The following is a 231,319-nucleotide window of genomic DNA, read 5'->3' as shown; positions in this document are numbered from 1 at the left end:
ATTGATCACAGAGATCATAAACAAATAGCTGGTGAATAGGGACATCTGAGTCTGACCAAGTTATCTTCAGGTACGTTATAAAGATAATCTATGCCTCCACTAAGCCAGCATTGGAGACAAAAAGGCAGAGGGACCATGATAAAAAAAGATCTTCTGAAGATTTGTTCCAATGTTCCCTTCATGTCTTCCAGCTGTTGAAGACATCAGAGCAACACGCTAACAGTCGCAGAGGCTTTTCACTCCACCAGGAGTCCATTGAGAGTCCTGCGAGAGGTGTACAGCTTCACCTGCAGGCCACCCCTGTGTCTGGCTCCCTGCAGCTCAACCTGCAGACCATTAGCCTAACCTCTAACCTCGGGAGTACGATTTTCACTTAATGATATTAGACATCCAATAATGATATTCTTTACCACAACCTTCCGTAAGACCCTCATAACTTTTTAATTTACTACATTGTTAGCTGACAAGCATTTACAAGTCATTGGACCCTTGCAACTCTTTCTGTGCTCACTCTTACCAGGTGGCAGCGCTATACGCAGAGTTTTACTCAGTGTACAACAGTGTGACCGTCTTCCGTTCAAGATCATGATCTTGACCCAGGACATCTATGGGCACTGGTACTGGATCAGAGCGACATCCATGAGAAGTTTCAGTCTGGCTTCCGTAAACATCACTCTACGGAGACAGCTTTATTGAAAGTGTCCAGTGACATCATGATGTCGGCTGACTCTGGTAAATTCACTGTTCTGGTTCTTTTGGATCTGTCCTCAGCCTTTGACACAGTTGATCACCAGATCCTGCTGAGAAGACTGAGGGTTGAAGTGGGACTGTCTGGGTCTGTGTTAGAATGGTTCTCATCTTACCTTTCTGGGCGCAGTTTTAGTGTATCTGCCAATCAAATGAGGTCTGAATCGGCAGATCTGTTGTATGGAGGTTCTGTTCTGGGCCCTTTATTGTTTTTGCTGTACTTGATTCCCCTCGGTAAAATCATTCAGAGATTTCCAGATGTTTCTTATCACATTTTTGCTGATGACATCCAGCTCTACTGCTCTTTTGATCCAACTGAGCCCCAGAGGCTGAACAGCTTAGTCAATTGTTTGCTAGAAATCAAACAATGGCTGAGTGAAAACACTCTACAGCTAAATGTGGACAAAACTGAAACACTGGTGATTGCTCCTGATGATAAGGTTCCAGGGTTGAGTCAGTACTTGGGTGACTTAGGTCAGTCTGTCAAACTGAGCCTGAGCAACCTGGGTGTTGAATTTGATAAAGACATGTCTCTTGTTCGACACTGCAGTAAACTGACCAGAAACTGTTTCCTTCAACTGAGAAAAATCTCTAAACTTAGGAAAATGTTGTCAGAACATGATCTGGAGCTTGTAATCCATGTGTTTGTTTCTTCTCGTCTGGACTATTGTAACAGTTTGTTTTCATGTCTTAACAAGAAGGAGTTCGCCTGCAGTTGATTCAGAACTCTGCAGCGAGAATTCTGACCCGCTCAAGTAGAAGAACTCACATTTCTCCAATCCTTAAAACTCTTCACTGGCTTCCAGTTTCTTTCAGGATCAACTTTAAAATTCTGGTTCTTACTTTCAGAGCTATTCATGGTCAGGCTCCTCCTTACATCACTGATCTGATCCAGCCTTACACCCGAGCTCAGGCTCTGAGGTCTGTGGATCAGAATCTACTTATGGTTCCACGCACACGGAGAGAAATCTTTTCAGGCTGTTGCTCCTAAGCTTTGGAACAATCTTCCTCTCTCTTTGCGCTTGATGGAGTCTACTGACTCCTTTAAGAAACATCTTAAGACGTTTCTATTTGTTCAGGCTTTTCCTTGATTTTCTGGAACTCCTGTGTTGTTCTCAGTATTATCTTGATCTTTAAAGTATATACTTTTTTGAGTATTGTTTTGATTGTTAAAGCGCTTTGTGACCCTGGTCTGGAAAAGCACTATATAAATAAATATTACTTACTTACTTACTTACTAGGATGCCCTCAAACTACACATTTATGCCAGTGAAAGTTGATGGTCTTTTTAAGGAAGGGAAGTTCATTGTCAGCCTAGATCTCAAAAATATCCATTTATTTATTTGTAAGTTCTACCTTCCATTCCATTCAAAGAAAATGATTTGTGACCCTGTTAAAACTACTAGCCGTCTTTTCCATGGACTTGACCAGCAGATCTAGAAACTTAAACGGCCATGGCTCATTGTTTTGTGGGTGGATTGCACTGGAAATACCAGAAAACACAGCAGGTGCCTGTAATCGCCCTTCTTGGGTGATTCAGCACTCTCATCATACCCCCTAAATGACAGCACGTAACGGCCAAGCCAGGAAATCAAATCAATATAATGGATTATAAAAGTCCTGTATTGTTTTTAACTATATTATGAATGCAATTTCCCTTTTATTTATTGCATGTTCAATCCTGACTCTTCCCAGGCAACTTAACCTTACACATGCACTCATGTGTTTGTCATGCATTTTTCTTACCTATAGCACCAAATCATTCTGAGGAGTTAATCCTATTGAACTTAAATTCTGTAGTTGTAACAAAGACTATCAAATGGTTTTGCCAAAATACAGTCAACAACATTCATATTAGATGGAGCTGCTCGCGAGGATAGTGTGAAGTGTGTCTGTGTGTGTGTGTTTTTGTGACTGGGGAGAGGCTCAGTAGCTCCTGCTGGGAAAAATGTCAAGAGTCTCTAGACACAAGCATCTCCAGTCTCTAAAAATAGATGCAGATTTGCCGTCAGCCATTTTTAAAATAAAGACTAGTAAGCTCTGCGGATCAACTCAAAAAACAGAATAAAAAATGTAAAATGTTTAGTAATTTATGTTTATATTGGAAGATTGCTGATTTGCTATTTTTTTCTGTCAATCAAACATATCCAATCATCATCCAGAAGCCGAGCTCCCGGCCAGCCAAGGCTTGCACACTGCTCGGCCAATTGTCTGGTTGGTGTGTCCCAGCCTTATAGACCCCCAGAGGTGCAGGGCATCCGATGGGTGGGACATGATTCCCAACAAAAGATGAGAAAGATCTACCACATATTCATTCAAGGAAATGAAACACAACACGTTTTTTGACATTTTAGGGAAAGCTAACCACCATATTGTGTCTGTGTCAAAGTCAGTTTTGTGTTTCTGAGATATCACGTCTCAGATTTTTGTGTGCAAACAAAGGGTGTGATATTTTGTCAAGGCAGCTCTGTACCCAGGGATTTTATTACAAATCATTTTTTGAAGTTTGTCATAGTGCTCTTTTCGTCTGGCCTGGTTAGTCTCCAGCTCCTGCTGCTGCCCAATCAGCAGTCTCAAAATATATCTCCAATCCAGCTTAATAGCATTTAGCTTTTCACCATCAAAAAGAACATTTTCCTTTGGCATTTGAAAGTGACTGATGCCTTCATTTTACCAACCACTCAAACGTCATTGCCTGCGTAAGTATACATTTTACTTTTTCTTTGATGGAGTGATTCATCCTATTCCTATTCCTGTATGTCTCATCATTCATTACTGTAATACCAGCCCCAGTGTCTCAATGTATTTTCCATTAACTATTTATATTTTTCTAATATGGCTAAACTCTTTCTCCATTATCCAGATTGAACATTTGTAATGTTCAGTGCGTCCAACTCCTCATCCACCAGCCTGTGTTGCGCCTCATCTGTTTGAGTTCACGGTAGAGGCCAAGTGCCCCCTCTTGTGACGGTTATGGCACACTACCGCTTTAAAGCGACACTTGTCTTGTTTTCATTTGTGGGTTCTTAATAAAAACACTCTTTCTGGAAGGAAGTTACTTTACCATCGAAATATCGTCAGCAGCATGTAAACACCAACAGTCAAACATGTCTAACTTCTTAACTTACTCTGGTCAGGGACTAACAACGCCCTCTAGTGTCCGGAGTTACAAACAACACAAACTTCAATTGTTGATACGAGGCAAACATAGATTTGCCGTTATCATTAAAGCACTTTTCAGCTGTGCTGCAGTCTGATCATAGCCTTAGATTTCACAACATCAAACCTTCCATCTTTCAGTCTTCCTTTCAGCCTGATGCTTGAGGTCTTCATTAATGTTTTAAGGGTGCAGTTACAGTCTCAGAGAGTTTCATCATCAGTTGTAAACTTGTAAACTTGACTGCAGCAAGAGGTTCTGTGGCTCCAAAGTATCATGCAGTTATGAGCCACAGTATCATGCAGTTAAGAGATCTTTTTTTTTTTAAAACCAGTCTCATTGTTGTGTAGTGTCTGTGCTTCCTGTTCAACCTGCGCACCCACCAGTTGTGCTTCCTGTTCTTCAACGTGCTGCTGTTCCATGCTCTGCTGTTCGGGGCTGACTTTTTAGAGTAATACCTGCTGCAGCCGGTGCCAAGCGTGTACACCAATGACATGGTGGTGGAGGTGCCAGAGAAAGCCAGGAAACTAGATCTGAGCACCTCCAGGGAGAATGTGTCTCAACTGTATGCCATCAAAAATCCCAATGCTTGCAAACACTCCAATCTCTTCCTGCTCGCACTGGTCTTCAGTTCCGATTTTTCCCACAGAGATGCTGTGCGGAGGACGTGGGCAAATCGAACGGACATCAAAGGATTTCCAGTTCAGATTCTTTTCTTTCTAAGATCAGTTCAAACTTTCACAGACCAAGACCCTCTGAAGAAAGAATCAGAACAACATGGAGACATGATTCAGGGACATGCCAGCACAGACTCCTCATCACATGGACAAACTGAAAGGACAGCTCTGGCTCTCCAGTGGATTATTGCCTTCGGTCCTTTGGCAAGATTTTTCCTTTTCACTCAAGAATCAGTGTTCATCAACCTGCCTGCCATCGGGGGTTCTTGCTAGCTCTTTATAGAAATGAGGACCTGTACCTTGGCAGAGTCATCCAGCGAGAGTACCCTGATAGGAACCCTTCTAGCCCTGGTTACATACCAACTGGCCTCTACCCTGACAAGTACCTCCTGAGTACTGCGATGGGACCGGCAACATTGTTTCCCAAGAAACAGCAGCACGGAGATTGTAGCATCTTTAGCAGCCTGGGCTCCAGTTCCAGCAGACTTTTTCATAGGCTTCTGTGCCCAGAAAGCAGGAGTAGTACCAACTCACAGCTCTAGGTTTTCAGGAGCGAAAGACTTTCGTGACAACATCTGCTGCATCTCCTGTTCATCTCAGCAGGAATGAGGAGCCAGGAGCTGGAGCAGATGACTCCTAGTAAATTGTTTTTGGACTGTCTTGTTTATATTTAAATATTCAAGTAGTAGATGTGTCTCTGGTGTGCACTTCTCAACATGACAAGTGAGTTTCGCCAAGGATCAGAGCATTGGTTATGTTAGCACGACACCGTCAAACTAGGCAAAAGTCTCATGCTCTTTTTATTTTTGATACAAATGAGCGTTGCCGTGGAAGAGTAGTATTTTCTCCACTAAGAGTGCATGTGATCCTGGCCCAAGACTGATTGCTGTTTTCACAGAAAACAACAAAAACATAAATTAACAAGTTGCAAACTTGAGCTCCTGCTTTACAATTAACGATCATCACCTTCAGCCACATGCTGTAAACTTGGAAACATGGAGGGCATGGACTCACACAGCAGGAGGATAATAGTGGACTCATGTGAATGGCGCAGAATCTTCATGAAAGATCCTCTTTAGAGTACCACGCTGGCACACAAGTACCCATCACAACCAGAGTGACACCGTTTAATTTAGAGCAATGGGAGAGTTCTGGGTTTCCACAGCCTCTGATTTGAAGGAAACTCCAGCGGGACTGGAGGCCTCGAAGGATGAAAGAAATATTTGTGTCTTTTAATTGCTGCATATGTGTCACTCATGAGAGCCTGCAGTGTTTTCATACACAAATCCTCCGTCCTGGTCCAAACCGGGGTTTTTATGTACATGCCCCAACCAACTTCATTTACGTAGAAGCAAAAACCTCAAGCATAAACCGGCTCTCTTGACGACATCTGTGGCTTTCCCGTCTCTCCCTAATCTTCACCGGGCAGGATCTTATAAATCTGCAACAGTCCGGTTATTTCACAGTACCTTGACGATGTACTGTGACACTGTGAAGGAATATGTTCTTGATGAACATGTTAATTTTTGTTCATTAAGTTATTTCTTAATTCATTTTAAATCTTGTACTGTATTTGTTTAATTAAAAGAAAATGAAAAAAAAGAATATATAATAATATATATATATTATATAATATATATATAAAATAAAAAAACATATTAAGAGGAAATATATCTTATGTCATTGTGTGTTATTTATTAAATCAATTATCACAATGTTTCATAACTCAATTTACAATTTGATCCTAGTTCACATGCAGTAACATGACAGGTTCCTGAAAACACTTGTATGTTCTACATGTCATTGATGTCCCCGTAATGACCACACATTAACATGAGCTATCTGAAGCTTATCATTTCTGATTTGTTAAAAAAAAAATCCCCTGAACATCTACATAAAACTTTCTTAAACGATACACAGATGTTATGGATGAAAGCAGCTGCTCGTGCACTTTTATTACAGCCTTCAAGGATTTCTAGAAATAACTCCGACTTGCTGAACCTAAAGTTAAAACTGTCCCAACCACCATGAACATGTGGTCAACAGAAGCCATGCTCCTCTTGACATTTGTGGCTAGAGTTAAATATGATTTCATCTGTTAGCCATCATCTCTGAGTGTTATTAAAGGGATCCACTTCTTCCACAGACTTAATTTTTAATGAAGGTCAGATAATTTGTCATTAGAGGCCGCAATGAATCCGCTCTTGTGGGGTTTCTGTTCTTCACAGAGCAACATCTGCTTTACCCATTTTCTGAATAGATTATTTCATCTAACAAAAAAAAGAAAAAAACCTGAAAAAATTACTGTATATGTTGTTGCTTTCTAACATAAACGTTAGAAGAGGCTAACCATTACCTTATTTCTTAACGGATAAGCCAGCTAAGGGTTATCTATGATAAATTAATGTTTTTTTGATTGTTTACTTAATGATGTCACTGATTTAATATGGATGATAAAAAGTCTGAAACATGTGAAAAAGATGTGTGAAAAGATCCTGTTACGTCCGTTTGAAACCAAACCTTGGATACTCAACACTCTGGCTGAGGTAGAGATTCTCATTATCAATGAGAAGAACCTGCCACTCGACCACCTCCAGAAAAACCGGAAACTTACAAACAAAATAATACATTAACATGGTAAACATGAACGTACCCCCCATCCCCTAGATAGTGCCACCTGAAGTTCTACCTTTTCTGCTTATCTAGGTGCTCCTGTTAACAGTCTAAGAAGTCGAGAAACCTCTGGGTTCTGGACCTTAACCCTCCTAGTCAACAAGATACTGACCCCGGCATGTGGAAGGTATGATAGACTTGGAGTAAAGGAGGAAACCTACATACTTTTAAGCCAGCTCGTGTGACTCTACCTGAAGAGGAAAGTCCGAGGTTGAGAGCCAGACCTTCTGGCCAGGAGAGTAGGCGGGAGTTGCTGTCCAATGCTTGTTAGTCAGGAGCCTGCAAAACGGTGGGAAGTGAGTTTTTAATCCTAGTCCTGACTTGGCCCAAATCATCGATGGAGTCCCCTCATTTGCAGCCAGCTCAGCCACTGATGTGGTGATACAACTGTGCTTTCTGATGTCACCTGTTCATACATCTTTTCTCAATGTTGGACCACTAACTATTGAACTGGTGTCAAAGTGCTCTTGGATAGGTTCCCAATGAACCCCAGAGAGGCAAGCAAGTTTAACAATTGATATTTAACACTATGATATTTTCCTGCTTCTGACAGGTAATCGACCAGATAGGCCCAGATCTTCAGCCCCTAAACCCTCAGTGGCTCCATGGCTATCTCTGTGTGAAGGGCCTGGGTGCCAGGGTATAGTCCAACAGAAGACATGTGTACTTTCATGGCAAAAAATGTCCTGCCACGCAACGCTGGCTGTCTCGAAGTAAGCCGTTGATGAAGGGCGCCACCTGCGGAGCACCTCCATCTCCTAAACCACACAAACATGATCGGACCTGACGGCACAGAGTTAATGTGTGATATCAGAATGCTCGGGTAACGTTCTCTCCCACTCACCAAAAATGAAGTACATTCTCTAGCTCTACTAGAGGTTTCTATCACCCGTTCTGTTATCGTGAGATTTGACCTTTACACAGGTCTGCGTAAAGAGCACAGTGCCGACTTATGGTGTGAGCAATGCCAGCATGTTAGCTTTGGAGAAACTGGGTGCGCATCAAGTGTCATATTAACATGTTTTCCTGCTCCACTGGAGAGATCTTGAAATCAGACCTTCAACACATCCCCATATGTCCCATCAGCAGGGGTGGTAGTTCTGCGACCCCGTTGGGTCCCAGAGATGCATTCTCTATTTCTGTACCAAGTCATTCAGTAGGATGGTTCTGGGAAGTTAAGTGTCCTGCTTTACTGTTGTGCTTTTTGTTTTCGAGCAACCATCCTTTTAACTACTCTTTCTGACGCTGTAAATGTGCCAAGCCAGACAAACAGTGACAAAGACAAACAGGCAAGTGGACCAGTAAACAACATGCATCTCCCAGTTTGTTTCCTTTGTACTTTTATGTTGCCGCCTGCTTGTCTTCCCTCTAGTCAGCTGCTGAGGGAGGTTGTGTGATTACTTGTTAAACATGCTCCTTGTTACAATTATGGTAATTGTTCCACATTTTTTGATGCCGAAAAAGATAACCCTGTTATTCAGACATGGCAATAATCCCATATTCAAAAACTCATTCAAATGTGGTTTGAGTGTTGTTGTCTTCTGCAGCTGTATTTGATATATATGTTCCCTTCCAAATACATCACCAGTGAAACGCCCATGGTCAATTTTATTTTGACAAATCGTTTCACACAGAGACGCAGCATCATCATTTATCTTTCTTCAACAGAACAACTTTCTTTAGGACCTTGTTTCCCCTTCAGCAGTTAGTACAACATTCACATTCCTGCTAACAATTAAACTGCACTGCATCATGTATGCTGGATTCCTTGTACATACAAGCACCAGATGCACCCACAACATTCTTGTGAACCAAATATAGTGAAATGAATATAGTGTTTTTATGACCGGAAAAGCTCCACCTTCTTTGAGTCTGCAGTTCTACATCTTTATGAATATGGCTTAAGCGTTTTTTTGTGTTCAGATGAGGCTTGGTTTTTGTGTTCGCTCCTTTGTTGTTGGGTTTTTAGCAACATCCTTTCCATGATGGAATTTTAATTTTCCTTTCATTTATTAACATTTAACCATTTGGACAGTGTAATCAATAATGACAGTTTAACTGTGAGAGAAAGAAAGACAATCCAGGGTCACAAATATACAATCAGTCTATATATACAATGTATATATATTTGAAATTGGATTATATATTGGTCTTAGAACACTTTCATTAACGTAATTACTTACCTTGAAGTCCACCTGCAAATGTTAATAGTGAGTCCAGTATGCAGAGGAGGACATGACGATGCTGTTTGCTGTGTGTTCGTTCAAACACACAAGACCATGTGTAAGAGAAGTTGAGCCGGAGCAGCGGCCATATTTGTTTCCATCATGCAGAAAACAGGGGACCGTTGCTATCACGTGGACGCAGGGTTGTACAGAGACGTTGTACAGAGACGCTGCTTTCCAAGTTTACCTCGGTATGTCAATAAATGAGTGCGTCAACAGGCCAGGTTCAGGTCGAGGAAGGAGTTAAAAAGCTCACCTTTCATCTGTAGGTAAATGAGGCCTTTTGAGTGATGTTTCCTTGAAATGGGCCTTAGTGAGATCCCTTCATAAGTTCGAGGCCTGGCTCCACACAGGCCCGCTGTTCTCGCAGGACGCAAACACGGACTAGCCTCAAAAGTCCAACTGTCTCTTCCTGACTTGTTTGGATTTGAGCAGGAAGTTCAGCCAGCAAATTTAGGTCTGACTGTACTATGATAGTCATGATTTTTGTAAAAAGGCTTCATTCAAAATTGTGAGAAAGAGACTCACTAGTTTTTTCCTTCACATATGAAATGCATGATCTTTGTTCTTTCAGCCGTGGGATCCAGAAATAAGTAAGTAGTGCAGCTTAGTTGTTGGCAAAGCTCTATGCTGGGCTGGTCCTTGTTCATTATACAAATGTTGGGTTCACAAATCAAGTTCATTTTACATTGCTGTTGAAACAGGAAATCAACTTCACTTGAATACTTGCTTGACTTTGCAATGTTAGAAAACAAGAGGATTTTTGTCGTGCAGTGGGTGCAGCCAGCCACGACTCAGCCTCTTCATTGAAGTGTGGGTAGTGAAACAACAACTATGTCTTGATCATGACATAGTTATTTTGTTGTTGTTGTTTGTTTGTTGCTCTCTATTACTGTGTAAGGGCTTTCTGATACTATTTTCTGAAATGTTGTTGGCCTTGTATTATTACTTAGACTCTTTAAGATATTTCACTAATTTCAATAAATGAGCAACACATTTCATTTTCAACTGGAATCATGATTTAAGTCTCTTTTTTTTTACCACTTATGTGGCTACAGTAGGATGTGTACTTTTCTTCTGTTGGATCGCAATAAGAATATTTAAATATTTGTACAAAAAAAAATTAAAATAAAAATAATAATCTAAAAATCGAAGGCTTCTTAGACTTCTCAATACTTCTTGACTCATCATTTAGTAAATCAGATAATAATAAATGCAGGGAACTGATGGTGGTCTTTTTGGGAATGTATATGTCAATTGAACTATTATATATATACACTCAAAGAAAATACAACAAATCTCTGAATGAAAGTCGAAAAACCAAAACGTCCACCAAAACAGGGAATAAAAGAGGAAACGACAGGGAACCTGGAAACAGAAAATAAAACAAGCAGGTGAAAACACTTGCTTAACAAAAATAAATTAAAGCACTCAGGCAAAGGGGCAAAAAATGAAAGGGGTCCGACAAGAATAATCCACAGGAGGGAATGATAAAGCCAACTACAAACCAGTGCAGGAAAATCTTTGATCTGGCACACCGGTCTGGACTCAGGCGGTTGAAGTAGGGTTCTTGCCATTACTTGACTGGGGAAGAAAACAGGAAGTGAGAGGTTAGGAGAATGATATATTGTGAATATAAAAGGAAATAATAGGTTATTGAAATATCTTGTGTCTATTAAATATAGTTTAAACAAAAGTGGGTGTAAATCCATTAATCTTAATTTGAAATAACATAATGTGAAGATTCGTTGCAGGATACAATCATGTCAATGCAATCCATTAAGCATTTTATACAACAGCAGTTTACAAAGTGTGATGCGTGTCCCCCGCTAGAGGATTCCAAAGGAGCTGCAGTGTTGAGAAAAAAAACAGCCTACACGAAAACCCTCAAATAATGTTTACAGTAAACTTTAGCACTAATATAGTGTATGTCACGTTTACGTATATACGCTTAAGATTAATGCCATTGAAACGTTAATTCCGACGCCTGTGTTTGTGGGTGGCAGTGGCCACTTCACATCTAAGTGAATGAATCAAATATTTTGAAAAGACATACTACAAACATAATTTGAATGAAATGAAGATAATCAAGCAAAAAATGAGCATGATGCTGTTTCAAGATAAATAAGAAAAATGTAAAAATGTGTTTACAACACTGGCAACACAAGTTTGTGATTTAATGTCATGAAGTGGTTTTTGCTCTTGTTGCCACTAGGGGGAGCATTGTTCCACTCCACCACATGTGACAGTTGCTGCTCAGTGAGTTATTTTTAAATGTAATTTAACTGTATGTAGTTAAGTTATCAACTGTGTTGTACTGATCATTTCTGTTATAGTAGTATTTTTTTTAATAGAGGGAACTTCCCTTGGTAATTACAGTGGTTTCAAACACATTTTGTAAAAACACCAATTAATATTGTCAGAAGTGCATTAGGTGAGCTGTAAACATAGGCTCATGCTGTTTTAGATATAGGTAAGCCAGAGAAAGATATATAGGACAAAGAGGCAGCTCTGTGTCCTTCTTTGCCCAAGACCTGAAAGTAACTGAGCATGAGTCTATCATTTGTGATGTAACACTGTATTGACCCTTGGAGGGGGCCCAGACCCAAAGAGGGTGTTGACTTGAACATGCAAGAAGCTCCAAGCGTTTCACAGCCCACTGTGCTCCGAGAGGGTCAGCATCCGTCGGCTGCCAGTGGACCCGGCAAAGGAAAGGCCTCTCATTGGCTCAGGCAGAAATAACAGAAGCACATAGAGAAGGTATTGAGTGCTGGTGCAAGTCTCTCCTGCTCGAGGGGAAGGGTCGTATCATGTGCTGGAGCAGATTAATGTGGCTCCATGTGCAGTTGGAGAGTACAGCAGCACAATGGAAGCTGTGAGGAGGCAGTCAGGACAGTGTCGCTCGTGAGAAATGGATCCTAATTCTAGCATTTTAATATTTAGAGAGTGATCCATCACTGACATCATGTGTTTACACATCAGAAATTGAAAAAAAGCTCACCTTAACAGACCAAATTTAGCAGTCAGTGTTTCCTTTAAATACTTTCTCAACACACATATGCCATAACATTATGACTATCTGACTTATATTTTGTAGAAGCATCTCTGTTGTTGTTACAAGTTATCTTAACTTGGGAAAGGGTATATATTAATAAGGAAAATAAAACTATTTTGTTCCAAATACTACATAGCCAACAGACAAACTTATATGATTAAATTATGATGAATAAAATACCAATTGTAAAAATCATAATTGATACTCCAATTTGACTAAAACTAAAAGAAATGACTAAAACCTCTGTTCTGAAAAAAGATTATGTTCCTGGGTCCCCTGTATGACACTATAAATCAAAAGAAGCTGCAAAAAGAAATGAAAAGGTGCCCAAGACAAACTTCACACTAAAGGGAACTGTGAATTGCAGAGTTGGGGTGATTTCCCATCTTAAAATGGGATCCAATCCCAGAAATTTCACAAAGAACAACAGTTACACAGTAAAAGTTGCTAATAAGACGTAAAGCTCTACACCTCATTTCTCATGATGCGAGTAAAGCTTCAAACATCACTCAGCCTCACAGGAGGTGCAGGATAAATCTCCTTGTGTCAATCTCTGGATGAGAGAGTGGAAACCTGCGGAAAGACACAAAGGAGACAATGTGAGTCCTGCTTGTGCTGCAATAAAGGCTGCTGCAATGATGTGATGGAACAAACCCATTTTCTTGTTTCTAAGAAGGCTGGTTACATATAACATGCTGTAATTATTTCCTAAATCTTTCATGTACAACTCTAAGCATGCATCTGTTTTAATATAACGTTTTAGAAAATGATCATTCCCAGATATGGAGTTCCTTATGAGTCATTAAAGGTCCAAATGTATGTTACTAGAGGAAAAGTAAGTTGTATATTCATTTGCAGGTAAAAAAGGAAGCAAAATACATGTAAATGCACTTCCTGGACAACTGCCCCTTGGAATTAATTGCTGTTTAATAGTGTATTCGACTATGACTTAGTTATTCAATGTTTTTGGCACTAAATGAATGATTCACTGTAGTTGTGCTTGCAAGCATTGTTTAAAAAATGATAATCAATATGTTATATATTGTAGTGCAGTGAGTATTCAACTCGGTCCTCTGTGCCAATGCTCTTTTCTGCTTTGTTGTTGTGTATGTTGATTAAAATCCAAATAATGAGATACTTTAACACAAAAATTAAACATGTTAGTCACCTGTGTACAGACCTGTAACACTCAACTGCCGTTTGTCCCACTTCTCTTTGTGCTCTGTAAAAAATCCATGCCTTGAAACTTTACGGGTTTGATAAATTTACATTCTAAACACAATTGGTGTTGGAAATTGGAACTGAAGGCCAAAATATGTCCAAACATCAGGTTTAAAAGCCACTGGAGTGAGCTGTATACTATCCTCTCGTCCTCAGTCATTGACTGGATCTCGCAGGATGTAATTGTTCCTATAGGTGTGGCAGACTTAATGATTATGTGATACAATATGATTTGAGCGTTGTTGAATATTGATTTGGTATTGTGAAAAAAATATTTATATATATTAGTGTATCGATTTCTTCTCACACTATAATGTCCAAGTCTCTACCCTGCGGATATAATTACAGAATACAAACTTTACTTTACTACCATCTTTTGTTGTTGAGCTAAAGTTAGATTCAACACAGTTTTGATATTTGTTACCTAGCAGCATGAGTCAAAATTAGTTAACAAAAATGTATTCTTTATTGTTGACCAAGCCTTGCTTTCATACCTAAACAATCCCATGATTTATATCTGCTTTATGTATGGCTGGCGTTTTTTTATGATTACTTGGTATGAGGTTATTGTTTTTCTTCGAACTTAAAATAATTTGTTTTAATCTTTCTTATAGGCTCAGGAGCTGTCAAAATGTCTCCAACTCTGTTGTTTGTCGTTGTTGTTGTTGTTGTTGTTGTTTTTGTTGTTGGGAAGTTACAACCTCCGGGTTAAAAGTGAGGTTAGTGAGCTTAGAAAGACAGGGTGGTGATATCAACATCAAACTCACAAAGCAGCCAAACCAGCGTTTATTCTGGGACCCTGCTTCAAAAAGTTTCTGTATTCATCACAGCCTTTAGACTTTTATTTTGAAAAAAGCAAAATAAATGGAAATTTTATATTACAAATGAAGAACTTTTGAACAAGAAAAAGAGGTCTGGTGTAATGAAATGAATAAAATGCATATTGATGGCTAGGAAATGTCCATTAAAATAATTTGTCGTTTAACTTTAGGGTTAAAACTTGACCACTGAATGATCCATGCAATGTGTATGCTGCATTGTACAATCATTTAGCAATACTCAAACTTCTGGTTAAAATCTACACTTAACCATCTATTCCACACATTTTCCACATGGCAATATAACTCCAACGACCAACTTTTTGTTCTGTCATCTGTGTTCTAGGCCTAAACTAATCTAAAAAGCAAGTTGATTTTGATTGCTCTATTTAATAGTTGTAAATGGGTCAATTTTCAATTTCTTGATTTTTTTTGAAAATATTATTTAAAAGTCCATAGTGTACAGGTACTCTTATGTGACTAAACATTTTCTAAAAGTTTCCTGTGGACAAAAGGATAATTTTATGCGAAACTTGTGGACATTCAATTGATACTGTCTGATTTATAAACCCTATATTAGCTAAAAACAACTGGATTTTTTTTATCAAAACAGTTACAGGGAACTGTGGAGTCCTAGACAAGAAAGAACAACAGCTATTTTGTGAATCCTGATGTAGCAGACACTGAGAATCTTCAACAAGCCACAAACATCACAATACAATTAAAGTCCTGCAATGATTCCACACAGAAACAACAGGAGCACTTATGTTTTAAGCAATCCAATACAACCAGGCCTTTGACAAATAAAACCACCACTTTGCAAGCTCAAAAAGTAGATTCCTGCGGTCCTACTATGGAACATGAGAGCTTGTTCTGGGGTGGCATGGCAGCCTTCGTAGGCAACATGTTTAAAAGAGGAATAAAGGAAACCATTTTTGTTGCAGTAGAGAATGAAAAGAGTGGCTATAGTCGAACGATCAACTATCTTGTCTCTAGGCTGATTCAAAGATGCCAAAGATGTTCTTGATTTTTCTACCCTATCCAATCCCTGCTTAAAAGTTAGAAAATCCATGGTTTGCAGCTTTGGAATTTTGGTGTCGATAAAGATTTTGAACCGAGGGTTTGGGAAATTTTGGCTTGCTTACAACGTAGTGAATAACATTAACTTCACTTTTAAGCGTAGTTTACCTGTACGTTTTATAAATGCAAATCAGGTTTTATATTTTACTTTGGTTGAAAAGTCTTTCACATTTACACTCTATTAAAAAAAGACCTTATACAACCCTGGTATTGCCTTACACCTGTGCACAAGCTGGAGATAAGAATAATTATAATGTAATACGCCCTGTGGATATAATTACAGAATACAAACATCATTGTCATGAACATGATAATTATATCATTAAAAAATGTTTCATAATTGAATTGCTATCTTGGCTCAGATTTGTACTTTAACTCAGGATCCGTTTTCTTAGGAAGCTGTTTTTGGCAACTTAAATGTTACAGTCAACAATAAAAACTTACATATGCGATACTTTTATTATTCACACCTTATTTTAAGTAAAGTCTTTTTTTTTTTTAAACCGATTTGGGTTGAAACAAAGTCACTCTTTGACTTTGGGTTATATGATGGCATTGAAAGAGAAGTTTAAGTCCTAATGTTCTGGACAGTACTCAAGGTCATATGTTAAGGGTAAAATTCTTCAATTTCCTGCAGCCACAGTGAGTCTCCTTCTGGAGAGCTAACCGACAGAGTATGTTTTATTGCTTACCAATCGTACGGACACATGTCTGTCAGGTGAATTAACTTTCTGTTCCTTATTAACTTTTAACAAGTTCAATCAATGTCTTAAAATGCATAGATGATATAATTTTAAACAAATTGAATTTAGATTGAGTTTTCCCCCCGATTTCTATCCTCTTCTAGAAAACCTTTTTCCTAAGTGGGGAATTTTCTCTGAAAAGTCTTCCTGACACTTAAGGTTTGACGCTGCAATTGTTTACAAGAGCCTTAAATATACAGTATAGACTTATAGATGTGGATGGATTCTTTTTATAAACTCCTTGAAAGAAATTGGGTGTAAAAAGGCTGATTATAGGGGTTGGGGTGAGCCTTCGAGGAGATGTAGAACACTGAGCGTGTGTAGAACCCAGGTCTTTGGGGGGAGCGGATACAATATCATAATGACCAAGCAAAATATTTGTCTAGTCCATATTCTGTGAGCATAATGAAGTCCTTTTACAGAAGGCATCGTTGGAATCTGGAGCAGGATTTTATGCCAGAGAGAGCAGGTTTCACTCAGCCCTGCTGTTTCCACTTAGGCTACCCTGGTCTCCAGTAGCCCTAGCTACCTTTAACACAGAGCCTTGTGTCCAGGCTGTCGTTGGATCATGGTTTAGCACACCACAATTTGTGAACCGGAACTGTGTTTGGTCAGTTGATGATGCACACATTGACGTGGAATTCTATCATACTTGGAAATTTCAAAATTATAGTTTCTCCAGCTGCCTGCAGGGATCTCTTGTTTATAGAGGGAGGAGCTTGCAAAGTGGAATTTCACAGCATCCGAGTCCGCCAATTTCTGTCAAACACACATCAGATCTGGCATAGTTGGTGCAGTCCGTGTATTAACTACATCTTCTGTGCTGACATTCATGCAGGCGTGGACAAACCTCTGGCTTTTTAGACGTAGCCAAGTTGGGCCTTTGTTAAATAAATCTTTTTCAATAGCGAAAAGTGTGGCAGAAAAGTAGCAGCAAATCTCCCAACTGCCTGAGTATCTCTTTCAATATCATATTTATTTAAAGTGACAAATACACAAGCTGTGCAATGTATTTCAGAAATTTAAACGCTCTATCAGGTATCATCAGCTAACCTTTCACTGACACTGACCAAAAAGTGCTCCTGAGTACGTCAGTACACAGATGCAACATCCAGAGAGAAACAATTATACTGTTGCTTCAGCATGATTTTGCTTGTGAAAAATGGGAGCCTTCTGGATTTATCATCAATGATGAACTGGCTGCCTTGCACTGCATCTAATCACGTGTATAAGATGAAGATCAAATATTAAGCCGTTAATCTGAGCAGTAAACCAAATCAGTCCTTTTCAAAATTATTTTATATTAAAAAAATATTATTAACCATCCTGCTAAAAATCTGCAACATAAAAAAATGTAATACAGTATTTTCTCTCACTCTGTCTTCCTAGTGAATCTTGAAAAAACATTTTTTTCATCTACATGCATCCTTTTAATTTCTGTCTTCCTCTGTACTCATTCATCTTTTACTCTCTCTGTCATTCCTTCACAGCAAACATTTTTAAATGGCCACCCCTTAAACAGCACTGTGACCAAAATTAGCATGTTCCCGTCTCATAATAACACCAGAATAACCTGTTTGCAAGGAAAGACGGGAAGTTCGTGGGACTGGCTCTCTAACCTTGATTGAAAGTGTGAGTGCCGCAAAGACTTGCACTAGTTAAGATGGGGAACTGTGCAGCTTTCCCTCTATCTATTTTCCATTATCAATTAAACATCCTGCAGGTTATGTCTATAAATAATAGACAATAGTGGAAGAAGTCAATGATTTGGTCATCAAATCATTCCAATAAGTCATGGAGAACTTGGAGAAGTCATTTATATGTAACTTATGATGCTGATTTCACAACTTCATCATTTGTTTGTGCCAAAGATCAGAGACACTATTTTTACCAACCCTGTGTACTGCGTGAAATTCGATGAGGGCTTTGCCAAAGAGGAGTGGTTGACAAATACAGGTCCTAAGGGGTCACATTATATGCTGCAACTGTTCAATCAAGCCAAACAGAAGAAGTGCAGTGGAAGTTCTTGGGGATCATTTCTTTTTATCATTGAGTGCTAGTACACACACATTTTTTTCAATTGAAAACTTCATTAATTTGGTTTTTAATTGTCCAAGCATTACAGTGTAAGGCTGTGAAACATATTAAGAGATACTGTATGTACTCAAATGTACTCAAAGGGCAACATATGTGAAAACCCAACTCTCCTGACTTACTTACATGTTTCAAATGTTGAAGTCTTCCTCTCCAAGATGCAGTAAGTCCCTCATCATCATGATTTTCCGTTTGTAAAGTTATGACTTTATAAAGTTCTCCACCGTCTCAATTATCGCGGAACGAAGGGCTACGAGAACAACAAGAGCCCTTTATGACGAGTTGATGGCTCCAATCCTCCTACAGCAGTAAAGAACACACTGCTTCACTTGGAAGTGGACAAACCTTGATGCATGACAAATCACAACAGAGTGGGCATGGTTATGGTAAACAAGATTTTAGCTTGAGGAAAACAAAACCATTTTCAGTGGGCAGGGTTTAAGCACATTTTGTAATTAAAATATTTCAGTTCAAGTTCAATGTGCAAACCAACACATTCTGATGAGTACAATAGAGGTCCAAGATCAATTTAAGAGACACTTAAATTAACACATTAGTTGCCCTTTAAAGCCAGCATCTTCACCATTTTTGGAATGAAACAATTGACTGAAAAGGGCACTTCCTCAATCAAAAAAATCATGGTACCTATTTCCAATGGTTGCTGACTTTCCACCTCCCAGCTCATCGCTGCACCTACACAGGAAGGAGACCTGACCAACAAAACAAACAACTGTACAGAATAACCTGGGAAGGGGAAAAACAGAAACCACACACACACTCACATTCCTTATATGAACAGCCTTATTGTGTGCAGCAGAGACAGCACTGTCTGGTTGACAGAGCCACCACCTCTCTAACCTCTGCCACTGCCCAGCATGAAAACACACCTACACAGCAGCTTTTGTCTTACCACATGTGTTGACCAATGATTTATTCTGTCAACAGTCTATCTAGTGAGAATCACACCCAGTAAGTTACTGAAATGAGCGTTAAAATTGAGTTTAATGAAAGAATATTTTCTTTTAGATTGGCTATATTATAGGGCTTAGCCAGTGACATGGAGTTAAATATAAAGTATGACAATGACATGGACACCTGGCCCTGCCCAGTGCTCAATTTACTTAAGTTCAAGCGTGTAAATGACATATTGTAAGAGTAAGTTGGTACAGTACACAACAGACTGTAAACACTGATATCCACACAGCCGTGTTGCTGTGACTCCTCACATGGCATCAAAGAAAAGTCTTGTGTCCTCAATAGGCCAGCCTGCAATTTGGCTTTAAGGCGTGGCTCGGCACCGTTGGGCTGTGTCCGCCCAGCGTAGCAGTAATGACCCCTTCCCTATGGGGAGTGTTTGATCTGGGCTGCCTTGTGCTTCAGCTGGGCCTATTTCTGGAGCGTGGGGGGATAAAGGCCGCTTTCAGACCTGATGCCAATGACCATAATTAAGCAGCTTTTAGGGGTGGCAGCGAGTGCGCTTGCGAGCGTGCAGTTTGTAATTTGGATGAAGGGGGCAGAGTCCCTGTGGCTCATTGGAAGGAATTGGGAGGATAGGGTGGTACCCAGGCTGGAACACAAGGTCCAGAGTGTGTGATGAGGACTGTAAAGAGGATGTTAATGACTTGTGTCCATTAGCACCCACCCTCGGGTTGGCTGACTAGCGGCCTGAGGCTTGAGTTTCGAAGGGATCCCTGTAGCTGACTCAGACTAACAGAGTGTCATTCAGGTTGACCTCTCAGTGCTCGAGACTCTAATGGACCCAAGTTAAGTTAGTGTATGGAGCTCTGAGCCTCATTTATCTCATGATGCTTGTCGACGGAAAGAGCTGTAATTCATGAAGAATTTTTTTAAATTTTGGGTGTGATTATGGTCTTCCTAATAATGTTGTCAAGTATCTCAACAATCAACAGATGAAATATATTATTTGAAACCTGTATTTATTACAACTCTTTTTTCTCATTGAATATTAGGAATGCAATTGTTGGAAATGATAATCCTGAAAAATACCCAATGTGTGAATAAATAAGGAGGATACATTTGATAGGAATTAAGGGAGCATAAAGGAACTACTGTGCCCTAATGGACACTTTGAAATGTGGAGGTGCATAGATGTTTGAAAAAGTTTTTAATTAGTATCAGTATTTTATTTGGGAAATGGTGGTATTATTCGTACCATGATCGGTTTGGAGCACATGTGTCAAACCGGTCCAGTAAAGGGCCAGGGTGGTGTAGGTTTTTGTTCCAACCAGTCAAGCACACATGAGTTGAACCAATCAGGCGTCTGAAGACAGTAATCAATTAATTGTCAGTCAGGTGTTGCTTGTTAAGCCGACACCTGATTGGTTAACTCATGTGTGCTTGACTGGTTGGAACAAAAACCTACACCACCCTGGCCCTTAACTGGACCGGTTTGACACCCCTGGTTTAGAGCATTCAGTGAATATAAATTTAGTTTGGCTTTAATTTGGACTTTGTCAACCATTTCAACTATAGTGATTCTTTCAATCAGTTCATTCATTTTGGGGGACGAGTGTAGCAGAGTGTGAGCTGCGTTAACTGCGTCTAACTGTTGCTGCTCCGAGCCTCAAAAACTTGTCATACTTTAGCTAGGTGTTAATTCTTAAAATGTCAAATTAAATGTGTTGTTACAAAGACAATACAAAACGTGCAAGCAGCAGACATGTCGCCTGACTGAGTATAGCCTCTGCCTACTAATGGCTGCAAAGTATGAGTGTCCATTGATCGATTTTTGTGATGGGTGATGAAGTTTAGTTTTAAATTAAGTTTAGTTCTTCACGTACATAAGCAATTATGTTGGTTTGCCGATCAATCCGGGCACCTCTAATTAAAATATATTTTTAAATCTGGTTCTAATCAGCTGAGAGCCCATGGGCCAAATCCTCTAAAACGTATGTCTTGCCAGTCTGCTGTATTTTGTGACAATGTGTGAATGTCTTTAATTTGGGCTCTAGGAGCTCGCTCACCCAAACTCTGCTGTCAACCAGAAAAAGCTGATGGACAGACCTATGGCGCCCACCTCAACTGGAACGACACCTGCTGCGCCGCATCCTGCCCGGCTTCAGTCTCCAGGAGATCCGTCGATCATTCAAGTCACTTTGTATCAAGTTCCATTTGCAACAGTAATGGCAGAAGTGAAAAAGATGTTTAAGTATTTTTTTGTGAATGCAACAGTTTTACTCAAACAGCATTATCTGTAGGACTGTAAAGACATATGCCAATGATCTTACTATATGTATAGAAACACTGAAATGACATGAGACAATTTCCACTGTTGCACTTACAGAAAAAAAGCCAGTTATTGTTTTGTTCTAAAACATAATGAACTCTGTTTCCAAAAGAACCAAACCAGAAACCCTTCACACACTTGAATGCACTCTTCAAACACACAACTTGATTTCACTTTATTTTACCAGGATGCAGTAGCAGAATGCAACATTTTTCTCTATAACAAAAAAGCCAAATGGTGATGGCTTTTATTTAATCACATTGTAAAGGATTAGGGTGGTATTTACTGCCTCTAGTGGCTGCAAGGAGGTATTCCGTAGGCCTGTCCAAGCCAGGCCATGACCCCTCTTTAAGGTAATAAGAGCTGATCCAGGTGCTGCTTCCTCTAAAATGGCTTGGGTTAACACTTCAACAGCCTGATGGGCAAAACTGCTGTTGGCAGTGAGGTCAGACCTTTGGAAAGTTAAGTTTGTTAAGCAAGGAAAAACTATGCTTTGAAATTAAATATTTTGATTTGGTTAAAGAAAAGTTTATCACAACTGCCAAATGAAACACAAGACACCCAAAATACATTTTCAGCAGAAATAATGTTGCATTCTCATGCCTATAATGATAATTTAAGAACATTTGAAATAGACTTTTAATGTGTTTTTCATTTCACACATTCACAGACTTCCATCTTCAAACAAGACTTTAACAATGTTAAATAAACAATAGCAACTGTGTTGATTGTATGCTTTGTTTTATAACATCTCATTTACATTTTTATTCTAGTTGGTATGAAAAGGAGTGCAGTTAAACAATGGAAATGTCAAAACTTTGATCCAGAAGATGCTGCAAAACGACTCCATAATCTAATCTAATGCAAAAATGACATTTTGTGTCCTGATATGTTTATTGAGTTAATATTGTATAACACAAAAAGTGGATCCTGAAAATCCCAACCAGAACCAACATTTTATTGTTGCCTTTTGCTACTTAAGACAAGTTTGACATATAAGGCCGAAACAAGGTCTGCCCGGGTCCCGTGGTGACCGACGTGGTTGTCTGCTGGGGTAAACCCAAGTATAGTTAAGGCTGCATAAAATGCATAAGTGCATAAGGACATAACAGGCAAGGGGTCGCGAATACATTGTAATATACATACAGTATTTGACGATCAACTTCTTTAGTAACCATAAAAGTTGCGCTTAAACAATCAAAACAATATTCAATAAAGTATATACTTCAAAGGTCAAGATAAAACTGATAACATGAGTTCTTTCAGGAGTTCCAGAAAATCAAGGAAAAGCCTGAACAAATAGAAACGTCTTAAGATGTTTCTTAAAGGAGTCAGTAGACTAAGACTGTCATAATATTTATATTTCTGCTATAGTAGGATTGCAATTTTAATACAATTGTAACTCCAATCCGACTCCTCTATTTTGGATTTCTTAAACCAAACTTAAAGATGAATAACCAAGTCGCTTTGATGGAACCGTGTCTCCTCCAAATGGAAGACGTTGAAAACTCGTTTTTTCACCATGCTTGAAGGTTCTGGTCGAGAGCCTGCTGTTGGTGGCCGCCCCCCCGGAGAAGGCGTGTAGTTGCTGGGCTTGTAATTTGACACCTGGCCGTGCGGTGAGTTGCCGTAGCTTTACTCACAGAAAGCCCATTTAAAAAGGAAAGGGATGAGTGGAACGTTCCTGACTCCAAAACAGAAGCTGCGCGTCCTTCAATCCGGATCAGCATTAATGAATGAAACACCGGGGAATATCCACGCACGAGCTCAGCGGGACACTCTCTGTCACAGCATCCCGTCACGAGGAATTTATGTGGCGCTTGACAGGAAATTCAACATGAGTTTTTTCCTCTGGAACTTCATCTGAAGATTGTCAGATGAGTGATCGGCCACCGCTGTCTTCTGCCTCGCCACGGAGTCACGCTGTGATTAACGGATCAGGTTTTTGACTGCCGGGACAAATGAATACAAATGAATTTAGGCACCCAAAGGAGAGATTGCAAAACCTCTCATCTAGACACAAAGTAAGTTCCAACTACCGTGCTTCTTTTACTGCTTGTTTAATAAAGAACTTAAGCGGGTCCATGGGATGCCGACTGGTTCCGGTCCAGACCCCTGTACAACGATGGGGTCCACTGGGACCCATTAACGTCCGTTAATTGATTTCAATCCAAAGGGCATTTGAAGCCTCAAAATATATGCGGATTTCATTTAAGACAATTGAAAAAAACTTTTGCCGATGATGAGGGTTATTTTTCAAATTTACTTTTTTATATTGTAGTTAATTGGAGAAACTTTACATGGAATTGAATTTTAAATATATTAATTATAAATCTAAGTTAAGGCCACTATACAGGATGACATTTAATAACTCACCTGAATCTGTCAATGCCTCTTTAGCCACATATTCATTCTGATGTTGGTTCTCTGTGGATTAACTGTATATCTCCTATATTTTCATCCTAAATTGTAAAAGCATGAATGCATGAATGGAAGGCAGCTACTGCTCAAGCCACTGGGGGTCACATGCTTGCCCTGCTAATTAATCATGTAAAAAAAACACTTTTTTGAAAGATAGAAAATGCTTTTTGTCAGTTTAAGAACGTTAATATAATGGAAGCAGTTGAAATGTTGCGTAACAGATGCATTGTGGTTCCTGTTCCTCTCCTTGTTGGCTGTCAGTCTTATGTTGCTGACTAATGTGACTGTTCTCAGATGGCAAAATAACCTTAAGGTTAAACCTTTAAGGCATCTGAAGAGTCGTGATTGATACAAATTTGACTCTCAGCTGCCTTTTTTTAACCTTTGACTTTCGGTTGACCTGGAGATAGGTCAGTCTTTGTGTGTTTAAACAAAACAGCTCAGGTTTAGGCGAAGAAAAGAATCCTTATTTAGAGTGGGGAATGCAAACCTTCTCACACTTGCACCTGAGACTCAGGGACCCCGGCTGTGCCCAGTAAGTAAACTCTCAGCAAGCTGGATGCAGTCAACCTGGTTTAAGTTAGTACCATAGAATTACCTCTGATGTTTCCCTGTGAATATATTTTCAAGGATACTAACATGTGTTTATGGGCATCTTTACAATTCCGAGATGTTGCCAATAGTGGTTCTCCGATGAGTGAGTAACGTCATCTCGCTGTTTTTTCTGGCAGTTTTAAATTAAAGCCTTTGGATTCTAACACAACATACAGGTTTCAGAGGACAGCATTGATCACCTGGCCAGTGTTTTGCCCACTCATCTGATCCAAGAAGTTTTCCAGGGACTTTTGTCATAACTCACTTTCGCAGATTGAAAACCACAGCAGACAGGGTCAGCATTAAGATGTCAACCAACCTAATTTCAGTTCTCAGGTGCTTGAACCAGACTGCCTAACTAATTACTGGAAAAAAGAACAGTCTGAAAAGGCTACATAATTAAATGTATACACCTAAACAGCTTTCTGATATTATTTTAAACTTGGTCTAGACAGTGAAAAATACATTTGTGCAATAACACCTTTTTCCATCTGGAGTCAAAGCAGCATCTCTTTTTGTAGACATTAGGGACTTTGTGTGGTAAAGTGGTAAAAAAAAATTCAGATTGAGTCCAGAAGGGCATCTGGCATCCACCGTTCAAAACTTTAAAATTGAATACACTACCATAGAAGCCACATATATGGTTGAGTACTCATAAAAAGGGCTTATGAGTGACTCAAATACCCGATTACAAAATGTACGGAGTATCTCGATCTTGTGCTGGCTAATGTAACCACTGTGTATATGTAATCATAATTCCCATCCCTGCTTGTGTATTCGGTGCTTTTGGCCCACATCTGTCTGCCCACTTGGACGTGGCCCTCCAGCCACAGCTGCTATACAAATTTCCTTTCCCAATGTGTGTGTGTGTGTCTCTGGATGACCTCCAGTGGTAAACAGTGGCTTCCCTGCCTGTCACCAGATCTCAGTCCCCCACTGCTCTTCAATTTTCCATTCTGCTGTGTTGTACACAGCCTAGCAGGTACTGGTTATCCTCTACTTTGTGTTGAACGTTTATTAAAAACAAGTGAATCAAGTTTAATTTCCTCTGTCTTAACAATGAAAACCGGCATTTATCAAATCATCAACTCACTTTCTAAACAAGGCTTCTGTCATCTTGGAGTACTATCTGGCTTCACATTGGATTTACTTCTCCAATAACATCAGTTCAGGTTGTTGAAATGTTATTGACTGTAATAAGTATGTGACTCCTCTCTCCCTTTCATCCCTCAGGAGAGCCCTCCTGCTCTGTACCGTTTTATATTGTACTTGTTACCTGGGACTTACACAAGTACACTCTGAAGGTAAGACTTCAGTCCTCACTCTCTCAAACATCACATCTCAGCACAAACATCCTTTCACAAGCACACAACCAACTTGATTCAGCTGAGTCAGCAAAAGAAAAGATGACTTTTGATGAGAATTCCTTTTTTTATATCAATTTTTCTCTCGTGCTGATAAGAATTGTACCCATCTCTCTTCTGCTTCAGTGGAAAGTAAGTCTTTAGTAGTTACTTTTTGAACTACTCATCAAACTTAATAAGAATAAGAAAAAATAAATAAAACTACCTAATTTCCTTCTTCGGTTCATCACCTTTTTCCTTTTTTATTTTTATTTTTTTACAGTTTGAAGACCTGAAAAACGTTTTGAGAAACGTTTGTCCGATTGTATAGCCTGAAATTAAAGAGAAAATGTCAACACAAGAGCTGGTCCCCTCTTGATTTTGTTTTATCTTTTAACACATTTCCTTTCTTGATTAGCCAGGCGGAAATTACAGACTTTTTTCCTGAAACTAATGGCAGGAGTAATTAATGCTGGAACAATTATACAGACGGGAGGAAGACTGGGAGTTCCAGATCACTAAATGATTGGTAGACCAGAAGAACAATCAGAGAGCAGAACACAGACTACTGCCTAGCTGCTCACTTAAACCAATATTGTGATTTTTTTATTTTATACCTATTGTTATTGTCATCTTATTTTAGCAAAATAGTTTGATACCTTTTTCAGTATTGGAAATGGCGTTTTGTAATACGTTTTGTGCAGAACTCACATATACACAAAGTGTATGTATTAAAAAAATTATGAACGAACCAGATGAAAATTAAGAAAACCATCATTTAAGCATCATTAACAACTTCATTGAAAGCTTTTTCAGTTTTCATTTTCAGAGATGGACCTTGGCAGAGGTCATAAAATATATATTGAAAATGGATGAATAAAATAAATAAATAGTTGTTGAAGCATATATAACTCTTATATGATACATCCATCCAAAGTTTTGCACAATTGTGTATCAGGGTAAATGATGTCATCTATGGTTCTGAATCATTTTTTACCTCTGTAACAATCCACTCAGCAGTGTTATCATCCTTTTACTCGCCACTGCACAGCCTCAGTGTGAAGACATGACAAAACATTTTCAGGCAGCAGGTCTTCAGGCCATCAGACTACAGTCAGGCTCAGAACCATCAACAGAAAGCTGTAGAAGTGATCTTGTAATTTAATCTAGACATGAAGAAGACACTTGACACATAAGCAAGACAGTCCTTCCCCCTGAGGACAGTTCCTGGACTGAAGACTTGAAAGTTCAAACATGAATACTTCTAAATGGATAAACTATCAAAAGAACAGTTCATTATTACTTCCCAAAACAGTTGTTTGTCACACAATGTTTGCACTCAGGTAGTCATTCTGCTTTTTAACATAATAAAAACAAAGAACAAAGCCAAGCATTTTTGACACTCAAAATAGTAAAACCACATGTATGTTCCATGTTTACCTATACGTTAAGAAATTCGAAGTAACAATATATCCATTTATATGAAAAAGAGCTTTACTCCCTGCATGTCTGCCAAGCCAAGCTGTTGTTATTACTTCAGAGAAGACCACACAGACAGGAGGTATATAATGTATAGTGTCTCTGCTCCAAACGAGGTCTTCTCTTTTGCTATCTGCTTAATGGAAGTATTGTGGTTAAGCAGCTTCAGCCTCTTGATTAATAGAAACACCCAAGAGAGATCTGAAGTAATTATTCTGAAGAAAATAATAGTACCCTGATTTCAAACGAGTGATGTATCAGTAGCACTCAGGATTTCTACAGCAAACAGTTTAGCATACTTAATTGAGTTTTGTTTGACAGGCTGTGTTAGGGAACTGATTTGAGCCATCTCTGCCATCTTCTCTTGGGTCTACTTGCTTGATACTAGATCCAGTTCCCACCTAACAAATTAAAAGCCATTCCATTCAGTCATATGTCCCTCTCGGAGTCCCCTTGTCCGCCTACAAAGGTTTCTACGAGCCTGCTACTGTGCAGAGATGATGCTGTTATCTTTGCCACTTGCTCTCACGTCATCAACATTCTTCAGTTTTTTTCTCAATTTTCTCATCCTTTTCACAAGCACAGATTCTGTACACATATCCCTATTAGACCTGACCCAGTGAGCCCCAAATCAAAAACGATGCTGAGAGGCCTAGGTTTGAGATCATAGGTCGGAATGAGCGACTTTCTCTAACGAAATGCTCAACACAGACTAGAATGCTGGAGGCTCTGTTCTCTCTGCAGGGAGATGCAGCTTTCACCGTAGTCAGTGTCACTCTATTGATGGGAAGGTCACAGAAATTACACTCTCTGTCTATGGTTCATTAATTTTCCAAAACCCTTGACAAAAAGACCACATGCTTAGAGAGGGTAACGAGAGGGACGTGAACTTTAAGAAATGCTAAGGTCCGCTAATTGGTGTAATAAAAATTATGTGCTTCCTGAAATGTTTTGTGAGGCATTTGTAGGCTACATGCCATATATAAAATATTTTTCCTATATCAGCTTTAATGATTAACATAGATTAAAAAATTAGAACCCCTTACATTATCGGGACAATGTAAGTACTCTTGAGGGAATTCGAAAGAAAAGAAGTGGAATAAAAGTTGAATACAACTTTTTAAATATATTCCCATATAACCAAGGTTGTTGGGTTCAGGGTGCAAATGTTGATTATACAACTCTGTAGAGTGGACTTTGTGCCACTGGAATGAATGACTGAAGCAATGACATTACAAAATATATAATAACATTGGTGCTTACAACAATCCATTTAAATCTTAAGTTTTACACTTGCATTGCCAAGACCTTATTCAGCATTTAGAGGGAAACTATTGTCAAATCCGAACTTTACTGACTTACTCACTTAATTAAAATGCTCAAGTCTTGCCTCTACCAGATGCAGTTAATGCCTCATCATGATGATGCTCTGTTTTTAAGTTTTCATTTCAAACATTTTTCGGGTGTCGAACAAGAGGTTTTGAGAGTGAAGCCGATTATGATGCTCCTCCCCCAGCCAGATTTGTTTATACAACAAGTTCCTTGGAGATGGATTCTGAGATTGTTGATGCACATTTTCTAATGTAAATATTTCAATTTAAAGAGAGTTTCGTACAAACAGACACATACCGATGTGTACAATAGAGGTTCAAGATCAAATTACGAGACACTTAAATCAACGCAATTAGTTTCCCCTTTAATGGTTCAAGATTTTGGAATAGACTTGATGGATGGATGGATTTAGGACTTTGAAGACTCAGTGAAGTCACAAAGTTCTAGATGATCCTGACCGCCAGAGCAGCTTCTGCTGTAGTGTTGCAGACACATGACTGATATATTTTTTTCTTCACCATGCTCAGCAGTATTCTATTTCAAGTCCTGTGGTCAAAGCAACAACATCTGTTTATGTAAACTTTACATTGGTGAACCACTGATATGTAAAACAAAAAACACTATTTGCAGTCTTACTGCAGGCATTAAGATTCCCTTACAAAGATTTACTATGGGTCAGGAAAATAACTTTTTCTTTTTCCCTTTGCTGTAAGCTGTTTTGGTGTTTTGGTTGTAATAAGTAACATAGCTTATGGTGTTTCCATGAATGGAAGTTCTTGTTTTTTAAATCACACACATTTTCATGAATTCCATGCACAAAGCAAAACTTCATTTTAAATTAGATTACTTTGCCATTTTTCAAAGAGTTGATGCTTAGCTGCCAAATTTTAAACTCCTTATTTTCTTCACAGATGTGGACATTCTGCAACAGTTGGGGCTTAAGGGAGAGAAGCCATCACGTTTGGTGCCTTCGGGAGTTATTCCATTCCGATCTGGAATAATCCTGAACAAGAAGGCTAACATTGAACGTCCATTTCACTCTGTCTTCCCGAAATCCTTCTGGCCAAATGTGGCACTGGTCCTGAGTTTGCGCTCACACCGTGTCAACAATGCTTTTCTTTTCACCCTGCTCTCAGGCCGCAAGAAGCTCCTACTTGGTCTTCAGCTTGTGCCAGGAAAACTTGTTCTTCATACAGGACCTAATAGCTCGGTAGCACTGCCCTACGAGCCCCATGATGGCCAGTGGCACCAGCTAGCAATTGAAATAAAAGGACAGAGAGTGACTCTATATGCCTCCTGCGGAGAGCAGAGTGTTCATTCAGACTTTGGGTGGGATACTGACGAGGGGCCAACTCCAGAGCTTCAGGGCTCCTTTCTTCTAGGGCAGTCATATCAACGACTAACTTCAGCACACTTTGAAGGAGCCATCTGCCAGTTTGACCTGGTCCCTTCTGCACAGGCAGCTCACAACTACTGCAGATACATCAAGAAACATTGCAGGGAAGCTGATACTTTTAGGCCGAATCTCCCTCCCCTATTGCCCATCTTACCACAACAAACAAACATAACAGCCACTGTGGTTACTCCAAAAAGCGGTGGCCCAGAAACAGCCAGAAAGCCCACCAAACTCAGCCTGGCTAAAAGTGTTGCTGCTGCTGCTTCAGCTATCAGAATTGTGGATCTTATTCAAACAGTAAAGCAAATCTCTGGGACCATTTCAACACCTGCTAGGGGAACTATAATACCAGTCACAAAACAGCTTCGACTTCCTTCTCCAACCCCAAAGGTAACAACAATAACTATAACTGCACCACTCAGGACAAAAACAACTCGATTAACAACATCGCCAAGACCTTCCTCTTCTAAAAATACAAAACAGACACCCTCCAAGCTCACTCCTACAAAGCCGTCCTTCAAATCCAGCACAAAAAAGTCGAGTGCGTTTAAAGATGAAATAAAACCCAAAACTCCAAGCACTAAAGTCACCAAACCCAACAAAAAGTCGCCTGAAGCCTTCTTATCAGACCAAGGTCCAGTTCCAAAGAAACCACAACCCACTAAAGCCACAAAAACACTACCAAAACCAAAAGTAATTTCACCAAAATCCAAACCACCCAAACCTAAACCAAATACTGATAAAATAGCTCATTCCAAACCCACAATATCCAAGACCAAACCATCAATGTCCCCCAAAACTACAACAGTTAAACCCTTCAAGACAGACTCTAAACAGCTCCCCACGCCGACAAAGCAACCAAAAACCACCAAGGCTCCAGTCAAGTTAGAGCCAACAAGACCTGCTTTTGTTACAGTAACTGTAACACCGGCTGCCACTGATGGTTTCCAAAGCTGGGATCTTCCACCAACCCAGTTTTCTTTGTTGGCTGGACCTGTTGGCCAGAAAGGAGATGCAGGACCGAGGGTAAGGCTTTTTTTTTAAGCTTGCGGTGTGACCTATACATAATTCGGAATTCTTTTAAGATGTTTTTTCATTGTATACATCATAATTTCTTCCGCCTGACGGGGTTGGCAAACACATATAAACTAGGCTATGTATTACTGAACTAACTTTGATTTATCTGAAATTTTAGATATTGTCAGTGGATCTTCTAAAATCACACATGGGCTCGAAATCCAATTTTTAATTCCTACTTTTTTCCTGCTTAGTGCACAGAAACCCAAAGCCTGGGTGTGTCAGGTCTGACGCCTTGCCGTCTCTGCACCAGATTCCTCCATCTTAGAGGGCTGGTGCAGGTCACATGACACTCCTTCAAAGCCAGGTCAAGGGCCAAAGTAGTCAGCACACACCACCATTCAGCTTCTCAATAGATACAGAAAGGCAGACAGAGACCTAATCCCTACAGGCGGAACTACTCAGTCAGATCCTTTGCCACCTTTTTCCACAGACACGTAAATTCAGAGAGTGCTGAATGAACAGTTAGCTACCCAGCTGTTTAGATTGGGATGTCATTGGTGTGTTTCGTTTCAATGAATCAACCATAAAGGATTTCCATGTTTACCGTAAGGCCATAATAGTCTGTAATTCTCAGCACCAAATAGCTTATTGCAGTGTCTCACGCTGACTAATTTACCTCCGTAGTTATGTCTCACTGTAGTCAACTATCATTAAAGGCAGGCAGAATGTCTGCTGTTTTAAAAGCTCTACCCACAATGTAAATTGAAAGAATGTTTAATCGGCCATAGAAAGTCCAAGGATGATAAAGGTGCCCTACTATGTCGTAACCTCCTTGCATTAATTCAGATATACTGTACCTTTATGATGCCAAAGTTTACTTCTTACTGTCTGAAGGTTAGAAATCTGTAAGTGAGCTCTCTTGTAATTACACATTCAGGGATGCAAGCTTGCGATTTTTAAGCACAGGAAATATTGGCACTGATTGTAAATTTCTGAGTAGAATTTCTGAAGAAGGATATGTCTGAAAATATTGAGGTTGTTCGCAACCCCACAGAAGAGTACAGAAAATCAACCGCAGCATGTCAAAGAAAGACAGGTGCAAAGAGGATAGGACAGTAGGAAGTCAATAAACAAAGTAAGGAAGTGTTAAAACAGACCGAGTGTTTATGTTGACAGGTCCAAAAGGCCACCATAGGGCGCACCACCTGTAACAATAGGGGTGGTCTCAGCCTTGGAGGTCATGCAGAAGGAGATAGCGGGGTGCCAATTATAATCCTGACAGCGAATATAAACCACAAAACAGTATGCGATGTCAGACACTGGCAGTGAGGAGTGTCGTGCTTGTGAAGCTCTCATACTATTTGAAAGGGTAATTTTTTTTTCTTTACTTTTAAAGTTCATATTACCAAAAACGCAAACTTTTTACAACAATAAATCATATCATTTGCCAGCTTGGTTGCAAGTTAAATGGACACTTACCTAAGTGTCACTCGGGTTCTTGGACAACAATACATGGCTTTCTTGTGTTCTATTTAAAAAACAGAAGAACACCTCAAAAAGATTTGCACATGGCACATTTATACTGAAACTTGGCCATGGTCATCATATTACTTAAAAAAAAGAAAATACACTTGCACGATATGACATGGTAACTAAGCATATTTTTTTAGGAGTGGTCTAATCAACATTTTTAGTCTACAAATGTTGCTTGTCTATGAAATATTCTTATAAATTCACATTTGACACTTCTGTGTTTTTTAATTTATGGCTACACTCTTGTTTGGGTGTACTTCAGTTTAACAACAACATATTTTCTGTTGCAAGTAAAATTAGCATGTATATTCCTAATGGCAGACTGTATATGTGTAATTTCAAATACACAAGACTTGATTATATCTTGGTTATTTAAAAAATGAATATCAACAATGTAAAATAGGAGAGTGTAGCTGAGCAATTGACTTCATTAAAATCCTACTTTGTAGCTGTTAAAGTTTACTTGCATAACGTTCCTTCACACCAGAGTGAAGTCTTGATTAGTCGTGCTGCCACAGGAACTATTTTCCTTGCTTCTCTTTTTCCTATATTTTGATTAAAAGAAAACCATTGAGCATGATTAAACCACACAAGAGGCATAATGTGGAGCAGGAAATGACCCGTTATTACCCTAGTTTCCTGACATGCAGGCTCGGAAATTCCTTGGGAATACAACCAAACTCTATTCAGTAAATTGGAGTTACCATGGATAGAAAAGGTGTTTTTGTGACACTGCATGTGCAATATGTGTTTACATTTGAAACAGAGAAACCTCAATGAACTGTTGAATGTGGTATCACTTTATACTTACTGATAACTGTCTATCTGCAGGGACTTCAGGGACCTCCCGGAAAGCCAGGCTTAACCGGGAAAAGGGGCCCTCGGGTGAGTTTGTCTAGCATCCAAACCGGCTATTGTACTTTGTATCACATGACTGTAGATGTTGACTATCAAACTTATTAGAGAGGCAAACAAAGACAGACAAGTGTAATCTAATTGATTCATTCTAGAAGGAATCTCAGGATGCTTTTCTGAGGTTGCATTACTTGGTTTGATTTAAATCCTTTCTATCACCAGGCTTACACACACACTCATTCACAGTACAAATTTTTTCCTATGTCGGTAAGATTGACCATATTCAGCACGGGCCTGTGAGGGGTGACCTCCCACCCCTATGCATAAACAGGAAAGCTCCTATAAAGACAGCCTTTCAAAAGGCTGCCTGTGCCACAGGATGCCTAATAAAAGCACTGTAAACAGACAGAGAACACATGGCTGCGCTGGACTTTCTTCCCTGTGTTGCAGCAGGCTGCACCTTCATGGGAATCTGGACATTTGAAAGGTCTCTTTCTCTGCACCAGTAAAAACCAAAGTTCCTGAAGCTTTGAGTATTTTAGTCCTCTGTTCTCCTCTCTGTCACCACTAGAAGACAACAAACAACCAAGTGCTAATTTACATGAACTAAAACGCCTGCAATTAAATCATCATTAATATTAAAGATTAAAGGGACCTAGTCAGGTTAATCGGTTTAAAAAAAATGGGGTTCACATCTGTCAGAATTTAACTGCCACTCACAGTATCTTGAAGTCAACACATGGAGGTTTTCCAGAACTTTTAGTGGAAGGCTATCAGTATTATTTACATGCTTGTTTTTTTTCTGTCACATAGTGTCTGTCTGAGAAAGTTCTGGTCTCTTTGGTACCCCTCCTCTATATAAGGAGGTCTTTGTCTGGCTCTGATTAAAGCTATTTAAACTCCAGCACCTCCAATCCCCACCATCCAAACATTCTTGCACCCTTTTCAGCTTTAGAAATATTTATAGCACAAATCATCTGGTCCAAATGAGCAGTAGTTTTCTGTAATCTTGTATTTTAAAAGTAGCAAAGTTGCACAGAATTGTGTAGTTTCTACAGATTACTTAACCCAACAACGCAATCAATAGAACTTCACTTCTGCTTCACAAGAATTCAGGCTTTTGTTCTTTACAATGTTTCAACCAATCATTGTGCGTTTTGACCCACAATCTCCTGTATTATCAGCAGATCAACACATACCGATTAAGATCTTTGCCAATTAGACAAGGCCTTTTCTTCGCCACAGTCATCCTGCAGCTTAGCGCCTTAGCGTGGTATTTTGTGTAGCAGGAGTGGTCTGAGAAGTGCGCACAATGAAAACGAGCTGCTCAAGTTAAACACTTTGAAAGGCCATAGGCTTCGATGCCACTTTAACAAGGGTCTCATGCAAACATGCTACTGCTCTTTCACTCTGAATGGTCTGTGTCTTGTATGTGAACAACAACAAAAATCCCACGCTGAGTAGGGCAGACATACAAGGCTATGTTTATGACTTTCCTACATAAAGAGTGAGACAGATTATGGAGCCCTTCCCGTAAACGAAAGCATTTATCAAGTTTAATCACTGGTGCCATATGTGGCTGTGTGTAAAAGGAAAAACACAGGGACAAACTTTTGCAATCAATCACTGATGAACACAAAACTAGTTTTAATATAGGCAGGATTTTATGGGTGAAATTGCTGCACTGAACTGAGGAAAGATTGTGGAAAAGCGTGCTGTCAGGAGGACTTATGTGTCATTCTCTTTACATGACCCCTGGTAGCTCCAGATTGCTGGAAGTCTGGATGATGACATACAGAGCACCATTGAGCTAGCTGAGAACCACCCATGAACCTTGATCTCTGATCCCTGCATGTTGGTGTGAGATGCTGTCTCTATGGCAAGTGCTGTCTGTGCACCGTGTTGACTTGAATGGAGCTGGTGAACTACATTTGTAGGGGTTTGTGAAGACGACTATGGTGCTAGAAGGTTGCTGTCCCTACATCCGGCCCTCATTTCAAGAGTTGCAAATATCTACAATTTCTCATACCTAATATCTAGTATCCACACATCCCCATGTCATCGGACATTTTTGAAAATATAATATGAGACTTCAAAATTCTGAACAGTTTGCTTGGTTACTGAAGTCAGAGGTTAATTGAGGTTTTAATCCAGGAGTGGCTATTTACAATATATTTTGTAAGCAGCAAAATTACCATGACTTGTATGAGAAAATGTCTGGCCCTAATATTGTGGGAAACTGAAAACTGTTAAGTAAAATGGACAAAGATTTTGTAGGAAAAGGAATGTGGAAGAGGACCACTGAGGTTAATGAATGGATATGAAGTAGGTAGGATGATCAGTGAAGGTGGTGGACTTGCTTTCCCCTGATCGGAAATAATGACAGTAAAATAAGTTCGATTTTAAGATATTATTTTAGTCCAACACAACATTTCTCTCTTTATGTGGAGCGGAAGTGAGGCTTCTTAAGTATTGCAGCAAGGTCATTTTCTTGCTATAATGTTTGTTTTTACTGTCTAAAACAAACAAATCATGCTATTATCTTCCTCAAATCAACTCAATTTTGTTGTTTTTTAGAGTGGCTTAATTCCTACAAATTAGTTTTTAACATCCCATCCCATCTCCCCTTAGCTCATAGGTCTAGCTGGCTTCTGTTTTTCTCAAGTTTTTCTGCATGAATGTGTATGAGCAAATTGCTACATATTCTTTTGCCTTCAAAAAATCTAGCCTTGCCACTGGTAATGTGATTTTAACAAACAGTGACATGTTTCCCCAATTCCTCCATGGTTTGGCGGTGCTAATGGGATCTTGAATCTTGTTATTATTTCAGACTCGTGTTTAGTACAACACTGACTTTTAACCCTATCCAATGGTTGAATTTAGGACATTTCAATTATCTTTACAAGTTAGACACTGTTATACAGAAGATCAAATTAAATAAGCTACAATATTTAAAGAGGGATTCTAGTCAGTTCTCTGCATTGACGCTCTGCTGATATAAAGATGGTTTCTGGACTCATTTTGCACATGTGGAGTTGGTAAAAAGAGTCACACATGCAAGAATCCATTTTTCTCCTGCATGTAAAATTGGTAGCCATGATTTCAGAACACGTTAAACGTAAAAATAACCAGCATTGGTCGTAGCCGGCTGCGTTATGACCACAGAACCGCCCTGAATGTCTTTTTGAGAAGTTAATGGCTTGTCGTTAGATGGACGTCTCTCCCACGCCTTCTCAAATTAGACACCTGCCGGGGAAAAAAGGACCACAATATTTAGATTTGACTACTTTACAGATTGCTGATGCCAGCCCGTGCTTACAAGTGAACTGCCCAACCTGCGGTCAACCGCACGGTTTAGTTTAGAAGCATGTAATGTCTAGTTTGTTTAAGTATATTTCGGGAATGACAGCCTCCCTGAACACAGTTTGAGTTTTGAGAGCAGCTGCATGTGCATTAAAATATCAGAGCAACAGTCAATGTCATTAAATCTCTGCAATGAAATTATATTGTGTGTGACATATAAATGTAATCCAAATTAAGCATATTTAATGCTTTCCAACCAAGGCATTTATGTCCAGGTAACTAATTCCAGATTTTGTTAGAGGAAAATGTTTAATTGCCAAGTCCGGTACAGTTACTACCATACACATAAATAAGAACCTCCCTTTCCTCCACTGTCTCCCAAATTGACCCAAATATAATCATGATATTTCTCTATGAATAATAAATGATGATTTATTGATTGTTTTCTTTTCTACCGTAATACATCATTTAATACTTAATCCTGCACAGACAATAAATATTTATGTCAATAATCTAAGCATTTAAGATGGTGGATACAGTGAGAGAAAAGAGGAGAGTATAGAATAGGGCAGCACACTTTTACGACATTTGATACACGATCATTACCATTTGCATGTTTGAGGATTGAGAGAGAAAACCTGAGTACCTAGAGGAAATCCAAGCAGGTGCAAGGACATTTAACAAACGGCAAAAATCACGAACCCATGTTTTGTTTCGGAGTTTGAGTTGTTTAAAGCTGATTTTAAACTCAAGTAATTTTAGCTGTGAAGCTGCAGCAAGAACACTCTTAATTAAACATTTTTCTTAAATAAAACATTAGTAGCATCTGATAGTTATTCAGTTGTTTGTTTTAAACAGAAGAACTGAATTTCATAAGTTGTATCCAGACAAATTTCCAGTTAACAAAGTCAAATTATTGTTCGTAGGATTTATATTTTTCAAAGTTGTTGAGAGTCTCTGTTGACCTTGTGTGCCATGTTTATTTGGTAGGTGGATGAGGAAACCTTCAAGACATCTATATCCAGATGCTAATTCAGATCAATACCGAACCTGAATAATTTTCAAATTAACCCATTTCGAACCAAAGCTCAATGATTACACAGACTAAACTTAAATGTATGTATGAATCTATTTCTCATCAGGGAACATCTGTGAACATGCTGAGTAATATCCTGCTCACTCACGATCTCTGCCTCAGAAAGAGTGAATCACTTGTCATCAGAGACTGGAAGCAGCAAAAGCATTCATGTTGTCATCACGTCTGCGCTCGACCCACATGTCTGCTTCTCTACACTGCTGAAAGGCCTTTATTGTTGAGATTAGTATAGCAGCTGAATCCTCATATTACCGTCTTCTTCTCAGGAGGTGCTCTTACGTCTCTTTGATGTTCTAGCTCAGGGTTCACCAATGTGTTGCCCACGGGCACTAAAGTAGTAGCCTGATTGACCAAACTGATCATAGCCCTTCAAGGCACACGGTTCATTGGAGTAGTTCGCAGTTGCGACCCCTGGTTTAGATGATGCTGCAGAATGTTTTTTTTTGACTAACCTCTGTAAAACCTGCTGACCCTGAATCTCGGGGCTCTTTTCTTGCTCAACCCATGACTTGGTGTCCATGAGGGAGCTGAGGGGCCCCAAAGGGGCCGCAGCTTGTGCTCAGCAAGAGTGAGGTCACTGATATGCTAAAAAAAATAGGAAAAAGCAAATGTAATTGAATTTTATGATTTTGAATTGTCTTTAGGATTAGTCAGGACCTTGGTACAAACAAACTGATCTGGATATTTGAATATGAGTCACAGACCTGTCCCGACAATGTTGGTGGTACTGATCTCTGTGTTATACACTTTATTGGCTCACAAATTCATATTGTGGACGATAAAGCCCTGAAAATGTATCCTTCTAGACTCCTTGAACTAAAAGTTATTTAGCTTACCTGTAAATAAGCTAAAGTTCATTATGTTTTACTGTCCTGTCCGATCCTTCTCAGGTATTGCAGAATGCGCTCTCTTATTCTGAGACAGATGCAAATGTCTTGGACTGGCGTGAAAAAACAGCATCCAATTTCCCATTTCAAGCCAAAACGATCCACCAAGACCTCCAGCGTGTATTGTGAATGGTCTCATATATCCAGCGTGCTCCCATTGAAGGCCTTTATTTTGCTCTCGGGTTTCATTTTCTTCAGCAACAGCTGATGTGGACAGAAGCTTTCGTCGGCAGAATTTCCAATGTTATGCTACGAGATAATCTGCGTAACTCATTAAAAAGCTTGACAAATGTGTGTTTGTGTGCGCACGTTGAATGTGCCAGCGGCCTCTGTGGGGGGTGTGGGGGCAACAGGAAAACCACATCCATATGGGGCAGCAGCTCCTCAGAGTTCTATTTTCCATAAGGCTAACCCCCAGGCCTCAAACACCAAAACCAAATACCTTACCACCCAACTCACAAGCTCTGGGTTTAGGAAAAATAGGTTAAAAGAGCCTGAAAGCTGAGATTCTCCAGATTGTCTGGACCCTCAACCCCCCCTTCAAGTTTCACTACCAGAGGTAGATTCTATGCTCCAACTCAGGGAAGGTTAATTCCTTTTCCCACAGAGTCACATGACAATCGTAGACGTTTCATATTAAGATAAAAACAGACCAAAACAAATTTAAAATATGATTATGATTGAAATATAAAGATGAGCTATACAACACATTTAAAAAATATAACAGTGGCAACACAATGAAAGAGTCCTACACAAAATAAATACTAAAATACTATTAAATGTTTATAAACTAAACTATTTGGAAAAATATGCTCTAAACACCCCAGAGAGTTCTGATGAAGTCAAACCTAACTTAACATACTGTTTTTGTTTCAGGGTCCTCCTGGTCCTCACGGAAAACCGGGACCACCAGGTCCAACTGGGCTCAAGGTAAGAGACACTAATCTCAACATATTATGTGTGTATATTTTTTCTCAAAGATTTTACTCATGCACAATTATACTTTAATTACTTACTTATTTTAGACTTGTATAGATTAGTACATGAGCGGAGACTGTGAAGTTTAAAACTTTCTTTAGAAGGCTGAAGTAGGTCTCTCTCTTTGGGGGCCGGACATGGGCAACAATCTGGGTCGGTTACCAGCCAATCACAGGGAACATGTTGAGTGAAAGGACTCACACACAGGCAATAATCAATACTTAATCAAATGTATCTGTTAACACAAATCTAGTACATAACTACGGTTACTACCAGTCATCCACGTCATTATCTTTTATCAGGTTAAGAAAGAAAGAAATGTTGTTTGACTCAAAAAAGGCTTGAAAAATAAGGTAGAAAATTCCAGCGACACTAGTGTCCACCATTGAAATGAAATTACAAGAAGGAAAGTGAGAATGCCACTGTGAGAATTTGTGCGACAGATTGTCTTGGGTGATTTTCTCCACCAACAGCCTTGACATACGACACTGCGTCACGAGTACATACAGCTATACTTGTATTTAAAGCTAATTATGACAGGACAGAGTCTATGCTCGTCTTCTCTGTTGTATTGAAGTTGTTTTATTTATCAATGCTGCATATTTCTTTAATTGACAAAGTTATCTAGAATTGTAAATTTGTTACCATGGCATTGTTATCAAAGAAATGTATATTAAAACTTTTTTTTCCATTTACAAAATATAAAGTGAAGTAAAATATGGAAGATATATATGTTAAAATGTATACCACAAAGTAATCACAAAAGACAGTTAATATGTGTAGTATAAGTATGTTCCAAATACTTTGTTTTGTTTGTTTTATAACTTATAACATGAGGAAGATTTAATTTTCCAGCATATTTCATTCCAACTCCATGTTGTCACTACGTGACCAATTTTTCAGAGCCAATTGTTTTCATCTTAAGTTCTACAAGATAAATATTTGAAACCAGGCCATGTTGAATTCCAGGCAGATGGGTAAAGCTCAGATTCCTTCTACCTGTCAGGTGTGTTGAGAGAAGGATTTGGCCATCGGTGTTTGATCTCCAGCAGTGCAGCCTAATTTCTACGTTTGTTCTTTCATCATTAGGGAATGAACTGAAGTTGTAAATAGCAGGGGTCCCCCCGAGGGCCAGGGTTGACGCCGTGTTTAATTTCCGACGCCTAGCTGTGATGTGCTCCAGTGCCATTATTGTTACCTGCTGACAATGAGGCCGGCGGTGGCACGGTGCCTGCCAAATATGGCTGAGAGAGAAACTTCCTGATTTTACCCTGGGAATTAGTCAGCCACAAATAGAAGTTAGTCATAAACATGAGCGGTACACACCTCGACTGATGAAAGGATAAAATCAAAGACCTTGCTGGTGACTCCAGATCGTGCTCACTCTTTACTTTGGGTTTTTCTGTCAGGGAAGGAAAGGTGATCCTGGACTCTCACCTGGTCCTGCACCAAAAGGAGAGAAGGTATGTTTCAATGTAAACAACACTAGATTGACATTAAGGCACATACATGCCTTGTTTTATCCTCTATATTGCTAGATTTTCACTCCCCCTGTAATTAAAATATATAAAAGTCTCTGAATTTCACAATGTTGTCTAGGTAATCTGTGGTTAGAGTTTCAATGTGCACCATCAGTATTAGCATTTGTGGCATATTATGACCGAGCCAGAAACTGTTTTTAACAGATCTCAGACTTATTAGAAGTGTATTAAAGTTCAATGCAAATAGTACGATTTTAATTTTGATCTTCTTCTGATTCCGTTTCTCTTGTGTTCCAGGGTGACTCAGGGATAATTGGTCCGGTTGGACTGGTTGGTCAAGCAGGTCGAAAGGTAAGACCGCAGATTACTCTAATTCTGTGATCATCAAAGGATGTTACAGGAAATACACACAAAGTAATGCATTTCAAAACTTCCCTGACAATTGTTTTAGTGTTACATTTTTTTTTTTATGCATGATCGTCGTTTTCTCCATCCTTAGTCGAAGGGATCTAGTGCACAGGCATTCTAATGATGGCAGAGCAGATGTCATGGGGCGGGAGAGGGGGGAGTTTTCCCTCATCAAGGAAAAGAAGATGGGGCCCATTCACTCCGACACAAATATACCATTGTCTTTACCCTTGCTCAAAATCTCTACATGATTCATGCTGAAGAGAGAAAAGTGGGGAGGAGCTTTTAGATGTTGCCGATTAACTCATTTCTGTTTTGTCCATTACTGTTCAGTTACTACAGTTGATAACCTCAGCATTTTTCACTTTCTACCTTTGCTTATCATCTTTGGGTCACAGCAAAGAAGGAGAAGAAGCTACTTTACACTATCTCTACACCCCGACCCCAATACAGGGACTTCTATAGATGTGAAGTTAAAGCCGACAGGATGTTGTTTACATGGAAACCCTAATGACCACTCTTGTGCACAGATCTTGCACAAAGATGGACACTTACAACCTTGTTGTTTCCTGCCTAATACTGCAATATTTTGTCTTTTGATTGATTTTCACAACATGAAAAAAATCATAATGACATAAATGAATAAAATAATAATGACACCACTTTGAGAGTAGGTCCTCAACTGAGGGGTTAATTGCCTCACTCGCCCCTAGCAAAAGTGCATATATATGTCTGGAAGTCGCTGGCCTCAGTAACAATGTCAGACGACAGCCTTAAGTCTGACATGTGGCTTTTGTTAGGAGTCTGCTGCTCTGTATATCTCTCCCCAACTTGTTCTCACACACATTCACTCACACACTCCTTCGCAATGGAAACTGTAAAGCTGGTGGAAAACATTTACAAATTTCCTAACTAACTGAGTCCAGGTGAGAGTGTCCCCGCTCCAAGGCTACTTCTTATAGGTCTCAGACAGAAAAGCCATTGATAGTTTAAGTATTTGGAAAAAAGATATTTTTAACCAATTCTTAATTTCAGTAACGTGAGATAAAATTCGTAAAATTTACAAGGAAAGAACGTGTGACTAAATAGATTTTAGGGTCAATCGTGTACAGACAAGACATATGACCAAACCCTTAGCACTAATGATGGTATTGAACATATGCAATTTTAGCCAATTCATCTTTAGACACAGTTGTAAGAACTCTTAAATAATTTGAAAAATATCTAGCACATCATTATTAACACAAAGACTTATCAATATAAATTGTATAATTGTAATAATCTGCATTGTGTCCAGACCATCAACAGTTTAACCTGGTATAGCAACCTTGTCAAAACAAACCCCTATGTCATTAAGTGCTTCGGGCATAGCTCAGTAAATCGCAGACTTGATGACTGCACAGGAAACTCGTTCAACTAATTATCAGGAGTGGACTTCCTCTTCAAGGACAACAAAGAGACAGACCTCTGTTAATATTATCTTAATGATCGTCGCTTCCCTCAAACATGAACTTTGAGTCATGAATAAGAATGCTGATATATTTGTTTTTTTGGAAAGCCTTAGTCATGCTTGGAATCTTGATAAGGCTTTCAAAGCTTGTAAGCAAGCACTTGTTTAAAACCAAAAAATCTCCCACTGACCTCATAGCACATACAAATCTTAAGCTTTGAGGTTTCAAAGCTGACAAATTCAAGTAAAAATTGTGCAAGCCTGATAACACAGTGGACAATCAAACCTGGGAGGGACAACATAATGTGGCTGTTGGGAGGAGCAATGAAGCCAAAAGAAAGAAGGAGTATATTATGATTGGGTGAAAAAGTACTTAAAAACAAAAAAGATTAAAAGTTAATTTTCTTATTTTTGTTTCCTGTTTTTCGAATAAAAGGGGAATACTTTGCTGTGCACATGGTCCAATTTTAATGTAGAATTTGACACCTGAGGTAATGGTAGTATGGGTTCTTTTACATCTGTAAATCGTTTCATCAAAGTAATATTTAAAAAACGTATTTATATTTTCAAACTTCTATTTTCAACTCTAAGCCCTCATCAGTGCTATAAAGTCGTTTCTGTAGGATTCTAAACCTAACCTCCTCAAAAAAAGTTGAATTTTATGGTTTCCATGTTTGGCTTAAATCGAGGTTTTATTTGGCATTGTGGTTTAGGAAAAACTATTACATTGTTTGTGTTCTCTTTGTTACTTTTACTCTAACATCCATACAAGCTCTATAATACCAGAAGCTAAAACGGATTGACTGTGGATTCTTGAATCTATCTGACAGTTTCAATGGAAACCTGAATGGAGAAAACAGCGGCACGTTGAGCTACTCATAGGAGGGTGTGATTATACAGCATCGGACAAGCCTGGCATGTTCCGCTCTGTTACAACATTTGTTCTACTATGCAGAGACTGAATGGGTTTTCAGTCTGTGAGTCATGGTCAGGGAGAGGGGATACACTCGCGGGCCAAACCTCAACTACAAGGCCACATTACCAGCCTCATGTCTCGGATCTCAGCCCTCATCGTTGTTCCTTCTGAGCTTATGACGACCTCTGGTTGATCTGGATTTTCTTACATCTGTCTTTTACACTATGTTTTTAGACCTTATTAATACACATCCTCTAGTAACATGTATTAATGAGCTTATCCAATAAATCTTTGAATGGATTAAGTCTGGCATGTACGTTTGAAGAAAGGTAAAATGTCGCAACATCGTCAGAAAGGCTAAATTATTTGTTGTTATTGTTCTTGTATGTTCAGCAGATGAATACTAAAATCCAGTTACACTGCATGAGTACCTAACAAGATAGTCCCACTAAGTTTAAAATCTAAGACTCTTCATAAAATAGATATGAAATAAACTAAATATCTGACAAGGATGTATTCATTCAAAATATTAAACGTGAGATTAAGCGTTTTTATGGCATAGTTTTTTGTTAAAAAGAAGTTTGGCTATTGACTTTCAGACACATTCTACATTAGTTAAGGACAAATATTGTATTCATTTTAACAAATCTGAATTCTGAAGTCTGAATACATATGATACAAAATAACACCTAAATAAGCTTTTTTAACAACCCCTTAAAAACAAGTTTTTAAATTGTTTCATTTGCCCATGTTTTGTTGCAAACTTCAATAACACTACCAAGAAAGTATAGAAAATATTTTTGATTACTTCAAAGTGAATGTTCTTGTTAACAACACTATTGTTTTATTATGTATTACCAACAGTTGTTGCTCTACTTGGTCAATTAATCTTTTATTACATTTGAATGACATGTTAAAACATGAATGTGTTATGAGGAATATATATATCCATCCATCCATCCATCCATCCATCCATCCATCCATCCATCCATCCATCCATCCATCCATCCATCCATCCATCCATCCATCCATCCATCCATCCATCCATCCATCCATCCATCCATCCATCCATCCATCCATCCATCCATCCATCCATCCATCCATCCATCCATCCATCCATCCATCCATCCATCCATCCATCCATCCATCCATCCATCCATCCATCCATCCATCCCTCTCTCTCTCTCTCTCTCTCTCTCTCTCTCTCTCTCTCTCTCTCTCTCTCTCTCTCTCTCTCTGTCTCTATCTATCTCCTATCTATACCTATATAAATCCTATCTATCTACATCCTTTTTATACTGGACAGCAGTTAATGTCGATGATGTCCTTATTACTCACTCACTCACTCACTCACTCACTCACTCACTCACTTACTTACTTATATCACATCACTCACTGCTATCATATCATTTTGTTGCTATTGCACTGATCAATTTTCATTTAAAGGAAACCCAGTACCAACAAACCGTATGCGCTGGACTGTGGTATTTGTTTATGCAAAATGATGTCTGCTACATTAATCAGTCAGAAGCAGCAATGGAACATTTTCCCTATTAAGCTTTTTTATACAAAAACCAAGATGCTCATCACACTTCAGCTCAAACCGTCAATACTGTCTAGTAGTGAAACACAATGGCAAACATCTTCCTTGTTTGAAACAGTGTATCATAGCAAATTTTTCGATTTCGAAAATTTTCGATTGACTCGTTGGGCTTCTGTATGGACTGTCAACATGACACTGTACGTGTGGACAATCCTCCGGGCAGGCATCTGGCTCTGTTCTGAAGAGAGTGAGTGAGAGTGGAGGAAAAGATGAAAGCAGAGATTAATGAGGTGAGAGATACAGCTATAAAGCTACCTGGGTTTTTTCCGACTGGAGGCACTGGATGATACGTTTATCATTAGAGCCTGTAAGAATAATAGTCTTCTCTTTGTTGGGATTGGTGTACAGAGTGAGAGCCAAGCTTAGTGATCGGTCGGCGCATGTATTGAATTCCCGTCAACGGTCATTTTAGGGCAGAGAGAAATGGTTGCACTATAAATGGTTATTTTGTTTCCCTGATAAGTTCACCTACAGAGCACACCATGACAATATCCATAGCTCTCTGCCGACAGCTGTGTGATGGTCTTGCACACTTTAGTGCTTTATAGTTTTACATTTTTCGTCTTTAAGAAAAACATTGTTTAATGCATAATTGGTTTAACATTGGTGTCTTAATGTTGTGTGTTGACTTTAAGTAAACCGTGAACCCGTCGAAATGAACATATAACAGTTGTGTTGTACATGTGGGTTTCAATAGTGAGTTTGTGATTCTTGTTTGGAACATTCATCTATGATCATATAATATAAAAAGCAGAGGGGTGCAGTGTCTTGTTCTCTGGCTACAGTCAGATGATCCGTCTGGGAAGATGGTTTACAGGAACTCTGAGAGTCTTGGCCCACTACTCTGGTGCTGTGGTTTAGGAAAACCGAACAACAAGAGATCTTTCTGTCTATGGCCTTCTGTTTTTATTTTGTTTTTATCTATTTTTCTCAACTTTCCTTTCGCTGTCTCAGTCAAACTGCCATCTGGATGGGCCCATCTAACCATCTTTAATTTGGATTTAATCCTCACGCTGTTTCGAGGGGGTGGTTAGTAATGTTGAGGTCAGCAGAACTGTAGTGAGGCAGTGAGTCACACTTGTGTTTGAGGCGCTCGGCCTAGCCGACAGTGGGAGAAACTTGCTATCTGACACATAAAGGAAGGCATCTATATCCTGGACATGCCATGATCCTGGCATGATCTCCTCCACAGCCAGTGGAAAGTCTGAGCACCTGACAATCAGGAGATTGATTCCTCATAGACAGCAAATAACCTGACAGATAATTGTTTCTGTGTTAACCTTAGATAAACTTCTCTCCTCACTCACACGTTCAGTAATACATACTCAAAACTGCATGGTTTGGCTTTGTATTTGTCCAGTCTTTGCACTTCAATGCTCACACATTTTATGTTTGCTTGTCTTTAGGGACAGAGAGGTCATCTTGGTCCACCTGGAGTACCCGGAGAACCAGTAAGTTGCTCTGTTCATAAACCTTTTAGCATGTATCTTAAGACAAAGTTTTTTCACTTTATCTGAAATGAAATTGCTAAACAAAAATATTTTGCATGATAAATATTTTCCTTCAGCACAAAAAACAACTGTATCTATATTCTCCTTGTGAAATTAAAGTTATTCCCTTGATTGTATTTATCACCAATACTCATTCACCCTTTCTCTATTTGTAAAGTTACATACCTGCTCTTATTTCAGCACTTATGTTAGGCGTCACTTCATTATGTAGATCAAAAATCTTCTTTACCTTGCTTTGAATGATTCAAGATGTTCAAATTGCTGTCCTTCTGTTAGATGAAAAAAAAGATTGGAAACATCGATCACCTTAATTCAAATGAATGAATCAGTGAATACTTTTGTAGATCCAAAAGTGCAAAGCAAAATTTATCTTTATGTATGACATATACATATTCATATTTCCTGAGCTTTTATTTATATTACTCCATTAAATCACTCCAGAATAAATCACCTTGTTATGGTATCAGTTTTATCTTGATCTTTAAAAAAATACTTTATTGAATATTGTTTTGATTGTTTAAGTGCTTTGTGACCCTGGTCTGGAAAAGCGCTATACAAATAAAAATGACTTACTTACTTACTTACTTACCTTGACTGCTTAAGTTTTATGAAACAAAATCCTTCTCTGTATATGGTTTTGTATTCATGTTGTCATTTATCTTACATTATTTCCCATGTTATTCTGTATTTGGGGGTAATTTTTCGATTTATTTGATCTAAGAGTGTTAAAAAAAAGGTTATTGTCTTGTTTCTTTATGTAAATGTAGTATATTGAATCATACTTATCATGTGTATTAAAATAGTATTGGTATATATACAATGTGTGTATATAATATATATATATGTAAACTTACCTTCCATCTCTCAATATGGAGTAATACTATATTTTTTTCCCCCAACAATATAAGTTCTGCCATCGAAAACTTTACAATTCGATTCCATTCATTTTTATTTAGTGCCCTTTTATAACAGACTTATTTTAAGACACTACAGTATCAATAACACATCACAGAATGAAAAAGTGGTGAGGAAACCTTGATCAGAACCAGACTCAATGGTCTTTTGTTGTAACCGGCTTTTGCAACCTTATAATTTTCTGTTTTTTTAGAAATTATATTTTATAACATATTTCCCACCATTAATTCGATTTCCCTTTCATTTCTTCTCAATGTCACAATTGAAAAACATTTTCCGGTTTGGCCCCTAATAAGACTCCGATCTTATATTCTGAGAGCTCGTTCTCTTCTAGTTCACAGACCTCTCTGTCCAGTCGTGTCTGTGTTTATGTCCGCTCAGCAAGCCTCTGAAACAGCTAGATTTGATTAGCCTGCTATGAAACACTGGTGAGGAAAGACATCTGGCCCAGCATGCCGTTTTGCAGTGATGCTCTCCAGGAAGTTGGACGAGGATGCCAGAGAGAGGGAAAATAATACGAACAGGCCAACTAGGCCAACAGTGTCACACTTTTCAAGCATTACGCAGCTGCTTTGTTGAACCTTTGTGTTCTCTGGACACTCCAAACCATGTGTCATGATTTTACTGCAAGCATGCAAGGTTTGTTTGTTGTCATGCCTTAATATCTGTCATATCTGGTGAATGTTTAGAGAAGCTTGATGTGTTAGAGTTACAGAAAAGGGACGGCTTTGGAGCTTTGAATATTCCTCTCACTGTCACACTTCGTCACATGATTTCAGCAGCCAACCGAGTTCCCATATTCATCATAGAGAGTATTTAAACAACTGTTGTGTCCCCTTTCCACTGAAACCTTGACTGTCAATCCTGAACCACTGCAACTCCAACAAGTGTACGAGAATATGGGCAAAAATCCAGCTGGTATTCTGCCAATAAATCTTTGACTTTTTATAACTGATGCAGCACCACAGCTCCGAGGTCACATTTAAAATATATATTGTCATTCTCAGCTATCCTTAGAACATACACAATGAGAGAATCAGACATGCTGACAAAAACATAAACTTTTGTTTACCTTTTATTTATTTAAACCAAAAACTTTCAAAAGTCATATTGGTTCTCTTCTTTTACACTCTTAATTATTAAAACTCTATTTGGGGGTAAACTCAACCAATAATGGGCCAAAGTTTTATATAAAGCAGAAGTTACACATTCAAAAGAAGAAATAACATAATTCATTTATTCATTTTCCATATCGCTTAATTCCTAATGGCAGTTGCGGGGGGCTGGAGCCTATCCCAGTATCTTCGGGCGAGAGACGGTTGACACCCTTGATTGGACAGTTGTGACACCGGATCAGAATCTGCTGATGGTTCATCGCACACCGTTCAGGACCAGAGGAGAGAAATCCTTCCAGGCTTTTGCTCCTAAGCTTAGGAACGATCTTCCTCCCTCTCTGTGTTTGATGGATCGACTGACTCCTTCAAGAAACAGCCATGACATTTTTATTAGTGCAGGCTTTTTCTTGATTCTCTGAGACTCCTGTGTTCGTCTCGTTGTTGTCTTGACCTTTTAAGTATATATTTTATTGGATATTGTTTTTCTATGTTTAAGCGCTTACTGTGGTTACACAGATTTAAATGCTTTATTTCGGATTCATTTTATTAGATACAAGTCTTTATTTGATATTTCGCATTCTTCAAGCAACATTTTACATTTTACTATTAAACAACCAGCTTTGTTTTAAAACTACTGGTTTGGCTCTTTTACAATTTGAGAATTTTTTTAAACAACTACAATTATTGAAATCGGTTTTAGTTGGTGCCACAAATGCACTATAACAAGAACACAGGTGTGTTATAGTATATCATAGTTAACCTTTTATTTGACAAAACCCAATTTAAAAACACACACATGTATGTACAAACGTCATAAGTTGTAATGTATGTGAAACCTAAGACAGAAGACCATTTTCTTTTCTCTTAAGCATATTTCAGCTTGAAGCAAACATGGCAATGCACAAGTATGTATGTCATGAATACATACAATATGACCCTTGAAAGTGCTAGGGGGGAATCTTTTGATCAGGTTTAACTTGTTGGCACTAAACAATAGTGGCTGCATGGGAACATGTTACTGTTGAAGAGATGTGTCTTTACTTACTGTGTCAATCCTCTGATCGATTGGCATTAACTCTTTCTTCCTGCACGGCACCACAATCACTTTTGTAGTGAGCTGAGGTCATGTTGCTATTAACCCCCTGAATTCAATTCCAGAGAGAAACTGAGATTCTAGTGATTGTATATGCCCTCTGTTCTGCCTCAATGAAAACACTGTGTGTTAGTGTTACTGTAATTGTAGTAATCCGTCTGATCTCCTTTTCTCTACCTCCCTCCTCCCTTCCTCCTGCAGGGGGAGCAAGGTCCAGTCGGAAGCCCCGGTGCCAAAGGTTATCCTGGCAGGCAGGTGCAGTAAATCCTCTGCTGTGACTGGTACAGTTGAAGTCGGGGCCGTAGTAATGATGGCATAGGGCCCAGTTTTAGAAATAGGTTATCTGGAGCAGCTGACTTTGTGTGGGAGGAATACTTGGCAAAATACAGCATTGTAGAGCCGGGAATAGCTTTAAAGTGTGACGATAATAAATACATGAAAAGAAAATTCAAGAATCTAAGAAAACTGCATTTATTTGATGTTCAGATACTGTAAAATTGTGATAACACATCAGTTTCATACGAAAATAAATATAAATGAACAAAAATCTGTCTTTAAATACCTGACTACAAAGTCAACTTTTATTTTAGGGTTTACCAGGACCAGTAGGACCGATGGGGCCTAAAGGCGTACGGGTGAGTTAACATGTTCTATTCTTGACATTTTTTGGTTCAACCTGCATGTTTGAATTATACATGCTTATTGAGAAGGTACTTTAGCCATTCAACATTAGAGTCAACAGAAAAAAGAGAATAACATAACCAAAATTATTATTATATCTCAACAACAAATGTTGTACCACATGTTTAAAAAATCCCAGACTGAAACAAGGAGCTATAATATTACTAGTACAAGTCATTGAAGAACCTTTAAATAAATTAAATATAAATTAAATTTGTTTCAGTCATTTATTTGTATTTTTCAAATGTAAAATGTAAGTTAAAAGTGCTTAAACAATATAAGTTAAAACGATAGTTAAGGTTGGGGCAATTATTTTGCCAAAAATACCAGATAAATAAATCATTTGAAGCTTAAACAGATTGATGAAATACTTATATTTTAATTTGCTACCACATGCTTAATTCAGAGTGAATCACTCATTTTATGATTGCCTGACTAAAAACAAAACACACATCTGTTCCTAATTTAACAAGACGGCGTAATAAAACAAAGAAAACTGGCAAATGAACATGAGAACTTCCAAATGATGTTTTTTTTGCATTCAATATTTCAATATTTCCCTCTTAACTGTTAAGTAAGTTTGAGACAACTATGCCTTTGACCGTCCAAGCACACGCACTTGTGTAAGACCATTCACTTGCTAGCATCAACATCCATAGCTGCACACAAATATGCCTTCATGCAGCCTCACTCAGACACTTTGAGTGTATCTATTAATAACCTGGTAATGTCAACCTTGTGTGGCTTTACACAGATCAGTTCAAGCCTCCAAAAACACACCCTTAAGGTACACAAACAAACACTCATTGACACCCACACACAGTGATTTGAATGTTCCATCAAAGGTTCTTTATCAGTTCTTCGGCCGCTCTGAAGCCTCCCCTGCCCCCGCTGTCTGGAATTTCCTGTTTAAGCTCCGTATGAGGCCCTGCTGTCTTAAGGAGGCACTTGAGTCCTTTCTCGCTTTCTCAGTCACCTTTTTCAGATTTAACACAGATCCAGAAACCTTTCCCAAACAGTTGTGCTGTTGTTGTGTTTGTTTTTCCTGTGTGTTTCGACAGATCTGTGTGAGATGACCCTGCGTTCTTCAGAGATCCCTGGCGTGAGGGTATGTGCCCTTGGACTACATCGTGGAAGCCAGCACCATGCAGTCCATGGGCATATACACTTGCCTCATGGCTTGGTTCTTCATGGAAGCTCAACTTGCGCCCGTCATGGACACTTGTTACAGAACGCCAAGGGTTAATACTTCAGCAAACATTGGATTTAGGAATGTTTAAAATGATTTAAGTTTTACCTCTTTTAGAGCTAGCAATATACAGAAAACAAACCAACACACAGTAAATCAATAAAATGAATCAAGACAAACAGGGAAGGAGGCTTAGCTTTGGTCATGAGAATACAACATTTGTTTAATTGATTTGTGTGCTGGCTTTGTATAAAGTTAGATGAATTAATCTGCCTAGAGGAGGTATTAGTTGTCTTTTTACAGTTTAGTAACCAGAGCCATTTAACCACTTTAAAACATCCATGAAACTCGCCCTTATTTCCCTCAGAACATCCATTTCTAGCACTTTGTATTAGAACTCACTGACCCTCATCTTTCCCCTCCTCTCTTCACTTGTAGGGTTTCATCGGGATCCCTGGGCTTTTTGGTCTCCCTGGGCCTGATGGCGAGAGAGTGAGTCATTTTCATTCAGTCTCTCATTTGTAAAACAATGTCTGTGTAGCTGTGGCTGCATCATTTCCTCACCTCCGTCTGTTGTGGTTAAAGCAAGACGCAGTCCACAGCTGCTGGAGATGATGTCCTAGATCACAGTGTGGATGACTCATGTGATACATACATCCTCAATAAATCTTTTGAATACTGGTGAAGGTCCAGCTGTCTGGTCAAAGTGCCAAAACACAGACCGAATACTGCTGACATGCTGTTAAAAAACAGACTGAATACCTTTGACATGCTGCTGAATAGGACAGTGACGCTGGTAATCAAACCAATCCAACGCTCACCAGCTTCGAAGCAGGTGGAGTCTACTTCTCTTTCCAGGTGAACTCCATATATATGGACAGGAAGGAGGTCAAGTCCTCCATAATTGAAAGGAATCAATCCAATATACCAGCTGTTATTCTAATCTGTGAAATAATATGTCTGTTATTTAACATAATGTCTTTTTTTTCTACCCGCCTCTTTCCTCTCTCACATCCTGCAATATATTAACTCCATCTTTTCTTTTTCATAATTTTCAGGGAGTTTCCGGCGAGCCAGGGAAGAGGGGCAAGATGGGTAGGCCGGTAAAGTTTTGTCTAAACATACTTTACAGATAATCTTGGTGTGATACCCTGTTGCTCCATATTGTTGTCCTGGTAGATGGTGTCACATGGCAAACAAATGTATACTTTGAATCAGTTTAAAGGCTGCTGATTCTCTCGAACACACAAGCCTTTTATAATAATAATAATCATTATTATTGTTTTATGTTTATAGCACCTTTTAAACATCCACTGTCACATGGTGCTTTGTATAAAATAAAATCAAAAACATAATTTAAAAAACAAAAATAGCATAAATCTTTTTGTCTTTGATATTGCTACATAGTGCATCTCTCTTTGCAATTGTTCAAAGAGTGTTTGTCAGTCAGAAAACAAGCTTAAAGTAGTTGATTTTCGGGTATCCTCCACCTCTTTCCCAAAGTAGGTTCCAGCCCCTTACACCGCCATCAATACAGTTGAACAACAATCGGGAGCATTAGTATGTACTTGATTCTTAATGTCTTCTCATTGGTTGTGTTTCATGTTTTTTAAATCATCCAGTTGCTGACAGTTACTGAAACTTTGAATTCTTTGACAGTTCTTTGTATTTATTATTGACGTTAAATAATTCCTAAAAAGATTAAAATATAATAGTCTTTATTGTCATGAAGTTAAAGTTGGGTAGGTGAGCTTCAAAACGGCTGTGCAGCATCAATGCACTTGGATCACTTTTTTGGTTCACTACTGTAATATGCACAGGTGACTTAAATGTTTCATTTTGTTTTAGAAAATATTATATATTAACAAAAATCATTGTGCGAAAGAGATATTAACTAATATTGTTAAATCAATCATTATTAACTTTACACAAGTCATGCAAACAAAACCCAAACTCTTTCACCTGACTGGGCATCTAATGAGCATACATTTGTTAAAATCTAGCATTCTTGGTGATTCCTGCAGTAGAGGCTCAATGGATAAATTATTAATACTGACATACAAACTATTATCCTGTACCTTTAAATAAGTGTGTGTGTTTCACAGAAATGGCAGTGAAGATTAGTTGGTCATAGCACAAGTTATGGTCCCGCTATACGTTTTTTCCCAGCTGTCCTTCAGGTTAGGCAGTGTTCCATAAAACCTAAAATCAAAACAAAAAAAGCTTTCAAGTCAAAGATCTATTCAGCATTAGGACTATAATGTTTATATTTTGAGGTTTGGCCGAAACATGAAACTCCATAGGATTTAGGTGTTACATCATTAATTCATTCAGCTCAGTGTTTCCATGACTCTTGACAGAGTCTTCCTGCCACCGCTGCAACATTCCCACCTGCCACACATCACAGTATTGAACTGCACTAGAAAAGACTTTTGTCTTCGATCATGGATCCAAGCCATTTTGAAGAAAACTGCTGGTTCTGTTGCTAGCGCCTGACTGGGTTCAGAGTCTGACAGAATAATTTGAAGAGAGACCCAGAAACACAGACTGAGATCATTCTGCAGCTGGCGCTTGTTGGCGACTTTGTAAATAAGGAATTTATAGAGGAAAACATCTAAACACGAACAGACTAGTGTTTTAGGATGTAGGTTGTCCTGGTCTGGAAAATGTTTATCATTTATATGTTGATGTAGACTCACTGTTTTGCTCAGTCTTGGTTATTGTCTTCAATAAAAAATACAATTTCATACTTAATTTCTAAATTAATTATAATGTAGTCCATTTTCTATTTGATGATCATGATCATGATCATGTTGTCGTGAGGTGAAGCTCTTGGTAAAAATAAAGATTGCACTTGTGTTTGAGCAATATTTTACACAAACTCCCGTTTGCTTTATTAAAGATAAATTCATTGTTTGAATCACTTTCACTAATACAACATATTAAATATTATATTTACTTTATTTTTACTGAACCAAACTTAACCCAAACTATATAGTCAGCAATATGACCACTAACTAGCACTATATCTTTCAAAACAAAATCAATAAGATATTTAATTCCCCAAATTGCTAAAACTAATAAAAGTTAGTGTAAGAAAGTTGCATAATACTAGGGACCATACAAGTATGTCATGTTGATGTGGAATCAGAATAAACATCATCACATCACAAACATTTCTTGAATATTCTGTTGTAATTCATATTTGTTTCAAAACACAAACACAAATATATTGATTGATGGATCCTGCCCAATATAAGAACCATTCTAACATGTATGACTTAATGTGAAGACACAATGTGAATTTGATAAATCACACTTGGCATTGTGGTACTGGTCATGCTAAATCATTGTCAATCCATTTGTGTTGAAGTCAGGACACGCATTTTATCATTTAAAAGAGAAAGCCAAGAAAAGAACAGTTCAAGCTGTTTGATGCTTGTACACAATTTCCTGTTTGTGAATCTGCTTTGCACATAGTATTCAGGGAGCAATGTGTCTTGAGGTTTATGCTAATGAAATGTGAGGAAGCGTTCCTTAAAAACTGGCACAGCTGGGAATCTGCTTCCCACATTAGTCGTCAAAGGCAGATTTCTAGCATCAACAGTGACAGCTGTGTGAGTCATCATGAGGGTCATTGTCATGCCTCATAGATTATTGTTGCACTGGTGCTTTTCCCAGCCAGCTAAGTTTCCCAGCATGCATCGACTTTTTACGAACTTAAGTACAATTACAGCAAAAGTTGACAAGTAAGCCAACGGGTGCTTTTTATATCATGCCAAACATGTTTTTGATACATTTGCTACATCAGCAATATCTTTGATGAGGCCCTGACTTTAGCTAACCTTTACTACTCATGACACTAAAACATTGTGATTGGTTTAAGTCGTGAAATGTACTGTAATCTCTTTTTCAATACAGCAATAGCAATATATAGTAAGTAAGTAAGTAATTTTTATTTGTATAGCGCTTTTCCAGACCAGGGTCACAAAGCGCTTAAACAATCAAAACAATATTCAATAAAGTATATACTTTAAAGGTCAAGATAACACTGATAACAGTTCCAGAAAATCAAGGAAAAGCCTGAACAAATAGAAACGTCTTAAGATGTTTCTTAAAGGAGTCAGTAGACTCCATCAAGCGCAAAGAAAGAGGAAGATCGTTCCAAAGCTTAGGAGCAACAGCCTGAAAAAAATTCTCTCCTCTGGTCCTGAACCATGTGCAAGGAACCATAAGTAGATTCTGATCCACAGACCTCAGAGTACAACACAAACAGTGATGTAAGGAGGAGCGTGACCATGAATAGCTCTGAAAGTAAGAACCAGAATTTTAAAGTTGATCCTGAAAGAAACTGGAAGCCAGTGAAGAGTTTTAAGGATCGGAGAAATGTGAGTTCTTCTATATAGTTCTATATAGCAATATCCATGGTTAATGTGATTCTTGGATCACTAAAACCCTCAAAACAAACCTTTTAATCCATGTGGCTGCTTGGCACAGGTGTTGGTTTAATTGACTGTTTGTTTTCCTGCTTGACCATGAAGCTGCCAGAATCAATGTCAAGATTCAAGAATATCAAAAGATTTATGGTGCTGGCCAGCGGAAGGTGGTTACTGTGTGTTGCCTTTTTTACTCGTTTCAGCTGTTGGTCATTATGTTGTAGTTTATCTACAAGGCGCCAGTTATTTACTGTTCTTTTATTGTTGTTACTGTTAACACACATCTAACTTTAGTCTCAGTATAAAACATATTGACTCACTTAATGGTGTGCTCCACTCCCATCAGCAGAAAACTTAAATAAACTGATCTCATCTTAATTTGAATTTATATTTACTATTTACTAATAGCTGCTATTTCATGGAAGAATTGACTAAATAGTGTATTTAAAACATTAGGCTGTGACCAGTATTCTCGTTTCTGCAGGATCAGTGAGTTTTTTCTCTCTATTAACACTAACTTGGCCTTCTAACCGCCGGACAAATTAGGACCTGGCAGCTGGAGTTGCTTGTTGCTTTAATTCTCTTGAAGTGTAGTAGCTCGTTGATGGATTTAATGCTTATAATGGTGCTATTATGCTTTAAGTCTGCAGATATTTAGCTTAACTCACATTTAAATGTCTGTGTTTAGAACAATGCTGCAATGGAATGGTTATAAATGCTGTGAAACTCTGTAGCTGCACAGCTGGTTGCACTACTCTGACACCAGTGGGGGCTTGCCCATAGAGGTTACTGGGGCTCCAACCCTACTGCCGACCTTATGGTAAAAAATGTTATTTTATTTTGAAAATAATAATAAACAGTATTGGATTCGGATGTTAGATGTCGACTCAATAGTCGTCACATCCTGACTACATGGGGGCTCTTGTTTGCAGAGCCCATCAAAGCATCATGTTTATAGATAGAAAGCCAATCGTACACCAAATGAAATGTAACCGATGACATGATTTGAGCCAATCAGCTTTATCTCTGATGATGATGTCTGGTCGCTGGAGATCCTGGAAGTTGCAAGTCAGAAAGGTGCACGATCTATTTGCAGTGTCTTTGTGATGAGTCGGTAGAAAGTGTCTCTGATGTCCTGGTGCAGAAGATAGGTTGTTTGAAATCTTGACTTTTTATATATCTATATTTTTTCTTATGTGATTTATATCATAGTGTAATTAAAATGTGTTTGCACTTTCTAGCTGAACAATGAGCATAATAACCATCATTATTATAATTATTAGCTGTGTTGATTTCTACATTAAATGATTATTGTTTAATAGTTTCAGTCCACAACCTTTTTATTTAATTAACTAACTGACAGATTCTTCATGTGTATGCTTACATTCTTTTTATACAGGAAATAATGTTTTTTAACATATATAAATCTAAATATTAGAACGAAAAGAAAAAAAGGATTTTTTAAAATCTTGCAAACCATTTGATCATTTGAAAACAAAACACTGAAGGAAAGATTATGTGAATGTTTACTATCTTCTTGAAAAACAAGGATTTATTTGTAAAACACAGCATAAACAGCACAACAACAAATTCATTTTAAAAGTCATTGTTGCCATGTGTCCATTCAACCAACACCTGTTTTCTGACACCTTTCTTCTCTAACAATTCTTTCAATCTCTAACAATTCAATTCTTCATTCTGTCACTAACATATGATAATGCTGACAAATTGTCAGTAGCTGAAGTTAAAGTCTACTGTCTGTCCTATCCACAGGGCTTCCCTGGAGACTTTGGGGAACGAGGACCACCTGGACCAGATGGAGAGCCAGTATGTTAGAGCCTTGTTTACTCGTTCACATAAACCCAGTCAACATTAAAACAAAACCATCCGCTAACACGCAAATATGTTCTCACCATCCGTCCTTGTAAACAATAGACTGATATTCGACTCTGTTAGGCTGTCCTGGTTTAATTTAGACACTTGGTCTGCTTCTGTCTTGTTTCCAAGCAGGACTCATAACTCTGCTGTTTCAGTTAGTTTCCCTCCACACACATTTACAAAAGCCATGTCCCAACATGACCATGTTGAAGGACCTGCAAGTATCTATGAATGTTCCTCTGAAGGATATTTAGGATCAAGTAACGTTTTATCTTAACTCCAGTGATGACGGAATAAATTGCCGTAAATCTATTTCAACCCTGTCCTCTCCACCTGTCCAAATATCTGCCCCCCTTCATTGCGTCCATAAACTACTCGTGGCTCTGATCTAGTCATGGCTTATTACTCACCTCACCTGCAACTACTACGGTGCATCGTGGCGTAGCAGTTAACCCTGGCACCTCAAGGAGGCTGTTCGCTTCCAGCCTGAGGCATCCTTTCTGTTTGGAGTTTAAATGTTCTCCTTGTGCTAGTGTGGGTTTACTCTGGGCACTCCAGCTTCCCCCCACAGTCCAAATACACAGTTGAGAAGCAGAGTGGAACAAAACAAAATATCAGATTTTTCTGGCTGAGCTCTTTTTCTATCTATTCTAGACGGGTTATTATAGTCACCGTGTCAACACTGTGATTATGAGATTTGTAATAAGTCAAGTGTGACTTTACCAATATATTCACAAGTAAAAATATTTACGATACATTAAATAATTCCATTGTGTGCTTGAGTTCCGCAAGAAGTTGTCCTTGATCCGTCAAATTATGCACATTAAAAATGTTGCCCAATTGAAACACCCACACACAGACAGAAAAACATACAAAAAGAGACACTTACACATACACACTCGAAGAGAGAGACACACAGCTCCCTCTCATAGAGATGAACAGTGATTCACTTTCCTCCGAGCATGTTTGCTTTAAAAAGAGCTAGCAACTTTCTCTCATCTTACTTATATTCTTCTCTCTGAGCAGGGTGAGATGGGAGCCCCGGGTCCTAGCGGAGTTCTCGGACTTATTGTAAGTAGCCGTGAGTGTTTGTGGTTGCTGGTCCGTGTTTCAAGCTTTTTTTATTTTACGTAACGTAGGGAGGTGACATTCTTAGAATCCGGATTTAAAGCTCACATTTTACAGTAAATCTCTTAATGAGGCCAAAAACATATTTTGGCATCATTAAAATTAAATAAAAATATTTGACCAATTGCCAACACACACCTGTAGCACACAAACACATGCATGAACACACACTTACACACACGATCATATGCACCACACACACCCACCCACCTCGACACACACACACACACACAAACACACACACACACACACACACACACACACACACACACACACACACACACACACACACACACACACACACACACACACACACACACACACACACACACACACACACACACACTGTACATGTCTAGCTATCCTGTTAAACATCTCAGAGAAAGCAACCCACCCATCACTTTGCCACACGCGTCTGTCTGACACATAATTGTATCTGATTATAAAGTCTCTGGTTTCTCTTGTCCTGATCTATTCTCAGTGGCGGTGGAAGGTCTGTAATTGCATCACACTGATTACAGTTCTCCATGCTGTTGTGTGTCCTGCACATCTGACCAGAAGGGACGCAGCAACAACCAGAGCTGCATTTTAAGATTGAAAATAGACAAACATGCTTCGGTGACGACTCAAAAGCACCAATTTGCCTTCACTTATACTGCATTGTAGAAGCAGGACGAGCCTTTATTTCATCCACTGTTTTGGATTTCGGATTCAGATTTGCATTTTTGCCATACATGGTGTAATTGGCTTTTCTAAATAAATTAATTGACACTCAATTGAAAATTTTCTTCAAGGTTTCTGGTCACCTGTTTATATCCAGCTATTATTTTTTAACCATGCGCTTCACTTTACTTCTGCCTGAACAAACCCACTGGAGAATCTGAGTGATCATGTGACCACCAAACTGGTTTACACTAGTAGTTCAGCGTTAGTGTTTTCAAGTTTATCTTCTGGTTTCAGAAACTTACACAACAAAATCCTTTAGCTTGTTTTGTTATATACATGCAGAAAAATGGAAACACTAAGACAGAATTCACAAGACTGCTGTTACCGTATATAAACACAAGAGGGAGCCAGAAAGACAATTTAAAATCCTCTGGATTGGGCCTTTAAAGCAAATATTCTTTAAAAGCCTAGTGGTGATATTTTGAATCAATCTCATGTACTATTCTGGACTCATGTGATATATATTTTCTGTTTTTCCATGCCAGGGAGACATGGGAGCTTCTGGAGAGATGGGCCTTCCAGGACCAAGTGGTCTCAAGGTGAAGAAAATTATTAATCAACAGTCATCATCATGTCATTAGAAAAGAGAAAGATAAAAAGGTGTTTTTTGTAGCGTGAATGAAGTTTTAATGAAGTATCACTTGTGTCCTAGGGGGTGCCAGGAAATCCAGGCGAACCAGGACTGAAAGGTGATAAGGTGATCTGAATATTCCTGTTATTGGTCTGTGTTTTAGCAGCATGTGGTAGCTTACAGCTTGCATCCCAGACACGTTTGTCCAATCTTAAGTGCATGCGTCTCCCGCTAACAACACATTTCCCATTATTAAACCTCCTGTTTCATCAAGAAGCACATCTTTCTCTGCAACATTCACTTATGATGAAGAGACTAGTAGCTTTTAAAATAAACTCTTTAAAAGGATGATAAACAGAGCACACAAATGTCTTACCACTGCTCTTAATCTCATGATTTAGCATTTTGCAGTCATTTAACCAGACATATAAAACAAATGTTTGTTTGTGGGTTTTATTCTGGTATTTATTTGTGGGCGTTTTGCATTCTACTACTTCCTCAAGTACTGCCAAATGTTTACAACACCAGGAAATATCTGGCAAGACTTGGTGTTGTGTGCGTCACAACTACTGTATATTAAATTATATACATATATATATATATATAGTCAATTACAGTTCCAGTTGGTTGCTTTGACCTTCTGGTACAGCCAAGTTGGCTATTATTAGAAATGTCTAACTACTGCTGTGCGACACGAGATATAGGATTATTTCATAAAACTTTTAATGCTACCCTTTGAAGCATTTAATATTCCTATCATTGTTACTCACACCATCAAACGTTTATGTTTCAGTGCGTCTGCCCTGATGGTTCAGACAAGTCACTAAAATTTGATCTATATCTAAACTAGTATCGGATGCTTTATATTCTTTATTGATCACTGTGAGGACATACATACATGAAGCAAAGAAAATCTGTGTATAATGCAGATTCAGTCAGTTTGAACTTGTAGAACATTAAAGTACATGTGCAGTATGTAGTCTCTCAACATTTGTTTACAGCGTAAAATCAGTGAACTGTGTGTAAGGACGTTGCCACATGTGTGAAGTAGGACTTGATTGAATAATAATTTGTTATGATGTCATAGAACCAATGAAAGTTTCTGCTTATTTGCGTACACTCGTGATAGTAATGATTATTCTGTTGTCTGCGTTATATCCACTTCTTACATTTGTCTCGCCCTCTTCATTTTGCTCTTCTTCCGTCCATCAGGGTGATGTTGGAATTCCCGGACCACAGGGAGAGATCGGTTACAAAGGGGACAGGGTATGTTAGCATGGCAATTTTCTTATGATTTTGAAATATGTTAACTATTCGACACATGCTAAGAAAAGTGGAAGTACATACTCTTTTGTCAATTATATATATATATCTTTTATTGTTCTGCTTTTCTTCTGCTCACTTTATATTAGGGCATTCAGGGAGCTCCAGGTTTACCAGGCATCCTCGGAAAACCAGGTCCAGCGGTAAGCTTGCGTTTGTGTTTCCAGTCAAGTGACAGGAAATATTTCCTTAAGCAGGAATTAGTCATATTAAGACACTTGTTAACATTTGTTAACATTGTTTTATCATAAACTTTCACAGATTTCACATCCTAATTTAGTTATAAAATATATTTAACCCAAAGAGAAGTGTTTTTAAAAAACACTTAACATCTTTTACACCCTCAAGATTAATCAGAAATGTTCAGCAAATCACTATACAGGTCAACTATAACGGGCGTATCTCATCTTTTATCTACAACTTAGGGTCATCCAGGTGATCGAGGACCAGACGGCACTCAAGGACCACCAGGTCTAGAGGTTGGTAACTTTTCCAAAGTAGTGTTTAATCCTATACAATTGTGATTCATTTTTAACAATCTCTGCACGCTAGGGTTTCCCCGGTGACATGGGACCGCCTGGAGAGAATGGACTTGAAGGACCAAAGGTGTGAGGCATTGCCGATCAGCATCAAATGATTTCTTTGATTTATCTGTCTGTGTCCACCAGGGAAAGCTGGGTGCAAGAGGTTTACCAGGACCACACGGAGCAGCAGGTTTGGAGGTATATTTTATACTTTACTTTTAACTTTCGTCAGGAAGTATAATAACTTAAATAAGGCATCAAAAATGTTGTCATCAGGTAAAAAAAAAAAAAAAGTAAAAGTGAAGTATTGTTTACGCAAGATATTGAAACAATAATTAAAAAAACAATAAAGAATAAAGACTTAAATACTATATTATTTTTGAATATTTTATTATTATAAACACAAACATTTGTTGTGATGTTTATGGTCGATTAAATAATTTACCATTGTTTAAACAGGGGGATGAAGGACCACTTGGACCACCTGGACCCACAGGACTAGAGGTGAGAATTTATATCGTAAATTTTAATAAAAATTCAAAATAATATGCAACAACATTGACGTGTCAATAGTTGCATATTATTTGGGTTATAAGGTTGATAAGTATAAACTGTTTAAAAAGGAGAAATTGTGTTCCATAGAGCAGCAAGGAATGTGAGTTGATATTTCCATATTTAACGCACTGCTTTCATAAAAATCTACGCATATGAGGGAGGTTGAGACTAGAGGAAATACGTTATAACTTTTGCTGCAATCATTGTCATCAAGAAAGATGCGTTAAAGAGTGTATGTTATAACCATCGAGAAACATACTATAACCTAACAGTTTTTTTCAATTAACCAAAAACACACATAAAACACCATGGCTTTCTAATTCTAATGAATTTTTCAGAATATTTTCGCAACTGTGCAAAAATATGAGCGAATTTGAAAGGCATCTAATGTCAAACTCCAGCTTTCTCTCCCGTCTAAAATCCCCGCAAACAAGAGGTTATGAGAGGGGACCACATTATTACATGATATTGGTCTTCACTCCTCCTTCATCCAGCTGCAACCAGACCCTGGTACATTGGAGGTGGAAACTTTGACAATGACACCTGATGACTAACCTTGATGTTTGACCAATCACAGCAGAATGAGTGTTATTATGGCAAACAATAGCTTCAGAAAAAACGACCCATTTTAAGCGGGCGGGGATTAAGCACATTTTTCTAACTTAATATTTTTCACTTATGTAAATATTACACTGATGAGTACAATAGAGGTTTAGGATACATTTAAGAGACACTTAAATCAAATTAGTTTCCCTGTAACAACAAATTAGGACTGAGATAGCAGACACATTTCTGAAGTTTAGAGAATCCGAAAAAGTCCTTCTCCCCATAGAAAAGCCTGAAATAGTAGCAGTGTGGTGGTGCTGTATTTAGCCTCTTCCTACCTTCAATTACGCTCACCAGAGTTTATTATTCCACAATGATGGGAAATGATCTTAAAGTAGTTGTTTTTTTCTTGGACAATCTGGTTTAGATTTTTCCCCCCTCTTTATTTCTGTTGGATCACGGTTTCCTTAGTCATCTATAGGACTGATTTAAATGAATAGATCATAATATATATGATTATGATCAATTTTGTTAAATTGTTGTTAAAAGTATGTAGCATGGGGTAAAAGTATTGAAACTTTGTTTAACAAAAAAAAACATCCGGCTAGTGTTCATTCATCATCTGCTATGTTGCTTCATCCCACCCATCATGTTACTTAGGACAGGGGCTCTTAGCCTGCATTAAACATAATTTGATTCTTTATTTAATGATATAAAGTATAATGTTCATTTTAATACATTCTTGTGTTATGTAATCTAATGTTTATTACATATTTTAACTTCTTAAATAATTTCCTCCCACCACTTTCCAGCCACTCATCATCTCTATTTTTGCCTGCTCTCTGTAATCCTGCACTATATTTCACTGTAACCCCCACAAAACCTCTGGAGTATCTTATCCACTCGCTCTGAGCCCAGTCCTCTAACCCAATGGAAGTGGTGTCGGTCTCCTACAAGTGCTGTGAGTGACATCTGGCCTCCTGCCATGAGTCCTACACCTCTTACTCCACTCGATCCTGCAGCTTCACTGCTCGTCTCCTTACCTGCCTCTCACATTCAATCACTGCCCTCACACTCTCTGAGCCGGCTGGAATTCACTCTTCTGTATTTCTTCCACCAAACACGAGCAAGAATCTGAATCAGTGAAAAGTTGACAGAACTCATATTATCTCTCATGTCACCCAACAACTGCTTTTACTGTGTGATTCTGACGCCAATATTTGAAAATCCACTCTAGCCAAAACTTAAGAAGATAGGTATTTTGAGTCATTGAAAGAGAGGACCCCCATTAGTGTCGTTCAAAACTCAGATCCTCCGCATTGCCAGTGCAAGAGGAACTAGACAACTTTCAAAGTGCTGTTTAAGCATAATTTACGACATAATTTAAAAGATTATTAAAAATATCTTGTTCTGTGACAGGGTCGAATTGGCAGAAAGGGCTTTCCAGGAAAGGTTGGACCTGAGGGAGTAAAGGTAAGTACATGTCCTTTTAAATTCTCATTTATATTATTTCTTTCATCTTTTTGAACATATAAGGACAAATAACTAATCTAACCAACAATCAGAATCTTCCCAAAGTAATTGTTTCATTTATGATTCCGACTTGACATACATTTTTGACCAACCTTTAACATTTCTATAAAATTTGTGTTGAAATTGAAAACATTGGAGAGAAACTTTTATGTACTTTGTTGAATGAGAAAACACAGATTATTGAAGGATTATTGAATAGCATATTGACTGTTTGAATTAATTTTTCTCATCCAGGCAAGTTATAAAACTAATGTTTGAATGATAATATGTTTAACATAATTTTATGTAATCAAATTCTTTTAAATATCTTTCTTTTGTTATTATTTTGGATCACACTTCCATGTCAGAACATGATGAACAGCTTTCATTAAAAAAAAAAAAATTGAATCATGTGATTTGAGGAATATTTGTGTTTGCAGGGAGAGCTTGGCATCACTGGAAAAGTTGGTCCGGTGGGAGAAAGAGTAAGATTCCTTCACATTGGCCTGTCTTGTATGATGCAGGGGGGTGATGGTGCGGGCGAATAGCCATCCTTTCTATAGAACACAGATTCTTTGTGCTGCAGGGTTTAGTGGGCTTCATTGGACCTGTCGGAGAAGCAGGACTGGCAGGAGAGAAGGTAAATATCTCTCTGTGGGAAGATTCATCTGCACAGAGAGAGTTATTATATGTGTGTTTCAAGGGGGATCGTGGTGAGATCGGCGTTCCTGGACCTCCTGGAGAAAAGGGGTCATCGGTAAGCATCACTCAAAAGTTCTGGGACTAGTCCTGGGACAGCTTTTCTGACGACAAATAGTTCCGAAGGTTGCCCTTAAGTTTTTCTTTTTTCACGGATTTACGATAATGACCATAACAAGACAAAACTCGATCGTGAAAAAAACAATGATGTCTGGTCTGGTCTGCAATACAGTATGTTTTCTTCTCTGTGGTTTCTTTTACTAAATATTACGAATGTGAATCTGGGCTGAAGCGAATTCTAAGTTATTCCCATGGGAATATTTCCATGTCTTAAAGAAGTCAGAGAAGGAGGGATATTAGAGGTTAGCATAAGTGCTTTGTTGCATCAATCACAGGTATTGACAATAATAGTATATATATATAAATATATATATATATATATATATATATATATATATATAATAACAATAATTATTCTTGAACTTTTTCTGTGACCCATATTGTTCTACAGTACTGAGGACGATCTGCTGCACATGGCGGCCGTGGATCATGTTTGATTTACGGATATTTCCTGCTGATTCAGAGAGAACTGTGCAGCTGGCTGAAGGCCAGGTGGAATCCTCTGAGGACAGCACACACAGACACATTTATAGATTTTAGGAAGTTCTCTCTCTCTGGTTGTTCTGTCAGCGACAAAGTCGAAACAGACGTCTGGAAAAGACAGCACATTTAACATAAATGAACCTACAGCTGCTGTGAGCTGCGTTTATGATTTATTCCTGCGGACACTTGAGAGCTGCCCCTGTGTTAGGAGCCATGCAGGATTTTATTGCACTCAGCTGATCTGTGTTCATTCTGAAATACTTTCATTATACAGTTACACTTTTACAAATGTTCCAGAATTTGGGGAATGGCCAGATCCAATAAAGAAAAGAGCGCAGCATGTTTTCTTATAAAATCATCCCCTCCGCTTGACTGTTTATTTTTGTTTTGATTTTTCTGCAGATGTACTGCTTCACTCCTGCTGCTCTTCTGTGAGGTTATGTTAATGCATGTGGCAGACTAAAGTCAAGGTTGTTTTATTAGTATCTTAAGACACCCTTGAGATGCAAATCTCTCATTTTTGCTGCGTTTTATTTACACTTTATCCCGTTGACATTAACCTTGTCAATGTCTTGGTAATAAAGTGAAATTCTCCTGAAGTGAAATGAAAACACAGTTTTAAAGGTTAAAAGTGAAAAAACATGAAATGTTTAAAGCAAAACTTTAGACGGTCTTGAGCAGAAACTATCCTTTATCTTCTAATTAATGAGTTGTATAAGATGTTTAAAAATGTTTAAGTTTTTGTACCATGAACCGTTTACATCAGTTGACTTCTACAGGTATTTCATTCTCTTAAGCCTGGTGTGTGTATCCATCTTAACATCATGTTATTTTGCTTATTTTGGTTATTGCTACATATTGCAGGGTCATCCTGGAACACCGGGTGAAACAGGACCTACTGGGCCCCCAGGAACACCAGTGAGTAAACTCACCAATATAATATTATGTGTTACTTTTGCATGTCTCGAGCCACATTTAGAAAAAAAGAAGACATTCTACAGAAATCACTGGAGCATGCACTATTTTTAATGATTGATTATGACTTCATAGTGATCATTGAAACTCTAGAGTTTTAGCTGCCTGCCTACATTTTAAAACCTGCTACTGGGTCATGAGAGTTCGTCGCTCAGTGATGTGTTGTGTTCTTCAACATTTTTTACCAAAGAGGGTGTGAATAGGGTGAACACCTGTTCAAGGTGTTCCTCACCTCAAACCCTGGCTAGCTGGGATGGTCTCATTAAAAGTGTATTGCCATAACAGTACAATGTAACATAACCCTGTTGTTAATGATGCATTCCCTCAACCTTCACTCGCTTTACAGGGACCCGGTTAATATACAGTTATTTTGTTAATAATTGATGAGAAATTATATAACTAAATGTTATCTTAATTAAATTGTCTTTCATATTGAAGTGTTTATATAAAATTTCTGTATAATATATAACATTTTCATCATATATTTAAAACATCATGGGATAATTATACTTGTAGATGTAAGTATTTTTTTCTATCAAATCAAGAGGATTTCTTCCTCAACTCTCTTCTGACTGACTGCCCCTCAACAGTCACATCACCTCGTGCCTGAATTTAAGTTATATTAAGCTCAATTTAGTGTAATTTATATTATATTCTCTAAAATATGAGTTTGTGACAATTCTGCAACACAGGATCCCTTCAAGAGTTGGCACCCCCTGCTGATATTACATAGCCCTACCTGTCAGTCAAAACCCAGACACCAACAATTAATTAGAAGCTTTCCAAAATCTACCCTCTTTGTCATGGCAAGGATCCACAAACTTTGGGTCAAGGATCACCGGAAGGTGGGGGCTGCCACCAAAAACAAATATAAATACTGGGCTCTGGTTTGCAGCAGGACAGGATTCCAGAGAGGGGCTTTAATTGGTGTGAGTGACACATCTAACAACAAACCCCATAGTTTGTTCCAGAGGTCAGGGTCAACACGCATGAGCTCTGGGCTTTGTCAGCATAAACTTTTGTCTTAGTACTCTGCCCTTTTCCTTTTACACTCCTCTGATTCATCCTTTCTTTCTTGCAGGGACTCTCGGGATCTTCTGGGCCAGCAGGTACCAGAGGACCTAAGGGCTTACAGGTGGGTCTGAGAGTTTCCCACCTGTCACGTTCAAACATCTCACTGTTATTTCTTGGAATTATAGTCTAGGGTCGTTTGAGGGGTGTTCCATTTGTTTTATGAAGTCGTCGGAAAAACTTGGGCAGTTGAACATAATAAAATGACATGAACTGACTCTGAACCAGCGTCCATTTAATGGACATGAAAACTTGCTTAGATCAGCAGCTGAGGCTGTTTCATCTTATTCGGGAGCCATTATCACTCCCTGGAGAGCTTCAGCTAACTCATGAATCAAGCCATGTTTCAGTGGCATGCATATAAAAGAACAATGGCTTGTTTTAAAAGGACACAGTCCTGTTTGGCAAGAATTGTGTCATGGAATATTTAACTGGAAACAGAAATTCATTGTTTGGACATTTAAAAAAAAGTGTTTTCATTTATTCAACAACTATAATACATGTATTAGGTTAGGTTAGGTAGAACTTTATTGAAATTGTTTAAATTAAGTAGTATATTAAGTATTAATAACTAAATAGTTAAACAATTTCATTTATAATAGATGAGTTGGTTACCTTTTCTGTGTGAGAATGAAGTCTTAATGTTAATGTCGACCCGATGTACTGTATGCATAGATGCAGTGGCTCCACTGCATGTCTATGTCTTTTGAATCATTTCAGAAGCGGTGATGAAAGAACAATCAATGATTAAAATCAAGACATTAGATAACTAATGTCATTGTGAGGTCAAAGTTGTAGTAAAATGTTGCTAAATGCTGTATTTTTTTCCAGGAAAACTGACAAATATAAAGTATGTAAGCTGGAAGTTAAGCTACTTCATTGTTAAATAAAAACACAATTCATAGGATTTTCAAGTTGAATTGCTATTGAAAATGTAAAAATATATAAGTTTATGTCTGTGAAATATCAAGCCTCATGTTTTTAATGTGATCTGCTGGCAACTCAATTCTCTATCGTTCTAACTTATGGGTCTGAACAGGTGTCTGACCTTCTCCAGGTGTTAAAGGTCATATTATACAGCTCTGTTACATGAAGTCAGAGGCGCTTGAAGAAGTTTAAAGGTTTAAAGGCTCACACTTTTCAGAGACCTTCATGTCTTGCTGTGGTCTACCGGGACATGTTTCAATTAGTACTGCTGTCAGCTATGTCCCGCCAAAAAAATACCTGCATGATTTTGTGACATCTTCCAGACAGAGAACTTGTTTATCCTGTCAATACACCAATCAAGCCTTTTCATATGCAGGTGGAATTGAGTTGTTTGACTACCAGGCTGGTAATATCAGGGTTCACTAAGTCAAATAATACAATGAGATGGACCACAGTGAGTTCCTGACTTACCTACACATTACCATGTGATGTCAGACTGAAAGTTCAGATGCTGCTGCTGCCCAAGAACAGATGTGTTTTCCGTTCACTATCCAACCAAACTTTTGATTGATGTTTGGCACTCATGTGATTTTAACAGTGTGCCTTGTGTGTCAGCGTAAACTCATGTTTACACTGACACACACTCACTGAGCAGCTACCACACAGGAGCCCTGAAATTTTCTCTGGTATCACACTGGTTTCTCACACGTTTCCCGGCTGTTAGAAAGTGTTACACTGACCTCTGTTGGTGAAGGGACACTTGTCTTGTGTTTCAGGGAGTGACTGGGCCTGACGGACCAACAGGAGAGTTAGGCGTAGAAGGAAAGAAGGTAAGAAATCTACTGGGTGATTTTATGATTTCATCTGTGCAAATGATGTATTATTGTGAAACAGCACCAATAGTGTTCCGTCCTCTTTAACTCTGCTCTCCCTCATCCCTCACTCTCACCACAGGGCCCCGATGGTCCTCCAGGAAAAATAGGCTTCCCAGGTTTGCAGGTGAGTCGTTCTGGCTCTTTCGCACAGCCCTGCTCATCTGATCTTCTTTCTTTCATGTTTGTATATGGTGTTTATGTTTCCTTGACAGGAAAAAGCAGCTGCATGTTTATAGGACCTTCATAGTACCAACAGTACAAAGAGCCACAATGAATATAAATTTAAAAACACATCAAATGATTTCTGAAAAGTTAAAGCCCCGGACCACACATAATATTTTTTTTAATTTTATAAATCATTTTCATTTTCTGGATTTGAGTGATTTTGCCCCTTTTTTTTTGAGGAAATCTTTTTGAATGCCTTTTTGACAGGGGCAAAAGGCAGTGTCCAAATTGAAAGTAATATTGAAAATAAAAAAATATTGATCTTGGCTGGTTTCAAGTGAGACTCAAAATATTATGTGTGAAACAACCAACTAAATAATTTAAATGTATTTAGTTTATTTATTTAAACAAGACTATTTGACTCTCTATCCAACTCATTAAATACAAGTCACAATACTAGAAGTCATGGTCCAACTTAGTTTTCAATATCCAAGCCACTATGTCATTCTTCACTTCTTATGTCATCTCATCATAACATGAATCACTTTCTCTTTTTAAGGTTAAAACATTGTAACAATTACTCACAAAGTCTTCTTTTGTCTCTCTAGGGGAAGATGGGTGAGATGGGAGAAACTGGACCAAAAGGTTTTCTAGTAAGTTGTTGATTTAATATGGTTTATATAAAACTTAATATAGTGATCAATTCCCAAAATTAATCAAAGACATGTTAAGCTATTGAGCAGCTTTTTTCTGTGAAAACCATAAGTTTGAAGAGTTGCACAAAAACTCAATGTTTTTTGCAGGGAATCCAGGCACCCTCGGGACCTCCCGGGGACAAGGGAATACCTGGCGATCAGGTATGACACAACATATCATGCTCAAAAACGTATTCTCCCATGATACATCATATCTTTATTTAGGCAACGGAGAGCAAAAGGGGTTGTTTATAAACCATATCTTGGCCTCTAATAAAATACACATTCGCCTTCATGCGATGTTTCCTGTAGCGCTGCCAGACTGCTGTCTGGTTCAACATGTGTTGTTGCAGCAGGGGAACTAGCTGTTGATGCAGGTAGCACACTGGCCTGAGTTCATGTCAAACTATTTGTTTTATTATTTTTATCAATGTGTCATTGGATAGTCAAACTGGATTTATCTGATGAACTATTGCAGCATAATGATTTTGCATTGACTGAGGTGAATGATACCCCGACTGTGATATAGATATTCTATATCACCTGCTAACGCCTATTTAGCTAAGGTATTCATGCTAACAAGTGTCACATATTCTGTATAATCCATTCACATATTGTCCCAGGCTGCTGTCCAGGACCTTCCTTGGTACAGACAGATCATCAAGCTCTCATGAAAACTAAGAAGGTTGTAGAACGGTCTAGACCAGGTCTAGACTCTCTCATAGAGATTAGCGGAGGAGGTGAGGAACTACATTTTTCCTCCACAAGGAGAGAAGTAAATTGAGGTGGCTCAGATGCCTTTTCGGACACCTCCCTCACTAGATATTCCAGGTATGTCCAACTGGAAGAAGATCTTGGGGGTAAAGCATGATATGTTGGACAGACCATCTCCCTGATGAACAGGAAGATTTTTTGGGGGGGAAAAACTTGCAATGTTAGATTATCAATTCTTCGTTTGTGTTTACATCCACAGGGTCCATCCGGAGGAGCAGGAACCATAGGACTGTTGGGTGAAATGGGACAACAGGTAACAACATCTAACACACAAACAAAAGTCTAAACAGAATGTTTATTAGCCATGTTTAGTGGATCTGAAAACATAGGAACGTAATCCTGACTTTGGCACCATCACCACTCCAGCAAATATTTTATATTTTATTCCGGTACTATGTACCGTCTACTCCCTAAATCCTCATCCGACTCACATTCCTTTTCAAAATTCAGCTAGACCCCAGCAGCTTGATGTGGCGGTTAATAGCTCAGCAACTATATGGGGATCACATTCCTCAGCCTCCCTGGCAAGGTATATTTAGGGGTCAATCGAATAGCCAAACCTCGGATTCAGGAGGAGTTATGTGGGTTTTATTCCGGGTCCTGCAACTGTGGATCAGCTCTAAACCCTCAGCAGGATTTTTGAGGGTGCATGGAAATTTGCCCATCCTGTCCTCGTGTTTTATGAATCTGGGGAAGGCATTCAACTGTGTCCCAGGCAGTGACGTACGGTGAGGTTCATGGTTGGTGAGACACTGACTCCTTTAGAGTCGGTTTTACAAGTATACAAAACCAAATGGGAGCTTATTCAATCGGCTACTGCTTATTTCATCTCATCAGCATTCTTCACACACACATGCACATCTCTCACTCTGGTGACATTTTTAAAAGACGATTTAAATGATTTTATTAGACTGATGTCCTCACATTCATGCAAGCTATAGCATAAATCTGTCATCTTTGACAATATCACATGACTAAGGGTTTAAATAGTTTAAAACAAATATTTAATTAATAATTTCTATTCTAATAAGCCAATATTGAATTGTTGTGATATTTTGTTGAATGTTAGTCTACATCCTCCAGATTTTTGGCAGTATTTGATTGTGGATAAATATTTTATCCATCCATATCATCTTTGACATTGACATAAGAGTCAAAGCAGAACTATTATGTTTTAATTATCAATTTATTTAAAATTCTATATTCAAAATATGTAACCTCCCATATTTAATTATCTGAGACCTTTCAATTGGCTGAAAATCTAACTCTAAATTCATTTTAAACAATCAATAAATATAGAAAAAATGAGTGAACTGATAAATAATTTAAAAAAGAATTAGCATACGTGGATTTTAAACAGTATACAGTACAACCGTGATAATAAAAGATTAGAAGGAAGACGCAGCTGATTATTTGCTCTTAATTTTAAAGACATGTATTTATTTCCTCCAACTGAGGAGAGTTTACCGTAAAGTTTAGCAGGCCAGATTTTAATTTGGCTAAAGAGTGAAGAATCCCGAGCAATAGTTAGCTTGACAGCATTATGTCAGCGCTGTATTTGTATTAAAATGTTAAGTTACGAAAAATCTTTCTGCCTCAATGGAGATGTGAAGTAGTTTGATGAGGCTCATTAGTGTGTGCCTCTAACTTTGCCTTTTCCCTGCAGTTGTATTTTCGTTCAGCGAAACTAAATAAGACCCTTACAAATATTTAACTTTAATGGTTAAAGGCATTAGCCAGATTGTGGAAAATCAAGGAAAATAAACGTATATGCAAACATTGTATTGGCAACATTCAGAGATACAGCAACTATCATGGACAGAATTTATAGACCTAGCCAGGGCTTTAAGGGGTCCTGTCTGTTGGGCTTTGGATTATGTCTCTCCGTTTGCGGATGGCTAGAACCTGCTGGCTTCATCAGACCGTGACCTCAGTGGAGGTGTTCAGTGAAGTGGCAGGGATGAAAATCTTCAAATCCTAGCACCTCCAAATCCATGTCCATGGTTCTCAGTTGGAACGAGGTGTGGAGCCTTTTTCCTGTTGGGGATGAGATCTTGCCCAAGGGGAAATAGTAGAAAAAGTATCTTGTGTCTTGTTCACGACTAGAGAAAGATGGAGCGTAAGATTGACAGGCGGATTGAGGAAAGTGACAAATGTCTGGGCCTGCCTGCTGAACATGTTTCCTTCACGACCCTAACCTGGATAAGCCGAAGAAAAGAAGACAAAACAAGATAAAGAGTTTGAGTTGAGGCACAAATAAAAGTTAAAAGCCTTACATTGACAACAGTCATTTAAACTGATATTGGTAAAATAAACAGTTAATCATTAACGGTTGAATCGTTTAATATTGCAGAAACAGGTAGAATGCAGAACATCTCGATCACTTGGACTTTACGAATAACATTTTATAACTTTTGTACTCTGTGGTATTCATAAGGGTCCCATGGGTAAAGTTGGAGACCCCGGACTTTCAGGAGAGCCAGGAGCAAAGGTCAGATGACACAAGTGGAATGAGTTCTAGTTATTTTCCCACTCTAATTCTAACAAACTTCAGGGAGATATTGGACCGGCCGGTAACATTGGAGAGCAAGGACTCATCGGAGAGCGAGTAGGTTGATCATTAACTACAAACATTTGAAAGAACCCAAAAATATTTCTAGAGGATTAAGTGGCTTTCACATCTTTTTTAAACAGGGGGCACCCGGCTTAGAGGGTGAATCTGGTTTGTCTGGTTCTGACGGCCCTAAGGTGAGGTTACTGCAAATCTATTCTGATAATGGTTTGGAGGTGGACTGTAAATCTTTTTTGTGTGCAGGGTGAAAAGGGTGAGATGGGTCAGGAGGGCGACAACGGTGAAAAGGGTGAAATAGGTCTAAAGGGAAAAGAAGGTCCAACTGGAAATCCTGGACTCGGTGGCGTCAGAGTAAGTTCCTTTTAACTGGGGAAATATCTTATAGTTCTGATAAAACTGCTCAGCCGTCGCCTTAACTTCATTTCTCCAGGGTCCAGAAGGGAAACCCGGGAAAATTGGAGAAAGAGGCAAGCCCGGGATGAAGGTATGATCAGAGGTGATTAAAAAAACAAAATAGTTATTAAGAATTATTTGTTGCTTTTAGGGGGCAAAAGGTCACATTGGATACCTTGGAGAAACTGGGTCGATGGGGAAAACTGGGCCTCCAGGATTCGTCGGACAAAAGGGCTCTAGAGGAACTATTGGACACGTGGTCAGTGAACTTTGTAATGTTGGGGACACATTTGTGTATTTATAAAGAGCTACTATTTTTGTTGCCTAATTTAAGACACCAGTTATTAGAATAATACCAAACGCATTAAAACCAATATATATTCGATATGTTAGTGCTGCTGTTAAGTTGTTATTTAATTATTATTTTATCAATCAGGGCGCTCCTGGACGGATGGGTCAACAGGGAGAAACTGGAATACCAGGTTATGAGGTAAACTTATCTCTAAAAGTTGATTAGATTGTAGACTTTGAGCAAGCTGCAAAATGAGAAATAACAGTTTCGTTATTAACATGTCATTCAATAGTTTTTATTTTAGTTTGCAGGGAAAAAAATCCTATTGTGGTTAAATATGTTTTACTAGTAATGTTTGTGATCCCAGGGACATCAGGGATCTCTAGGGCCGATGGGGCGCCCAGGACCAAAAGGTGAAAAGGTATGGCTCACACGTGACACCATACGACTAACAAGAGGGAATCGATCCATACATTCAATCCTAGCGGCTTAGCATCATTTGGCAATTTTTAAATATATATTTCCTTCATTTTCATACAGGGTGAGCAGGGGGATGACGGGAAGGTAGAGGGTCCCCCTGGTCCTCCAGGTGACATAGTAAGTCACACCTGACTTATTTTCTTTCCTTTTCGAGAACAGCATTCCGTTTCAACAGCAGATGTCACATGGCCTTGTTTTTACATTTCTCTTCTCCTTCTTTAGGGGCCACTGGGTGACAGAGGAGAGAGAGGAGAGCCAGGAGACCCTGGATATAAAGTCAGTTTTCTCATTTCTCTCAGATATTATCATCATTGTTTGAGGTTAGTATGCTAACCTTTGACATACTCTTAGGGTCAAGTTGGGGTTGATGGACCAAGAGGCCGAGCCGGTGCTACTGGACTCCTGGTAAGTCCAACAAAATAATCTATTTCTGTTCTTGTTTCGGCTTTTGTTATCTAATAGTCATCTACCAGTGGTATGAAGGTTTCATAAAACAGCTTATGAGGCTTCACGATACAGAGCTTCTATCAGTTTAAAAATGATGTTAGGTAACACGTAAGTGTTCCAGAATAGAGAGTGTCATCTAATAGCCTTTGAGAATGAGGACACTGTATCATACTGTGAATGAAACCTCAGCAATAAATCAGTATTATTATAACTACAAATATTACATGTACATTGAATAGGTTCTGTGAAATCATGTGCTATTTATTTAATCAAACTCAATTTATAAACTCAAACATAGGCTTGTAGGCTTTTAGCGTGAAGTATATGTATGTTAAAGTGCAATTGAATTTAACTGAATTTTGTCTTCACAATAGATATGTGAGTTATGTGATTATTGATTATTCAGGATTCAGGATAGTTTGTGATTCATTGATAAACTGATTGTTCCAACATTCTACTTTCAGGGTCATCCTGGAACAAGAGGGCGACAAGGTCCCAAGGGCGCCAAAGGAGATCAAGTAAGAAGTATAGCGATGATCCTGATATTATTGTTCTTAAGGTTATTTATTATTTTGGTACTTGTCTGACTGAGTTTATTTTCTAGAGTGTGTTTAAGGTCTATGGGGGTTGATGTAATAGATGTAACTCAGTTGAACATTTTTGAAAAATAATTGTTGACTTATATCACTAAAACATGTTAATGCACTTAAGTATGGTTCTGCAAGAGAACCTGCATGTTGGTCTAGAAATCTAGATGTAAATGTGCATATTTTCTTATGCATAAAATTCTTCCATTGATTCTTGGAAAAAGGTACAAAAAAGACGTTAATGACAGCTCATTAATCAGTCTACTTATTTGCTCTATGTTATTTTTGGCTAATAATTTGACTGCTGTCATGCATCGCTCATAACTTCCATTTATCATCAATGTCCGAAAGTTAAACCTTCACTTACCAAACACATTTTCTTTCCACTAAGGGTCAAACAGGAAAAAAGGGTCAACCTGGACAAAAGGGAGCGAGAGGACAAGAGGTGCACTTCATCTCTTCCTCGTCAAATGCACCTGTTTTAGCTTAAACGTGTCAAACGGATTTGTTTTCTCAGGGTGCTGGTGGTGTTGCTGGTGCTCGCGGTGTAGTTGGACGAGGGGGACAGGAGGGAGTGCCTGGAATGGATGGAACACCAGGAAAAGATGGAAACATAGGAATGCCGGTGAGAGACACTTTAATGATCATTATTCTACTAACCATTTTGTGCTACAGCTATTAGAGTATTCATTTATCTATACATATATGGAGTCTTTATTGATTAAATAACCTCTTTAAAACTAAATTTTTATCTTACAGGGACAACATGGTGATGATGGAGAGATGGGTCTTCCTGGAAAAGCAGGCTCACGTGGTAAAACTGGTGTCCCGGGACTCCCCGGAGATCAGGGCATTATCGGACCGAAGGTATAGCGAGATTGATAAAAACAAAATCAATTTTACTTCAGAAATGACTTAACAAACATATTTTAATTAAAAAATGTTAATGACATCGGTCTCAAGTTGAATTGTATACACATCAGACTGCCAGAATGTAAATTTAATTAATACTTTTTTTTTATCACAGAACCCTTTACAGTTGAAAAAAAAAAACTATATTACAAATTTATTTTCAAATTATTATTAAACTATATACAAGAAGAAAAAACATCAAACAGTACTGTCTCTCATTGTTTTTTACATCAGGGTTTAAGCAAACAATGTATACCACCTTTGATGGAGTTTTTTTTTTATGATATGACAAACGTGTTAGTAGGTGTTTGTCTTTAATCTAAAAACAACCTTTACCTTGAGCAAAAATAATTAACCAAAAGCTTGTATGAAGAAAAATTCTATAAACCACCATAACTCGAAGTCTGGTTCTTAACCTCTTCAGGGACATCAAGGACTAAGGGGTCAGAGTGGACCACCTGGAAAAAAAGGCTTCAGAGGTGGGATAGCACTTCCAGGACCACAGGGTGACAAAGGAGCCAAAGGCCAGCCAGTGTGTACCATCCCCAAAATCTGAGAGACATAAGAGTTTGACTGTTCTCTGCTTATAACCAACATTATTTCACCGCAGGGTGACCCCGGCAAACCAGGTTTTCCAGGAATTCTGGGAATATTTGGACCTCAGGTACGTTCACTGTGAAAACATTACCACTGAGAATAGTAAACTGACTGAGCTAAAGCCGTTTTTACATAAACATTATGTCTTTGGAAGACTTGTTGCGTTCAAAGCATATATATTAAAATGGAACCACAAGTGAGCCTATTTATATTATATTTGTCATTTGTCAAGACAAACGAAACAAAATGGCTTCATAAAATGTCAAGCCTTCTCAAAATTCCTCTCCTTGTGTCTCAGGGAGTGCCTGGTGACCACGGTCCAAAAGGCATTCAGGGACCAAAGGGCCCACAGGGAGCAATGGTTAATAAACAATCTTGATTCTGAAATGTTTCATTAGCTTTAACAAACCTTTTTCTCGCCCAGGGCAAAGAAGGAGTAGTTGGTCCTGTTGGTTTTATTGGTCCAAACGGAAGAGCAGTATGTATGAAATAGTTGGTCTGAGCTGAAAATACAAGCACTTTTTTATACTCATGTGTTTGTTTGCAGGGTCCCAGAGGGCAGAAAGGCAGCCGTGGAGAACTTGTAAGCTATTTTTTATTAATGTGACACTTATCTTATTGTTGAATTTTAAGATTAAGAAAGTGTTCTCTCTTTTCTTTAACAGGGAGTTCAGGGTCCGAGGGTATGTGTGTCACTTTGAAACATCCCTGTTAAGCAATATTTTGTTACCTAAATGTGTTTTTGGTCTTTTACAGGGTGCACCAGGACCACGTGGACCTCCCGGACATCCTGTAAGTTTGGTTTGTTCTTTAATGCAACCAAAAATGTCTTCGTTTTAAAATCTCTCTTTAAATGTTTGTTTCCTCTCGTTTCCAGGGTCCACTGGCCATCCCGCAGTCGTTTGTAAGACTTATTGTAGTTTGATTTTTTTGATGATTTCATCAGAGTTCTAAGCACTACATTATTAAGTCCAACAGGAATTTCTTAAGGGACAAACTTAAATATCAAATAAAAAATGAAAACGAATTTTTAAAAAAAGTGGACAACTGTGAGAGGAACATCATACTAAGAGTTACTTTCAAAACTTTAAATTAAAAACTATATTTTCAACTATTTGAGATTGAAATTAAATCGTCTTGAACGACAGAAGAAAAACATTTTCAGTGTTAGGAGTTAGCATCAAAACTTGGCAGATTTGCTTTGTGTTTTTTTTATTTGACTTCACTTACATAAAAAACGCTTTTGATATTTAAATCGTTTTTGAGAATTAAAAAAAAGATTTATCAACAATTTTGACAAACAAACCGAATGTGATTATTTTATTTTTTTTCACGTTACAATCTGATTTTTTAAACGTGAAATTCATTTTGCATGTTTCAAATATAAGTCAAACATTTGGTATGCATAGTTGTGCACACAAGTTGTCAGTGATTGTGGTGAGCTTGTTAATTATGCATTTTATTGTAGCCATCGGGCTGCACTAAATATTTCAAAGTATGTTTAGTGTTTATTCAAAAAATCTATTAAAAAAAATCATTTTTTGTTCCTCTGATGCAGAGAGATGATGGCGTCTTTTTTGTGGACTCTCACCTCCACCTCAGAGCTGAGGTCAGTACTTAACCACCTGTTTCTTCTCAACTAAGTTTGTTTAATGTTTGTCTTATATTATCTTCCCGAACAGGAAAAACAAGCAATGGATCTCCCTATGCTGGACCAGGGCACTGAGATCTTAAAGACCCTCCACTACCTCAGTAACCTGATCCAGAGCCTGAAGAACCCACTGGGCAACCAGGACAACCCAGCCCGCATTTGCAGGGACCTGCACAGCTGTGAACATAAGTTAAATGATGGTAAGTGTAAAACTCAATAGATTGTTTTGGAAAAGCCAAAATAATGAACAGTTTTCCTCTCTTCCAGGCACCTATTGGATTGACCCGAATCTTGGCTGTTCCTCGGATAAAATTGAAGTGTCCTGCAACTTTACTGGTGGTGGTCAGACGTGTCTAAAACCCCTCACAGTTTCAAAGGTGAGCTAAAGCATGCTGATGATATTTTGAGCGTCTAGTAAAAAGGATTTTTTATGTATTGGTCAGACTGCAGTGATCGAATTTATTGATCACTGCACACTAAAGTTTGAAACCGCTTGTAGTGAATGTATCTTCATTGTTGATGCCAAGAATGAATAAAATATTACATCAAATCTACTCTAATTTTGTGTGTTTCGGGAGCAGACTGTGTACAGCGTTGGACGTGTCCAGATGAACTTCCTAAATCTCCTGAGCTCTGAGGCGGTCCAGCACGTCATCATCCACTGTCTGAACATGACCGTCTGGGGTTCTGGTGAGGATCAGCTGGTCGACAGCCCGGTGAGGTTCAAGGCCTGGTCCGGGGGGATTTTTGAGGCAGGAGGAGAGCTGGAGCCAGAGGTCCTGGAGGACTCTTGCTGGGTATGAGTTGTACCATATTCTTTATCATTTCAAACTTTCTTGACTATTGTGTCGATTTGTAGATCAATGATGGCCGCTGGCACCAAACCCACTTTTTCTTCCACTCTTTGGATGCGTCTTTGCTGCCTGTGACCGACATCTACAATCTTCCAAAGACGTCTCCCGGCTCACATTACAACCTAGAAGTAGGTCCGGTGTGTTTCTTGTGATAATCTACCTAGCAAAGATGGCGGAATCATGGTCCTCCGTCAGCGGGTCAACGCGAGGAAAGGTCCAGATCAAGCTCCACTGCCAAACTCCCATTGGACTGCGGCAACAGAGGGATGCAGGTGAGGGAGCAGCAGAGGAAGTTCTTGTGAGTCTCCACAGCATCAGTTTCTTTGAAGAGGATCCCATCGTGTCATGGAGAACTCGAATTTCTCTCTTGAACATTACTACATGAAGGTAGACCGACCAGTGGACGTAATAGTAAATTATTTTTGTATACAAATCTGTGTGATTAAAAAAGAAAAAAAATAGTCAGGAAATGAGTCTGTCAAGAATTCATGAATTTGGATCATTTAAATGTACATATATGTAGACTTAATATTTAACTGTTATACATGTATATCTAATGTAAAGTTATAATCTTTAAGTGCAATAGAAAATGAGAAGATAACTGTTAAACTACGTTGAAGGATTTGTTTTCCGGGGCATGCTTATTTTTCTGGCACTTTGTGCTGCTCAGAGGCTTGTATGCTTGAGAGAATTTTTTATTTCCTGGGGCTCTGTATCGGAGTTTAAAAGACAACAATCACGCCACATGTTGTTTTCATCTACCAGTAGCCACTGATGTTCAAGATATATCAGTGAACATGGCTGTTAAAGCAGCAATACGTAATGTTGAACCAGGTGTTTCTTGTTCCCCCAATGTTCGACCAGTGTAACTACAATGTCGTGAAAACAATTTTATAACATGCTGTACTTGCTTACAAAAGAAAGAAAATACTCCTTCTACAGTTTCTGGTTTTATCCTCTAGTAAGTTATAAAAGCCCCTCAGTACATATGTGAACACCCTGTCTCTGAACAAACATAAAGACAGTGGTCACAGAAAATAAAAATATTAATAATGCATAATGTATGAATTGCTGTTCTAAAGGGTTGACATATGGTAAAGTTGTGTTTGTAATCCACGCGGTTACGGTAGTTAGATATAGTGCTATGAAAAGTCAGAATCCTGTTGCTACACCACTCTGTCACAACTATTTCATTCCAAAAAGGCAGCTTTCATTGGCTGCTCTTAGGCTTTTTAACCCCAAATTGTTATTAAAAATACACAAACTGTGTTTTATATTATATAACGTAAAGAATCCATTTAGTGTTGATGAATGAGCATATATTTGTTGTAACTGGACACTAGTGTGTATAATTGTTCTGTATACAGTGGATCCCCTCTTACTAATTTATGTTATTTAATGCTAACATGGTTACAGACTCTTTATATATATATATAAATATCAGCTAGGCCAACTGGTCTTGGAGTTCATAGATTTTTTTTTTCAATGTACATTTTGGCTCCAGAGAACAATTTTTTATGATGTTAATTATTGTTTTTATTTCTGGTGTTTCTCTCTGTCTTCTACGCTAATCAAACATGTACTGTACCAGCCTTTTAAAGATGTGCAAATATGTGAAAATATTTTTGTAAATCTGTTGTAGACATTAAAAGGAGCTAAGAATACCTCACCTTTTACACACAACTCAGATCAAGAGATGCATTATTTTTATTTGTTTGAATATTTAAGCCTGTTCAGAAATATCAGCCAAAACAAACCTAATTCTGAACATGATGATATCTGGTTTTATATATTTTCTTGACTTTTTAATATTTTTCAGTGTCCATTTTTTCAATAAAAACTTTCAACCCGTATAAAGTTTGAATCATTTTTTGATACACTTCAGATCATCTGCGCCATAATGACCTGTTAGGTAAGACCTGGGCAATGAGGCCCGGGGGCCACATGCTGCCTTTTTTAATCTGGCCCTGATGAGTTTTAAAAAATAGCATTTTTTATGGATAATTATAAATGTATTCACATGTTTTACTTAGAGTTATCATCCAGATCTTCACATTCATTTTAACAATATCCATAAAAAAATCTGAACACAATCTAAAAAATAGATAATTGAGCAACATTTTTAGTCTAGCACATTACACTTGGCTATGTGTAGATTATTGCTAAATTTGCAAACTTTATTGTAATCCGCAGTTGTCAGTAACTGATCAGAGCTGGGTTTTGAGCTGATTTCAATAGGCAAAGATTAGGAGAAACAGGATCTGTTGGAAAAATACACCATTGCAAAAGTGGTCATTATGTAATGGCAAATTTGGTCATTTGTACAACAAGGATAACTGATAAGAATAATTCTCTGATGTAAATCTGCTTAGAAGTCTGGGAGAGTTTGTGAGTCTGCAACAGAACGATCAGTTCTAAATTTTATTTTACAGTGAAATGAGAACTGAGTTCTTTGTTTATTTTCTGCTGATATGTGTCGGGTTTTTGTTCTTTTACAGTAAAACAAGAGTAAGTAAGTAATTATTATTTGTCTCAGACCAGGGTCACAAATGGCTTAGACAATCAAAATCAATAACACATTTTAAATACATGCAGATTTTAAAACTTGAAAGGCCAAGAAAACCTAGAGAAAAACACAGCAACCCCAAAATAAAATAAGAAAAAGCCTGCACAAACAAAAATGGCTTAAGATGTTTCTTGAAGGAGTCAGTAGACTCCATCAAACGCTGAGGAAGCCTAAGATTGTTCCAAAGCTTAGGAGCAACAGCCTGGAAGGATTCCTCTCATCTAAGTGCTGAGCTAAGGCGCCAGAGATAAAGTGATGAGGAATATGGGAGACCAGGTAGGTGTAGAAACAGTTGCAGTCTTTTAGCAGAATAGTTTTACAGGTGGAACACATGTTTGTATGCTTGCTTGTTACTTGAATCATGGGATCTAGCGCTACTCCAGCAACGTGTGGCTGGTCTACAATATTTTGGGATGTGACTGAACGAGGGCGGGTGTGCTTTATGTTTTATTCAGCTATTAAATCCCTCAAAAGTCAAGTTCTAGACTAGAGTATTGAAAAACAGCCTTGGTCTTCTGACCACCAGAGGGCGATGTGCCGTTTGCTTCATGTCTTTGGTCTATTGATCCAGCAAAGGGCGGTGATAAACAACAGACACACGACTCATACACAGCTCTGCTCGATAGCTCACTCGAGTTTGTAGATTTATTCTTTCATTGTTTGAGGAGAAAGGCTAGCTGTAGCTAAACCCGGAATGCTATGTCTTTTATAGACTGTCATTGATAGGTCATTTTATTTGACCAGCCGTTTTAACTTGAAATGATATATAGTATTTTAATTTTCCCAGGGCTGTGTACAGACCCGGCTGCAGAAAAACATTTAAGGGGGGGGATTACATTTTTTCAGGGGGGCAAACTGTTCAACCTAAAAACGTATTGGCTTCAGGCGGAACAATGTCTCTGGGTTGACTCACACAGTACAGAGAAGTAATTCTCCCATTACTAAAAAGTGAGTGCTGTGTCCATTTATTAAACTAAAGCACCATACAGCTTCACTTTTACTAAAAACACAAGCACTGACAACAACCTGAACACTGGATTGAACATCAAATAAGTTGTCATCTTATTGATCAAAATCATGTGAGGTGTGACGTGTGATCTGTTTGAGCCCAGATGCTGAAAAATAGTTTTTTTTTTAAAGTCACCAAATGACCATTATGACAATACAGGCTCATTACAGAGGAGCCTTATTTTTAAAAGGTACAATAAAAACACTGAACTGAGCCCAAGTCCAAGGCAGGTGTCTAGGTGAGTTCAAGTCAAGGCTTTAGCTGCAGCGACTCTCTCAGTTTGAATGTTCACTCCAGGCTTCAGGTTGACTTCAGTGTGTGTTCAGTAGACATGGATGAAGCTGCTTCCTGCTCTCCTTGTTACTTTTTCTTGTCAGCGTATTACTGATGTTCAAACTGAAAACCAAAACCAATGACTGACTCTATAAGCAACTGTAACCATTAATGTCAAATGATAATAAATATATATATATATATATATACATATATATATATATATATATATATATATATATATATATATATATATATATATATATATATATACATATATATATATATATATATATATATATATATATATATATATATATATATATATATAACAATTACTGTAGTGGAACCTAATGACCACTTGGGTGCGCTGTTCTCTTGACATTGATGGATGTGTGTTGACAGATCGAAGAAGATCATAAACGAACATATTTTGAATCCCGGATTGTTGTTGTGTGTTCTCACATGGAAATAACTAAAGAGTTGAGCTACAACATTCTACATTTACACCTGTAATAGGCAAGCGCTTTCCCAAAATAGGAAACGAGGTCCTAGATTTATCGGATCTATAATGTGACCACCAAACCAAATAAATAATAATAAAAAAGCATTTTAATGGCTATGCCGCAGAGTCATAAACTCAAATCTTAAAATAGTTTGTTTGTTTTTTAACCGCCAGGGCGTTTGTTTTGGCCTATGGTGCGTTCAAGGGATCATAAAATCCTGTACATTATAAATGTAAGGACATTAGAATTTTGATTTTCGCTTACTAACTAACAACAGAAACAATTGTTACACGTCTCCTTAAACTAATGTTCCAAAATGTTAACTTTTAATAGTAAATGTGTGAGATGAGGTTGATGGTTCGCGTGATCGCGTGAGTAGAAGATAGATTTCCCACATGCTTTTAAGGCAGCATTGGTTTCCAACGTGCACATTGGTGACGTCTACAGATCGTAATGGCGGTACCTCGGACTATTTTGAATTCCGCCCCGCTTTTTAAGGTTAACGAACCATCGTTTTTTACGTGAAATGTTGTTGTTTTTGTACTTTGGGTGAATCCTTTTTTAGAACGCTGTTATCATGGATTCAATCTTCGGTGACGACGTGACGCTCCCGGTCGACATGAATGGAAGGTAACTACAAGGAAGAATGGCTAGTAGGCTAAAGCTAATGCTTAAGGAGTCTCTACCACACGGACCAGGCTATTGCCTGGACGCAGAACTTCACGCGTAAACGGCGCCCATGTTCTTTATTATATTTCTGTGTTCGCGGCCCAAAATATAAATGTTAATTGTTGTCTACTTTGACCCAACACACTAAACTTTAATAAAACAATGTAATCATCGACGTCGCAAAATGTTAACATCATATAGTAATATGATATTGATGTTAACATTTCTGTTCATCAATCCATGATGTGATAATTCAAACTTAATAAATAATACAATTGTATGTACAAACATTACAATGCAACACAAACATATGAAATTAATCATATTTATTTTATTTCAATTAACTTGAAATAATCTATTTTTATTGGAATAACTCTTCATGTCTAGTTAAGGTGAGGTAAGGTAAAACTTTATTGATTACTGTCAAATCACTTAAACCTTCTTAAATGATGAACACATAAAACCTTAAAAGAGATGAATGAATTTTGTTATGCATTTACTGTGTGTGTTTTCTTCTGTTCTAAATGATATGAAAAAAACAAAAACTAACTAACTTTGTAACTGATTGGCTTGGCTGGCTTGTCATTGGTAGAGTGAAAGAAAGCGGAAATTATCAGTCACTTTTTCTAGACGGCAGCATCAGCGTGTTGGAGAGGATGTGGCTTTTACGCTTTATATGTTTATTCTTTTGCCACCTCTGGACACGAGAGAACAGAGTGACGGTGGTAGGTGATTCATACATTATTCCTTGTGCAGTACGGCCCTGTGTCCCTGTAGCATTGCTGCATGTGTGCTGCTCCAGTACCTTAATGTTAGTGTCTTAGACCCAGCAGTGAAGTGTTTTGAGAGGCGGCTCATCCAGGTGGTGAGTGTTGTGCAGTAATCCAACACGATATCTGATCTCTTCTCGTGGGAAGCGATTAGTATTCTGAAATCTGATCTGTTCACCAAAAATATATTTCCACATCCTGTATTTGATCCACATGTTGTCATTTGAAGTCATGGTTGTTAGGAGCAGCTGCTCGGAAGAGGAAGTCAGTGTTTACAGACACTTTGCATTTTTTTTTTTCCATTTTCGCTGAAAGGTCAAAACTACAACTGTCATGTGTTGGATTTGTATCTGTGTTAGGACACATTTCAGGTGTAGCCAAAGGAGAAATAATACAGCTGTTTATCATGCTTGAAAGCTTGTCCTCCGCCATTTGCACAGGAAGTTGTGCCCTTGATGTGTAACCTCAGTGATGCAATAATGTACCGAATGTTTGCTCGCTCCAATGGTTCCTGTTCTACATGACAGCATTGACTTCTATTTCTTAGCTTGTGATCCATATAAATGTGACTATGAAAAAATGTAATCTTATGTTGTGTTATTTAAAAATCCACTTTCATGATGTCTATGTGCAGACCAAAATCTTCTCGTACTGTGCAAACTAGTTTTATAAATGAGTCAAATGCTATTTTTTTTTAAATTCACATAGTGTGGTGAAAAAAATCATTTGTCCCCTTACAGATTACCTCTTTTCTGGCACATTTTCCACACATAAATGTCAGAGATCATTAAACAAATTTCAGACAGAGTCAACCCAAGTAGATACAAAATCGGTTTTTTTTCTAATGATTAGTTCATTTATTAATGGAGAAAGCCACCCAAATCTACATGGCGCTTTGTGAAAAAGTAATTGCCCCTCTTGCAAATGCCGAATTAACTGTGATTAACCACAATTTTAAAAGCTGAGTTCAATTTCACAAGCTACACACAAGGCCAATTACTGCCAGACTTGTACTATTCATGGTCAGGCTCCACCTTACATCATTGATCTGGTGATGGTTCCTCGCACACAGTTCAGGACCAGAAGAGAGAAATCCTTCCAGGCTGTTGCTCCAAAGCTTTGGAATGAGCTTCCTCTCCCTCTGTGTTTGATGGAGTCTACTGACTCATTCAAGAAGCATCTTAAGACTTTTTTATTTGTGCAGGCATTCTCCTAATCTTCTGGGACTCCTGTGTTTGTCTTATGTTCTCTTGGCCTTTAAGAGTTTTTTTTAATTTGTATGCATTTTAACTGTGTATTGCTTTGTGACCGTGGTCTAGAAAGGCGCTTTACAAATAACTATTACATACTTACTTACTTACAATCAACGAATCAACTAAATCACACCTGTCAGACAACATGAAGATGGCTAAAAGATCTCAAAAAGCCACACATCATGCCATGATCTAAGGAAATCCAAGAACTGATTAGAAGGAACGTCATTGACACCCGTCACATTTTCCTAAAAAACACCTGGATGAAGAGGAATTTCTGAAAGGTGTGTGTCTTGTTACCATACATCTGGCACAAAATATAATTGATGAAACCATTAAGTTGCTCTCTATCAAAAAATCCTAAAGGAGAATGTACCGCCATCAGTTCATGACATTAAGCTCAAGCGCACTTGGCTTATGCTTATGCAGCAGGACAATGATCCAGCACACACCAGCAAGTTGCTCTAAATGGCTAACAACAAATCAAAATGAATGTTTTGTAGTGGCCTTGCCAAAGCCTGGACGTGAGTCCGATCAAAATGCCTGAAAACCCTCCAATGTGACTGGATCGGAAGAGTGGGCCACAATTTTGCTAGTTATTGCAAACACTTGATTGCAGTTTGTGGAGCAAAGGATGGCTCAACCAGTTATTGAGTTAAGGGGGCAATTGCTTTTTCACACTGGTGATTTTATTTTGAATAATTCTTTACTTTCAGTGAATGATCGATTTGAAAACCACATAGTATGTTCACTCTCATTGTCTTTTCTTCTTAATTTTTTTTTTCATCGAGAAGTGTTATTAAAAAAATGGAATAACAAACATTGACTGCTTTTCCAAGTCTGGTTTTGTAAATTCATAAGTACAGTTTCATAAACCACACAGCACTACAGTTTTCTGCTCACTTTGGTCAAGTGAGTTATGTTGTATTTTAAAGCTTGCTTGCTTACTTACTTACTTTTGTTTTACCTGATTGATTCAATAAACATAATTTCTAATGTAAAAATATTAAATCATTCCAAATTTTGAAATTGGTTTCACTTGGCTATTTAATACAGGTTGTGTGCTGGATTTATGGTCTGCAAGTTCAAGTTCCAGCAGTAAATAAGGAACCAAATACGTGACCTTCCCAGTGTGCCTTTTCCCCATATAAAAATATTTTTGTGGCTGTAACATGGAGGTGATCCAGATGTGTCCTGTCATTAGTGAGTGATGGCATTGTCCCATCAGAACCACAGAACACAGTCTGTCACCCGATGAAAGCCTTCCCCTCTTGTCAGTGTGAACTTGAGAGCGAGGCTGCCACTGACACATGGTCTCGCGCCCTCTCTCTCATGCACGCGCACACACACACTCATACACATACACATGCACGCAAACGCACACACACGTCCTGGGAGGATGTCAACGAAGCAGAGTCATTCTTGAGCTATTTATGGATGGTCCTTAGGGCTCTGTAGATGCAGCCAGCGTGAGTAATGCAGAAACACAACGCATCAGAGTTTCACCAACCATAATGATCAAAGCATGTGCGTTGAGCTTTATTATTTACTGTAATCATTTGTAAGGGCTGTCGTCAGAAAACGGCTCCCTCTGACCAAAATGATTGTCTATGCAGCTGCGGACCTCCTCACTCCATGGATGGAGAGACCTTAGAAGGAGACCTTTCTGCTGACAGCATGACGGGTACGTGCATTTGTGCATATTTCCCACTCGAATGCACGTGTTTCTCTTGTGTATTAATTAAACCTGACTTGATTGGTTCTCGTGACGGTGCTGTCTCTAAAGCTTGTCCGGGGACGATGCTAATGAGCTAATCCCCTTTATAATCAACTGTCAGGCTGTGTGCAAACATGAAGCTCAAGGTTGTACACACAATTTGAATGATATTTCCAACACAGAACCCAGCGTATTATATTGAACAGCAACTCAATGTGGAAGTCATTTCAATCATAATTGATTTTTATTGCTGTAACTACCGCTCGTATTACAGTTTAAATGTTGTAAGGTTTGTTGTTTTACACATTTTGTATCTGGACTTTTTATGGTTTCATTCTAGATAATTTCACACATCATCTCTAAAATGTTGTGAGGGTGTTACATGGTAATAGATAGTATTCATGTCTTTGTAATATTTTATAGTATGTCTTTTAGGTTGATGGACAAAAATTCACAATTTTTAGCTGCGTGATCGATGGTGTGTTATTTAGTAAAAACTGTAATTTGCAGCATTCGTGTTGTGAACTAGCTGTAGTTTGACACACAGTGGCTCCTGTTTATGTCTTAAATAAATAATCTGCGGGCAGACAGGGGTCTGAGCGTGTTGGTGGCTTCAAACACCAAACACGCTCCTTGTGAAAGAGTTTATTGTCTGTGTGTAAATAAACATTTGTTGTTCTGCAGCTCTGTCCTTTCCTGCCAAACTGTCTCCTAGCAAAGCTTTGACCATGAAGGACTATGAAAATGTAAGTAAGGATCAGAACATGGATTTCAGGTTATCATCTCTTTACTTGTACTTGTCATTTTTATTTCTTCCCTTTTAATATTTTAACCTAATGAATCCAGATTAATCCTGGTTGTTCAACTTAATTGTGAGCAGCAGTGCATCCAGCATATATTATCTGACATTAAAAAAAAAATCACCTAAAGCCTATAAACTGACAGACTATCTAGTACTGTCTAGTTTAAAGCCATTTTTTTTTAACCGGAACTAATTCTGTTAACTATTTAGAAGCTTGTCTTAGTGTGACGTCTGTCTAAAATCTCTGCTAATCTCTCTTGCCCGATTAATTACCCCCTATTCTGTTGTCACTCTTGTGATATTTTGGGAAAGGAAAATGTGGTAATGTTAAGACAAGTTAAAACACATTTTAATAATGAGTCACTTTCAGGTCAATAAAAGGTATAATATTGTTTGGGAAAGAATGTAAGTAATTTATATTTGTAGAGTGCTTTTCCATGCTCAAATTAGCTAAATAAATATTGCTTTGCATTTGGAAAAAGTAATTTAAACTTGACAAGTAGGAAATATAATTATGTATGACATATAAGATAATAATGTATTTTCTTGAATTCAAATAATTACAGCCTCTTGCTTTCAGACTCAAAAACAGTGTTCCCGTTCTGATAGCTAGTATTTATTACTATTATTCTAATAGTTCTGTTACCTCATTCAATTATTATAATAATAACAAGAGTTATTGTTGTATGTTCTCATTTTGAGGATTTTAAAATACAAAACTCAAAACACAATTAAATACACATTAGTGTCATTCTTTTACTGCTGCTCTCAGTCCTCTTCCATTTGTGGCTAATAATCAAAGACAGATGTTCCTACGATGAACTCATCCTTCTATTTTGCCTACACAGCAAAAAAAGGTGATAAACTTCTGTCAGTATAAAACTATTTTGGCCTTTTATGGAAATGAGTTTCGAAAGTGTACTTGTATGAGGACCGAGGTAGGTTCGGGTCTACATGTCAGCATCTGGCAGGAACGCTCACTGAGACGTTAGTCTGGCTGAAGATTTGTCCCAACTTGATCCTCCTCCCGCTGACAGACTTCCCAACCCCCCATTAGCTGCTCCGAGCCCTGAGCACTATGATGCACAGTCTACTTCACACACAGTCAATGGAACACATAAACAGACTGTATAATGGTCTTCTTTCACTTTAATCAGTACCATGCGTGTCTTATTGCCCATTTGAAAGGTTTGACCCACATTTGTGTCTGTTCCATATTTCTGATGGGAGGGGGGTCTACCTTGTCTCTTTCAGCAAATCACAGCTCTGAAGAAGGAAAACTTCAACCTGAAGCTTCGGATTTACTTCATGGAGGAGCGCATGCAGCAGAAGTGTGACAGCTCCACCGAGGACATCTTTAGAACGGTGTTTAGTTTATTGTTATTTCCCAACAGAAGTTCCGTCTTTGTGCATCTGTGACTGTCGTTAACTGTTATTTACAGCTGCAAACAAACTCTTATAATCTATTCAGATGAATTGATGAATCGGATTAAAACAATTTAAAAAATCTAAATTTCCAGCTCTTTGTTCAAAGCAGAAGAAAATTCCAATATTTCCTCTGTTATTCATATACGGTATTTGTTTTTTCCTGGTCTAAACATTTGAAAAGAGAAATACCCACATATAAACATGTTGATGTGCAGGTTTGGTTTAATCTGTGTTTGTGATAATGAAGCACGTCGTGAATGTAATATTTTTGTGATGTCAGAATATCGAGCTGAAGGTGGAGTTGGAGTCCATGAAAAGGGACTTGGCGGAAAAACAAGATCTGCTTGTCTCAGCTTCGTACGTATTTTTATATTTAAGTTTAGCTTTTCAGTTGATTGTGATTCATTCTCAAAAAATGGCTAAAAGTGCTTGCTTTCTGTAATATGTTGTTATTCTTCTTTTTCTCTTCAATTGAAGATGAATTTGATGTTTGTGTTTAATCTCAGCAAAGCTTTGGAAAGTCTGGCCGCTCAAGACTCAGGAGAACCGAACCGTTTCAGGGAGCAGGCTCAGAGAGAGATGGATGCCCTTCGAGAAGTTTTTAACACAAGGATCTCTGACTTGGAACAGGTGTGTGAAAATAAAAGGCACAATACACATGTGAAATATGCATCATGTTTCTTACATCATTAATGGCTTTGTGGATGTTCTCCTCGGTCACTTGCTTTCACCGTCTCAGCGGACTCCTTATTCAGAAGATATTCATTGTCATTGGATCTTGTCTGGATGTGAACAACACTTTGTCCAGCAACGGTCATTGTAAAGCAGCAACGCGTGTTTCAGTCATCTAAAGGACAACTAATGTGTTGATTTAAATGTCTCTTAAACAGAAATTGGGGGGCTCTATTGTACTCATCAGTATGTGTGTGTACAAAACTCTTTTAATAAAGATATTTACATTAGAACATGCACAAGCCCTGCCCACTGAAAACACTGTTTTTTCTCGAGCTAAAATATTGTTTACCATAACCATGCAGACTTTGCTGTGATTGGTCAAACACTGAGACTTGTCATGCAGCGTCACCAATCCAAGAAGCAGTGTTTTGTATAAACAAATGAAGCAGTGGGATCTTTACTGCTGCAGGAGGAGTGCAGCCCATTATTATGACATAATGGGCTCTGCTCTCTTAAGCTCTTGTTCTGTGAGACTTCAGACTGAGGAGAACTTTATAAGGTAATAACTTTACGTAGAATCCTCATGATGAGGGGCTTAATGCATCTTGGAGAGGTAGACTTCAACATTTAAAACATGTGAGTAAGTCAGAAGAGTTGGGTTTTCACATTAGTTGCCCTTTAAGCTAAGCTTGAGTTGTGACTGCCAAACTAGCGAAATGTACTGGATTGCCCAAATCCTCAAAAAACTCTTTAATGAAAATAAGTTGGTGTAAGCAAAGCTGCATCATCTTAAAGAAAATGCTGCAAATAAATATACTTTTTGATAACTGTTTCACTTAAGTGATATCCAATCAGAGCGAACGTAATGATTAACAACGTCGTCATTTTCTTTTTTTAAAATCCTAGTAAAATAAAATGTCCCTTAAAAATTATGAATGAATTTAGTCATGTGTTTAATAAAGTAATTGAGTGTGTTAAATATAGTAGTTTTGTATATAAAATTAAGGTGATTTATAATCTCTTGTCTCAAGGTCTTGCAAGCTGCCAATGACGAGGTAGAAAAGATGGCGGCCATCGCTGAGCAAGAAAAGTTGAAAAATATTAACATGAAGAAGGAGCTCCAGGTCATGCATTTACCTGGCTCCATTCACCAAGACCCGACCCTGGACCTGCAGCTTGCTCTGCAGGAGAAAGACAAGTAAGTGGAGACAATCTAAGAAAATATGTTTCATAGGGTTGTAGTCATGTTTGTTTCTCCTCCCTCCCTAGTTTTATCGAGCAGCTAAAGATCACTTTAAAGAACCAGGAAGCTTTGGTCCGAGAGCAGGGAAAGGAAACTCAGTCATTGGCTGGTGTCCCGCAGCTGTCCGAACTCATCGCCAAGAAGGATCACGAACTGGAGGTGTGACTAAGAGGGTGACATTTGTTATATTAATGTAGTAGCTGACTTGCTGTATCCTGACCCCAAACCACATATTAAAGAACAAAATTATGGGATTAGATATGCAAATCTATATAACAAGGAAGACCTCTTTTGACAGTCTAGAAATTCCTCTTTTTTTTTCTTTTTGTTTTTAGTACTGGCATTCATCCAAACAGCAGATGTGTTAAACTATTCTTTCCCTATTTCTTTAGGAATTAAGGGAAACATTGAGAGAAAGGGATACAGTTCGACCAGAGACCCAGGTTGGTACTTCTTAATCATTTAAATCTAAATGTCGTCTTTCAAACCATACCAGGAAGGCTGAGGAGTGTGGTGCCTCTGTAGTTGGCACCCAACCTCTGGTCCCTCTTTTTAAATATGGAGACCACCACCCCGGTCTACCACTCGTCAGGTACCGACCCAGAAACCCATGCAATGTTGAATAGACGAGTCAGCCAAGACAACTCCTCAACAATCAGAGCCTTCAGCATTTCCCGCTTCTTTCCCACTGTGGAGCTTTCTGACCTTCAGCACGAGAGATCAATAAAGCCTGCCCATCGGCCTCCAGCTCTGTCTCCACTAGAGAGGGTTGGACATCGGGGTTGAGAGGTTCCTCAAAGTACTCTTTCCAAGGGCCAACAACATCCCCAGTTGAAGTCGGCAACATTCCATCCTTACTGTAAACAGCTTGGACACTCTGCTGCTTCCCCCTTCTGAGGTGCTTGACTGTTTTCCAGAAGCGCTTTGGTTCCGACTGAAAGTCTTCTCCATGGATTCTCCAAACTCTTCCCACACCCGCTGTTTAGCCTTTGCAACAGCCGAAGCAGCAGCCCTTCGAGCCAGGCGGTACTTTGCAACTGCTTCAGTCGGACAGCTTCCCTGACATCTGTTGTCCACCAAGATGTCCTTGGGTTACCGCCCCTTGAGGCATCGATGACCTTCAGACCACAGCTTGCAACTGAAGCTTCTCGGATGTGTGAGCTGAAAACCCCTCTGACAGCTTCATCTAGACTCTCCCAGTTCACCAACAAGACACGTTTGGGTTTACCTGGTCGCTCCAAAGGCTCCCCCTGCCATCGGAGCCAGCTCACAACCAGATGGTGATCGGTTGACAGTTCTGCCCCTCTCTTCACCCGGGTGTCCAGAACATACCGCCTCAAGTCAGATGATACGATTACAGAATCGATTATTGACCTGCGGCTTAGGGAGCTCTGGTACCAAGTACACTTATGAGCCTCCCTCTGTTCGAACATGGTGTTTGTGATGGACAAGCCATGAAAAGCACAGAAGTCCAACAATAATAGACTTTTGGATTAAGATCAGGCAAACCGTTCTTCCCAATCACGCCTCTCCAAGTCTCTTCATCATTGCCCATGTGTGCGTCCCAGGAAGGGCCCCGTACAGGACTCCTCCAAGGATCCCCAAGAAGGCCGGATACTTCCAGAAAAGGCCCCATACAGGACCCCTCCAAGGACCCCCAAGTAGGCCAAACTACCGTTTGATGCATATGCACAAACAACAGAGTTATACCTCCGTTCAGCCTAAGCCGTAGGGAGGCGACCCTCTGATCCACTGGAGCAAACTCCAATATACAGCCCAAGCTATGCGTGGAGGTGAGCCACACCAGATCCAACTGGTAACGCTCCATCTCCCACACCAACTCAGGCTCCTTACCCCACAAAGAGGTGACGTTCCACGTCCCCAGAGCCAGCCGATACAGACCAGGCCTCGTACGCCGAGGCTCCCTGTTTCCACTGCCACCCAGTTGGCAGCGCAGCCGACTCCTGAGATGTTTCTCACAGGTGGAGAGCCCATGGGATGGAATGGATGGAATGGATGGAATGTCTGCGCACTTCATTCCGGTTACGCGGGTCACCCGGCCAGCAGGCGGTCACTGCCAGGCCCAGCACCCACACCTGGCTCCAGGTATACTAGGAGCCTAATCACTCAGTACCAGGCTTTCCCGGCAAAATAGCTCCCTGAATCATTGTGATACACAAACTCCCCCACCACGGTAAGGTGAAGGTCCTTGGAGGAAAAAGGTGTGATTTATTATTGACTTATACATATGTGTTTACACCACACCTTTCAAAGTATTTGAAGTGCATGTATTATGTCTGTTCATAAGTTTAGATAGGTATCCAAAAATAAACAAGATATGTATCACAGGGTGACCTGGTGTCCTCAGGAAAAGGGAACATATTCTGCTGTTAACCTTCCCCATCAACACCGCTAAATGTGAGAGGGTATTTTCTCTTATGAATACTGAAAAACTGACAGGAAAAACCAACTGACAACTAACAGCCTAACTACGCTGATGATGTTTATTAAATTCCATAGAAATTAGTAATATTTATTTGAAGATGCATGTTAAATCATCAATAAAGCATTAATTGAAAATATAGTGAAAGTGGCACAATCCGTCCACAACTGACAAATCTGCTCCACTCTAGCTACAACTTGATGCTGCAGTGACCGTGAACCTATAAGCTTGTGGTGTTTATCTCATTATGAAGTCTTCTCATAGGTCAATGTTAAGACTGGATTATCAGCCAGTCTGGAGAAAGTTCACCTGAAACTTTTATTCCCGTCAGTGTAAAAATAGAATGCCTCTCCAAAATTCTGGATGTTAATGTTGGGAATTTCTCTATTTATATAACATCAAAGGTCTTTGAGATTAGTGGATTTAATGACTGAGGTCCATCACAAATTGGAATTCAGAAAGCATGGATAAAACGCTCATGTGTTATTGTACCTGGTGAAATACTGGAGAAGACCCTTGTTCACACGTCAGCCATCTTTGCAAGGTTTTCCAGGGATGTTTGGCAATTTCTGCAACACAAATTACTGCGTCATTATACAAGGATTAGATCTGATGGAATAGGAGGCAGAGAGTGAACGATAGGCGGGAGCAGGGATTATTAAAGGCTTAAGGCTTAGAGTCTACATCCTCTGGTTCTCCCTCTGATGTGGCAGGTGAAAACTGAGAGATTGCGCTCCAACGGTTGGCTGACTAGAGGTGCTAAAGGGAATGTTTGCTCCTAAGGATACTTTTGGAAGGGATTGACAATCGACGGCACCATGAAAGACCCATGTCGCATCTGCGGTGGTCGTCTGGTGGGGAGTCAATGTCGCTGGATCTTCAGCTCATCTGCAAAGCGAAAGCTACAAGTCATTCTGTCGCACGTGCTCGGCTGTGAGGTGACTCGTGATGGCCGCGGTGAGTTTATCTGTGGGAAGTGCGTGTTCCAGCTGGAAAAGGTGGTTCAGTGTGACATCAACATCCGCCAGCTGCAGGATGAGCACGGCGTCACAATTCAGAAGCTTCAAGCTGAAAAAGCGCACCTGATCCAGTGCATCATCCATGTCTACCACAAAAACAACCAGAGACCCAACAGGAGTGAAACGCATCTGAAAGGTTCGCTCAGGTCCGCTATAATGGGCAGTTTGGATGAGCTGGCCTCTGAAGAACCATGTTTCAGTGACACTGGAGACAGTCACTCCAAGAGCCGCATGAGAAGATGTGTAAGTCTGGACAGGATCGCTGCTAAAGGGGGTTTGATGGGACGTTTTGGCTTCAAAGTCAGCAGGTCCGGCTCGTCTGTAGGCTTTGACACCTCCATGAAATGCTTCCATGGCTCACGTCACCGCTCGCAAAGCCTGTACCTTGATCTTGTTCACCGTAAGGGCACGCTGCCAAGAATCAGGGATCGATCAACATCACTCCAGTTCCTAAATCGAGAGTTTGCCTGTGATCCTCCTCGTGGTCGCTCACCCAAATTCATCAAGGACGCTAAGGTGTTAGCAAACCGAGGAAAAGCTCTCGCTGGTGCGCTCCCCAGACATTCCTTAAATCAACCCTCTGTACTGTCAGACCTGAACCAAATTCTGCACTGTATCACCAGGCAGAGACTGTCAGCCCCTGCGGGGAGCCGCATCCCAGTTTTAAAAGTGCTCGCTGCTGGGCAGCTGAACCTCTGGAGCAAGCGCAGGCCTAAAGAGGCAGAGCTGAAACCTCTTCAGGTTCTGTCAGAGGAATTTGACGACGAGTACGCCTCCATTAGTGTGGAGGTAGATGAAAATAACCTCCTGCGCTGTGGGATTCCTTTTATGTCATGTTTGTGTTGTCTTTTCCAGAAGCAGACTGACTTTCATCACTTAGAAATGGTCAATAAGCTATTGGATGAAGAACTGATCCAGACTAAACGTACCATTGAGGACCTGAAAAAAACACTAGACGAAACACAAAAGGTACAATCTTACTCTTAATCTTCTTTCTGCTTAGACTTTTAAACACAAACTTATCTTGCGTCAGCAGAGCTTATCAGGAAAGTTGGAAGAAAAGGAAAATGAGCTCAACTCTGAGAAAAAAAACGCTCTGAAGCGAGACAAGATGATCCAGGGTCTCACTCAAGTCCTTAAAGAAAAAGAGAAGGAGGTTAGACAAGGGTGAGTGAAGGAGCGCAAGCTATCCTTTCACCCTTTGTCCCATTTGTTTGCACAGATGGCAGAATTGTGTCATGAAATTGAAGATCGGGACGATGCTCTGACCAAAACAAGGGAGTCGGTCCACAAAGCCCAACTTCAAAAATACCAGGCAAGTAAAGTCCCTTAATTAGGACGTGCATGAATTGTCTGTCATTTTTCTGTTTTATCTTTCAATGGAGGACAATTGACAAAGGAGATATGCCTTTGTCTCATTCTGATTATTTTGATTTAAAATGTTACCTTCTTTAACTAATTTCAACTAAACTAATTTATAAATATACTTGTTTTTTGTGACACATTTTTTCAATGACCTGAACAATTTCTACATGTCTGTAAAATGAAGATACTATTGAATCAATTTAGGTGATGAGTTCATTTTATTTGATATATATATATATATATATATATATATATATATATATATTTTAGGGCTTGTGCAAGCGCGATATTTGATATTGGTGTCAAGAATTTCCATATCTTTATTAATGCGATATTTATTTATTTTAAATGTAACGAGTCTAACTAAACACAAACAACGAATACAAAAATCAATGTGAATACTGTCAAACGTCAAAAAGTCTTGTCATCCATTATTCTGCAAAGAAAATGACTCAAGAATTTCAAATATTGCATTTATTTGCATTGTATACCTAAACATGTTATACATTCAGGTTATGTACCAGCAGAAAAAAATATATATATATTAAACTGCAAAAGAAAAAGTAATTCTGCCTCAACTCCCTTCTAGCAAACATTTCACCCACATTGCATTTTAAGAAATACTTAATACATAAAAAAAAAAGTATTAACTGGAACTGACACTGGTTTCCTAGAATGTTTACCATGCCAAGTGTATATCACTGGAAAGTTAAATATGTAAGGTTTTTTTTCAGGGTGTGGAAGAGCATCAAAATTTGCTCATGGCGAAGCAAACAGAGCTGGCCCAGCTTCAGAATAATCACCACTCCAAGATGCTGGAAGCACAAAAGCTTCAGCGCACCTTGGACAGGAGAGAGGAGGAGCTGGCAGACATGCAGAAGGCGAAGGAGCAGCTGGAGGTGGAACTGGAGGACATGCAGCAGCAAAAGAAAAAAGGAGACAAGGCACTGAATGTAAGATCCTTGTAGAGCGTTGTAATCCTGTATCTGTGTTTACTTCTTATTTCTTTCTGCCCTCAGGATTTGAACAATCAGCTAAAAAAGATGAGTGGTGAGATCAGGGAGAGGGAGACATCTCTGGAGCTTCAATACCAAGAGGTGCTGGACCAGACAAAAAGAAAATTACAGGCCCACGAAGTCACCATCCAGCGGTTGATTTCCAACCTGGCTGAAAAGGAGCAGCAGCTCCAGGTACTCAAAACCTCAACTGACAATAAATCTTATTCTCAAATTTTGAATGCAATGCATATCCATTTCTGCCTTCAGGAGTACATCAACATGGTGCGGGACTTTGAGCAAAACAAAAGCCCTGCAGGAAATAACATGCTCTCAAAGCTTCGACAAAGGCTAAAGGAAAAGGAGAAAGCTCTTGAGGTGTGCACAACGACTTGCTATGTTAACATGGATCAGGGAAGAGCAAAAAATGTAACCAAAGAGGCTATGATTATTAAAGGGGCGGTCAAGCCAAAATTATATTGATATATTGATTTTTCAAGTATTTAATGTTCTGATGGGCAACATTAAATTACCTACCTGGCTGGTTCTGGCATTTTTGTACATTTAGTTAACAAATCTTTTTGCTCTGCTGCAGCAAGCCCTGGATGACAGGTTTGCTGTAATTGAGGAGAAGGACAATGAAATCCACCAGCTTCAGCTCTCCCTACGAGAAAGGGAACGAGATCTAGAAAGGCTTAATAACATCCTTTCTCACAACGAGGAGACCATCAATGTGAGTCAAGATTGGTATAATCTGTGGTTGAAATGCACTCATGACTCTCTCTCTTGTCAGAGCTTCGACAGCACGATCAAGGAGAAGGATGTGGAGATACAACACCTTGCAAACACACTCAAGAACCTGCAAAGAGCCAAACATGACTTAGAAGAGAACCTGAACAGAGCATTGAGAGAGAAAGACTCCATCATCAGCCAGTTGCAACAGTCTCTGAATGGAAAGACAAAAGATTTGGAGGTTTGTGGTTTGTTTAGATGATTTTTATTATTGCATGTAAACAGCAGTTTAAAATGTGGTCTGGCAACATTTGTCTTCAGGAGCTGTCAGTATCTATGCTCAGCCAGACACAGAGTCAAACTGACTACTTGGCAGAGCAGATGGGCCAGCGGTTAAAGGTCACAGAGGCCATGTTATCCGAGGCGGTGAAGGCGAGAGAAAGGCTGGTATCCGACAATGAGAGTGCTGTGGAAGGACTGCTAGCCACGATAAGCAGCAAAGACCAACTGCTGAAGGTCTGAAACCAGTTTACAAGAAAAACACATAATGAATATTTATAATGATATTTAACTTAAAACTCTCCCTTTTTTTTTTCATTACTTACTGTGCAAACAACAGCTGTTGTCTTGGAAGCCTTCTTGGCTCCTGCTTATTTTATCTGGCAATTTTTTGAATGATGATTACATTAGAGATGGTTTATTTTAGTGATTCTTGCCCTTAAGTCCTGCAAGTGATTGACAAGTCTATTCAATTCAATTCAATTCAATTTTATTTAAAGTGTCTTATCATAACAAAGTTATCTCAAGATACTATACAATCTGATATTAATATTGAACATCTGTTAATTCATATTAAACCTTACCGAAATATTATCTGGTTTTGAGTTGAACAAATAGATGCAGACAAAGAATACCTCCTTGGAAGAGGTATTAGAACCTGTTCCGAAATATTTAATGACTGGGTAGAACCTTGAGTTATTAAAATGTAACATGTAGATGTATGTGATTTGAGTGACAATGATATCATCCATCCATATGTGTGAAGGAGTCGGCTGAGCACTACAACCGCATGCTGTCCAAGCGCTCACTGGAGATCCAGGATTTGAGGAGGCAGCTTTCTGAAAGACAACAGCAGCTTTTCACCGCAGGGAAGCAAAACTCCACCAATGCTCAGGAGGGATGTCTGGAAACGGCAGCACTCAAAGCCATGCTTGAAGAGAAGGACAGCCTCATCAACGTGAGTCCATCAGAACCCTGGTCTCATACTGACCATTAGCTGTTAAGAGACATCAACATTCATATTTCTGCAGAAGCTTCTTCAGCGTGGTGAGGAGAGAGACCAGTACTTGGCAGAGGTGAAACAGAGGGGTGAGCTGGAAGATGTCTTGGAGTTAAGAAAAACCCTCCAGATCATGCAGGAGAGGCTGGAACACAGTGAAGGTGAGAACTATAGTCAAAAAGTCTCAAGGTGTAAATCCCTTCACAGAAATGACCCACTTGGGTCGTAAACGCATGTATATTTTATGAATCCCAAAAGTGAGGGCAGATGATGATTATGAGTAATTACCCTAAATCTCAGCCCCTCAATAGAGAATCATCACCATATAAGGAGGAGATCATGATCATGTCTACTTCTCAGACATGACACAAACGGTGAGAGAAACTAAACTTTCCCCAGCGGGGATTGAAATAATTTAAGAAACACAAATTTAAGAAACAGATTTTAATTTTGACTGTTATTATTGGAGGCAAAAAAATACTGTATTGTCTAGTGCAAGTAGTGACTTTTTGTTTTGTTCAAATCACTCATCAAAGGCATGCTCAGATTGTTTACATAAAAAAAGCGCATTTTGAATTATATTGTTAATTTCCAATGGTGACAAACATTATTTTAGCATTCTTGAATTTACACAAACAATATTGCAGCCACTAAAATATTGATAAATGACAAAATCTTGTTAATATCCTGCCTAAAGTTTAACACACATTTGTCCCACTCAGGTTTGATTAATGAGAGCCAAAGTGTTGCAGAACTGAATGTTCCTCTCTTCTTTGCCTTTCAGCTGAGTTGTTCCGGTGGACGAGTGGCGAACAAGTGCAGAATGTGTCTTTCCACAACAAGACAGTGGTTCTGCTAAAGACTGAACTGGAGCAGAAAGCTGAGGAACTTAACAATTTTCTGAAGAGAGAGGGTGAACTAAAGGTCAGTCAGTTAACAGTAAAGGAATGTGTTTAAGCTTTGATTTTCAATTTTCATCCGCACTCTTCCATGTATAGAAATCTTTAACAGAGTTGCAGTCTCTGCTCTCCCAACTGGAAGGTCAAGGCCAAGCCTATGCCGCCGATGTTAAGTCCCTGACAGCAACCTTGAAGACCAAAGATGAAATCATTGATGTAAGATAATAAAAGCACCCAACATTAAAATATCTGTTTCCTCAAGTTAAATCACGTGTCTCTGATCAGGACCTTACCCAACGCCTTGGTCAGCAAGGGGACTATGAGCTGCAACAACGGGTCCATGGCAGCAGTGTGGGAGCTTCACTGCCCTCTGTTACTCAGAGAGAAAACTCAACGATCAGTGCAGACCAATCAAATGTAACCTTGACCAATAGGATTTTTTTCTTTTTTTTCCTCTGCATAGATTTCAGTTAAATTTCTGTTGGATGTATTTTTATAATTGCACAGAGTTAATATACACAGAGCCTCAGCTCACAACTTTTTTCCTGTCTGTGTTTGGGTAGTTCTACGGAAGAAATGCTACAGGCTAGAGCAGGGGTGGGCAAACTCGGTCCTCAAGGGCCGGCGTGGGTGCAGGCTTTTGTTCAAACCGATCAAGTGTGCACAAATTAACCAATGAAGTTTCAGCTTCAAGTTTCAACGAGCAACACCAGACTGACAATCAACTGACAATCAACTGATTACACTCCTTAAGACTCCTGATTGGTCAAAAGGTGTCCTCTTGATTGGTTGGAACAAAAACCGGCATCCACTGCGGCCCTTGAGGACCGAGTTTTCCCACCCCTGGGCTAAAGTAATGACAATTTCACATGCTTAATGACACACTTCTCTGCTTTTAGACTGGGTTTTATTTTATTGGTGGTCATGAATATACTGATAGCTCCCAAACAAAATTAATATTAGATATAATTGTGCATATTGAGTAAGAAGGGTTTTTGAATGAAATTCCTGGGTAGTGCTAAGCTGGTTCATCTGATAATCAAGCGGACATTGGAAAACTTGCTAGGAAAAAGTTAAGGTTCTATCTGTGCTTGTGAAAGAAGAACGTAACTTCAATATAAAACTTGTTTAAAATAATTTTCCCTGTCCTCCAGGCATTAGCTCCCATTGTAGACTTTCAGCAGGAACACACTACTCTACACAAAGCCTTGAGAGCAGAGCAACACCTCTACAGCAACCTGGTCCGAGCTGTGAAAGAGCAGGACAGGTGAGCACGCTTTCTTGATCTGCTGTTTTCCCAACTTATTGTAGACTTAATTGAGTTTTTGTAAATGCTTTGCAGTGTGCAGCGCCTCCATGCACTGCAACTGGAGCTGACGGCGGTGCAGCTTCTGCGCCAGCAACTGGAGGAGAGCATCAAGGCTAATGAGGTGCTCAGGAACGACATGGAGAGGGAGATAACCCGAGTCAGAGAAGGTGCAGTGCATTCACACTAGCTTTCAAACTATGGTCTGTTACAAGAAAGTAAATACAAGAAAACTGCAGACCTTAACTATTGATATTATATACACTTGTATTATTACACTGGTTCTTAGCTGTCGTCTGGTTACTCGTTGTATTTTCTTATCCAGTTTAAATCTTGAATCATCATCTATGGATATAAACTTTACAATCATCATCTCAGCAGCAACTGCAAATCCACTTGACACGCACCTTTTCTGTTTAGCTCTTTGTCTACTGTGATAATGAATGAACATTTTTGTTTTTCCCTCATCCCTTCATCAACATCAAGTCAACATTTCTCTTCTCTCTTTAACCCTTCAAATCTATCATCACATTCCCACTTGCATGTTGAATCATCTACCTTTCTCCACTTGTCTGTCCTTTTAATAAAAAGACTGAATACATGTTTGTCTTGTTTTGTTCCTCACTCTTCGCTCACTGTCTGTGCAATTAAAAAGCTTTTTTGTTGTTTAATCACATAACCACCATCACATTCTCTCCTAATCCAACCATCTGTCACATCAATTAGTCACATACAGAATCCCATTTTATAATGACTTAAAGAAGGCAAGAGATGGATTTCAAAAAGAAGATTACTCTCATCTCAATCTGTCACAAACCGCAAATGAGTTAATGTAATTATGAAGGAGGGCCATGTGATCATGTCATGTGTTCTGTAAAGAGCAGTCTCATCTGCATCTGGTATGAAAATTGGTCAGTTGTGAGCCTGTTCCGTCCATGTCAGATCCGTTTTGATGAATATATGCACACTGAGTTTCATTTATGAAGCATGAGTAAATCCCAAACGCAGATTTTTCCATAAAGGTCTCGGCTACGAGAAATCTACTCTGGATTCATGAACCTCACTCAACAGGATCGTAAACATGTTTATATGATGAATTCAGAAAGTGACAACAGCTCATAGTAATGAGTAATTGGTGTCAGTCTCCATCCACGAATAGACAATGATCACCATATCATTATTTTGGGTGAAGTGAAGTTCAGAAAAAAGTTTTATTTGTTGTGACAGGATAGTCAAAATGCAGGGATGTTTCAGATTAGTCCTCCAACATTACTATCCTATACGACTATTTAATCTGATTCTAACAGATGAATCGCTGTAGTTAAAGAAGCTCTTAGACCTTCTACCTGTTCAGGTGATCTCATTTGAGGCGTGTCGCAGAAGCAGGGAATATTTAATGTCAAGCTTACTTAACCGTGGTCCAATAATCTTGCCTTTGTAGAACATAGAACCATATCTTGGGTAGAAGTAAATGATTTGACTGATACTTGAGACTAATTAACGCACAAAAGAAACACTTAAGTCAAATAAGGAGTAAATTATCACCTGCTGACATTATTGAGGAAACCTCTCTTTCAGGAAATATACCTGACAATTGTTATATATTTTGTTATTTTAGACATTTATTACCCTATACTCTTATGTTTTTTTTTTAAACATTGTCATGTAATCTATTGAATGAATTTACGTGAATAAATTATTCATGAACATGAATTTTAAACCTGCTGAATGTTAACTAATTTAACTAAATTTTTCAAATTTCAGTTTAGTGCATTCTTGAATTTAAACGGCTCATGAGCAGGCTGTTCACATTTTACACACAAGTTAGTTCTGATTTTCTGACTTTCAATTAGTTTGTAAACAATATTCATTGTATTATAATTTATTAGAATTACCATCAACATAAAATGAATAATCTAAAACTCTCTTATTAATAATAATAAATGATAACAACCCAATGTTTTAAATTAAGCATCTAGAAACCAATCTGTTATTTTTCAGTTGAAAGTCAAATGTAAAAAGTGTAAAATGTCTTTCGTCCATTTGTCAGAGTGAAAATAATGCATATTTTTTTCTAAATAATCCTACTTTAATCTTACATTGGCCTGTGCATATGTGGTCTCTTTAATTCCTAGAAATCAAATTGGCATTAAAAAAATATTTTTTAATCATTTGTTGAACATTTAAAAAAGTAGTTACATTTAAATAAATATAAAATTAAGCGAAACTGCCCCATTTAGCTTTTTTTTTAATATTTTGCATAGGTTTTCGATATATATATATATATATATATAGAAATCGGATGCGTGTCAATGTTTGTCATGTGGATAATTCAGCCTTTCTTTAAAAGTGAATTGCTATTTTTATGTGTTTTTTTTCAGCATTCATATCAGTAACAATACATGCCTATTTCTTCTATTTGTGTTTTTTTTGGGTCAGATCTTAAAGAGCTTGAAGGTATGAGGCATCAGTTGGAAGACGCACATCGCTGGAACACCTCCTTGCAGGCCCGTCTAGGAGCCATGCAGAACCACAGTGGAGGAGTCGGAGGGGCCAATGATGCTGGTAAGTCCATTTTATAAAATAATTCAAAAGAGTTTCAACACTTGTTTTTTTTTTCTAAAGGAGACACTTCAAGCCCCATCGGTGATCAGACCTCTTACATGAGCATCTGCTTGGGTGACGACCAGGACGACAGCTTGTCTCTGCTTTCTGCTCAGGAGCTTCAAAAAATGGTACAGTACATGTTGTGTGATTTTTGGATGCCAATGACGGGATTAAAGGTTGTAATCATGAGTTTGGAAATTCTAATGTCCAATTTTGAATAAATTATATGCATTATATAAAGTTTTTAAGTTTTTATACACGTTTTGGGATATTTGGCTACTTATTTATATGTAAGGGGACACAAGACATCCATTAAAAATATATATTTTTTTCTCTTTAAATACCATATGTACATAAAATGATGATTTCCGAATATTAAGCTCCTTTCAGCAATTGCAATGCTATGCTGTACTATACCTGTACTTAATCTCTTCCCTCTCTCTTTTAAGATTATTATTATTATTAATTTGTTATGATTTGTTATTTTTTTCATACTGGGCTAGTATTAAAGCTAGCATAAATATTACAAGAACAGCTAACAGAACTTGTCAAAATTATATTTAGGTCATTTTTTCTTAAAATATATTTTGGGGGGTAAAAAAGAATAAGCATGTGCATCATTTTAATGAATGCAGCCTTAAGGGGTCACAAGCCAGTGTCTTTTTAAGCCGGTCCCAAGCCAAGATAAATGCAGAGGGTTGTTTCAGAAACGGCATCCGACGTAAAATCTTTGCCAAAACCAAATATGCGAATCACAACCATGACTTCCATACCGGATTGGTCGAGGCAAGGGTTAACAACGACCGCCATTGGTGCTGATAACCTACAGGGCAACAATGGAAATTGGGCTACTGTGGGTCTACCAAAAAAGAACCTCAACACATGTTATGTTGAGTCGTGTACAGAGGAGGGATAGTGAGCATATTGGTAGAAGGATTCTGGGATTGGAGCTGCCAGGCAGGACTTCTAGAGGAAGACCAAAGAGAAGATTGATGGATGTAGTAAAAGAGGACATGAAGTTGGTTGGTGTGAGAGAGGGGGATACAGAGAACAGGTTTAGATGGAGGAGGTTGATTCTCTGTGGCGACTCCTGGAGGGAGCAGCCGAAAGGAAAAGAAGAAGAAAGATATGCATCATTTTAATGATTATGGTTAAGCATTGTTTCAATTTTTTCAGGTTTTGGAGCTGAAACAAAAGATAAAACGACTTGAGGCTCTAAATAATGATAACCAGAACAGTTGGACACATGGGTCCAGGAGCAGCTTTTTGAAAGAGGTCAGTAGAAATGTTGAGCTCTAACCTGTTGCCATTTAGCTTACTTGCAGTAAATCATTTCTAACCTTCACAGCTGGTAGTTCCTTTGTGACCTTATCTTCACCTTTATCTCTAAAGTCTGTTTAGTTGTATATCTAACAAGTGTTTGTAGTAGAGAATCTTCTACTCCTTTCTTCACCTTTCCTAACGTTTCCCTGTGTTTGTCTCCTATCTCTGTGTGAAACGATCTTGGCCACACCACATTAGACACGTCACACCATTCTGCTGTTGTCATGTCTTCTGTTTCATCATTCTGTTTTCTTTTATTGAGCCATTTTTGTCATACTCGCCTTCCATCCCATTACTCTAGCAGCTAGAGCAGACACGCCAGGACACTCTGGTCCCCAGAACCAGCCACCAGCGCAATAAACTGGACCAGGTAAGATGTTCATGACCTCTTGAAGTGGTAACATCTGTTGGGTTTTTTCATTTGTTGTGCAAAATGGGTGACAAAACCCTTTGCAATGCTGTTTATAGAAGAAAAAGAAATTCAAACTTACATGCTGCATATTGGGAAAATGTATATTTTAAACTTATAAAATTTGTAAAAAGTGTATGTTTGTTTTTTCCACATCTTTTCATAGTTTGATTCCATAAACCTCAGGCCATTCATACTAATAACGTATAAAATAAACAGTTTCATCACTTTTCTGTGACATTGTTTTCTGCAGTAATCAGATGTTTACATGATTTAGCATGAAAACGTAAGCCTTTTTCACTAATTTAAATTTGCGAGATTCTTTCATTTAGAATATTCAAATTATTTCAGTGCCTGTATTAATAAAGTAATAAAGTATTTAGGAAATTAATTCTAAATGTCAGTTATAAATGGTATTCATGTTTAGCCCGTTTTAATGTGTCTTCATATTATTTTAAAGCTCAGTTCTTAAGTGCTTGCGTTTTTTACCTATGTTGAGTTAAGATATTTTGTTTGTAAATTGTTATATTTTTCAGAACCTCTCTGGAAAGGTGTTGACTAACGAGAGCTTGGACAGCGGCCTCAGCCACAGTAGAGAACACGTTCACTCTGGCAGTAACACCGTGCACACTGGAGAGTCCTGGCCCATGATCAATTCACTGGAACTTGATTCTTTGAAGGCTGATCTTGGTGTGGAGTCACTGTTGCAGCTAAGGTTGGTTTCTGGCTTCTTTTTGGTCAAACTTTCGTCCCATTAATGCACTTTATATAACTTATGAACCAGTGGTTCAAACAGTGCTCTTTAGCTCAGCTCTTCACCACAACCTCCTGGTATAGAACCTTCAAAGATCTGGTCGGCTGAAGTTGTTTTCACAGAGAACATTTAAAAATACAAAAATTGTTAGAATCAAAATTGTTTATCAATATAAACCGAAAAAGAAATGGATGTAGGGATTTCCTGTCTTTATTTGTAAATTAAATGAGGTATATTGACTTATTTGCTTTTCTCATTGAACTGTTGGAGTTGTCAAATGTCTAAAAAGGAAGGCATTTTATTTGTAAAAAGATGCATTTTATAGATGTAATAAAACAAAATGGTATGATGCTGTGTTACAGCCAACAACAGACTTTTACTTATGATGTGTTTGTTCTCTCAGGGAGGAGATGCAAAAACTTCGCTCAGAGAAAATGGCGCTCCAGGGTTTGCTAAAGGAGCAGAATTCCACAGAGCGCAAAGAGGAGAGCACGGATATGTCAGCCAACAGTAGTGATGGGCGTACTGAGTGGAAACAGAGTGGGGAAATGTTGCAGAGTCAAGCTGCTGTCGGTGGACAGAAGACCTCCAATGCAAGATCAGAAAAAAGGACCAACACCAAAAAAAACCCTCAAGATAAGAAATGTCTACAAGCCAAACTCCAATCTGTCGCCAAGAAGGCGACAAAGTCTCGGGTGAGCTATGTCAACATCATATTTTAACATGTTATGTAAACCAACACTATTTAACACTGAAATTATCTTATCTTATCTACTAGTTTTTAATTTTTAAATTTGTAGAATAAAAAACACTATTTCATATTAGTGACATTCCTCCAAACCATGTCTATATAAATTGGGTTCCTGTAACTCTGTATTTGTTGCTTCTTTGTTACATTTCTGCTTAATTTCTTTTCTTAGAGCGAATTAAAGTCAGGTCTGCCCATCCCAGTGAGGCTCAGAGCGTTGGATCAATGCTCTGATCAGAGCAGGGATGAGTGTCCAAGCGTCAGTTCTGTGGAGTTTGATCATGGTTCAGACACCACAGAGGGTCAATGTTCCTTCAACCAGCTGGGGCTCCTCTTACAGGAGTGCCAGGAGAAGGACTCCGTGATCCATGAGCTGAGGGAGCAGCTAAGGGAGAATGAGGATCTCAGCTGCAGATTCACTGAAGAATTACAAGCTCAGAAAAACACGATAGCTTACCTGACTGCATGTAGCTTGGACAGCCAGAACGGGCTCGCTCTGCACGCCGGAGTTTCTGATGCTTCCCTTCACAACAAATGTGAGGATCTCCACAAAGCCCTGCAGGAAAAAGATGAGCTCATCGCCAGGAACTCTGTTCTACTCAGCATGGCCAAGCAAGCCTTGTCGACCTTGGATCTGGAGGAGAGTCATCCAGAAATGAGGGAGCTCTGTTCGAAACTGGAAATGGAGCTAGAGAAAGGGGCTTCTTTCAACCAAAAGTCGAGAGAAGTAAGCGAAGATGCATTGACTGAGCTGCCGGTACAAAGTACAAAGAACTTACAAGCAGAACTTTTCGGGCAGAATAGGCAGGATGCAGAGCTGCAGGAGCGATTGAGGCCACATGAAGCAGCACAACACGGTGAAACAGGGGGGGGCCAAAGTTTATCACAAACAGAGTTGGGTGATCGCAACAAGGGTAAAGATCAAATTGAGACACAAAGATTGAAACAGCTGAACAATATTCTCTCGAGCTGTCTTGGCTCAGCAGAATCTGCCGTCACATCCCTGCTTGCCCATGACACTCACACTTGTAGTCCCAGCTCAGACCTGCAGCAGCACCTGGACCAACTCCTGACCTGGTTGAAAGAGAGACGAGAGCTGGAAAAGCTTGGAGAGACAACACTCCATCAGAACCTGTGTGCCCTGTATCAGCTCTTTAGCGCCCACTGGCGGAAAGTCTCTGAGCTGGAAACTTGCTTACAAGAAGAGAGGACACAGAGGGCTGAGGGTGACGACCACACCTCCACAGATAAAAGCCTGCCACCCAGTGTTCTGCTGCAACTGGAGACGCTCCACAAGGCCCTGAGGGAAAAGAAAAAAGCCTGTAAAAGTCTGGAGGAGAGATTGGCCTCAGCACAGTCAAATATGACCGAGACATCCCCCCCATCACACCTGGGTAGGAACACCCTCTTCTTTACCGTTCGTATCATGTGTCTCCTTTGTCCTTCTCTTGAATATATAGAAATGTGCTACAACATTCTTATGATAATATAACATTCAATGTTTAGAAATACATTTATATAACCTTTCTTCCACAGCAAAAATCAAATGTTTAGCCAAAAAGTTTTTCCAATGACAACTATTTTTGTATCATAAAATCTTTTTCATGCCAAACAACACTGACATCACACCATATGTAAATTAGCCTTTTAAATTGGCTGTGTCAATGAATGAGACCTTCCTAAAGAGTTGGGGTGTAGCTCTGATCCTCTTCCTAATGTGACATCTATCGCCTCCAGTGCCAGCTATGGAGCAGGATGACAAGTGCGTGCAGGTGGATTTGCAGGACCTTGGTTATGAAACCAGTGGCAAGAGTGAGAACGATAGGGAGGAGAGCAGTAGCACAGGTAGACAGACGTCTACTGACTAGATACTAATCTCTGACGTGGTGCTTCTGCATGAGGAACATCTGGAACCCTAACTTGGTCTCAGTGTTCTCTGTTTGGGTCCTATACTGCGCACCTTTTCTTCTGGTTGTCACATGATTTTCTTTTAACTGCACTGAAGCATGACCTTCTGAAAACTGCTTTCTGGGCACTTCCCTCCTCTTCTCACTCAGTCAATGCTGACACTTGCCTTCAGTTTCACTCCTGCACCTATGTGTTTTCAGATCTTGAGGTCAGGATCAGACCAGGCCGCAGTACTTCAAGTCTTCCGTCGCTGCTGAAACAAGAGCATGTCACTTTCTCTTCCACGGAAAATCTTGACTCTACGTCCAGTACTCCGTACCCGAGCTCACCTGCTCTCAGCTCAGCCAAGGTAGGGGCTAAAATTCAGTTGACAAATGTCTTCATAATGGATTCTGTTCTCACTGGTATATTCTTCTAATGTGTTCTGGTCAATTTGTGTGATCTTGCAATATTTTCTATATTCGCTCATCTTCTTTTTGAAGTCTGTGTGTGATAATCAGGAGTACAATAACAATGGCGTGTAAACAGATCAGCTCTTTAAATTTTTACAAACATGATATCAAATATCTCTTCACGAGGAGATTTTTCTTTGCTTCTTCTAAAATATGCTGTTATTTTCTATGAAATAAAAACAGTGGTCCCATGTGTTTTGTATTACTTAATTAAAGGTTGGGTAGATGATCTTAATGTTTCAAGCAACATTTTGTTTTCAAAAGTTCAATCTCCTTTCTTCAGACTCCTCTTGATAGCTGTGTTACCAGTGATGCAGGAGTGGTAAGAAAATGTTATCACAGTCAGACTGAAGAGGTAAGGGGCAAGACTAATGGTTTAAAAAAAAGTATTAAGAAAATTTCTATGGTTTGTAAATGATGGATGGTGTTTACAAAGTGCAGTTTATTACAATCTGATGTTAAGAGGACGATTCTTCTCAATATTCTCCCAATGAATCCATGGTTTCTTGTCCTTTTCAATAATTAGCAGGAAAAAAAGAAATTCAGAAAGCAGTTCAACTTCTTATTGTGCCACTATCAGGACCACTGATTTGAACAATGGTTGGAATTTTCATTTTCAAAATGTCTCTTAATCTGAATATCTGAGCACAATTTATTTAACTCATGGGATCCCAGAACACTTTCTGAAGGTCTGTGTTCTCTGTACCACATCTTTAATTTAAGATGACTTTGTTTCTTCTTTCAGGCCTGTCTGAAGTACACTCAAGTCTACGAGGACTGCGCTGTTTCAGAGGACTCTGCCATGGTGCTGAAGACCCAGCAAGAAAACAAATCCAGTGATCTAAGTCCCAGCAGGGCTCACCTGACAAGCAGCAAGAATCCAGACCAGGATGGTCAGCAGTTGAAGAGTCCAGATAAGCCGGAGAAGTCCCTAAACGGCAAGCAGCTCGCGCAGACCCGAAGCCGCTCCACGTCTCCTGCCAGGTCAACACGAACGCTCTGTCCTTCTGAGAGCAGCTCCACTCATTATTTCTCCTGCCACAGATTGGACTCTCTGGTTCAGTCTCAGGCCCGGGAACTGTCACAGCTCAGGCAGCAGATCAAGGAGAGTCGCCGGCTTGGGGATCTGCAGCGTGGCCAGCTGCTGGAGCTGAGTAAGGCCTTCCAGCAGCTCCTGCAAGCGAGCGAGGTGGACTGCTATATTGGAGAGGTGGTGAAGGGACAGCTGGACAAGAGCATGAGCATCCTGGATAGACTGGAAGGACGGCTGGACAAAGGTGAGGACATCCTCATGTGTTTGTGAGTAATTATTTCGCCAGGTTCCAAAATAAGACAACTGGACTGTGATGTAGCCACTAAGTCTGGGTAAAAAAAGATTTCATCGAACTATTAACAATATCAATTATTGGAGCATGAGTTCGATTATTTGCCCGTCATCAAGCAGCGTTCATGTCAGGTTGAAGCTTAGAAGCCTTCATAACATACACACACCATGACCTGCAGTTCAAATACGAACCCACTTGACAAGGTATCGCACTGCGCTAATGTTAGCTTCTGACAAAAAGCCATCTGGGACAAAACAAATGAAACCATTGAGATGACGGATGAATTAGGAGTTAGGAACATACGTAGTAGAAAACAAAGCTTCCATAGGTGCTTGAACTACAAACATCATGATGCAACGTAAACGTCTAACTGAAACACTATTCCATGAATTAATGAAGTTGTGAAACATGACACAATGGAAAATGTTGTCATGAGAGTGTCGCTGTGACACATGGACATAGTTTTCACTTTTTATTAAAAAGAACCTCACCGAGTTGAAAAAAGACTTGACTTAAGTTTTCTGTTGTTCATGTTTATTATTACAAAAAATACAGTATTTTTTATTTGAAGATTGATTGAAGCTGACTAGTCTGTCTTTTCTCTCTTGTAGGAGATTCTCATCTGGACAGTCAAGATATGGCGGCACTAGAACTGTCTCGCAGGTAAATTTGTTTAAAAAAATGAAGCCGCTTTGAAATCCAGAGAGCCGAGAGATTGTTTGTCGTTCACCTTGACCCAGAGACAAAACAAGGAATACCACAAGCATTTTTGTTTTCAGGCCTTGGGGTCGCCTTGACCCGGAGATAACACAAGGGTTAAATAATTGAATTAACTGAAACAGTACATTTCTTACAGCATGAATGTATCTTTTGTCACGGTGTGTTCTGAATGATTATGTCACTCACTCACTCACTCACTCACTCACTCACTCACTCACTCACTCACTCACTCACACACTCACACTCACACTCACTCACTCACTCACTCACTCACTCACTCACTCACTCACTCACTCACTCACTCACTCACTCACTCACTCACTCACTCACTCACTCACTCACTCACTCACTCACTCACTCACTCACTCACTCACTCACTCACTCACTCACTCACTCACTCACTCACTCACTCACTCACTCACTCACTCACTCACTCACTCACTCACTCACTCACTCACTCACTCACTCACTCACTCACTCACTCACTCACTCACTCACTCACTCACTCACTCACTCACTCACTCACTCACTCACTCACTCACTCACTCACTCACTCACTCACTCACTCACTCACTCACTCACTCACTCACTCACTCACTCACTCACTCACTCACTCACTCACTCACTCACTCACTCACTCACTCACTCACTCACTCACTCACTCACTCACTCACTCACTCACTCACTCACTCACTCACTCACTCACTCACTCACTCACTCACTCACTCACTCACTCACTCACTCACTCACTCACTCACTCACTCACTCACTCACTCACTCACTCACTCACTCACTCACTCACTCACTCACTCACTCACTCACTCACTCACTCACTCACTCACTCACTCACTCACTCACTCACTCACTCACTCACTCACTCACTCACTCACTCACTCACTCACTCACTCACTCACTCACTCACTCACTCACTCACTCACTCACTCACTCACTCACTCACTCACTCACTCACTCACTCACTCACTCACTCACTCACTCACTCACTCACTCACTCACTCACTCACTCACTCACTCACTCACTCACTCACTCACTCACTCACTCACTCACTCACTCACTCACTCACTCACTCACTCACTCACTCACTCACTCACTCACTCACTCACTCACTCACTCACTCACTCACTCACTCACTCACTCACTCACTCACTCACTCACTCACTCACTCACTCACTCACTCACTCACTCACTCACTCACTCACTCACTCACTCACTCACTCACTCACTCACTCACTCACTCACTCACTCACTCACTCACTCACTCACTCACTCACTCACTCACTCACTCACTCACTCACTCACTCACTCACTCACTCACTCACTCACTCACTCACTCACTCACTCACTCACTCACTCACTCACTCACTCACTCACTCACTCACTCACTCACTCACTCACTCACTCACTCACTCACTCACTCACTCACTCACTCACTCACTCACTCACTCACTCACTCACTCACTCACTCACTCACTCACTCACTCACTCACTCACTCACTCACTCACTCACTCACTCACTCACTCACTCACTCACTCACTCACTCACTCACTCACTCACTCACTCACTCACTCACTCACTCACTCACTCACTCACTCACTCACTCACTCACTCACTCACTCACTCACTCACTCACTCACTCACTCACTCACTCACTCACTCACTCACTCACTCACTCACTCACTCACTCACTCACTCACTCACTCACTCACTCACTCACTCACTCACTCACTCACTCACTCACTCACTCACTCACTCACTCACTCACTCACTCACTCACTCACTCACTCACTCACTCACTCACTCACTCACTCACTCACTCACTCACTCACTCACTCACTCACTCACTCACTCACTCACTCACTCACTCACTCACTCACTCACTCACTCACTCACTCACTCACTCACTCACTCACTCACTCACTCACTCACTCACTCACTCACTCACTCACTCACTCACTCACTCACTCACTCACTCACTCACTCACTCACTCACTCACTCACTCACTCACTCACTCACTCACTCACTCACTCACTCACTCACTCACTCACTCACTCACTCACTCACTCACTCACTCACTCACTCACTCACTCACTCACTCACTCACTCACTCACTCACTCACTCACTCACTCACTCACTCACTCACTCACTCACTCACTCACTCTCACACACACACACACACACACACACAGCCTTCTGACCCCAGTCTCTCATTTGTTGCCTCCTGCTGCTGACACAATTTTTCTCTTTCTGTCCGACCAATCACAGAGGTCACATTGTTATTAAGTGGGTCACTGTGTTTTTGGCAGAGGAAACATTTAGTAAATTCACTCAATGGCTGCAGCAACAAGAACTTTATTAGCACTCGTTTGAGCACACGAGTGGTTCAGAAGACGTTATAAAGATGTTTGTCAAATAAATATACAAGATTTTGTTCCTGCCTCATCAGAGTCAGACATTAAACTTTATCACCAACGTTCAGTGTTGCAGAGCAGCTGATAAATCATGGTTGTTCGCCCCAAAGCTGCAGCGACAGCACAGTCAGGATCCAGCAAGAGATAGATAACCTGCGTGTGGAACTTGGGGGTGACAGAGAGATGATGCAGCAGGACATGGCCTTCTTGATCCAGCAGAATCAGGCCCTGTCCGAATGTGCAAAAGAGCAGTTGGACCTGTGAGTGGGTTTGTCCAGTGTGACAGTTGCTGTGAACTCTCTCCCTCCAGAGCTGTGTGGTTTGTTTTTGTGCTGGAGTTGTGTGTCACACCCATGTTGTTTACCATTAATCCACCTTTTCCTCCTGCCAGGCTGGCCGTCGAGCTGCAGGAGAAGAACCAACTCATCCAGAGCCTGCGGGGCCAGGTCAGAGGTCAAAGTCCCAGCAGCCACCAAGGCTCTGACCAATACTCGGACGGCACCTCGTCTACCTGTCGCAGCAGCCCGACCAGACATCAAGTTCTTCGTAAGTGCTTGTGTTGACATCGCCTGGAGCATTGAATGTCTGGATGTGCTGGAAACATTCTTTTGGTTTGTAATTTACAGACCCAACTGTCCATGTCAAAACTTGTCAAAGAAAACGTTTGATGTTGTCACACATTTATTGATTTATATTGATATTGTCATTTCCTGAAAATGGTAAATTGCTGAAAATCTATTTATATTAACATTTGAAATACTTGATGACGTGCATGGTTCATGGCTCTGACTCCTGTGGAGGCAGATTTACATGTAAGAAGTGAAAAGAGAATCTTGTTGTAATGCTTAATATCAAGACATCAGCTTTCAATGACACCAACACCGACATGCACACAGGACCTATTTGTTCTACAAATAAGGTGTATTGAATTTCAATGTATATATATAGCAACTTCTTGTGTCTAATTCATATTAACTATAAATACATTAAAGAATAGAGATGTGTTCAGCAACACTATTCTAGACGGAACTCTCCGCACGTCATAAAGCTCCAATTTTTTTGGTCAAATGTTGGTTTTGTTAGTATCATGTCTTTATTATTAAACACAACCACAGCTTGTTGATCTACCGAGACCCCACACATATACCAGTAACAACACTGACAACCAGTGAACGTAACAGATTTTAAGCAATTTGAAGATACGAGAAACGAGTCCCTGAGTCATTATTGTTACAGAGTCTTGTTTTGCAAATGAATGAACCTGGTGAATACAGTCATGTGATCTGATGGCGTGATAGAAGCTAGTGTGCATGCGTGTGAATACTGTCATTTTTTTCATCCTGTACTGACGACCAGCAAAGGCTATAGTATGTTACTTTGGTGGACTAACGTGATCAGATTCTTGAGGTTAGCAGGAACAAAAATGGAGGTCGTCTCACGAGCTGCAGCACTTGTTGCACAAACGAAACTGGCCGGTGTCGAGTTTCACTTATGCATTATTGAGCAGCATCACCAGGTTCTGCTGGTCGTCACACAGAGCTAAACCTGACCAATCGTCAAACCCTGTGATGTCAGCTGACTTCCTCTCACAACTCTCAGGACACAGCGACGCCCGGGTGCAGCAGGAGGGAGGAGGGGAGCGGCTGCAGGGGGAGAAGGAGCGACTGCAGGAGCAGCTCAGGAACAAAGAGGAGCTCAACGCCTCCCTGCGCCGGGAGCTGGACCTGCACCGCTCCATCATGGCCCAGAGTGGCTCCTGCTGTCAGGAGCAGAGCCAGGAACAGACCCAGGCACCTGATGACGCCAGGATTGTGTGCTCACACACTAACGCACCTCCGCAGTCCGTCAGTGCAGGTTTGTCATGTGACTTCCTGTCTACTGAAGACTTTTGACTCCTATCGCACGCACGCACGCACACACACACACACACACACACAATATGGCCGTGCCAGTGTGAAAAAACGGATTGGCTGTTGCCAGATGTTTGAGGAGATTCTAAATGGTGTAGGAAGTGACACGACCATATATGGAAGCATGATGCATCCATTGAGATGGAGGTGTTGGTGTTTCAGATCTGCTGGCCGAGCACCTGCAGGAGATCCGAGCCCTGCGTCAGCGTCTGGAGGAGAGCATCAGCACCAATGACCGTCTGAGGGAACAGCTGGAGAAAAGGCTGGCCCAACTCGACAGGGACTCCGGTACTAAATGACACACCTGAAGTCGCACACAATCGACCAGTTTTTTCTCATGTTTACACACACATTAAAACATAAGGATACACACATGTAAACACAATCATAAGTTATGCACATAGACACTTCCGCTTCCGGTGAGCCTTTGATCGGCTGCTTGAACGTAAGCTCCTGCAATAATTGCCAAAAACAGTCGTTTTAACGACTACTTGTCCGGATTTTATGCTCATATCACTTAAGATATGTATCAAGCATCTATGATCTATGATCGTGATGCTCTTTTCAACATCAGAGAGTCGATGGAGGACTTCACTCGTGACAGTTACCAACGTCCGGTGAACGTGTTTCCGGCTCCGCTTCTCGACTCGGACTCTGTGGAATATCGTTTGATCTCTCGGGTACCGGGCAATTTCCACAAGCGATCGAGTCGGGCTGGAGTACAGGTCAGGATGAGACGCGCAGTCGCGATTGCTCGGAACAACTCTGACGTCTTCGAACGTCATCGATGTTTGATCGACATTCCTCTCGCTGAAGAGAATGATGACACATCAGCGCTGCCGTCTGTCCAGACCTCAACGAAAGGTGGCAAGAATTTTTCATTTCCTCTCTTTAATTCGGCTTTTACTACCGAGTTGAACTTCAGTGACAGCTGGTACCCACGTGACCGCTGTTCGCTTCAAAAGATCCCGCTCTGCGCGCCTGTCAGTGACGCGGCGTCGTCAGTGACGTCATCGGTGCTGAATGTGGGACTTCTTAATGTTCGCTCCATTACTAATAAATCCTTTATTCTTAATGATCTTTTCACAAGAGTTAATTTGGATTTATTATGTCTTTCTGAGACTTGGCAGAGAGAGAAAGAGTTTATTCATCTGAACGAACTCTGTCCAGTAGGGAGCGCTGTTCTGGGGAAGCCTCGCCTCTCTGGTTGTGGGGGAGGTCTTGCTACTGTTTTTAGGGAGAGTTGTTCTTGCAAAGTGATTCAGACACAGGAATTCACTTCTTTTGAATCTCAGATGATCTTGGTTGGTTCTACAAGTCCTTTCTATTGTGTGTCAATCTACCGCCCACCTGGTCCTGCGGCGGTGTTCTTGAAAGACTTTAGTGACTTCTTATCTTCCATTATTCAAATGGAATCTGTTCTTATTCTTGGAGACTTTAATCTTCATGTTGATGACGTCACATCTTGTTCTGCTAAAGAACTTTTAACTTTAACTGAAGCCTTTAATTTTGAGCAAGATGTTTCTGAACCCACTTATCAAAAAGGCCACATTTTAGACTTAGTTTTTACTCTTGGCCTGGCCATTTCTAATGTATCTGTACATGATGTCCATCTGAGTGATCATTCTCTTGTCTTGTTTAACCTGGACTTCATCCCTGAACCTAAGCCTTTGAAAGTTAGGTCTCAGAGGCGTGTCATCTCAGCCGATACTGCAGACAGTTTTTCTGCTATGTTGGACGCTCTTTCCTTTGATGACTGCACAGACGTGGACAGTTTGATTCACTGTTTCACTGGTCATTGTGTTGAAATACTGGATCAAGTGGCACCTGTTAAATCGAACATGAAAATTCAGAAAAAACGGTGCCCTTGGACAAATGAAGATCTCCTGAGTCTGAAGAGACTTTGTTGAAAGACTGAGCGTCTCTGGAAGTCTACTAAACTTGAGGTGCACAGACTTCACCTCAGGGATCTGTTGACTTCTTACAATGAGATGGTAGAAACTGCTAGATCTGATTACATCAGAAAACTGGTAGCAGCAAATAGGAAAAACCCCAAAGTTTTGTTTGACACGATTAATTCTCTTGTGTCTCCTGCTCCTCAAATTACGCCTGTCTTCTGTGAAGCTGACAGCAATGCATTGTTGAGATTTTTCATTGACAAAATTAAATTGATCAAAGAGAAAATCTCTCCCCCTTTGTTTGGAACCTCTACTGTCTCTGAGCCCATCTCCTCCTCTTGGTCCTCCTTCACTGCTGTATCTTTGGGTGATATTTCAGCACTAGTGAACAAGATGAAACCATCCTCTTGCTCAGATGACGTCCTTCCTTGTAGGCTTTTATCAAGTATTTGATGTAATTGGCCCCTGGGTTACCAATATGGTGAACCTCTCCCTTTCCACAGGGGTTTTTCCCAATGCATTTAAACATGCCATTGTGGAGCCTCTGCTCAAAAAACCAGGCTTAGACCCAACTGACCTCAGTAATTTCAGGCCTATTTCTAAGCTCCCTTTCTTGTCCAAGATCTTGGAGAAGGTGGTGTCTGAGCAGCTGTCTTTGTTCCTGGATCAGAGCGACATCCATGAGAAGTTTCAGTCTGGCTTCCGTAAACATCACTCTACGGAGACAGCTTTATTGAAAGTGTCCAGTGACATCATGATGTCGGCTGACTCGGGTAAATTCACTGTTCTGGTGCTCTTGGATCTGTCCTCAGCCTTTGACACAGTTGATCACCAGATCCTGCTGAGAAGACTGAGGGTTGAAGTGGGACTGTCTGGGTCTGTGTTAGAATGGTTCTCATCTTACCTTTCTGGGCGCAGTTTTAGTGTATCTGCCAATCAAATGAGGTCTGAATCGGCAGATCTGTTGTTTGGAGTCCCTCAAGTTTCTGCTCTGGGTCCTTTATTGTTTTTGCTGTACTTGATTCCCCTCGGTAAAATCATTCAGAGATTTCCAGATGTTTCTTATCACATGTTTGCTGATGACATCCAGCTCTACTGCTCTTTTGATCCAACTGAGCCCCAAAGGCTGAACAGCTTAGTCAATTGTTTGCTAGAAATCAAACAATGGCTGAGTGAAAACACTTTACAGCTAAATGTGGACAAAACTGAAACTCTGGTGATTGCTCCTGATAAGATTCCAGGGTTGAGTCAGTACTTGGGTGACTAGGTCAGTCTGTCAAACTGAGCCTGAGAAACCTGGGTGTTGTATTTGATAAAGACATGTCTCTTGTTCAACACTGCAGAAAACTGACCAGAAACTGTTTCCTTCAACTGAGAAAAATCTCTAAACTTAGGAAAATGTTGTCGGAACATGATCTGGAGCTTGTAATCCATGCGTTTGTTTCTTCTCGTCTGGACTATTGTAACAGTTTGTTTTCATGTCTTAACAAGAAGGAGCTGTCTCGTCTGCAGTTGATTCAGAACTCTGCAGCGAGAATTCTGACCCGCTCAAGTAGAAGAACTCACATTTCTCCGATCCTTAAAACTCTTCACTGGCTTCCAGTTTCTTTCAGGATCAACTTTAAAATTCTGGTTCTTACTTTCAGAGCTATTCATCGTCAGGCTCCTCCTTACATCACTGATCTGATCCAGCCTTACACCCCAGCTCGGGCTCTGAGGTCTGCGGATCAGAATCTACTTATGGTTCCACGCACACGGCTCAGGACCAGAGGAGAGAAATCTTTTCAGGCTGTTGCTCCTAAGCTTTGGAACGATCTTCCTCTCTCTTTGCGCTTGATGGAGTCTACTGACTCCTTTAAGAAACATCTTAAGACGTTTCTATTTGTTCAGGCTTTTCCTTGAATTTCTCGAACTCATGTGTTGTTCTCAGTATTATCTTGATCTTTAAAGTATGTACTTTTTTGAGTTTTGTTTTGATTGTCTAAGCGCTTTGTGACCCTGGTCTCGAAAAGCGCTATATAAATAAATATTACTTACTTACTTACAAACCTACATAAACTCTTACAGACTCGCACACAAACATACTGTACTCACACCAACACAGAACTTGAGAACGTTGTGTTGACACTTTCAGCACCCAACATCTTCATCCACGGCAGCAAGGACAAGCTGAGCAGTGATATGCGGCTGCTCTGGGACCAGAACCATTCTTTGAAGGAGCAGATGCAGCAGTTGTCCAGAGGTCAGACCTGCACACACGCTCGAAAAAGCAGTCGACGGCTCACACGTTCACTTTTGTGCGTTCTCAGACAAACAGCTGGAGATCGACAAGCTGACACACAGAACCTCTAAACTGGACCAGAGCCGGACTAAATGTGAGGTTCTGAGGCAGGAGAAGAAGCTGCTGCAGCAGAAGCTTCATGTCAGTCTCAGCGAGAACACACAACTGAAGGACTCACTGCACTGCAGCGCCGAGGAGCTCAGCAGGTACACAAACATACACACACATGAACAGATACACATGTATCAACAGTGTGTGTTTGGTCCTGCACAGACACTGACACTTATGAAGTGCTTTTGTTAAATGTCTGCTGGTCCATCTGTTTGAGACTTTGGGAATCACATGACTGTTCATCTGGCCTCCAGGCTGCAGGTGGAGTTGAAGCTGCAGCAGCAGCAGCTGACCGACTCACAGCGCCTCCTGCAGTCTCTGCGGGTGGAGGTGCAGGTGCTGGAGCAGATGAAGGGCGATGCTCAGAGGCACGGAGGTAGAGCCGAGTTGCACCTGGTGACCTGACCAACGGTTGGATCCTTAACGCGGTCTCTCCGTCCTCACCAGAGTCCGGCTCCGCTCCGTCCTCCGGCCAGCTGGACCTCAGCGAGCTGCTGTCGGAGATCCGCCGACTGCGCCTGCAGCTGGAGAGAAGCATCCAGACCAACACGGCTCTGAGACAGAAGCTGGAGGAGCAGCTGTCGAGACGCTGCATCAATATCAACTACCTGCTGCCAGGTGAGGTCACGTGACCGCAGCCATGAGCCCAGACTCACTGTGTGTGTGTTGCAGATGAAGGACGAGAGGTCAACCACCACAATGCTGACATAGGCTCCTGTTCCCATGGTAACGTGTACAGTATTTTCTAGAAGACATATGTGGACGTTGAATCAAAACCACTGGTGTCTCAGTCGTGCTAACACAGACCTGCTCCATTAGACGCGGACTCCAGCCTCAGCAGCGGTTCAGGAGAAGGCCTCGGTGACGCCCCCGACCGCCTGGTGCCGGGTCACAGGATGTGGGCCGACCGCGATGGCCGGCACGTGCTCGCGCTGATCGAAGACTTCCAAGCTCTCCGAAAGAAGATCTCAGAGGGACGCAAGCTATCGCGCAGCATGGACACACAAGTGCAGGTATGTCACATTGCTCATGTGTGCGGGACACAGATGCTCACTTGTCTTCTCTCCTCAGGGGTTGGACCAGGAACAGCTGACTGGTGTCTCCACCAGCCTCAACTCCATGCAGCAGGTTCTTGGAGAAGCTTCTCGACTCCTCAAACTTGTGTGGAGAGTCGAGTTACCTGCTGCTCGCCCTGCAGGAGACTCTAGCAGCAACAACCAGCGGGTACATGTACACACACACACATAACCACACACTCACAGACACACACTGACTGGTTATTCCAGCAGGACCAGCAGCTGATGGAGATCTCCAGGCTGAAGAGTCGATTACTGCAGCAGGAGAAGATGCTGAGTGGAGTCGTCAAACGTCTGCGAACCACCAACCAGCTGAAGGAGGGGATGGAGCAAGTGATCATGGACCAGCGTGCGTCTCTTCGTCTCTCACACACACACACACACGGTCTCACCAACTTCTCTCCTGCAGTGTCCCTCACGCATGGAGTTCTCAAGAAGGCCCGTGGGAACCTGGAGGTGAGTCACGGTAGCAGCTGGTCCGCCAAGACTTCAGTCGGTCACTCGTCTTGAACCGTGCTAGACTAGGATCGAAGTTGGCCCAAATGACCCTTCAGAGCGAGGTCAGTGAGCTCCATGCATGAACATGCTGCTGCATGATGTTCTGTCATGGGTTGCTTCACACTTGCATGACCTTTATTAGAAAAGGTTTGACTAACGGTAGATGTTTGGCAGCTGAACATGTAGAGCAGGGGCAATTCTGGTTCTCAAGTGCTGCAGTGGGAGCAGGTTTTTTTAAACAGGATTGTAATCAGTCTGGTGTTGCTTGTTTTAGCTGAAACCTTGTTTAAACTCTGCATGCTCACTCATTTGAAACAAACACTTGCTCCTCCCCTGCATGTTGTTCTGCTTCACGCAGGAAGACTTTAAGTTTCTGGTTTCTCTTTGGCAGGAAGTACCAGTGAGCGGCCAGTAGAGTTCATCACACACCAAGAGTTATCCTGAGATCAGCCTGCAGAATCAACACATTTTTAATTTGGTACTTTTGAGTTCGTAAATGTTTTTAAGGATGTGAAAATATTTTATTAACAAGTTGGAACTTCTATTGTGAAATAAGAAGCAGTGATGTCTGAGACGGTCTCCTTTATTCAATGTACATGCTTCAGTACAAATTCATATCAAAACAAAAGTTTACAAAAGGCAACTGCGACCTATAAAACTAGGCCTGAGGAACCAGGATGAGGACATTCATCTCTGCACTAGTCTGACAAAAGCCTGGACCAGCTGGATTATCAGCTCCTGCCCTTCGTAGCTACCCTTTGAACCTGGCGTGGAAGGCTTGGGCAGGACCCCGCCGGCCGGGGATGACGGTGACCCCTTCCGGAAATGACGTGAAAGGGAGGACAGCAGAGTGCTCTGCAGAGGAGAAACGTGGTCACAGGTGAAGAAAAAAGTGGTGGAATAGACACCAAAGCAGAAGAAAAACTGAGACTCACTAGTTCAGAGCTGAGCTCCTGCTTGAGTCTCTGCTTATCTCGGGGGACGATGGTGGAGTCTTTGAGGCAGCGGACCGCCTGTGAGACCAGCACATAGAAGCAGTTTTCCATGGTGAACATCAGCAATGACCTGAGGGTCAGTGGAGAAAAGATGAGCATAACAAGACTTAATTGAGTGGATTATCAATGGGAAACAATCTTTCAGTAGAAGTTCCACTTCTACACCACTAGATTTAGTTAGACAAGCGCTAGGTTGTCAACAAAACAAGCCAGGGAAATGGGTGCCATGCTAAAACATTTTCCTCTTCAAAACTCCCACAATTTACTTTTTAAATACAATTATTTAATCAACACAAATCAAAATACTAATATTTATAAGGCGCCTTTCAAGACACCATACCAATAGATTATGTGATACAGTAAATAAGCCTAAAAAGATGATTTAAAAGTGTGAATGTCCGCTGGGAGGGACACAATGGTAATTGTGACACCAATAATAGAAAGATCTCTGGGGTATTAGGACATTATGTTGGCAAATAAGGGATCTTGTGTGTCGGACTCACTTGAGTGCCTGGACTTCATCTGAGGAGGCGAGGGCGACGATGCTCAGGGACGCTGGCTCTTTCTTCTCCATCTGAGGAATACAGACAGTGAGACGCATGTGGGACCCCTGCAGGCATGTCCAGGACTTGCCTCTCCCAGCATGCTCAGTGCCACATTGATGGTCGCCAGAAGTGTACCGAATGACGGCGCCATGTCGGGGTCGAAGGCTGGCGTGGTGAAACTCAGCACAAACAGGGTTCTGTACTCGGCCAGGTCCATGCACTGAAACACAGGAGGGTCAGCGTCCATGTGTCGTCCACGCAGCGCTGTAGTCTCACCTGGTCCAATAGGATCTGGCAACAGTCCGGGGTAAAGTGCTGCAGACTGGCTAGAGTCTTGCTGAGAATCTTCAGCAGACTACACTGGACAGCCAGCAGAGCCTTCTGCTCCACCTCCTCTCTGTCGATCGATGCCGGCTCTTTAGAGGCCGCCTGAAGGGCGCGCTGAGGTCGAGAGGGTCCGGGGGGCAGAGTCTCGCCGTTCTTGGCCTTGAACAACGACACACATACGATGAGACAGCTGGAGAGAGAGTGTGTGCGTGCGTGCGTGCGTGCGTGTCTCACCTGTAGGTAGTGGTGCAGCATCTTCTTGCTGTGCAGCAGGTAAGTGCACGTCTGACACAGGTAACACAAGTTCACCTGCACATCCCGTAGCAGCTTCGGCAGGTGGAACTGCCACTCCCTACAGAAGCTGGACAGCTGCAGCAGGAAGCCCACCGTGTGGTCCGCCTCCTCCAGACACGCCAGACTCTGGACCGTGCGCACCGAGTTGAGACACTGATGGAGGTGGGAAGGTCAGCTGATTACATTGATGAAGGGGTCAAGGTCTACATACAGTCTGTCAGAGGAAACTACAACTGACACGAATCACAATGTTTCCCTCTGGGTATTCCAATTTCCACCCACAAGCAAAAGAAGTGCGTTTGTTCGTGTATTCTCCAAGATAAAGAACAGAGACTAAAGTTTCTTCACCTGCAGAATTCGTTCCTGGTGGACGCCAACAAAGTCCAGAGCCTCATTGATGAAATTGTATCTCAGGGTCTTCAGCAAACTCTCCATCAGTGACATGCACAGTCGGTAGACTCCAGGCCAGCACGCCAAGTCCTGAGACTTACGGGAGAAGCTCTGCAGGAAATGAAACCAGATCAGACCTTTGTGGAGAAATCCACACCAAGCACTCATGAAATTCCCTCCACTGACCTGAGAGCTGCCGTTGGAGGATCCTTCATACACGCTCAGTAAAGGAAGACAGATGGTCTGGATGACTCCAGCCCCAGCAACAGCTACTGCCCCCTGCAGGAGGAGAACAATTTATCATGTTAACTAGTTGAAATAATAAAAAAATAAAAAAATAACTTCATGACTTTTAACTACCTGAGGTGTCCGTGCCAGAGTGAGCAGCAGGTGCAGCGCGGCCTCTGTGAAATGGAGGTTCTGTTTGGACCTCAGACTGAGCTCCACTGCACCCAGAACAGATGGGAGGACTGGGACCTTCCTCATCACCGACACCCAGTGTTCCCCGTCTTCGTCTGTGCAGCGCAGCTCTTTGGCCAGATGCAGCGCGAGAACACACACCTGCTCACAGGTGAACAAACCAGGATTTTACTACTCAATCCATGCGTGTTGTGAGCAACACAGCATATATGCAAGATATAGGTGACATTCCTTCAGTTGGAAGGATGACGGACAGAGAATAGATGATAAATGGACGGATGCATGAAGGCCCAGGCGGAACATCCATTTAAGATTTATTGAAGAAATTGATGACAGAAAACAAGGCGGTCTTACAAAAAAGCAGATAAAGACATTATTAAAAGTCTATAGGCGCCGCAGTTCTAATGCCACCACAAAAGTTCCTGTTGTTTTTAATCACACAGGAAGTGTTGGTTTATTGTGTTGCGATAACTCAAAAGACACTAAAAGATGAGAGAAAGTTACCTCGTCAACAACTAGACTAAGATTCCACCCCTAGATCTTAGAACTGTCGAGGGTAGCAGTGAGACGGAACAGTGTCCCAATTCTTTATTGTATGAAGGGGTAAGATGGAGGGCCAAATAGCCCTTTAAAACGTGGGAGGTCTGAGGATTGACCAAGAAACATTGCACATTTGCAACCATGGTGAATCAAGTGAGCAACGCAGGGCATAAATGTGAGTATTTTTAGGCTTAACGATTAATTTAATTTGTGATAGAATTGCAATTTTGAAAAATGCGACGAAACACGAACGGACACGCAGAAATAAGGAGCAGTGAGTTGATAACATACCAACAACACTTCTAACATAATGATGGCAGCACAGATGAATAAAAGGACCAGGTTCCAGTGTCTACATATACATGTCTGAAGCATGTACCCCTGTCATCTAGGACATTGTTGAGCCCAGGGTACCTGCACTGGGCAAGAAAACAACAGTTCATAGTCCCTACGACTCAGCGCTGCAACTTCTAAACTAGCAAAAAAACAAACAAGTTTTGGCTTTCCCCAAGGAGGAATCCAAAAAAGAGCAATAGCATCATGAGGAAATGGCATCAAAGACAGAAAGGTTCTTTAACACCTTATTGACTAGTTTTTCAAAAAGGTTGTTTGCACATTTCTTTTAAACATTTGAACACATTCTTGTTTACAGTGGTGTTTTGCAGCCAATATGACTTATTTATCAGAAAAGGCTTTAATGCCAGTAATGTAAGAAGTGGAAAAAGCAAGACAATCCCTGAGGCAGCCTTTTGCGATCATTGTATACTGTAAATATTCCACTAAAATTGTGTTTACTATTTTTAACTAGTTACACTATTATGCTTGTTTTAATAAATATTTTGATATATGTCATTCATTAGTCAGCAGCAATGATTGATGACATAGTTATGATGACTTGGTGTTTCTATCCCTAGCCTTCACACTCATTTTTAAGGGGTAGAGAATTAGAACGCAACCCAAAATGTTTTTGGGTGACCAACTAAACTAAAACAAATTGAACAATTTGATAACTATGATGGTTCTGCGCTCACCCCATCTCTCTGGTCTTTCTGCGGCCCATGTGTAGAGTCTGTCTCCATGCTGTCTTCCTCCTCCGTCTCATCCCCTGTTTTTTGTGTGTGACGCGTGTTGTCGATCAGCAACAGGGACTCATGTTTCACAGTCTCACACACAGACAGCAGCAGCTGAGGCAGCTGGGAAGTCTCTCCTCCTGCCGCACACAGAGGCATTGTTCAGCCGAGAAAATAGGAAAAGAAATCAAAGGGGTCAGAGTCACCGTTGAGTCCCTGGATCTGCAGCACTGATATAAGCGCAGACAGGATCTTGGCTTTGGTCTTCTCCATCATCTGTTGGTCCGCCTGGAGTACACTCTCCAGGATCAGAGATAGTGGGGGCAGGATGTCAGGAGCGGTGGCGACCACGCTGGAAAACAGTTCAACTTTACAAATCTAGTTTAGAGGGAGATCTTCCCCCTGTCGGCAGGTACCTTCTCCACTGTTTAAGGAGGATGACCAGCAATGTGGCCATCATGGATCCAAGACGAAGACACGACACAGAAGAGGTCGTCGTCAGCTGCTCAAGAAAAGAAGCATAAACAAAAGAATGTGACACATGAATAAACATTCAAACTCACAGCGGCTTTGGCCCCGTTCAGCACGTCCATGAAGAGCTTCAGCTTGGTGGAGTCCTCGGTCAGGTGCATGACCTCAGCCTAGAACAAACAACCATCAGGTTTTGTCTACAGACATCCGTCAGTCAACGAGCAGGTGCTCACGTGAGTAGTGGAAAGGATCAGCAGCATGCGCCAGGCAGAGATCAACATCTGGGCCTCGGCGAAGTAACACACTCCCTCCTCCTGCATCTCGGCCACGTGACAGACCACAGACTTCACATACTGGGACCAGTATTCGTACCGTCGTGCATTGGAGAACTTCTGAAGTCCTTCTTTGAGAGACTGCTCCAAAGAACCGCTGTGCCCAAACAAGTTTTAGTGTTACAATTCTGATTTAACATTGACTCTGTGTTGTTTACCAGGGCAGTTCATTAAAAACCAACAGTCAATACAATTAACAATACTTGAACAATAGGTGTAGATGGCTTCATCTTCAGGAAAGAGAACAACCCACTGACCAGGGACCAGATGTGCGAATACTCACCAGACCACGTAGTAGATCTCCAAGCCGATGATCTTCATGAGGAAGGCACAAGTCTCCAGGACACAAGGCTGAGGGTAAGAAGGTTTTTTAAAGAATGTTTTTTTTTGGCAAGACCTCAAGACTTTGGGTCAATACCTCTGTGGTGTCTGAAGGTGGCGTGAGTGTGGCGAAAAGCGGAGTCGTCAAATTTTCCCAAAACCGGTCTCTGTGTTTGGAAGCAAAAACATAAAGCCATCAGCATATTTAGGGGAAATAGATCAGTCAGTAGAGTTGAGTGTAGCCTTCAAATTGTGACCGCTAGGCTGTGATTTTCTCCATTGTAGAGGGAATTTTATTTAAATGTTTCATTGTGTTTTTCCAATTATGCATGAAAAATGAGCAAACTTTCCTTCACAAAAACTGTCACTGTAATACGCAACTTCGCCAAGCATAAGAACAACATTAATCTTTCACGATCATCAGCGCAGAACTCTTGACTCCTTGCTCCCTCACCTGTCTCAGTCTTAAAGGAACAGTAACACGCACAATAACGAATGTTATAGTATTTGACTTAATTTGTTCAAAAATGTAATTTCAAATTGGTGCAGACCTAAAAAAAAATATCAATATAAGTCAGTTACAATTGTGTACATTATTATAAATTATAAGTTTGATATCAAATCAAACATTTTGTTTTTAATCTCCTTTTATTTTTTATTCTGCATTGTTGAAATGATAGCAATAATAATATAATGACAATTATTATGATGTATGATGATTATATTAATGTATACAACCCTTCAGAGTCACATAGTGCTTTACATAAGAAAAGAGAAAAACAACCATAACTTAAAACTCTTCACTGGCTGCCAGTTTCTTTCAGGATAAATTTTAACTTTTCTCACTTTCAGAGATATTCATTGTCAGGCTACATCAGTGATCTGATCCAGCTTTACACCCCAGCTCGGGCTCTTAGGTCTGTGGTCAGAATCTACTGATGGTTCCTCACACACGGTTCAAGACCAGAGGAGAGAAATCCTTCCAGGCTGTTGCTCCTAAGCTTTGGATCGATCTTCCTCTCTCTCTGTGCTTGATGGAGTCTACTGACTCCTTTAAGAAACATCTTAAGACATTTTTATTTGTTCAGGCTCTTCCTTGATTTTCTGGGATTCCTGAGTTTGTCTTATGTGTCTTGATCTTTTAAAGTATATATTTTAACTGTGTATTGTTTTCGCTTTACAAATAACCATTACCTACAACTGCAGTAAATATAAAATACAATTGTATTGAAGCCTAAACATGAGAGATTAAGGCTGATGGCCTAATATCCACTCAAAGCAAGCCTAAAATATAGACTTATTTTTCTGATCAATTCTTCTCATGTTGAGGCTTCAATACAAGAGAGACGTTACAGACGAGCAGTATGGAGGTATTTGGATTCTTTAAGACCAAGTTGAAAACGAAGTCAACTGAGCTCCAGTCGCTTCATTAAAATGAACATACATTTTTGTCTACAACTCTAAAAAGAACAGATTACTCTGAAAATAATTAACCCGTAGTCAACATTAGAGTGAGTAGAAAATGAGTGAAGTTGGAATTTTGAACGATCACCAACTAACGTTTTATTTATAGTTTATTTACATATAGCATAAAGGCAAACAGTATATTGAATGGGAACATTAAATGGAATTATATTAAATTCTTTAAGTCAAAAGGCTTTTTCGGCTCCCAGTGTTTTCTTTCCTGTAGGAAACAGGTCCAAAAGGCTCTTTGAATGGTAAAGGTTTCCAATCCCCAAAATACACACGTGTCAAGTGTGGCATGTTAAACACATAGGAAAATGGCTATGGTGAAATTAAAATCCTATGACAGATGAAGCTCACAGAAAAACAAATGGTGACAAAATAAAACTCAAAACTCGAAACAGATAACCAACATAAAACAGATTTTTAAAAGACGGTTTGCTGATTATCTACTAGCTATAGAGATAATGCTTACTTGGTGCGGAGCACAGAGATGGCACTTTCCCTGCGGTCCTGCCACAGCGCCAGAAGGAAGGCCAGCGCGGCACGGTGGAGCAGTGGCGGGCACCAATACTTTCCCCGTTGCTTGGAGTCGATGAGGTCCAGAACCACATGCAGGCAGCTCCACTCGCCCAAAATGAATTCCTGTTTGTCACGTTAATGTATCACTTATAGAAGTTAAACTTTTGTTTTTGTTTTTAATATCTCCTTATCCTCACCTTTGACCCTTCATTCCCATTTTTGACTTCCAAATTGAGGAAGAGCTCGATTAGTCCTGGCTGTGTTTCAACAGCGACAGTTAGAAACTCAAGGATCATGACTTTAATCCTCATGTCTTCAGTCTTGCTCTGCAGTCGGATTAAAAAGGCATCCCGGATGGCGGCGGCGTCACTGCCGAGGCAGGCGTACACAGACATGGGAGCCACCTGACGATAAAGCTCAAGTCAACACTCACAAAAAAAGACAAGTGTAATTATTGCATTGAACAATGTAATTACTCATCCTCACCGTAGCCAGCCTTTTGAGAAGCTGTATGGCGAGCCGTGGCAGTGCAGGGTCATGTTTGTGGTAAATGTATTTGGCAAGGACGACAATGAGGTTGTTGCCATGGCCACCGTGCTGAGTCAGGGCTTGCTCCAGCGGGGAGACGGCGTCAGATGGTGGCTTGAGGCGGATGACGTTATTGGTGACAGAAAAGGAGAGTTTGACTGTCTGGATCAGGATCTGACCCGGACTCTCGGAGCCAGAGCTGTACAAGAGTGAAGATTATTTAATACCCGAGTTCCTACAAATCTAATTTCACACCTTCTAGAACTGTCAGCTGCACTCCAAAACAGAAAACATGTTTGAGGGCGGCAATTTATCTATTCACCTGCTTGGTTGTGCAGCCAGAACCACATCGATGGTGTCATCACCGACGCCCATGATATTGACAACAGCCTGCCCAGCCTCAGTGTTCGTAAGGCTGTAGATGCATAGAGACTGTAGGGTGGGGGTGCTGCACACAGAGAGTATGTGTGACAATTGCAGTCATTATTAGATAATTGAATAATCAGTTGGATCAACATAAAGTTGACATAAAAGAAAGGCGTGCCAGAATCAAAAAATAAATTCAGTTTAATGCGCATGGTTGATCACCTGCTCTGATCTTCTCCCTCTGGACTTAGATTGAGGATGGCATGAATGAGCTCCAGTATTAAACAACCTGTTAGAAAAAAGCTTTATTTAGCAATTCTTAAAGATGGTTGCAGACAAGACTATGAAGTACCTATTCTCTCTCTGACGCCATAAGTGTTATAACGCCACTTGTGGTAGGTGGGCAGCATTTCCTTCAGCACCAGCAGCACACACGGGACCAACCCTTTGTTCTGAGTGCTGCCGAGTTGACCCTGAAATCACCAGTCAAAGTGAATCCTTGTCCGAAAAATGGCTGTGTGTTTCCTGCTACCTTGACCAGAGTTGTGATGAGTCGGAGAAAGGCGATCGTGACACTATACTCCCCTCTGGGCTGCTCATTCTGGACTAGCAGATTTCCATAGTTACCAGCTTTCATTCCATCAGCACTAGAAAACATTGATTTGTTTAACATAAATTAATAATTAAAACAATGCAATAATTACTCATCTACCTGACACACTGAGCCATGTTGGTGAGAGGGTTGGAGGAGAACGGAAGGAAGCCAGTGTGATGCAGACTGGACCACACCTTACAGGAAAAGAGTTTTTTTGTCAAACTTGAAACTAAAAACAATAAGTGAAATATTTGTGTGAAAACTGTTTGGAAATGGATATACAAGAAATTACTATTCTTTATTTCAAGATGCTCTTTCCATTTGTTGTGAGACAAGAAATAGTACAAAGAGAAGAGGAATCAAGTTCTAAAACAAAAAATATTAACAAGTTATAACTTAAGCTTAACTAAAAATGAATACAATAAATTATTTTTTGCTGAAGAATATTGTTTTGCAAGTTCACAGTGATCGCAAAAGGGCGACATCAATGTACTCCAAACGCAATGTGTGGCCCCTAGAAGTTGCTCTGAATGTGGTGTCTGTGGCTTAGCTGGGTAGATGTGGGGTGGCCTTTTTTGTTTTTGTCCGCCTAAATTGTTTCTTGTTATATAAATGTAAATTTTACATTTGTACGTGTGGGCAAAACATTTTTTTGGGAGGCAGGTGAGATTATTTTAAAAGAGCCCCGACCTTTCCTGGCATCCTCGCAGCAAGCACAGAGAGGCAGTTAACACAGGAGGCGATCACGTCCACTGGAGGGTTAATCACCGACGTTAACCTGATTAAAAATGTTGTTAACAAATACGAATAAAGTGAAAACTATTTTCTTAAGTACCTTTGCAGCAGCATGTAGATGCGTGAGGTGAGAGGCAACAAACAATCTGACACAGTCCAGTCTGTGCTGATGATCTTGTGAACCAGATCCAGGACTGGCTTCACACGCACACATTGAGCGATGACGTCTAGTACATGAACAGACACAAACAGATTTAATTTTCAGTTTGTTATTACATGAAAGGAAAGACGGTACCTGCAGTTGAAACCACATGCAAAAGCATCTCCACCTCACAGGTGAAAAGAGTCCAGGCACTGTAGGAGTAGTCCCAGCGTACAACGTAGCCCTGGTCGCCTGCAACCATTACCTGACCCAGAACACCTTGAGGCATCCAAAGGTTGGTCTGACCTGAGCCTGAAAACATACACAAGCCTATGACACAACTTTGACCATGTCTTTGAGAGGTTAAGAAATGCGTTTTAATCTAATCTTACCCAGGGGATAGAGAAGTTTTGGTGCCTGTCTCTTCCACAACGTCTCATCATCCTTAAAGATAATGTCACTGGGCTTCTGCTTGTATGCTTGTGTGTAGAAAGACATCTTGTCCAAAAAGTTGTACACCTACAAATCAAATATGAGAAAGTTTCAGGTTAAGTTTATTACAGAGTAATTTTGTCTTTTCTGCTCACCTTTTTTACAGTTGATTTGTTGGATAGAAGGGCAGTAAGAAGCTGCAGCAGTGGTCTGATCTTATGAGGGAACATGCCGACGGCACTGTCCAGGATTATACCCAACCCCATGTTTGGCTTCTGGAAAACATTTTTCAGATTCTATCACAAATTCACTGTACCTCGTTCACAAGTTACTCATCCACATATTCAATTAATCACCACTTTTCCATTTCTATAAGGCAATATTTTATTCAAATATTCAATGTATTCTCTTCCCAAACGCCACCAGTGATCAATGGAATTTAACAAGTATAAGGTCAAATAACAGAGGTAAGTTAATGTGGAGGACTTGACCCTAACTGTTTATACTTTTCCTCTTCCCATTTTAATTTACTAAATCCGTGGACCTCATCAATTGTCCAACCGTCCCACCTCCAAACAGCTTAAAGTTCATAACTTAGAAAAAACACTTAATGCGTCAGCCCTGCAGACTATGACATTAAGATAGCATTATGATATAAGAATCAGCAGTGCTGAATTATTTCAGATGATCAGAATGAATCATCTTTTTGGTTTATAAATATTTAGTCTGTGAGCTCATTGGAATTCTTCATCCCCACGCCTTACACTAGAAACATTTTATCAGTTTCTTACCATTTCCCAAAAAATTTCAGCCAGATTTGGAGCAGACAGAACCTCACAAGCAACATCCACCAGATGGGAGCCCTGTGTGTTGGCATCAGCCGTCTGTCAAACCATAAAAATTGTCATATTCAAGGAAAGCTGGAATTCTGCTGAACTCCGGAAACTTTTGCCACATACCTGAAGACTTTCTGCCTCAAAAGAAGTGATGACAAATGATAAAAGACCATAGATGCACATCTTTGCGGTGCTTGGCGTACACTGAGGAGCAGAACAAAGTTTCAGAAAAATGAGCTTGCAGACATCTGGTTTGTTGAACCCGCTTACGTTGTTACCAGAAGCTCCAAGACCTTTCAACATTGTTGAGAGGTATTTAAAGACCCCCAGCTGTAAGGCGGTATTACCAATCCTCCGGACCACAGGGTTCGACTCATCTGGTCTGAGTGTGTGTCTCAGCAGGACCCAGGCAAGAAGCACTGGCCCGTGATGAGGAATGTCTCCAAATGTCAAAAGCACCTGGTCCATATCCTGCAGCACAAAACAATTTCAATATGTATACATGATAAGACATTTTATTAAATGAAATTCTTTTCTAATGTATATTTATGCTAAAGCAAAAAGGTCTTCTGTTCACAGGCTTATGGTCTTACATCCTCTCACAGCAGTCGATGTGGATCTTTAGAAAATGCCATTTCCCAGAAAAAAAAGAGGATAAACACCTTGACAATTTCAGGAACACCGGAGAACTGATGCTGATCAGTACATTCCTCCAAGGCACATTTTTGCAAAAAGTCGATATCCATTCCTTCAACCAGGATAAGAGAACTCAAGTATCTGGAGGTTTAAGACAAAAGGCACACAAGAGACATGTAAGAAAGCAGATTAGCAATAAGGCTAAGATATGACGAAAGGTTTTGAATGGCGTGTCCTAGCACAGAGCTGTGACGTAAACAAATAACATCAGAGTTTCATTTTTACACTTAGCCAGGCAGCTCTCACCCAATACGGTCAACAAGCGCATCCATGCTTTTGTCTACGAGGTGCCTGTTGGTCTGTCGCGAACCAAAACCCTGCTCCTTAAACATCTTGGTAAAGTTGAGCAGATCAGCTGGAGTCATCTCAAAGTAGGCATGATAGAGGAAGATGATCTCTAACAGCAGCGACTGTTCCCGCAGACACTGCAGAAACCACCGGGACACTTGACGCTCCGTCTAGAGAGGAAGATTTTATTTACTGGATTCACCAGAAAACAGTCTGAAGATTGAATATTAGAAATAATAATCAGACCATGAGGTTTCCATGCGTTTCCCATGTTGGTTCTTCGGCTTTAAAGAGCTTCTCAAACTGCAACTGGTAGCTGCTGATCAGATCCTTCTCCAGCTTATTCACACAGTTTGAATACTCGCCCTTAAGACAAATCCAATGTTGTTAGGTGTAAACAAAATCTAAATGTGTTAACATGATGATTCCTACCCTAAAGGGATGTCGCTCATCTTGAAAGTATGTCAGCAGGAGCAGAACGCATCTGAGCAGACACATGCGCTCATCGTAGTAATAGTCAGCGACCTGTGCAGGTGTAAGGTAAATACACAGTTATAAGCATTAATATTATCATAAAGCAAATTTCAACTAGATAGATAACATTCTGCAATGTAAATAAACAAGATGCTTTGCTGTATTTCGGCACAATTTACACAAATAATTTATATGTTGAATGTAAATATTTTATATACATTAGGGATGCTCTGATCAGGTTTGATGCTGCCAGTCATGAAACCACTCAGTAACCAATCAGAGCTGATCACCAATAATAACAGAGTGGCTGTACATTTTTTTTTTATTTAGTCATGATGAGTTCTAATGGTTACATGATCTGGAGGAAAAGAATCAGACAAAACGTGTTTTACATGCATCTTTAAGAGAAACTAAAAAAAAACCGTAGTACTTTTTTTTTAACTGGGGGAAACAAAATACATACATACTGTTGAATTGCACCCAAAAATGCCTTCAAAAACATCAATATGGTCATAAACATAAAGACACTGAAAAGAAATAGACATATGTACTGTGGGTAGATTATTTTAAATAAAGGAGCATTTTTTAAGTGTCAAATTTAATGTGTTGCTTTAAAGCAATGTTGTGTGCTTCCTCAAGGTATTTTTTGTTTCATGTGTTGCAGGACGCAAACTGTATATCAAACACTGATGTCAAACACGGTCTAAAACTTCCAAAGAGCAGACATGTTTGTTCTGATTGGTCACCGCACACCTGCACAGAGCCTCTGCAGACAGAGGCTGCAGAGATAGAGCCCTTGTGATCGTTTTTCTTTATGATCGGTGATCATCAGCAGCCCATTATAATCAGTGGCCGATTGATTGGAGCACTACCAATATCCAAAAGTGACACTCACCTTCAAAAGAAGAGCTAGGCTTAGTCGTTCGTCTTTGATAACAACCTAGGAAAAAAAAAAACGTTGTTAGACTGATTTGATACAGATTTCTTCAATCATGATAATTTTTGGCATTTTAAATGAACAATTACTGAGTTCAAGGATCAACATTTGGGTCAAATGGACCAGACCTTTAAGGAATCTCTGGTTCCTCTGTAGTCCTCTTGTAGATAGAACTGTAAAAGTTGTACACTTTGCTGCTCATCCAGGCCCTTTTATTAAACAGTTGTTAGTGAAATCAAATGAGTTATTGACATGTATGTACAGTCATTTAAATACTCACTAAAAGTTTACTGATCCTCAGTCCAAAATCCTTTAATGGTTGTGCGACATCTTTGTTGGCCTTCACCTTGTCAGCAGAAGCAGAACTAAAACAGAGCATGCTGATGAATATAAACAAGCTGAGGTTTTTTTGCAGCTGTGCATAATAAATTATTTTACCTTGGAGGTTTGTAGTAGCTGAGTCCTTGGTGCAGTCGGTCCCAGTGTTTGACAAGTTCTGATTCAATCTGAGCCTGAAAGTAAAATACATAATCTTTCCAGTGAGGGTGTTCAGTGAAACAAATTAACCCTTTTGAAAGATGTAGACTTAAGAGTACTGTTCATTTTTGGTAAACTTTAAAACCAATATTTACATCTCTAGTATGCTAGTAACCAACCTAAATGGTTGACATGTTTACATATACATGCACACACCATGGAAAAGGACTGAGCACTTCAGACACTTCTTGCTGCTACACAATGTGCACAATATTAGGAAAGTGATTGAGCTTTTATGCCTGAGGAAAAGAACAATAATTCAAACAGATTTAACAGACTCTAAAAAGTCCAAAATTGTAAAAAGTTTTTAGAGAGATGCAGGACTGAAATAGCCAAGATATAAGGAGGAGATCACAGAACCAACGTTCTGTTGGAAATAGTCAACAAGGTCATAACAAAACATGTTGAGAAGAAAAGATGCAAAATAACTGGAGAATAACAAACAGGAACCGACTATCCTTCAGTGCTGTCATATTACAATGCAACCCGTCTGGTGTGCCAAAAAGTAAAAGACGCTCAGTGTTCAAACTCATTGTCCAGGTAAGAAAGGCTCAAACCTAACCACAAGACGCATAAATTGTCAACACTTGGTCAAGAAATATCTTAAGGCAGATTCGGCTGAGCAGGGCTCCACTTTGACTCAAATGTCAGTGACTCAGTATTGTTAAAAATTTGCTTTACCAGTTAAAAATGGGACTCAAAAGAACTCCAAAACCAACTGCCGGTTTTAGGAGACACTTTCTTTAAACAGTGGTACAGGAAGAGGCCTGCATCTCTCTGATGATTATTGATTGTTTTAATGCAGGAGGTGCTCTGTCACATGCATCAAATTAATCCATTCAGTGGAATAGTCTGACCAGTAAACACCTCAAATAAAGAATAATGACATGGTACCCCTTCTCAACTGACCTAAACACAATTGAAACCTTTGGGTACTTATTTACAGTAAAGGTCAACAGTAGACCTCTCCGAACTTTGTGACTGCTACTGAGGAAGAGTGGCTACATTGATTTGTTTTTTATTTCAGGAATAATTATTTGTACATTTTGAGTTTGATTATTCTTTACACTTTGATAGGTGAAAATAAACCGATGACATGGGAAAATATTCATTATTTAATAATTGTGCACACATATACAGTATATTCTCCTAAGAAAGCAAAAAGCAGGAGCATTATAGTCGTTTGATAACAAATTGAATCCTCTAAATTATAACATGCCTAATAATACAGTGTATTATATATTATAATATAATATAATAATATATAAAAGTGTGTAACACCCACAAGACTATTTAATAGTCCAGTTTCCATGCTTCTAAGATAGATAGATAGATAGATAAACCTCATGCCTTTTTATTCAATTCTGCTGGATTCAAACTCATATAATTAAAAAAACAAGCTGTGTCTTTAAGGAACACGTTCAACAAATTAATTATTTTATGCATAATTTCTTTCCTTCATGTGCTGTACTTTTGTCTTTGAAACTAAATATTGTCATTAGATCATTAATGAAGTTATGTCTCCGTGACCATAAGTCATAAAACAGCAGAGAAGTTAAAAAGATTGGCTCTTCAGTGTATAATATGCAGTAGTACATACATTAAAGTCAGAGGTAGGTTACGTACCGGCTCTCGCAAAGCAGTTCTTCCAAGTAATATGGTCCACAATTCTCGAGAGCTCCTTGAATGACAAATGCAACCAAATAGAACAAAAATCTGTTAAAATGAAGGACACAAGTAAAAGTTGCATAGTGTTATGGATAATTACAGATTACATTGATTAGGTAAGTAATAGTTATTTGAAAAGTGCCTTTCTAGACCAGGGTCAAAAAGCGTTTGAACAATTAAACCCAAAATACAGTTAAAAATACATATACAGTATATTTTAAAACTCTAAAAGGCTAAGACAACATAAAACAAGAACAGGAGTCCTAGAAAATTAGGAATAAACCTGCGCAAATAAAAAGGTCTTAATAGGGTGAGATCCCAAAAACTTAATTACTGACGAATGACTATTATTACAAAAAAACATATTTCATTGATCCGTCAAGAGTGTGGGATCTACATCACTTTCTTAAACTAATGTATTTTTTTTTAGACTTAACATAATTTTTTTATTTTGAGAAAACGCTTTGAGAAAGAAAAAGAAACTTGAATCCGAATCTGAATAAATGTTTTTAATATCCGTTTCTTCGACAAAAGGATAACATTAAATTAAAATAATGATTAAAAAGAACACGAAGTGACCCTTTTCGATGACGAAAGCACACGATAAATTATATACAATAAATACAACAGTTGCGAATATCAAATACATTGAAATGGGGATTAGGTGAAAATGGATATTGACGATTGGTGTTATTAACATCCTCTCAATAAAGTTTATCTATCTATCTAGCAAAGGCGTATGCTCTGGTACATTACACAATGGCAGTTAAATGTCTTTTAAATGGGGATTTAAGACGAAATCTGTATAGTGATCATGCTGGAGCAAATATAAGGGCAAACTAGAATTCGCTCATAGATCCGTTATGCCTTGACTGACATGCGCCGCGCCATCGCGTCTGTTTAAACAGGACAAAGCTAACGCATGCTAAGCTACGTTCGCATGGCGCTAACTGCGTATAGAATAGTTCGCGCGACATTCGTGTGACTTAGAGCCACGTTCAATGAAATAAATTGTTGTAACAAAGTGTGACTTGAGTGTTATTTTCATAAAATATCTAAAGCAACAATGACATGTGTTAAAGTTTGCTCTGTACCTGGAGCTAGTGTCGGAGGCCGCCATCTTCGCTCCTGCAATCCGATTGGCTGTTAGCTGTGTCGTCACTGATGACGCAGCACGTTTAAAATCTTGCTCTTTTTCTTATGTGTTGTTGAGCCACGAGAGCAGGGGTACATTACCGCCACCAGCTGGTCCGTTACAAAAACGGTTTAGATGTAGATTATGTATGATTTTTATTTCAGGACAATGCTTTTATTTATATGTAAGCATTACGCAATTATATCTTATCCCAATGACATTAACACAGCTCCTTTAAAAGATACATTCAGAACGTGTCACGTGACCCTGCTGTGAAACATGGCCACCTCCTACTGGGTGTGAAAGAAGCGACGGCTGACAAAGGAGAAATCTGTCGAGAGAAGCGGACTGCAGTGGTTTTTTAACACGTTGCTTCTTGTATCTACAATGCGTATATGTGGTAAGACATCCTTCTCATCCTTACTTCTCGTCATGTTCCATTCCTGTGCGGTCTGTCCTCGGGTTCTAACGCTAGCCGGTGTTACTCGAGGTCAGACTCAAGAGATCTGGAACAGCATCTTTAACAAATCAACGATTATATGACCAATGTATACCTTTGTGATGTTTGTATGCGGTTAAACACTGAAAAGGGGGTTATTTTTTTGGTACAACTAACTCGACCCCTAGAGGGGTAAAGAGTGTTTTCGTTGGTGCACCTTTAAGTGGCCGGTTTGGTGTTTATATCGTTGTCCAAAACAATATTTTTATTTACCTCTAAATGCCATGGAAATCCACTGTCAATGTTCAAGTTATACTGAGAACACGATCTCCTTAGCAGTGGCAATTATTCATGATCTTTCCTCTCTACTGTCTCCAGATATCCCCGAGGCCAGTGAGATGTGATGCCTGTCCGTAAAGGTAACTGACAGAAGGGCTCAGAAGTCTACCTGAGGACCTCCTTCCTGCAGTCATGCAGATGAACGCTGTGCTCGTGGAGTCGGCTGTGGTTCTGGCCGTGGTGTTGTGCGTCCATATGGCGGTGTGGAACCAGCACTCCTGGTGCAGCATCGCCCTCGTCATCCAGGCTTTTTATGTGCAGCACAAGTGGGATCGACTCCTGCGATCAGGTGGAGCCGTTTTCCAGTTCCGTCCAACAGCCAACAGTGGTATTGTCCCAGCCTCCATGGTGATGCCGCTGCTGGGCCTGGTACTGAAAGAGAGGTGCTCTGCCTCTGGGAATGTCTACTTTGAGCGCTTCTCCATGGTGGTCACCATAACTGGCATGATCCTGGCGCTCTTCCTCTCCCTTATCGCACTGGGAATCACCAGACCGGTGCCGACCAACACATGCATCGTCGCCGGTGTGGCAGGCAGTGCCATCCTCTACACCACCAAGCAAACGCTCACCGTGTCGGAGGTCATCGAGGTGCTGGAGGTTCTTCTGATCTTCGTCTATCTCAGTCTCATTGTGCTCTACCTGATGCCACGCTGCTTCACGCCCGGAGAGGCACTCCTCATCGTCGGTGGAATCAGCTTCATCATCAACCAGCTCATCAAGCGCTCCTTGAACCTGGCAGAGGTCAGAGGTGAGCCAGTCAACTACTTCCTGCCAGTAGTGGTGGTGGGCTCTCTGCTGCTGGGCGTCGTCTTCGCTCTGCTTTTCTGCTTCATGGAATCGGAGACGTGGGTCTCTTCGCTCTTCTTCCACATCATGTCGGCTGTCTTGGCTCTGGGCATCCTCATGCCCTGGCTCTCACTGTTCATTGGTCGACATCCCATCATGTGGCTGTTTGATTTTGTCTCTCTAAACGACAAAAGATTGTGCCTCCTCGGCTACTGGGCCTTCCTGTGTGTCGTCGCCACATGTGTGGTGTTGCACCAGAACCATCAGCGCCAGTCGGGATCCAAGAAGCACCAGGCCTCAACTGTGGTCCGAAAGTATTTCCACCTGATTGTGGTGGCCACGTTCGTACCTGGCCTCATGTACGACAGACAGCTACTTCACGTGGCCTCAGTTGGCTGCCTGGCTGTGTTTTTGTTTTTGGAATATGTGCGTTATTTTCGAATCCGACCGCTGGGACAGCTTCTCAGGCAGCTGCTTACACTATTCTTGGACGAGAGGGACTCAGGACCTCTCATCCTGACCCACATCTACCTGCTGGTGGGCATGTCTCTGCCCATCTGGCTCTTCCCTGGACCCTGTGCCTCAAAAGGAGTGCTGCCCGGAGCAGGCGGACTAGTGCCGTATGCCGGCGTACTGGCAGTGGGAGTTGGCGACACGGTGGCATCTGTGTTTGGCAGCACGATGGGAGAGATTCGATGGCCGGGAACTAAGAAAACCATGGAGGGAACGGCAACATCAGTGTTTGCCCAGATCATCGCAGTGGCCATGTTCCTCATCTTTGACAGCAGCATCAACTTAAACTCCACCTACTCATGGATTGTGGGCTCCATCTCACTAGTGGCCATGCTGGAGGCCTACACTTCCCAAATAGACAACCTCCTCCTCCCACTCTACCTCCTCATCCTCCTGCTGCTGTGATCGCTGCTTCAAATATCACTTAAGTGTAGTTACGACAATATTTTACAACATTAAGTCTTTAACAGGGTGGCTGATCATGTCCACTAAGATTTTGCGAGTTTGTATCCACAGTACTAGGATTAAGATAAAAAATAAATTGGATAAGTACGGCGACATTGTAAACCTCAAAAAAAAAACGGAGCAAAAATTAAGTTTCCCCGAGAGGGAATTGCACTCACACCGTGGACGATAACTGAGTGGAACACCAGCAGAAGATTCTGAAAATGATTCAAGTTTCATGTGAAATATGAAAGTTTTTTGTTTTTTTTAGCAGATGCTTGCTTCTGCTGAGGTATTGTGGAGCGATTCAGGAAAGTTCCAAGACCAAGTTCTGCTCATCACATTGAACAGTTTTGTCACCCCTGATGCAAACCAGCGCTTGGAGGCACCTTGAAAACTTCACACATTAAGCTGAAAAAAAAATTCAATTTTTCTCTGCAAGTGTTTGCAACACAACTTTTACCTGTTGGGCTTAGATGAGAGCATGCTAAAATAACATTTAGTTTAAACTAGTGACCGGAAGTGAATGGCTTAGTTTATCCGAAGGTGGCGGTATGCGCATATGTAGTTGTAGTCAACACGCTAACTAAATCATGTTTTGACAATATAAAATATCTTGTCATATTTGTGATTTGATCAATGTATCTGATAAAGTTGCCTTTAAGTTTGAATTAAGGTGAGTGGCAGCGGTGAGAGTCCATCCAATAAAAACCTTCAAGAGGGTCTTATCTTCTGATGACACAACAGCTTTTGAGCTATGCTGCTTTCAAACTAAAGAAGCAGAGCAACAAAATCCTCCATGGCAGAAGTAACAATATTAAGCTTCTTCTCCATTAACACATATCACTCTGATCATTATGTTGAGGTCAACAATTAACTCTAAAGTACAATCATGCGGTTACTTCCTCAGGAAACAAGTGTGCTCTTATTTACTTTTTCCTATGATTCCAACTGTCTGAAACGTTTTAATTTAGAATATGTAACGACAAATGCATCATTCCATTGATTTACTCCTAAGAATACGTTGATTCAAGTTTTACTAGCATTCTTGAATACGTCCCTGTGCCAGACATCAGTGCGTCTTGTATTATGCAACAGTAGATTGTAACTGTTCTGTGAGCTTTCAGTCAACACTGGACAGGGATCAACGACAAGGATGAAGATGTATTTATAATTTATTTTATTGCTAACAAACTTTTGTATTGCCTATGAAGAACATTAATTTATCTTATTTATGTACACTTTAATGATCATCTGCCTTGTCGATAGCAATATGAAGGTCCCTCTGCTGACAGAATTGCCTTAAAAAGTATTTTTACCATCACAAAGTTATAGAGGAAAGCATGGCAAACTTTATTTAGGTCTGGTGTAGACTTTTGCTGCAGTAGGACCTCCTGATGTCACAGCATGAAACTGATACAGTTGGTTTCTGTTTTGAGTGTTTCATTTGTGCTTTAAACTAGAAACTCCTTCAAAGGATCCACCTCTGACCAGAAAGTCCTTTTTCAATGCAGTCAAGTATTAAAACCTTGAACTAAATGTTGACTATTCAGGCACAGAAAGTGTCTTTGATTTGACCCAATTCATGTGTGATGTCATCCGATCTTTAAGTGGAACAAAAGATTCAAATAATTATTTTTCTTCATAACAGAAGCCTAATATTGTGAAATGACTCATCTAAAAATAGATTTTGTTGTTTCAGCTTATGTGTTATTTTCTAATGATTGAGAGATAAAAATCAAGAATTTGGTACTTAAAGATTTTTTATATCTAAAATAATAAAGACATTCATTGTCTTCTTACAATGGATGGAATTTGAAATAAATTTGAACTTGACTTGAAAATTGCCAAGATAAATGTTATTTGCTTTGAACAAGATAACAGCCTTTTGCTCTGGTAACGTGGTACTCGTAGTATGAGCAACTTTTTTTTTTACTCAATTCATTCAACTCATTCTCGTGAAAATCCTTTTACTTTGAGTTTAACATTTTGTGTGAATGCTACACTAGATGAAAATATTCAAATACCTTTAAAAATACATTGAAATACCCCAGTTGTACTTGGAGCCACGCATGTCACATCCCCAACCATAGTGTGCAATTGGTTACTTTAGAAGTTTGAAGCCAATGGAACTCGACTAGTTAAATTGATGGATAAAACAATACTGATCATACACATCTATTCATCAACCAAGTGTTACAGTCACAGTTTTTGGTGAATATGCATCACTTCTACTCCACAACTTTCATGCTTGGAAAAAAGTATGTTTCCTGTATAACCTTCAAATAAGGTGCCAACAATCATGATAAGATGTTTTGAAGCTTATTTCTGGATGACAGCCCTTGAATCATTTTTATGTTGTAATGATTTGTCAGCATGAATTTTTTTTTTTAATGTATTATGGCATGATGAGTGCAAATTGTAAGATTAAAAACATGATATAAACAGAGTCTGGAATGTTTGTGAATACTTCCTGCAGTACTAAAATAGTTTTTCTGGACCTTGAATACATATTTTTGGTAACAAGAGTCACACTCTGACTAATGGTCTCTTATAAGTTTGAGATCCACTTAGAAGAGTGGTCTCGGTGAGATTGTCACATGATCCAACGATGTTGTTTCTGCTCACTCAGCACATGATTTAGTGTACAGAGGAGGGAAAGGAAGCTCCTCACTTGGCTGCAACCTTTTGAAAAAAGGAAAGAGAATAAGCATCAGAAACAAACAAATTGTCATCTGGTTCAGTAAAAATGTTCCACATTTCTTTAAGCAACAAAGACATCAGTGAATAAAAAGATTTTTTGATTTAAAATGACTCATTTAATGAAATTTGAATTAAATATTATTTATTCAGGAAAAATAATCATTAGAAAAGGGTGAATACGAGATTGTCTGGCATGTTCTTGAATATTATGTTTGGATCAATTTACTTGATAAACAACATAATTACTCCAAACTAAAAGAGATGATTTGCAAAACTGATCTATAATATATAACAAGTTGTTACAGGAGAAGAAATGTGTGTGACTGCGAGGCAGGAGAATTAGTGAATGTGAGAGAATGAGAAGCAAAACGACAAGTATCAGTTGAAGAAGAGGGTGGCTGGATGTAGACCACTGACAGGGTCTGTCAAAATCAAGAGTAAAAGTGAACTTCATTAGACAGTAGTCTTCTCATGTTTAATAGTAGTCTGAAGAGATTGGGTTGAAGATACTGAGGGCTTCAGTGGGAGGAAGATCATAAATGAGTTCAAAGAGAATATTTTTAGATAAAGATCGAGAGGACAGATATTTGACCATGATCTGGGGAAGAGAGTGTTGGAGATGAAAAAGTGTATGAGGACATGAAGGAAAAACAACAGTTTGATTTTCATTTGTAACCCTAAACTTTTTTCTTTTTTTTAAGCATAATATGAAATATATGAATATAACAATAAAAATAAGTTGATCTCACTTTCAACAATAAATAAAAGAGGTGTGTATTAACAGTAAATGTATTTTATTAAAGCTTTGTTATAAAAGGGAAAAAAAGCCATCTCACCAATTGTCGGGACTCCACTTAGTGTCCTGGTTCTCCATGAGGTGAAAGGTGTAAACATGGCGGGAACTCTCCGATTTGTTCTCAGCACTTCTATGCACCACTTCACCGTGGATAAGAATCACGGCGCCTACACATGTGGTTAACAGGAAATCAGCTCAATGTTTCTTCAATTTCATAACATAAAATAACATAATACCTTTTTTCACTTCCACTGGGACAAACTTGTTTTCGTCATATTCCTTCTCCTGACCAACAAAGTTGGTCAGCGGGTACGTACCCTTCGGGGAACGAACCATCCTCCGAGAAACACCGACTGGAGAGGAGAGAGTTAAAACACACTTATGTGTTGTATTATTTGTAGTTTTGCAAAACTTTTTCCTGATATTTTGGTGGATGTTTTTTCCCTCAAAATACTTTCTAATCAACAAGTGCATTTGTGTCTTATCTACTTCAAGTTTTAACTCAGAGTGCAGGTCAAGTGGTGAATACTTTTAGCTTAATAATTATGTGAACCATTTCCAACAGGGTGGTGTATTTTATTACAATCATCTACAATCTTTAGTTATAATTCATAAAACACAGATTTCCGCTTGTTTAAACCTCTCTCTGGCTTTAGCTGGATCTGAACTTAGCAGAACTTACGCAAATTCGTGAAGACAAGCACAGCAGTTCTGCACTAATTTTCAAGCAAAGGTTCCTGCTGAAAAACTAGTCAACTTTGACTAAAGGCCTCATAGATGTGTGGTTGCAGACCTTGAACTTAAACAGACACAGAATACACAGTGGAGTAACAGGATAACACGAGAAGATATTAAATTGGATGATACTTTTAAGAGAGGTATTTCAGTGGTTAGTGTGACTGTCTCACAGCAAGAAGGTTGCAGGTTCTCTTCCAGGTTGGGAGGAAGGAAAATAGTGACCTTCCTGTGTGAAGTTTGTATGTTCTCCCCGTGTTGCGTGGGTTTACTCCGGGCACTTTGGCTTCTCCCACAGTCCAAAAACATGCAGAAGTTAATTTGGAAATTGTCCGTAGGAATGAGTGTGTGTGTGAATGATTGTGTCTCCGTGTGCCCTGCAACAGACTGGCGTCCTGTCCTTACTGTTTTGTGAGCCAGGCATGAACCACAGACAGCCGTTCTCAACAGTGGCATCTTCCAGAGCGATCCACAGACCCATCACCTGGCCCCGAGGCTCCGTGTATAGGAACGTGGCATCCTGATGAGGCGTCACTGAGGAAAAAGCAAACATGTAAGGAAGGATAAATGTGTGTGTATTTCTTCGTTGAGCTACACAGTAAATACAAAATATGTCATGCAAGAGTTGGTTCAAGTCTCACCCTCTCCTCCAATTCCTGGTTGCTGTAAAGAAAAATACAGTCAAATTTTCTTCTATTTATGGATATGTGCCACAAGCGTCACCTTGAATATGTACATGCTCTGCACAATGACAGGATGAGCGAGCCCGAGCTTCTTCGCTATCCCCTGTGAAGTAACAATCGTTCAATAAGTGACTCATTGCTTCTTGCTGCAACTACACTCACCTGAACTTTAGCTGAATGAGTAACTTTTTTAAACAAGGGTTCGAGTGCATGTAGAGCTGGAGATACAAGAAGTGTTAGTTCCAATTTTCATCCTGGACCTTGTACAGAATATAAACTTACCATGTCCAACTTTATTCACCGATCGCTCCTTTGGTACCAGGAATTCTCCTGCAAGTGTGTTTATGTACATTTTAACATGATAGATTTTTGTTCACTTAATAATCAGGCCTTACCTTTTTCATCAAAAACTCCTTTTTCAAAGAAAAAACGGATCTTGTCTCCACTTGTTATGAAGTAGTCAGCGCTGCCCTGGAGGTCATATTCATGATGCTACTTTCTCATCAATTAGTACATCAAATAGAAATAACTTAGATTTAGTGTCAAATATTTAAAAGAATAATACTAAAATATTTATAAAATTGACAGAATACTTATAAATAAACTTTACAATGGGATTCAGTTTATTTCCAATGAAATCAGTGTGGAAGGATTTTGAAACAGAAATACACCATCACCATTCTAAAACAAAAATCATCCATTATCCTACCTGTGAATTCAACTGCTCTTCCTCATAGGTTGAGAAGGTGATGCGACAGTGTTGAGGAACGTCCATACCCTCTACTATCTTTGCCATCCGCTGCTTCAGCTTATCACACTCCTGGGGGTTCAAGAGCCCTTCCAGAACCACATACCCATCCTTTAGGTACTGTGAGGAGGAAGTGATCAGTAGTCTTTACTGATTATATTTTTTTTAATGAACACCATAATTATGTAGAAGTATTTCTTCACAAACTATAGTCTCTTAATAATATTAAATTTGTAATTCAAGACATTTTTTATCGATTCACAACATTTTGGCACCTATAACTGCTATAAATTAAGCAAACATGGATTTAAAAAAGTTTAAATTACAAATAATTACCACTTGGATCATCAATATAAAAATCGAAAAAAAATTAAACACTTTGTTAGGAACTTCTGGACATTCGGCCTTGTGTATGATATATACTTCCGCTGTTTTATTTTGAAGGCATTGGAAAGGAATTAGATCTGGTTCTACTTCTTTTGGTGCTACGCCCTCTAACCGCTTCGCTATTGGTTTATCCTCGAGGCCCTCTGAAAAAGCTCAGTGAACTTGCCACCCAGCTGTGCGCAGCCCACCTCCTATAAGAGGTGGGGAATACCAACCGTACTTCCTCCTTTTCAACTCAGCAGAAATCCAACAGTGAAAAGCGAAAAGATTACAGTGGAAGGTAATGATGGTGAAAGTGAGTGAACCAATGAGAGCAAGTGGGGTGAGGATCTTGAACTTGATCTGGATGACTGGTTGATCCCAGCCAGGTCAGAAGCAGAGAGTCACGCTCACACACACAGAAGGTGTTGGGCCTCATTGCCATCCAGCCCAGTCTCTGACTGACAACACAGTTCCTGGAAGCTCGATGTCATGTGATATCAGCAGGTGCCGTTATGTCCTTCCTGGGTCTCATGGCAGCAGCTCACATGGCGGTGCGGCTGGGCTTTCTGCAAATGAGGGAGCTCAAGAGAGGTTTGGTCATCAAGCGGGACCATGGTTGAAAAATGTGCCTTCCAGCACAGGTTTTTGCAGAACATCCGGTTTTTGTGAACTCTCAACCTCAGGTGGTTGCGTCAGCAGGGTCAGGAACAGACCGGTACACATCAACTGGCTAGAGTTAAAAGCTTTTCACAACATCCTGCTTCACCTCTCTTCCCCACTGTCAAAGTCTAATGTCATAGTGCTGTCAGACAGCTCCACTGCCATGGCGTACGTGAATCTCCAGGGTAGAGTCAGATCCCCAGCCCTTCTGTGAGAGAAGATCTGGCTGTGGGCAGACTGTCACCTGCTCCCTCTCAGAGCTCGGCACGTGCCGGGCGAGCTGGATGTTGTAGCAGACAGAATGTCGAGGGTGAGCTGTGGGTCGAATGGGGTCTGTCCGAGTTTGTTGGCTGCCGAGATACTGTGTCAGTTCGGTCAACCGTTGGCGAATATCTTCGCCAGCAAGGAGAACTTCATATGACCTCCTTGGTTCTCCCTCAGGGCCTCGAATTGCCCCCTCAATAGGCGTTTGGCTTAAGCCCACTCACGACGGCCGGACCGGGCTACTGTTCGCCTTCCCTTCTCCGCGACTCCTCATCCCATATGTTCGGAAAGTGAAGCAGGAGCGTCTGAGATTAATAGTGGTGGCGCCAGACTCCCCTGAGGCCCTGTGGTTCTTGGAACTGGCGCAGATAGCAGCTATCCATTGGACCCCCGCTGCTCTGTGTTAGGCAAGAGATTCCCTGACAGTGCTGGGTTTGCCTCTAAAGGTGTGGCTCTTGCATGGGACGAGCCATTATCCGAGCCTACCAGGCAGCGGGTAGATCTTCTCCTAGCAGACTGAGGGCACATTCAACCTCGGTGTGGTAGCCTCAGTGGATTTTTTGCTGGGTGTTGCAGCAGAGGACATCTGCCCGGCCATTTCTTGGGCGTCCACTTCAACCTTTTCTAGAGCCCATCTCCTCGACCTGGCGACCCGATCAGTAGCTCACACCGTTTTGAGTGCTGCCGTGTCTGTAACTGACCTGTTGCCCACCCCAACAAACTTGAAGATATGGGGCAGAGAAGAAGACTCATCATGCAAGCAATGTGGAGCATCTACCTGCATGCTGAATCACATCCTCACTGCGTGCCCAAAGGCACTGGCAGAAGGCCACTACAGATGGAGGCATGATAAGGTCCTTTCGTAAATTTCCAATTGGGTGGTGCAGCAACGGGTCAACGCCAACAACAAACAAGCTCGTCCACCCAAAGCCATAACCTTTGTGAGGGAAGGGGTGACGTCTCAGAAGACCAGCAGAATGGCTAAGCACCTGCTTCTATCCTGCAACGTGCATCCGACTGGGAGATGACCGTGGATTTGAAGAGGAAGCTCGTCTTTCCACAGGACATGGCAGCAACCCCACTGCGACCAGACATGGTCTTGCTGTCCAGGAGCACAAAAACAGCATAGTGGCAAAGCCCACAGTGCCCTGGGAAGAAAGAATTGACTTGGCTCATCAATCAGGCAACCCAAGTACCAAGACCTGATCGATTAAGCTGTACTAAAAGGATGACACGCAACAAGCTTCCTCATCGAAGTCGGCTGCCGCGGTTTTCCTGTAAAGTCGGTGCATTTCTTCCTCCAGAGGATGTAGCTGGAGCCCAAACAACTGAAAAACTGGCCAAAGACCCGGACAATGGCACAAGGATTACGAGAATGGGTGCAGAGAGACAGAAGGCTGAAGCCAAAGATGGGATATCTGCAGAAGGCCGAACGAGTGCAGCGTAAAAATCCACCAAGGCAAGTCCAAGTGCAAAGAGCAGCAGCAGCAACGCAGAGCACCTGATCTTACACAGGGTAACCTCTCCGACTTTGTCAGTCGGCAAAGGAGGACTAGGGTCAGGAGGAAAACCAAAGTGCCCCAAGACCCCCCTGCTCAGCCTACTCAGAACACAGGAAGAGCCAGGGCACCCGAAAGTCCAAAAGACTTCAAGAGGAAGCCTCGTTTGAATCTACCACCAGCAAAAGACTGCAGATGGTACCAACTGGACGAAGATCTGAACACTATCTTGGACAACACTTTGAAAGGTGATGCAGTCAAGCAGATCAAGACAATGGTAGCAGCTGTGTACCAAGAGTGCTTCGACACCTTCTGTGAAAAAATGGAAAGACCCTAGGCCACTAGCAGGGCCTAGTAGGAGACAATGCCTCAAGTAAAGGGGTCGAGAAGCAAGCGAAGAGGAGAGAGAGGCCTTGAATGAGACCAGCTCAGCGACGTGGAAAAGGCTAATCCAGCTTCGGAAAGCCGAGACCACTTGCAAGGTGCAGAGAGAATCGCAGAAATTGGAAAGCCTTTTTTAACAACCCTTTCCGATTCCCGGAAAACCTCCTAGGTAAGCCTAAGATGCTTACGTGCACCAAGGAGGACGTAGACAATGTTGAAGCTGCACACAGCGATCCCTCCTGAAGAATTCCTCTGGACGAATGCCCTTTCCAGCTGCCACAACTCACACCAGACACCGCCTTCAACATTACAGATTTCACCCTAGAAGAGATGAGGACAGTGGTGACAAGAGCAGGATCTGCCCCAGGACCATCAGGCACCACCTATTAGATCTACAAGTGCTGTCCACAGTGAGCATATTAGCATATTAGTGAATGTTTTGCTCATTTTTCATTAAGGTTTCGTCAAATAGTTATGAATATAAAAAAAACGATTAATGTCATTATTGCCCCTTTTTTTTTTTTTTAAGAAAAAAGTCATAATCTGAAAAGTAGTCATCTCACCCGAGTAAGTAAATAAAGTAAAGTAAATAAATGATGTTTTTCAGACAAAGTTGACCATTTATTCTCATACTTACAGGTCGTGTACATTTGCAGAAGTAGAGTGGTGTTCAAGAGTCTACATATTATGCAACTCAAACAGTAGTTTAGAGGAAACAAGCTGAACGATGGGAAATATTCGAACATCTACACGTGCATGATGGATATACAGCAATACAAAGGTAAAACGAAGGGGTTTGTCACCTGTTGCACATGCTGGTCCGACATGAAGTCCATGTTTGCACATATGATCCACAGGCGAGCGTCACCAGAGCTGGACCGAGATTTGACCCAACATCATCACCACGCATGCGTGCGTATTTATTCTACGTACGCGTTGGACTACGGAACCTAAAGTGGGACAAACTTCAGCGAGCCTCGAGTAACATAACAACATGCTATGAAATCTTAGCTCTAAGGATCTCAGATCTCAAGACTTTTTATTTAGTAAACGCTTTATACGTAGACAGATGACGTTTATAACTCGCCTGCTGCGGATTCGTCCCCGTTTATCTCATGTGTCTTCATCACAACCTCGTCTCTCGAAACTAGTCCGTGTCCAGCAGCAGATCCAGTCTCGACCACAGACAGTCCAGCCCGTGGAGAGACCTTCTCACTGGGGTCTCAGATCCTTCTCGACGACCCCGACCTTCAAGAGTGACAGTTTGGGGAAGGTCGAGTCTACACATTATAATCTGGTCTACACGTGCAAGGTAACCAACGCTGTTGTATGTGTGTTCAATTATTATCACTGCTTGGCTGGGACACGTTTGTTTTACTGGATATTAAGAAATTATAAACATATTATACGAGTCGTTGTCTTTATTTACTTCTTGTTCCGTGGAGATTATAGTTGGTGCTAACAGACTAGTAGCAAAAAAGGCGCCCACCAACAACAAAAACACACACTACTGATACAGTAATAAGAGAATTTACAGGACAGCAACATGAATCACTTTAATTGTATTAATGTAGATCAGAAGCAACTTGTTGAGTCAATAGCTTTATATTTTACATTCTATAAGGAATTGAACTCTATAGATGTACAATGTTATTGCGTATAGATTGCTCTTTCAACTTATTAAACTGTAGAATTGTTAATGTTCAGGTGCGCACTGTGATTGAATGAAAAATGGATCAAATAGATCAGTAACATTGCCTCTCATGCAAAGTGTTTCCATTTTCAGCTGCGTCCATGACTCATACACTTGTCAAAACTGATTATAATTCACAGGTTTGCTCCACAAGGTCCACGCAGAGGATCTCTAAACATTCATACCATAAGGGTGTTGTTATTGTGACCTGTCAGGGATGCAAGAATCATCACATCATCGCTGACAACCTTGGCTGGTTCTCCGATCTGGAAGGAAAAAGGTTGGCAGGCTACAAAAGTACATTCTTTAACAAGTAAATGATGGATAAATAACATGTATATAACTACCTGTACATCTGAAGAATTTGACAAATAAAACTGATAGGTTTCTAATGTTTACATTGTTGCTGTAAGCTATGTGTTGGCCTACAGCAATAAATCAAGTAACAAGTAACAAACCACACTTCACAAATTCAACTTTTTTTTAAAATAAATGTAACCCTTGTGTTATCTAAGGGGTCAAGTTGACCCAAAGGCCCCAAAACAAATGTTTGTGGTATCCCTTGTGTTGTCTCTGGGTTAAGGTGAACGACCTCCCTGCCTTCCAGAAATACATATACAGTGGTGGAGATAACACAAGGGTTAAGATCAAACAAAATATTTACTTTTTTCATTCAGATTTTCATTCGCCTTCTGTTTAATTTTGGAAACTTAAATGCTTATTGGATAAAATGCCAGTAATGCTATTACTAACTTACTTACATGTAGACAAATTAAGTATGAAAAATTCAGATTGATCGAAAAATAGGGTTAATTAGATACAACTTAGGAAAGAGATGGTTTTCCAATGATTCTTGTTTTTGTTTTTTTACGTCTTTGATCTTCGGTTTCAGGAACATTGAAGAAATTCTTGCTGCTAAAGGGGAAAAAGTTAAGCGAAAAGAGGGAAGTGAAGCTTTGGAGATTGTTCTGGATGAATCTGTGAAACGGACTACCGGATAAAAAAAAAAGGAAAATAAAAGGACATTGGTATGAAATATCAGAGAGAATGTGTTCAACTTAAGAGAATGATGAGACAACATGATCTGGAGCTTGTAATCCATGCGTTTGTGTCTTCTCGTTTAGACTATTGTAACAGTTTATATACCCTGTAGCAAAAATTCTGACCCGCTCTTGTAGAAGAACTCACATTTCTCCGATGCTTAAAACTCTTCACTGGTTGACAGTTTCTTTCAGGATCAAATTTAAAATCGTGGTTCTTACTTTCAGAGCTATTCATGGTCAGGCTCCTCCTAACATCAGTGATCTGATCCAGCCTTACACCCCAGCTCGGGCTCAAAATCTGCTAAACGCGCACAAGCTTCCGGACCAGAGGAGAGAAATCCTTCCAGACTGTTGATCCTAAGCTTTGGAAAGATCTTCCTCTCCCTCTGCATTTGATGGAGTCTACCGAGAAACATCTTTTTATTTCTTCAGGCTTTTCCTTGATTTTCTGAGACTCCTGTGTTTGTCTTATGTATCTTGACCTTTTACGTATACATTTTAACTGTGTATTGTTTGTGATTGTTGAAGCGCTTTGTGACCCTGGTCTAGAAAGGTGCTCTAGAAATAACCATTACATACATACATACTTACTTACATACAATGACTGAAACATTTTTTAAATTTTAAACCTCGATTCATCTGTTACTTTCAAAACATGTTTTAATTGCTTGATTACGATTACAAGATGCTTCAAGGCAAAAGTGACATCTTGAGCAATTAAGAATATGCATTATTTTTTCTCTTCAAATAACTTTGTCAATGTGATATCGCTGTAGTGCCATCAAGTGTCCTTTTCCTTTGACCATCACACGTGGACGTCAAGATTTGTTGGCAACTTTGAATGAATACATAACTTAAATGAACCAGTATTTTGTCACTGTTAAGAGTGGTGAAGTCAATAAAAAAATGAGTTATACGTAAAGCAGTGACTATAAGTTTATGTTCAGGGAGTTGTGAAGAAGTTGAAGTTGTGTCAGTTAATTGTAGATGTTAGTTCCCTTGGTAAGTAACATCAATTTAAAAAACAATTGTTTTTTTAAAAATGTACATTGTGTTTTAAGCGGTCGTTCATGGGTAAGGAGAAACATTTTAAATGCATTATATCCAAATGTTCGTTATCAAAGTATTGACTCATGTTTTGAATGACGACAGAATGAACTTGTTGTGTCGTAGATTTTTCAAATTCCTCTCGTCCTAAAGCCGTGATGTTCAACTCTCGCGAGAGCCTGACCGGACCGCTGCAGATAGCCTCCTGCTAAGCTATCAAAGTCTGTTCCGTTTATATTTGGTTTGGCATGGACGTCACGGTGGACTTGAACACCTCTGAGAGGCCAAGGAATCGCCCTTTCCTGATAGGTGTCAGTGGGGGAACAGCGAGCGGCAAGGTCGGTGTTTTGCGTTTGATTTCAAAAGATCTTTAGCTTTGTATGCTAAGTAGCATTAGCAATAAACGACTGTCAAATCGCTCGACACGCCTCCTGTTTTTGAACTACGATTTCTTCTTACATCAAGCCAGAAACACAGCAACATATAATTGTTAAGTACTTAACGTTTACATTAGTCAGCTGATGCAACCCATTGAGGTCAACAACTTTGTTATTATCATGTGATCACACATACGCGTGCAAATGACTAAATGACACAAATAAAGTTATTTCAAAAGCATAATCTTCCCTATAAAAACTTTTCTTCAACCAGGCATGTACCCGTATTCATGTTTAACACAGTAAGATAATCAATTTTAGAGTCAACTATTACTATTTTATATTTATGCAGTAGGGCAATTTGACGTTATGTAGTGTTGAAATGTATATATATACTGTATATATATATATATATATATATATATATATATATATAGGATTAATATAAACTATATATTTTGCAAACAATCCAAAGTTAATTTTTAAAGCCTATAAACATTTTTTTAGAATTTAAAGTTGTTTTTTTTTTTATTATAAAAAGCTGTTAGACCAAAAAGCTTAGAAAACGATCTACAATTGTACCGTAGACACTTGTATTATCTGTGCCAGCTCTGTTGGGTAATTTCTAACAGTTTTGTTGGCTCACACTATAGTCAACAGTATGTGCAAAGATCATGGAGCTGTTGGGTCAAAACAAAGTGGACCACCGCCAGAGGAAAGTGGCTATTGTGAGCCAGGACAGTTTCTACAGAGTTCTGACACAAGAGCAGAATGCCAAAGCTCTGAAGGGGCAGTACAACTTTGACCATCCAGGTAATCGTAAAACATACATTTGTGATGATGACCTATAATAAATCATTTGATACATTTTACTCCTACCTCAGAGGCCTTCGACACCGACTTCATGTACAAAACCTTGCAGGACATTGCTGAAGGAGCAGCGGTGGAGGTACCGATGTACGACTTTGTCAACCATTCCAGGTAGCTGACCACCCCTACTCCCTACTGAGTCTTGTATGTACCATGTCATTTTTATAACCGATGGTGTGTGTGTCCGTTTGTCCAGACTTCAAGAGACAGCCACAGTCTATCCCGCAGACGTGGTTCTGTTTGAGGGGATTCTCGTTTTCTACCCACAGAAAGTGCGCGACATGTTTCAGATGAAGCTGTTTGTGGACACAGATTCAGACGTGCGACTGTCTCGCAGAGGTACACAAAGATACACACCTTTTGCTGCAGATGTTTTTATACAAACCATCTTTTTTTTTCTTCAGTTCTTCGTGACATGAATAGAGGGAGGGACCTGGAGCAGATTCTTACTCAGTACACAACATTTGTCAAGCCAGCGTTTGAGGAGTTCTGTCTGCCTGTAAGAACTGAAACCGTGTGAACAGCTCAGATGGGATTCAAGAAACTCTTTGACTTTGCCTTTCAGACTAAGAAGTACGCCGACGTGATCATTCCTAGAGGAGTTGACAATATGGGTGAGTTTTATATAAAAAGTTTGATTGGAATTATATTTGGATGATAAAAACATTACTTAACAACATTTAAATGTATGAAGACTCACTCAGCAGTCAGATGAACCTAAAATTGATCGAGTTGATGGTAACTTTTGATTAAATGTGGCTTCAAATATCTAAAATCATCATCTTCAATCATCAGTAATTGGACAGTGAAAAGGGAGACCATTTAGATATACACATGTCTTATATAACAGGAATTTAACATTAACAATATATTAATTACCATTACCATCGTTTCATTAGCATATAAACTCATGCACAAATGTACTGTGCCCGAAGGCAGGTAAACACCCTTTGTCAGAAATTCAGGAAAGATTATTAATAAACTTTTATTAATATAAGATTTGTTAGCATGTAAATACTTGCTCCGCCCTCTCCGCAGTGGCCATCAACCTTATCGTCCAGCACATCCAAGACATTCTGAACGGAGACATCTGCAGGTGGCAGCAGGGGTCGCTCAACTGTCAGGGGCGGAGCATGAAGCGGGTCATCACCGAGCAGTGTGACCTGCAGAACCTGAACCCTCCAGGGAAAAGGCTTCAGCTGGAACCGAGCAGCCGACCACACTGAGCCCCCCAACAACCAGTACAACAGCATCTTATACACCCTTCACAATAACTTGGGATGTGAAAGTAGTCGACGCATCTCCAAGAGAGACTTTTGGGACACGAGTCTTCCTCCTTGTTTATAAAAGTCCACTATAGTTATTGAATGTCATCATTTTTTTTGTCATTCTGAATGGTAATTAATATATTTGAACATTAATCAACTGTGTCTCTTTTAGCAACTAATGCAATTTATTATTTTTTAAATGTATAGAGATGTCAAGGTCTTGTCAGTGTGGCATTGAAGTGGGATTGTGATTTGAGTTTTCCACTGATCCCCAGAAATACCTTCAGCTCTAAATGAATCAGGAGCTTCCAGAAATGTCTGCAAACTCTTTACGGCGAGTCAAACAAAACTGGAATAGCTAGCTAAGAACTTTGTCACCAGTAACTGAGTGAGAGCTTGTTAACCTGTCAATACAAGTTAGGGTGTCATTTTATTTTTTGAAACCGTCCTGGATGCCATTTCCCTTCTTCAGCAGCTCTTCCTTACCTGCATGGCTGGAAGAAGCTACAATCCAAACTCTCTTCTGCGCATTGCTGAACTTTCGGGGTTTCTTCTCCCCCCCTCCGGACACTTCCAAATCTGACTCTTAATCCCATTTCTGAACCACTTCATCAAGTTTAGGAATTATTTTCAATAAAGAACACAATCTTCAGAGCTCAGCTGGGGGTGCCCTTAGTTTAGTGTAATTCAAAGCCACAAATACTAGAGCAGAATTACATACAGTATAGTGGCCTTTGACCAGGACACTGTATGAAGCCTTATCAAGCCAAAAGTACTAGTTTCTAATCAAGACCTTTTTAAATGCCTTTACTTTCACTTTCAGCCTGGAATTCATGGTTCAAAGGTATTTGTGGTGTAAGAGATGAAACGTGTGTAGAAACAGCTGTATGTTTTATTGAAGTTTGAGAGCACAGTGCGATGTGTTGGTTTTGACCAGTATTCAAAATAAGAGGGTGAATGATTTACTACAGCACAATTTGAAATGACGACCACACTGACGACTTGCCTCATAAACACAACAAACGCACGTGCGCTTGCACACGCACACACGTGAGTGTGATTACCTGACGGGTTCTCCTTTGTACACTTGAACGGCATTCGTAAATGAAGAGAAGGATTGTGATGATGAGGATGACAGACATAGATCACAGCATCTTTATCATGTTTTTGCTTTTTTGAGTGCACATAAGTACGGCACATGGGAGAAGCTCGGCTCTTCTCAGAAGCATAAACATCCTTTTTAAGAACAAAAGGAGCAGTGTATATAATACATAATATCCACACATGATTCTTACACAAAATCTTTAAAAAAAAACCAAAAGGTATCCAAGTCTCCTCGGCTGATTCTGGCCTGCATGTCAGTTCACAGCACCCCTATGAGGCGACGGGCGAATGGCACGTTCATGAAGGAAGAAGATATTTTTTGTTTCACGCGCAGCGCCATGACTGAGACTCCAAAAACCTCAGCACTAGTCTGTCCCAATTTGGAAAAGTTACTCTCCCTTCTCCTTCTGGAGCTGTGGCGATCTCATATTTACCCTCCCAGCTCCTGGGAGCCAAGCTTGCAGTGGAGACCCTGCTGGGCCTGTCCTGTTCCGCGTGAGTTCAGTCTGTCTTAAAGTGGAGATAGTGTTGTGAAGCACAGTTGAGGATCGGTCTTGGAGCCTCTGGGCTCCGGCATGGACTCTAGGTCTTCTCCTCTCGGTCTGTCTTGCGTCTGGTGATGTTTCGCGGCTTGATTTTCAGCGAGAGCTCCCACAGCGCCTCTTCAGCCAGATGGTCACTGAAGTCGTTGAAGAAGCAGACGATGTCTTCATTTCGCTTCAGCTCGTAATGACTGAGGAGGAAAAAAAGATAGTCAGGTGATAAGTTCATCATTACAAACATTCCTTTTCTTTCAAGTAATATACATCATACTACGTATATACATTCATGAATACATTCATCATACTAAGTATATGAATATTTCTTACATCACTAATTTTATACTAAAATGATACTCATAGGAAAACAAGTTGACAATATACAAATATGGAATTAAATAACATGATTATAGACTAGTGTGATATTATTTCTTCTCAAATAACATGATTATAGACTAGTGTGATCTTAATTCTTCTAAAATAACATTATTATAGACTAGTGTGATCTTAATTCTTCTAAAATAACATTATTATAGACTAGTGTGATATTATTTCTTCTCAAATAACATGATTATGGACTAGTGTGATATTATTTCTTCTCAAATAACATTATTATAGACTAGTGTGATATTATTTCTTCTCAAATAACATTATTATAGACTAGTGTAATATTATTTCTTCTCAAATAACATGATTATAGACTAGTGTGATCTTAATTCTTCTAAAATAACATTATTATAGACTAGTGTGATATTATTTCTTCTCAAATAACATTATTATAGACCAGTGTGATATTATTTCTTCTCAAATAACATTATTATAGACTAGTGTGATATTATTTCTTCTCAAATAACATGATTATAGACTAGTGTGATCTTAATTCTTCTCAAATAACATGATTATGGACTAGTGTGATATTATTTCTTCTCAAATAACATTATTATAGACTAGTGTGATATTATTTCTTCTCAAATATTATTATAGACTAGTGTGATATTATTTCTTCTCAAATAACATTATTATAGACTAGTGTGATATTATTTCTTCTCAAATAACATGATTATAGACTAGTGTGATCTTAATTCTTCTCAAATAACATGATTATAGACTAGTGTGATCTTAATTATTCTCAGATAACATGATTATAGACTAGTGTGATCTTAATTATTCTCAAATAGCAACATTATTATAGACTAGTGTGATCTTAATTCTTCTCAAATAACATGATTATAGACTAGTGTGATCCCAATTCTTCTCAAATAGCAACATGATTATAGACTAGTGTGATTTTAATTCTTCTCAAATAACATGATTATAGACTAGTGTGATCTTAATTATTCTCAAATAGCAACATGATTATAGACTAGTGTGATCTTAATTCTTCTCAAATAACATGATTATAGACTAGTGTGATATTATTTCTTCTCAAATAACAACATGATTATAGACTAGTGTGATATTATTTCTTCTCAGATAACATTATTATAGACTAGTGTGATATTATTTCTTCTCAAATAACATGATTATAGACTAGTGTGATCTTAATTCTTCTCAAATAACATGATTATAGACTAGTGTGATCTTAATTATTCTCAAATAACAACATGATTATAGACTAGTGTGATCTTAATTATTCTCAAATAGCAACATGATTATAGACTACTGTGATCTTAATTCTTCTCAAATAACATGATTATGGACTAGTGTGATCTTAATTCTTCTCAAATAACATGATTATAGACTAGTGTGATCCCAATTCTTCTCGAATAACAACATGATTATAGACTAGTGTGATATTATTTCTTCTCAAATAACATGATTATGGACTAGTGTGATCTTAATTCTTCTCAAATAACATGATTATAGACTAGTGTGATCTTAATTCTTCTCAAATAACATGATTATAGACTAGTGTGATCCTAATTCTTCTCAAATAACAACATGATTATGGACTAGTGTGATCTTAATTCTTCTCAAATAACAACATGATTATAGACTAGTGTGATCTTAATTCTTCTCAAATAACAACATGATTATAGACTAGTGTGATCTTAATTCTTCTTAAATAACAGCATGATTATGGACTAGTGTGATATTATTTCTTCTTAAATAACAACATGATTATGGACTAGTGTGATCTTAATTATTCTCAAATAACATGATTATAGACTAGTGTGATCCTAATTCTTCTCAAATAACAACATGATTATAGACTAGTGTGATATTATTTCTTCTTAAATAACAACATGATTATAGACTAGTGTGATCCTAATTCTTCTCAAATAACAACATGATTATGGACTAGTGTGATCTTAATTCTTCTCAAATAACAACATGATTATAGACTAGTGTGATCTTAATTATTCTTAAATAACAACATGATTATGGACTAGTGTGATCTTAATTCTTCTTAAATAACAACATGATTATGGACTAGTGTGATCTTCATTCTTCTCAAATAACAACATGATTATAGACTAGTGTGATCTTAATTCTTCTCAAATAACATGATTATGGACTAGTGTGATCTTGATTCTTCTCAAATAACAACATGATTATAGACTAGTGTGATCTTAATTCTTCTCAAATAACATGATTATAGACTAGTGTGATCTTAATTCTTATCAAATAACAACATGATAATGGACTAGTGTGATCTTAATTCTTCTCAAATAACATGATTATGGACTAGTGTGATCTTAATTCTTATCAAATAACAACATGATTATGGACTAGTGTGATATTATTTCTTCTTAAATAACAACATGATTATAGACTAGTGTGATCTTAATTCTTCTTAAATAACAACATGATTATGGACTAGTGTGATCTTAATTCTTCTAAAATAACAACATGATTATAGACTAGTGTGATCTTAATTCTTCTAAAATAACAACATGATTATAGACTAGTGTGATCTTAATTCTTATCAAATAACAACATGATTATGGACTAGTGTGATATTATTTCTTATCAAATAACAACATGATTATAGACTAGTGTGATCTTAATTATTCTTAAATAACAACATGATTATGGACTAGTGTGATCTTAATTCTTCTAAAATAACAACATGATTATAGACTAGTGTGATCTTAATTCTTCTAAAATAACAACATGATTATAGACTAGTGTGATCTTAATTCTTATCAAATAACAACATGATTATGGACTAGTGTGATATTATTTCTTCTTAAATAACAACATGATTATAGACTAGTGTGATCTTAATTCTTCTTAAATAACAACATGATTATGGACTAGTGTGATCTTAATTCTTCTAAAATAACAACATGATTATAGACTAGTGTGATCTTAATTCTTCTAAAATAACAACATGATTATAGACTAGTGTGATCTTAATTCTTCTCAAATAACAACGTGATTATAGACTAGTGTGATCCTAATTCTTCTCAAATAACAACATGATTATAGACTAGTGTGATCTTAATTCTTCTCAAATAACAACGTGATTATAGACTAGTGTGATCTTAATTCTTCTCAAATATCATGATTATAGACTAGTGTGATATTATTTCTTCTCAAATAACATGATTATAGACTAGTGTGATCTTAATTCTTCTCAAATAACAACATGATTATGGACTAGTGTGATCTTAATTCTTCTTAAATAACAACATGATTATGGACTAGTGTGACCTTAATTCTTCTCAAATAACAACATGATTATGGACTAGTGTGACCTTAATTCTTCTCAAATAACAACATGATTATAGACTAGTGTGATCTTAATTCTTCTCAAATAACAACGTGATTATAGACTAGTGTGATCCTAATTCTTCTCAAATAACAACATGATTGTAGACTAGTGTGATCTTAATTCTTCTCAAATAAAAACGTGATTATAGACTAGTGTGATCTTAATTCTTCTCAAATATCATGATTATAGACTAGTGTGATATTATTTCTTCTCAAATAACATGATTATAGACTAGTGTGATCTTAATTCTTCTCAAATAACAACATGATTATGGACTAGTGTGATCTTAATTCTTCTTAAATAACAACATGATTATGGACTAGTGTGATATTATTTCTTCTTAAATAACAACATGATTTTGGACTAGTGTGATCTTAATTCTTATCAAATAACAACATGATTATGGACTATTGTGATATTATTTCTTCTTAAATAACAACATGACAATGGACTAGTGTGATCTTAATTCTTCTCAAATAACAACATGATTATGGAATACAGAAGGCTCAGTCAGGCAGGACTCCAGCATGGGACAGCCCTAGAATCTCAGACCCAGTAGGCAGACACCCCACAAGCACCAGCCTAGTCCCTGAATCCCACCACCCAAGCAGGGGAGGCACCAGGGGCGATGTCCCACTTGGACTGAAGCCCTACCTCAACAAGCTCCCAGTGTCTACTGTCTACACTCGGAGCATTTTCACGTGAGCTCAAGACTTTGTGTTCTACTTTACGTACACTTGCTGGAATCGTCGCATGCTGTCCAGAATGTTGAACTGCTGCCAGCGTTTGGAGAAATTGACTTTTCCTTCAATAAGGTCAGGGTTGCCAAGGTGAACAAATGTCAAGTCCTGGAGAATGAGACCCCTGGAAAGCACAAGAACAAAGAGTGTCAAACTAAAGTCTCAGTTTGTGTCTGAATAAGAGACTTGTTACAATGTTCTTAGAAAACCCATTAACGTTTTTACATTTGATTTACACATCACCCCAAAATCAAAACAGACACACATACAGTGAGGAGTGGGGAGACCATGAGGAGGGGTAAGACAACATATAGCCATGTCCACACAGAGACAAGATCTTTCATCACTCACAGATATGGGATGCATGGAGGTTCCACTTCAGCCAGAGCAGCTCGGTACGCTCGGAAGGAAGAGGAGCTGTCGATTAATGTGCAATATTCCTCCAAGCCCTGAACGCAGAAGGTCAGCATGTGAGACAGGAAACAAGCACAGACAACATCCCACTTTTCACCATCTCACCTCTGAGGTCTGTTTCTGCCACTCCAGCCTCCGGATAGGCGCAGAATCCAGTGCAGACAATATTGCCAAATAGGAGTTGAAGTTGTTCAGTTTACGCAGATGCTGCAACCGTCAAGGTGATGTTAGAGAAGAACAACAAGATGCCACTTTAAAGACTGACCTTCATTATCTTGATGAACTTGAGAAGCAGCTTCTCTCTGTCCTGGGCTTTCTCCTGCTGGATTATCAGTGAGCGCACCCTGGAAGACAAATAGAGGCAACTCGTATGACTGAGCCATTTCGGTCAAAGTGCTTCTTCTCGCGCTGCTTCCCTACCAGTAGCTCATGTTGTTAAAGTGCTCTGTGAACTGAGTCAGGTTCGGGCTTTTCTCCTCATTCTGCTCCTTCGCCCAGAGCAGAACCTCGGGAATCTAAGTAGGGACAAGTCAACGTCATGAAGATAAGAACGCTTTATTGAAGACGAACATCGCTCACCTCGATTTTGTAAAAGAGCTCTGCGTCTAGAAGAGTCAGCTGATCTGCTACTTCATGACTTCGGAAGTCGTGCAGCGTTCCAGGTCTGAGAAGAAACACAGACATTTGAAAAATAAGATTTTATGATAACACAAACCTTACCCGACATGAACAAATCAACCTATTAACAACACTGTATTGTGATGAAAATATTTTTCTGAAAAAAAATAAATATATATATATATATATATATATAATATATTATCAATATGATCAGAAGTTAAGGTTAATGTATAGATTATCAAACAGATGATACAATTTTTCGTTGTGCAAAAGAGATGCTAAACAAAGCATCTATATATATATGTATAAGTGAAACATTATCACTGACAGTGTGTCAGTGTGTGTAAAATCCCCCTTTTTATAAATGGAAGATTTCCGTAGATTTGAACTGACTTAATATAAGCGTGTGACAGTGAAACCTAACAGGAGGTATAACACTAGTGAACATGACACTACCTGGCAGAGACTCCTCTGGCCGCGAGAGGCTTGAGCGAGTTGGTGTAGCGAAGCAGCTTTTTTTGTTCTACTTTGTCCAGAATGTTCTTGCGAAGAACTCGGGCCAGGCTGAGCTCTCCGTTACATACTAGTGTGAAGACCAGGTCCATCAGCTGCTTCAGGATGTCTTCGGTCAGCTCGACCAGGCTGTTAGGACATATGCGGACCAGGACACGTTAGAAATCCAATGAACCATGTCTTAGCCCGTTTAAAAACAAGTCATGCTCACCAAAGTTCATCCACTACCCGAACCAGAACAAAGAATGTGTTCTTGCTGACCCGCTTCTTGAAGGTGTCGGGACTGTGGCAGAACCTGGTGTATGTGCTGCGTCGTCAAGGTGTTAACGATAGCATGTACCTTCATTTAATGGCTGAAAATGGTTTTGTAAATGTTTTTGACCCCTTTTTCCAGGATAAGTTTTATTTTCCCTATGTGTCAATTGTTTTGCTGTTTCAACTGTTTTAATGGAAATCTGTTAACAAAATAACTCTAAAACCAGTTCATCAAAGTTACCAGATAAGTAATCAGCTAAACCTATGATACCCGTTTTAACTGTCTTGCACTATGTTTGGTTATATTCTTTCATATTATTCTATTTTATTTCCATTATGAGTGAATGAAATGCAAATTCCCCAAGGATTCACTTACAGCCGAAGAAAAGTCCTGTGAATATATACTTGGCAAATAAAGTAAGAGGTCGCTGAAAGGTATTTGGGATAATCTTAACAGATGTGGTTGAACCTTTTACCTTTATGAATATTACCTCCCCCTCCTTAAAAAAGGAGGAAGAGCAGTTGAGCCTCTTTAGAAAAAGTTTTGGATATGCCTGGTCTAGGCAACACATGTGTGAAGGCTGATCATTTAATCCTAGGTTAAAATAAAAGTCTCTGTGGTTAATCAGATCATGACCATTTATTTCCAGATATGGAACCTTTGAAATGCAGCTTTCAGCCTTACACACAAGTCTGCAACTTTCTATGTGACAAAGGAGATTTTCAGATCTGGGTCTTCACGTATGAAATCCTATACTTGGTCACCTTCTTGAGATGCTCACTTAAGTGAAAAGGATATCTGTAGTGCAGCTTCTTAATGAGGTCCTCTGGGGTTATAAAAGTCCTGTATGTGGTCAGGAAGGCTTCACAGTACAAAACAAGATCTGTGTAGAAGACAAAGAAAATGAACATCCGACATTCCCACTCATGAAGCGTTTCAATGATCCAGTTATGAAATGTTTAAATCAGATTACGATTCAAATCCACCAACAGGAACATCTTGCACATTAAACATTAAGTGTAAATGAGTTGCTGTAAGTCACCTTTGCGGTCTGTCTCTGTGGCATGGACTAATAAGATGTCTCCAGAGCCAGCACGGACGTCAGGACCGTCATCATTCTGATGGCAGAGAAGAGATCAGGCATGTTGGAACGAGTGGAAGCTGCACAGTGTTGCCATGTTATCCAAACATATCCTACATCCGTCAGTTTTTGTGCAACCCACTCGCTTTTTAAAGCTAAAAATCATCCGCACAAATAAAGAGAAGAAATATCCACATGTGACTCCATTTCTCCGTTAAAAGTGTCAAAGCAACAGCGTCACTCTCAAACATCTGGAGATCACACTGCAGCACACCGGACAAAAGATATGCAGGGTCCTCCGTAGAGCACCAGAGGGCAGCATCTTTGATCAGACTAATAAGACACCTAGTTTTTGGGGCTGCAGCACAGCTCTGTCACAGAGGAAGAGGACTTACTTCTTGTTTTAGTGTTATTCGGTTCATAATCTCTTTGTGGTCGACGAGGGAGAGCTCATCCACGTCTTCTTCGTCGCTCCCGGCAGACTCCGTTGACTTCTGTCTTCTGTATCACAACAAACATGATGTGAACAGTGGAATATGACACTTGTGATAAAGAAGAGTTGAGTTTATTACTCATAAAATAAGTTGTTACCCTGATATGATGATTTTCTTGTTTTGAATTTCTTGTTTTAAATGCCTTGCTAAACGAACTGAGGTCTAAACATATATGTGATATTTGTTAATTTTTATTTGTAAAATATTGTAAATGGAAAAAAAGTAATGTTAATCACCCAACCTAACATGAAATACAAGTGTTTTGGAATATGATTACCAGACAAAATGGCAATTAAAAAAAATAATAATCCTTTTAATCAGAATGGTTATGTAAACTAAAAAAATTGAACACATAGTTGTAGCTTTCAGGATCATCCTTATGGTTTCTTAACAATGAGGGCAACATTAATACATCAACAGGGCCACGTGTCACACTCAGCTCGGCTGTACACACACCTTTCTGAATTCATGGCCTCTTTACAGTTAGTGGACGGTGGCTGTGGGGCGGATTCCTGAAGAATGTCGTCGGCTGCCATCGTCTCCTGATAGACATTAGAGAAAGCATCAAAATGAGATACATTTGCATTTGAATTCCTTACATGGTTAGCGACACGCGAGACCAGAGAAGACCCCATGCACAGAGAGACAGATGGATGTTTGGACTACGACAACTTGATCAACATCAGGGTTTACATATCCTCTAGTTGAAAGGAAGAGCTACAAGGTAAGATGGAAGAACAAGCTCTACCAATCTCTTGCATCACTGATGTCACCCTTTTGTTGTACACATTTAAAGAGCACACACACACATTCATTCAGAGCTGATGAAATAAGTGTTATTATGAATAATTACACAGCTGGGAGATTATGACCACCTCAGGATCCTAACTTTTACTTCGTTTGGCTGTTGGAGGTGTTTGGATGAAGTGCTCCACATGAATACATAGACAGTAACCGAGAGTAGCTCAGTCAGTAGATAATGAGGGTTCTTCAAGAAAACTTTAACATAATGATTCATACTAAAATCAAATATTTCAGGGATAGGAATGTGTGTTTTTCTGCATGTTCAAACTTAATATCCACAAATAATACGATTTATTTAATATATTTTAAGAACCTGTGGACAACACATCATATGTTGATGCTGACTCTGCCTCATAAATTCCTTGAAATGTCTAGGAACACTATTCAATAATAGTATATTATAATTATTAACTTTGTCACGAAAAGTATATTGGTGGCCAAAGTGCGGCCCAGAATCACGTGTATCGGACTTGACAAGGACATTTTAGGAACTTCTTTGGACCACTTGAGTCAGCCACTGACCACTGCAGGCAGATAATATAGATTACTTGCAGGACCACACTAAGAGTTCAGTGGTCATAATGTTATGTATCATCACCAGCCTGTGTATACACTCTGTACATGCACAAAAGCTTCAGCAGGGGGATTTGAGTCAGAGATTCCGGTGTTAGACTGTAGCAGGGTTATATGCTCGAAGCCAGAGAGAGACATTCACACAGTGATCCTCTCAGGCAAACCAATGAAGCGGACGCCATTCAGTTCTGACTGCAGTCGTACTCCATTCCAGCACCACCACTTTAAGACATGAATCAATAGGAGGACTAGGATGGCTGCTTTGCATAGAACATCAGCTCCTCGCCACATTGATCCACATCCTGAAGTGACACTCAATGGAACTCTGAGCTACTTACTCTGAGGGAGTGCGGCAGCTCCCCATTGGCCTGGCTGGACGAGTATAAGTTGACGTACTCCCCCTCCCCGCCCTCGTCATTTGCACTCTCGCTCTACGGGAAGAGAGGAGGGGACACAAAGCGAGGCGTGAGGGTGCGGACGAGGCCACAGAGTCAAGTCGAGTGAAAGAAGAGGGATGCCAGGTAGCTGAGGTGTGCTACTGCGCGTTACCAGCAGGTTGTGCTGAGGTGTGTTATCTCATGTGTGGAAACAACATGCAGTGCAGCAGCAGAGCCTCAGAACATTCAACCATATTTAACTTTCATCGAGAAGACTTGTGAGCAGCCAGACACGATCAAACAAAGGCAGCAACAATAACATGTAGAAAACGTCTCTTCATGTTCAGGTAATACGGTGGACTGTGAAAGTTCTTGCACAATATCTCTTCCCCATCCATGTCATATATTTTTGATCAAGGTCAAATAATCGTTTTGTAAATAACATGAACCTTCTAAATTAATTCAAGTTTAACTTACACTTTTGTTTCCTAAACCAAATCACTTGTAATAAACTTACACGTATCAGCCTAAACATATAGAAAAATATACAGTTATTAAAATATACATTCAAAAATGTTTAAACTTAAATGATAAAACCTTACCAATTCCATTTTACAAATAAAGAATTTGAAATTAGACAGCTTACAATATGGCTTTTTGTCTCACAATCTGGAGACAAAATGCATATAATTGTAATTTAGCCAATAGAATGTCATTATTTGTTCTTTTGTAGTAAAGAAAGTCATAATGTATTAATAAAAAACATTAAAAATAGCAGTGTGACCGTTCTGTGCTGGCAAGTTTGACTTCAGCGGGACAGATTTTAGACCAATATCAGTCTGATTTAACGTTTCCGTGTCAACAGTCTGTTGAATCGTTAGTTAAATACCATGGACTCTGTCTTTATTGGGGAGCTCACCGCAGATGTTTGGAGAGATTCAATGAGCGACTCGGAGGGAAGACAAACAGCCAAAGAGCCCCCCGAGCCAGCCGCTGAACCGTTGGACACGCCCATACTGCCATCTAGCATGGAGGCATTGGTCAGTGGAACCTGGTCCAAAGTCTGCCATCGGAGCAGCAGGAAGGAAACAAAAGAAAGACAGAAAAACAGAAGAGAGACAAAGCTAAAGAGAGCAGTAAAAAGGCAGTTTAAGATAGAGTAGCAGCGGAGGAGGATGACAACCAGGTGGGTAGGTGAAGGAACATCTGAACTTATGGAAGTGGGGATATGTTGGAACACGGCAACACTCAATCAGTGAAAAATGCAGGAATCAGTCATCAGCAGAGATCCCAAACACACAACTAAATGTCCACACATAAACACACACTACTGTTACGTTACTCAAGTGTATGTGCGACATGTCACAGCTCTTGTAAAGTGCTGGCATGGAGACCACAAGCAGTTCTCTGTAGTCAGTAGTCTTCTCGCCCTCAGAAAGAAATATTTTATATTGCAACAACTTTAAGCGTCAGCTGCTCTTGATGAATTACATTTTATCACTGTTATCACAACTTTGTTAAAAAACACTGCTTTTAATTTAAATTTTCATTTTAATGATTACATGTATACAAACTCAATTTCCCTTTGTTGTCTTATTAATAACTTTTTGCTTTCATTTGGATTTTATTTAGAATTTGTTTTTAGTTTGTGTTTTATATTTTCTTTTTTTTTCATTGGTGTATATTATAACTAATTAAATAAACAAACAAATAAAAACACACTGTACATTTTATTTCAATTTTAAATATTTTTATTGGAAATTGATGTTTCCCAATTTATAATCTATTATTTTAATATATTATGAGGCCTGTGACAATAAGCCATTTTGATTTCTTTTTTCTTTTTGTGTGTGTTGCCGTTTCTTTCAAATGTGTGATTCTGAAACCTTCCTCCCATGTTTGTTGGTCCCAAAATATTTTAACATGCGTGTCTATCTCCCATTGTGCATCTCTGCCAGTGTTCTTGTCAATATAAAGCTTTGTTTTCTTGTCTCTATGTGTACATGTCTGTGTTAATGCATGTACAGTACGCAATTCAATGTGTGGATATCTATTTCTTGTCCGCAGTGAGTATTGTTTCTTCTATTCTTTGTGCAATTGTGTGCCTGCTATGTCATTGCTTTTGTGCCCATCTAGATAATTGACACCAATGTCTTGATTTTTATTGTTCACATTAACCACCGCAATCACTTCAGGTTGTTAATGTGAATTTTAATAACAAACTTTTTTTTTTTCCTAAGGAAGATGAAATATTCACAAAAAGCATTGATTAAAAGATTGAGCTTAATTTCCTTATTTTTCAAAGAAAGCTTTAATTAAAATGTAACTTGTTATAATTAATAATAACATAAGGTAGAACCTGCTGGCTAAAGAAACATTTCTGATCAGCTTATCTAACCTCCTGACTGCCACAGAATTACAGTCAATGGCCCGCAGGCGGTGCACAGGCCACACTTTGGCCAGATCCGTCTGGCTCATTGTGCTTGTATTTGTGCGTGTAGATTCTTGCTCACCTGTTTAAACATGTTGCAAATACCAGCTCTGTTACCACACACTGCCTCTCTCACATAGTTCACTTATAAACACACACTTGACATACAAACACGTTTGCACAGGCAGGACTAATGCTAGTTAACATAGAATTTAGGAAATCCTGTCTGTTGCCAAAAGCCTTCCACACAACGCACTGAATTCCCTCCACTTCTGTCAAGAAGCCGCCACAGTGAAAAAACACCATGCCCAAAGAAGCTGAGGAATGTAAAAATTAAACACAAACAGGAGATTTGGGACTTCAATGACAGTTCGGGGGGGAGGTAGACGATGACACCCTAGTGTAAGGAAGACTTAACGGTTACAGGAGGAAAATGGAGAGAGTTGTAAAAAGAAAGAGGAGTACAACAAGCAGCAGGAATGCACTTTCCATCACATCCATCTGTGGCTGCATTCTTCTGCTGATACACCCTCACAATCTGGCAATGTTTTCACATGCATTGCTTACCGCCAGGTCACCATGGGTCAACCGTATTCTGGCAGAATCCTTGACCGTTAACCACTCTGATCAAAACTGTCCAAATCCTTCATAACTCTTTAAGAAGCTATGGGGATGGTGTGTTGGCAATGATTAGTCCTCTGTCCCATCAGGGTGTTTTGAGTATGATTCAACTTTGCTTCAGTTGATTTTATAAAGTACAAAATACATTCTTGCTTCCCCAAGGATGCCCGTTTCCACACCATTTCCACATTGATGCCCCCCCGACTGAGCATGTCTGGTAAAGAAGATAATTGTGTGTTGAGTTATCCTGTATCTTGGTTCCATGATGTCTATGCTCTGGTGGAGTTTCCGAAGGTGACTACCACGTGGAGTTACCAAGACGACTCCAGATTCAACCTGGTTATGGCTGCTCTGGATTAAAAGATGACTTGTTAGATGAACCTCCGCAGTGCAACAAGTATGATAGGCTCAAGGAAGTACTGGTCCGGAGGTTTCCTCTATCTAAGGAAGAGAAGGCAGAAAGATTGCTGTCCTTGTCTGGTTTGTGTGATGGATCATCTATCGATATAATGGCCAATATGCCTTTACTGCTGGGATCGGAGACAAGTGGATTTATCATATCTGCGCCAGCTAACTTCTCCGTCGCACGCTGTATTAGCTGTGGGAGACTGTCGTGGTCTGGCAGATCATGTCCTACTAGTGACCAGTAGGATGTCCTACGGGTGACCCGAGTATCTCCATCCAGCGGTGGTGGCTGGTGTGAGAAGATGTAGATGGCATGAGAACAGCATATGTTATTTTCACCTGCGTTTTGGTTGCAAGGCAATGTGTTGTGCTCCACTGTGAATGATTGAGGCCTAGGAAAATGGACTAAAGCTCACAGAAGAGTTTACTTCCTCCAATTTACAGATGAACATGGTTCAAGTATCTCACCGTTTGGCACAAGGTTCTGCTAACTTTCAAGGACACAACTTCTGGACTTTGTAGTTGCTTCTCATACTATTCCAGTGACGTGCGGTGAGGTTCATGGTTGGTGAGGCACTGACTCCTGTAGTGTCAGATTTAAAAGTTTATGAACCCAAAAGAGTGGCTTATTCAATTGGCTACTTGTCATTTCATATCTCAACAGCATTTTTCACACACACACACACATCGAATGTGAATAAATATTGATTTATAGCTTCATAACCCTGTCATCTTTGAAATTGACATAAGAGTTATAGCTGAAATATAATTTTATTATCAATTTATTTAAAATTATAAATTCAAAATCTTTAACCCGCCATATTTAATTATCTGAAACCTTTCAATTGGCTGAAAATCTAAATCTAAATTAGTTTCAAACAATCAATAGATAAAGAAAATATGAATAAAATTCATTTAAAAAAGGAATTAAAAAAGTATAGTACGACCGTGGTAATAAAGGATTACAAGGAAGACGCAGCTGATTCAATGCTCTTAATTTGAAAGCCAAACGTTTATTTTCCTCCTATTGAAGGATTAGCGAGAACTCTCCAGATTTAGGTTCAAGAGTAAAGAATCCCAAGCGACAGTTAGTTTGACAGCTGTAAATTTCAGTGCTGTATTTATATTCAAATGTTGTTAAGTTACGATGACTCGATCACACGTTGTTGTCAGTGTTTATTAGTAATTAATATAGACCCGCCTTTTGTTGCTCCTGATTGGTTAATATTGCGTGGTGCCTTCCCTCATTGGCTAGATTTACGCAAAAGGACTGAAGTTTATTATCATGAAAAGACAAATATTAAGTAATAAATGGGTCAATATAAGTGTGAGAAAAAGAAAAGAATATTTTATTTAAGGCCAACATTTAGTTTTTAAATATTCTATTGTATTTTTTCGTAGTCTTATCTCTTTTTTTTAATCTATTTCTGATCTTAACTTTATATGTAGATAAAGTCCATGACCCTCTCCTTTTTTATTTCCATTAGTTAAAGTTGAGTTAAAGTTTCTCCGCCTAAATGGAGATGTGACGTAGTTGCTGGAGGCTCATTAGTGTGTGCCTCAAACTTTGCCTTTTTACTGCAGTTGTATTTCCAATCAGCGAAACTAAATAAGACCCTTACAAACATTAATCTTGAATGGTTAAAGACATCAGCCAGATCGTATAAAAACAAGGAAAATAAACGCATCTGTGAGCATTATATTGGCAGCATTCAGAGATACTGCAACTGGCACACGTCAATTGCAAGTATCAACGCAGTTTGTGATGGATTGAGAAGTGAGGTACTGCCTCAGCGTCCCTACCCCGACTGCACATCCCTGAGTTCCTATTATTAGCACACATTTCCTGTGTGTCAATGGGTTACATGTGGGTGTGACTAATCAGTGTTGAATTCATGCAATTTCTTTTACCACTTTCCCATCCGTTACTGGGGGATCTGTACACTAACTTTTTTTTTCAGCTGCGGTGGAAGTGATTATCAGTGGCTTCTGATGTTCCATCACTACTAACACACACTTTTTTAGTTGCTGTTGCTTGGCAACATGTAAAACATTTTATCCCAACAGTCTAACCTTTGAAAGTGCACATGATCTTGACTGTGAATTTGGCAATTGCAAAATAAGTGTTTGCCAAAAAGGTGATGTTATCCTGTACCACACATTCAGGATATTTCTGCACACCAGGTGGGTGCACCCGTTTTATCAAAAGTGGATCTGGTGCATGGTTATCACCAAACGTTCTCTTCCTCCCAGCTCCTGCAGCCCCTCTATGGAGCCTTGGGCACAAAGTGTGCTAAGGTGAATGGACTCTGGGGCGGATCCAGTCTTTTGAAATGACAGATCTACTTTCCAGCCCATCCCGTACCTGCTGCAGGTTTAGCTTTGAGAACTGATCAGACATAGCTGTGGGGGCTGTTGGCGACCAGCATGTAGTAGGGTTTGGTAGTCTCTCAGGTTTTTAAGCCGTAAACTACGTGAAAGTGAGTGCAGGTACATTGTTAAGGTTCAGCTACTGTGGCTGTAACTGGCTACGAACCATTTCTGTTTCCTACTGGAAGGTTGGTCTTTCACAGCGTATGTGGATCACAATACTCCGACATTTGCTGGCAAGTCTAGATGACTGAGCCGTGGTCTGCTTACCAACAACACCACCTTGCTGCCATCTCCGAGTTCACAGTTGACATTCGACATGTGGCTGGAGATTATCTGTCTGGTCTCTGGATTGTCCTGCACAGTTTAGGATTGATTTTTCATCATGGCTGCTGTCCAGGCCCACAACGCAGATATTCTCTAACTCTGGTCTACTCAGGCCTCCTCTGTAACATATGTTTTTTTAATTGTGTTCACTCCCTCTCGACTGAACGTCAGTTAAAATGGACAGTGGTAGAATTACCTGGCCTGGCCTCCGGAAGGATGTAAAAGAGTGGACAGCCTCGTTTGTTGCCAGCGGGCAAAGGTCTAACCACATACTAGAGAGTTTCTACCACCTGGGCAGACTTTGACATAGGTTCCACCTTTTGATAAGATATCCACAGGGGCCCCTAGATCGTCTCAGAGCTGTAGTCAGCTCTAGCAAGATCCATAGGAGTGCAGATAGACCGCATTGCAATCTGCAGTAAAAGCGCATGTGTGAAAGGTTCCACAGGTCAAAGCAGCTCTGCGTACAGCACTTACTGGATCTAATATCTAATCTTATGTTCGGTGTACATATCATTATGGTGTTTTATGTATGATGCAACATTGCTTAAGTTGGTTTTATGAAGTGAAAAAGACTTCAATAAATTCTTCAAATTCCTCATTAAAGGTTTCATAATTGCAAAAAAAAAAATCAGATAATTCGTAACTGAATAGAAAAAAGTGGATTTTCCTAGGCTTATAATTTAACAATAGAATTCATGAATAGTCTCTATAACGAACATACATTTTTTGAAACATGAACATTAATACAAGTTAAATTTGCATTGGATTATGTGATTGTCTGCTATTTTTGAAGACATCATCTCATTTTATCTCTGCTTTTTACAGATTTGCCCGTATTTGTACATTTAAACTAAATATAACTTTTAAAGGAAAGTTTTGGCTCTTCCCCTGCCATGCTGGACCACAGAACACACACACTAGGAGGTGCACTCACTCATGAACACAAAAGCCCCCAGTACTCACCTGATGGAATACTTCTGCTTACAACACAACAACAAAACCACTGTCAAAACCAAAACACACTAGGATGAGAGATAGGAAGACCACACAGCAGAAAGATCGCTGACCCTTTAAGGGACCAGTCATGACCTCAAGGCAACAGGAAGACCACACTGTTCGACATATGGCGCGCACACACACGTGTCAAAACACCGTTGGAACCACACAGCACCATGCCAGTGGAGGATGAGAAAGATGGGGAGGTCAGGGGGAGGGTGAGGATGGGGACTCACCGTTGGCGTAGTCAAGGCTGCTTGGCCAATCAGGAAGGAGTTAGAGATGGACATGCTGAGGCCCAGCCCAGTGCCTGCCTCCTCCAGAGCCACAGTGGACGGCTGGAGGTGGCAGGAGAGAGAGGAAGAGGAAGAGGAGGAAGGAGAGGAGGAGTGGGAGGCCTAAATAGAGAAAAAAGGGGGAAGAGAGAGAGAGAGAGAGAGAGAGTAAAGGAGTGGGAGAGTGGTTAGGAGGGAGAAAAGAAGAAAATGTATTAAACTAGTAAGCAGGAGTGAATTAGAGTAGATAAAGTTCAACAGTTGGTTAAAGTAAAGGATGTCAGAATCTGAGGTCAACATATTAAGTTCCTTCAAAATAGCAGTTTCCACCAGAGCATCATGGGACTCGCAGGTTGGTGCTTTTGTAATTCCCTTGCTTAACTAACTAACTATACATTGGCTTATAAAACAAACATCCTTACTCTGTCAGACCACAGGCACACCAGGCCCAAATACATGAAGCCAGATTAGGATTTCAGGAGAGATGAGCGTAGAATTACAGTGCACACTCAGACAAAATGCTAAATAAAAATCAGTTGGCAGCTAATACTGCACTGCTGTGTTAGCAGAAACATTTTTTTGGCTAAAAACTGTTGAGATTTAAATCAACATTGCGATCGTATAGAATTAATTTTTGAAAAGAAACTTACTTATTTACTTTGCCCCCACTTTTTGAACCAATGAGTTTATCTGTCCTACTGTTCAACTAAGATCCTCTTCATTAGGAACAAAAAGTGTGACCACCTGCGATTGCTTTGTGAGGCATTAGAGGCTTAGCAGCTCTCGCTGTGGCAGAGTCTGCGAAAACAAAACAGCTATTCTCCAAAAACACCAGAAATATAAGCTAGATTTGTAATTGTTTTGAACAACCACACTGTTACCGAGAGAATCAGTAAAGTATCGTGATCAGCTCAACAACAAAATTAAAGATTTCTGATTCGCATTACCCTCTCAATCAAAAAGAGATTCAGTCTCAAACAGATCATCCATTCATCAAACAGAAGCCACATGTCCAGGCCAGCCGAGTCACGCCCACTGCTCCATACATCCCCGGAGACTCTCAGCGTCTGACGGGCGGGACAAAGCCCATCATTTATCATTGTCTGGTTTTGCAGCAGTGGAAAGACCCTTCATGTCAGTTACCTGTGATAAGTACCTGAATCTGAAGGAAAGATGAACATGTTTGATTGCATATTTATTCAATGAAATATCTGTACATATTTAATCACTTGTTGCAGTCTTGGAGTAGCCATCTCTACTCTCCTGCAGTGCCAAGCTAATGTCCCATTTAATTGATCCCTCATTAGTTAAATGACGTCTGACATACTAGTCCTTAAATCGTTTTTTATGGGTGTATAGAAAATTAGCATAATGGTATATATCTCGTTTTTTCTTAGTTTTCTATGATTTCTTTGATTTCTTTGGTAACAGGGACAAGGTCTTCCATCAGTTTGTTAGAAACTACCAGAAATAACTTAATATATAGCATTACAAGGATTATTAAGGAAGATCAAATCATATTCCTCTAATATTATAATCACATTGTTGATTTTTCAATAATTTCCAATGTGGCAACATGAAAGGAAACATAAAATGGTTATTTTGTAAAAAATATGTTTTTGGCCAATGGTTGGCCACCCTTTTGGTGTCTGTGGTCCGGACAGCACTTTGGTGGCAACTGGTTAAGACAATCTTGTAGAGAAGTAAAAGTTTATCCATCTTAAAAAATATATATTTTTCTTAAATCCAACCCACTCAAAATTCTTAATTAAGTGTCTTATTCTTTAATACTACAGAGACAAACTCTGTTGTGCCGCCGAAAGAAATCCAATTATCTTTCTCCGTCCCCTCTGGACACTCATTGTCCGAGAGCTGTCTCAATTAACTCGGACACAGACGCAGATTTAGATAAGCGGACTGGATGCGATGTGCTGCTGATAAAAGGTGGTCTTATCAGCTGCCCAAGACTCAATAACAGCTTTGGTCTATAGCATAGTAGGCAGGAAAGGTGAAAGGTAACAAGATAAGAGCATATGAGCAAATGTCCCAAATGCAATATGCATTGTTTAGCACTCATTATTTTTGTAAGACTTTCTTTAAATGTTCTGATGTAATTTAATAAAAAAGACGCGGTCAACGCATGGGGATGGTTCATTTCTGGATCCCAGGGAAAAGATCAAAACATTTATCCATCTTTGACAATAATTAAAACTCACCAGTTGTCTTTGCTTTGGGGGTAACGCAGGAGGCAGAACAGGCTCATAAACTGTATCTGTGCTGCTGAAGGAGTCGTTGAAGCCGTACACTTCCTGGAAGCGCTTGTTCCTCTGCTCGTAGATGCTCTCACTCTGAGGCATCTGGTAGAAGACAGAGGGCTGCGGCTCGGAGTAGTCTTCCACAAACTGCATGTACTGCAGGACTGGAGGGGAAAGCGGAAGAGGATTACCTAACTCCATGGAAACTTTAGCAGTTCATCCTAAAATTATCACAATGGTCAATTTTAAGAAATGTGCATTAATACAAGTTTGTGTGTGAGATTTCAAGTAATAGAGTGTGTTTCCAAGCATCTTCACTCATTGTATGCGATAGGAGTTCGTGGGGCTATTAATGATTAATGTGCTTGTTTTCAATGTCTAGCAGTTACAGTACTTAACAACAGTGTTGAGTGTATAAATTCGGTTTTACTTTACAATGAGGTTAAAAACGTTAAAATGACTTGGAAATTAAAAATAAGATGATGAATAAATTGTACATTTACAATCACAGGTCAGTGCTTGAGCAGAGCTACCACAAAGATAGTTGTATACAGCCCTGGTTGTCAGTTATAAATAGCACAAACCTTCAGGGAGTGTACATGTCCAGTCTGTCAGTGGCAACAAGAGGCTACATTATGTCCAATAAACAGACTGAATTGAGTCGTGCCTGTTACACAATTGTTCCACTGACAAAGCGCAAATCTATATTCATCAAACTGTTAGTAGTGACATAACAACACAGGAAATGATGCAGTGGGTGAGTCCGGAAGTGACCAGATCTTGCCCTCTCTGCTCCGAAACTCATTGTAGAACTTCCTGGTATTCACTTCCTGCAGTTAAATTATTTTCCTCAACTAAAACTTGATCAAATGATGTCAAACAGTCAACGAAAGAAAAAACTTGTTCAATTATTAAACATATCCTGTACAACCACCTCCCTTTACTTACTGTGTCTGCTCTTCTTTTCTGGCAGTGGGGGTGGACTGGAGGGCATGTCTGTATTGTCACACGTCATGTACTGTGAGACAAACACCCCTCCGTTTGTCTGAGGCATTGGTGAGATGGGTGTGAAGAGCGGAAACGGTGGCGTTGGGTGCATCTCCTCCTCTGATAGGTTGTCATATTGGGAAGGGTAGCGCTCGTACAGCACCTTTGACCCATACTCCTGGAGGCCAGAATTCTGTGTACTGCGTCGTTTTTTCTGAGGTAGCGCGGGTGGGGCACTGATGCGGGATAAAGGGTTGGTTTGACCCGGCTGAGGTGTCCAATATTCTGGCTGCTGTTGAGATAGGGGAACACTAAAGCGGGGATGTGATGGATGCTGTCCAGGGACTGGAGACGAGGATTCGCTATGAGATTCTGGAAGGGGGCTTAGGCATCCTCCCACTGGTATTGGTGGGAGATTTTCCCCGACTGATAGGTCCTGATGAAGGAAGTCATAATCTGGGTCGTAGGCTTCTGTATTGTCTGAAAAGATAAAGCATATCATACATTTACCTTTACACTAACCTGAATTTTTTTTATCCCCCCCCCCCCAGTCTTACCGAGAGTTTCACAGCTGGTGTTCCGAGAACACTGACCACTGTCCTGCTCCATGGAAGAGAGTTGCTCGTCTGACTTGCTTAATTTGCCCATGCTGCTGCAGGGAGACAGTCGTGGGGAGTCACCACCATAGGACTGGCTGCCACCCGAGAATCGCCTCTGTAGAAACTCTTGCTCGTAGTCCTTCTGCTGCACGCAGAGAAAACATTTACATATCTAATTAGTTATTTCCAACCGTTCCATCCCATCTGCACTCTCCCCTCCACCACCCAGGATTTCTGTCCAAATGGGAAGAGGGTCACTCTATGAAACGGATGCCTTTTGTGTCCGCTCTCGAAGCTCTCGAAAATGTATCCAAAGAATTTAATTTAAGAGCTAAACCAATTTTTCAAGAAGACAATTCTAATATTAATTTTAGGGTGATACATATCTTACAACCTCTTTAAAAAAAATGGCTTGTCCGCTATTGCTCTTATTTTCACAACAATCTTTCTTATTTTTTATTAGTTTCCGACAGTAAAATAACAACTCAGTTACCGGTCTGTGGACACTGCAGGGCAGACTGGAGCCTCTGCTCATGGGGGCGACCACAGCTACTCTTGTAGGCGAAGGTGCAGATTGGCGCTTCTTTGGGGGAAGAGCCGGTGGAGGACTATTGAAAGACAAACACTGCATCAACTCATGGTAACAAACTTCAGGAACCTCCTTTAACATGAACACATGCACAAATCCATGTATGAATACATGAAAAGACATGATGATCTCCTGGACAGCCAGGAGACAGTGAGGGAAGGAAATGTAAGCATTCATCGGCAAAACAAAAATTGGTCCATGTTTTTCAAATTAAATCAAATGCAGTAAAGGAGAACATGGACCATGATATAGTCAGTAGCACACTCCCATGCACTACCATCTTCTGATTATATGAAAACTCTGCAGCATAAGCCTGAGATAAAACTAATGTTTTGGACAGGGAAACCATGCATGTGAAAAATACTCTCATCCAATCCATAATAATTATGAGCGCTAAAATAGGATGTTATGATGGGTACAGATGATCCTGCAAACCAAAAACATACTTGTCCTTCAGACATGGTTTCCTTCGGCCAGCATCCGCACTCAACTGTGCTCTGGACCCAGAGTCCAAGAGACACCCCAAGGATAGGAAAAAAAAAGAAAAAAAAAGAGAGAAACAGCAGAGGAAGTAAGAAAAGAACAAGAAAAGCATTCACACAGAAACACTATCCAACAAAAAGAAGGAAGTGTTTAGAGTTTTCACCTCACATATAAACCCACTCATGAGGTATATAATTGACCCTGAAGCAGCACCTCAGTGATTACTCTGGAAATAAAGAGCTCCAGAATTATGCAGGACTTTTTGGAGCTAAATGTTTAAACTTACAAATTTATATCATGATCTCAGAGTGAATAATGTGAAATGAATATGTAGTTTCACATCATCTACTACAGTTTTTCTCGAAATGGTCAGTGCACATAGTTGAAGGAAAATGACAGAAAAAAAACTATACACTATGTTTATGCACAGATAAACGAAGCAGGGGGATATTGGAAGAGAACCAGAGGGCTGCCAATCACTCACCAAAATAAGGATTTCTTTTATGTATAATTGAGGTATGAGATAATGAACTTGCATAGGACATGATTTGTTTCCCCCAGCAGGCTGCTGATGGCTCAGACACAGAGAAAGACCTCAATGTGTGTGTGTTGATTGATACACACCAAACAATTTGAAATTTGGATAAAAGCAATAAATCAAATAATAACCATTTAGACCATTATAAACGTCAAATTAAAGGATTATGGTTCAGATTTTTCAATAAACTTGTCGTACAGATGAAAAATGCAATAAAACAACTTTTGAAAGGGTAATTCTTTTTCTTCTATTACTCCAATTTTACTAATTTCCTTGCAAGCCAACCACCATGTAAAACTAGACTTTATTGTATGTTGAAGAACTGATCTTTGAAAATATGGACTGCTTGTTTCGAATGTTCATTTTTTAAGATGCTTTTGCAGAGATTCTTGCCGTTGTGTCATCACAAATATGAGTGTGCTAAAAGATGGTGTGAATAGGGTTCCAAAATGAAGCTAATGGTATGAAGTTTGAAATTTAAAATAACTGTACAAACACATACAAGGGTTATAAATCTGACATCCTCATCTAAAAACATTCCCAGGTGGACACTTGGCTTTTCTACCTGAGCTCGGCCATTTTGGCTTCAGGGAGTGGGGGTTTGGGAGGTGCAACCTCCTCATCTGTTGGTTCAGACGCAGCCTCTGCTGGAGTCGTGACAGGAGGAGACTTGTTCAGAACCTGTGGCTCTTGCTCTATTAGAGGAATCTCCGAAGAAATGCTGCAACACAAGTAAACACTACTTTGAGTCACTCCAGGCGGTGACGCTACAGAACTACAGCTGGAGGCTGGGTGTGTTTTTATTGTGGTGACTCACCTCTCTGTTGTGGTAACTGGTGGTGCTGGTTTGCTAGGAGTGGTGGGTGACGGTTGTTCCTGCTTCTCGATGGTCAGCTTCACCAATTCCTGTTCGTAAACACAGAAGAAACATGCTCACGTCGAAGATCACCCAGAAGATCTTCTAGAAGGAGGTGTTGATCTAGGTCTCACCTTAACACCATCCAGCACAGCTTTGATGACACTGGTGACAAAAGCAACATTCTCCTTGTCCTCCAGGTCGATGCCATCTAGCATTACCTGATCTGCCCAGCGGATGAGATTAGCCAGACTCTGGTATACACGGTTGTGACAGGAAGAGAGAGCCGAGCTGTGGCCAAGCATATTTGGAAACAATGTAAGAAGATACAAACGATTAAAAATGCTAGTGTGTAGGTGAGACATTTCTCAGTCATAAAACAGAAATTTTGACTCAAGAATGCAAGAACCAGGTTAACGGAGCAGCAGAGGCCTGCACCAACATGCTGTGATGGATCACCATCCGACTGATCTAGACCTGGGGGAAAGTGCGGCCCCCAGGACACACTTATGCCTGCATTTGCATGGCCCTCAAAAGGTTGATGTATAACTATAAAATGTATCATGATGAAATACTCTGCCTGATAACAGAGTAAAAATAATCTCTGAACAAGAGTTTAAACTAATTTTATTTTTTTATTAAAATAATGCAAAAAAAAGAGTTTTCTTTTCCATTTTTTGTGCTTGTCAATACCCGATGATAGTGACATAGGTTTCATCAATGCATATGCTTTTAAAACGCACTACATTTCTTAGACTATCAAAATATTTTACAAAGATATTCACAATTTGTACTGGCACATTTATAAATGCTGTGGAAATTTTCACAATTGACATGTGATGAGTGTAACATTTATTTTATTGCATTTACACGCACTATTTTTTCTTTGTATTTTAACATTGATTTTGTTAGTACAAGGTAATCATTTTCCATTAACATTATTTTTTACATTTAGATATATTTACCAGTACACAGTTTTTATTAGTGTCTTTTATTCAAACTCTCTTAAAAGTATTAACTTTATTTTATTTTATGTAAAGTAATTCCCACAGTTCCACAGGAGACCACAGTTAGAAAAGTATGACTTTGCTGCTGTCCACAGATCACTTTTCTATTTAGGGTTGAATTCCCAGAGACTTCTTGACAGCGGAGTGACAATACATCACTCGCTTCTAAGCAGCTGAGAGACTCAAAATCCTTCACCTCTGACCTCTGCTCCATCATCTGCACTGATGGATGGAGAGAAGCGTTTTAACATGCTCTGCTGTTAACAACCGTGATTCAGCCTAGTTTTTAGGATACTGACCCAAAGACCAAACCTTTGAGTTGAGGAAGACAAAGACTTGTGTTTTAGGGTTAAGAGTATTTAATTGATTACTTAATTCACTTTTGAATATGCTATACACGGTTAATTAATATTGATGCTGAATACAACGTCACAGCACAGACAGCAAAGACTTTAACAAAGGTATGACTAATCTTTCCTCATAATTAATCCACAAAGAGTAGACTTTCATTTTAAATTAGTAAAGCAAGAACATGTGGGGCAATAACTGATGTTGTGCTGATGTTGTGCAGAGATCTAGGACTAAAATGTGGTCAATAAATTGGAACACTGACCCATAAATAGGTTTACATAAAAAACCTTTGATTGTTTTTAATCTGCAGTTTGCCGTACCTGTGCTGGATCCGTGCCTCCACCTGAACCAATGGGAGAATAGCTTCCAGGACCTTGCTTGCTGAGCCTGGCAGCATCTCAAGAACCTTCTTTTCCACCACCATTTTGTCCACAATTGTCTTGAAATAGCGCAGTGCACTGACCACCTCCTTCTCGTGCTCCTCCAGCCGGCTAACCTTCTAAAAGGAGAAAACCAACATCATCATCTCAGTTAGTTTACTAGGGCCCCTCACACTCGCACAACTATTCTTCATGGCTTTACCCTTTTCTTATTCCTTTGCACTTTCACCTGAGCCTGGAACTCCAATGCCCTGCCAGGGGGGTGCTTTAATGCCATTGTGGTAGGGAAAAACAAGATGGAGACAAGAGTTTTTCCCTTCTCTTATCTTTCCTAACTGGGCAGATTGCAATTGTATATAATACACAGTAAAGAAGACTCAAGTGGGAGATATAAACAGAGTTTAGAGTATAAAGAGGGGATCGATGGTAAAGTGTATGTGTATGTGTGAGCGTGTTGGCATGCGTGGATGTGTATGAAATGCCCCTTGTAGCCATCTGCAGGAGAGGGAAAAGGGGAATTACCAGAAATTGGGATGCAACAAACTCCTGAGACTACAGTAACATGAGAAGTTAGCTCTACCCAACACGAAAGGGCCCAGCACGGTATGAACCTGTTGTTAAAGCCCCAGCAAGAAAGTAAGTAAGTAAGTAAGTAAGTGTGATTTCTAAAGCACCTTTCTAGATCAGGTTCACAAAGCGCTTTAACAATCAAAAACAATACACATTTAAAATAAGTATATATTTTAACTGTGTATTGATGTTGATTGGTCTAGAAAGGTGCTTTACAAATGACACTTACCTATTTACTTACTTAAAGGCCGAGACACATAAGAGATACAAACACAGGACAATCCCAGAAAATCAGGGAAAAGCCCATTCTGATCCAGGAACAACGATAGCTGCTCAGACACCACCTTCTCTATGATCTTGAACAAGAATGGAAGCTTAGAAATAGGCCTAAAATTACAGGTCAGTCGGGTCTAAGCCTGCCTTTTAGAGTAAAGGTTCCGAAATGGCATGATTAAATGCATTGTGAAAAAAACCCTGGCAAAAGGGACTAATGGCCAATTACATCCAACAATTTAATAAAGAGCCAACAAGGAAGGATGACGGACAAGCAAGAGGAGGGTTTCATCTTGCTCACCAGTGCCGAAATACCAGCCAGGGTTATAGGTTTAAAGAAGGCCCACAAGGTGGAGACAGGCTCAGTGACAGCAGGGGTTCCAACCAAAAGGGGAGGGATTTTCTCTTTGATCAACTTCATTTGGTCAGGGAAAAATGTATCAATACATAGCTGTCAGCTTCACAGACGACTCAGAAAATCTCTGTTGAGTTCCAGGCAAATGGCAGCACTGACGTGTTGTCACACACATCACAGAGAGGAATGTAGCGCAGACATCGAGCATGTCCGATGACCTCAGAGTCCAGGCGAGCTGCAGCCGCAGCATGTACAGTATGTCTTCTTTTAACCTGTGCACCAGAACGGGAGCTTTTCCTCCTTTCTTGCGGAACTCACCTGGTATCCAACAGAGTAGCCAATATAAACAGAAGAGGAAACGCTCGATCATAACTGTCCCTTGTGTAAAAGTCCTCCATAAACTTTCTGACGCTAAACAGAGAGTCACGATCATAGATCCGTGGCATATTGAGGCATATCCTAAGTAAGGTGAGCATAATATCAGCATAAAAAAGAACTTTTTAACACTCAATAGCAGGAGCCGACTTTAGGTGCTGCCATTCACAGGCCAAGCCAGAAGCGGGGCGAGTTGGTGGGCAGAGGAGGATCCAGGGGTGAGCGCCAGTAGGGGGGTGCTGGAGAGCCAACCGGTCCAGGACAGCCAGCGAGCCGGTCAGGGGACAGAGCATCAGTGCAAGCCCATGCCACCTGCCCCTGCACTCCTCACACAGAGGCGGAAGTAGACAAAGACCAGCCACAGCGTGTTATCTATCGGTTTCAGTAAAATACATACGTATTCTGTGTATGGATACAATATTTAAGTATGATAAAAATGACTTTATCTTCCTGCTGTCCGCTGGAGAAGCTGATGTGACTCGGAGCCATTCAGTGGCTTACAGCTATTATAGTTTACACTGAGGGAATATGTTTATTACACCAGAATCCAGAGGGGAGCAACAAGCTTATTCAGGAAACCATTTAGTTCTCTATTCATCTCTTAAAGGCTCATACACCAGCTGTATCAGAGTAAATCTGGGAACTGTGGGAACCAGCAAAGGAACTTAGCTACACAGACACAATGGATTATAGAAGTGTGCAATATACAACGGGGAAACAATCGGGACACAAATAGGTAAATACACAGAACAGCTGGGAAAGAGGCTTATTTCCCACACACACCTTGTTAGCAGGTTTCTCTGCGCTTTTGGCTGCCGGCTCAGGCTGCAATTGTTTGCCCTTCTTGGACGGAGTCCTTCTGATTTTTGGAGAATGGAACTTGTCCATCAATTTGGTGAAGGAGGAGAGATGGGACCGCTGCGAGTCTGACAGGAAATAGAGAAACAATGGTCAATTCAATAATAATGAAAACAAAAAATATAGAATCAAAAATATATATTTAAATAACTAATAACGAGCAAGAAATAAAGAATAAAAATAAATCAAAACAGTCTTTGCCTGAGACATATTTGTATAATTTATTTATGACAAACAGATACCAAGTTCTCACAGCTGCTATGAGAAATATAATATTGTGCTGGTTTAAACCTTTAAAAATAACCATTTTATTTGTCGTGGTTAAATATCAGGTCAATATGGTGTTTTGCAAAAGCTTACATAGTGGGAAATCATTTTTGCCGATTGCTTCATACATGATTGACCTGTTTGGACAGTATCAACTGGGTCACATGCAGATTAAAGGTGGCACGACGATCACGGGATGCCCTTCAACACAGCTGCATAATAAATCTGCTATGTTCCCCGCATAATGCAGCTATTGTCAGTACTGGATATTTTTTACCAAGGATACAAATCAGTGTAGTAAAATGTGTTCTCTATCTCATCATCATCATCATCGTCATCGTCATCGTCATCATCATCCCCGGCTCCAGCAGCAGTGTCTATGAGAGGATTTTTAACTAGACTCAGAGTCGTCCCTGGCTCCTGCTCAACAATTGGGATGATGCGGATTAAAGGAGCACCACTGACAGACCAGTGTGAAAATGTGCATGGCATGTGTACTGATGGTCCAGATGAAAGCTGATTGCAATTCAGCATCCAGTGTTTTAACGCTGATGGCCACAGAATTCCAGATCATCCTGTCACCGTACCACGGGTAGATTAGAGCAGTTTGAAGTGTAATTTTGTCTCTGATAAAGACCCACATTTCCTGTTGGCACCTACCACACTTCTCTCTATTCAGACTGGTGAGGAGGTAAAGGAGGAACAGGTGGGGGACAGAATGAGCTAGAAGTTGCTTGAGATTACATTGACTATCTTCTTTAGCCTATTCTCAACATGCCAAGCGCTTATGTGATAACATATTTTTTGATGTTTAATGATGCATTGCATACACAGACACAAGTGGTTTTCCACTGCAAAAAACGTTAAAGAACAGTCAAGAAAAGTTAACATGAAAGCAGAAACATGCACAGCATGAAAGATAAAAAGGATACAAAATACAAAACAAATACCTTTTAAGTAATAAGGTATTTTCTCTCGAGTCTTGAATAGGACTATATTGGTAATTTTTTTTTGTATTAAAAACATTTCTCCCATCCCATTACTACCTAGTGAAGTATCCAATATATCAATTATAGTTTTTGCATAGGGTTTCGTATGCTAATATGAAATACTTTGATAATATTACACATTCAATTTATAAACAGTTTGGTAATACAGTAGTGAATTTATTGTTAAATTGATATAAAAAACAAAGCAATTTTCTATGGAAAACTAAAAACTAAACACATTAGAATATTAACAACATATTTACACATTTTTCCCTTAATATTTTAATTTTTTTCCTTTACACAAACTTATTTAATTTGTTTACTTACACATTAAATTCAAAATACAATTGTACTATGTGAAGGTTATGTAACGATTATTTACAGCGAACAATGTTAAGTATCAAGTGTTCTCAGCAACCATGAAACCTAAAAAGAAGAAACTTCAGCTGTCATACAGATTCTGTTAGAGCGGGATTTAACAGATTTTGTAAGATTGAGGCTTAAAGTCTCAATTTCTTTCTCTCACAATGACTATGCAGTAATGTGGACTTGACCTAGATATGTCTCTTTAGAGAAGATACCAACATGTGTCTTCAAACCCTCACCAGCAGTCAGTAGAGTTCAAATATTCAGGAAGCAGCTTTAGAAAGAAACAGAAACAGCTTTTGGTTATATCTAGGCACCATATCAACAACTCTTACACAATAGGATTCAAATTACAATGTCAGGATTGACATTTCGGGAATTTTTGTGCCCCCGGGGCTCAGCATACCCGTTCTAGCTTGTTGTGTTGACCGTTAGGCATATGTTAAGTGAATGTGTGGAGCCGAGCATATGCTTTTGATTGCAGAGCTGCCCCCAACATGAATTTAGCCACAGATAATCCCATCCGTTTGATCCCCCTGGCAATTTATTACTGGCAAGAGCACAAGGGCTTCTGCCAACATCAAAACATGGCAGACCAGGGAAACTAGACATTCTACTGAGCATAAAATCTGCAAAGTGAATCCCCACAACCATTGATCGTACTGGATCTTAGACCACATCTTCTTGGCTGTTTATCATGCATGTTAACAAAATGTCTAATTTCTAATGGAAAGAAAAATTATTTAGGAATTAGCATCGACACTTTGCATTGCTTTACGTTGTTGTTTTTTTCCTATTTGACTTGTGTGCCATTTAAAATTTGTATTTTTTACCCTTTTTTGAAATGTGTCTGATTGAATAATACAGTTTATAACTACTCTCTGGGGCCGCATAAAAACTACTAGTTCTGACAAGAAGAGTGAGTATTTAGGGTTCTTGACTTTACTTCTTCTTTTAATTCAAATATTCTCCAAAGATAACTAAACAACCCCCTGAACGCATTAGTCTTTCTGTTATGCTATGACTAACAAAAAAAAAATGTAACACTTGAAAAAAGAGGCAATTTCACCAAATAGTGTGAAAAATGAATAATAATTTAAATATAAATAATAAACATCTGTGGAAACCATTCGGTAACTTGATGGATGTAAAAATACTGTGTACATACAGTTGTGCATTGGTTCAATTTGTTCATTTTTTTTTATTTTGTGGATTTTTCTCATGAATGAAATACAATTTTCCCTTCCTATGCAATTGGTGGTGGAAGGGCGGTGCCCCAGTGCCCCATATGAGCTGTCTGCCACTGATTTCAACATCAGGTAAATAAACGCAAAAAAAATGAATTAGGATAGAGACCTGTGTCCTCATTTATTTTTTTGCACCATCTAGACTACAAGCTTTTATTTAACTTTATAGAATATGGGTTGTTCTTATCATCTGCATCGTTTTATTTCGCAACATGATTTTGTTTTAAAATAATTATTTCAGCGTAGTAGCAAGAACTTTTAGAACATTTTGTTTTTGAAGTGAAAACAATACTGAAATAATAATAAATATTGTGATTATTTTGGTCACAATCCCCGTGACATTAAATGTTCATGACGTTACATCCCTGTATGACAGCTTCAAGTCTTTAGTTGCAATTGTGGGGAAGGTTCTTTCTATATTCTAATGGCCGTTTTACTTGGCAAAACTTCGTGTTGGTCTACCTGACCCTGGTTCTGTTCTAACGGAACCCCTGGTTTTCCACCACTTTATAAGTTACTGTATGTGCCAGTGTTGGTACCTTCGATAACTTTTCATATCTCTATCCTGTTTGATAGAGTTCAATCACCTTTCTTGTAGATCTTTTGACAATTTGTGTTACTTATATACAATTCTATTAAGTGTGTTTCTTAAATTAAAAACACTGAATACAATACAGAAGTTATCATGTTGTCCCTCAAGCGCGCCCTTGAAGATCTGAAAACAGTTCAAGAGCTCCAATTTGGAATAATGTGGGGAGCACTCTCTGGGTTGGAGATGAGACCTGCCCCTAGTGGAGGAGTTCAAGTATCGTTCTTGTTCACCATTGAGGGAAAAATGGAGCGTGAAATTGATATGTGGATTGGGGCAGCTGCTATAGTGGTGGTTAAAATAGAGCTAAGCCAAAAGGTAAGTCTTTCTGTTTACCAGCCAACCCATGTCCCTATATGGGCCTCTATGTTGAAGGTGCTGCACCTGTGACAAGACCCCGGATACACGGCAGGTGCCAGGAAGAGACGATAGTGTAAAGACTGATGTGTGGGCAGCATGTCTGCAGCATGCAACAATAACTCGAGTCCGTCCTTGTCTTGCTCATCCTGACTGTACTTATGTTGGTTGGCTTTTTGCACCAGCAGAGAAAAATCACAGCACTTCACTTTCTCGAGTTCCCTGAAAGATCGTCTAAGTAGGGAAATTACATCATCAACAGAAAGACATTACCAGGGTGGAAAAGGGCAAGTGAGCCACAGCAGAAGAGCCCAAGCCTGAAGTGAGGACAGTAGAGTGCTCTGTTGGAGCCATGCTTGCTATTCATTCTTCAAATACTTCTTCACCAGAGAAGCTTCATCGCTACTGCACAGGGTTAATGATGATGTCATGAATCAGACAGACTAAGAAGTGAAAGAAACTTCAATCTCAAAAGCTTCAAGCGGTCCAAACATTCTTTGTGGATATTTCACAGCGGTATTTAAGTGCTGGAAGTCTCTTTCACTTCTTAGTCAGTTTTGAAGCAAGATTTACATCAAGATTTACATTCATCTCCTGGAAGATGAACAGCATAATGAGATGTATTAAATATAATATAAATAGTAAAAATTATGAACAATAATAATTATGAAATAAAACATTTAACGGAAAACTGTGTTCATTGTGGGTCTCTTTAATTGATCTCGGACCTCTTTGCACTCATCAGTATGTAAAAAACAAAACCATTCTATTTAAAATTGAAATGAAAACAATTCGTTTTTTCTGGAGCTTGTTTAACATGGAATCGGACGGACTAAGAAGTACGGTCCACACTTCAGGCTTGTTTAACCCAACCACAAACAGTGTCCAACGGAACATGTTTGAGGTATCCCTTGTGTTGCCTTTGGGTCAAGGTGAACAATTTTCTTGAAAGTTATATGGTTGAAAAAAACATTATTGTTAGGATTAAGGATGCACCGACTGACTTTAATGGTCCCAATACCGATACCGATACCTAGGCTTTGAATATGGGCTGATATCGATTGGATGCCAGTATTAATATATAAACTTTTTTAACAAAATGAAAATGAGGGAAAAAAAATTATGAAAGTTAAATTGTAAACTTTGTTTCCCTTATAAACTGGAAAAAAAAAACGTAGGCGGTCTGTGAAGTTGACCTGTCTGTGAAACAAAATACTAAGAGTGACAATAGGATCAATATTATAAATATTTAAAATATTATGTATTTATTTAATTTATACCACATTGTACTATTTTTAACTTATTGAAATCTATACTTTCTATGCAATATTCAAAACGTTATTTATTCATTCTTTTTATAATATATTGCACTATTTTTTATTTTTAACTTAATATTTATATTTATATTTTTATATATACATTCACTGTGCTGTGTATTTTTAAAGGTTTCCAAGCAACAACATTTTGTTGCCAGTTTCACTGCTGTGTTTTCTGTGCAATGACAATAAAGGAATGTCTAAAGTCTAAAGTCTAATCAAATCTCCACATACAACTAGTCCTGCCTCAAAGAATCAAGATAAAAAAAATTCCTTCTCACAGCTCCATAGAAAACAAATGTGCAGTCGGTGACTTTATTTAAGAAAATGATATCGACTCTCAGTTATTAGTTGGATAAATACAGTATGTTTCTGTAAAAAATGTTCAACCGAACCTCAAACACATTAGTACCCATTAATGGAGCTCAAAAAGTAGTTTTTTATTTATAAGGGTATTAGAATTATTTTTTTTCATGCGTGTTCTCTACATTTATATATATATATATAAAGAAAATAGACCTGCTTCTCATCAGTAGTTCACTTGTTTCTTTGAATAAGATTAATTTCTGACTCTGTATGTCCAAAGATGTGTATGTATGATGTCAAGTCTTCCAATAAAGTTAAAAAATAAAAAGTTGTTTAAAAGCACACAAGATTGTTGAAAGGAGGTCAATCACATTCGTTTTAGCTTTGAGGAAATTATGCTATAGTTAAAGGTTAAAACTTTGTCACACTTCCTGTACAATCCCTCCTTCTGGGTTCTCGTCTTGTTCCACCACTCACTCGAAACAAACACCTCCGATTAAACTTTTGTTCTGACTTTGAGGCGATTTTAATAAGGGGAAGTTTGAAAATGGAAACAAAGAGGAAGCTTGGCATATGAAAATAAAACAAGGTCCTCACTGAAACACCTGCTGACCATCTGATACGAGTCAGAGAGTTCTCTTTTTACATCACTATCTCCTGCATCTTGATAAGCTCCTTCTGTTTTATCGTGTAACTATATTTTCTGTTAAATGTCTTGACAAACAATGAAGAGCCAAATTATAGTACAACGTAGTATTGATTGAAAGACCATCAGGATTTAGAAACACCACAATAGTTATAAATTGGCTGTAAAAATCTCACTGGTATTTAATTGTTGGAAATGCTATGTTTCTTAAAAGGCCTTGAGGGTGAATGAAAAAACAAACAACGCATTTGAAAGAACATTTCAACGAAGCCTGAGAATTCTCACACCACTCTGTAATTTCAGAGTCTCTGGAGAGTTGAGCTTCCAAGATTTTAGGTCCATTAGACATTAGATGACATGGAAAAAAAAACTAGGACATTAGATCACTAGTATATATACACGAACATCACATTTTGTCCACTGAAGCAACAAACATAGCATTAGTGAATGATTATTCAGAAACGAAAACTAATGAAATCGTCAATGAAAGGGTGAAGCAGAATATGCATGCATGTTTCAAACTGTGACAGGTGACATATGAGCTCAACCCGAGAGGTCAACAAGCTGTCAAGTCAGATGTTGTTTGATCTCCACCATACAGCTGGTGGTCCACTTTACTGAACTCACATCCCTGAAGACGAGGTTACAGTGCTATACTATGGTGGCCGGGACAATCTTGCTTAGGGTTACACACACAGCTGTCGCCTCCTGCTGAACTCCTGAAGGAGATGCTGAAGAGTGAAAGTGTGTGTGTGTGAGGTGGGGGGGTGGGGTGAACCCGTGTGTGTGTGTGTGTGGAGACGTCCAGACTTGAAGAAGAGTCTAAGAGGTCACAGTGACCAGCTGTTGAAAAAAGATGGCGACAGGGTAAAGAAAAAAGGTAGAGTGTTTAATGTGGCTTAGCTATGTTTGAGTGTAAGCGTGGGAGAAACACACTCATCTGATGAAGGCAAATGCTCAGTGTGTAATGACAATTTTCACAGTAAATTCTTTTGGCGTAGAGCTAATAAAGTACTTGCCTATTGGGCTGTCAACAGAAATTGCCAGGAGAGTATACTTTGTAAAATCTTTCTGTTCTTATATGCATCCACCTATGCTTGTGTTTTACTCCCTCATAACTGTCTGATTCTTGGTCTCTTTTAAGAAATAGTTAGTTGACCTACATGATAAAATTTGTGACCTTAATTATTTTAGTGGGTTTACTTATCAACTTTGAGGGACAGGGATAGGTGATACAATTCCACTGCTGTAAGGCTGTCTAGTAAAAAGCAAAAAAGACTACTTTATTTCAAAATAGTTATTTTTAATTACTAATATCTATTCGACAATAGATAACCATAATAAGGACAATTGTAAACAAAGCTGAACTTTAATGAATAATAAATAATGGGTTTAATCTGAGATTTTTATTTTACATGATCTGTTAAATAGTTTCACTCCTGACCTGAAAAGTAACACACGTTCCAAAAATGAATAAAGATTATATCTGCTAAATACATTCAGATTTGTACAATGTTATACAGACCAAATCTCTTTCGCACACATCCACACACAGACAAAGAGACAACATGTCAATACAAGCTTCTGACAACATTATTTTTTGACAACAAGTATTGGTAGCCTGCAGGCAAGAGAGGGAGTGGAATACAAGAGAGCGCTAACAGCAAATTGAAACATGGAAAGTAAAGAAACTCAAATAGTTAAGTGCTCTGTGAATTATTTATTCTCTATTATTTTTTCGACGACTTCCTGCTTACCTTGCTCAATAGCAATCTTTTTTTATGACCCTAGTCCGTTATCAATAAGCCGAACTAGAGACAGAGGACAGCAGGGAAGTGTTGTAGTGAACGCCGGCCTGGGTTAATGGTTGATTTGAGAAGTAATGGAGGAAGACATCCAGTGGTGGCTTTTATTGTTTTCCAGCTGTGCTGTTTGAATAGATCATGGAGCAGCAAGCCGAAGAAAAGGGAGGAGTGGTGTGCACGCTCATTCTGTCGACTTCATTCTGCAAGTGCATCAGATATCGTAGACACTAAGAGCTCCGGCTGCTTACGAGATGTTTAATTCAACAGACGTTAGTTAGCAACAGAAAGACGGTAAAGCACATCCTATCTCTGAGGAAACTATTGTACATGTCTTCAGTGAGTTTTATTCAGATCTACAAAGAAATCCCGTAGATTTCCATACTGGCACTAAAGGTTTCTGATTCTGATGTCAAAATCTCGTCAACGACCATTAATTACAACAATAGAAATATAAATGGTTTAAATAACATTAACAACTTCAAGTTTTGATGAAAAGTGGTAAGCATTAGGATATTTCATTTGATATTCATTTTATTTAAAGATCCTCGCTTTTTTTCCCCCCCAATATATATATTTTTATTTCCTTTATTTATTATCGGATTTATTTAAGTTTATGGTCAAGAAATAAGCGGAAGAAAGACATTTCTACATGATCCCGTTTATAGTTTCACTCTGAACTAATTAGGTCTAGTGGAAACGGGGAGGGTTGATGGGTTTGAAACCAATGGTATTTGCAAAGTGGCTAGAGCAGGGGTCTTTCAAACCGGTCCTCAAGCATGTACTGTGCTCTTGATTGGTTGGAACAAAAACCTGCACCACCTCTCGACCCCTGGGTTAGAGAATGAAAAAAGTTGACCATTCCACAATGGACACAGTACAGTAAAAAACACTAATATTTTGCAAATATTCGATTTATAATATTGTAATATTCTATTTTTTATGTATTCTATTGTGATCGAACTTGAATAACTTAAACCATTGACATAACCATCAATTTACAAATATATTCCTTCCATTTCCTTATTGTTAAGCTTTGGTGAGCATGATTAACAATTTACACAAACAAGTCCTCCAGGCTACAGATGACCAGTGAAGCAGCTGCATAAGGCACAGGTCAGTGACCGGGTACAAACATCCATGTGTTGATGGAAGTGCTTAGTTCCCACGCAACAAAGTGCCTGCTGGCTAAAAGAAAGCCGCACGTCACATACGATCCATAACCTGGATCCATTATCCAAAACTGTTAATGAACAGTAAATAGGGCAAATACATTTGTCCGCCAGTAGAAATGGTAAAGCTAATGCAGGGCGGTGGACGAGGAGGTGCTGTCTCTGAGAGAGAGTTTGACATTTCAGCAGCGGAAGTGGGAGCACACACTAAGTGTTGCTGATAAATATGTTGCATGTACAGGGGAAATCCTGCTGGCTGAGAAAGACATCGTATCATGAGTCATTTGTTAGATTACAAATGAGAATGGTTTACTAAACCAAGTTTAGAAACTAGCATATACTATTTAAAGGAGATTGCTTAATAAATAAAAAGTGTTATTGAGAATGTCTGAGAAACTTGAAAAGTGAAACAAAACAATTGTTCAGTTTGAACATTATATGATGACTGTTGTGAGTAGACCACCGACCCAATAGAAAGAAGGGAGAAGCGTTGCTATGACAGGAACAGGTAAAAAAAAAGACATTTACCAAGTTATATTAAGAGTTGAACTTGTGATATATAATAAAAATAAGTAAATAAGTATAGCACATTTTATTCATTAGTCTTATTGTTTGACTAGTCATCATAAACTTGACAGTTTCAGTGCACTTTTAAGTAAAAAACATAGCTTACAGTGCTTTTATACAGCAACCTTAAAGAATCTTGATGGCTATTACAATTAAATGTGTAGTCAACAACACATCACACAGAAAAAGATAAACAAACTCATGGCAGGGCTTCTCTGTTCTTTATAAGGTTTGAAGAAGTTTAAAGTACTGGATGATGAAACTCAAGAGACCCAAGACACACTCTGGTTACTTCATCCAAAAGTCACGCTTATGAAATAATGTTTCAAGTCTTGAAAGATACAGATTACTGTGGCAATAACACCACATGTCATCCAATTTTTAGAGCAAATATATATATATGGGAGGTACACAATACAATTAGGTCTAAATTACAAAATTACTGAGGCATAAGTCAAATAATCTCTCTTGATCACACCTTACATTCTTTCATCTTTACATTACAAAGGGTGAACATTTATTTGTGAGGGGAAGTTCATATGGCTTTGAATGATAATTCTCAAGAGTTTAACTGATTACACCACACACATGTCATGATGTTAATCCAGGTTAATCATAATGTCAGAATCAAACATTTTATTTAAACACTAAATCACAAGAAGTACTGTGGTACTTGTGTGTTATGTGGTAACATAACACACAATTTAGATGATGGTTAAATTGAATACAAATAAGACATTGTGCCACTATGTCACCATATGATCTGCCATAAGATTTGTCATTGACCTATCACAACATGCAATTCAACTGGTTCTCAACATATTCAGAGATGACATGTGCAATAGACATGAGAAAGACAAGTGTGAATGTGTTGACAATGAAAACTCTGACTGTTGCCGAGCTCATGACCCTCTTGAATGACAGCTAGCTGCAGAGCACAACTCACATTTTTACTAAACATTGTCTAATAATCCATAAATTGATTTGTGTATCCTTCCACCCTATCAAGACATACATCTGACCCTAATCCATTTTTCATTGCGTGTATTTGCATGCATCAAGGTGGGAATCCCCTTGTGGCAATAAGTCAAGATGCATTTCCCATTAACCTATTCCAAACACAACCATCAAAATTGTGTGACCAATTTGTCAATCAATTCATCATTATTACCGTCACGAGGAGGTTATGCGTTTGTCTTATGGATGCACCAATCTGCTATCGGGTATCGGTCTAATTTAGCCTCCCGAAATCAGATCAAGTATCGGTGGAAAGGCTCTGATCCACGCAGTTCACCAACTAATGATGAAACTAATAAGTTCACATTGCCAGCTGTTCTTAAGAGACGAAAAGAAGCTTCCAACCAACCGCATGCGCATCTCTGAACGCATAACACGTTGAACCTTGAGGCAGATGGGCAACAGCAGCAGAAGACCACACCGGGTGCCACTTCTGTGAGCTAAAAACTGGTAACTGAGGCTACAATACACACAGGCTCACCGAAATTGGACAATAGAAGATTGGAAAAACGTTCCCTGGTCTGATGAGTCTGCTGAGACATTCTAATGGAAGGGTCAGGATTTTGTGTCAACAACATGAAAGCATGGAATCATCCTGCCTTGTATCAACAGTTCAGGACGGTGGTGGTGGTGTAATGGTGTGGGGGACATTTTCTTGGCACTCTTTGGGCCCCTTAGTACCAATTGAGTATCGTTGCAACCCCACAGCCTACCCAAGTATTGTTTGGACCATGTCCATCCCTTTATGACCACAGTGTGCCCATCTTCTGATGGCTACTTCCAGGAGGATACTGGACTATGACATACCGGACAAATGGCTTCCAGAGTCACCAGATCTCAAGCCAACAGAGCACCTTTGGGATGTGGTGGAACGTGAGATTCACATCATGGATGTGCAGCTGATAAATCTGCAGAAACTGCATGATCCTATCATGTCAATATGGCTCAAACTCTCTGAGGAACATTTCCAGTACCTTTTGAATCTATCCCTAGAAGGATTAAGGCAGTTTTGAAAGGCAAAAGGGGTTCCGGCCCGGTACTGGTCTGGAAAAGCGCTATATAAATAAATATTACTTACTTACTTTCTTACTAGCAAGGTGTACTTAATAAAGTGGCCAGTGAGTGTATATTGAGTTTGTGTTTAGTACTGGTTGAAAAAAGACTGACCTCACTCATCATTCAAATGACTTCAATACACAAAATACATAACATAAATTTAGTTTTGGTCATAACGACATTAAACGTGTTACTGTTTACCTGAAACGGATTAATGACAATCTAAGGAACAAAGCAGATTTTCATTGCTTCTCACGGTCTGTCAAAGAATAGCTTTTAGACCACCAGTCCTGCTAGCACTAATAGTAAAAGACAGGTATTTGGCCATCAGATGACCTTATTAGATTGTACTGTGTTTTTTGAATATTATTGTGTTTTTGCTTTATTTGTATGTTGATGTATTATGTAAACTGTCTGTATCTTTGTTGAGGACTACAGATGGAAAGTAGCATTGTGTTAAATCTGGTACAGCCATCTTTTTAATGTAACTGCATATTGTCCTTTTAAAATAAACTGAAACTAACATGCTAAAAAAATTATTTTATACATTTATACATTTTGTCATTTTTACATGACAACATGGCGGGTCGAACATCAATCTAAGACAGTGATTGGTTACCACTGCCTGGAGAGCATCACATGTTCATCACACGTTTATCTTAGCTTCACGGCTAACTTTGAATTATCCTGGGAAGATGGACTGACTATTTCTAATAATTTATGATCTTATATAGATGTGAATCAGATAAGATCACACTCCAGTGTGTAATGTAGCGTCGATGCTTTAGACCAGTTGCTGCAGGAGTGATAGTTTTGAAATCGACTGCTTCAGTTTGTTTCGCCAATCCCTGCCTTAGACTGATGTTTGACCCGCCCACTTAATTTGCATACGGACAACAAAATGTCAAAATTAATAAATACCTAAATAAATAGGAGACAACTACTAATGTTATTACTGAGTGTTTCTTTTATTACAATTGTGTTTAAAACAGCAATCATGAACCATGCAGAGATATGTACCGTTTTTCTTCCAGTGTATGATTTAGATGTATAATTTCTAATCACTACATTCAAGGGCAACTAATGTGTTAATTTAGGAGGTTCTTAAATTTATCTTGGACCTCTAATGTACTCATCAGTATGTGTGTTTTAATACAAAACAATACATTTAAATTACAAAATGTGCTTTAGCCTCACCCACTGAAAACGCTTGGTTTTTCTCAAGCTAAAATCTTGTTTACCATTACCACACCCACTCTGCTGTGATTGGTCGAACATGGATGTTTGTCACGCAGTGTCGTGAATCCAAGAAGTCTCCACCTCCAAGGGACGTATATAAAGAAAGAAGCAGCCCGTTTTTTCGCTGCTGAAGGAGAGGCGGAGCCAATTATGTCATAATAATGGGCTTCGTGAACTCTCAAGACTTCAAACCGGGGAGAACTTTGAGTAATAACTTTAAAACGGAGCACCATCATGACAAGGTGCATTACTTACTGCATCTTGGAGAGGAAGACTAGAACATTTGAAACATGCGAGAGTTGGTTTTTCCCATTAGTTGCCCTTTAAGCAATTCAAGGGTTTAAGGTTAAAAAGAGGGTTGAATCCCGTTATGAAAGTTTCTGGTATTCATGCATAAAATGTACATTTCGGCTCACTTTGTGGGCAAGATTAATGCTTACTGACATCAACTATGAGCTCACTGCCAACTCATTTCCTACCAGCTAGTTTGTGATGAAAATGACGCCTGCATTGCTTATGCAACAATGTGCAGTATGCATCACTTTTACTTTAATTTAGTACAAAACAAACATGCTGCCACCAGATTTTCATACATTAGCATTGAGTGACGGTGCTTAACTGAAATACATTCAGATGTTTCTACAGAGTGTGATTTTTTTAAAAGTAAAGTAAACTTGTAGTCATAATAGTGTGTGTGGCACCGGTTTCGAATTACGTATTATGTTACAAATGTTATTCCCTATTTAAATAACACCGGACTGTGTAAATCAGACTGACAAAACGAAAAAACTCTTTTCATATCACTTTAATAAGACTGATTGGTCCTTTGCCGACTTTGTGTTTGCCTATTGAGCTTCTTTTTCTAAAATGCTTTAATATGGTCGAACCTCTGATCACTGTTCCACATTGAGCACACGAGAAGGAACAGCCTGACACAGCAGCTAAGTGGGGATGTATTGAAAGCTAAAAAGTGAGCCGTAGGGACTGGGTCACTCGATTGTCCCGACAGGAGCTCGCATAAACCCACAAAACGTGTGTCCATTCCACCCGCCCACCAAAGACAGAAACTATAGACAAAAGTGAATTACTGAACCACAGAGTAAAGGAAAACCATCAGGGAGGACCACAGGCACTGTCCTTAACATCTTTAATAACATATCCACATTGCAACTATAGTAATACTGCAGCTATAATAATTTACAGATACTGCTCTTGGATTCATTTATCCATTCTCTGAGATAAACACAAAAAGTACATAACATAAACATTTTGGTTTTATTGCGTTAACAGAGCATTATCATTTTTCCTGTGGTTTTTGTTACATTTTCAAAGACAGATGATGGACATCATCACTTGTCATCTTGTCTTTAAAAAGTTTTGTTTTTACAATTGAAGAACTTTTAGTGCATTATAAATTCCCTATATGATTGAAAACTCCAATTGAATCCTTAAGTTGTTAATTGAAATCAACAGACAACCTGTCCACCAGGGTGGAGACCCTGTGATTTATTTACTATAATGTGGGAAATAACACATACATGAAGTGAGCATATCCCCTCCCTGTTCCTTCCCCCCTGGCGCCAAGGCCACTGCTACTACTTCCCCTCGTTCGTCTTGTTCACCAGAGCTGCTCCGTCCCTCTGATCAGCAGCGTCTGTGTAGAATGGAACACTGAAATTGACGTGCAAAACTGTCTGACCTTGTGGCTGCAGTGGTTTCCTGAACTCTTATATTTCTCATTTAAAGCTTGCTTTCCGATCTGAGCGGAGTGAGAGCAAACTGTCTGTGCAGACAGGTTCACCTTGGGTAAACCAATAAACTGAAGAACCACGACGTATTAAAAATACACAACTTGTCAGTCTCTCCAACGTCAAAGCAGCACAAGAACAGAGACGCAGTGACAGCTAAGTAAAAATGTTTCTGTTGGGATTAAATGCCAAGTTTTCTTTGAACGACAGCTATTTGGCGGAATGATAACAGGGCTCAATAAAACACTCCAGATAGTGAAACTGATTCTATTCACAGACACAAGAGAACCAATCACTTGAATGCTTGAGATGGAGACCAACACGAGAGACAGCGAGGCAGCTGCATTCTTGAGAGAGAAAGGCAAGGAGTGGTGCCATTCTCTCCGAGTCAGAGCTCCACAAAGATCCTCCATTATGAAGACAAAACAAGAAAAACAGATGCCAGATTATACACCTCATCAAGCAGTGTGCATGCAAATCAACAATTGTTTTTCCTGATCTTAAAATCAGGCAGACCTAATGAAAAATGTACGAGTGACGGAGGATGAGTCAAACATTCTCATCATTAGTGAGTGTCATTGATCCAGCAACTGACTGACCATGATTCCCAGCCCTACTCGTAATTACAGTTTCCTATATTGATTGGATTTCGATTCACAAGGTCTGTAATTAATTCATTTTGATTCAATTTAGAATATGCTCTTTAATTCAGAAAATGTTATTTACTTTGTTACAATACAGTAAGTAAGTTAGTAATTAAGTAAGCAAACATTATTTGTAAAGCGCCTTTCTAGACCAGGGTCACAAAGCACTTTAACAAACAGCTAAAATACATGCTTAAAATGATCAAGACACATAAGGCAAACACAGAAGTCCCATAAAATCAGGGAAAATCCAGCACAAAAAAATGTGTTTTAAGTTGACATTGCAGAGGGAGAGGTAGATCGTTCCAAAGCTTAGGAGCAGCAGCCTGGAAGGATTTCTCTCCTCTGGTCCGGAAGCGTGTTCGCAGAACCATCAGCAGATTCTGATCCACCACTGATGTAAGGAGGAGCCTGACTATGAATAGCTCTGAAAGTAAGAACCAGAAGTTCTTCTACTAGAGCGGGTCAGAATTCTCGCTGCAGAGTTTTGTATTAACTGCAGGCGAGACACTTCCTTCTTGTTTAGACACCAAAACAAACTGTTACAATAGTCTAAACAAGAAGACAAAAACACATGGATTATAAGATCCAGATTGTGTTGTCACAACATTTTTCTAAGTTTAGACATTTTCTCAGTTGAAGGAAATAGTTTCTGGTCAGTTTTCTACAGTGTTGTGCTAGAGACATGTCTTTGTCAAATACAACACCCAGGTTTCTCAGTAAGTGCTAAGTGACCCAAGTACTGACTCAACCCTGAATGGGGACATCAGATCCATGAGGTGAAGTCTTTCGATAAAAAGTCTCTTCAGACTCAGGAGATCTACATTTGTCCAAGGGCACCGTTTTTTCTGAATTGTCAAGTTCGATTAAAGAGGTGCCACCTGATCCAGTATTTCAACACAATGAGTAGTGAAACAGTGAATCAAACTGTCCACGTTAAGGCAATCATTGAAGAAAAGAGGGTCGAACAGCAGAAAAACTGTCTGCAGTTACAGTTCAGTGACACGCCTCTGAGACATAAATTTCAAGGGCTTAGGTTCAGGGATGAAGAAGTGGGTTCAGAAACATGTTGCTCAAAATTAAAGGCTTCAGTTAAAGTTAAAAGTTCTTTAGCAAAACAAGATGTGATGTCATCAACATGAAGATTGAAGTCTCCAAGAATAAGCACAGATTCCATTTGAATAATGGAAGATTAAAAGTCACTAATCTGAGACTCAAATGAAGTGAATTCCTGTGTCTGAATCACTTTGCATGAACTATCTCTATAAATAACAGCCAAAACACCCCCCCTCAACAGCGCAGTCAGCAGGACAGAGTTCATTAAGATGAATAAACTCTTCCTCTCTCTGCCATGTCTCTGAAAGACACAATAAATCCAACTTTTCTCTTGTGAAGAGATCATTTAGAGAAAATGATTTATTTGCAATGGAGCGAGCATTCAACACGCCCATGTGCAGCACTGATGAAGTCACTGAGGCAGTAATAGCGGAGCACAGCGGGACATTTCGAAGGCTACTCCAGCGGTCACGTGGGTTACAGCTGGACCATGTGGGTAGCTCCGGAGTAAACACTGAATAAAAAGGAGGAAATGAAAAAAACACTGCTTTGTAGGCTCCAAGATCTCCATTGAGGTCCAGGCAAGCGAAGGCGCTGTTGCGCTGTCACACACATCAAAGGGAGGAATGTAGTACACAAATCAAGCATGTCTGATGACGGAGAGTCCAGGCGAGCTGCAACGTGTCTTCCCTTGACTTGGACACCAGAACGTGAACCTCGCCTCAATCTCTTGCGGAACTCACCCGATATCCGACAGAGCAGCAGATAATCCGGAGAGTCTGTGTCGATGACAAACAGAGGAGGAAACGCTCGATCATAACTGTCCTGTGTGTAAAAGTCCTCCATCGACTTTCTGATGCTAAACAGAGAGTCACAATCATAGATGCATAAGGCTTGAGAAATATCCTTTGAGAGATGAGCATAATATTAGCATAAGTAGTTGTGAAAACAACTTGTTTACCACTCAATAGCAGGACCCAACTTTAGGTGCTGCGGATCACAGGCGGAATCAACTAGGGCTGTGTATTGGCAACAATCTGGTGATAGAATAAGCATCACAATACAGGGGCAAGAAAACAATATATTGCGATACTGTAGGAACACCAATATACATTTGTAGTATTTTCTTAGTACTTTTCTCTGGTGTTGCTGAATGTACTGACCGCAATACTCTTGATAGAGTTGTAACTGCTCTCATTCGTTTTGAAACTAAAATATGTCCAAATATTGGTTTTAAGAGCTGCGGGAGTCCACTGTATCCTCTCGTCCTCAGTAATCACCATCTAAAGGTTTTTTTGGTCCGCAAAAGTAGTGCCACACAGTGATAAAGCTGTAGAACATCCTGAGGATCTTGGTTGATATATAATTTCATTCTTTTTATGTGTAATGCAACTATGTGTATTTGAAACTGCTCAACCTCTTCACTTTAAGCTCCCGGATGAACATTGGCCGATGAGGTCTTCCCTCCTTCCTCATGTCCACCATTATCTCCTTCGTCTTATGAGGGTGAGGTTGTTGTCATCACATCAAGACACCAGACTGGCCACCTGCCTCCTGAAGGCCACCACCTTGCCACCAGTGATGCATCCTATTACTGCTGTTGTCCGACAAACTTTCAGATGATATTGTCTTTTTTGGTAGGTGAGATATTCGTGGGTGAACAGGACGAAAAGGATGGGACTGAGAACGCCTCCCTATTGGGTGCCAATGTTTGTGGGGATGCTGGCTGAGCTGATGGAGGTGGTTTCTGTAGTCATTGATGTTCTGCAGACCTCCCGGGATAAAAGCCGTCCAGCTTCTTGGCTGCTATGATGGCTTTACCGAGTCCATACTTGGCAGCTTTGTACTCCACCAACCTGCCTGACCTGAATGCGAGCAGGCATGTGGCTTTGGTTGGGGCTCTTTTTGACTTTTATTGTGGGTACCATGTTTTCAATACAGTTTTGAATTGGAATTTAATATAGTTGTGATGTACCCAGTCATATACAGGATTCAGTCCTGTTATATATCTACATTGAAGAGTCCTCCAGGTTGGCTGCATCCTTAACCACATCCCAGTCTGTCTGAGCAAAGCAATCCACTTATAAGGTTACTCTGGGAAATGTCAGTGGACAGGGTGTATCATAGACTAACTAATATAACAAATGTCTTTTGACCCTTTTTAAAGCTCAACTTTTCTGTAATGCTTTATTACAGAATGGCAGATACATTTGGGCAGGTGTACACTGTTGTTACAAATATCTGTAAAAGGCCAAGGTTATGGTAAAAGAAGGGATTATAGAGGCATAAATCATCAATAATGTCATACCTAACTCAGTTAGGCCAAATATAGCGTGTTAGGTCATTTTATGTGGCCCACAATAGCTTTGAATATGCCAACTATAATTGAGGTTATTCTGTGTGATTGCATTCATAGATATGGTACCAGAGTATCGGTATCCCAAAAATGACCTGACTTTGAAAAGAAGACTACATGCATGTCAGCAAAACAATTGGTACTTTTTATTTTAGAGACTTCCTCTTTACAGCAATAGTAAAAAAAAAAAACAGGAAGTGGGTCAGCGGAACCACATTAGAACAGAAACATGGTCCAAAGGAAAAAAAGTCAACCTCACAAACTTTTTTACATAATGTAAATATGTAGAATAAAAACAGTGCACTGCTCTTAAAATGCAACATTGCTTGATGTTTAAAAAAATCCTCTTAAAGAACACCAATACAATGAGAACATAACATGGCATCAAACTTTACCGTCATGCAGCTCTGGGTCAAGGTGACCCATTTCACATAAACAAATGTGTTTCAGGTATGCCTTGTGTTGGCCATCAGTCACGGTAAACAACCTTAGTACTGCATATGCAATTGTAGAAGCAAGGGAGGTTGTTCTAAAATACTAAAGGCAATGTTTTACACAAGTCTTCTTTTTAGTAAATATGTGGAGCTTTAATCAGACAGCCGATTCTAAATTCAAATTCAGCAACGTCATTTGTTAACACTGGCGACTCAAACTACAGACACTGCAATAGTCCACCCCGACAAAGTAAATGGCTTGAAGCACAAGTCATTATTCATTCATTGTCTGCTGTCGATTTAGACTGGCATCGGAATCTGGCAGCAACTGTGTGACGTCACATTTATTGTGTGCAGTGACCCACACATTCCAACACAGGCTCTAAGCGATCAGATACACAAGCGCTAGCATAGGCACGGGTAGGTATACACACACACACGGAACACATATTAGTTTATATTATACATTGTCGTTTCTAAGGTTAGCCTGCACTTCTTCACATCTTCTCTTGCTGCTCACTTAGTTCAAAGTGGTGGACATGAAGACTCCTCTTTTTATTATTTCTCTCGTTCAAACCGCACTTACTTAAGCAAGCAAGAAATATGTGATTGAGGTACAAGGGTTACACTTCTCTATACTGGTTGGAAAATAATACAATTCATTTGAGGTTTCATTTAAACAGTTTATAATTGTACATTTTATGTGAGCCTTAAACTTAAAAAGACGTTGTGAGAATGAACTCTACTTTACTACCTTGTGAGATGAAAATGTTTAATAATTGGTGTTTTCAAATGTGCAATAACAACGAATGAATGTAAAGTGAGTTAAATAGTTTAAGGTTATAAATTAAAGCATTTTTTTTTTACAGTACTTATATATTAATCACTGTCATTTATATGGTTTGTATATTAAGCAAAACAAATATTTGGGTTTTACAGATACTGTTTTGAGGGGCAGTCAAAAATATATAAATAAGTAAATTTCACTAAAAAACATAGTTTGCAAACCAACATGCACAGAAACATTTACACATCAGTATAAACCTTTGCTCTCATCTCACAAGGGCAGCATAAATATAGTCAATGTGGCCACGATCTGTGATAGTAGCTCAACAGGATGAAGGAGTGTGCACACAGCTACGCTAAACAAACACAAAATCACATTCAAATGAAGTAAACAATGGCATTTGAATTTGGATCATCAAATGACAATCACACTTGATAGCGGGCAGGTGAGATTAACAGCCATGTCAGGACGCTTACGGATGTGCGATCAACTGACACATCTAGCCCTGCCTTTCAAGCCTTGCAAAGACTTCTGTCTCAGGACTTTATTGGCGATGCTGTGGATCGCCTCCGAGGCCAGGGTCCACCCAAGACTTCCACTGAGCAAATGACCACCTTCAATAAAGCCACACGACTCAAAAAGCAAGGAATGTCCCCATGTGTTTTATTCTGCCAGTGAGTTGATTTTACATGAAAGCTCCAAAACTGGAAGCAGCAATCATGAACAAAGAAAGTGCACGGTTGCAGAAAACATTTATAGATTTAACACAAATAATTGCATGTGTAAATGTGGAGAACATTTTTCCACACATCTATTTTCAAGCTACATTTTAGTAAAACGACATTAATGCACAACTATTTGTTTTTACCTGAGTCCTCATTGAGATCACCTTGAAGAGAAGAGCACGTGTCTTCTGAGAAGCCATGTTGGCTCCTCCAACTGATATTCCCCATTAAAAGATATTTCAAGTTTGAAGAAATCCAGGTGTCTGAGCTTTATGTCCCGGTGGCTTGACGCTCAGGCCAGTATGTTGTCGACCCAGCTGAGTGTTAGTCAGACACTAACTTCTTCTCGTGGACATTCTCACTCGACTCAAACCCGTTTAAATTCACAAACAGCAACACAGAGAGGAGGCATTGTTGCATGATGGGCTTAGCCAGGCCGATTGTTTATCAAATAATTCCTCTCAGAAACATTGTCAGAAGAGTAGTAATCCCTCATGGAAATAAGGCCAAGTTGGTTTGGAGTTTAAATTTGTCACAAATCAAATCAAGCATTACCCGACTCAACCTGTGAACCGTGGCCCACAACTTGCAAACCCCTTCCTCAAACGAGTTCCTCTCTCTATGGAAAACACACGCCATGTTACAAAAGCCTAATTGCCATCTTGTCGATATGTTCGCTGCAGTCATTTCCCAACATGTAATCCATCCCTTGCTGTCCGATTTTCATTCTGTGCAAGGACTGGGTTAGCATCAATGCTCTACCTTTATACGCTCCCTTTCCCTCTAAGCCCTGCTCCCTCCCTTCTCTGTACAACACAGCAAAAAAGCTGTATGAGAATAGCAAGCCTTTCATTCTGTGGGACCAGGAGGGTGAAATTCTGGCAGCCATAAAACCTCAAGATTCCAATATAATATGTCACTCAGGATACATCCACAACATCACAGATCATACAAGTGGTCAAGCACCATTCAAGACAGCTTAAGTACAAATAAGTGCATTTTACCTACCGTTTGGATTATTTATTGGTTCAAAATATTATAATAATATAATATATAAATATTTAATTACATTTTTATGGTAATACAGTTTATGTTAAATTTTAATCTTGTTGAATTATAAAAGATGTACTTTTTAACTCGTGGGATCAGACAGAAAAATAGGCGTGGTTATGTGTGACCGGTGAAGTTGCCAGTGCAACTCATTGACTTCCATTCTAAAAATAGGTGGAATACAGTTTTTTTTATTAATAACATATCCTCGTGATGTTCAATGAAAGAATAAATATCGTTGTTCCGTTTATGCTGAAGTCTTACTCCGCGAGTCACCGTAGTCTTACTCCGCCAGTCACCGTAGTCTTAACCCGTCAGTCTTATTATTACGCAGATAATTTTGTGACTTATTTTGAACCCTGTATAATTGCAATAAACACTGTTATGGTGGTCTTGTCCATGAAACATTTTTCAGAGAAGCTTATGAGTTTTTGCCGTAAATGTCCGTAAATGTCTATGTTATTATGTTATTGCATCACATGAGCAAAACACACACTCCTCATTGGTCAACAGTGGCTTCGCTTCATTAGCAGACATGTATATATTGTTAAGGGATCAACACAGAGAAGGAGAGCAAAAAAAAACGTCTAGAAGGTTATTATTTTTCTAAGCGTTTATGATTTGTTATCTGTGTGACCATTTACACATGTAGACGTTGACACCCATAGTTTACAGAATCAAATAATACTACAAAACCCTTTAAATAACAAGATTTTTCATTTCCAAACATCCCAGTTTCATCAAAAAACGATATAATTACTGCTAGCTTCTCTTCCAAAAGTGTCGCACAATAACTAAAGCTTGGAAGTGTAGACATTGAATACTGTCAACAAGCTCCCTGCAAAAAAGACGACCATCAAAATAATATACACTTCAGTGTTACGTCCAGGAATGCTTGAGAGCAAATAATTACGGCGAAAAGACAACAGAAAAAGATTGCCACAGCATGTAGATGCTGAGACTAAAAAAGCACCACTTCAAGGACTCATTCTGGTAACTGTCCAGTCAGAGACAGGGCTAATAATAAAACTGACGTGCCAAGCTATTGTGTCACAAACCAAATCATGCATACACAGAGATGACGACATGAAAGCATAATCCCAAGAACATAAGTAGCAAGAAAGAAAAACAATACAAAAAATGTTGTTTGTAGTGAACAAACAGTACACCATACTACTTAATGCTTCTTGACCTGACTATAATATTTTTATATTTTTCACATACATTCTTAAGTTTTAAATCATTATCATGAGATGTGTGTGCACAGGACCAAGGTAGTAAGTGGACTCTTTAAAAATCATACAAACAACATTGGGTGTCCATTTGTAGCAGACGCAGTTATACGAAACCACATTTAGGGCTGACAATTTAATTTGCAATAGGGGTTGTCACAAGATACCGATACTTCGGTACCAAATTTTTATAAACTTGCATTACTATATTCTTCTTATTAAATGGAGCCATTTACTATCGTCAAGTTAGCATCATCAAAATTATTAAAACGAAAAATATATATTGAGCACATTTTCTGTACTATTGTGTTATAGCAAACTTGTCTCACACACAGAGAGCAATCACACGCTAAACAGAACAAAAAAACTCCACCCAATTACATCTCTTCAAGCCATTCGCCAAATCTGTGCAACATCCCTGCTTTCATGCTTTTGTTTGATGAAGTAAAGGCGGTGTGCATGCAGATAATTTCAGACTGGATGTCAGAACAGAAACAGATCGAAGAATGGTGTCATATTAACTCCCCAGAGGAACTTTGCAAAGGAGAAATGGCTTGTGACATTAAAGACGGTATCCGTGGAGATGAAAGAGCATGATGAAGCAGTCAGTGTGCTGGCTGCTTCAACAAAAGTCTCAAGCAGAACTTTGGTGTCGGTTGATGCAAGAACTTGATGTGTGTGCTGTGCTGCTGAAGACATTGATGAGGTCCCTTAGTGTTCACCCCAAAAAACTCAGACAGTACACAAGGCTACATCATCACTAGGACATCTGGACAGGAAGTTCACATACTGACTTTGCAGTAAGTCAAGGTGGCTTCAAGACTCCCTTCATACAAAAATCATAAGACTGGTAAAGAGTTTAAATTGTCACATGAGAACGGACAAGCTGACCAACAATTTTCCAGCAGTAATCCACTGAGGCAAAAACACCAGTCTAAGCTTCATAAGGATGAATGAGTGTGCACACTGCTACCCTACGCTTCAGCGTTAATTACGCAGACAGATAAAAACATGGAGGTGCTTGATCCACACAGTTGACCTATACTGCTGCTCTTTAGTATCTGTAGACGTCATTGATCAACGGGTTAGAGCGTAGTGTTTCGTTTACGCTCGCAAGTCACGTGACTGCATGACGGCCAGAAAATCAAATTAACATAAAATTAAATAAAATCCCAACCTTTGTGATACGAGCATCACATTTTCTAAAATCGCGATTATATCACAAATGCATTTAATCGTCATTCTGCAAAATTGCAGGTCGTTTAATTATTCTTGAAAATCTGTCCACAAATTGAAGACCGCAGACGTGTATTACGAACACTGCAAGGAGAGACCATATACACATTCCCACCTTCAATAGGCAATCACATCCAACCAGCTTTGACTTTACTTTCCTAAATCCTCACACTTGGACTTTAAGTGCCGGATTCCTGTCTGGCAGCAGCCAAATCCCACGTAGATACCACCTTGCTTTCAAGAGTTTTCAAACTTCTCCAGCTTCTAGTAGCTCAGATCACTATTTAAAAGCTATACTATCGAACTTTCAACTCTGCTCTTTCCACATCACTGGATGCATGCGTCCTCTGAGGGACATATTTGGGATCGATGAGCACACTGTGGGAGGACACAGAGCACAGGCCAGCAAGTGACCCAATAAACACAACAAGGTTGCCTGGGAGAGCGGGCCGCATAAGAGAAATGATGCAAGAGGGAGTTGATTGATGGAACACATAACGACTCACTCTCTGTAACGACCCTGTTTACCAACTGGTACTGGACTCCAGTCCAAATAATTCAACCAGCAGATACTCCATGCTGCATTTGAAGATGTGCCCTCATAAGTAGTCGTAATCTCAGCTCAGTGAGATTGGTGAGTGTTTTTGTGTATCACGCTGTTTAGACAGGCACACAAAAGTACACTGTGTGTGTGTCTTCATTGAGCTGTGACCATATGTAGTCATCGGTCTGCAACACAGACCGAATGCAGGTGTTCTTGGCGGAGCTGACCGGGCAAATATACGTGTGCACGCTGTGTGAGTCGAAGAAGATTCTCTGCCATCTCAAAAACCTCAAACTTGTCTTCGAAATGTAAAAACTTATAGAGTAAGTAAGTAAGTCATTTTTATTTGTATAGCGCTTTTCCAGACCAGGGTCACAAAGTGCTAACACTTCAAACATGCCAAATACTTTAAAGATCCTAACTTACAGTATGTCACATTAAACAAACGTTCTTTTATTTGAGTGCGAGAGACACATCACTACAGCTACACTCACCACAGAGGTCCTTTTATAATATTTTGTAATTATGTTAACTCAATTTGACAATACCGGTATATAATGTAACATCATGAGATGCTTTCTGAGGGTTGCTAAGCTCATGTGATTTGGAATCAAACTCTTTTTTCCATTTTTCCTTTACAGTAAAGGTCGGATGAAACTGACCAGAAGCAAGAGAATAAAAATAATTGCAAAAATGACTTCTATTTATACTTGAAGGCTTCTCAGCCCTGTTTGATTGAATACTATTTTTTATTTTTTTTATTATTATCATATTTATAGAAAAAATGTTTGCTATACTTGAAAGCTGCTCAAAATGTTTTAAAATGTATAATAGTTTTGTTTATTTTTGCTTGTTAATGTGAAATGAATGATTGTTGTTAGATTTATTTAATATAGTTGAATAAAGTTTTTTTTAGCAATAGTTTCAAAAAAATCTTGAAAAAGTAACAACAACAAAAGAAAAAAATGGTATCGACTACTGAAATTTGGTCTCGTGACAACCCTTCATGTTTGAAGGAGAATCATTGTAATGGAACGTTTGAGTCTCTGTTGAGATGTGAAAATGTGAAGGTGTATTCGCATCAGGAGTAAAGGCATCACTTGTCTGAATTATGTGTACAGAGGAAGTGTACGGGCATATCTTCGTGAATGGACATGCGTTAACACGTCACACAGTTGTGTTTTTCTGCATCAGTGATGAGTGTAGGTATTTCTACACAAGTCAGGAGTGTGACTGTACCTGTTGGTTCTTGAATGTCATGGTGCATCCAAATGTAAACTACAATGTACATGTCATGAATGCATAGGTATGAATTAGAATTTATATACGTTTGATTACAGTAACAGAATATTGTGAAAGACCAAACTAACTTTGAAAACTTGCTTTCGTGATAATATCATAGCAGCTCATTTCTTTCGGATGGCTTAAATGTTTTAAGATGTAGAGCAGGGGAAAAGTCTCCTTTACACATCTGAAATTAGATATGTTTCGGGGTGACTTTTTTAAACTTTTGTTAAATTTGTTTTTTGTTGATATCTTCTAATCATATCCATCACAGATGAACTCTAAGTAGCTATGTATAGGGTGGAAATTCCATTTTTATGTGAACCCATATGGGGGTATAACTAAAATTAGATTTAGTGTTAAAGGATTGATTTTTCGAGAATGTGTTTTATCCTAAATAGTGTAGAAAGGTCGAAGGCATCAGTGCACAGGTGTGTGTAGGGGGTAAACTAGAAAGACAGCTGGAAGGAGTGGGGTGCAAAAGTAGCTGCTGGGCATTATATTCCTGCCAGAAGCAGCATGGACGACCACCCTGTCTCCCCTCAGACTTAATAACTGATGGATTCTAATACACAATCGCGTGAGAGAAAACACACCGTAATGGGTTAGCTTTTACTAGGCTAGCGTTCTACAGAAATCTGATTGAAAATGGTGCTTTAGGCGATACATAAGATCTGGGGTGAGGTTCACCTTTCCTACATTCACAAATCCACACAAGCAAACCCTGACGTTTTACTACCGAGACCAGCCGGCGAACGTAAAAGCCTGAGACTGAATGTAAATGGATCTGCCTCGGTTAGCTGGTCGCCGACATCTGTCTCGCTGGATTCCTCTGACGGTATCAACTTTCAACATCTCGAATATTTCCAATCTCAGACTAGCATTAGCCGGCAGAGCTAACGGTGTCGCTTTATTTTGACTGGAGCGGAGAAAAGAGCAGTCAGGAGGCCCGTGAACGACGAGCTCTATCACCGCCTTTAGCCGTCTCTGTGTGGACAAGACACCGAGAAACAAGGCATCTGGTGCCGTGTAACGGCGTTGTGTTTTCCGTGTAACGGTTCGGGTCTTACCTTGCTTGCTCTCTATTTTTCCCGACATTTTCAGCAGCTGGTCTCCCCACTTCAACAGAACGTTAGCTACAGACGAGCCGCGCCGTGTGTCTGCTGAGATTATTCCCACATTTCCGACAAACTGTTGGATCCGTAAGATGGTTCCGTGGGAGTGGGAGCGGGTCGTCTATGACACACTAACATGGGTACGGTGGATGAACGCCTCTCGGTCCGTAGCGGGTTGATTTTCTCTGGGTTCACCACAGACGTTACTGATCTGAAGACACTCTCACTGCTGAGCCGCGCTCCAGGGTAACAGTGACCCCTAGTGGCAGGAATTAGACACGCAGATCTGTCAACAAGAGCATGGGCGTGTTTGTCCTGAATTCGACCACTTAAAAAAAAGCAGAATCAACAACCACTCGGACATTTGGTCAGCTCATTCAAAATGAATGTATATTACACTTAAACGTATTTATAAAGTAGACATCTAAAATAGGAGTTAAAAAAAATCAAACACAATAGTTGGATTTCAACTATTATTTATTATCAAGGTCTGACACAGCAAGTCCAGACGATCAATTTTAATCCTCTTCCCGAGTCACACCTAGCCTTTTCATCCCCATTTCCCCACATTCATAAACTGTTTGTCTATATTCTAGTCCATGTGTAACGACATGTTAATAAAAATGTTCAAGCTCCTTTTTGAAAAATGTCATTGATTTCTTTATTAAATTTCCCGTTAAACCATATAATAGATATATAAAAAAAACAACTTTGCCCATACTCTTTCAACACTCTTTCTTTAAGTAATATTGCAGACTGATGACATCACTAAAACTCTTGCAGGAGCAAGGTCTCGCTCCAAAAGTCCCGCCAAATAGATAGGTAGATAGAGAGAGAGAGAGAGAGGGATGGATGGATGGATGGATGGATGGATGGATGGATGGATGGAGAGAGAGAGAGAAGGAGGGAAGTAGGGAGGGAGGGTGGGAGGGATGGATGGATGGAGAGAGAGAGAGAGGGGGGGATGGATGGATGGATGGATGGATGGATAAACTTTATTGATCACTCTGGAAATCTCCTTTGGGAAATTGTTTTCCAGTATCCAGCAACTCAGACGATAGATTCATAAAGCAATAAAAGAACAAAAATTCAAATGACAGAATCATCTTTTACTCGGTAAAAAAACAGCAACTCTCAAATATTTTTAGAATTTGAACAAGCAGACAGCGTGGCATGTCACTGGCCTATAAATTATGGATTAGACTGACAGTATGATTTGATTCCTGGGGTGATCTGGGTCTGTGTGCTTTCAGATAAACAACTAAAGAAAGCTTCTGCATGCATTAAAACACCAAGCTGCTTGACTAATGAGTCCATACTGTATGTGCACTGTTTTTGTTCACGTCCCGCTCTGCTCATCCAATGCATTTCATGTTCTATCTAGCTGAGGCAGAGATGTGAGGCTGCTGTTTTCCCCAGCTTTCAATATGCAGATTGTCCGAGTGCTCTTGCTTACAAAGCAGGAGCCGCGCCCATGAAGCAAGTGCAGGCTGAGTTGAGATAGGAATTCCTTCACCTCGGGCTATGAAAAAGTCCCAGAGGGAAGACAATGAACTTCGAGCAGACTTGTCAGGGCAGGTCGGAGCTGAAAGTACAGTCGGCCTGAACAAAGTCTCATGCAAAAGGACAACGACTCAGTTCGGTTGACTCCGAACTGAAACCACTCGAGCGTAGTTATTGGTGTCAGACAAGGATAATAAACAATACTGACAATTAGCTCTGACCTTCTCTTCGTAACATCTTTTTTATTATTAACGTTATTAAAGTTGCGCTCATTTATTTCTCCGTGCTTCGCTTGTCTCTGCTGCCACCTGCAGGCCTGTACATACTGCAACCCTGTGCAGTGTACTTACTATGTTACCATACCATGTTTGCCATCAACCGCTGGACAGCGCATGCAGTGCTTTTTTCTGCCGCAAGATGGTAGTAAAACCTTCTTATTGTACCATTGTAGGGTGAGAGTAGAGCGATGAGTTATAACAACTCATCATTGTACCATTGTACACTTGAAAAAGATTCGGATTTAAATTAAAAAATATATATATATTAAAAAATATTATTGCAACTAAATATGGGTAATGAATCTCGACTAAGGAAAGAATAAGAGTAAAGTTGAAAAACATAAAAGGAGACTATGGTGATAATGGAAAGAAAAAGGGTTTTGCGAATGTTTTAAATTCCACGATATTAGTGACATTTTGTATTTTAAGGTTTTACTCCTTCTGATCCTGACATCCACGAAGAGAGCGAGTGAGCTTTGTGCTCTCCCCATTAGCCATCAGTGTCATTCCGTCGGAAGGTTCTCAACTCCTCTTTCCGGGCGACAACTCTCACACAGCAGGCCTTTACTTGTTGTCCTGTGAGGGTTTTGTTTTGCAGCGCCTGGCCTCATACGGCCGCTCTGATGCCTTATTCATCTGCCACGGAAGATGTTAGCATTATCCAGGCCTACCAGGCAGCGGGTGGATCTGCTCCTAACGAATTAGGGGCACATTCCACCCATGGGGTTGCAGATGAAGAAATCTGCTCAGTTGCTTCTTGGGCATCCACCTCAACCTTCGCTAGAGCCTATCTCCTCGACATGGCGACAGGTTCAGTAGCTCATACTGTTTTTCAGCGATGCCATCTCCTCGACTCCATATCCCGTGACTCCAGTGGATTTGAATCCTGGGCAGGCGGGGCCCTAGTGATGCTGCTGTCAGGAGCGGCGTCCAGCTCGGGGTACATTTATCCTGTCGGGTTTCACCTTGGGTTGAAACCAATAGCGAAGCGGTTAGAGGGTGAGCACCAAATGAAGTAGAACCCTAAGTTATGATCATAATCTCCGGTTCTACAAATTGGTGCGAAGCCCTCCAACCTTGTCGCCCAGAAGCTACTATTCTCGCTGAGTTTTCAGTTGGAGGAAGTGCGGCGGGTATTTTATACAGCAATAGCAGGGTAACCTTGGCAAGTGAATGACATTGAATTCACTTGACTACAATGAGATACATGTATTGTAATATATTATTATTTGACTGAAGTCACTCACCTTATTTATTTTTCTGCTGCTGATGTACTTGGTGTAAGTTGTCATCATGCTGTAATTCCCACAAAGACACCTCATAAAAATGTAAAACATGTACGCAAATCACAGTACAGTATATGATACACTGACGTCAGGTGCTACGTGGAGCTATTGTTTGGGTCCGTGAACGCAACATTCGGTGGAGGTGTGGTCTAGTCACTACCACCTTTGACCCATCAATTTAAGAGAAACTTAAATCAACTTTAGGTTCCCTTTAAATTTTTAGCGCTGTCGTGGCTGCCTTGGTGATTGTCTCACCTTTTCAACTTTTCAACTTCAGATTAATAAAGTATCTTTCATTCAATTATTGTCTTTCTTTTATCTTAGTGGAAAAACACACTTAAAGCTAACCATTACAATACTTTTGTTTGTAAGTTAACGTTAACATTACACAACTGTAATGCTAATATCACAAAAATCAAGATAAGAAGTAACTATGCCATGATGTAACTGTAGTGTTAGAGCTTCCATAGAGACCCAATTTAAATTAACATAAAATATTTAGGAAGAAGGACATTGTTTTTAAAATGTATAAAAAAAAGATCTGCAACGTGAAAATATTCGTTCTAAATAATGAAATGAATGTTACAGCACGGTCAAATGTATCATGGCTTAAATCCCAAGATACAGAGTATATGAACAGATCAATTCAATTATTTAAAGTAAAATTACCTTCTACTAGCTTTAGACCTGCCCCAAGCAGATTCCCCTTCTCATGCGATTGGAGGGTGATGGAAGTTGTTTGTGACCAAATATCAACAACCACTTAGGTGCAGGTAGTGCCAGATGGGTTGTGTTTATGAACACATTATGTAGATTGAAGGTAGTAAATGTGAGTTTGCGGAACAAGAGGTTAATTTAGTCTGATAAATGAGTGTTTTGCATCAATACCAGCAGCATCCAAGAAACACAATTAAAATGATTATCTTTCAACTTGGGAAAGTTGGTTCTGGTTCAAGCGTGGCCTGGACGAGTTTGATGGTAGAGGAGCCGATAAAAGCAGATACAGGACAGTTTGGTTAACTGGGAGTTGTCAGCAGGAGCCCGGGGGAAGAGCCCGTATGATCTTGGTGGTGGTGGGAGTGCAATGCGGAGCTCAAGCACAGTTTAAGGCTCTGTTAACCTTGGCCAGCGGTCAGGCCTCACATGTAGAGCAGGGTAAGAGAGGAAGGGGATCAGCAAGGCTTAAATGACTGAATAAGTATGAATGCATTAACCTAAAAAAGGATGCAAAGTTGTTTCAAGATAACCCTCGTCGCTCCATGCCAGCCTTTTTGTTTAGCAAGTCATTGCGGAGAGCGTCTTGTGGCAGGATTAAGATGGACAGCTGGCGCTTTTGTCACTGTAAGCGAGGTTCACCTGATCCATACAAGAGCACACAACCACGAGAATAGAGCACTGCCACACAAACAAACAAACACACACACACACACACGCACGCACGTGTTAACAAGGTCTGGAAAACCGGAAGGGGGTCTGGGTTTTTTAGACAATGTTGGAGGTTAATAAACACAAAAACAGTTACCGAGTGCATTTGTGGAAGACTGGCAGCACTGAGGAATTATTTATGTGCTGAAGCAGCCATTGTTGAGTTGCTCTTTGCAGCGCTGCAGGGCGCAACTCCAGCTTTTGGAACTCACAGCTGCTTGCCTTTCACAAGCCCTCCTCTGGGTCACGGCGACGGTGAAGGTCTAGCGCTCTCACTTGTCTTTCTCCATAACTTCCTCACGGCTCCATTTCTCAAATGGCAGCGGAGACCAAACTCGGTCACGGGACCCTGCACTCCTCTGTGCCAGTCCTTCCCATGCACCTGATTGACATTTAGCTGAGAGGCCGAAGTAAAGAGCTACGCAGAGCTTAAAGCAAAGCTGTCTGCGGGGGTTCACATTGGATCTGGCCACACCCCCACCTTTCGCCTCCATTAGCTGCTGAAGTCCCTGGTGGTTTTCAGGCGCCGTTGGCCTGAGATGTGAGCTCACACTTTGGATATAAAAGCACAAGGAGAGAGAGAGTAGAGGGCAAGCCTTTAATGTAGCGACACAGAAAACAATTATTTGAACCATCGTCTTAGCAGTAAGCTTTCTCCCCTCCAAATGTCAATGGTCATCCTCCCTGTTATTCTTCACAGGGGTCAGAAACACTCAATGGTTCTGTAGAGTTTTAAAAAGCTACAGTTCCTTTTTTTTCTCCACACACTGTCTGTGTTCTGCTGCTTTTCTTTCATTTACTAACTCTGCCAAGGAGATTGTGAGAACGTTAATAAAAATAATAAAAAACTGATTAACTGATTTCAATGACATTTTCAGGAATCAGATGATAATCTATGATTGAGTTCTGGAATTCCCTCTGGTTTCCGATGGTCAGTAGTGTTGGAGAGGTCACTAGGGTTGGAGATGTCAGTGGTGTTGCAGTGGTCAGTAGTGTTGGAGAGGTCAGTAGTGTTGGAGGGTGTCAGTTGTGTTGCAGCGGTCAGTAGTGTTGCAGAGGTCAGTAGTGTTGCAGCGGTCAGTAGTGTTGCAGAGGTCAGTAGTGTTGCAGATGTCAGTAGTGTTGCCGATGTCAGTAGAGTTGGAGAGGTCAGTAGTGATGGAGAGGTCGGTAGTGTTGGAGAGGTCAGTGTTGTTAGAGAGTGTCAGTAGTGTTGCAGAATCAGTAGTGTTGTAGAGTGTGAGTGGTGTTGCAGTGGTCAGTGGTGTTACAGAGGTCAGTAGTGTTGCCATGGTCAGTGTTGCAGTTGTTAGTAGTGTTGCAGAAATCATTAGTGTGGGAGAGGTCAGTAGTTATGTAGAGGTCAGTAGTGTTGGATGGGTCAGTAGTGTGGGAGAGGTCAGTAGTGTTGTAGAGGTCAGTAGTGTTAATAATAATAATAATAATAATCTCTATTTATATAGCGCCTTTCTAGACCAGTGTCACAAAGTGCTTTGACAGCCATTCACACATACTGATGGGAGTAGGCTGCACACACGCGCCAAATCTGCCATCAGGAGCAATCAGAGTAGAGGTGAGTAGTGTTGCATAGGTCAGTAGTGTGGGAGAGGTCAGTAGTGTTGTAGAGGTCAGTAGTGTTGTAGAGGTCAGTAGTGTTGGATAGGTCAATAGTGTGGGAGAGGTCAGTAGTGAGGGAGACCTCAGTGGTGTTGCTGTGGTCAGTTGGGTTGCAGTGGTCAATAGTGTTGGAGAAGTCAGTATTGTTGGATATTATCAGTTGTGTCGCAGTGGTGAGTTGTGTTGCAGTGGTCACAAGTGTTTTAGAGGTCAGTGTTGTTGGAGCGTGTCAGAGGTGTTTCCGAGGTCAGTGGTGTTTCCGAGGTCAGTCGAGTTGCAGAGATCAGTAGTGTTGCAGAGATCAGTAGTGTTGTAGAGGTCAGTAGTGTTGTAGAGGTCAGTAGTGTTGCAGAGATCAGTAGTGTTGTAGAGGTCATTAGTGTTGTAGAGGTCAGTAGTGTTGTAGAGGTCAGTAGAGTTGCTGAGATCAGTAGTGTTGTAGAGGTCAGTAGAGTTGCAGAGATCAGTAGTGTTGCAAAGATCAGTAGTGTTGTAGAGGTCAGTAGTGTTGTAGAGGTCAGTAGTGTTGCAGAGATCAGTAGTGTTGTAGAGGTCAGTAGTGTTGTAGAGGTCAGTAGTGTTGCAGAGATCAGTAGTGTTGTAGAGGTCAGTAGAGTTGCAGAGATCAGTAGTGTTGCAGAGGTCAGTAGTGTTGTAGAGGTCAGTAGAGTTGGAGATATCAGTGGTGTTGTAGAGGTGAGTAGAGTTGCAGAGGTCAGTAGTGTTGTAGAGGTCAGTAGTGTTGGAGAGGTCACTAGGGTTGGAGATGTCAGTGGTGTTGCAGTGGTCAGTAGTGTTGGAGAGGTCAGTAGTGTTGGAGGGTGTCAGTGGTGTTGCAGAGGTCAGTAGTGTTGCAGAGGTCAGTAGTGTTGCAGCGGTCAGTAGTGTTGCAGAGGTCAGTAGTGTTGTAGATGTCAGTAGTGTTGCCGATGTCAGTAGAGTTGGAGAGGTCAGTAGTGATGGAGAGGTCGGTAGTGTTGTAGAGGTCAGTAGTGTTGCAGAGATTAGTAGTGTTGTAGAGGTCATTAGTGTTGTAGAGGTCAGTAGTGTTGTAGAGGTCAGTAGAGTTGCAGAGTTCAGTAGTGTTGTAGAGGTCAGTAGTGTTGTAGGGGTCAGTAGAGTTGGAGAGTGTCAGTGGTGTTGTAGAGGTCAGTAGTGTTGTAGAGATCAGTAGTGTTGCAGAGATCAGTAGTGTTGTAGAGGTCAGTAGTGTTATAGAGGTCAGTAGTGTTGCAGAGATCAGTAGTGTTGTAGAGATCAGTAGTGTTGTAGAGGTCAGTAGTGTTGTAGAGATCAGTAGTGTTGCAGAGATCAGTAGTGTTGTAGAGGTCAGTAGTGTTATAGAGGTGAGTAGAGTTGCAGAGGTCAGTAGTGTTGTAGAGATCAGTGGTGTTGTAGAGGTCAGTAGTGTTGTAGAGATCAGTAGTGTTGCAGAGATCAGTTGTGTTGTAGAGGTCAGTAGTGTTGTAGAGATCAGTAGTGTTGCAGAGATCAGTAGTGTTGTAGAGGTCAGTAGTGTTATAGAGGTGAGTAGAGTTGCAGAGGTCAGTAGTGTTGTAGAGATCAGTAGTGTTGTAGAGGTCAGTAGTGTTGCAGTTGTCAGTGGTGTTGGAGAGTGTCAGTGGTGTTGCGGTGGTCAGTGCTGTTGGAGAGTGTCAGTGATTTTGCAGTGGTCAGTGATTTTGCAAAGTATCAGTGGTGTTGCAGTGTTCAGTGGTGTTGGAGAGTTCAGTAGTGTTGTACAGGTCAGTAGTGTTGTAGGGGTCAGTAGAGTTGGAGAGTGTCAGTGGTGTTGTAGAGGTCAGTAGTGTTGTAGAGGTCAGTAGAGTTGCAGAGATCAGTAGTGTTGTAGAGGTCAGTAGTGTTGTAGAGGTCAGTAGTGTTGCAGAGATCAGTAGTGTTGTAGAGGTCAGTAGTGTTGCAGAGATCAGTAGTGTTGTAGAGGTCAGTAGTGTTGTAGAGGTCAGTAGTGTTGCAGAGATCAGTAGTGTTGTAGAGATCAGTAGTGTTGTAGAGGTCAGTAGTGTTGCAGTTGTCAGTGGTGTTGGAGAGTGTCAGTGGTGTTGCGGTGGTCAGTGGTGTTGGAGAGTGTCAGTGATTTTGCAGTGGTCAGTGATTTTGCAAAGTATCAGTGGTGTTGCGGTGGTCAGTGGTGTTGGAGAGTGTCAGTGATTTTGCAGTGGTCAGTGATTTTGCAAAGTATCAGTGGTGTTGCAGTGTTCAGTGGTGTTTGAGAGTTCAGTAGTGTTGTAGAGGTCAGTAGTGTTGTAGGGGTCAGTAGAGTTGGAGAGTGTCAATGGTGTTGTAGAGGTCAGTAGTGTTGTAGAGTTCAGTAGAGTTGTAGAGGTCAGTAGTGTTGCAGAGATCAATAGTGTTGTAGAGGTCAGTAGAGTTGCAGAGATCAGTAGTGTTGCAGAGATCAGTATGTTGTAGAGGTCAGTAGTGTTGTAGAGGTCAGTAGTGTTGCAGAGATCAGTAGTGTTGTAGAGGTCAGTAGAGTTGCAGAGATCAGTAGTGTTGCAGAGATCAGTAGTGTTGTAGAGGTGAGTAGAGTTGCAGAGATCAGTAGTGTTGTAGAGGTCAGTAGTGTTGTAGAGGTCAGTTGTGTTGAGGAGATCAGAAGTGTTGTAGAGGTCAGTAGTGTTGTAGAGGTCAGTAGTGTTGCAGAGATCAGTAGGGTTGTAGAGGTCAGTAGTGTTGCAGAGATCAGTAGTGTTGTAGAGATCAGTAGTGTTGCAGAGATCAGTAGGGTTGTAGAGGTCAGTAGTGTTTTTAGAGATCAGTAGTGTTGTAGAGGTCAGTAGTGTTGCAGAGATCAGTAGTGTTGTAGAGGTCAGTAGTGTTGGCGAGGTCAGTAGTGTCAGTGGTGTTGCAGTAGTGTTGCAGTGGTCAGTGGTGTTGGTGGTGTCAGAGCTACAGTGTTTTGTCAGCAGCAAGTTTCGGGCATGAAAGTGAGGAGTGAGACGGTCTGGTTCTGTGGGCGCCACAGTTCAGCTCCTGCCAGATTTCTGCATGCTACTGATGTCCAGCTAGCAGACGTCCTCATTTTCAACTCACCAGGGTCATTTAACAGAACGAATGATTCAGTAAATGACTCATAGTAGAGCAGTAGGAGTTGTGGGGAGGATGTGAAGAGGGAGACGAGTTCTGAGGAGAAAGTTACAGTTACATGTTACATCGGTCATGATGTGATATGTAAGCAAAATCTATACTCACTATTCAATATTTCATGTTGAATATTTTTGTTATTATATAGTATTTAAAACACGTCTAAAGTTCAAAGATTAGTGGCCATAATATTTCTTCCACAAATTAACTTTTCTGCTTTTTAGTACTGACCTTATACTTTAAATTAACATAGTTTGGTTCATTAGCCATTTGAGTGTATTCTTATATTCAAACACAATGTTTTCAGTCACGCATATTTTATGGAAAGAAAGTTAACTTTTTTACATTGTTTTATCTGATACTCACACACATCTATTAACCGGTTTTTTCTGTCCCTTTTTTACATCATATCCCAACACATCTTTACAAGTAGTTTATTTTTCAAATTCGCATTTATATTATAAAATGTATAAAAACAAATGTAATTCACAAAGAAGAGTGTGTTACAATAAAACAAATACAATACAATATATATATATTCTTTTTTTTAAATGTGTTATTTTATTTTTGAAATAATTAAAATCTTTTTCAGTCAGAAAGTATATCATAATGTGTGTCACTTTTCCTATACATAATGTTTTCTGTACATTTTAGATGAGAAAAAAGACATTTAAGACATTGAAAAAACAAATAAAAAAAAGAAAATACAGGTAAATCTGACTGTTAGGATCAGCCCCTGTGTATGTTTTTCTTTTTTTTACTTTTGCTGTGTCAACAAATTAAAACTTTATTTACAGACGAACTTTCCATCCAGAAGTCGACAGAAATCTGCAGGTTGTGCAGATCTCTCTCTACTGCGGTTGTGATATTGATATTGTAATGAATAATGGAGTGTATGAACAAAAAAGTATGTCACACTGAAACTTCTACTACGTTGTATTTTTACGGCTGGTGGATTTTCTTTTGGAGTAAAAAGCATTGACACTGAAAAGTTTCCTTAAAATGCTGGAAGTGCGGGGGAGATGAATCCACGGTAAGACTCTTTCTGAATATAAATCATTCCTCTTTGTTTAGTTTCCAAAAGTGATATTGGCACACAAGCTCTAAATTTAGTTGTTTGAAGTCTGTGGCTGCACCCCTGTACGGATACAGTACAGAAGAACAGAACAGGAAGTTGAGTCAATGTTAGCTGGAAAGGGAACACAGTTAAACGCCTTCAAAAACAGCCTCCATTATAAATATACGAGTCAGACTGACTTGCTCACTTCATTACAATCTACAGCTAACACACTTCCAGGAAAACATGACATCTCGGCCGGCAGACGGCAGGAAAGCCGATGGAACATTGAGCTCAAACAGACCGACTGATAAACACTGATGCTCCTTAGGGAAATTTAAAATGTCTAATCCAACTGATCGCCGCCACCGTGTTGTGCCAAACAGAAGCAGATGCAGAGAGCACCAGGCACATCCAGCCACTCCCAGATCTTTAATCAATGGCTGAAAAGTCAATTGATTGGTAAAGGTTAAATCACTACGTTAACCTTTGTTGTTAACATGTTTAAAAGTCAAAATTTCAAGATCATAAAAATATTCAAAAAATTTAAACACATTGAAAGTAAATGAAAGGATAAAGAAAAAATGAATCAAATGCTACTGTTTAAATACATTTAATAACACACAATAATTAAGTTAACATATAATTGGCACAGTAATCGTATTCACAATGATGAGTCATCTTGTTCTTTGATATCAAATGTTATTAACTGAGACAGCAGTTGCACAACTAGTACAACAATGCTTCCCATCTAAATACTGAGCAATATTTGATCGATCGATGAACTAGACTTCCTTGAAGATTTTCAATTTAAGAGCAGATGCTAAAAAACGAAAAAGAGGGGTTGTTCAATTTTCATTTAAAAAAACTAAACAAAATACAAAGCATTTTTTTTACTATTAGAATCCGAAGTGAATAATAAGAATAGAAAAATTGGTGGATTTTTTATTATTTACAAAATTTAAATAACTAAAGTACGACTTACAACAAGTACAACTTCTTATCAAAACTGCTTTTCCTTGCAAGCCATCCTCTCATATGTTTCTCACAAACGGCTTGCAATACATCAGCTTGAGTCGACGATTGAATGATCACAGAATGATCACTACAATCACAACACACACACTAAATAACTACTTTTCTGGCAGAAAATCCTCTTTGGGCTCCACTTTCAGGCTTTATATGTACAGATATTTCTGCAGATGACAAGCCCTCTTTTGCCATCTCTAAAATTGTATTGGCGCAAGGTTCCAAACTCATTCTCTCTCCCGTCAACTGCATAAATCTTCACCTACTGGCGCAATCTCTTATTCTGAAAATCCTGACATCCTGTTTAGGGGAATAGAAAAACAGGTTGTTTTTCTATGTGCATCAGTAATTATTTTTTTTATCTTCCAAATTAAATATCGACCGATTTTTCAATTCCAATTATTCTTATTGGATTCAAATAGTAAAACATGCCATGTATTTTTTTTTTCGTGTTTTATTTTTAAAATGAAAATTCAGCTACCACTTGTTTTTTTCGTTTTTTAACATCTGTTCTTGTCACACACATGAGTAGCTCACAAAGTTTGAACAAGAGAAAGACCAGTGGACATTCATCTAGAACAGCAACACATAAATTTGCTTACTGCTGCCACACATGAGGTGGGTGAAGGCAAATTTATATACAGGGTAACTATTGTGTTGATTAAAGTGTCTCTTAAATTGATCTTGGACCTCTTTTGTACTCATCAGTACGTTGTCTGTTTGTACAAAACTCTCTTTTCATAGAAATAGTTACATTAGAAAATGTTCTTAAGCCCCGCCCACTGAAAAACGCATGGCTTTTACTCTGGTTTGATTGAATTTTTCACCTCAAAGGGACTAGTTGTATAAACAAAGCGGGGCATGATTACAGCTGCCTAGAGGAGGGGTGAAGCCATTATTATGGGCTCCGTCCGTGTAACCTCTCCTTCGCCAAGATTGCAAAGTTTATAAAGTAATAACATCAATAATCATCATCAGGGACTTACTGCATCTTGGAGAGGAAGACATTTTTTTTAGCATTTGAAAAATGTGAGTGAGTCAGTAGTTGTTGTTGTTTTTGTTTTTTTTAATAAGTTTCCCTTCATAAACAAACAACTGAGAGGAGATTTCTTACATCATCAGATTTGTGCACTCATATACCCAAAAGTCCCAGGAAAGCATCCGCAGGTGTAAAGAACACAAGTTGACTTACTACAGCGACACAGTGATAGTGGTGTTAAACATAAGATATGAAAAAAAATGTAAATTGAAACTATTTCTGGATAGATCAAATCTGAGTGTTTTTATCCTGACAAGACGGTCGTGGATGGAAAGAGGAGAAACAAAAACACAAGGCTCATTATCGCTCAGTCGGCTAAACAGTGTCAAAGATGAAAACTGCAAGTTTATCCGGGAAGATGAAGAGAAGCAGAGCTGCGCTGACAACTTTCCAGGAGCTGATTTAGCAAAGCTTCATCTGTTGAGCTGCGACGACTGTCACTGGGTCGATCCCGGGCTCTGATGAACAGCCGTCGAAGTCTTGCTAACCCAGTTTGTGCTGCTTGCTTCTACAACGACAACCTTCTACTCAGGAATCAAGATGCAGGCGGTTTAATTGGCCTGAAATACAGTCAAATCTGCAGCAGAGTAAAAATCCACCAAAATCATATGTGAAAACATTTCACTCCTACTCAGCTCACCACCACCATTTTTTTCAAAGCCACTAACATAAAAATGGACAAAACTGGACAAAAACATTTGGATTAATGAACAGAAAAAGCAACTTTCTGCTTAGAAAAATATTGTAGGATGTAAATGACTGAAATTAATCTAGAATTAAGTGCTATGAAGGTGTCCCTTTCCTCTCCTTAAGCACTTTTGAGTGTTAAGATGGAGAGCATAAATGCCGATTGTTAAGAAAGAGCTTCATGTGTTGATAAGAGGAGCTCATGACAATAAGAGGTCCAGACACTTTCCTGAGATGTTGTTATATGAGTTATAGCTCACTGTTTTGCCACTGTATTGTGGCACAAACACCACATTTATGAATGCAGCCAGACAAGCATGACACACACACGCAAACAAACAGTTACACACCCATGCATACGCACAGTCAATGTGCATTTCCAATGCTAACATTTTTTTATTTTGGTGCATTATTGAATTAACACAAACCAACTGCTGAGGAGCAGGTGTAGCTGTCTTGAGTATCTAACACATGATAGGAGCCACTAAAATGCTAATGAATGCCACAATCAAGTATATTTCCCGCTGTTCAAGTTTTACACAAAACTGTGTTCTGTGGACTTACCTACCGAAGCTATGTAAACAGAAGCTTCCTGTGCATCACCTGCTCACATTGAGCCGAATACGTCGCAAGTGTGTGTGAGCCACTGAGTGATTTAAAGGCGGTAAACACAGACAGGCAATGTGTTGTCTGAGAGCAGATCCTCCTTACATTTGTAGTCAGCTTGCAGAGGCAGCAGCTAAAAACAGTTGTTTCCTCTCCACCTGAAAACTCAGGTCCAGGTCAGTACAGAAGGTGCACAGGAAGGCCACGCTGGTCCCAAAAACAGCAAGAGTGACTTATTGTACCAACAATAACAGCAATTTAACTACAGAGGGCCCAGGCTCCCAGAAAGTGCCAGAACATTTACCAAATTGAATCCAAGTTTATAAGTGTTTGATTAGGTAGAACTTATTATGATTAGCAGAGCACTTTCAAATTTATTTGAATATATCAATTTACAAATTGATCTTTTAAGTGGATTTGAGATACAAAAAGCCAAAGAAAATTTGACAGGTTTATGATATTACCATGTTTGTAATGCAGAAGTTGACTGATGAGCATAACCTGCTTAGTCACAAAGAATCCAGTTTCTACGTGTAAATAATCTATCAACTCAAAGTCTCGGTGTAGAGACGCCTGGATGGCCATCACAGAAAAAAACCTGATCTGGATGCAGATCTCGTCCTCCCGCGGGCACTGAAATAGCTGAGTGATAAATAGATGGAAATTGCCTACAGTGTCCAGTTCACAGGCCCGTTGCCCTGCTCTTTGATCTCTGCTCCTAATGAGCACTCAGAGCCCAGATGAGAAGACAGTCTCCTCGTTCTCGGGCAGACCTGTGGTGAAAGTACTGTGGGCAGCCAGATGATGTTGCCTCAGCTAACATTAGTATTCCCTCAAGTGTTCCACCGCTGCATTAATAAAAGCTGCCCACCCAACTCTCCGGAGCAAGGTCACTTTCATCATTAGCCGCTAAGCTACCGTCGACAACCCACTGAAAGAAATTGAAGCCATACATTCACGCTTGACATAAAACGCCTCCCCCCTAGGTAAACAGCTTATTAATGTCAATAATTCCCCTTTGTGGCGGTGGTGGCTCCGCGCCCACCCCGGGCCGGATTTCTTGTTGCAAAGGATTAAGTGCTAAACTACCGGTGGGCTGAGACACTGCCAGGGGAAAAATATTTGTTAAACTGCAAAGTGCTTGTGTACAGCAGTTAAAGGCAGAATCCCTTAGTGAGTATATGCAGCAATCAAAAAGAATATTTAATGCCTTCCCTCCTCGTTCAGATTCAGCTTGCATAGCACTCTTTGCTGCTCCCTTTTTGCCGGTGATAGGCATATATTAGCTGGCTCATGTTAGCGTCTTATTGTCATACGTGATGGATCCCTGTAACAAGCCATGCTGCCAGAAATCTGCAGGGTGACCAAAGATCTTTTTTATAACAATGCTAAAAGAGCAAATCACAGGCAGGTTATTTACAGACAAATGAGCCAACTCAAGCTGATTGAAGTTTCCTGCTAAAAGGAAGGCAGATTTATTGATGATGAAAAACCTCGGGCTCTACGTTGGGCTCAGTGGAAGTGCCTAATGATGGCGGAGCCCCCTCAAAGGCTCGGAAAAGCAGCGGGACATCAAAGGGACCTTGACGGACAGACGGATTCTGAGACGTGTGTTAAAAGCCATTCCTTTTTAAACTGAAAATAAAACATGGACACAGATGAAATCCCATCATCCCCTCCCAATTTCCACCTGCATCTGCGTCTTTCCTTATTTTCTTTCAAAGGGCTCATCCCGTGCATAGTCGCCGGTGTTTCTGCATCATTAGAGCGAGCAGGAGAATTGGAGACGGACTAATGACAGCTCGGTTTCCTGCCTCAAACTGACGCCATTGCTCATTTATCAGAAAGACAGCGAGATGGAGAGCCACAGTAACGACATGTTGCCTCATCAGAGATGGCAGCGCAAGTGAGACGACTTTTGACTCGAGTCTCTTGAATTATTATAGTGGATTCCTTACACGATGGCTCTGTGTGCAGTTCTCTGTGATCAAGAACAGCTAATAAGCAGAGTCCTGTGATCCGTTGACTCGCCAGTGGGTTTGTGTTCACGGCATTGCTTCCAGAGACGTGCGACTACAATTGACTTACCAATTTAAGTCCTTCCAAGTAAATAGCTGGAGAGACTCAAGTTAATGCATTACCAGTGTTCTTTCACAATTCAGTTCTACATGAA

General features: G+C 39.7%; 8 protein-coding genes across 25 annotated transcripts; 5 read left to right on the top strand and 3 right to left on the bottom strand.

The window, feature by feature from the left end:
* Positions 1 to 23,444: 23,444 nt before the first annotated feature.
* LOC148080486 (uncharacterized) lies at positions 23,445 to 82,949 on the top strand. Its single transcript, XM_087792208.1, has 61 exons — positions 23,445 to 23,761; positions 25,986 to 26,056; positions 29,818 to 31,328; positions 33,687 to 33,740; positions 39,873 to 39,926; positions 41,384 to 41,437; positions 41,753 to 41,806; positions 47,239 to 47,283; positions 50,668 to 50,721; positions 51,057 to 51,101; positions 52,775 to 52,828; positions 53,395 to 53,439; positions 58,546 to 58,599; positions 59,677 to 59,721; positions 60,990 to 61,043; positions 61,157 to 61,201; positions 62,288 to 62,341; positions 62,488 to 62,541; positions 62,824 to 62,877; positions 62,951 to 63,004; positions 63,067 to 63,120; positions 63,382 to 63,426; positions 65,443 to 65,496; positions 65,976 to 66,020; positions 66,122 to 66,175; positions 66,239 to 66,292; positions 67,702 to 67,755; positions 68,894 to 68,947; positions 70,587 to 70,640; positions 70,765 to 70,809; positions 71,459 to 71,503; positions 71,654 to 71,707; positions 72,519 to 72,572; positions 74,757 to 74,810; positions 74,874 to 74,927; positions 75,014 to 75,067; positions 75,135 to 75,242; positions 75,322 to 75,375; positions 75,436 to 75,543; positions 75,721 to 75,774; positions 75,944 to 75,997; positions 76,117 to 76,173; positions 76,279 to 76,332; positions 76,408 to 76,461; positions 76,968 to 77,021; positions 77,482 to 77,535; positions 77,608 to 77,715; positions 77,850 to 77,957; positions 78,427 to 78,534; positions 78,613 to 78,666; positions 78,898 to 78,960; positions 79,024 to 79,077; positions 79,147 to 79,182; positions 79,265 to 79,282; positions 79,356 to 79,391; positions 79,477 to 79,503; positions 80,158 to 80,208; positions 80,282 to 80,450; positions 80,518 to 80,627; positions 80,832 to 81,047; positions 81,110 to 82,949. The coding sequence occupies exons 1-61, from the start codon at positions 23,709 to 23,711 to the stop codon at positions 81,254 to 81,256; spliced, it is 5,292 nt and encodes a 1,763-aa protein (XP_087648334.1). The 5' UTR covers positions 23,445 to 23,708; the 3' UTR covers positions 81,257 to 82,949.
* Positions 82,950 to 85,906: 2,957 nt separating this feature from the next.
* On the top strand, positions 85,907 to 125,075 carry cdk5rap2 (CDK5 regulatory subunit associated protein 2). 9 transcript variants are annotated; one of them, XM_087792205.1, is made up of 51 exons: positions 85,907 to 86,088; positions 89,767 to 89,834; positions 90,552 to 90,613; positions 91,924 to 92,034; positions 92,378 to 92,454; positions 92,604 to 92,727; positions 93,804 to 93,970; positions 94,042 to 94,174; positions 94,408 to 94,458; positions 98,336 to 98,446; positions 98,514 to 98,633; positions 98,700 to 98,792; positions 99,577 to 99,795; positions 99,862 to 100,032; positions 100,108 to 100,215; positions 100,433 to 100,570; positions 100,631 to 100,810; positions 100,891 to 101,085; positions 101,615 to 101,806; positions 101,880 to 102,009; positions 102,633 to 102,772; positions 102,847 to 102,963; positions 103,033 to 103,164; positions 103,902 to 104,014; positions 104,090 to 104,223; positions 106,493 to 106,618; positions 106,679 to 106,788; positions 107,837 to 107,935; positions 108,285 to 108,353; positions 108,929 to 109,107; positions 109,550 to 109,841; positions 110,067 to 111,288; positions 111,632 to 111,739; positions 112,003 to 112,151; positions 112,538 to 112,609; positions 113,000 to 113,238; positions 113,299 to 113,531; positions 114,191 to 114,242; positions 117,121 to 117,275; positions 118,329 to 118,583; positions 118,802 to 118,927; positions 122,672 to 122,779; positions 122,847 to 123,024; positions 123,184 to 123,305; positions 123,377 to 123,547; positions 123,602 to 123,655; positions 123,749 to 123,942; positions 124,001 to 124,153; positions 124,216 to 124,354; positions 124,415 to 124,565; positions 124,895 to 125,075. In XM_087792205.1, exons 1-50 carry the CDS (start codon positions 86,036 to 86,038, stop codon positions 124,513 to 124,515), a joined length of 7,845 nt encoding a protein of 2,614 aa, XP_087648331.1. In that variant the 5' UTR covers positions 85,907 to 86,035; the 3' UTR covers positions 124,516 to 124,565; positions 124,895 to 125,075. The 9 variants fall into 9 exon arrangements, with proteins under 9 accessions (XP_087648331.1, XP_087648330.1, XP_087648332.1 ...); XM_087792204.1 differs by having other exon boundaries at positions 98,333 to 98,446; XM_087792206.1 differs by lacking the exon at positions 85,907 to 86,088 and adding an exon at positions 86,753 to 86,852 and having other exon boundaries at positions 98,333 to 98,446.
* Positions 125,069 to 141,591, bottom strand: nup188 (nucleoporin 188). The gene is made up of 42 exons (XM_087792207.1): positions 141,523 to 141,591; positions 140,387 to 140,441; positions 138,662 to 138,735; positions 138,504 to 138,588; positions 138,352 to 138,432; positions 138,182 to 138,226; positions 137,245 to 137,337; positions 137,059 to 137,178; positions 136,771 to 136,982; positions 136,491 to 136,605; positions 136,099 to 136,299; positions 135,952 to 136,032; positions 135,784 to 135,876; positions 135,148 to 135,267; positions 134,953 to 135,079; positions 134,714 to 134,872; positions 134,519 to 134,645; positions 134,374 to 134,461; positions 133,801 to 133,877; positions 133,621 to 133,735; positions 133,441 to 133,561; positions 133,311 to 133,377; positions 133,045 to 133,170; positions 132,681 to 132,921; positions 132,392 to 132,598; positions 132,148 to 132,317; positions 130,306 to 130,375; positions 130,171 to 130,238; positions 129,789 to 129,984; positions 129,648 to 129,725; positions 129,501 to 129,586; positions 129,291 to 129,436; positions 129,046 to 129,224; positions 127,415 to 127,615; positions 127,241 to 127,333; positions 127,013 to 127,165; positions 126,605 to 126,817; positions 126,320 to 126,529; positions 126,132 to 126,263; positions 126,002 to 126,072; positions 125,439 to 125,568; positions 125,069 to 125,358 (listed from the first exon to the last, which is right to left on the bottom strand). Exons 1-42 carry the CDS (start codon positions 141,546 to 141,548, stop codon positions 125,191 to 125,193), a joined length of 5,220 nt encoding a protein of 1,739 aa, XP_087648333.1. The 5' UTR covers positions 141,549 to 141,591; the 3' UTR covers positions 125,069 to 125,190.
* A 151-nt stretch (positions 141,592 to 141,742) lies between these two features.
* On the top strand, positions 141,743 to 146,533 carry dolk (dolichol kinase). Its single transcript, XM_087792191.1, has 2 exons — positions 141,743 to 141,963; positions 142,381 to 146,533. The coding sequence occupies exon 2, from the start codon at positions 142,474 to 142,476 to the stop codon at positions 144,043 to 144,045; it is 1,572 nt and encodes a 523-aa protein (XP_087648317.1). The 5' UTR covers positions 141,743 to 141,963; positions 142,381 to 142,473; the 3' UTR covers positions 144,046 to 146,533.
* phyhd1 (phytanoyl-CoA dioxygenase domain containing 1) lies at positions 145,242 to 153,809 on the bottom strand. 2 transcript variants are annotated; one of them, XM_087792193.1, is made up of 11 exons: positions 153,729 to 153,809; positions 149,711 to 149,869; positions 149,397 to 149,472; positions 149,284 to 149,331; positions 149,164 to 149,219; positions 149,042 to 149,104; positions 148,960 to 148,981; positions 148,724 to 148,852; positions 147,820 to 147,936; positions 147,624 to 147,750; positions 145,242 to 146,769 (listed from the first exon to the last, which is right to left on the bottom strand). In XM_087792193.1, exons 1-11 carry the CDS (start codon positions 153,759 to 153,761, stop codon positions 146,709 to 146,711), a joined length of 891 nt encoding a protein of 296 aa, XP_087648319.1. In that variant the 5' UTR covers positions 153,762 to 153,809; the 3' UTR covers positions 145,242 to 146,708. The 2 variants fall into 2 exon arrangements, with proteins under 2 accessions (XP_087648319.1, XP_087648318.1); XM_087792192.1 differs by lacking the exon at positions 153,729 to 153,809 and adding an exon at positions 153,114 to 153,549.
* Positions 153,810 to 153,878: 69 nt separating this feature from the next.
* Positions 153,879 to 156,583, top strand: dnlz (DNL-type zinc finger). Of its 2 annotated transcripts, XM_087792196.1 has the most exons (4): positions 153,879 to 154,237; positions 154,759 to 154,898; positions 155,511 to 155,646; positions 155,887 to 156,583. In XM_087792196.1, the coding sequence occupies exons 1-3, from the start codon at positions 153,995 to 153,997 to the stop codon at positions 155,617 to 155,619; spliced, it is 492 nt and encodes a 163-aa protein (XP_087648322.1). In that variant the 5' UTR covers positions 153,879 to 153,994; the 3' UTR covers positions 155,620 to 155,646; positions 155,887 to 156,583. The 2 variants fall into 2 exon arrangements, with proteins under 2 accessions (XP_087648322.1, XP_087648321.1); XM_087792195.1 differs by having other exon boundaries at positions 155,511 to 156,583.
* A 153-nt stretch (positions 156,584 to 156,736) lies between these two features.
* Positions 156,737 to 159,882, top strand: uck1 (uridine-cytidine kinase 1). The gene is made up of 7 exons (XM_087792194.1): positions 156,737 to 157,046; positions 157,739 to 157,898; positions 157,970 to 158,066; positions 158,152 to 158,294; positions 158,360 to 158,454; positions 158,521 to 158,569; positions 158,994 to 159,882. Exons 1-7 carry the CDS (start codon positions 156,957 to 156,959, stop codon positions 159,179 to 159,181), a joined length of 822 nt encoding a protein of 273 aa, XP_087648320.1. The 5' UTR covers positions 156,737 to 156,956; the 3' UTR covers positions 159,182 to 159,882.
* Positions 159,883 to 160,097: 215 nt separating this feature from the next.
* On the bottom strand, positions 160,098 to 215,732 carry rapgef1b (Rap guanine nucleotide exchange factor (GEF) 1b). 8 transcript variants are annotated; one of them, XM_087792182.1, is made up of 27 exons: positions 215,467 to 215,732; positions 188,290 to 188,432; positions 185,874 to 186,052; positions 184,330 to 184,486; positions 184,157 to 184,245; positions 183,905 to 184,078; positions 182,765 to 182,815; positions 182,223 to 182,337; positions 181,688 to 181,874; positions 181,092 to 181,610; positions 180,105 to 180,307; positions 177,850 to 178,011; positions 171,380 to 171,523; positions 170,422 to 170,514; positions 169,163 to 169,248; positions 168,608 to 168,713; positions 168,174 to 168,249; positions 167,930 to 168,014; positions 167,087 to 167,179; positions 166,819 to 167,004; positions 166,321 to 166,405; positions 166,162 to 166,256; positions 166,007 to 166,085; positions 165,847 to 165,948; positions 165,679 to 165,776; positions 165,323 to 165,451; positions 160,098 to 161,060 (listed from the first exon to the last, which is right to left on the bottom strand). In XM_087792182.1, exons 1-27 carry the CDS (start codon positions 215,492 to 215,494, stop codon positions 160,910 to 160,912), a joined length of 3,615 nt encoding a protein of 1,204 aa, XP_087648308.1. In that variant the 5' UTR covers positions 215,495 to 215,732; the 3' UTR covers positions 160,098 to 160,909. The 8 variants fall into 8 exon arrangements, with proteins under 8 accessions (XP_087648308.1, XP_087648309.1, XP_087648310.1 ...); XM_087792183.1 differs by having other exon boundaries at positions 168,608 to 168,710; XM_087792184.1 differs by having other exon boundaries at positions 183,905 to 184,060.
* Between the last annotated feature and the right edge of the window lie 15,587 nt (positions 215,733 to 231,319).

The sequence above is a fragment of the Callionymus lyra genome, chromosome 5 (assembly GCF_982586985.1).
Source record: "Callionymus lyra chromosome 5, fCalLyr1.hap1.1, whole genome shotgun sequence".
Classification (NCBI taxonomy): Eukaryota; Metazoa; Chordata; class Actinopteri; order Syngnathiformes; family Callionymidae; genus Callionymus; species Callionymus lyra.
The sequence above is the reverse complement of the archived record's forward strand: the minus strand, read 5'-3'. Positions and strand labels throughout refer to the sequence as shown.

What these genes read in the sequence shown, in the direction of transcription:
- LOC148080486 (XM_087792208.1), top strand. Translation starts at nt 23,709, where the DNA reads ATGAATTTAGGCACCCAAAGGAGAGATTGCAAAACCTCTCATCTAGAC. An exon ending in ATGGACTTGAAGGACCAAAG is followed by an intron (nt 63,005 to 63,066) that starts GTGTGAGGCATT and finishes TGTGTCCACCAG; the next exon opens with GGAAAGCTGGGTGCAAGAGG. An exon ending in AGGGCCCACAGGGAGCAATG is followed by an intron (nt 78,961 to 79,023) that starts GTTAATAAACAA and finishes TTTCTCGCCCAG; the next exon opens with GGCAAAGAAGGAGTAGTTGG.
- cdk5rap2 (XM_087792197.1), top strand. Translation starts at nt 97,277, where the DNA reads ATGAAAGACCCATGTCGCATCTGCGGTGGTCGTCTGGTGGGGAGTCAA. An exon ending in AGAGAGAGGGTGAACTAAAG is followed by an intron (nt 102,773 to 102,846) that starts GTCAGTCAGTTA and finishes TTCCATGTATAG; the next exon opens with AAATCTTTAACAGAGTTGCA. An exon ending in GCTGTGAAAGAGCAGGACAG is followed by an intron (nt 104,015 to 104,089) that starts GTGAGCACGCTT and finishes AATGCTTTGCAG; the next exon opens with TGTGCAGCGCCTCCATGCAC.
- nup188 (XM_087792207.1), bottom strand. Translation starts at nt 141,548, where the DNA reads ATGGCGGCCTCCGACACTAGCTCCAG. An exon ending in CTGCGAGGATGCCAGGAAAG is followed by an intron (nt 133,878 to 134,373) that starts GTCGGGGCTCTT and finishes TTTTCCTGTAAG; the next exon opens with GTGTGGTCCAGTCTGCATCA. An exon ending in CTGGCTGCACAACCAAGCAG is followed by an intron (nt 132,922 to 133,044) that starts GTGAATAGATAA and finishes ACTCTTGTACAG; the next exon opens with CTCTGGCTCCGAGAGTCCGG.
- dolk (XM_087792191.1), top strand. Translation starts at nt 142,474, where the DNA reads ATGCAGATGAACGCTGTGCTCGTGGAGTCGGCTGTGGTTCTGGCCGTG.
- phyhd1 (XM_087792192.1), bottom strand. Translation starts at nt 153,233, where the DNA reads ATGTTGAAGGCGGTGTCTGGTGTGAGTTGTGGCAGCTGGAAAGGGCAT. An exon ending in CATGCCTGGCTCACAAAACA is followed by an intron (nt 147,937 to 148,723) that starts GTAAGGACAGGA and finishes TCTCCTCTCCAG; the next exon opens with TCGGTGTTTCTCGGAGGATG. An exon ending in AAGTGGAGTCCCGACAATTG is followed by an intron (nt 146,770 to 147,623) that starts GTGAGATGGCTT and finishes TTTTTTCAAAAG; the next exon opens with GTTGCAGCCAAGTGAGGAGC.
- dnlz (XM_087792196.1), top strand. Translation starts at nt 153,995, where the DNA reads ATGACGTTTATAACTCGCCTGCTGCGGATTCGTCCCCGTTTATCTCAT. An exon ending in ATCTGGTCTACACGTGCAAG is followed by an intron (nt 154,238 to 154,758) that starts GTAACCAACGCT and finishes TATAATTCACAG; the next exon opens with GTTTGCTCCACAAGGTCCAC. An exon ending in TCCGATCTGGAAGGAAAAAG is followed by an intron (nt 154,899 to 155,510) that starts GTTGGCAGGCTA and finishes CTTCGGTTTCAG; the next exon opens with GAACATTGAAGAAATTCTTG.
- uck1 (XM_087792194.1), top strand. Translation starts at nt 156,957, where the DNA reads ATGGACGTCACGGTGGACTTGAACACCTCTGAGAGGCCAAGGAATCGC. An exon ending in CGTGCGACTGTCTCGCAGAG is followed by an intron (nt 158,295 to 158,359) that starts GTACACAAAGAT and finishes TTTTTTCTTCAG; the next exon opens with TTCTTCGTGACATGAATAGA. An exon ending in TTGAGGAGTTCTGTCTGCCT is followed by an intron (nt 158,455 to 158,520) that starts GTAAGAACTGAA and finishes TTTGCCTTTCAG; the next exon opens with ACTAAGAAGTACGCCGACGT.
- rapgef1b (XM_087792182.1), bottom strand. Translation starts at nt 215,494, where the DNA reads ATGTCGGGAAAAATAGAGAGCAAGCAAG. An exon ending in AGCTCTTTTACAAAATCGAG is followed by an intron (nt 166,257 to 166,320) that starts GTGAGCGATGTT and finishes GTCCCTACTTAG; the next exon opens with ATTCCCGAGGTTCTGCTCTG. An exon ending in ATGCGACGATTCCAGCAAGT is followed by an intron (nt 161,061 to 165,322) that starts GTACGTAAAGTA and finishes TTTCCTCCTCAG; the next exon opens with TCATTACGAGCTGAAGCGAA.